This window comes from Lacerta agilis, chromosome 13 (assembly GCF_009819535.1).
Source record: "Lacerta agilis isolate rLacAgi1 chromosome 13, rLacAgi1.pri, whole genome shotgun sequence".
NCBI lineage: Eukaryota > Metazoa > Chordata > Lepidosauria > Squamata > Lacertidae > Lacerta > Lacerta agilis.
The window spans coordinates 33,292,324-33,577,748 of record NC_046324.1 but is presented as its reverse complement, the minus strand read 5'-3'; the positions used below and the strand labels follow the sequence as shown (position 1 = coordinate 33,577,748).

Here is a 285,425-nt window from a genome sequence, read left to right as displayed (position 1 = left end):
GACCCAAGTTTGAGAAACACTGGCCTAGATGATCAGGCCCCTCATATTTTTCAAATTCCACCAACAGCTATAGGTCAAGCTGTGCACTTTAAGGCTGCTTAGAACTGGAAATTGACAACTGAGATAGGCTAAATTCACTGGATTAGCCAAATATCATACTTTATTACTATTTGAGAAGCAGCAATGTGGGTTTTCCAGATAATTTTTAGTTAGAAAAATAATGATGCCTTAAACAGAGCATAATTTGATTTTGAATATTTGACTTTAAGTAAATAGAAATACACTTGCAGCCCCAAGTTGATATGAATTTTAGGTTTGGCTTTGATTTTAACTGCACAGCCAATCTGATGAATTCATGCTTGGTTTGTATTTGTATTTTACCCATTTACAAAACAAAATATACTCTTCCATTTTCTAAGAATAATCACATGAAAACCATTTAATTACAACTTTGAAACTGCCATGCAGAAAACATGTTTGTCTAATGTTACACTGACATCAATTAATGAATTTTACAAAGCAATGAATTTTTAGAAATGAAAGTATTTCAGCCCTGCATCATTGCTGAGAAGTGAAACTGACACCTCCTAGACAATTCAATATTATACAATATGTAAATAGAAGTCTTGCAATCCAAATCTTGCTATGGTTTCATTCATTATTAAAAACTGGTCCAACCCCGATGACACCCATGAATACATGATTAAATAGGTAACAATAAAACATGCAACAAAATAGCCAACCGGCAGTCAGCAACATTCAAGCTTAATTTACAAAAACCTCAAGAAAGAAGGCAGATGCAGGGTTAGATATGAGAGGTGTATATAGGTACATAAAAACATGGAGTCTTTTTTATACAGGTCTCATACAGTAATCTACAAGTTTTAGCTGGTGGTATAAGCCAGCTGTTATTTGCAGATGACCAATGACCTTTTTTCCCATGACTTCCAACAAAAAGCAGCTCTGTAGAGAAAATGTGTCAGTTTCTCCCTGCTTTTCAGTACCTTCAAACTGTAACACAAAGAGTTCTGATGCTTCCAAGCCTATGAAAACACCAACACAAAGTGAGCGGCTGCTCCCTTCCCTCAAATCCTCTGCACAAGTGCAGGAAGATTTGAGGGAAGGGCAGGTGTGTATTTCCTGCTTGGCACAAAACAAACCCCCCTGCAACCAAAATACAGGGGAAGAGGACAAAGGGATTAATTTCCCTTTTACACAAAACTTATTGAGAAGCAATTTTGCCCCAACAAAATATAAAAAGCTGGTGGGAATTAAATTGGGATATAAACATTGAAGAGAATAAATAGAATTTTTTATGAACCAAAGCACCATATAAATATGTCAGCAAATCCTAGGGAATAATCACTAAAAACTGCATGGGTGTTATTTAACACTGAGGGGCCTATCTTATACACAGCCCAATAGCTCTCTCTTCTGTTGCAGAGGATGCCAAATTATAGGTACCGGTACATACCAACATATGTGGTGGGAATGTCCACAAAAGGTACAATTTTGGAAGAAAGTTTTAAAAAGGTTATCTCAGATTACAGCTCAGACAATTCCAGTAACACCAACATTAGCCTTACTTAATTTATATATTCCAGATATGGACAAATTAGCAAGTAAGGAATTAATAACACATTTATTAACAGCAACTAGAACGGTTGGCATGTGGCATATGGCATAAGCAGGCACTATTCATTAGCTTTCCCATATTACTCTGCGTTTTCTAAGTTGATTTATTGAAGAATTCATTTTACTGGTTTATTGAAATCACTGATTATTATGTACTGTAAAATAATGTTTAGTATTTTACTTCCCAAGTGATCCATTTTTTTTGTTAGTCATGTCATGTTTTATTATTTATGTGTGTACAAAAAAACGCAGGGGAAGAGATATGTGCTGAGATTTGAGTTTGTGGGTGTGCTTCAATTAGATTCACAGTTGCCAACAGCAATCTGGCAAGTGCATTTGTGGAACCCTGACTTCATGACACGGAAAATTCATCTTCTCCTGCTAGTGTAGGTAGAAAAGTTATATCAGAAAGCACAAAGGGAAATGAAAACAATTACCTTTCTTCTGGTCTGGAAGACAGACAACAAATTTCCCTTAGGACAGGCTTTTCCAATCTGTTGCCCTCCAGAAGCTGTTGGACTACAATGCCTATCATCCCTGCTGCTGCTTACTTCACTGATACTTCTAACACCACTCCTTTTACTGGCTTTGCTGTCCATAAACCAAGAGTGGAGGAACTGTGTGGCCCTCTAGGGCAGTGTTTTTCAACCACTGTTCCGCGGCACACTAGTGTGCCGCGAGATGTTGCCTGGTGTGCCGTGGGAAAAACGTCCCGGCCGTTGTTGTTGCCTTCCTTCAGCTAATCAGGGTCAGCCCTCGCGTTTGTACACAGAGCCGAAAAGAGACGCCGGCTGCCTCAAAAGTGCCTCCCTCCTTCCTTCGCCCTCCCGCCAGCCAATCGTCTGCGCCCTCCGGCCTGCCGGAGTTCCCCGCCTCCTGGGCCGTCGGCGTGGCCCTGAAGGGGTCCTGCGCTCCGCACGCGCCTTGTCGCGAGTGGGGTTCCGAGGCCAATCGGATTTGGGAACTTGGGCTGCTCCTAAGTGGAGGGAGAAGAAGTCCGGTTGCAGCTTCTTTCCCAATAGGAGTGCGATCCCGTTAAAGTGACTGGGAAATGGGCCAACGCGGGGTGAGGGGCGGGGCCGGCAACGTGCTATAAAGGCGCGAAGGCGTGTGTGGTGATGGCGCTTGGTGGCATGCGCGTGCGTGAGGTTTTGGCGGCGCGAGGAGGACGAGTTGGTCTCGCTGCCGCCGCCGCCGCCTCCCCCGCAACCTCCTCGCTCGGCTGCGCTGCTCGGCCGACGCCCTGAGGGGACATGGCGGGTAAGTAGCGGGCACGAGGCAGCTCTGGTGGTCAAGCGAGGGAAGAGGTTTGAAGGCGGCAAGAGGGAGGCTGGAGCGGTGGCAGCGGTTTTCTGAAGGGAGCCCTGTCGTCCCCGAGTCTGCAGGAGGAAGGAGCAGGCTCGCTTTCTGAGGCTGCCTTAGCGGAGCTTCCCTTCGGGAAGGGCTTGGCCTGGGGCTTCGCTGGAGGGCGGAATGAGGGGCGCTTCTCGCCGGCTGGTTTGCGTTTCTGACCCGCCCTGAACTAGTGCAACAGGCAAATCAACAACCATTCTCTCACCTTTTGTCCTGGCCAGCAAAAGTATAACTTTGGATGCAGCAATGGATCTGCCCCACTGCTGGAGGTGGGGCTTGGGGCTTTCTGTGTCCATCAGTGCAAACCTTATGCATTGGTCATTCGTTATAGTTTTGGAGCCTTAACAATCTTATAAACAAACATCACTAATTTTCCTAACTGAAAACTGTGGTTCTGAGATGCTTGGACACACCTGCCCAATTTGTTCAATGTTGCATCATACTGTTGTCATTTTAAAGATCATTATTTAAAGGAGACCAGGGGCTGAAGTGGATATTTTTGAAGCACATGCTTTTGTTTTTATAACCAAATAAATTATTGTGAGATGCTCAGACTCTTAAGTTTTACAGACTTCACCAGAAGTGATCCTGCTCTTTATTATGTTCTCCCCCAAAATAAAAGCAGGGAGGGAGGAATAAAAAAAAAAACCCAAGGAAGCCTAATTGCCAGAGGAGGAGCTAGCTGCTCCAGCACCCTAAGCAGCACACATGCTGTGCACCGCTGGGGGGGGGGGCAAGTCAAGCGTCCCAGGGCACTGCCCATGGTGAGGGTCCCAGGGGGACAGCACGGTGTGGACAACCACTGCCGTGCACAGGTATGTGGACAACCACTGCCGTGAATTGTACACAAGATCATCACAAAAAAGGGAAACACCACATTGGCTGGGCTCTCAAGTGTGGCATGGCAGTTAATTATATCATGTCAGGATGTCTCAGGAGCTTCTCCACTCATGTCTTTGTCACAAAAAGTCACTCAGGTACAAGACTAGAGTCCCTCAGACCTTACTTGGGGCTGGACTATATTTTGAAAAAAATATGAACAAATTCCTATGCCCCACAAATAACCCAGAGATGCATTTTAAATAAAAGGACAGGTTCCAATTCTGTAAAAACACGCTGATTCCTGGACCATCCGCGGGCAGCATTTAGAAGGTGATTGGGCCACATCCGGCCCCCGGGTCTTAGTTTGGGGACCCCTGCTCTTAAGTCCAAGAATTATAAAATACTTTCTTTGTGTTTATTTGATTCCTATTCAAGAGAATTACTTTATATATAGTTAATATAGGCACAGAGTTAATTTTTTAAACATTTTCTAATGGTGGTGTGCCTCGTGATTTTTTTCATGAAACAAGTGTGCCTTTGCCCAAAAAAGGTTGAAAAACACTGCTCTAGGGGTTACTAGACTACAATTTCCATAATCTATGGCTACTAGCCATGCTGGCTCATAGAAGTTAGAGAAGAACAAAGTTGTTCTACAAAGTGAGCACTACACTTTGTAGATCCAAAAGTTCAAGCAAGCACCAGTTTTTGAAAGTTTGTCATGGGTCACATGTAGGGAACATACCTTTCCCCCTACTTTAGTGATATTAACAGCCATTAGACAAGTCCCCGTGTTAATCTTGGACCTATTTACAGGGCTAGGAAACAACATGCCTGCCAATAAGAAAGCATAGCAATTAAGGAAGGGCCGAAAGCTGCCATACTGGAAGCAAAAGACCAAGAATCAACATTGGCATACAGAACAAGCAACAACCAAGTTGATTGTTCCCCACCCCCCAAAAAAACACATTAGCTGACAATGCAAAACTTGAGAGCCCCTTCTCTAACCCTACTTCCTCAAGGGATGGAGAGAGAGAAGTATGAGATTAAGTTGAGAAAGATGGGGCAACAATGTTAGGCTGGCATTCACTCATTCTGCTGCCATCCCTCTTTATAGCATACAGTAACTCTCACTATTTGGTGATCATCTAACATACTATATTAGCACATGACTAAATAATCAAAGTCTATCCACAAAGCTACATGTGAATTCCAACTTGAACTGATATTTAATGACTTCACAAGTTGAGTACAACAGCCAACACAGACTGGAAATGCATCATCTGAATAAATCACATTCTAGCTACTCTGTTAGCAAGTCAGATGAGAAATCTGAGGTGGTTATTGCCAGGATTGTATAATTAGTTTTATTTGGAATATAAACTAATACAAACTTGCAAGTTGAGTATATAGCTATTTGTTTCAAAGTTAAAACAAATACGTTTAAGACCACCTTTTAGAAGAATAATTAGCAGAAACACTAAATGAGAAAATGCTTAATAGAAGTCATTATTACAGCAAAAAACAATAGGAATATGTTTTCTTCGCATGACAGAGGTACCTGCCAATAAGCCACACTTATACGCAAAGAGGAATAAATGCCAAAGTTTTCCAGATTCTCAATAGCTGCTCCCAAAATTTTACCGTTTGACATGTTCTCTTGGGAGCAAAATCTGTGTACTGTAGTTCTAGTGGTATATGACCCACCTTGAGGACACAAAAATAAATTGCTCAGTGGCTCTTGAAGTAAGTCATATTGCTCAGACACCACTGCTCAATGAAGACAGGTGTTTAACTACCAGAAGCAGACTCACTACTTGCTTGGCATTCAATGGCCTTCACCTACTACCCTGGAAAAAAACCAGGCTTCACAGGCCCAGATAAAAAAATTCATAAGTCTTGCTTCCAGTTCTGTATTTGTGCACCAACTCCAGCACAGCCACATATAATTACTGGCTCCTTCTCTTACAAAAGGTGGCCATTACACTGGCAATTCCAGATGATTACCCCATTTGGTTCTTCAACCCTAACACAGCCAAGCAATGACACCAACCCTGCATTTAAGCACCGGCCTAGAAGCCATAAAGGGACTAATGCATAAAACTGAGTGCATAAAATTCTATGCTAGTGAATGAATGGGCTGGCAGAGAAACCATCAGATGAGGAAAGTGCCCACCCCCAGCACAGAAACACAACAGTTTGCTGCAAGAGTGAGACCCTCCATCTCTTTTTCGCCAGTCCCCAGAAGGCTAGTAAACATTTTTTCAGACGAGCAATGTTATTTCCAGAGTATCCTCACTGTGGGATTTTCAACAATCACGTTGCGCTTGTTAATTAAGAACATAATTTGAAGTTCTGGTTTTTGAAAAAATATTTTGGGCATATAATGAAGCGACAGCCAAAATGTATCAAATAATTTTATGGAACAGCTCCTTTGTGGCTCTTAGTGCATAATATGATTGTGGGAAGTCACAAAGGAGCAGGGAGAAAAGGTTTTGAATTACTCATTGAACAAATTCCAATGCAGCTCAACTTATTTGCCCACTTCTAAACTATGCTTTAACAATAGCCACACATTCTGTTGTTATAACATTCTAGAAAGGATCCAAATCTAGAAAGCATTTTTTGCAGAATAACTACTACACTTCATTATGATTTAAACCTGGTTAGCTGTTGTACTGGGGGCAGGTTCCTTGGTTTTTCAAGTAACTCGATTCGTAAAGTGTCTGCATTGGTGATCTATCCCACAAGACGAAATGAGAACAAAAATGAGAAAAAGCTTGTGAGGACACTACCCAGTGCACACTTACATGGAAGTATGCTCCCCTACACTTACTGGAACTTACTTCAGAGTAAATATTAAAAGGATTACAATATAAAACCTGAGTTTAAATCTTAGCTCAGGACTAACTCAGTGGTGTTGGCCAAGTCACAACCTCTCCACTTCAGATCCTGCAAAGAAGAACAGCAGCAACCTGAATCACAGGGTTGCTGTAAAAAATAAAATAAAACAGTAAGACATTTGTGCATTAAGCATGTTATTTAAAATAACTCTCGTTATTAATAACTTTGTGCATGACAACTCTGCTTTAAGTACTCATTGCAATTTACAATGATTTCAACATGTCAGATAGCAGTACAACAGTAAACAATAGCTTCCAGAACTCTCACTGAATTTAGTCGGTCCAATTAAAAGATCACTCATCGAGCCACATAGAGCTCCATTTATTTAACAGTAACTTTGATTTGAATTTTCAAAGTACTTTTAATTAATTCATTATCCTACAATCCTTACAATCTTTGCTCCATTCTGGAATATGTCAGTGCCATTATCTCAATGCTGTCTAAAAACTAAAACTAAAGGAAAAAAGTAGTTTGCTTAAGGCTTCAATAAATTTGATCCTAAGACTTCCTGGCTCACACTGAGTGCTGGCAGGAATTTATTCTTGGCTCCATTTCAATTACCAAAAGACCAACCCAATTCGCCCCACTATTGATGCGGAATATCCCTTCCTCACAAGTTTGCCAGCTTACTGAGAATATTACACTCACTCCCCACCCCCACAACCAAGTTTGCCTCTTTACCTCAGTTTCTTTCAGTAGAAACACAGAAAACAAGAGGAGGCCCAACCCTTTTAACTACTCAAGTTCATAGCTGTCAACTTTTCCCTTTTTCTAAGGGAAATTCCCTTATTCCGAATAGGATTCCTCGCAAGAAAAGGGAAAAGTTGACAGCTATGCTCAGGTTGCGTGTTTAGGAAACTGTAGTGGCCCCAATATGGCTACATTTAATGGAAGCCATGGGGTGGTGTTGCAGATTTAACTCCTCCCCATCTCCCGACCACCCGGATAATGTTACTCGTCTTCGTCTTTCTTCTCCGCTCCCTATAAGTCGCAAACCACCACCACCAAATTACAACAGCTTACCTTTTTCAGTCTCTTAAAAGTGAACTCCTCTCACGCGCAACATGCCCCAGGCCGCGCCGCCCTTCGAGTCGAGTCGCCCACCGCCACCTCCAGCAGCCCCCCTACGAAGCGACTTCCTCCCCCCCCCCTTAAAGGTGGCAAATTTCCCCTCTAGGAAGGTGGTCGGGAGGCCCGTCTAGCCCCACATCCCGCCCCAAGTCCTCGCAGGGCTGACTCGCCCGTGCCTCCTCCCACAAGGCGAATCCGTGTTTGTGCCTGAAGCGCGAGGAAAGGGGGGGGGGGGAGAGAGATGTCCCTCCTTCGCAGGGCTCTGCCCACAAACGGCGGCGATGGCCGCCTGCGGGTTTACAAGGTCCAGGCCAGAAGATTCAGCTTTTCCCGTTTCACCCCTTTCTAGAGGGGAGGCGCCCACCAACCGCCCCAGTGCCACCCCGCAACTCACCACACCAGGTCTCCGAGCCGCAGGTTCACAGGAACAGCAGCCGTAGCCGCAGCCATTTTCCTGACCCGGCCGGCACCGTCGCTGTTGCTGCTGCTGCCGCCGCTACCACCTCCTCCGACGCCGCTGCCACAGCCGACGCCGCCACACCCCTCCTCAGGCTCCCCCTCCTTCCGCCCCTCAGCAGCCAGAATTGGCAGCGACGACTATCCCTACTGCTATTCCTCTTCCTTCTCTCTCTCTCTCTCTCTCCCTCTCCCCTCTGCCGCAGAGCCTACCGGGACACTGGCTGGCGCGCGCGCAGCACGCACTCCGTCGTCGTCGTCGCCCCCTCCCTCCTCCTCCTCCTCCTTTCCTCAACAGCAGCAGCAATACAAAGACCGATAGGAGGCGAGAGGAGAGATGGATGGAAAGTGAATGCCCTGTAGACCAGCGCTCTCTCTGATAGGCCGGCCCTTTGCATGTGACGCGGGAGAACTCCGCGCGTGACCTTCCCCCCCCCTCACCGCCGCCCTCCTCCTCCTCCTCCTGCTCTGCTTGTCAAAAAGCGAAGAGCGCGAGCGCGTTCCGTTGGCGTCACGTGACGCGGGCCTCGGGGGTTCCCCTCCAACCGTGGCTTGTTGTTTTTCGTTCTCTCCGCCCTCTCCCCTTGCACGTGACTTGAGGGAGCGAGGAATTGGATCCGGCGGCGGCGGCGGCAATTGCAGCAGCAGCAGCGGCGGTGCTTGCGAGAAGGGTTAGCTGCTGAGGCCGCGGCAACGGTTTGAGGTGGCCGGAGGGAAGGCGGAGAGGTGCCGTGAGGCGAGCTTGGAGCCGAAGAAATGGAGGCGCGCCGGTAAGCGTTGCTTTCGGGTAGAGGGCGGGAGAAGGGACAAACCTCCCCAGGCGCTCCAAAGCGCCTCCCTCGTTACCAGGGGCAACGGGGCCTTCCTTTCGCTACCTAGCCGGCTGAGAATAACCGACACCTTGTCTTTGAACTCTCCCCACCCCCGCCCCGATTAACCAGGACTTAGAGATGAGCTTCGGCCTTCTCCGCTCTTTCCCCCTAATACATGATGCAGGAGAAATGTGAGCGTGGGTGGGCAGCCCTTGCAGAGGGTTGAAAATTGCCATTTGTGCTTCTGCATTTATTTTGGGTGCGGGGGAGGGGAATTGGATACCACGAAGCCTGAACGAGGGGGGGGGGGATCTTTTCATAGCCTCTTACACGCCACACCTGAAAACCCCTAGTAGCTACTATCTGGGATGTCTGTAAACAAAACCTCCATGTGTTGTAGCAGTCGACATCAGCACTAGATGCTGTGGGTAAATAACGGTGCAGGCGTGTTGGGGGGGGGGGTAGGACCAGGGTTCTGCCTTTGTGGGCTTCCTGGAAAAGCTTTCTTGGCTGCTTTTGGAAATTAGGAGCGTTGGATCAGACCAGCAGTGGAGGGAACTTGTAGGCCTCCAGATGTTCATGGGCTCTGAGCTCTCATAATCCCTGAGGATTATTGGCCATGTTGCTGCGGCTGGTGGGAGTTGGACCTCAGAGTTCCCCACTTTGGGGGTTAAGTAGATATGTCAAGATAGATCTTGTACCCTTGCTGGTGTCTTTTAGACAACAGCACAATGGGGCTTCCCTATACAGTACTGAGACAGTGTACCTCTGAATACTAGGAGCAAGTCCAGGGGAAACAGCCATGCATCTGACCTATCAGTGTGTGAGAGAGAATGTTGAAGCAGGTGGACTTTGTTCAGATCCTGCAAGGCAATTAACCCATTTCTGTTTTCCAAATACTTTGCACTTGCATTAGTTACATTTCCTTATTGTCCAGAGCATGTCACACATGTTACTTCAATCATCCTTTTAGTTATAAAATGTGAGCCAATGGTTTTATCTCTGTATTCCAAATTGTGAGGTGGTTGTGGTGAGGTTTGAGGGGTGGGTTGTTCAAAGGCCACCTTCTAAGTTTATACGATTTAAACTTTGGACTTCCCAGCTTTGCTAAGCAGCACATCATGCCAACTTTTCTACCTTATTTTTGAGCTTGAGTTTAGCTTTGCTACAGTGAACCTCACTTAGATAAAGGAGGAGGGTGGGGAGTGACTAAATGCCAGGAAACAATAAAGAAAAATTGGCCTGTTGTTGCCATGGAGACCAGAAGCATGCATTCCATTAACTCTCTGGAAACTGAAATAAGTTCTATAAATAAAGGAATGCTATATGTGAATGCCTGGGTTACTTGGATTTCGCATACCTAATCCTGTTATTGTGCCATTGCACTGACAGGAAAGTGGATGGGTTTTGTTCTGACCCTCAACATGATGCTGTCAAGACAGAGCAGAACAGAGTGTAGTTGTTTGCATCCGTCTGTCTCAAGAGACAATGTAATGTATCTCCAGGGGTGAAGTCAAACCACTGGAGAGTCACAGTGCTTGCTGTGGCTGCAGAGACTTGTAACTCATAACTGCTGCCTCCTGCATTGTTTTTTCTGCGTTAGTGGCACTGAAGTGATCTCTCCGGGGTGCTACCCAGACAAAACCCACCCTTGGCCTTGCTGATGTGGTCCAAAGGGAAACATAGCAATACATTTGGTACAAGCTTGAGCTGCAGGAGTTGCTGGAAAGAGGCATACAAGACAACTGTCTTAGGGACTCCACTCCGGATTTGTGTAGGGTTTACTCCTTAGCCTTTTCTTCTCCCAAGGATGTCCCACAAGGCAGTGGGTACAGATCTTTCCTTGGGGTTTACTCCCAAAGCAACGGGTGGGGGAGTCATTTGAATGTGTAAGAGACCTTTGTAACAGGTACCCCCAAGGACATGGCTCACACAAATGTATTCTCCAAAGCATGTTATTTGTGTCCATCTCACTTTCTGTGTCATGGGGAAACAAAATACTATGTTACTGCTGTACAGTACATTGAACAGTCAGTCGTTCAGCAGCAGCATCTCCAGTTGTAGATAATTTATTTGGGGACAGTTCCTCATCCAAGCTGCTGCAATTGGCTTTTTCTCTCATCACTTTAGAGGACTTTCTGTCTTCCAGTTTTCACTCTAGAGAATGGATCATCTAATACTTTGTGTAATAATTTTGCTGATTAAGATTGGCATGAAACATTTGCATCCACAATCTGTCGGAACCCAAACCATGTCTATTGGTTACTGCCAATCCCAAAAAACTAAGAATTGCTTTGTTGGGTTAAGAACAAATGTTTATGTAGCTTAGCACTCTGTTCCCAAATGTTCTCCTATGAGTGCTCAGAGGGTGTAATAGTGACTAAGCTTTTATTGGTTGGTCTCTGCCAACTGGTAAGGACAAGCATGCTTTCTCTGAACATGGAGCTTCCATTTCTGCCTGTTGTAGCTAATATTTTTTGGCATGCATGTTCTCTGAGTTTAATGCTTTTCTGAAATCATTTTGTTTAGTAGCAATTACTACATTTCATGGTATCCAACTGTGTAATTGAGTTTTGTGTGGAAAAATTATTTGCTTGGACGTTCAGAGATCTCATCCAGTTACAGCAGGAGTGGGGAACATTTGGACCTCCAGGTGTTGCTGAACTACAGCTCCTGTCAGCCATTGGCCATAAATGCTAGGGCTGATGGCACTTGTAGTTTAGCAACATCTGGAGGGCTACAGTATCCCTACCTGCGTTACAGGGTACAGTCATTATTCATTACAACACCAGACCTGCCAGACGGGCCTCATTTGAAACATGGAGGAACAAAAATTGTGTGTTCACCTGTGCTGTTTTTTGTGGCTGGAACTTTCTGATTTTGTCTTTTAGGTAGAAATATGAAGATACGTCTTTGGAAAGAAGTTTCAGAGTACTATCTACATGCCATGGATCTGGATTTGTTTGGGTCTGAATGCTAGCAGATCTGCATTTCTATTCAGCAGAAGGCTGGAGCATATGTGTTCAGTGTTTTTTGCATTATGTCAGTTCCCAGTGTGGGAAATTCTCTGATGTGGGGTAACATAGCCCAGACTCACCTTTCCGGCCAAAGTCACAATGAAAGTGATTCAATAAAAGTTGCTCTGTTCAGAAAGCTCTTTCTTTCTTTCCTTCACGTTTGGCTTGAAGCAGAGTTGTGCTGCATAAACTTCAAGGGCCACATGCTAACCTGCAGTTGTGTGGCTATGGGATGATGATTCTTCTCCTCTTATGAAAGCAGAAATTGTTGCGTTGTTTTTCTTAAAACGCAGGAATCTAGCATATCTATTAATTTCTGCATTTGGCATCCATCTCTGTGTGTGTGATGCCCTCATGTGTATACTAGTCCAGACTTTGGCCTAGACAGTTGGAAACCATGCCATGATAGCAACTACAACGTAAGTCTAGCCATGACGGAACCCCACAGGGTCCAGCTCACCTCTTTGTCTGGTCCACTGAGCACCACTTTACTGAAAAAGCCTCGCCGGGAGGACGTCACAGGAACAGAGCACCCCCCGGAATCTGAACCTGCAGCTGCAGCAGTTCGCATTGCCCTCACCCTTTTTGAGCCAGATCACAAGCGCTGTCCAGAGTTCTTTTATCCAGAGCTGCTGAAGAATACACGAGGGAAAGGGAAAAGCAGTTCCACAGGAGAAAAAGTATGTGGACATCTTATTGTTCTCTGTTGCACATTCTTTAGTTGTGCATTTCAAAAACCCCACAACAAAGCTTTGAGATCTCTTGAGGATGGTGGACACCTGGCTTGACAGTAAATCAATTTAAATGCTGGAAACATACAGTGTGGAATGCACATTTGTTGCCTACGTGGTGGGCTTGCCTGAGTGCAGCTATCACTGACATAATAGGGACTATATTGAGGCCCACTCCAATGCTAGTTATATTCAGTGTAATTTAAGATGAGATGGGGAATAGAGTGAAACTACTGTTTATGTATTCTGTTGATAGCAGACAAGATATTGTGGGCTAGAAAATGGAAGAACCAAGAAGCTCAATTTGAGTGGGGTTGGTTAATAACATGTCTGGAATTGGCAGAGTTAGTTTAAAAGAGGGAAGGAAGTTTTGTAGAAGGTTGATTTCTCTGGAAGAATAAACTTTTTCTTGAATTTTGAAACAAAATATGGATATAGTAAGGCTTTGTCTAGGATGGCTGATGCTGATATTTGAGCTGGGACTAAAACTTTAGTCTCTGGTCTTCAGATACGTTCTTGCTGCTAAACAACACTGAAAAGTTTGTTTACAATTATGATTTTTAGGGCACATACTTGACAAATTTCTTTCCCTTGTGGCTGCTGGGTGTTGGGTTTTGTTTTGTTTTTTGTTTTTATTTTTTTAAAGTCTTTTAGACTGGAAGCCCAAGGGCAAGCTTTCCTGGTTTTGTCAACGTGATCTCCTACAAGCATGAACCAAGTCCCCACCTTTGCAACACACAGCTTCTACAAGCATGAATCTCCACTGAATATTCCAGACTCCCGCTTGGCCCTTAGATAAAAGAGGCATCTCTGTGAAACAGTGTGACAACTGACTCAATTCTGATGTTGTTCACCTCCCCTTTTGCTTCCTCCCTACAGAAAAAAGACCTTGCCGATCCCTTCAATGATGAGGAAAAGGAGAGGCATAAAGCAGAGGCGCTTGCCAGGAAGCTTGAAGAGAAATATGTACGTTTCTTCATTGTGGCTATGTACTAGAATGAAGTCCTTGTTTTAGCTTTCTTCATAGAAATGTTGTCTTTAACACTATGGTGATTCTTGTGTTTATATTGACGTTAGGAGTGTGTATACAACTAAGAACTGCTATGGTGATTACTATGGACTGGTGCCTGATAAAGGGATGTGTGCAGCACCAGTATTCAGGGAATATGAATATTTACATCTCTCCCTTCCTTCAAAAAGCTCATGGCTGTGTGCATGGTTCTCCCCTATCCATTTTATTTTCACAACAACCCTGCTGGGTAGGCTGAGATAAGAGATAATGACTATTCGGAAGTTACCCAATGGCCTTCAGGCTGGTTTGTTTGGGCTGTGGGATATGGGAATTCAGGTCCAGGCTTCCACATCTGCCCCTGCCACCAGCAGGAGGTTCTGGAGGTAGCAGATTTAGCAATGGAAGTGTATTTGATCCACTGGATCAAAGAGCTTCTATGAATGGTTGCAATTGGGGGGGGGGACCCAATGGCTAAAATGTTTCTATTTGAAATAAAGTTAAATTGACATTTTAATCTACTCCTTGACATTACCTGATGGATGCTTATTTTTATATGTTTTATTACAAATACTTTGTATGTGTGTTTTAAATTCTATTTTCCCTCTGATTATTTGTATGGGGTTATTGGGTTGTTCTTGTTTTTATTTTGATTATGTATTTTGTGTTTTTATGTTGTGATTTTATCCTGTGAACCGCCCTGAGACCTGTGGGTATAGGGCAGTATATAAATTTAATAATAATAATAATAATAATAATAATAATAATAATAGCTTGCCTTCTTTGGAGCAATTATGGGTAACCATCAGCCTTTCTTGTTTCAGGGTGGAAAGAAGCGCAGGAAAGATCGTGTCCAGGACCTGATAGATATGGGATATGGATACGATGAATCCGATTCTTTCATTGATAATTCTGAAGCAGTGAGTAGCAGTGGAGGGCTCTGGTTCCCAAAAATAAAGCAGGTGATGAAGCTGTCTGCCCTAGCAGCAGTGGGTGCTCCAGGTAGGGTGAACACCCAGGCTCCACCTGCACAGAGTCCTGGTTTGAAGGCTGTGTTTCCAGGTTCCAGAGCTATCTTGTTTTTCCAGTCTGCACAGAGGCCCATAGCAGGCATTCGAGCCATTCCCTCAGTCATGTCCCTCTGCCACAAAGGCCCAAACTATTGCTTGTTACTTGTTACTGCCTAGAGCAGGCATGGGCAGATTACAGGCTTGTAGAACCTTTAAAAAAACAAACAAACTAGAATTCTGACATCCACCAACTAGAGCCAAGTACAAAACAGTGGCTTGGGAGGTGGACCAAGACTTTGGGTTGTAGCCAATGTTAGTCATACTCAGAGTAGACACATTGACATTAATGAACATTACTGAATTAGGTTTTTTCATTTCAATGGGTCTATTCTGCTTAGATGTCAGAATTAAGAAATAGACTTCTTTTGACCAGGAACTTGTTTTCATTATCAGAGCAGGTCATTCCTTACATCAGGCATGGCCAAACATGGCCCTCCAGCTGTTTTGGGACTACAACTCCCATCATCCCTAGCTAACAGGACCAGTGGTCAGGGATGTTGGGAATTGTAGTCCCAAAACACCTGGAGGGCCAAGTTTGGCCATGCCTGCCTTACATGCACATATTCACTTCTGGGTTTCCTTCAGACTTTATTGATTTCAGTGACCTAATTGGGAGACGGATTGGTAGAGCATATGCTTTGCATGCAGAATGTCCCAACTTCAGTCCCCATTCCATCTCCAGGTAGGGCTGGTAGTGTCCTCTTGTCTGACAGTAAGAGCTGTTTGACAGTGCAATGGTCTCCCTGGAATGGGGGTGTGAACTCTCCTTCCTTGGAGGTTTTTAAGCAGAGTTTAGACAGCCATCTGTCAGGGATGCCTTAGCTGAGATTCCTGCATTGCAGGGGGTTGAACTAGATGACCCTTGGGGTACCTTCCAACTGATTCTGTGAAAGCCTGGAGAAATCAGTGTAGATGATACTGACCTAGATGGGCCAGTGAAATGACTTGGTGTAAGTCAGCATCTTATCTTCCTTTGATTTCTAGGTCATCTTCAAGTTCATTCTCCTGCATGTGCCTTTTACTCTGTAGACTCTTTGGGTATTAAATATTGCAATTGCTGGGGGAAATAAATTAAACAATTCCCATTATTAAACAGTTGCCATTTGGAACCCCTCCCCAACCTACTGCAAATTGCCCAATGATCGGAAGATCTTCCTGCCCCTGCTCTAGAGGACCCTAGGACCTGAGTGCATTCTTAGAGCTTTCCCCCTTCCTTTTCTTCCTAGAAGACTGGATTTTAGCATACATGCCTTGGGGGTGGGGTTTGGGAGTGGGAGCTGTTGCACCCAAAACAAAACAGGGAAAAGCAGGGCACAAAGCCAGGCATCATAGGGCAGTTAATAAAGATGAGGGAAGAGAAGTAAAGCTGTTGCCAAAATGTATTACTGTTCAAAATGATGCAGCTGTAAGAATCTGGTGTTTTTGCATGTCCAAAGTGACATCAAGGCCAATTCACTGGAAAAGTGAGCATGGTTTCATTGGGATACTTTTCACACGTTTACCCATCGGTTCTACAAGAATGCTGACTGATTTCTCCGCTTTGCCCCCAGTATGATGAGCTCGTTCCAGCATCTCTAACAACCAAGTATGGAGGCTTTTACATCAACTCTGGAACTCTACAGTTCCGGCAGGCTTCGGAGTCGGAGGATGACTTTATCAAAGAGAAAAAGAAGAAGTCACCTAAGGTCTGGAAATAAGATGCTCTGGGTGCTTTCTTTTTTAAATAAAGCCTTCAATAAAGTGTGGTTTTGTTGGCTGACAAAATGTGACTGCAGACGATGGGGTCAGTGGGTGGATGTCTTACTTCCTGTCTAATATTTTGTTACCTGAAAGAAGCTCAAAGGCTGAAATTATGTGTGGACTTACTTACCCCAAGCAAAGCAGAAAATACAAAAATAGTAGTTCAGCATAGAGGACATAAAGACCTTCAGTGCACTCTTGACAAATCAGGAAGTAGATCGTTTATAATTTACTCTGCTTGCAGTTCATACTGTAAGCAACACAGAGTGCTCCCTTTAATGGAAGGTTATAGTGACTGAGGTCACCTCATAGCTAGTAGGCTTTCCCTCCCTTTAAAAAGAAATGAAAGTTCTACCTGTGGTTTATAGTTCATGGGTAGGAGTTACATTAATGGACTTACATTAGTCATGTCCGTTAATTTGTTCAGAGTGCTTCTCCAGGTCCTATATGCAATGTACATTTAAAGCAATTTACTACTTTAAATAGTCATAGCTTCCCCCAAAGTATCATAGGAATTGTTGTTTGTTAAGGGTGCTGAGAGAGCTATAGTTCCCAGAGTGGTTTAACAACCAATCCCTCATTTCAGAGAACTTTGGGAATTAAAGCTCTGGAATGGGAATACTGTTCCCCAAATCGCTTTCAGCACCCTTAACAGTTCATAGGATGTCTTGTGAGAAGCCATGGCTGTTTAAAGTGGTATTGTAGTGCTTTAAATGTATGGTGCAGATGGGGCCTTAATTGGCTCCAACTCACTAATTGCATTCTGTGGGTGACTTCATTGACTCGGGTAGCTGAAAGAGATGAGAAATCTTCTCTTAGTCTTTGCATGACTCCAAGCTGTTGTTCTAGTATTAGGGGCCGCCTGAGAAAGTGTTTTGCAGCCCTCTTTGGGCTTGGAGATGATCCTTAACAACCTTAGATCTTCCTTGCCCTCAGAGGTGCTTCATCTTTTCCTTTTTCCATCATGGAGATTTAATCACTTGTTAGCAAGCATGTTCATGAATGACTACATGCCTGAGCAGCACCTTCCTCTCGTTTCATAAAGGTGCAGCTCAGGCATGTAAAGCCATCCATGAACACTCTTGCTAACAAGTGATTAAATCACTCAGTGTCTTTAATAGTGTCTTCTTTAGTGCTACATAATGACAATTGTTAAAATTATTTAATTCCCAGAAACGAAAATTAAAAGAAGGAGGCGAGAAGATGAAGAAAAAGAAGAAAGATGATTCTTATGAGAAAGAAAAGAAATCTAAAAAATCTAAGTTTCCCAAAACTGGGTAAGAGTCAGCTATTTGTATTAAAGGGCTTTTTTTAAATAGATGGTTATCGTCTTTCTCCTAGATGGAACTTCTTTTGTGGATTTAAAAAAGGAAACGCTAGAAAAACAATTTTAAGCGTTGGAGTGTGATATCTAAATTAGGCTCAAATCCCTCTTTTTGCCACTAATTTTCCAGATTTGTGTTAATCAAATCTCTCTCATAAACAAACCAGGAAGGTTTTGTGGTTGAGCAAGATAAGGATTATGAATTGTTTTGCATGATGCAGAAATAAATGCTATAGAATAGATGATTTTAAAAAAATGAGTTGGCAAGAATTTATTTTGATTCAGGGCTTGTTCAGATAACCCAGCAGCGAAAAGGAGTCAAGTGACTGGTCATCATTTCCTTTGTGATAGAACAGTAGAATGAATAATGATTCTAGAAGAAATGACTCTTAAGTTATACACGGACTTTCCCACAAGTAACTTTATTTCACCTGTCTTCTAAAATAGCACAGTAAAATCTTCCTCTTACCAATTTGCAGTTAGGACAGAATGTGTCACCTTATATAAGCTGCACTGCCTCAAGCATTGCTGAAGGTTGGAGAGTTTATATGATTTACTCACAGGCTGAAAGTCTCTGTGCACTTCCCTGCAAGTAAGTTCCATAGTGTGACATCTGAAATAACACGTTTAGGATTCTACCATAACAATCAAATTAAAGTTCAGTGTTAGGGCACTGTTAGGTTGTAGGTGCTCAAATGGTAGGACACCTTACTTTCCTCATATGTACCATGTTTCCTTTATAGTTTCACAGCCCTGAATGCAAGCAAGGAAAAGAAGAAGAAGAAATACTCTGGAGCCCCGAGTTACAAGGAAATGCTGAAGAAGTTTCAAAAGGAAAAGGAAGCTCAGAAGAAGCGGGACGACGAGCCAAAGCTTATTGTCCCTTCTCTGGCTGAAACTCCAACTCCACGGGAAGTGGAAAGCCTGCCCGATCCACTCCTCTCTTTCTTTGGCCATAGCAGTGACAATGAGCTCCTTCAAGCTGCCTCAGCTATGGACTCCCTGACTGATCTTGATCTAGAACAGCTGTTCAATGAATCTCCAGAAGAAAGCCCTTTCCATGACATGGAAGATGGGAGTGACCCCCTTGGGATGGCTCTAGAGCAGGACATCAAGCAGCCGCTCTCCCTCCCCGAAGGACTTCCAGGATCACTGGAGAAGCGCATTGAGGAACTGACACAGGTAACAGCAGATCATACCGGATGTGGCAAGTGATGTCACTTGCAGGGTAGACAATAGGTACAGTTCTTCAGGCTAGGAAGCAGCCTTAAGCAGAGTCAAGAACGCTGGTCCATCTAGCCCAGTCTCATCTTCACTTGCCGGCAGTGGCTTTGCACAGTTTTAGGCAGGGTTTTTTCTTTCCTTTTACTTGGGGCTGCCAGGGATGGAAACTGACCTTTTGCATGCAAAGCATGTGATCTCCCCTATGGTTGCTGCTTGCTTCCATGTTTTGAAGAGGTTCTTTATGGAAAGTCAGTTTGAAATACTGCGCAGGACAGCAGTTGAGGACAGAAGGCCGTCAGATTCTTGTTGTGGTCTGATGTGAGGTGGCATTATTCAGAGAAGTTGGGTTGTTAATGAGTGGCAACAGCCAAGCTGGCAGTCCTAGAGCCCAACTGAGCTGGGTGCATAGGCAGTTGTGAGGTATGTGTTCACATAGTGCTGTTCTGAGTTACTTATTGCATAGGTTTGTGGAGTAAGTGGTTGTACTGCTACACCTGTGGACTCTGGAGTACAGTTTGAGGTTTAGGTGGAGAGAATAAATCTTTGTATTATGGTTTCAATCTATAGCAGAGCTACCTCTGTTCTAGATTAACTATGCATGTCTGAAAAGGTTAATGCACCTGATTCCAGTAATGAGATGTGGAATGATTTCCATAACTTTTTTTTCCTTAGAAAAAATCCTTAAAATGCATAATTGCATTAAAAATACCTTAAGACCCAACTGTACCCAAAAACGTAATAATGAATGGATACATTGCCAATCTAATTGTGCAGTTTCAAAGTTATAATTAACTTTTTTCATATTGACTAAGAAGCATATAGTAAAAAAAATTATCTCTCATGCACATACCCATTATATTGATTTGTGACTGGGAGGTTGTTCGGGATGTACATAAAATTAGAACCAAAAGTATGCATATTCCAAGCAATTTAGCACATGGGAAAATTTTCTAGAAAAATTGCATCCTTTCCCATTTTTCCTCCAAGAATGCAAAGGGCTTTTTGAGAAAAGGCACTTTTTGAAATTATATTCCTCGTTGAACCAGAACCTGTTGCTTGAAAGAATGTTTGAGTCTGGAATATCACCTAACAATAAAATCTAGATAATCAATTAAATGCAGATGTTAAAACACAAATGGCAAAAAGGCAACCCAAGCAGAAAGATTCCATGCTGCTTCTGAAGATGTCCCGACTTTGGGGAACCTTCCAGAGCAGATTGGGGTTTAGGGGGTAGAGGTTAGGAGAAGGGGGAAGCTCCATTGCATTTGCTGGCCTGATATTGAATCTCTCCCTCGGAATTTGGCCCTGTTGTGGAAATGAATCTTGACTTCCAGAACTGCAGGGGGAAAGTTCCAATGGAGGAATCAATTCTGACTCATTTCAATTTTAATATCGCTGCAGCTTTCTACAGCTTTGGGCATTAACCGAGTCAGGAGGAATTGAAGCACCTTTCCTATGAGGAAATGCTATGGGGCTGTGACTTCTGTAGAATATACTGACTCCCCCCCCCTTTTTTTTCTTCTTCTTTCCCCTTACACCCTCCCCCCTGGTTGGCCCTTTTCCTGCATCTCTGGTTATTAACTATTCTGTGTTGGTCTTTTTGTGAACTCCAGGCTGCCAGGGTGGCTGAAGGAGAAGGCAAACACAAGTTCTTCAACCAAGAAATGAATAGCATATTGCTGGAGTAAGTCACTTTCCCAAATGTACCAATTCAAGGTGCTGGGTCTTAAGCTTCCAAAGCTCCGCTTGACCTCAGATACTTGAGAGAACTATTTCTACCATAGGTTTTGCTCTACATGTTCAGTCCTAATATTTCAAGAAACTACTATATAAAAATGAGTGGCGACAGCCAAGGAAATCTGTCCATACTCCATGGAAACTCTTGTTCAGATTAGCTTTTGACTTCTACATAATACATTCTTTAGACTTTGCTGGCCATTACTGTTTGCCACTGATTCCCCTCCCCCTTGTTATTCTTGTTTCATTTGTTTTTAACCTTTAACTTTCTTTATTTAGATTTTAAATTGAAGCTTTTTTAAAGGGCCTTTGCAATATTTTACTTTACCATGTTTTGCTTGGGCTCCCTTACTCTGCTGTCAAAGGGAGGGATTTGGATCAGAGCTAAATAGTGCTGCCTTTTTCTGCCCTCAGTATAGAGCTGCAAACTCGGGAGTTGAACAGCCAGGTCCGCTCAGGGGTGTATGCTCACCTAGCCTCCTTCCTGCCTTGCAACAAAGACACCCTGCTCAAACGTGCCCGCCGGCTTTACGTCTATGAACAGGTGAGTGGTCATGTAAATGCAGTGCTACTAGTCAGTGTAAGGTAATTCCCTTCTGAGGCCCACATGCCAATGGCGGATGGGTTCAGAGGCAAAAGTGGGTGGGCCAATAAATGTTTTAACTTTGTACACTAAGGTAGTTTTGTCTCATACATCATTTGTTAACCCAAACAAGCATAAAGCATAATCAGATTTCAAGGACATCCCCGTCAGGTAAAAACAAGGAGGGTGTGTGGCCTATGGAGAGTCCCAAGAGACAAATGGGTTGTACCGTATTTTCCGGCGTATAAGACGACTGGGCGTATAATACGACCCCAACTTTTCCAGTTAAAATATAGAGTTTGAGATATACTCGACCGCAGATTCTCCACCCGGCGTATAAGACGACCCCCGACTTTTGAGAAGATTTTCCTGGATTAAAAAGTAGTCTTAGACGCCATAATATACAGTATTTGGCACCCAGGCCCCTGGTGTAAGTGATAGTGGTGTCAACCATAGAAAGAAATGTCCCATGTCATAAACTGGATTTGTGAACATCTCTTTTTGGGCTCAGTGGCTGCTCATGGAGAAGGGAATGTGTGTCTCTGAATTTCAATACCTTTGCCATTTCTAATAAGGGATAAAAGGTTTCCACATAAGGGCTGGCTTCGATTTCCCTTTCTTTAACCTTGCAAAAACAAATTCAGGGTGATGAAAAGGGAATTTTATTTATTAAAAGCTTTTTTATACCTCTTTTCCAAATAGTCCAAAGTAATTCCTAACACATGAAAGAATAGAGCCATACAAAACACGCTATAAATTTCACAAAATCAAAGAGCTACAGGTTAAAACAGGAGATGACCCGGGCCAGGCAAATGCCCATCAGAAGAGAAGGGCCTTGCCACTCCATTGGAAATGTGATGAGGTAGCTTTCCAACCTTCTTTAGAACGTAGGTTCTATAATTTTGAAATTATAAATGTCTGAAAATATTTGGCTCCTAGCTCTTGCTGTCTGAACCAGCTCTAAATATTATTATTATTCATTTCATTTCTATACCGCTTTATATTTTTAAGGAAAAAAATCTCCAAGCGCTTTACATTAAAATGTCAAATAAAAGAATGCAGAAGAAAACATTACAGAAGAAAGTCAAATATAAAGTATAGCATTCAAAGCAACATAATTAGCAAGAAGTTAAATATGAAAGATGGCTGGTAAGCAAACTACATCTGAAGTCTAGACCTCACTTAGTGGTTAGGCTTAGATGAGTAAGTAGGGCTGCCCTTAAGGGGCGTGCAAAAGGAGTGCTTTCCTCTCAAAAACAATCTGCCTATATGGGCACAACTTAGCATGAATGCTGGGTCAGAGTCCCTAACTCTTTGTTTTTCTGCAGGGAGGGCGGATGAAGGACCCTCTTCAGAAACTCAAGGAAGCCATTGGCAGGGCAATGCCAGAGCAGATGGCCAAATACCAGGAAGAGTGCCAAGCGCACACCCAGGCCAAGTTTGCGAAGTGCGTTTTCAACTCGTTTTTAGTTTTAGTCTCTGCATTCCACTCTGTGTACACCCAAAGCTTATACTAGTGGGGCGGGGGCATATTTTAGAAGTGGATCCAATTACCACTCTCACTTCAGTGTCCCTCTTCTCTTCTCCTGTCAGGATGTTAGAAGAGGAAAAGGACAAGGACCAGAGAGAACGGGTTTGTTCAGATGACGAGGAAGATGACGATAAAGGAGGAAAGCGAATCATGGGACCTCGGAAGAAGTTTCAGTGGATTGATGAAATCAGGTTGGCAAAGTCTGAGGGGACAAGACTGGGTTTTAGAGCCTTGTTCCCTGGCTTCAGGGAAAATACACCTGTATCTGCCTTTCTGGGCATTACAGCTTTATTTGTTGCCAGGTTGGTTCAAAGATATGGGGGCTGCAGTTTTGAATTTAAGACCCAGGGTGGGGTGTCTGGTATGAAGATGTCATCTGGCTTCAGCATTTTGGCCTTGGCGTTCATCTTGAATTTGAAGCCCAAGATTACACTATAGTCCAAATATGACGGCTGAGCTTATTAAGGCTTTGTTTAAAATAACGTTCCCAAACTGAATCATTTGAGGGCAGTCTACATGCGGGATTGGGGGACAGGGGGCAAAGAGTATGGTCTGGGTAACCTAGGTAAACTTCCTCCTCTAGGGATTTGCTCTGTCAGGCGGTGAAAATCAAGCTGGACGGGTATGACCGTGAAAAGAACAAGGCTCACTCAATGGAGGATTATGTGAAGACTTTCCTGGATGCAGAAGTCAAGCCACTTTGGCCAAAGGGCTGGATGCAGTCCAGGTGAGAGGGAACAAGGCTGACTAATCACTATGTGCTATAATTTAGACATAGCAGAGGCATCCCCAACATCCGAAAGCTACTCTAGGCCCCATCTCTGACCCTATTGGCAATGCTGTCTCTGTCCCACAACATCCTGAGGGACACAGGTTCCTCAGCCCTGCTTTCAATGTAGGGAAGGCAAGCCCACAATAATGGTCATTTTGAATGTCAGGAAATGGCAGTTCAGCCATTTTATTGATGCCTGTAGCTAGGACTGTGCAATAAATTGCCATACCCTTGAATACCGGTATTGAAATAACATTGTGATAAGTGTTTCAACAAGACAATACTGTACACCCGTGAACAAAAGGTTGAAACTTGACAGCTTCCGAGGAGGTAGCCCAGCCGAACGGATACTTTACAGATACTTTGCAGGCTTTGTTTGCTCTCTCCCTCTTCCCTCCTGTAAGCCCTCACACAAACTAGGAAACTCTTTCAGCTTCACTGGTATGTTTCTTGCAACTTTTAGAAGGTAGTCATATCTCTCCTTGCTTTGTTGTCCCTCCCCTCTCTGAGAAATAAGGATAGAAGCCCTTAGCTGCAGCCAGTTTTTAATCCCTAGCAAGCACAGAAACCAACTCCTTCAGCAGAACTTCCTGCTCTCAAAACTCTGAGCTCAGCTAATTTATGCAGAGCCAGCTAACAATACAGGAGCAACTCCCATGGCTAGGCTATCAAAGATCCAGGGGAAAAGTAAACAGGGAATGTAAACAAAGAACTGGAAAGCACTTCTTCCTTTCTTCCCTCCCACCCACCCCCACTGGTGGGAAAAAAGGGATGAAGTGTGTTTATTTCCCCCCTAAATAGCTTTCCTCCATATTAAAAAGGAAGGTTTATTTATTTATTTATTTAAAGGAGACTTGCTTGTTTGCTTGCCCTCCCTCCCACCCTTTGATAAAAAGGGAGAGATTGATGGGATGAGGGTCAGGGGGAAATGGAGGGGAGAAGATTTAACTGGTTGCCTTCTGCTGAAATGGGAGGTTGGCTACTGTGTGAGAATGAAGCAATGCAAGCAAATGTTTGTCTACTCACAAGCAAGCCCTACTGGATTCAGTGGGGCTTACTCCCAGGAAAGTAGTTTAGCTGAACTCAGTGGGGCTTATGCATGCATAGATTCCACTTAGACCTCTGAGTGGGGAAACAGATGCAACTTTACTAGTAAATCACTTGAACCATTTTTATTAAATCTACTACTTCCTTACATTGTAAAGCCCTCAACCGCCATGGGGAGGCGCAGCAAGGCCCTCCACCACTGTAGGGAAGCGCAGCACACCATCCACCTTGATGGGGCCCTCCACCGCTGTGGGGATTCCTGGTCAGGCCCTCCTCCATTGTGGGGGTGTCCAGTGAAGCTCTTGTCTTCCGTGGGGAGGCACAGCGGGGCCCTTCTCCCCCGTGGGGAGCCCTCAGCCGCCATGGATATATATCATGATATATCAAGATATCATGATGTCTATTTGGTGACCTATTGTGATATTGAAAACCAGTTATCACCCAGCCCTACCTGTAGTATGAGTGTCAGTGGCATGACTGGGAGTCGAGATTCTCGTGCCACAGTGGGCCAGGCAGCTGCATATGATGAAAGGAGACCTGCAGAAGAGGTTGCTCCAGATGTTTAACAGTCAAAGCAATTTTGGAAGTCTAAAGGGGTCTTCAGAAGGACAATATGCAGGGTTGCAGCATGTTTGCTGATGGCTCACTTTCTGCTCAAGTTGGTTGTCATCTTTGATTTACATACATGGTTTCTAACCCACAGCAAGTGCTGTCTGCATGTTTTTGTGTAACTTTTCTTTACAACAGTGGGATCTAGAAACTTCCTTTTAAAAACAGAAAGATTCTGTTCTCAGGAGTCTGCTAGAGGCACTAAGATCTTAAGCTTGAAAGGCTCATTTCTGCTGCTTGGAGATCTGATTCCCAACAGGTCTGGCTCAGCTTTCTCTCCTTTTTTCAGGACCCTCTTTAAAGAAAGCAGGCGAGTGCATGGTCACCTTACATCAATTCCGTGAGTATCTGTCCGTGCTTGTAGTACAGGAAATCTGTCCTGTGCTCCTGCTGTTTAGTGCTTGGTCACGTTTTGTCACTCGGATGGCAACTGTGCACGTGGGTATCCTCCAACATGGACAAACATGAACTTCTGCAGGGCTTTCTGCCTTATTGCTGTTTTTTATTTGTGGATCAGACATGAGAAATGGTGGAATAGCACTGCTAGCACATCTTTGGTGGAATAGCAATGCTGGCAAAATCAGATAAAGTTTGAAGGAGCAAACTGGGATCAGTATGTGTTATACTGCACAGCAGCAAGCATCCTTGGTGAATGTACTGAACATGTGAAGCTGCCTTGTGCAGAGTCAGGTCACTGACCCACATGGCCTAGTACTGTCCGCAGCAACTTTCCCACTGATTCCCCCCTCCCCCCCAAGCTACGTAAGATGCTTTTAACTGGAGATGCCAGCAACTTAAAGGTGGGACCTGGCGCATGCCAACCAGGTCCTCTGCCACAAAACCATGGCTCATCTTTATATGTGTCTGCTCCCCAAACACACATAACACTCCCCAAGGTTGTTCATCATTTGAGCACATGTCTCAGTTGTAACTGGCTCCCAGGGATTGCCACTAGGTTCTCTAGCTAGCCTCCCCTGGCAGGTTACATCATGCTGACCTGGAAGTAAGATAATCTCTTCTCTTGCTTGTGTTTCCCTACAGAGCAAAGAAGAAAGTCATGGCGCCTCCAAAGGTGAAAGGAAAGGTGAGCAGTTATACCTGGGCTCCTATTAGCACTCATCCCTGATTGCGTCTTCTTGGGACATATGAGAATATGGGGAAGATACAGTTGCTTCTTGTGTACATTGAAACAGCTCTCCAGGACCCACTCCTATGATTTGTGCCCCGAGTTTACATGGTGCTTTTCTAGATTTGATTGTCAAAGCAATGTAAGCCCAGCTAGTTCCCTGCGATGATGGCCCTGGAGTCTAACATTAGACTTTTAAGTGTGTGTTTGGCAGGGGTAGGGGCAGACAACTAAGAAAAGTGAGGCCAAGGTCCAAGTGAACAAGATGAGTGTAAGCCAATGTAGTTAAAGAATGCTTAGGTACTGGTTTTGAGGGACTTGAGCCAAAAACTTCATGGAAAAGAGGTGTAGCAAATTGGTATCCTTTCTGGATTAATCGCCTTCAAGTAGGCTTTCTTCTGATAGAAGAACTGAAGTAGTCTCTGCAGCATTCAGCACTACAGCTGCAGGAAGTATCATGTTCTAGGAAAATGCATGTCTAGCTGCATCCAAAGTTCTCTCCAGACGTTCATATTCCTGCATTGCTTTTAATTTTGCTGTTGAAATTGCACAACTCCAGAATGTACTGTATAAAGAACTCTGCCACTTTTAATAGCAACCCCATTTTAATATTCTCTTCCTGGTACCAATTGTGCCTTTGCACAGCATGTATACAGCCCCTTCTGTAATCCATTTTATCTAGAGCCTTTGGGCAAGTAACACTCCTTCAATTTAAAATAACTAAGAAAAAAATAGCTGGGCAAATAGCATTAAGTTTACAACCTGTCTAATCTCCCTTTTCCAGGAGTCCTCCAGTAAGCCAGATAAGAAGTCGCCCCTTCCTGTGCCCTTGATCCACTCAAGCAGCGGGGTTACGCTTTCTCCAGAGTCGCAGGGAGTTGCAGTTGGCCTCAGCCCTCAGACCAGGGAGCTCTTGGCCATGAGTTCAACCCCAACCCCCAGCAGCACAGCTGCTCCTCCCACTTTCAGCATGGACGACTCTCTGGATGAGGACTTGATCCACAATGCTGCCTCGTCTTTGGAAGCGGTCTCCAAGGAACTGGCTGTTCTTAACAGCCGGACGGGGGGAAGCCCTGACTTCACGCTCCCCGCCACCCCAAAGGTGCCTTCGGAGAAACCCCCCATTCAGACCACATTGGAAGAGAAGAGGAGCTTCTCCAAGCCAAGCCCCTCACCTGCCCCATCTCCAGCCGGCGGCTCTCTGCAGTCACCGCTGAACTTCCTGGCCGAACAGGCCTTGGCGCTGGGCCAGTCTCCTCCGGACAAAAAGACTGAGAGCTCTAGCTACAGAGAACTCTCCTGCCAGGCTCCCCCTGCCAAGGTTCTGGATGCCCACCAGTCTAAGCCGAAGCATCACAGCCTGCCACGCACCCTTCATGGGCCCCAGACCTCGACCCCAGTCCAAACGCCCCAGGTGAAGGTGTTCCCCCTGGGCTCCCAGCAGCAGAAAAACTTTTCCCCATCCCCTCCCTTTGTCAAGCTGCAGGGTCCCAAGATCATCTCCCCTTTGCCCCAGCGGCCTCCTCTCCATCAGCAGGTCAAGACCCCCACCAAATCACCCGGCTTCCATTCTTCCTCCTCCTCCTCCTCCTCTTCAACCATCTCCCCAGGGTCTGGCAGTGCCCACAAGACCCCCAATTCCTCTTCTCTGACCCTGAGCTACACAGGGAAGCACCCCAGCACCCCTGGCTCATTGGGGCAGTCGTTCAAGTCGCCTTTTGTGGCCTTGTCGCGTCACATGGCAGCTTCTTCCAGCGGCTCCACGTCCAGCATATCCACAAACCAGATCTCCTCCTCCTCCACGGGGAACCTGCTCCCAGGCACATCTCTTCCTTCTCCTGGGCAGGCTCCCAGTCGTTTGTCTCCAAGTTCCATGGTGAAGAAGGCCCTGGTCTCCCAGAAGCTGACCTTGGTTGCTCCACCAGGGGGTCCGAATGTCAGTTCAAGCGGAGGGACGCAAGGAGTGGCCAAGTTGCTGACCTCTTCCTTGAAGCCCGCTGTGGTTAGCAGCACTGCATCCTCAACGCCTGTGCCGGTAAGTGGTCCCTCCCAGAGGCCTGATGTCAGCTGACTAAGTTCCTTTTTCTTTTGCCCTGCGAACTTCCCTGTCTACCTTGATTTGGCTGCTGCTGCTTCTCTTTAACTCACTGTTACCAACTGATGCCAGCGCAAGCCAATGTGGCGCAGTGGTGCAATGTGGTGCAGCCTGGGAGATAAGGATTCAAATCCCCACTTGGCCACCAAGATCACTGGGTGACTTTGGGTCAGTTACTTACCTCTCAGCCTGACCTACCTCATTGGTTGGTGGCTAGGATAAAATAAAGGCAGAAGAACCATGTGTGCTGTCTTCAGCTCCTTGGGAGGAAAGGTGAGATGTAAATATAGCCAATAAATAAATGTTCTCTTTCATTCGGGAGACGTGTTGCAAGGCTGTCCACCCCCTCAAAATCTGGAAAGTGATTGCTAGAGCTGTGTGCCTGGCACAATTCTGAGGGACCTGCACCAGGTGGCATTGGGTGGGAGAAAACAGCTTCTCTTAGCTATCAGCAGTAATTACTGGAGGCAAGGGGACTTTCTTTCCTGGAAAAGTTGAAACCCATCAATTGAATTCTGAGGTTGTGCACGAGCCTCTGTGTCACATGCTTCCATGAATGATGATCGTGGACCGTTTCTCTGCTCTTCTGATGGTTGCTTTCTCTCTCCTTCCCAGAAAGGAGCCAGCGGAGCAGTCCTGCTTACCAGTTCGTCTTCCTTGAATGTCCTGTCTCCTGCTTACAAGCCCGGCAACCCGAAGCTGCCGGCACCAGCCCTGAGTTCCACCCCGCTAGGAATTATCTCACCAATCCATTCCTTCCCTCTACATGTGATTTCCTTCAGCTCTGAATCGTCCCCCAAGTCAGGGGTATCGAAGGACGCCATTGTCACAGGACCGGCCCCGGGAACTTTCCATCATGGCCTTGGCCACAGTAAGTGTTTGAGAGGGAAATAGGGGCCCGCACTCCAGGGAAACCGTCGTTGTGACCCCTGGGGGGCTTAATTTGGCCCGCAGGCCAGAGTTTCCACACCCATCACACCCATACCTTTAATGGTCTGGGCCTATCAGTGTATGGGAAGGCCCACTTGCTTCCACGGGAAGCTGTCTGATCCTTGAGATCTTCTTCAGTGGCTCAGCTCAGGGTGCTTCTTAGGATGAGGTAGCCTACCTGTTCCTCATTGGCTATTGCCTGTGCTTGCATTTAGGTGTCAGGTAAAACAGCCTTGTCTGTTCAGTCACTCAATACCTTTGAATATACTGGATCAACATAATCTGCTGGGGTTTTTTATTTGCTAGATGTCTATGGTTTTGTTGTATTATAGTGCAATTTTGGAGCTCGTGTTGTGAGCCGACTTGGAAGCTACAGTTGTGCTGTGGGGTGTAAATAATTTTAAAGAAAGATGTGGGAAATGGGAAAGCAGCAGGAATGGCTTGCCCTGGGCAACAGTAGAGGTCCAACTGCCCCTGTGACCTATTCCTTGATTACTGCACTATCCCATGATGGCTTGGTACGTGTGAATGGAGCCTTTGCCGTCAAAAATCTATATTTTATATCCCTCACATTGCCCAGGATCAGTTGCTTTTCAGCAGAGTCAGTTCATGCATTGGGCTGCCAGTAATGCACAGGGATTATTAACCCACTCTTGGTTTGCAGGGGCTCCGCTGAATGTCAAGCTCCACAACCAGCACTGGTTGGACAAGCCAGGCTTCTTTCCTCTTTTCCCCAACAAGTCTCAGCTCGAACTGAATTGTGCTTTGTAGCCCATCAGTTGAACTAGTTCCACTTGATTGTTTGCTGCAGAACTTGACAGACATTGGGGAGGGAGGGGCAGCTCTTCTTCATTAGAATCCACCTGCAGGCATCTTCTTCTCTGCTTGTTTCTGTCTTCAACGTACATTTGTTTCTCCTTTATTCCATCCTCCTCCTCCTCCTCCTTTTCCTCTCCTTTCTTTCTCTTTCTCTCCTCTTCCCTATTTTCTAGGTCTTTTGGCTGGCTTGCCCTCCAGCCTGCGCCAGGCAGCGCCCCTCCCACTCTCAGTGCTGCCTGCCCATTTAGCACACAGCCTGCCAGGTAACTCCTCTGCTGCTGCTGCTGCTGCTGTTGTTTGTCTTCTGCACTCGTGAGTCACCCCGCAGGTGCCCTCCTGCTTTGCAGCAAGGGAGCCACCACCCTTGCCATTGACTCCAGGTTCACAACTCCCGTGGTTTAGGAAGCCTCTGTAAAGCCAAGGATGGATTGTAGGCCCTAATGCTCTAATTTCTTTTATTGAAGCTGTGCTGGAACACAGGAAGCTTAAATAACCCTTCCCCTTAAATATTAGCAAGCTGTCTTAAACAGAATCAGATTATTATTCTGTCTAGCTCAGTATTGTCTGCACTGACCGGCCATGGCTCTCCCAGGTTTCAGGCAGGGTTCTTCCCCCACCCCTGCCTGAAGATGCCAGGATTGAACCCGAGGTCTTCTGCCACCAAACTACTGTACATACAGCTGCTTTCTCAGAAAAGTCCCAGGTTACAATTTTACTCCCCCCCCCCCTTCAAGGCCTTTCTTTCTGTGAAACACACACATGTGGATTAACTGTTGCCCACATGGCACAAATACAGGGCTGGGCTGGCTTTTAACATGGGTGGCTACCCTGTGGCCCGTCTGCTGTATGTGGCCCCCAAGATATTTTCAGTGGCCCATGGAGAACCCGCAATATTTGACACTTTTCAAGGTGTGGGGCTTAGTTTCCGCAGGTCTTGCAATCTTGCCTCAATGAGAGTTTAAAATGTTTTTCAAAGGATTTCCTTTAAGTGTTCCTCAAACGTCCACCTTGTTTTTGAGCTGCAAACGTTTGTGTTCACTGGGCTTCTTGAGCCCTCGTCAATCTTAATGTCTTTATTTCCGGTAACACTGACGCTCTTAACTGCCAAAGGGGAGCTGGTCTTGAATGATCAGTCCCAAGAGCTGTTGAAAGCCTTGCAACATTAAGTGGGGCAAAGCATCACAGCTGCACTTTAACCCAGCGGTAAATTGAGTGGTAAGCACTAAATGAGCTAGTGGGGAGCAGAAACAGAGAGGAAAGAAAGAGGGGGAGTTCTTCATGATGGGAAAAGGGAGTAATTAATGTGGAGGTCAATAAAGTAACTTAGGGGGTGGGAGCATAAATTATTTCATTTGGGAATGATTTCTAAGGAAATGAATGGAGAGGAAGCAAGAATGTTGGTGTAGGAAGTTCTTCAAGTATGCTTTAATGTTTTTAGTTGGAAGACAAGGAATTACTTTTGTGGGTAGAGAGGGGAAGCAGGAAACATTAATTCCAGTAGTAATAGTTCCTTACATGCTGGTTGTGGCCTCCACCTTACGTATCACTGATATATTTCTTTTTTTTTTTAAAAAAAAAGAAAGAAATAGAAATAAGGTTTCTCTTTTTCTGCCATGCCCATTTGGGCATGTATCCCTTGGATTGGCTGTGGCTCAGTGCAGCCCTCTGCTCGGAAAAGGTTCAGCAACCTGTTTTCTAAAGCCTTGAAACAAGACATGGATGCTCCTGGCTGCACTAGGTGTTCAGAGGAACTACTGTATATGGCAGTTGGCAGCCTCTTGTTAAACTTTCAACATCGAAGTCACTTGGGGATGTGTTTGCTCCCATTTAGGAGGTCGTTTCTGTAGGTTGCCCAGTCTCTCTGAAAGTGCAGAACATGGTGCCATGGCAACTTGGTTGCTTCCTCTGCCCCCCTCCCTGCTAATTAATTGATTTATTGCTTGTTTTTATTGCAAAGTTGTTGCTAATAACTTGTGGTGATGCTGCTGCTGCTGCTACTTCTGTTTGTTGTGGAGGGGGGTTGTGCTGCTGTGTTACATATTCTAAACGTAATTTTAAATTGCAATGATTTAATTGCTTTGGATCTTGTGGAGAACATAGGAGGCTGCCTTCGTTTACAGTCAGACCATTGGTCTACACTGGTGGGCAGAGGCTCTTCAAGGTTTCAGGAGAGGTTGGTGATTGAGGCTGGAACTTTCTGCATGCAAAGCAGACGCCCTACTAATGAGCTCCAAACCTTCTTTCACTGCCTTGGGTATCTGACATACTCAGAGTGTAAAAATAGCATTTACATTGCTTAGGAACACTTCACTGCATAGTAACAATACTTCAGATAACAGCATAGAGTGCAGTTATTGTTAGCTTTTATTCAAAAGCTCAAAACACTTGGGGTGGCTGAATTTCAGTGAATCCTTTGCAGGCCTTGAGGAACTTCCTCAGCTTGACCAGGGTGGGGGTGGGGTTGCTACTTTGTTGATGTTGTTTACTCAGAGTAAAAATATTCCTCCCTTGGAAGAAGACCCACATTCTTTCCCAAAGGAAATCCACCTCATTGCTTTCCAGTGGCCAGGGGAATATCACATATTGGTGCAGGAGCTTCTGAGGTCTCCTGGATGCAATTGGATGGGTTGATAGCTGAAGCTTTGTAAGCCGACCTTGAGGAAACATGCTTTGGAACATGTTCCAGAGCAGGAGTAGGGGAATCTGTGGCCCCCTAGATGTTCTAGGACCCTATCTCCCATCATCCCTGACTATGAGCCTTGCTGGCTGGGGTTGATGAGTCCAGCAACCTCTATTCCTCCTCCAGAGGATGGGTTTTGCTGTCATGCTTGAGGTCTACAGGCTGAACTTTACAAGTGCGCATCACACAGAGAGTGTTGTGCCAAATAGCAACCTGCAAAGGAGCTGCCACAGGGAGAACTCTCTCCTTTTGCCTCGGCTGCTGTGCTTTTGTCTTAGTCTACACCTGTAGTGCAACATTGTTGTAGAATGGACTGTTAGTGCTTGGCACATTTAAATTTTCCTCAGTGTAAAATAATTCCATGCAAGGTTTTTTTTTAAAGCACTTATTGAAGAGGGGTTGTAGCCTCCCTGTTGTATGAAGGGGTTTGCTTTTACTTAGCACAGTATGCCATTCCTTCACCTGTAATTTGAAGTAGTACAGTGCACTGTTCCATCCTAGAACTCTACAAATTTTGTCACCACATTTTGCTGCATGTTTAAGACAAATCATCCATAAGTCATCAGTACTTGACTACTGATTGTAATCAAGGCTTACCCACCAACCATATGTGATATCAAGAAGAGTCTTGGGTGTGTTTTTGCCCAGGATGAGAGAGAACTTAGCTAGGGGAACCTAAACCTTTGTTGTGCACATTCATTAGAGCATTGGAACATGGGTACCATTTTTTCCTCTTTCCCTCCTGTCCTTCTTCCTCCTCTTTGGTCCCTGCCAAATGCTTGAGGGGGCCTTACTGTCCCATGATGCAACACAAAGGACACCAAGGCCCAAGCTGTAAACATTTGAGGATCCAGTTCTGTTTACAGAACTTCAGTTTTTTGGTCACAGGGTTTGTTTGTTTTTTACTGCAGTTATCATCCCTTCCTGTCTGTCAGTGTCTCTATTAATTAAACTCTTTAGTAGCTTATGGCTAGTAACGCTTGCTAATCATTTGGTAAACTAAATGTTTGGAGCTTCCACTGCTGGGGCGGGGACAATAATAGTTCTTCTTTTGCATCTCTTTCAGATACATCTCAGCTGCATGGTAAAGGGTCCAATGTACAGCCACGGAAATTGTGACAGTTCGAAAGCTGAGGACATGACAAGCCCTAATAGGGACTTGCAGAATGAAGCCACGAACGCAAGGTGCCCTTTCTCTCTCCCCCCCCCCCAACTGTTCCTTTTTGAATGGAGTCGATCTGGAGGTTCCTTCCCTGTTTGGACCAGTCCCTTTCCACAGGGATCTGTGCCTCGCACTAAGAAAGGAAGCACTTAACTGGTGCAGTTCTGGCACCTGCCCTGGCTTCACATACTTCAGGCACCAGAGTGGGAGGGAGAGATGCAGGCAGGGCTCTAGAAGCCGAGCACGGCAACCCAAGCCCTTCTTGTCACATACCTCTGAATCCAGTTTCTCACTCCTTGATTTTCCAGTGGACTATGTGAAGGTGCTTGAACATTCCTGCTTTGGGTTTACTTGGCTGGCTTAAGCTAATCAAAGAGTGACAGTCACAAGTGGTTCCCCTCCCCCCCCCTTTATGGTACCTGTAATAAAGCTATGCTGACGTCAACCAAGAAGACCCACCTTTCTCTGTGGCATCTTTTGTAAAGTCAATCAGCTCATTGGTCTTCTCAGAAGGACAGAGACTTGTGAAGCCTTGAGATGCATTCATGAACATTGGCATTCTGATCTTTTGTGTTTTGCTTCTCTGCCTTTTATTTTTTGGTATGGTCAATCCTGCCCTCTTCCCTGCCCTGTCATTACCACTGAATGCATAGGATTGGACAAGTCCCCTTTCTTTTCCAGCATGTCATTGTGTATAGCAAAGCCGTAATTCCAGTGCCTTTTATGGTGGAGCAAGAGTGCAAAACATTTCAAGCTCTTTTTGTGTGGGCTCTCTCTTTTTTCCCCCCTCAAAAATTATTAGCTGTATTTAAGACGTGTTGGGCTTTATTTGATAAGAGCTTTTTTTCTGGAGTTATACACTATTTTCTGGACTTGACCTTGTGGAGTTGCCTAGTGCCAAGCGGAGTACAAAATAGATATTGATCAGTAGGTGTGGAATATGTGGACCTGAGTTTCCGCAAAAGCAGGGATGGGGAACCTGTAGTCTACCTGATGATGATGGACTGCAAACCCCATCGTTCATGACCATTGGCTATCCTGCTTGGGGCTGCTGGGAGTGGGAGGGCCACAGATACTCCATCCCTGCCCTAAAGCTGTTGCCCCAGACTCAGATTTCAGCAGGTGTTCTGTAAGCAAGGTGAGATCTAGAGCTCTACTTTTGCTCTACTGGAGGAAAGAGCTCTGCATACCGATGCACAGAGACATGGGTGTGTGGAGCTGGTCCTCTGTAGGACTACTGGGTTGCGGACCATTATCTATTTGGGAATGCTGTGCTAGCACCAGCATGATAATGGAACCATTGTATTCTGGTGACAGGGCAGTTCCCTCTGAGAAACTTTCCTGTGCAATCACTGGAAATTGGGCTTCATTTAAGAGCTTGCTCAGGCTTTTCTAAGAAGTTCGGTGGCTAAGCTCTTAAAAGTGGTTGTGCTTCAGAGCTGTCATAAATACCTTGCTTTGAGGAGGTGACTGACACCTCATTTGGTCAGTGGGCTAATTTGTGTAAGAGAACCAGGAAGGGGTGGGGGCTGAAGGACTAACTCAATCTTCCCCCTCTTCACTTGACCTTTTTGTCCCAGCATGCTGCTTGCCCTAGGGAGAAAAGAGGTTATAAAATACATTGCCACAAAGAGGGGCACATATGGCAATCCCTGTGAAAAGAGGCTTGCTGGAGCAAGCAGCCTCTTCTGTTCCTGGAATGCCATAGACCAGGTTGGGCCCAGTGGCTTGCTGTCTTTTTCAAGCCTCAGGGCAGCCATCTCTCTTGCAAACAGAAACTGTCCATAATAAACCACATGGCTCCTCAAGGTACTCCCTTCCCTTCAGAGCCCTACATTGGATGGTTCTTCCTTGGTATCAGAAAGCTCTTGATCCTCTTAAGTGGTGTGAACCCCATTTTTTTTTAAAAAAAAAAAGAGAGAAAGAAAATAAATCACAATGAGTTCTGCTTGGATTACAACCAAATTTGGAGCCAACTTCATTCCTTCAGCATGCCTGTTTTGAAGTCCAAATAAATATGGACATAAACCCTAATTAATTTGTACATCTCCCCAACAAAATGAATTGGATAATTTCAAGCTTATTTATGAAAATATATCCATTATTTCCATGAGAAAATAAGAATAATAAAAACTCTAGGTTGTAGTAAAAGAGCCAAAGACCAAATGTTAAGGTTGCCAGTTTTGAAGCACAGAAGTTTGTAATAGATGGGCGTGTTTTTTGTTTTTGCTTTTTTCTGGTCAGGCCTCAATCCTGCTGGGTGCTAATTACCTCTTGTGAGAACTGTTTTATCATTTCGACAGGATTGAGGCCTTCTTGAGCTACTTGCAATTCCCCTCTTGTTGCTCTCCCTTGAAAGCTTCTGTTGTCAAAAGCTACCTGCATTTGCAGTGGCTGGAGCAGAAACTTCTTGTTTTAGAAAGAAATCTCATGAAGCCTCTTGCCTCAGGGAAATGTTATTTCTTCCCCCTCCTCCTTCCCCTTCTTTTCTTTTGCATTGAACAGTGAGGGAACTTAATCAAACAGAGCCATGGCAGGGCAGGGTCTATCAGCGTTTGGTCGGGACAAGAACAAGAGCACTGGGGTCTCTCTCTCTCTCTGCCCTGGCTTTGACCCTTTTGGGAGATTTTTGTTTATGGTGGGCATGTGCACCACCAGATGGCACTTAAAAACTTAGAAAAGCAGCTTCTTTGAGTGTGGGAAGAGCTGCAATTTATTTTTGTGTGTGTTGTGGGTGGGGGGGTGGGGGCAGGGGCCTTTCTTGGTAATGAGGAAGATAGAGGTGACGTTTAAAATGGCTAATATTGTATACAGCAGCTGAATAAAATTGTTTTCCAGTTTCCAAATTGCTGTTTTCATTCTCTTTATTTTCAAAGAAAGGGCAAATAGTTGACTATAACTCAGTGGCAGAGCAGCCACTTTGCATGCAGAAAGTCCGTGGGTCAATTCTTGGCATCTCCAAGTAGGGCGGGGAAAAGACTCTTGTCTGGAACCCTGAAAATCTGCTGCTAGTAAGTACCAATAATCCTGAGACAGATGGGTCCAGTAGTCTGTCTCAACATAAGACAGCTTCTCATGTTCCTATACCTGAGACTCTGCCAGTTAGAGTAGAAGACAAATACTGTGTTAGATGAGCAAATAATTTGACCTGGTATAAGGCTGCTTCCTTTGAACTGTGTTGGGAACGCAGCATGGCTGTTTTGTTTTTTAAGCTTTCCAAAGGCTTAAGAAAATTCTGTCTCCCGTCCCCAAACCATACTGCAAGCTGTCTTGGTATTTATGTGTGGGGCTGCTTGTATTGAATTACTTTAAATTCTGCAGCCTGTGTGCATTGTGCACAATTTAGTTTTGTTTCTGTTGTCAGGTAGAGGGACTGTGAGCTAGTCAGGCCCTTGGATCCTGGCAGTTCTATTAAGCCTGGAGATTGCACCAGGCCCATGACCTCAGAAAAAAACTAGCAGCTGAGATGACAGTCTCCATCCTTTTTCTGCAGCTGCTTGGATTTGGAAACACAGCCTGTCTATACAAACTGCGAAAATGCCAACGTTCTCCACTTTATATGTCCTTTTACAAACAGTGGTGTACATACCAGATGCAGTGAGACGCCCTGCATATTGTATCTTTTATGTGAACAAATGAAATGGCGAGTATTAAATGGGAGGAAATCATCAGGTTAGATTGCTGCAGGGTATTTTTTCATTTATTTGGGTGCATAAATAAATTTTCCCATTCCCTTCTACAATGCATACTTTGAGAATTCATACAGTCAAATAACAACTAAGCAAACACCAGCACAAATATCCTAAGTACCCAGTGTTCCATTCTAACCGTGACAATGGAAGGAGAGGCATTTTTGGGGTTGTTAACTGCAGCATCCTCTATTTAACCTCCTTTCCTTTTTAAGGACTGGAGCTTTCCTACACAAGTATGACCTGAAAGATAAGCAGGTCACTCTAAACATACACACACATATCACTTACAGTCTCATTTACACAATGATAATCACTATCTCTGACTATGTACTAGAGTCTGACAGTTGTTTATTATGTAGAAAGGAGTTGCGCTGTGCTTAAGTGTCATCTTATGCTGAAGCTTCTACAAATGTATTCAATGATCACAGCATAGCATTGAAAAGCACCTGCCTTTAGACTGCTATTCTTCGCAGTAGCTGGTTACTGGGTCTGCACTGGTGAGTTTATTCTTCCTTTGGTTGTGTTAGTATTGTCTTTAAACAACATCTAGGAGTAAAAACCAGTTCCTGCGGTAACAATATATGCATATAGTACTTTAGAGTGCTCAGAGTTTCACATACACTCAGCTGTCCTTACAACAGCCCTGTAAGATAATGTTAGTGTTTATCCACACATTGCAGAGATGAGGGGTAGTCAATGTGGTGCCTTCCTGAAGTTGTTGAACTACAGCTCCCATTGTCGCTGGCCATTGGCCATGCTGGCGGGGAGTTGGGAGTTCAACAACCTCTGAAGTGCACTAAATTTGCTACTCCTGGGTGAAGGAGTTAGGGGGGAAATGGCTCACTGAATGAGTTCAAGATTAAGTTGAGATTCAGATGGGATTTCGCAAGTGTTCAGCTATCACTCTTAACTACTTCACAAAGGAGAGCTCTCATTCAAAAATAGCATTGGGTAATCATTTGATTTCTACCCACTCCCTGCCACCCCAGTGCACAGAGGGGTTTGCCACTGACTGGCGGGAACAAAAGTAACATGCAACTTTGGCAAATTGGAGCGTTGGCCTGGGGTGGCAAGTCATAAATATTTTTGATAAAAGCAAGTAAGTGCAGCTTAAAAGCACCCTAACGTTGGAGAACAGGCACTAGGTTGGGGGAATATACACCTATTGGAAGCAACAGGTAGTAGAAGTCCAAGTTTGTAACATTTGGTATAGCTCTAGACCAGCTGCTTAAGAATAGTTCTTTTTTAAAAAAACAACAACATCTCTCTTGAAGCAGCTATTTCTGTCCAGACACCAAGACAGCCAGCTCCTGGATGGACAACTCCTTGTTGAGGTAACTGTCGTACTGAGCCATGGTTAACCTTCCACTCTTCAAGGCATCTTCAATTGAGAACTTCTTCCCTGACTTCCTGTCAAGGATTACTGAAGATTCGCCACTTGGCCCTTTCATTGTGATCTCTTCCCAGTCGCATTCTTGGCTCTTCAATTTGACGTACAAGCTCCACTCAATAAGCCCGAACCTGTGGGCTTCTTCTGGTGACATCTCTTTCCCAGTGTCTGGATCAATGACCACAATGGAACGTCTCAAGTGATTTTCTCTCTGCTCCCTCTTGATAGCAACTGTCTGAAGACGGTTTTGAAGCTGTTCAATCTCGTTGTCTTTGTCTTGAGATAACCTCTTCAGATCTTCCAGCTCTCTCTCCAAAGCCTGGAACCGGGAGTCTAGGTTCACGCCACTGTCCACCTGTGACATGTTTCTTAAATCCCGGGTTTCTGTTACTGTGAGCTCAATCTCCGATTGCAACCTCCTCATCTCCAACAGAAGGTTCTGCTTTTCCAGATGCAGCTTGTGGTTTTCCTCCCTCAAAAAGTCCAGCTCCTTGGAAGACTTGGAGTTGTTGAATTCCACTTCTGACAACTTGGCCTCTAGCCTGTTGATGTCTGTGTCTAGTTCCATCTTCCGCCGGCTTTCCTCTTCCAGGTTGTTTTTCAGCTTCTGAATCTCGTATTCAGTGTCTCCTTTCTCCACTTGGATGCTCTCAGAGAAGACTACTTTTTCCTTGACTTCCATCTTTTCCAGTGCCTGCAGTTTCTTCTGCAGGGCTTCCAACTCAGCCTGCAGGACTTGCCTTCTATGTTTTTCTTCCTCCAGCTCCAGCTTAAGCAGACCGTGCTCTTTCTCCTGCTGCGGGTCTTGTTGGAGGATCACCTTCTGCTTCACAGTGACTCTCTCTGTTGTCTCCTTCACCTGCTCCTCCAGCTCGTTCAGCCTGATCTTCAGCCTCTGCACCTCCAGCTCTGCCTCCCGCCGTGCCTGCCTCTCTTTCTCCAGCTCATCCAGCTGGCGCTCCAGCTCCGACCTCCTCCGCTGCAGCTTGCGCATTTCGTTTCGGAGTGAGTCAATCTGTTGCAGCTCATTCTCTATGCTCTGTGAGAAGGAGCTGACCTCTGCTTTCAAAGCAGGGTCCTGCTCCAGTTTTACCACTTCCTGCTGCACCACCTTCTCCCTCACCTGAGAGAGTTCCTCCTCCTTCTGTCTAATCTTCTCATCCTGCAGCTTCCTCTCCCTTTCCAGGTCCAGGTGCTTCTTCTGCTCTTCAGCCAGCTGAGCTCTCAGGGACTCCACTTCTTCTCTCGTTTGGGGATCCTCCCGATACTGCAGCACCTCCTGCACCACTTCCTTCGTCTGGACTTGAGGCTTGGCATCTTTCAGGGTCTGAATTTCTTGCTTCAGCTGATAGATCTCAAGATCCGCCCTCTCAATTGCTCTGGTCCGGTCCACAATCTCGTCCCTGAGAGACTGAAGCTCCATCTCAGTCTCTGGGTCAGCCTTGTATTTTATAACCTCCTTGATAACCTCTTGCACTTCCACCAGGGGCCCTCTTTTCCTCAGGGCAGCCAGCTCATTCTGACAAGTTTTCAGCTGCTCTTCCCCACCCCGGCATCTCCTTTCCTGCTCCACCAGTTCTAGGCGAAGGTTAGCCACTTCATTTTCGGCCTTGGGGTCTGGACGGACAATCTCCCGGACTTTCTCCTGGACAATCACTTTGGCATTCTCCTCTTCCAGAGCCTGGATTTGCCTGAGCAGCTCTGATTTCTCCCTCTCATTGGAGCGGCCTTTGGCCTTCTCGTCTTCATACTGCCGCCGCAGCTCACTCACTTCCCTTTCTGTTGCTAGGTCCTTCTCCACTTTCAGCACCTCCTTGACGGTGATCTTGCCCTCGGCCATCGCCCGCTCTTTCTCCAGCCGCTTCAGTTTGTCTTGCAAGAAGCGAAGCTCTTCCTCTTGCTGCTTCCTCAGTGCACTCTCCCTGTGTTTGTTCTCCTGCAGCTGCTGATACTCTGTCTCCAGCTGGGGATCGTTCTGCAGCTTCACTACTTCTTTTTCCGTCACTTTCTCCTGCTCCTTGTTCTTCTCATTGGAAAGAGCATCCACCTGGTGGCGCAGGAGAGCCATCTCATTCTGACGGTTCCCTTCCTGCCTCTTGAGATCCTCCAGCTCTTCTTTCAACTTCAGGATTTCCTCTGCCTGTGCCTTATCCGGCTCAATACGGAGGACTTCCTTGACCACATACTCCTGCCCACCTTCCCTCCTCTCATGCTCCAGGGTTCGCAGCTTGAGTTTCAGGACCTCCAGTTCGTCGTGCAAGTTTTGGTTCTTGCGTTGTTCCTCTGCTAGGTTCTGCTGCATCTTGTGAAAACTCTCATCCAGTGCTGGGTCAGGCACTTTCTTCAACACTTCCTTCTTGACCACGGTCTCCTGTGGCTTCTGGTTCTGCAGGAGGAGGATGTTTTCCTGGATGACCTTGATCTCTGCCTCCAGCTGCTGTCGGCGCTGGCTCTCATCATCCAGCTCCTTCCTTAACTTCCAGACTTCCTCAAGCGGCCTCTCAAACGTGTTGGTCTGAGCAGACTCCTGCATCACCTGGACCTCTGGCTGCTGCCAACAAAGAAAAAAATGATGAGTTGCTGTAACTGGAGCATCATTTGTCATTCCTTCCACCCTCTAATCAAAGACAAATGTTGCCAGATAGGAACTCTTTTCAAAGCTGCTAGCATCCTATGCATGTTACTTCTGAGTCTGGCTGTCTTTGAATGAGCTGCTTCCCAAGTACAGGGCTGGGGAACCCCTAGCCCTTGAGATGTTGCTGGACTCCCAAATTCCATCCTCCCATGCCATATTAGCTGGGGCTGATGGGTACTGAGAGCCAGTCTTAAGCTACAATTGTAATTAGAAATCCCACCATATTCAGTAAGTGTGTGTAGGATTGCAGCCTTAGTCTGCCACCTCCTCTTTTTAAAAAGCCTTGCTGGCATGTTCTGTTAAGTGATGCTGGAACCCTTCCCTGCCATCTGCATGGGCATATTCTCATTAAAAATTGGCATGCAGAGTTGGGATGTTTTCTCACAAAACAGCTCTGTAACTTGCAGCCAGCTAGGATTCTCTGCCTATCTTAAGTCTGCACCCCAGCCTATGTGCATCTTCCTCTTTCCAGAGTTCTGCCTAAGTAGCTAGAACAGAGAGAAGCAAAGTAAGGCTTAAGCTTCTCACACTCACTTGTCTCAAGAGATTCTGGGCAAACTCCAGGTTCTGCAGCCTCTGCTTATTGACAGCATTCACCTCTGTGAACTTTGCAGCCAGGAGAGCTTCCTAAGAATGGAAAAAAGAAATGAGGTTAACAAAAGGTATTACAAACATAAGAAGAGCCATGCTGGATCAGGCCAATGGGCCATCTAGTCTTACATTCCTGTTCTTACAATAGCTAAACCAGATGCTTATGGGAAGCCCACAAGCAGGACCTGAGCTCCGCAGGAAGCAATTTTCAGGCAGATAAAAGAAGCTGACAACCTCCTTCCATGCTTCTGGGGAGTTGGCAACTGTGGCCATGGATGAGGTTTTGCACAAGGGAGGAAGCATTCAGAGTGGTATTTCTGCAGTCAAGCAAGTTTTGGTTGATGCACCACCCAACAAGGCCTCTGGGCACCCAGGAGAGATCAGTGTCTTCCACCCAGTGCCTCTCAGCCTTGATCATTCCCCATCAAATTTCTGACATCAAGGCCTAGTCATGCAGTGGAGTCAGGACATCCTTCCTTTGTCGGAAGCGACACTGGTTCTGGTTTGGCAGAGCTGAGGCAAGAACGCAAACTGTTGAGACAAATCCAAGAATGGACCCAGGATGGTGTCAAGCCACAGAGCCAACTGCTGTTGCCTTCAGGGTGAACATAGCACATATGTAAATCTTCCTTGTATGGAGCCATACCACAGGTACATCTAGTGAAGTATTGCCTATGCTGACTCACAGTGGCACCCCAGGGTTTCAGGCAGGGGTCTCTCCTAGCCCTATCTGGCAATATCAGGGATTGAACCTGGGGGCTTCTGCATGCAAAGCAGACACTTGGCCACTGAGCTATGGACCTTCAACATGAAAAATGTTGAAATACTGCCTAGAGGAGCCACTTAGACCGTGGTGGAGGGCTCATCAAATACCAGCAAGTACCTCTTCTTTCACTTTAGCGGCTGGAGACTGGATTCTGGGTCTCTTACTCATGAAGCCATTGCGACCATTTTCCAGGTCAAGGATGGATCTCAGCTTCTCTGCTTCAAGTTCATAGTCCTGCAGAGGGGAGGGAGATTAAAATCTACTTACAGAGAACCAGTCACAGCTCCATAGTACATCTCCTCTGTGATGGGGTTCTTTTCTTCCTGTAAGCAACCCTTTTAGCCACACAGGCTGTTGCTTCTCTGAGCCACCCCCCTGTCCCGCCATCCTCACCTTCACTGCCTGCTGATACTGTTGAGCCTCGGCGGAAACTTTCTGAACATCTTGCTCTTTGCTGGCAATTTCCCCAAGCAGGGCCTGCAGAAACAGATCAAGCAGAAAACGTGAAACAGCAAGAAGTCAATGGCAATACCATCTTTTAGATCGGGATGGCTAATATGGTCCTACTAGATGTTTCTGGGTTACATCTCCCATTATCTTTGGGCTCATCAGGTCTTCCCAGAGCAGTCGGGTTGCCATAAGGCAGATGGGCCGCTGGGCAGCAAGATTGAGGGTGGGGAGAAGAAGACAACACAGATGAGAGTCTCCACCTGCATCATCTCTACAAGTTTAATTGGGGCTGTTAAACTCTGTGTAAACCCTGATTATTCATGCAGCTGGAAGCAGCAGGGTGTGGGAAGGAGATGATGCAGACCATGTTAAACATCAGGGCTGTGCAAGACCCCTGATTTCATTTGGGGTCCAGTCCAGATCAGGGCCAGATTAGGATCACAGTCCTACTGCATAATCAGCTTATCACAGGGTGCAAGGGAATCAGACAAGAAAGCTGGATGAACTCTGAAGCTCCTTCCAACTCTTACAATTCTGTTCTATGATTACCTGTTGGTTCTTCAGCTTGGTTTCCACTTGACTGACATTGTCAGTTTCTTGAGGCTCATAGTTGGGCACGTTACAAAGGAACTGGTTCAGGTTGTTGTAGCCACTGCGATAGTTGGAGTAGGACAATTTTGCTTTCTGCAACATCTGAGATCTGTGAAGAGAAGCAGAACAATACTTGCTTGGGATGGACATTAGCAGAAATGTCACAGTGCCATTAACTGTAACACCCTAGACCCATTGTTCCCAGTTGGTGGTCCGGGGTTCACAGGGGGTCCATGATATATACACCAGTCAACTGTCCAGGACATTGCATGGGGGGCGTGCTCTCATGTGAGACTGTGGCACCCAAATACATGCAGGTCATGTGACATGTGCAGGACTGCCACCTGGAAGACATGCATCCTGGTTTTGCACTGGAACATGTTGAAGGGTTCACATAACAAAAACTACCAGAGAGATATAGCAACATTTTCAGAAGTAGTCAGTGGCTTGGCTTTTGAATAATGGGGGATCTGCAGTACTTAGCTAATTGGGAACCACTGCCCTAGTCTAAACTAGACTAAATATATGACAAATTTGGATGAACTCTCCTGTTTTATAGCAAAAAAAGTCTATATTTATCTGCTTCCTTTAATGCAGCTCTCAGTTGCAGCTCCCATTTGTATGTGTTAACCACCATCCATTTTGAGAGCCTCCCAAGATGGGGAGTACGCAAACAGCTAAAACATCCTTCGCAAGATAACCTGGTGACACAGGGCTGGGGAAAGAGGGGTTTGGACATTCCTTCTCCTGCTTTTATTGCTAGTGCTTCATTCACCCCCTCTTTCTTCCGCTCACAGCCTGACCTGTGATCTATTTGCTTGTTGAGGTTGCCAAACCGCTGGTTGAGCTTATGGAGCTCGGCTTCCTGGCGCTCGATGTCCGGGCAGTGCTCTTGGAACTGGCTGGCCAGGGCATTGGAGCACTTCTTGGCTTTCTGCAGATCCTGCTCTGCCACGCTCAGCAAAGGTTGGTGGGCCTGCAGTTCGGAACCCAGTGCCTGGACAGAAGTTGGGGGGGGGGGAATGGAATGGATAGTCAAGCATTTTAAGCGATGTTAACATTTTTTACCCTACCTTTCTAGGACAGCCTCACAAAGATTTAAATCTGTCACAGTACAAATGAAAACACAAGTCTCAATAATAAAACAAAGGACAAAAAGCAAGAAAGCAGCACCCTAGAAATATGCCAGGAGCCAGCAAATGACATGATGTCATCCCAAGTTCTATGTAAAAAACACCCACCAGGTTTAAAGCAGGGTGGAGTCTTACAAGCCCATTTGAAAGCAGGCAAAGAGGTTTTAATTTTATGCATTTTATGTCCTGGCAGTCCCAGTTCTTTGAGGGGACAGGACTAAGTAACCCTGGCAGCAGCCATATTTTCCCCATTTAAGTCCCCTTGGGAGTGATGGAATTTCATCAAGCCCTTTTGGGGTTGGGGGAGCTCTCTCTATGTTCATTGAAGGTACATGATAGCAAGGAACCCCATGGGCTAGCCAATCAGCCTGTGTGTGACTGGATAGTGCTATTTTAGAGTTGAATGTGTGGCACCTATAGCCCTCCAGATGTTGCTGAACTACAATTCCCATCATCCCTCACCATTGACCTAGCTTGCTGTAATTCAGCAACATCTGGAGGGCTGTAAGTCCCCCAGCCCTGGTTTAAAGGAAAAAAAGAAAGGGGAACAGAGGCAGTGTGCAAGTCTACACACTGTGTTTTAAACCCGCAGGCCACTGGATTGTGGATTCTGAAGCGGACCAGTGATCCAGTTCAGGTCATGATTCCACCCAGATTGGATCAGGTGAATCCAATTTGGAATCTGAGTCAGGTGGATTCCTCCTCCATCTCTTATCACAGCTGAAGCGGACCCCCTCTCCCTTGTCCCTTCAGCCAGAGATGGGACAATAGGATGACCTCAGAAACCGTACTGACTGGTGACTGTCTGGATACATTTAGGCTGTTTAGCAGCACTGCCGTTGTTTTGAAAGCCCCACTGAAAGCGAGGACTCACCAGCAGCTCTTGTCTCTTGCGCTCCAGGGCACCTGTGTCCTCTGGAATAGTGTCCTCAATGGCCAACTTGTTCTCATAGCCAGAAATCAGGTCCCTCCCTTGCTGCAGACTCTTCTCAAGGCGATTGGCAACATCCACTCTGTACAAGACAGACAAAAGCAGCTCTTCAAATAAACACAGCTTTACAGACATGGATACCCCTTCAGGCAGAAGAAGCAGACGGGGTTCTGTGCACATGGATTGATGCTATGATTTCGCAGGAGCACAGAATATCTGCAGTGTGTGGTATTAGGCAAGGGAGTTGGCGTCTGGAAAATCTCGCCTTTTGTCTAGCATTCATGGTTGCAAAGCTATTGCGGATATTGCCTCAGCAGCCAGAGAGATGGCTGAAAAAGATTTTTTACGGGTTGGGTGGGCTCCTTCCAGGCCCTGCATACTGGCCACCCCCCATGACAGCAAAGCCAGAATAAATTCTGCAAAATAAGAAATATGCTGATTTCCTTTTCATGATTTATACAAGTTGCATGCAGAGCAGGTGTTCTGCTACTGAGCTGCAGCTCATTCTCCAAAAGCAGGTGCGCCATATGGAGGTGTTTACCAAGAGCTCAAACAGGTGAGCCAAGCTGCCACAAGAGCAGGTGGTGAAATTTCATGTTCCCTTTCCAAACTGACTCAGAGAAGCTGTACAGACACCTACTTCTCCTGAGCGGCGCCAAGCAGCTGGATGACATGGTTGTATTTGTTGTTTGTCTCTTCTGCCTTGTTCTTTAGCAGGGAGGCACTTCCTGTGTCTGGCACCGACTCTATGAAGGTTTCACACTCCTGGATCCTGCGTGCTTTCTCGGGTTCGATACGCCGGACCTCATTGGTGATGTTCTGCAAAGGGGAGAGAGGTGGGCAGCAGATGAGCAAGCGAGCATGGCACTGCCCCTCTGCTGTCTGTGCCGGGAGCAGCTGAGTTCTTGAGCCAGAATCTCCTGGGCTGCAGAGTAGGGGGAAGATGGGTCCATAACTCTGGACACAACTCCTGCCCGGCTCAATATTAGGGATGTGAGGAGCTGTCAGTTTGAGTTCACTCAATTTCTCTCTTTTTAAATCTTAAATACAGTTCCCCACATTTCGGCAGTAATTTGAGATTTAAAAAGAAATTCTCATGAAAACTCTTCAGCATTTTGGTGCAGTGGTGAGGATTTCCTACAAGGTCTTTCACAAGCCAAAGGCCAGGCAGCCTTTGATCCTATCCTTCACTAGCTTGCTTTCAGCCATGTATGGTTGAAATCGTGCAAGTCAAATGCATGTAAGATGCACGTTCACTGTTTTCTCCACCTGTGAGTTTCATCACTATTGAGAATAAAGATTCTATAAAGTCTTAGATCCAGCATCCTGTTCCCACCATGAACAACCAGCTGTCCTTGGGAAGCCGACAAGCAGGACCTGGGTGCAATAGCACTCTCCCCCCTTGTGATTCACTGGTATTCATAGTCATCCTCCCTCCAACAGTGGAAGGAGAACATAGCTTTGTCTTCCCCCATAAATTTGTCTAACCCTCTTTAAAAGCTGCCCATGTTAGTGGCAATCACTACATCTTGTGGGAATGAAGGCAGCACCTCTTCCTCCCATGCCACGTTCCTGTCTTAAGGGCGGGTTTCTATCTGCATTCAACAGTATCCCCTTTACCTGTAATTTACAATGATAAAGGTAAAGTGACCCCTGACCATTAGGTCCAGTCGCAGACAACACTGGGGTTGCGGCGCTCATCTCGCTTTATTGGCCGAGGGAGCCGGCGTACAGCTTCCGGGTCATGTTTGCCAGCATGACTAAGCCGCTTCTGGCGAACCAGAGCAGCGCACAGAAATGCCGTTTACCTTCCTGCCAGAGCAGTACCTATTTATCTACTTGCACTTTGATGTGCTTTCGAACTGCTAGGTTGGCAAGAGCAGGGACCGAGAGCTCACCCTGTCGCGGGGATTCGAACCGACAACCTTCTGATCAGCAAGCCCTAGGCTCTGTGATTTAACCCACAGTGCCACTCGCGTCCCAATTTACAATGGTATGATCAACCAATTGCCATTCTATCAACTCACTGCACTGCAGTGTCATTATATGGAGCAGAATAGCATGGGGGGGGAGACTTTACCTTAAGATCCTTGGATCGCTCCGCGCTGTCCTGCACTGCCCGGCTTTGCTCTAGCGGCGGCCGCAGGTTTGCAGTGATGGCCTTCTCTTGCTTATCCAACTCACTGTTCACTTTCTCCAGCCCCGCCAGCAGTTGTCGCCCCTGGACTGATGCTGCATCTGAGGCAAAATAAAAATAACAGCAGGTGGAGCAAAAGGTTTTATGTTTGGATCCCCGGTCAGCAAGTACATTTGCTGGGAGAAGTGGAGAAATTGTGGCTGAGGCCCTCAGACTATCCCAACAAGGGGCCTTCTCACAGATTGTGCTACTAAGGAGGCTGAGATCTTTATTTAAAACATTGTGATGTCACTTTTCTAACAAATTTCAAAGTGGTACAGTACAATCCCGTCTTACCCACATTTAACTTGTGCTATTTCAGCCTCACGTGGCTGAAGGCCAGCTGGTTGAAATTGTGCCAATTAAAGGCACACAACATGCAGTTTTAAACTCTCTGCCTTGTTTATTGAGCAAGGTCTGCTCACCAAGCCAGCTCCGGAAAAGTAAGGGGGTGGTTTGAATATAAGTGCTTTTGTGTATATGCAGAACCCTTGGAACTGAACCCCTGCATAAGATGCAGTCATACTGAATTCACATTTCCCCCCGAATCACACCAAAATATATCTTCTGTATGGAAAGCATAGATTCTGCTATTGAACTATGACCCTCCACGCAACCATATGAATAAAGAGATCTCTGCGCATACATTTGCATAATAGAAACAGATCACAGAATTCTTATTCAGGTTTCTAGAACTGCAGCAGTTTTCGGTACAGAGTATGCATAGCTGCTGGATTTGTGAGGAGCTAATGGCCCTTCCATTCTAAATGTGGGACTCAAGCATACCCCCAGGGCATGGTGTGGGACACTCACCTCCAATGCTGTCTGCCTTCAGCCCATCATATCGCTGCTGCAGAAGGCCCTTGGTGCCAGCTATCTTCTGTTTCACGCTCTGATACTGACCGGTGATGCTGTGGGACAAGAAGAGATTGAGCCAATTGGGCAAATAGTGGGGAATACAAAGCACTTTCATGCTTAAAATGAATGTGGAAATAGACAAAAGGAAGCCCACTGTCTGAACCATCAAACAATCCACCAGGACTACTTGGCACTGGCATTATTACTGCTACTATTAATACAATTTATGAGTTGCTTGACATAGAAGGAGCCTCTTAAAATAATTAAAAACATGAAGCATGGGATAAAACGTGGAGGAAAGAAAGAACAATGCATTACAATAAAAACCCAGCAATAAGCTGCAAAACAAACAGAAGCAAAACAGACCAATGACAGGCAGCCACATTATCCTAATCCGCCAAATGGCTGGTTCATGTCAACACAATCTGGATCGGGGAGCACTTACTTGTCAGCATGAGCCAGCGATTCGGGATCTGTTGGGGGGATCATGAAGCAGACGCCAGGGGCACTGATTGCATTTCCTGCACTGTCGGTAACTTCCCAGATGTCACCACTGTTCTTGTGCAGGGTGTATCTGGCTCCACGAGAGATCTGGCACTGGGGTAGAAAGAGTTCAGGATAAGCACTCGTGTCATTTCTCCCACCCCCCGTGGTCCCAGGAGTGCATGCTTTGCCCCGGAGCCCTGGTACCACTGGTTAAAAGGCGGTCTTTTAGCCAGTGGCTGCTAAGACCTCTCCCTGAGACCAGACAAACACTGATAGTCAGAGGAAACAAGGCTTGGCTCTACAGATGAAAGGGCTGGTTCAAAAGTTGGGAACCTTCAGCCTGTAGACCAAATATGACCCACAAGACCTCCTCATTTGGCCTGGTCCACCTGCTCCACACTTGACTTATAACTTCAGGAAGATGTTGATGTGGCTTCAAATAAACAACCAGGAACTTAAAGTGAGCTTCTGGCTGTTCCTTTGCTGGAGCAAGGATCGTCTCCCCCATGAACGACAGTGGGAAGGAAAGCCCACTCTGCTCCAATAGTATCGAGCAATTTCCATTGAAAATGCTGCTAAAATGGAGCTTTCCCCTCTTGTTTTAGCAGCAGTCTCAATGCCATACTGGAAGCGTTTCCCCTAATAGACACACGTTCTGGTTAGAGAACTGCATTGCAAAATCCAGAGAAGTATGAATTTCAAAGGATGCTGACATTTCAATTGGATAATTGTTTCAGGAAATGCGAGCTAGGTATGATCTCATTCAAATGTGTACCCAAGTAAATATATCCCCTGCCCCACCTGAATTTACCAGGCAGACCTTTTGCTCGTGATGAGCAGAAGGGGCAATGTGGCTTCTTACCCGCTCATTTTCGTAGTCACAAAGCGCTTCCACTGGGATGGGCTTAAGCGGGGTCTCCCGGCGGAACTTCAGTGGGAGCACCTGCTGGCTTCGCTTCTGCAGGGACTTCACCACATCGTCATACTTGTCCAGGGCCTTCTCCTGGTCCTGGTGAAGACAAGGCAAAATCCTGATGCACCAGGGAAGAGACGATCAAGGCAGACAATGGGATATGGACAAAGCTGTGCTGGCCCAAAGCAGAGGAGCGGGCCCATAGCACAGTGTGATGTGCAGCTGCAGTCAACTCTCACACTCAATACTTGCCTCCAGCTCCCTCAGCAAAGATTCAATCTGGTATCGATCCTTGAAATCCGGGCTGTATTTCTGGTCCAGGTCTGTGTCCACTTTCCTGAGAAGGTCCTGGGCATCCTTAGCATCTTTTTGGAACTGTTTGAGGTGGGAAGCAACTCAAAAAAGTCAAGGGGTCCCCTTTGAGACAGAAAAACAATGCACTGCACCCTCACAACATGACTGTCACAAAGGGGTGTGGATACTTTCCCCTTCCTCACTTGTTGGTAGAGTGGAAGAGAAGGAGAAGCTGCAGCTACAGGTCCTGGCATGGGTGGGGTGTTTCTAGAGAAATGAAATACTCTTCTCTCTTCCACATCAGGGATGGGAGCCTGTGGTCCTCCAGATATTGCTGGATTACACCTCGTATCTTCCCTGACCATTCGCCATGCTAGCTGGGGCTTATGGGAGTTGGTTCCAGCCCTGTCTTAAACAAGATAGATTCAGGGATGGCTGAATCTATCAATTTTGGTGTCCTATCTCTTTCTTTCCAAACTTAAATTTAGTTCTCTGGATTTCTGCAGCTATTTGTGATTTTAAAAAAAACCTCAACAACTTGAGAATTTGTGAGCATTTTAGTGTGAATTTTTCCTAATCAACATATTTCTGTATGCAATTTTGGCAAATGTACATATTTTTGCAGGGTGCGTGTGGCACTGTGGGCTAAACCACAGAGCCTAGGGCTTGCTGATCAGAAGGTCAGCGGTTCGAATCCCCATGACGGGGTGAGCTCCTGTTGCTCAGTCCCAGCTCCTGCTGCTCAGTCCCAGCTCCTGCCCACCTAGCAGTTCGAAAGCACGTCAAAGTGCAAGTAGATAAATAGGTACCACTCCGGTGGGAAGGTAAATGGTGTTTCCATGCGCTGCTCTGGTTCGCCAGAAGCGGCTTTGTCATGCTGGCCACATGACCCAGAAGCTGTACGCCGGCTCCCTCGGCCAGTAACGAGAGATGAGCGCCGCAACCCCAGAGTCAGACATGACTGGACCTAATGGTCAGGTTTACCTTTACCTTTACATATTTTTGCAAGGCAACTTCTCCAATATAATACATTTTTGCATTTGTTATTTCTCTAACAGATGCAATTTTATGCACACTTTTCAGTAATCTATTCATTTTTGAACACAACACTGCAAAATTCAGAGAACTGCAACACTGAAGAAAATTCAGTTTGTGTATTCAGGAACTGTGAATTAAAATGCAAACTTAAATTTCTCCCCCATCTCTTCTTCTGCCACCCTTCCCCCCTCCCTATATTCATTTTATAAAGAGTTATGTTTCAATTGTTTATGATTGTCTGGTGTTTATTTTATGACTGGAAACTGCCCTAGGATCTGAATGTATATGTTGAATGTCAGCCTACAAACTACAAACAAAATGAGTTTGGGACAGGGAGGTTCAACTGGATCAGCAATGGCATCACCACCGTTTGTGCTTTGTTTCTTTTAGGGTTTGGGGATTTATGTATTTTTTTAAAAAAAACAAAACAGAAAGTGGGTGACAACCTGCAAAAGAGGACAAGCTTTTCTCCCACCTCTCTGAAAAGCAGCATCTATCCCAATCCCCCCTTCAGTGCAACTATTAAAGAGACTGTTGTCCCTTTCATCTGGTCACATAGGAACATAAGAGAAAGGAAGATGTCATGTACAAAATCAAGCCTTTGTCCATTTGGCTCAGTATTGTCTACACTGACCTGCAGCAGCTCTCCAGGATTTCGGGCAGAGTTCTATCCCAGCCCTACCTGCAGAAGGTGAGGATTAAACCTGGGACCCTTTTCATGCTCTGCCACTATGCTATAGTCCAGGGGACACCAAACTAAGGCCTGGGGGCCGGATGCAGCCCAATCGCCTTCTAAATGCGGCCTGCGGACGGTCTGGGAATCAGCATGTTTTCACACGAGAAGAATGTGTCCTTTTATTTAAAATGCATCTCTGGGTTATTTGTGGGGCCTGCCTGGTGTTTTTACATGAGCAGAATGTGTGCTTTAATTTAAAATGCATCTCTGGGTTTTTTGTGGGGCATAGGAATTTGTTCATTTTTTCCCAAAATATAGTTTGGCCCCCCCCACAAGGTCTGAGGAACAGTGGACCCTGCTGAAAAAGTTTGCTGACCCCTGCTATAGTCTCTCGCACCCTAAAGACAAAAGTGGGAGCCTGCATAGGGGTGTTTTAAATGCCCCCCCACAGTTGTGTGTGGGCCTCTTGCCTAAAATTCAGGTAGTCAAAAACAACTCCTACTACAGTTGACAAGAGAAAAATGAAGGGCAGCAAAACATTACCTGCTAACTAGGGAATTCTCCAACCAAAGAGACCTGCCTGCCTTTGCCCCGAGGACAATCGGAGCACACAATCTGGGAGCCTCTGCCTTTCTGAGCCACCTGCAGAAGGCAGATGCCTGCTTGATCAGTAACACCTGACAGCAAAGAGTGACGAAGGGGGGGGGGAGTAAAACAGGTTGGGCAAGATTGTTTTCTCACCAACTCCTTCGGCTGTTTCCCATACAAGCAAGCATTGCAGCACCCAACGTGGGTACCTGCTTGCTTAACACGAAGCCGTGCTAGACAAACCGTCTGGCAGGACAGCTTGCTATTTGATTATCAGGAAAGCCACCTCCCTGCTGTCCTCCCCTGCAAATGACAACATCTGACTTACTTGCTCAGAACAAATCCCTGGGCTCAGAAGTGTGTGCCCTTTGCACCAGGCCCTGGGTGGTGGATCTCAGGGTTTGTGGGGTGGGGGAAACCAAGTAGATCCTTCAAGGCTGAAATCTGCCCACAGCTGCTCTATGGGACAACCAGGCCTCTGGGCCTCCAACACTGCCACTAATTGTTCCATTTACGGCCACCCATCTCATTGGTCCCTTAGTGCTGCCATGCTGGTGGAATCAGAGACACAATGGAGCATGCTTGGGGAAATCTCAAGGATTGTAGAAACAACCACAATCAGCCTCCCCCCCTCCATTGGCGTTTTCCCCCCTTCCTGATTTAAATCATCTAAGTCAACCGCACTCAAGCCAGCCACTGCCAAAAGGTAAAAGAAAAGACAACTGGGCCCCTCAAAATGGGGTCTTCGCAGGTACCAGGTAAAGCACAAGGGGGCACAACAGTAGGGATACTAGGGATTCTATTTGGAGTAGATCCATTGTGTTAGATTCAATGCAAGTTCCACTCCGCAATCCCAGTGAAATGAATGGGCATGACTGACTCGGGTCCTTCCATGGGTCTACTCCAAGTAAGACTTAGCTGAGTATAGCCCACTGAAATTAATGGACCTAAATTAGTCTTAAATTCTAACAGGTCTTCTCTGAGTATGACCAACTCCAGCTGAGGTTTACAGTATCCTGAAGGAAGTTGGTTGGTTGAGATCCTGAAAGGGAGCAATCTTGCCATAGCTGTCAACTTTTCCCTTTTCTTGTGAGGAATCCTATTCCGAATAAGGGAATTTCCCTTTAAAAAGGGGGGAAAGTTGACAGCTATGAATCTTGCTAGAGGGCAAAGATGCACTGCGGCATTTTCTGACAGCCCCTCCTTCTAAGTGTCCTCAATGGCAAGGTACCTGGTGATAGTCCTCCATGAACTTGAGGTGGCTCTCCTCACAGATAAGCAAGTTGAGGTACTCCTTCCAGTCAGCGTGGACTGCCTCAATGTGAGCCTGCAAGCAAGAGGATAGCAGGTAATGATCAGTAGGTCACAGAAGGGCGGTGGTGAGGAGGCACCTCTTGGGGACCAATAGAACCTCTGGTAGGGTACCAGCTAGGGGTGGATGACCTCATGCACATGGCAGCAGCCAAACTCGCCTCAATGGGGATCTTCCCAGGGTGACTTGCAGCCAATAGCTTATTGCCGTCCTCGTGCAACTTGTTGATCGCTCCCTCTTTTTCTTCCAAATTCCGGTTGATGAAATTCTAAAGGGAGAAGGAAGGAAGCAGAGACGTTACCATCTTATGTCTGGGCGGTCCACAACCTAGTCGGGCAGAGTGGTCCAGGGGGATCCAGCACCCATTACGATTTCTGCAGCAGGGCCCCTGTCTCTAGCCTGCTTAGAGCTACTCAGTCATCATGAAAGGGGAGCTTTTCAACCACTATATGCTCCAACACTAAACACAAGGTGCTTCAGTTTCAAGAGACTGGTGTGCAAGTTTTCTTATGTACAATGGATCTTCCAGGAAAACACAGATACTGGAGCAGTCCAAATCATTTCCCCATGTACAGGCACAGGAAATTATTAGATGCAGGTGAAAGGCAACACATGGAGATCTGCATTGATGGTTGCAATGCATCCTTGGTTATTATTATTGCATAGTCTTCGAAGTGGTGTGGCTTTGAATATCATGAAGGGACCAGCACTTCTGAATTTTCTACTAACACTATTGCCGTGACTCTCAGCAGGTCAAGGAAACGTTGGTTTCAACCCCATTCCACACAGGGCCTTCAGTTGGATCGAGGTCGTTGGATTTTACAAAGCTTCTCTCCACAGATTACCTCTTCTGTCTCCTTGCCAGGTTTATTTTCCTTAATTGAATTTATTAATAAATATGGGGGATAGCCAATGTTCATCATATTGAGAGGAGACCCATTGAAATTTATGGATCTGCTCTGAGGACGGCTTAGTTGGCTATCACCCAATGTATGTAACACTTAAAGAGGGTTGTATCTAACAGTCATACCCAGAGTAGACCCACTGAAGGAAATGGGTCTAGTCTGAAAATCACGTGGTTGGATACATACCAGAGTAGCAAAAGCAGGTCCCAATCCTGAACAGTTTACAGTCTAAAATTATGCAGTGTAATTAGCAACAACAATATCACCAACAACAACATTTATCTAACACCTGTGTACACACTACCTGTAAAACATATGTGAAGCACATTCTTTCTCAAAGGATTCTGAGCACTGAGTTTACCCTTCACATATTTACAATTCTCAGCAACCCTTAACAAACTACAGGGCCCAGGCTTTTGTGAAGGGGGGAAAGGGGCTTTGGATGTGCTTTGAAAGTATAGTGCATACAAAGGGTTTGTGATGTCTTAAGATGTAAAGATCAGATTAGTTCATACTGGAATTCACGATGATTACCACCTCCATTAAAATATTTCTGCCCTTCAGCTTCGATTCAGGCTGAATAATTCAGACCCAAATGCCAGAATGTGTTTTCCACACAGACCTCAAAGTCAAACTGCCTCCTGAGGGGGGATAAGCTCTGGTGAGAAAATGTACCTCATACTGGCGCCGGCGGCTTGGGTAGTCGAGGTTACGGTCGCTCCAGTCAAACTGCATCCTGTCTTTAGCCTGCTGATCTAGCCAGTAGAGCTTGTTGGTGCAGCGCTGCATGTAATCCTGGAGCGAGTTCAAATCCTGCTGCCTCTGTTGGGATCCTGACTGCAAGCAGAGAGGGAGTTTTGCCAACCGTCAAGACTTGGAGATTGGGAGTCACAGAGAGCAACTCGAGATAGAGCTAATTCTACGGTGAAATACATAACTTGTGCACTCCTGTCTCCTGGTGTCAAGATTCTAGACCACATTGAGTTGGGAATGGGAGGGGCAGGGAAGGAATAGCAGTGAAAGTATCTTGTGCACTTTGACCAAGCTCTGGTCTCAGCCACACCATACATGTAACACACATGTAAATCATATGGCTTCCTCCAAAGAGTCCTGGGAACTGTAGTTCGCACCCCTCACAGAGCTGCAGTTCCTAGCACTCTTAACAAACCAAAGATCACATGATTCTCTGGGGGAAGCTGTGTACACTAAATATGCATTGTATATTGTATGAATAGTCTCCTCACATCACCTCTGACCTGCTTGGATATGCCAAAGTTAGTCCCTGATCTTTCGAAGACAGGAAATAAAAAGAACAAGGTCTTACCAGCAGTTTCTGATATTTCACCTGGAGCCCACTCATATATTCCTGGAAACAAACAAAGAGATGATGAAGAAAAGACTGGACAAGGCCCCCAACAGGGGGTGGTACCACACTTCCCACAGCAAAAAACAATTGCGTGCATGCTGCTTTTAATCAAATGATCAATCGATCACTGGGGAAGAGGTAATTTGAATCTCCCAAGAGGACACTGGGTTCTGTCTAATTCATTTCTTTTCCTTTTTGCTCTTCTTGCCAAAATCAGTGAGTCCTTGGGAAGGGCGGGGGGGGGAGGGAATGATGGAGGGGAGCAGATGAAGCCTTTGTGCTGGGGGTTAGCTACCCCAATTTGTGTATTAGATTTTTATACTATCCTTCCTCCAGTGATCCTACACCAAGGAAATCCTCTCCTCTCTCGTCTGGTTCTCTAACCACTACAACACATGGTCTTGGTGCGTTTATGTGTTTGCTGTGGGAGACAGTTATAACACACAGCAAAAGTGTTTTGTTGAGTATTTATATATTGGATTTGTATCCACCCTTCCTCTTGAAAGAGCCCAGAGCAGCCAGCACATAAGCTTTTTCTTAAGCATTCTAAAATAGTTAAAACATTATAAAAATAGATTCGGTAAACAGTAAATACAAATGTTTTCAAATACCTCCTGGAAATGAATAATAGTGAGACAGACACACCTCACTAGGGAAGGCATTCCACAAATGGGGAACCACCACTGAAAAGGCCCAACCGGGCAGCCTCAACAAATAACCTCTCTCATTCAAAGAATAAAGCTTACAGAGTCTCTCATTTAAAGACTATGTAGGCTGTAGAGGAGAAAGGAGAGGAGCTAGAGTTAGGTAGGACAAAGTAACATCTGCAACACTTACTCAAACCCGCTACACAAGGTGGTGTTGGCCCTTGAACTGTGTTTGAATCACTTTTTGAGAGATCCCCGAAGCTCCTGAACCTTTAGCTGGGGTACATCGGGCAGAAATCCAACAGGTTCAGCTTTCCTCATTATTGGAGCCCCTGTGATGGGGAAAAGCTACACCAGTTGGATTTCTCCTGTCACTGGTTAAAGGCACAGGAACTGCGTAAAACCAATTCTGTCCCCTCCACCTGCTGAAGAACTGTGAAGCAGGCATTAGAAGCACATGATACCTTGTCGCCTTCCTTGCTGATGTGCGGTCCTATAGCCATCACTTCATTATGGAAGATGTTGTGCTCCTCCACCTGACCGTTGACTGACGGCAAGTCAGTGCCGAAGCCCTTGCTGTTCAATATTTCCTAGTGGTAAAAGAAAAGTAGGAGGTTCCAGTCTTTCCTCCAAACTCCTGGCAAACAAAGCAGGCCAAGAACATAGCAGCACAGGAGGCTGCCTTATACAGAGTTAACCCATCAACCTGTTTAGCTTAGTATTGTCCACAGCCAATGTTCTGCAGCCTTGGATTCCCCAGATGTTGTTGCACTACACCTCCCATCATCCCTGACCATTGGCTAAGCTGGCTGGGGCTGATGGAAGTTGTAGTCCAACAATCCCTGGGAACCGAAGGCTGAACACTAATCTACACCAGCATGCAGACAGTTCTGTGCCAAAAATTCCTCCTGCATTTTTTTTTAAACATTCCTCATCAGAAATTGCGCTTGAAAATTATCAGAGGACAGGGAAATCCAGGGAAATCCTTATGGGTGGGATGTAGGGATTTTGTGGCATTTGCCTTATTTTTGAGATGGCAGGTGGATGCTGTTGAACGTCCTTTCTGTCGTTCTACAAACCATGTCTCTAGCAGTCTGCATTCTGCAGCCTTGCTGGGTGCCCACATTTCAATAAAAATCATTTAATTAAACCATGTTCAATTAAAGGGAAGACAGGTTACTCTTCCCATAGATTGTTTTTTCTTATTCTTCTTTTTCAAATCAGCAATTACGGGCAGCAAGAGAGTTTGCAGTGCAGTGGAGAAATGTTTATAGGGAAGGAAACAGAGACACCACCCTGGGCTACCTTGCAAATGAAAAGGTGAGAGTCTTGGGAATGAGGCAACAAATCACCAACCCCTTTTGGCGGGGCCCAAAATATCTGAGAAACTGGAGGACAGGTTTCAATGCAGCGCTACCCCCCAGATGTCCCAGTGGTGGCTGGGGCTGATGGGAGCTGCAGTACAAAACATCTGGAGGGCACCAGGTTGGGGACAGCTGGTCTACACTGATTTGGCATGCACTGCAAAATTCAGCGAAGTGAAACTTCCGAAAAATGGCTGCATTTTAGCTTGCATCTTGTTTTGGAAAGAAGCTTCACCTTTCAATGCAAACTGAACTACTGGATGTGTCTCCTGTCCCAAGATGCAAGTATCTAGATTGTCGCTGCTGCTGTCTTTCCCTTCCTCCGAAACAAAACTGCCCTGTTTTAAGCCCACTTGTTGCAATTTTGCACAGGATGGCGCTCAGCCAAGATGCAAAAGGCTCCCTCCTGTGATGCTGGATAGCCGTGCCCTGCCCCTGGCAAAGGGAGGGAAGCTCCCGCCAGGCAGCCCAGAGACAGAACTGCAAAGCTAGCAGAACCTGGGCTGCTGCACAAAGCCTCTCATTAAGCCAAAAGCTGGGGGGCATCTCCAGCCAGCAGCCAGGGAGGATTTGGGGGGGATTTGCAACCGGAAGCTGACAAAGCAACTGGAAGAGGAGCAAAAATCAACAGCGGGGAAGAGATCTGGCCGCCTAAAGCTTTTATCTCTCTACCCCGTTTTGTGAGCTGATTAACAACCTGATGAGTGGGGCAGGGGCAGGACTTTCATTCACGACAACTGACACGGCGTGAGCTTTTCAATACATTCATGGCTAGACATGGGTCCATCCAGGCGAATGGGGGGCTGCCCCACCAACCTCAGTCTGCCCTCAGCCAGCCCCCACCTGTTTACCTACCTCCTTACTTACCAGTCCAGGTGACAACACATCCTCCTCCTTAGTTTTAGTGTTAACCCTTGCAGAACTCAGCAGGGAGGAGGAGGAGGAGGATGGGGACAGGCTCTGCCTGTCATTGGCTCTGGCTCCGTCTGTTATTTCTTCTGGCTCCACCTACTCTTGAGCTACCTGCCAGCCTACAGGTGGAAGGTACCATTTCTGAATGCCCACCCCATACAAATAAGGGAGCACTGTAACTATTTTTAACTTTAATATATGGAATTGTTTTAAATTGGTTTATATATACGGAGCTGTTCTTAATAGGTGTCCCCCCCCCCACTTCTATTGTTTTCTGTTTGTAACTGTTTTATTTGTTTTATAATTGTGTATTTTACTGTTGTAGCCCATTCTGGGACATTGTGGTTGAGACAGGAAATCTAAATTATATATAAAGAAGCTAGGCAAAGCTTACAGTGCATGGATTACGATAATGTGCACTTTTTAAAATGTGCAATTAGCAGTTAAAGAGAAGTCTGAGACATACTGGGGTTGCAGAGGGTAGGGATGGAGCAAATGGAAGGTTTGCAAACAACTGTTTGGGGTGAGGGGGTGGTCGTTTGGAGGGTATGCTGGAGGATGAGCTAAATTCTCCCTCTCCCCACCACTGGTCCAAAATGCTGCTCTTGCTTCAACCTACCCCCCCCCCCAACTTACCTACCAAACAAATATCCCCCATGCAAGTTACCTGGATTCAGGCAATTACAGTGGTACCTCTGGTTGCGAATGGGATACGTTCTGGAGCCCCATTCGCAACCTGAAAGGTCCGCGACCTGAAGCACCGAAACTGCGCATGCGCGAAGCGCCGAACCCGGAAGTAACCCGTTCCGGTACTTCTGGTTTCGGCGTGTTCATAAGCCATGCCGAACGCAACCCGCAGCGATCGCAACCCGAGGTATGACTGTAACGTCATGTTTAGTTAAGGCCCAGAATGGATTAAAAAAGGCTCTTTGGCAAACAGAAATCTACCACAACAGGGAGAAAGCTTCAGGCCCAGGTCTCTCTCTACTGCACTACATTTCTAGTTCCAGGGAGATGTGCAGGAGAACTCCACTTAGTGCTGTGCTGGATGCCCCCAAAGCCCACATTTTGGAAGAAATGGCTCCAATCTAAAGAAAAAACAGATCAGGTGTTCACTAATTGGATGCAAAGCACCTACTCACCTGTTTCTCTTCGATCACCGTGGTCCAGTTGACTTGAGGCTCAATTTCCTGTGGGGTGAAGTTGTAGATCTGCTCATGTTTCACACGCAAGTTGCCCACTCTCTCCTTTAGTTGCCGGATGCTGAAGGAAGGAGAGAGAATACAGTACAAGCAATTACTGGTTTCTCTGAACAACATGTAGACGAATGATTCCCCCCTCCCCTGATTGCAATACTACTTTCCTCAAAGTGAAATATTTTGGATCCCCCCCGGAAAAAAACCTCCTACCCCACATTGCAGACAGGGTAAGATGTGCAAAAATGTCATATCAATTCTGTTTTCCAAGGATCTTAGATTTTAAGGATCTACATTAATTACTCAGTAACACACTCTCTCAGCCTAACCTACCTCACAGGGTTGTTGTGAAGAGAATTGGGGTGGTAGAAGACCTGACTTGAACTAGCCTAATGTGTTGGTTTGAATATAAATATGTGTGTGTGTGTGCGCGCGCACGCACGCGTGCATTCTGAGAGAAAATGTGTATAGAAATGCAATTTTGGGGGGGGGGAGAATGTGCTTTAAATCAAAATATGTATTTTGGCGCTCAAACCTGGACTTATGGTTGAGGGCGTACTAAAGTGGCATTGACTGGTAACAGACAGATTTGCTCACCCCTAGATGAAAGTTTCAAATCAAGCACCATCCCATATTGCAGTGGGGGGGGGGACCTCTGGCCCATGGGCCTAATTGAGTACATTAGGCCTCTAAATTTGGCCTGCATGGCCATTGGGGCAAACTAGGCCCACCTGTCAGTCAACTGATGTCGTATGATATTAGGTGTGGAGATCTGTTATCTCCAACCTAAGTGTTAGCTAAGGCTATATTTCATCTTAGTGCTGTGGCGCTTAGCAACGAGATTGGAGATGAGCCTCTGCCTGCTCTTTACAAGGCGGCAGGCAGTAGCTTATCTCTGATCTTAGCACTGTAGGAGTACAACTTTACTATCCTATCAAGCTAAGCCTTTGCTGCTGCCTTTTACAGTCATGCAGCAGGCAGAGGCTTAATTCTGATCTTAGCACTGTAGTCCCACCATGCTAAGAACAGAGATAAGCCTCTGCCTGCTCCCTTGGCTTGAACTTTTAATCACTTGCCAGTGGTTGATAGGTGGGTGGCCCTACCCATTTGTCAAAATAGCGCACGAAAGGAGAGCCCAACTCTGAATCTAGCACTCTGCCCAGATCCGCTTCCCCAGACTCACTCTTCTGTGATCATATCTCCCTGTGGGTGTTTCATGTGACGAGCGATGGCAGCATCCCCATCCAGGACATAGAGGAGCTTATCGGATTCTATTAGCTTATCTGCCGTGAGGTCTTGGTACTCTGCAGGTTGACCGGCCTTAAGCTTGTGCAGGTCCTGAGAGAGCGTTTGGAAAGGGAGAGCAGGTTTATATAAACAGCAGAATCAACATGGCGCAAAAAGAAGTATCTCGGGTCCTCTTCCTAACCCCCAAACCTACAGGGAAGAAGAACTGATCCAGGGACCACTCTAAACAGATCCATCTCACTTCTGTTCTTCACTCACAGCTCTGGCCTGGTTTTCATTGTGTTAAATAGAAGCAGAATCAATAGAGCTGTGGGGTTAGAACGTTTGGAGGGTTGGACTCCTAACGAAACAGTAGAGTTGTCCCAAGACATTTTGTTGTCTACAGCAAAAGACAAAATGGCACCTCCCTCCCTCCTAGGTACAGAGGCTGACCAGACTGGCAATTGAATCTTTCTTCAACACGTAGGACCCGAACCAATGGCTTCAAGTTACAAGAACTGAGATTTCAACTAAACATCAGGAAAAACTTTCTGATGGCAAGAGCTGTTCAACAGTGAAAGGGGCTCCCTTGGAAGGCAGCGGACTCTCTCTCTTTGGAGGTTTTTAAGCAGAGGTTGGGTGGCCAACTTTCAGGGGTGCTTTAGTTGAGATTCCTGCATTGCAGAGGGTTGGACTAGATGGCCCTTGGGGACCCTTCTAACTCTATGATTCTATGACAGCATCTTTCATCATACATCAGACCAGGAGACTACTGTAGCAGAGCTCTAGCAGAGGAGAATGGTTAGGGACTCAAAAGGAGTAGCCAGGCGAGGTAGGGAGCTGCCACCATACAACACAGATCAGCCACCAGAGGCTGCTGGCTCACTCTGCCCAATGGCAGAGATGGTTGGTGCCCATTGGGACTGGTAGGATGGAAAGCAGGAAGTCCAAATATCCTGTGGAGCCAGAGCCAATGACAGGCAGAGCCAACTCATTCTAGTTTTGCCCCCCCCAACCTCTTCCTCCCTGCTTAGTTCTACAAGGGAACACTAAGACTGAAGAGGAGGAGGGAGCCGATAGCCAATGCCAAGTCCCAGCTCCAAATTGTTTGGAAGTAAGAAGGCAGACAGGTGGGGCTGGCTGGAGGCAGACAAAGGTCGATGGGGCAGCGCTAAGGGACAAATGCCTCCATTGTCTAATGGTAGGCCGAGTCCTGCAAAACATTAACTGGTTAGAAAGTAGGAACTAAGCCTATGTTACAATCTGAATTGTATAATTAGAGATGGACATTTGTCACCTTAGGCTGCATTTACGTTTTAAACTGGTCTGAATTGATGTTTTACCCAAAAGGAAGCCTAGAAAACATAGTTTTGTACAGGTTTAGAGAACGCTGTGTTAGAGAATTCCCAGTATCCTTAACAAACTACAGATTCTCTGGAGGACAACATTTGCTTTAGGTGTGTTTTAAATATATGGTGTGGATGTCACCTAATTTGGTTCCCCCAAATGTTCTGAAGCCACATTTTGTTTAATGTTACTTTTTTCAACCTCTGGTTCTGTGTTTTATACTGATCTTATTTTATTGCTAGTTTTTAATTGTATTTTTATCTAAGTTTTCTTGTGTTTGATTCATAGAACCGTAAGAGTTGGAAGGGATCCTGAGGGTCATCTAGTCCAGGAATCTCAACACACGGCCCCATCCTATTTGAAACCACACCAGACCCTGCTTAGCTTTGCAAATGTGCTAGCAATTTTATTGCTGCACCATTATTGATATGATTTTTTAAAACAATATTTAATTTTTAAAACAAATTAAAAGTGGTATATAAGAATGCTGAAATAAAATAAACTCACGTTTTGCATCTTAGAGTCTGCTTCCACAATGTTCTTTTCCACCTGGTCAGCATTTTTCTGCAACTTCTCAATCAGCTCAGACAACTCCTTGCTGGATATGCTGTGAAGAGAGAAAGAGAGATTTCAAGAAGGATGAAACAGCAGATCACAGCCAGCCAGGAGCTCACTCAGGGATATAAGATACAAGGAGCAAGAGTTCCCCTATGCATATGCAAAGTGCTTTTAATTCACCACCAAGTAACTGCAGCCAGTTGGCCACAATTTTTGGAATAAGAGGAGGAGGGGATTCCAGGAAGCATTCAGCCCCTAACACCTTACAAAATAAACACTACAAAAACAGCAGTTGACTACACTAGTCAGTAAAATCAAAAGAACAGTAGACTACTTCAGTGTAGTGTTTGAAGGATTTTTTTTCTGGGGAAGATAAATGTTTATAAAGCACTTTGCTTTCATAGCTAGTTTAATTTTTAATTTGCAAAATGCTTTTACAACCTTTATCTTCACCCAAGCGAGCACCCTGTGGGGTTGGTTGCAGACAGCACCATTTTAATGCTGGGGGGTGGGGGGGGTGGGATCAAGGCTAGCAGATAGTGACTTGCTCAAAGCTACAGATCAAAGCCATGTCAGTGAAACACTTGCCAATTTCTTTTTACCAGTCCTGCTTCTGTGCTTTTAAACAGCAACTGGACAGGCATAAATCAAGTGCATGAAACGTATCCCTAGTAGGAAATTAAGTGTTGGGGAATGTTTAATTCATTCATGCCATGCTGCTGTAAGAGCCACAGGAGCTGCCCATGGACAAAAGCTGGCAACTGGCCATTGATGAGGCTTTGAACAAGAGAGGAAGCATTCAGCAATTCAGATGGGTGTCTGCAGTCTAGCAGGTTGCGGTTGATGCTCCACCCATGAAGGCCTCTGGGCACCCAGGAGAGATTAGTGTCTTCCACCCAATGCCACTCAGCCTTGATCATTCCCCATCAAGTTTCCTACAGGGAAGCCTAGGCATGCAATCTTTGCTTGAGGGCAGTGGAGTCGGAACATCCCCCTTTCGCTGGAAGTGACACTGGCTCTGGTTTGGCAGAGTTGGGGGGAAATAGCAAACTGTTGAGGCAAATCCAAGATGGTGTCAAGCCACAGAGCTAACTGCTGTTGCCTTCAGGAAGCAGCCTTTACAGTATAGGGGTGCCAACTAGAATAAAATATTTGGGTGCATGCAAACCATTTGAATGGCAATGCCTATCAACTTTGGAGAGGGCCTGAACCATTCAAATATTTTATTGGAGGGCCGAAGGGACCTCGGTCTCTAGGGGTTGGCACCTATGCAGTTAGACCACTGGCCCATCTAGCTCTGTACTGCCTACACTGACTGCCAGAGGCTCTCACAGGCTATATACGTCCTTATTTATGAGTGTACACCTCCTTCCGGCAACTCCTGCTGCCAAGCTGGTGCCAAACGTATCGCTCTGTTTTCCTTTGGACCACATCAGCGAGGCTGAGAGGAGGGTCTTGTTATATGGGCAGTGCAGGACTTCCATACACACTGCCCAGGCTTGAGCTCCGGAGAAGTCACTTTGGTGCTGCAAACAACATGGGAGGCAGCAGTTACAAGTTACAAGTCTCTGCAGCCACAGCAGGCGCTGTGATTGTCCAGTGGTTTATCATTATTTATTATTGTTAATTCTTATTTATCGTGATGATTATATGTAGACCTGATCTGGCCAAACTTCAGGCTTGCAGAAAATGCCTTTTTGGTTTTTTTTACTGGAACCTTGAAGTCCACCAAGCAGAGGAAAGCTCAAAACAGTGGTTCGCGTGAAGGCAGAACCAGGTCCAAAATGGGGCAGAGCTAATGACCTTTTGAACCCCATGAACCATTCTCCGAGATGGTCAGTAAATCAGCATGGGAGTTACTACAGACCAGAGATCCTAACAAGGTTAGACAGAGGCTAAGCCTGCCTGCTGTCCTATCATCCCCAATTTGCCTCCTCAGGAAGCAGAAGCTCTCCCTTCTCTCACTTGTCTCAAATCTCAGTCCATTGAGGCTTCCCCCATAGAACTCAGTGGGATTCTTCTGAAAACTAAGTCACCCTTGTTTGCAGAGTCTTCTGGATTAGAGTACTGTTTCTTATCGTTCTGAAACCTGAGGCGCATTCCTTCCTGCCTGCCTACCCAGCCACCCCCAAATCCAAATTAGAAGCAGTCTCCCTGCTTACCTCGCAAAGGGTTAAAATATGCAAAAGCAGGAATAGCCCTCTGCATGACTCCCTGATAAGAGCATACAGGGGCATAACAGGCAACCACCTCTCCAGACAGTGAATGAGTGATTTGGACTCATGGAAATCTTGGGTTATTTCATTTATTTCTCATAACATAATAGCCGTTCCCTCGTGGCAGATAGTTTGGGAATTACTGTGCTGGAGTGATGAAAGCCTGGCACTTGACAGAACCCTTTGGTGAAACCTCCCTCCTGCTTATACAGCACTGCTCCTACTAAGCAATTGCCTCTTGACTTGCCAAGCTTGTTCTCTCTCATAGCCAAGCATCCTCTCGGACGGAGGGTGACTCACGGCTGCTCTGACTGACAGTTTTGGACAGGAAACAAGAGAGCAGCACAGCATCCAGACAGGAACAACCAGAGATCCTGAACAAGGGGCAAGGTCTAATGAGAGGCTTGTGCACTGGAAGAACTATGCCAGCAGCATTCCTAGGCTTGTAAAAACTGAAGCAGACAACCACAACCAACCCCGCCCCCCCCTTTCCTAAATGATGCCTTAAGAAACAGAATGCAGCTTTTGCTTACAAATGATGTCCGACTCTGGTGTTGCTCATCTCGCTCTATAGGCTGAGGGAGCCGGCGTTTGTCCGCAGACAGCTTCCGGGTCATGTGGCCAGCATGACAAAGCCGCTTTTGGAGAACCAGAGCAGCGCACAGAAACGCCGTTTTACCTTCCCGCTGCAGCGGTCCCTATTTATCTACTTGCACTTTGACGTGCTTTTGAACTGCTAGGTGGGCAGGAGCTCAGACCGAGCAACAGGAGCTCACCCCGTGGCAGGGATTCGAACCACCGACCTTCTGATCAGCAAGCTCTAGACTCTGTGGTTTAACCCACAGCGCCACCTGGGTCCCTTTACAAATGATAGGAATGGTTAAATTGGTCAATTTCGATTTCTCTCATTTTCTCCCAACCTTCTTCCGTTCAGTTCCCCACGTTTCCACTTCAGTTTGCAAAATTAGGGTGAAAAAGACCCCATGAAAATCCATCAGCGTTAATTGTCCTCTAATTGTCAAGGCATGGTCAAAATCAGCACCACCACCATTTCCCAAATATTCTCCCCCTGTGAAAGTGGGGACTGGGGGGTGCCTGTTTTGGTCTCCCCACCTCCCTGTTTGAGGGCTCTTTCCCCTGCCACCCAATTGTGCATGGATGGTGATGTTTCAGCTATACAGTTGTACCTTGGACCCCAAACACGTTGGCTCCTGAACGAATTGTCCCCCAAACGACTGAAACCTGAAAGTGAGTGTTCTGATTTTCGAATGCTTTTCGGAAGCCAAACATCCAGCGCGGCTTCCAATTGGCTGCAGGACACTTCTGCAGCCAATCAGAAGCCACACCTTGGTTTTTGCACGGTTCCAGGAGTCGAACAACCGTATAAGATTTTGCACTCAGAAGATGGGTTTGCTATTAGTAATTGGCTACTGCAGAAAATTATCATGTGGTAGGATCAACTGATTTTGCGCTCACAACAGAGCCATCACAACACACGAGCTGAACCTAAGAACTGGGGAGATTCCAGTTCAATTCTCACCTTGGCCACAAACTCACAAGGTAGCTCTAAGCGAGCCATTGTCTCTCAGACCCACACCTGAGAAATGTGGCTAATAATAAAGTCACCAAGATTATGAATGTTTGAATTGCTTTGAAACCCACCCACCCCCCAATATATAGATAGATAGGATAAGGGCCTTTCCAGATTAGTTTGTTTGGCTTTTTTCATTTTTGCAGGTGTATTCTGCAATATGTTATTGATGTAATAATAGTGCATTAGCAGTGAATTTATTTTGAACTGTCCATTCATCATTCTGCTTCATTCATTGTTCTGTGATGCTTCCCCAGTGTTACTGGAAGGAAACCCTCGCACTATAGTGCAAGAAAATAAACAAGAACATTTTTGGTGCAAGAAGCTACAGGATTTCAGCAGGGAGTTTCTGGGACAGGCACTGACTGAAAACAAAGCAGTATGTCTGCCCTAAAACTTTTGCAGGGGTAAGCAGTATTTGAAAGCAGGAGCACATATAACTACCCCAATAACATAATGAGCGCAAATCATCATGAATACATAGTAAAAAGCCCTTCTGGAGGTGCCCTGAGTGTTATCATTAGCATCACAAACTCCCCCAGTACTATAAGGTGTTACAAACTCAGGAAAAAATACTCCTACATTGGGTCACAAGAAGTCAATTCACACAAACTTACAAGTGGGGGCAAATGCACTTTTTCTGGTTGGTTTTGGCCTACCGCAGGCTTCACATTCATTCCGGTTGTATTAAACTCGATCAACAAAGGCCCGCCATTCCTGCTAGGCTTCATATACCAGCAGCAAATGAACAGTATTGTGGAAGGGACAATAACCATTCAGTTTGCCTTTCAGACCCTGCCAGACAGGCAAAATGATACCACTGGACTCTGGTCAGCAGAAGGCTGGAGAAACAAAACGCTCCACAGCAGCTCCGCTGAGAAGCTGCACGTGCCAAACTGATTTACACAAGTGGGACTTGCAGCTAAATGTTGCAGTGTGACATGCTCCTGTCCAGGGCTCCAGCCAGCCGTGCATGTTTTTTCAGAGTACTCCATTCTGTTCCCCCTCCGGTTTCCCATCACATCCCAATCCATCGCACCAAAGCAAGTCTGGCACTGATTCTCTCATGTGATTTATTCCATGCATGAATGCTGTTGTGCTGCGGGGGAAAAAGTGCCTTAAAATCAACTCTGCACCACAACCAATGTAGCTTTTATTTTATTTTATTGTTATTGTTATTCTTACATTTGCTTTGGAGATACTTCTTTCTTTCCCTTTTTAAGCTGGCATGCTCTTCCTGTTTCTCTCAGTTTCTCATTTTCCCAGTCTTAAATCCAGTTCTCTACATTTCTGTAGCAATTTGCAAAAACAATTGTACGATTCTATGAAAATCCACCACCATTTTAGGACAAATTTATCCTAATAAAAAACATTTTAGCAAGCAGCTTTCCCCCAATATATGCATTTTGGATACGTTCTTGCTTGGAGGACTGCATTACAAAATTCAGAGGTACGTGAATTTCAAAATAGCATTGTGTTTTGCATAATGGTTCAAGAAGTGCAAATTAGTTAGTTTCTAATTTAAATGGAAGCAAAGCTGAATTTCCACCATTACCACACCATACTCTGCAAGAACTCAGGAGATTGCAGTTTTTGTTGCGGGTGTGAGAGCCTTAGACTCTTCACATAATTATTGTTCCTGCAATTACTTGGCTATGATGAAAGTAAAACTGGTTTGAAAATAGTAGTTCAGAGTTGCAGTGGGGAAACACCCAGGACCTCATCCACTATGGAATGAGATTTTAGATGTGAAATATGAGTTGTTGTTTAAAAAATAATAATTATTACCCCATTTCAAATAGGACATTATTGTTCCTGGTTATTCCTATTCCTGAACCTAACTTGTTATCACACCCATTAGAAATATGCAGCCAGTATGACTGGAATGGTCTTCAAAACAGAGACCTGCATTCATGCTAACAACCAGAAAACGACTACCACAATCTTATTGTTCACCCCAGTTCTAAACTCATTTGCTTGACATTTAAGCCTATGGTACTAGTGGATTTTATCTCTAAGGAGCTTGAAGAACTCCGCTACATTTGGGGATTTTTAATTAAGGGGGGAAGTGAGTAAGAGGAGACATGATAGAGGTGTATTGCGTGGAAGATCCAGGATAAAATGAAGTAATTCACACAACGTATTGTTAAATCAGATTTAGTGATAGCCACCCCCTTGGACACCCCAATGACTGTGTTCTTCTTCCACTATTGCAAGCAGTATGCCTCTGAATTACCATTTGCTGAGAATCTCAAGCAGGGACTGTGCTCTTCTGCTCAAATCCTGCTCACGGACTTCCCATAGGGACACCTGCTTGGCCACTGGAGTGTCTGGAGGTGGTTGGAGGATGGATGGTGGCTAACAGATTGAGGTTGAATCCTGACAAGATAGAAGTATTGTTTTGGGGGGACAGGAGGGGGGCAGGTGTAGAGGACTCCCTGGTCCTGAATGGGATAACTGTGCCCCTGAAGGACCAGGTGCGCAGCCTGGGAGTCATTTTGGACTCACAGCTGTCCATGGAGGCACAGGTTAATTCTGTATCCATCTGGTACGCAGGCTGAGACCCTGCCTGCCCACGGACTGTTTCGCCAGAGTGGTGCGTGCTCTAGTTATCTCTCGCTTGGACTACTGCAATGCGCTCTGTGTGGGGTTACCTTTGAAGGTGACCCGGAAACTACAACTAATCCAGAATGTGGCAGCTAGAGGTCCTGTATACCTGAAGGAGCATCTCCACCCCCATTGTTCTGCCCAGACACTGAGGTCCAGTGCCAAGGGCCTTCTGGCGGTTCTCTCACTATGAGAAGCCAAGTTACAGGGAACCAGGCAGAGGGCCTTCTCGGTAGTGGCAGCCCTGTTTAGGGAGGCTTTTAATCTTTAATAGATTATTGCATTTTAATGTTCTGTTGGAAGCCGCCCAGAGTGGCTGGGGAAACCCAGCCAGATGGGCGGGGTATAAATAATAAATAATAAATTATTTATTATTATGATTATGACTAGGCGAGTCTTTGGCAGGGCTTTCCTTACGTGATTTCAGGGTTTCAACACAAGTTGGCAAAGACTACAGAGGAAGCTTTATCAACCTGCCTAAGAAGTCAGGCGAGTGCTTGATTTCAAGACTGCTAAAAAATACAATGAAGGAAGTTGGTGGGTCTGTGGTCGCAGGGGCAGGGACCAGGTATAAAACTCCTAAGACAGTCATCCTCGGGTTCAGAGCTGCTGCTCAGTTCAAACATTATGCCAAACATTGGTTAAGGAAGATTAAACTATAGTGTGATGTCTGAACTAAGAAACTATGGCACACAATACTGGAAAACCATAATTGGGAACCATGATTTCAAGAGGGTGGGAAGGTGATAGACTCCAGCTCTCATCAGACCCAGCCAGCATAGGATACTGGGAGTTGTAATCTAGCAACATCAGGGAGGAGGTACAGGTGAAAGGTGACCAACTGTTATGGCTGGATCTCAGGGAAATCCATCATAGGACTAGACTAGGAGGACCTTTGGTCTGATCCCGCAGGGTTTTGCATTCCCTATGATCGGCACATGAGGCCTTATTAGTGGGGGCTGCCTGATTGGTGCCGATCTGTGACAGGGCCTTTTCAATGGTGGCTCCCTGGTTGTGGAACACCCTCCTTAGTGTGGTGTGCCTGTCTCTACCTTTATTAACTTTTAAGATGCATTTGAAAACATTACAGTTGACCCAGGCATTTGGTGGCTGAAGAATACTGTTTCTGGCAACCTCAAGATCACTGGATGGAAGTATGTTTTTAACTGCAATTGCTTTTAGAATGTTTTTAACTGTAAAACAGTCCTAGTCTGGCACTATAACCACTAGACCATCTTGAGCTTTTGGGAGGAAAGGCAGGATATATATGTAAAGGGTGCTCCCTCCCTCCCTCTCTCTCTCTGCACCTGGTCAGAGGCACTGGTGAACACAAGCCCACATTAAACTCTGAGTAAGGACATCAACATGAACTACTAATGGAAGGCAGATGTAGTGTGGAGCCATTCAAGAGAACAGATGGTACTAGTATCCATTTGGCTGAGATTGGTTTTCTTTTTCATTAAACACTGTGGCTTAGCCATTCTTGGAGGGGGTCAAAGGACCTGCTTGTTTACTGGAAGGAAACCCTGGGCCTCCCTCTGTTGTGCCAGGGCATGGGTGGAGCAGCAGCAGGTTTTTTTGCCAAAGAATCCTGGAGGCTCTTCGAGACAAATTACTCACCCTTCTGCACTAGAAACTGCTTACCAGCGCTATTATTATTATTATTCATTATTTATTAAATTGATATATCACCCTATACCCGGAGGTCTCATGTACAAGCACTTTGCAAAAGACTTTGCCATCTTTGCTCTTATGTTTTGTGTATACCTCACTGAAGTTTAGTGATGATTTGACAACCCTAAGAAGTATTTATTTTACAAACATGGAACATTAAGGCTGTGGGTTAGTGATGCATATATAAAAAATGAGAGCATGTGATGTTAAAAGCACACATTCTCATTGCAGTAGACACCCCTTTTTTCTTTAACTGGCGACACACACACACACACACACACACGTATATACTCTCTTTTCTTGCACCCTTAAAAATTGTGACTGCAGGACCACATGGGTTTTCCCTCCTCACAATCGCTGCCGCTTGTTGCACGTAAACAGACCATTTGCATTTCCCACCATGGCTGGCCAGGTTCCCCTCAGGTGCACCCGGGGGCAAACAAATCTGTCAACGTTGGTTTCTCTCTGTTTTTTGTTCTTTCAATCTTCAGCTCGGTTCAGATGAATTTTCATGGGGAATTTTGCAAAATGCAAACATGCTGTGGAAATGTGGCGATCTGAACTTAAGATCGGAGAAAAACAAGAAACCAAGAGAAACCCGAAATGACAGATTTGCTCAATTATACTTGCAACTCTGCAGACCATTTCAGCTGCAGTTCTCAGCTGACACAAAGTAGGATAGCTGAGCAAAAGAAACAGTTGGACAATTTCTGCCCGTTGTGGATTCCACTCATCAAGAAAGCTCCGCAGAATCCCTTCAATTGTTTGCTCTGTGTGAGATCTTGGCCTTCTGAACTTAGCATTACCATTTATCTTCTCCCCACTCCCTCCCTCCCTCCTCTCTCTCTCACATACAATGTGCAGAACAATGGATGAAATTCAGGGGAATCCCCACTTATGTGGGGTTTCTGTTCCCAGCTGCTGCACTGGAACCCACCCCACCCCATTCCACCCCATCCCACCCCCTTTTGGTGCCGAAAACATTGTGCATATCAGAGGGAGTGTGCATTCTGATCATGCACAGGTGGGGAGATACCTGTACAATAACATTGATCATACTTCCATTCTATTTTCAAGCTTCATATCCAAGAATTTTTGTCTTATTCTGTTCACACCAGTTTGCCTGCAATCTTGTGTGAGTAAGCCCCACTGAATTCAATGGGGCTTACTTCTGACTCTGAGTAGACACACGTAGGATTTTGCAATGTCAGCCAACCTACCTAGTCCAGGTAGATAAGCATTCACAAAGACTGTCTGGTTAATAATTGACTGCTTCCCGATATCTCCATCCCATTTAAGAACAAAAATATGACAACGGAAAGGCTTTGTGGGGGAAAGCCCAGCTTATCAGCATCTTCAGATGTCAGCGAGCACGTGTCAAGATTAGCTCCAAAGAAACAGGAGAAAATGGATTTCCCATTGAGTGCTTGATTCACTAACAATGAACAGCTGTAGAGACAGTTCCCAGAATTTTCTACCATGAGAGTTTTAAAGAAACCCCCATTTCAGTACTGCAGCTCTTAGTGACACCCTGCCTGCTCCTTGATGAAAGAAGAAAGTGGGTGAGAAAAATGCAAAAGTCCTTGCAGGAATGTCTTAGCACCTAGGACCAGGTAGGAATGGCACCAGAAGAACAAAGTGGAACTGAGGGGGTGTCAACTCAAGGCACATTCCAAACATAGCAAACCTTCAGGCTGCAGGCATTTGCCTGCCAAAACACACACACGACCAAAACAGGAAACCTGAACACCTGAACATCAAATTGCTAAGTGCAAAGCAAAAGGATTCTTAGCAACTGGAAAGCCAAAATCAAACCAGCTTCCGTTTCTCATTTTTCCAATATTAAGTTCAGTTCTCCCCATTTCCACATTGATGCAGACTGCTTGAAGTTGTCTGAACAAGGCAGAAGCTTACTACAGGTGGCTTGGGTAGGGGGATGTGTGGAACCCAGAGAGAGATTGCCAACCTTGGTTCCCCTGCCCACTAGCCCATTCCCTTCAGGGCCAGATCAACAGACATGGGTCTCTCTTCTCTGATCTCATTATTCACCTCCATTCCTCACCCACACAGAGAAACAGATATATTGAGGCAGAAAACCCCAATGGCCCCCACACTTCTCAGTTACTCATTTATGCGCATTGATATTTCATGCAGCTCATAGTTAATCTATGGTACTCACTGCCACAGGAGGAAATAATGGGCACCAACTTGGATGGATCTAAAGGAGAACTGGACAAGTTAATGGAGGAGAGGGCTATCAGTGGCTACTAATCATGATGACTAACTATGGTCTACCACCAGGTTCAAAAGCAGAAACACTTCTGAATACCAGTTGCTGGAAACCACAGGAGAGGAGAGGGCTTTTGTGCTGAAATCCCGTTTGCAGGTTTCCCACAGGAATCTGGTTGGCCACTGTGAGAACAGTGGACCAGATGAGCCACTGGCCTGATCCAGCTGGCTCATTTTATGTTCTTTGAGTCTACTCTTCACCATGCAGTCCCAGGATGGGTTACATCCAGCTAGGGATGTCAGAGAATTCCAACAAAAATGAGAAAGGAAGCAGAAATTGCTACGGTTCTTTTGTTCACTGTGGTCAGGAACAGAAACTAGTCAAGCAAAAGCAATCGGTATCTGTTCACATTGCAGTTGCTTGTTTAAGTCCGCAAATGACAAGTAATTAATGACTTTTTTTTTTACATTGGTTTGACATTTCCATTACACTGAAAGAATGTAAGTTACATAACTTACATTAAATAGCAGGCAGTGAGACAAATAACATACTATTTGGCAGAAACCGAAGTGCAGCGGAACAGAACCAGCACTGATTCTGGTGAAAACTAGTCAGAATGGCAATCGCTGCCTTCTCACATGCCTACACCTAGCTCAGTACAAGTAGTTTAACTCATTATATGCATTACTAGACAATAATTTCATTGTACACAGGTTGTACATTGACAATAAAGGTATTATTATTATTATTATTATTATTATTATTATTATTATTATTAATCTGAATCAACAATAGCCAAAACCTGCAATAATACTGCAAGGGGAAGGTATTCTGAAATAATAACTTGTTCATCCCAACTTTTCAATGCATTTCCCCTTCACTTTCCTAACTGCAAAAAGTCTTTTTTTTAAAGTGGGTTTGCTGTTCTAGGACAATGGAATGTTTTAACCTACTGTAATTATGCAAACCAAAAGTTATGGGAGATGCTTGAATTTCTTCATGCAAAACAATGCAAGTCTGAATTTGATGCCTTCTCTTCCTTTCAAGGCTTTTCTGAGAGAGGGGATGCAGAGGCAGGGTCTTGGCCTGTACACCTTTAAGATCAGACACCGATCCCCAGCTACAGGTGTTCAGTTCTCCCCAGACTTTCACTGAAATTCCTTCCTGTCATCCACCACCAACCACATCACCATCCCGCTTGTTTTGAATTTGTCACTCAAAACTGCAATGGGAATAACAACTCACATTTCACCTGTGCGCTGAGTATTAATTACTAGGTTTGTATTCAAAGCACTAAATGAACTGATGAACGTTTCACCCTCTACCTCGAGCAAGGAAATACAATAAAGAGTCAATCAAGAGAGTCAGTGTGGTGCAGTGCTGTGGTCTCAGAGTGCTGCACTGAGACCTGGGAGACCGGAGTTCAAATCCCCACCTGGCCATGAAGGTCACTGCCTCTCAGCCTGGCCTCCCTTACAAGGTTGTTGTGGAGATTAAATGAGGTGGATGGGAGAACCATGTACACTGCCTTAAGATCCTTGGAGAAAAGGTGGGGTAGAAATGCATAGCTGTCAACTTTTCCCCTTTTTTTAAGGGAAATTCCCTTATTCCGAATAGGATTCCTCGCAAGAAAAGGGAAAAGTTGACAGCTATGTACAAATGCAATAAATAAATTATAAACAATAAGATTGGCTGTTCCACAATGCCATGTGAACAGGACTCTGTGGCCAACAGGGAATTTGTGCGATCAGCTAAATAGCCACTTTCATTGTACGGCATAATTTTCTCTAGAAGCTGAGTCTTCATTAAAAGAAATGAAGCGTCTTGCCTCTTGTGGTTGAGAAGATCATCTTCAAGGTGACCAAATCTCAGAAAGGAGAAGCCAGGCTAACAGATTTACTGTGGCTTGTGCCACAAGAAATCTGTCAGTGACACAAGATTCATTGTGTATGCTATATAAGAAGAGAAGCCAATATCTGCCATAATCAGCTGAAAAGTTTGGAATAATTTTTATGCTGCATTTGAGCTCCAATGAGCTTAAAGCAACATTATAACCTACCTCACAAGGCTCTTGTGAGGATAGATGAGAGAAAGTGACTTGCTCAAGGCTGGCCAGTGAGCCACGAAGCTAAGTAGAAATATGAACTTGGGTTTCCTTGCCACATCCAAGGCCTGGATGCCACCACAACAGCTGCAAGCAACTAAGCATTGCTGTCATGAACTCGCTGAAGCCTAAATTTGACATGTGGGCCTTCTAAACAAAATGGGTTTCCCAGATGTTGTTGGACTTCTGTTCCCACCATCCCTGCTCATTGGCTAAGCTGGCTGAGAATGATGGGAGCTGTAGTCCAACAACATCTGGGGACGCAAGATCAAAGATCAATGTCATAGGAGAAGCATGCATAGTTACACATCCACCTTTTGTATGCATGTAGAGTTAACCCTTCACAAATCTGGAGTGGAGACCCTAAGACAGTTGGGTGGTGACTTAGATTTCTCCTCCAAGCAACTCCTGCAGCCAAGCTGGTGCCAAACGGATTGCTCTGCTTTCCTTTGGCACCACATCAGTGCAGCGAAGAAGGGGGTCTTGTTGTCTGGGCAGCCCAGAACCTCCATACACTAGGGCTGGGTGATATATCGTCAAAGATTCACAGGCTGCCGCTGCTTTTGCCCCCCCCCCCGCCCCCCATTGTTGATTCTGCTGCCACCAGGCTGCTGACAGTCCCAGATTATTTGCACTCACTCTGATTCATCACCATACTTTGGATTGTCCTGAATACCACCATTTGGTAGCCAAGCCCAAAACCCAAAGTCTCATTTGAATGCATTTTGGCTTGCCTGCTTCTGAAAGTGCCCATGAGGTGGTTGATAATATCACCATTTATCAGTTTTAGACCCTTAAGTAGTAGCAGTTGCCAGGACATTGTCCTGTTCGCCTCTGCGTAGTTCCTTCCTTATTTCAGTTATCGTGATATATTGATATATTGCAATGTCCAGCTGCTGATATATCACAGTATCGAAAACCAGTTATCGCCCAGCCCTACACACTGCCCAGGTTTGTGCCCCAAGGAGGTCACTTTGGTGCTGTTAACTCAGCAGTTTTGACTTCACAGCCCCCCAGAGGCACACTCCATTGTCACTTGACACAGATGGATGCCAACAGCGACAACTAGTCAAATTAGTGTAAGTCAATTGAACCTTGCAGGAAGACCCTAAATAGAGCCTTCCTGCCTCCTCTCCACTATTTCCTAGAAACAGCAACATAGGAAGCTGCTGTATACCAAGTCACACCATTGATCCATCTAACACAGCATTGTTTACACAAACTGGCAGCAGCTCTCCAGGATCTCAGACAAGGTTTCTCCCAGCCCCTCCTGGAGATGCCTGGGTTTGAACCTAGGACCTTCTTCTTTCAAAGCAGATGTTCTACCACTGACTTACAACCCTTGCTTTATGTCTTCAGACATTTCTAAGCCCTGACTGGCTCAAAGCAGAGCACTCTGATTGGCTGAAGGGCTGTGTATAAAATGTCTTACTGCGTTAGGTCTGGCACCTTTCTGTGGACTTGCTACTGGCAAAGAACCAGAATTATGTCCTTCAGCCAAGGCAAGAAATGGGTGCCTCATCAGTCTCCATGACCTTGCCTAGTCAGTGCCCTTTCTCAATTGCTAGTCTGGCCTACACCCTTGTGAGTTATCAAAAACTGGTTGGTTTTCCCGATAGCAGCATGCGTGCTTATCGTTTAAGTTGGGATCAAAGAAGAAGGCAATAGCAAAATGTATTGGTACTTCACAGTATGGTCCCATGTGTCCTTTGAAGCAGGAGTGGGGAACCTCAGGCCCAATTGGGGCTGATTGTGGCCCCCCAGACCTCTCTGTCTGGCCATTAGAACTCTTCCCAATCCACACCCTCTCTCTCAAGCCACATATTCTCACCAGTCCTGCTTCTCAAGCACATTTCCTAGGATGGATGTGTCCTTGAACTGCGGCAACACCTCTTGCTTGCTTGGATAGAGGATGAAGAGCTGTGTCCTGTATATGTGTGTCTGTCTAGAAACCTCTGGCTTTGGCTGCCTGAAATGTAGCCTCCTCTACAGGGGTAAATGTCACATCTCATTGCTCTGCCCACTTTTGGCCTCTGGCTACACCTATAGTCCAAATGGGACACCACACAATCCTGAGGGCAAACTGCTTTCCTCCATTTGCATCATGCAAATATTATTTAGCTGTTTGAAGCTAAATTTTTACTCTGCTCATTTTACTCTGATATATACTCTGCTCTTCAGCAGAAAGTGGCTCCCAGGGCAGCTTACAAAGAGATCAATATGAAGATGGCTCCGGCCCTCAGGCTTACAAAAGGATACAAAAGGCAAAGGGACTGAGGAGGGAGGAGGAATAAAGCAAACACCTGAGACTGGTTCTTAGTTACAAAGGACGAACAGGAATTTAAAGCTGTGCAAGGAGAAGGATGAGCCCATAGTGACTGGTCTCTCAGCAGAGCTGGTGGAGTGACTCTGCTTCCCTTCTCTGTTTCTACTGCAGACTGATGGAATGGCTGCTACTGGGTGACAGATGAGGAGCTGGCCTTTCTGGAAAGCTGAATGTAGTCTCCTGTTGGGTTGAGTGGGGTAGCATTGCCAGTGGCCACTCCTAGGGCCTAAAGTGTCATGCAAAGCCAGTAGAGTGTGGCCATTTTCAACCCTTTGGAGCAGTCAAGTCCTGGGAGAAGCTGCCATTAATGGAGGCATGATGCAGAGAACATTTTCTTGGTGTTTCATGCCCCGAAGCTCAACCGCCAGTGACAGTCCAGGAATTCAGAGCCTGGCATGCTGCTCAGCAGTCCTGGGCAGGTTTCCCTTCATTTTTTCACGATGAGAAGCCGCGGTTGAAATAATCGACTCTCCTTGCATTCAGAAATACAGTGTGTTTAGCCCAATTAAATTATAGCTTTCTTTGCAATGTGATTATTTGCAACCTACGTTTGAAAAGAAAAAATATAGGGTGTGTTAAAATGAGCTTCCTGTCAGCAAAACCCTTATCGGGGACACAGGAGCTGGATAAACAATAGGCAATTACTCCCCCAAATATCCTTCAGCTGAAATCTTTCAGTAACTTTAAAAATGCAAGCTGCCAGAGGCAAAAACAGCAACTGCCTACCTACCAGCACCTCTGTAATGGGGATATGCAAGGGATATTCTGGCATGATTGCATCACATTAAGGGATATATAGCCATGGCTAAGAAGGAAAGCAATCCCTGATGTCAGAAGAATCTCAGTCAGCAAGTGATGGGAAAGACTTCTGCTGCAGATGTTGGACAGCAACAGCTTGTTGGAACAGACAATTACAGTTTGTCTTGCCTTTCTTTCCAACCCAGAACGTAAGGGTCCTGGGCGGTCACCCATCCAAGCAATAATAACCAGATCTAGACCACTTCTTTTTAGCAAAGTGGTGGTCTTGTGTGCCTTCTGATCATTCCCTGGGGCTAGATGGGCCAGTGGTCTGATCTGGTATAAGCAGCTTACGATATGGGTAGGGACTGGTAGGGACATAAGAAGTGCCCTGCTGGATCAGGTCAAGGCCCATTTAGTCCAGCATCCAGTTCTCTCAACCATAGTTTAACTATATTCTGCTATGAAGAAGTATGTTGTTGCAGGTTTCCAGTGGTCAATTTGAAAGGTGGTCCTGCCCCATATTGGCATGTGGCCTCCAGAAGTTTGCCCTGAGGGAATGCAGCCCTCAGGCTAAAAAGGATTCCTCACCCCTGGGCTAAGACAAGCAGGTTGTTTTAGCTTCAGATTGCCGTCTGTCCAATGGGAATGGAAACAAAAGCAACAAAACAGAACAATAGCAAAGCAATCATGAACTCCACTGAGTGGAATTTGCTACCAAGGAGTGTGGTGGAGTCTCCTTCTTTGGAGGTCTTTAAGCAGAGGCTTGACAGCCATCTGTCAGGAATGCTTTGATGGTGTTTTCTGCTTGGCAGGGGGTTGGACTGGATGGCCCTTGTGGTCTCTTCCAACTCTATGATTCTATGAGTTCAGGGTGCTCTCCCAATGAGCCCTTCTGCCAAGTGGAGATTTTTAATTCTGATCTCACTGGCCAAAAAGTCCAATGTTCTCTGACCACTGCATCATAGCTGTTGGACAGTGAAGACATTTTAAAGAGTACTGGGGCCCAGTTTGAAAACCTCCTTGTAGCACTGAAACGAAATACACATTCTTTCTCCAAGATAACCTCAAAAACACACACGGTGACACTGATTTTGTCACTTTGCAACAGAAGCTGGCTATGGACATGATCTTGCAAAGTTGTTTTACAAAAAAAATGACAGCCTGATGAATTGCGCACATCATGTCACCATGACAGGTTCCCCCATCCCACATAAAACCCCACTTGTTTGTGTCCAATTACAGAGTAGTATAGAGGACGAGATGGTTAGACAGTGTTCTCGAAGCTACCAACATGAGTCTGACCAAACTGCGAGAGGCAGTGGAAGACAGGGGTGCCTGGCGTGCTCTGGTCCATGGGGTCACAGAGAGTCGGACACGACTAAATGACTAAACAACAACAACAACATAGTAGTATTTGCTGCACAGCAAACGTAAAGCACATTGGCAATTGCCATTACATCTCTCAAAGAGCCACTGCACCCTCTCAGTAGCACCTCCAATACATTGCTTTGTAGATTATCCACCATGCTAAGCACTTCACAGAATGGCACTCCAGCTCAATTTAGACCCCACTTAGATTTATCTGGGGGTTTCACCACCTTGCTCCCAGCAATTCAGAGCAGCTGTCACATTGTGTGATGGGATGCCACCCTGCATCAATTGTCGCTTTCAGATTCTTAGGAAGATCATCCAGTCCCTAGATCTAATTTGTAAATGCTGATTGCATGGCGGAACTTGGATCTGTTCCAGTTTCCCCTTCTTGCTACAATGAGTCATTGAGCAAAATGAATGGCAATTTGCCTGTCTCTGCTTGGAGTTTTAAAGTATCTTTTCCATCCCCAGCAGTATTTTGGATGGGCAATGCTGTGCTCCTTTCCAATTCTGACATACCGGTATGTATGCATGCAAAAAAACAGTGGAGCAAATCCTTCATGGACTGGATAACAATTGAGTTTTCCTTTTAAAATATTGTGCTTTTAACAGTAGGTGTTTGTGGAAAACTATACCAATTATATTTCTGAGTGTCTGGCTGGTATAAACTGCACAGGAGCAGGGTCAGAAAAAAGCTGGCAAAATTCAGTCTTTGGTAAGCCCCCCCAGCCCAATATTAAATGTTTTCTAAATATTAATGTATTTATATCCTGCATGCAGGCAACGTTTTACCTAATCGCTCACTAAGAAGTAAAACATTTCAGTAAGTTTAAACATGTTGGGCTATCTGTGTTTATGTTCTGGCTGTTCTACAATAATTCCCCCTCTCCACAAAATCACTGGCTGTAGGCTAAAGGTAAAGGTAAAGGTACCCCTGACTGTTAGGTTCAGTCGCGGACGACTCTGGGGTTGCGTGCTCATCTCATTCTATAGGCCGAGGGAGCCAGAGTTTGTCCGCAGACAGCTTCCGGGTCATGTGGCCAGCATGACTAAGCAGCTTCTGGCGAACCAGAGCAGCGCACAGAAACGTCGTTTACCTTCCCGCCAGAGCGGTACCTATTTATCTACTTGCACTTGACATGCTTTCGAACTGCTAGGTGGGCAGGAGCTGGGACCAAGCAACAGGAGCTCACCTGATCACGGGGATTCGAACCGCTGAACTTCCAATCAGCAAGCCCTAGGCTCAGTGGTTTAGACCACAGCGCCACCCACGGCTGTAGGCTAGGGATGGGCAAATCTGTCAGTTTCTCATTTTCTCACTCTTCAGTTCTCCACACTTTGACAACCATTTGCGATTAAAAAAAAAAATCCTCAAGGAGGTTCATCACCATTTAAGTGTCAATTTCTCCTAATATGCAGTTTTATATGCAATTTTGCATAATTTTTGCAGAGCAGCCTTCTCTAATCAAATGCATTTCTGCTCATACATGCATCTTTATGCAGTTTACTCTGGTATAAGTACACATTACTTGGCTGGAGAACTGCACTGCAAAATCCAGAGATTTGCAGATTTTGGGAAATATAAATTTGTTAGCTTCACCTTTATTTGCAAACTGAATTGAGTTTTCCTTCATACCTACTCTACGACCACCCTCTCCCCTGCCCACATGCCCTCTGCACATCCCTTTCTTTTAAGCTTGTCTCAGCGCCTGATCTCTCTCTCTCTGTGTGTGTGTGTGTGTGTGTGTGTGTTTCAACATTTAATAACAGCTACCCACATAGCCACCCTATAGCAGGGCTTGACATGGTTTGGAGGTTGAGGAAAGTCACTCCAATGACCCACCCTGGTTAAATCTCCTCCATGTTGTTCTGGGTTTGGTTGGTGGGTGGGTGTTTTTGGTATGTTTTTTTTTTTTTAATGGTATGGTTGGCACAATTAATGAAAGAGACCAAATAGCGAACAAACCACATCAGAAAGGATCATAACTCCAAGTCGCCACCCTCCTTCTGACAGCTTCTCCAAAACAAGCCCTCCGGAACAAGAACGCAACGCCCACACAAAATATGCATCGTGCCTCATCATAACAGGATTCCCCAGTTGATCTTTGTTGGGGGTGGGAGAGAGATCCTTAAAGTTCCAAGAAATGTCACAAACTCGTGTCCAAAGTTTAATACAAAAAGTTTCCACATGGCTGTTTCAAGGAATGAGGCCAAACAGACTTGCAGCTTCTCTGGGGACTTGTTAGGACCAGGGAAGAACACTCCCCCCCCCCCTGCTTATATGGAAATTTGAAACTAGCCTCCAGAGTGGAAGATTAGAAAGGAGGGTTGTGTAAACAGGGCTGAAGTGCTAAGTTGTTGGGCCTCCGCTCTGCTGAGAAGTTTTTACCCACTGACCTGAAACACATTTCCCCACAATCACAGACTAGGGAAGGGAGAATGGTTGCTTTGCACATTGTGTCTGATTTGGGGCTGCTGCTGCTGCTGCTGCTGCTGCAAGCTATGCAAGTCATGGTAGAAAGCTTGACCTGATGGATTTCTGCCTGCTACTTGGCAGCTAAATTTGCACATCGGTCCTAATTAGCCAGACTGATCTATCTGGAAGAAGAGCAGGGTAGAAATAAAATTATAATGGTGGCTACGTAGTGTTTAGGAAAGGCATTTTGTGCATGCTCGGAGGCATACCCTATCACTACTTCTAGTGGCATCTCAAGGCTAGGGAGGCTGTGCTCAATGGCAGAGCAGATACTTTATATGCAGAAGTAGTTGCCTGGATAATTCCCTGGTATCTCCAGCTAAAAGGGTCAGGTAGTTGACGACAGGGAAGACCTATGTTTGTGTGATTAGAAGTCAATCTATATATATTGTAAAAGGCAGCTTTATATGTCCACATTGAACCATAATTCTACTGCACTATACAGAGACCCTCATAAAGCACTTTCATAATCCCTCCTTTGGAAATCTGTTTACAAACCTCCCCAGCATGAAAACAGGTTTTAAACTGCTGTGTTTTATGGACATTTCAGCTTTTTCCTGGGATCTCTCCTGTTGTGATTTTATTCCACCGTGAATCAGATTTTGTAAAATGCCCAAAGTGCTCAGTTGGATGGGCTGTGTGCAATAAACAAATAATAAACAAAATAAAATACTCAATGCAATAAATATGGAGAAACACTGCTGGAGTTACGGTGGTCAGGTACATAAGATATTGGGGCTCATGCACCTTAAATTAAAACATATATATGTGCATGAGGCTTTATAACGCTACAGAGAAGCAACAGAGGACTGGGGGAGAATGGAGGCAGGGATAGAGTATGCAGTTATTTCAGTTGCACGCCAATCTCAATAAGATCTTCTACAAAGCTATTAAAGATGCAAGAGCACTTGTCTGTTTTTCACCTGGGCTATCCCAATCAGAGTTGGCAATGCTGGGCTTGATTTGGTGGTCATTTCCCCCCCCCCGATATATAAAATGGTTTGACCTGGTGTAAGGCAGCTTTGTATGTTCCATTCCTGCTTATTAAATCAGTGCAAGTTGCTGCTGTTTTAATTAGGACACATCGAAACAAGTTATTTGGCTGTGGAAAAGTAACATATCAGGTGCATGCCAGCATAAGATGAGAAGAGGAGCAGAGGGAGGAGAAAACAAGAAAGGCTGATGAAGCCACACCCTGAGAGATTAAGTTCAGGAATGTGGCAACAATCTCAAACAAACTATGCTGAAGAGGAAAATTAAAAGTTGCAGTATGTGTGTGCATATTTCCTGCTGCGTGGTATACCCCATTGCACCTAGTGGGATTGACTCCTGGGTAAATGCACACAGGATCAGGCCGCTCAAACCCAGGGCTTAGCCCTGCATATCTTGTTTCGGTATCAGGGGCTCAGCCCCGGAACATGAGAAATAATGTGTGAGAAAGTACTATTGAGGATACACAGAGTACCTGTCACACACACGTTAGTAACCATAACTCTTCATATTTGGGAGTAGAATGTCAAGAAGTTAGCTCAGCTGGTTGGAGCAGGGTGCTGATAACACCAAGGTTGCAGGTTCGGTTCCCGTAAGGGTCAGCTACATATTCCTGCATTGAAGGGGGTTGGACTAGATGGTCCTCAGGGTCCCTTCAAACTCTATGATTTGGGTTTCTGGACCTTTCTTTCACTTGCCCTCTTCAACAACCACCAAACACCCAGAAATTAACCTGGAAAAGCTTTCTCTGTCATCTGATCTCTGTGCCAGGTAAAGGCAGCTTTCCAAATATCTGCCTTTTCAAGCTGCTACCACAAGACACAGCTACACAGACAGCAAACAAAACGAAACAAAAGCAAACCTGCTTTCAGTACAAGGGCTCAGTGACACGAGTAATACAACACAGAAATGCTATAGAACGTGTGCAAAGTCCCTGTTGCACACCACTTGTTAACCCACCTACCCAGGTATCAGATTTGGGGTGGCAGTAGTGAAGGTAAGCTGGGCACAGGGTGCAGCTTAGTGGCAGGCTTCATCCTGCACATGTTTCATTTTTAAAACAGAAATGAAGTGGATATGTGCCAAGAAAGCTGTTAGCAAAATGATGCTCCTGTGACACTGGATCACAGAATAGAGGTATGTACTGTAGGAAGTCCGGATAGCAACATAGGAATCTGCCTTATACTTAATCAGACCATTGGTCCATCTATAGCTCAGTTTTCTCTACACTGACCAGCAGCAGCTCTGCAGAATTTCTGGTAGGGAGCCTTTCCAAGCCCTTTCTGGAGATGAACCTGGGACCTTCAACATGCAAAGCAGATGCTGTACCACTAAGATATGGCCCTTCTGTCTCTCCTATTGGTCCATCAAGCTCAATATTGTCTACACTTCCTGGCAGTGGCTCTCAAAGTTTTCAGGTAGCGAGACTTCCCCCAGCCCTACCTGGAGATGCCAGGAATTGAACCTGGGACATACTACTGCATGCAAAGCAGATTCTTTGCCACTGAGCTACACCCCTGGAAAATCTTAGGCAACAACTCTAGGGCTGCCCTGGAGATCTGAAACTGGACAGGCACGGCTCGCACCTGCTTGTTCCTCCCCACAAGCTGCCTAGTCGGGAGCAGGATCCGTATGTCAAAGGACATGTGTAAACAGAGTGCAACGCTCACCTTTTCTTCTGCACTGTCGGGCTGTATTTCCCTTTGTTTCTTTTCTTGAACAGGGAATGCATAATGTTAACCCCAGGGTTCAGCGAGTGCCGACGGAATCTCGTTCCAGTGGAAGTCCAAAGAAAATAAAATTAAAACGAATGAACCGGCAAGGCTCTGTCACGCAGCTCTTGTTGTCCCCCCCCTGGTGAAAGGCTGCTGGTGTCTGTTTTTGATGCTAGATCCTGCAGTTTTGGAAAAGTTGCTGAACGGAGAGAGTGGGAGAGAGAAAGAGCAACTTCGCAGCTACCTCAAGTCCTGCTTCTCTGGCACTTCTGCCAAAGGAACGGCAACACTCCCAGGCCAAGCGAACTGGGAGTTACCTCCTCCCCCTGGAGGTGGTGCTTACCTACCACACACATGTCATGGGCCCAGGCGGAGCCAGTCTAGGCCATTATTTCCTCGTCAGCCTCTGCTGGGAGCAGTTGTTGCTTATGACTGCCTATGACCAGCACATCTTTCTGTCACTGGCAGTGTTAGGAGGGTTGCAAGATACTTCCCATTCAGCCCTTTCTCCTTTGACTTTAACAGCAGGTATAAATTCACCGGGTGAAGCTTTTTCACCATACAGCAAAATAAGCGGCTGGGGGAAAACCTCACCAGTGTGTATCTGAAGAAGTGTGCATGCACACGAAAGCTCATACCAGGAACAAACTCAGTTGGTCTCTAAGGTGCTACTAGAAAGAATTTTCGATTCTGTTTTGACTATGGCAGACCAACACGGCTACCCACCTGTAACTCACCAGTTAAATTCATGCTGTTAAAGGCCGAGGAACAGGAGTTGGAGTAGTGGGGTTTTTATGGCTGACAATGTTTAAACTTCCTTAAGGACAGTTTGATCAATAGGCATTTGCTGGTGATAATGTTTAGTTCCTTCACGCCTTGAAAAGCTTCTCCTGTTGATTTCGGTGGATCAAGTGGCCTATCAAGCCACAAAGAGCAGATCAGGCTGGGGTTTCCCCCCTAGTCAGATGGCAGCTCTATCTGTATTGTGGAGGGAATACCAGCGACTGTAGCTCTTCTCAGTTTTGCATGACAAGCTTCACTGGCAAACATTCCCTGACTAGGGCAACTGTAAAAGATAAAGGAGCCATATCTGCTTTTGAATCTAGTTACCTTAGATAGGGCTTAATTTTAGCCCCAGAGCTTTTTTCCCCATTTTAATGCCTGTACTCAGCCATTCATTAAATGGATGCCTCTTATCACATTAATCTACTATTCTGTCAAGTGTAGAGTACAAGGCATTACTTGAACTTATCTTCACAACAACCCTGTTAGGTTGGCTGGGTCGAGAGGTAACGGCTTGCCCAAGGCTGTCCAGTGAGATCTGGGGCTGAGCTGGGAACTTTGTCCCAGTCCAAGCTCAAAACTCAAGCCACTGCACAAAAGAGCAACTGGAGTGCCTCTGACCATGTGCAGAGCACACATTTCTCCCCCATTTAGTAATGATAGCTATATGTGGACCTGAGCAGGAATAAGGTTGGCCAGGTGATCACTGAAGGCAGGCTGTAGTATCAGCACCTCACAATTTGGGCTTTGCCTGGGGCAGGCTGGAATGCCCTTGGAGGCTAGGCCAAGTGATGGGAACAGCCCTTGTTTTGAGAGCCTTTTCCTGTCCCTGTAGAGGTCAATCCAGGCCTTTCCTGTTGGGGTGGATACCATAGCTGTCAAGTTTCGGATTTGAAAATAAGGGATCAGCAGTCTCACCTATCCCGGGGACAGTCACATGTCAGTGGTGGGCGGAGCCAGAAGCAAAAGTGGGCGGAGCAGCAATGTAAACTCCAAGCGGGCTCGGAGCGGAGCAAAGAGGAGGGCAGCCATGTGCTCCGCGCGATGGAGCCCCATCGTCTTCTTGTCTGATCCCATCAAAACAGGACAGGAAGCAGCAGCTGCTCAAAGGCAGCCAGGCTCCGCCCGCCAGCTAACCCTATTGGCCGGCTGAGGGGCTTGGCAGCAACGGATAGGGGCTGATCCAGGGGGAGGAATATACCCCCCCCCCCGTAAGCACGGGAAACATCTCCCACTTGCTTTGAGGGCTGAGGCTTTTCTCTCCAAGTATGTGAGGTCTTCCCACCCAGTCCCTGGCCAGCAGGAGAGGAGCTGCTTCCATTAAAAATGGGAAATTTAAGGGAAATAAAAAATAAGGGAGAGCAGCGGGAAACTGCTTAAAATAGGGGAGAATCCCGGGGAAAACGGGATACTTGACAGCACTGCTGGATACAGAAGTACACAGGTTGCACCAGGTCTCAGGAGGAAGTTACAAGTACAGGAGAAGGCCCATTTGGTTACTAGGCAACATCCCTGTTAGGCCTAGGTAGTATTTCTGCTCCCTCTCTCTACTCATCAGTGACAGGGCAGGTGTGACTTTGAAAGCACACCTTTGAATAAACTGGTTTGGTGAGCGTGTTCTTTCTCAGCAAGGCGTAATTCCAACCTCGATAGAGCAATAATTAACAGCCCACCCACCACCTCATCTTTGGTCCTGCAACTTATAAAGAAGGAATATGACCAACATCCCCCAGTTTGGGAGCTTGGGGATCAGAGGCCACACCAGGGAGGAAAAAACCCACTTCCATACCCTTGATTCTGAGCCTGTCTGGGCCCAAATACTTCCTTTTAAAAGGGCACCTGCTGTTCAGGAAACAAATATTTTATTGACTCATTGCATTTATTTACTGCCTTTCCTCCAAGGAACTCAAAGCAGAATGCATAGTTCTCTTCCCCACCCTCACTTTATCCTCCTAACAACCCTGTGAGGTGGGTTAGGCAGAGACAGTGAGGAAAGCCCTTAACATCCAGAAAGGTACATGGCTGGGCGAGGATTTGAACCTGAGTCTTCCCGCTCCTACGGCATACCACACTATACCTTTGAAGCAATCCAAGGCACATTTAAAGTACATTACATCCCCCCAGAGAATTCTGTGGATGTAATGTTGATTGTTAAGGTTACTGTGAATTGTCGATCTCTGAGGAAGAAACTACAATGGGGGGAAACTATGTGCTTTAAATGTGTGTTGAATGTACTTTATGGTGTGGATCTGCCCCTAGTCTGACACTCTAACCACTACACCTACTTGCCTAAAGAGGATTCCAGCCATGCCATGTGCTCCAGCTTTCCCTGTGAACCAGAAACACTCCCTGTTTTCTGGCCCCTGTCCATCATGGTAAAATACTGTCCACATTTTGTCTCTGTTTTTTGTCTTGGAGATAGATATATCTACAAATGTGTTAATGTGCACTTATATCCCTTACAGCAGCAATGAGAAAACTTGTAGGGTCTACTTTGTTTTGTATTAGAAAGTGAGATCCACCAGCTAGAGCTTGGTGCAAAAGACATAACACACTGAATTTTTTTTAAAAAAAAAATCTGGGTCCAAGGAATGGTTGTTACGAGTACCAGAACTGAACAAGAGCTCACACAAAAATCCACACCTGGTTGCTGATTCCCCACCCACCCCAGCTGCAAGCTGTCTCCTTTTTCAGCAGTATAATTTTTGGTGTGGCTGATTTTGTGGTTGCCGCTTCTAAACAATCAGGATACAGAAATCCTTGCCAATAAAAATAACCAAAGATCCACCAGTAGATCCAGCTTCTGCCTATCACTGCCGTAGAGTTCTCTACCTAAGCAATGCACCAACTTACACATTGTCAAAAAAAAGAGGCAATACATCACCCAAAGAAGGTGATGTATAACTGTGTGTGTGCTAATTGATATGTAAGGATGCAAATTTAGAAAGAATCCAGCCCATCACACCATAATGAGGAAGAGCTACATGCCCATTTACTCTGTTGTCCATCGCTAACTGTGGATGGGCTACTTCCAGCCCTCTGCTCTCCCTTCGCAGGATTTGTTATCTTTAAAAATAGCTTAGACCAGACAGCTTTTCAAACAGAGGACATCTTCAAATAGAGGACTGTCTTCTGATATCCGTTCAAATTGTTCTCTTTAAAGTATTGATGTAGCAGTTCAGGGTTGCAGAGGGTCAACAATTCATTACAGTTATTGCAACGGGGGTCCTTGTTTCCAGTGCCTCAGAGCTACCCAATTGGCTTGAAGGGGGTGGGAGCTTTTTAGGCACTGAGAAGCCTCCTCACTCTTTGTGCTTTAGCCAATCAGAGTGAAAGGAGGTGAGTCAACCACTGAGAATTGGCTTCAGTTTCAAGAGAAGGTGGTTCAGTTTCACGATAACATTGGGCAAACTCTGTTACATGCGATGGAACTTCAATGGAAACAGAAGAAGATATTGGAGAACGCCAAATCATTTGTCCATGTATGTGTGCGGTAAACAGTAGATGTAGCTGAAGGGCAACATTGAAATCTTCATTGATCATTGCAATGCATCTGTAATAATTATTATTGTATAATTATAAGATTACTGTAGGTAGGATGTATAATTTTAGAAAGGGATAAGGCTATAAGGAGCCATGGCTGTGACTATCATGAAGGAACTCTGCACTTCTGAATTGGCCACTATACGAGTGCTTTAAAACAGAACACATAGCCACCTTACCCAAGTCCCTCAAAAATAAATATCTGAAGGACAATCAGATATGGCAGCATGGGAGATCTATGACTGGCTCTCCTGGTGGTATTTTTGAAAAAAATATATCATTGGGAGTTCCAATGTTGAACCTCAGCACAGAACTGCTCCCCTCCAAGTGAGTTAATAGCACCCTGAAGAGGGCTACATAGATCAGGAAAACAGGGAAGCAGGAAAGTAGCCTCACTGTTGTTCCTCAAAATTAAGCAAAATGGGGGTCACTTGCATGGTGTGAAGAAAGTGGGCGGGGGGGGGGTCTTCCTCTCTCATCATACTAGAACTCGGGAACATTCCATGAAACGGAATGTTGGAAGATTCAGGATAGACAAAAGAAGTTAAACTATGGAATTTGCTCCCACAAGACCTATTGATGGCTAGTGATGGCCACCAAGCTTTGAAAGAGGACAAGGGCTGTGCACATATATATTACTAACTTAAAATGCAGCTAGGTTGTCCTATTTCTAAGTTCAGATCAAAGGTGGTTTGGCAGGGGTGCATCGAAACCCAGTATTTCATAAGAAACAATAGGCTAGATACAGGATGGATATGGGCTATGGCTGATGCCATATGCACACCACTTTCCAAACCAGTGTTGGGAGCACAATGGATGCAGAGGGGAAAGGAGCGTGTACACAGTCTTAGACAAATTCATGAAGGGTAAGTCTGCAATGTCTGCACCTGTTCCCACCCTAAGATTTCTTTATCTGCTCACCTAGATATCATTAATCATCACCATTTTAGACCCTCCACTTAGTCTTACAGAGGACCCTCGTTAAGCAGCCATAGGTATTACTTCCATTGTGAAGTACCCAATCCATATTTCTCTTCTCCCCATTATAATTCCATTCATTCTGCTTCTAAATTCCAGCATTTGGGATGTTATAGTTTATTGAAAAGGCAAGTAGGAGGTGGCATGATAGAAGTTTAAAAAATTGTGAGTTGCATGGAGAAAGTGGAAAGTTTTTCTTTCTCTCTCATACAAGACTGGAACTTACTGGCATCCATCAAAGGTGAATGTTGGAAGGTTCAGGACAGATAAAGTACTTCTTCGTGCAGTGCACAGAAAAACTATGGAACTCACTCCCACAGGAGGTAGCATGCCTCTGAATACCAGTTGCTAGGAATCACAAGAAGAAGAGTTTGGATTTGATATCCCGCTTTATCACTACCCGAAGGAGTCTCAAAGTGGCTAACATTCTCCTTTCCCTTCCTCCCCCACAACAAACACTCTGTGAGGTGAGTGGGGCTGAGAGACTTCAAAGAAGTGTGACTAGCCCAAGGTCACCCAGCAGCTGCATGTGGAGGAGAGGAGACGCAAACCCGGTTCACCAGATTACGAGTCTACCGCTCTTAAGCACTACACCACACTGGCTCACAAGTGTGTAGAGCACTGTTGCACTCAGGTCTCATCTTAGCTGGCCTCAAAGGATGCTGGACTAGATAGGCCTCTGGCCTGATCTAGCAGGGCTATTCTTGTGTTCTCTTGAGGCTGGTGGAGTATTCATGCCCTGTAAGCTGCCTCCCAAAGGATATAATGCTGAGAAAACCTACAGCCATCTCTCTCTTTTTAAAATATTCGTGCCCAAGCTCAGTCTGTTGATTTTATCTTCTCTCTGGAGCTTTTAGGAGAGACCTGTGAATTCTCTCCGGCCTGTGTTGAGTGCCGGCTGCTGATCCTGCAGTCTAATTATGTCATCTTGTTTATTGCTCCTATCAATTCATCATTTTAAAAACCACCTTGGCCCAACGCCCGAAGCTGGTCTTTCATCCAGCTCTGTGCTGAAATTCAGTGTGCAATTCCACGACAACAGGGTTAATCAAAATAAGAGCTGATGTGCAAATACGCTCCTTCCCAGCCACTCCACTCCTATTTATATTTTAAAGAAAGGGCCTGCACCATGGCTACCCTTCCATGCACCCTGCTATTTATGTGCATTTGCGATAATTAATATACTGTACGTAGTCAACAAACAATAGTTCCCGGCATTATTTGGGAGACGTTGTGAGTGTTTGAAGCATCACAGTGCTTCAATGTGACCAATGGTAATATATTATAATGAAAGTACAGGATACATATACATTTTGGATATAACATCATGTGAGCCAGTGTGGTGTAGTGGTTAGGAGCGGTAGACCCGTAATCTGGTGAACCGGGTTCGCGTATCCGCTCCTCCACATGCAGCTGCTGGGTGACCTTGGGCTAGTCACACTTCTTTGAAGTCTCTCAGCCCCACTCACCTCACAGAGTGTTTGTTGTGGGGGAGGAAGGGAAAGGAGAATGTTAGCCGCTTTGAGACTCCTTCCTTTCGGTAGTGATAAAGCGGGGTATCAAATCCAAACTCTTCTTCCTCTTGTGAACTGTGATTTTTAAAAAGGCAGCATGGGAAATGCAGTGTGTGCTTAGTAACTGGGAATGTGAATATGGTCTAGGACTCCATAGTTGTCAGGGAGTCTTGTTTGAAGCCAACAAGTGGCATCAGTTATAGAGTGTGTGGGGAGACACACACAAACAAAAGGCCTGTGGGGTTGGGAAGCAGGGGAGGACATGGGAACAAGATGGAACAAGCCTAAAGAGAATTCTAACAAAGCATGAAGGCAATAGGCAGTGCCAAGATTTCCAAGGCCCTCCAGTTAATCTTCCGAGTTGTCCTGACTTGCCAGATTTCACACCTGCATTTCACTGCACTGATTTCTCGATCATGCTCAGAGATTCAGTAAATAATGAAAGTGGCCTATTCTCATTTGCAGTCTTGGTGCATCAAGACCCGTTCTGTCTACTCCTGAGTACAGATGGAGGGAGAAATTCAATTCAGTTTGTGTTTAAAGGCGAATCTATCAAATTCACACTTTTTGAAGCAATATGACAAGTGAAGCACAGCCACCCTTTGAAATTGGCAAGTATGTGAATTTTGCGCTGTAGTTCTCCAAACAAACAGCTATTTGCCAAAATGCATATACTAGGAGGGCAGTGTGCAAAAATGCATTGTATTAGGAGAAGCTGTATGCAGAAATGTTTACATTAATTAAATGCACACAGAAATTTGTTTATTAAGAGAAAGTCACGTTAAAATGCTGATGAATTTTCACAAGGATTCAAAACGAAATGGGAACTACTGCAGAAATGGGTAGAACTGAATTTAAGATTGGGGGGGGAATAGAAACTGAGAGAAAACAACATTAAAAATGCATTATATTAGGAAAATTTTCTTGCCAAAAAATTGCATGCATTGGATTTTTAAATTTTATTTTATTTTATTTTTTGATGACTAAGCAGTGTCTAAGTCTTGCCAAACAAATAAATAAATATTTGGAGAGCATTTGTTATGGTTACATTAAAAACAGAAAACAAAAACCCCACCACCCTCTTGATGTGTTCAGTGGCTTTTCCAAACCTGAATAGTAAGTTGGTGGCTTAACAACATAAAGGCCTTTACTGGCTGGACCAGTGCGAAGTTGGCAGCCACGCTGACAGTCTCCTCCTGTGGCATCTCTGTGAGCGGATTCTTTGCAGGTGACTCCAGCAGTGCTGCACTTGTTGATCCAAGAGTGGCTTTCTGCAATAACTTGTGGGAGCAGCAGGAAGCTGGGAGGGGCCAGGCAGAGAGAAAGCATCTCATGCAATTAATTTTCTTGGCACCCTCTGCCTCTCTCTCTCTCTCTCTCTCTCTCTCTCTTGAAATGCATCTCACGCCCTTCTCCTGCCCAGCCCTGAATTCTCTTCTCTCTACTATCTGTAAATATTGTCTGAAATAGCTGCTTCCCAGGAGGGGAGGGGAGGAGAAGGCTTTTTTTGTGTTGAAAGTGTTCTCAAGAGAGGCTCTGTTCTGAGAGGCTGCGTCTTTGTTGGTTGGGGCCATAGCTCAGTTGTAGAGCACCTGCTTTGCATGCAGAAGGTCCCAGGTTCAAGCCCTGCAGGTAGAGGCTTTAGGAGCCACCACTAGGTAGCATAGACGATATTGAGCTATATGGACCAATAGTCTGACTCAGTATAAGGCAGCTTGCTATGTTGCACTGAATTATGGTTTTGTAGTCTTTAATGCTCCCTGGTCCAGGAAAATGGGAAGGCACACCACTTGGTGGGCAGCAGCAATGCCTATGCAGCTTCCTATCCTCTTATGTTCCCTTCTCCTTTGCACCTGCTCAATAGCAGCTTCTGCTTGCCACTGCTTCCCCTGAAGCACATGGATAATGCCCTCTGACGAAAGCAGAGCTGCAGATCCACTCTACCCACCACCGCCTGGCTGTAAATTCAAACTGTAAACCCAGAAACATGACATGGTTTGCTCATACATAGCATCGTCTCTCTCTCCCTCTGCCTCCTCCACCCGTTTTCTCAGGCCTCTCCCTCTCTGCTCTCGAGAGGTGAACGGAAAATTCTTTCAATGCATTGACATTTGCAGCCAGAAAGAATTCAGGCCTCTCAAAAGACTGGCTTTGCCAACTGGGTGCTGCCCAGATGTTTTGCTTTACAGCTCCCAGCCTGCATGACCAGACCCAGAGCCACTTAGCTTCAGCAAGGTGGTACCCTTGCTTATGTTCAGACCATGGAATGATTTCATAGACTTTTAGAACCTAAGAGCGTAATATGAGCCTGCAGGATCAGGCCAATGGCCCATATAGTCCAGCATCCTCTTCTCACAGTGATTGACCAGATACCCCAATGGGAAGCCTGAAATCTGGACGTGAGCACAACAGTACTCCATCCACCTGCAATTCCTAAAAAACTGAAATAATTTGTGGACTAGAGTCTGATTCAAAAAGTGGACAACATACAGTCTATCTTAGACACACAGACAGATGTATATCTGGACAAGGAAGGAAAATTTATTAGACAGAAATCTTCATATAAAGATTTTAAAATTTGTTTTATTATTATTATTATTATTATTATTATTATTATTATTATTATTACCCACCCTTCACCAAAAGGTCCCAGGGCACATTGCAGCAATATAAAAATATATACAGTATGCTTATTGTTCTGTTCGTTGTAGTTTAATGCATAATATTGCTTTGTTATTTCACATTGTTGAAAGCCTCCCTGAGTGGTGCATAGGCAGTTAAAAAGAGTGGTACTGTATAAAACATTTTGTATGCAAATCAAAGAAAATATTAATTAATTGAAGCCAATTAACCAATGAAGTGCATCTGTGAAAATTCAGTTAAAGCATGGGTAGGATATCCTGTTTAGCATGGGGGTAGGGGTTCTAACTTGAATAAAATATTGGGGGGGGGCAGGTAAGTCCTGCCTTGTATAATCAACCACATGATGTGACACCCACCCACAATTTGAATAGCAATGCCCATCAACCTTTATTGGGGGTGGGATCTGGCCTTCTTAAAAAAAATAGTGTGTGTGTGTGTGTGTGTGTGTGTGTGTGTGTGTGTGTGAAGGGACCTCAGCCCCTAGGAGCTGGCTGCATGCATGAGAGCCACATTCCATTCCGAGCAACCTTCTGGGGCTCACATGCCAGTGGTAGTGGTGGGGGAACAAAAGTGAATGGGGGCAATTAATGTACATGCCACCTTTGCACAGTAGGCTAGTTTCTTTCTCCACATGGTCATGCACCCCTCTTTACTCTCAGTCCAATGAAGCAAGAGTCATGAGCCAAGGACACATTTCAGCCAGGTCAGAAAATTCAAGCCGGTGCAAAGGATATATATATATACGGTTGGGATATAGCTGGGAAGTCTTGAAGCCAGAAGACTGGACAGAGAGGATGAGAGGGCTCCCCAGGCCAGAGGATTCCCCACCCCTGAATTAAAGCTAAACTGTTTGCTAAAATCAGCACAAAGACCATTCACAATTCTGGCAATTGGTGATAAAACACAATTATCTTAACTTTGCTATGTTAATTATCACCTCTAGTGTTTTACGTTCTTCTTTTTCTACGCATGTGAGAAAACTAATCCAAATTTAAGTGACGGGTGTATTTCATGCTTAAGAGACACAAACATGTCAAGCTTCCACATCCCAGTGTGGGAGGTCTGTTCTAAGACTCTTGACATCCAGCAGCCTTCCACATCCCTCTGGGCTATTTGGATCCATGAATTGACATGGAGCTTCTCATGCATCAAACGGCTTGTGTATAGCCCTGCAGGCAATATTACACAGCCTCCCTCTCCTCCCTCTCTTGAACAACTAGACACCCAGGGACTGCACTGTAGGGTTATGGCAAGGAGAGAGAGCAAAGCGGATGTAATTAAAAAAAATCAAACACCCTCCAATTTTGGTGTCCCAGCAATAAGTGGCAGCAATTACACTAATCAAGTCCTATAGGTTCATGGGATGCTTGAAGGGAAGGATCGTGTTGCCTTGAAAATAGGGTGGCCAACTGATGGGGGTGGGAATCAGGCTGGCTCGCTCCTGTGCAGTTTTAATCAGCAGTTTTATCTGCAGAGATTGACAAGTGGAGCTTTCAGGGCAGGGAGATGAATGCGATCGCCTGCTAACATCTGCAGGTGAAGCTGCTGCTAAAGATGGAGGAGCACGGGCTAGAAAAACTGTTGGCAACCCCACTCAGATACAAATGTCATAGATTGCTTTCATTGAACTGGCTCCCAAGTAAGTATTATTTCCTGCCTCTGGCCTTCTCTCCTCCAGCTCTACCACCCTCAGCCACCCACGTCCCCTAGTCCCTCAAAGGGCTCCATCCTTTGTTAGCCTGTATGCCTGGAATGTCCTTCCAGAATGCCCACATGATGGGGCCACCTCTCTTTCTTCTTTCAGAACTCACCCTCCCAAAGCTCAAAATATATCTTGCCTTATGGAGGTTCTAGTCGTCATTGCCAGTAGAGCTGAAGACTACACTTGCCCACATTTATCCCTGGTTTATCCCAGCTTCTCCCTAGACAGAGGGCCTTCTCGGTAGTGGCGCCCGCCCTGTGGAACGCCCTTCTATCAGAGGTCAAGGAAATAAGCAGCAATCCTATTTTTAAAGGACACCTGAAGGCAGCCCTTTTTAGGGAAGTTTTTAACATTTAATACTGTATTGTTCTTAACACTCGATTGGGAGCCGCCCAGAGTGGCTGGGGAAACTCAGCCAGATGGGCGGGGTACAAATAAATAATAATAATAATAATAATAATAATAATAATAATAATAATAATTACAACACCAGGGATCATTCAGCTACTAACCAATGGGTTAATTCTGTTTACAGTTAGCCAACCAAGAAGTGGTTCCCAACAGCCAGCCGCATTGGCCCCACTGAGGTAATTTAAGTTCTGAGTGGCTGGTTAGTTCTGAGTGAGTTTTCCTCTGTATGTTAGCTGCATCTCTCCCTGCTATGGACTAGCCCTGAACCTTGTAAGAAAGACAACTCCTCTCTGTTTATTTCTCCTCTTATTATGTGCTGTTTTTGTTCAGCTCAGCTCAAAGATGCTGTGTTAAATAAGTTCGTGGTACATGACACAAATATCCTGAGGAACATGGCCACCCTCTGAGCAACTATCACATCAGCTGGGGTGTGAAATTTGAGGAAGGGCTCCTCAACTGCAAACTGCCTGCTGTGAGAGGAGCCAGAGGCAGGCTCTCTGCCAACATCACTGAGGAAATGGGCACAACTCGCTGGGCAGGAAGGTGTATCATTGGATGAGCTGGACTTAGTTCGTATGTCGCTTGGATATGCATTTTGCAGGAGGGCGAACCCCTTGCATTTTTCAAGGAACATTTGGGAGCAAGACTTGTGCACTTATCCCAGGTGTAAGGACATTTTTCAACCCAAGGGCCACATTCCCTTTGGAGCAACCTTCCAGGGGCCACGGGTGGGTGGAGGAATAAATGCAGATGTTCCCTTTGTACCACAGACTGCCACCAGACTACCGCCAGAAGACATATGTTCATGGAAAATATGGTACCAGTGTGTACTCTTGACGTCACAGGCGAACAGGCATCGCTCGTCATGCAACGTAAGCCCTGATGTGTGACAGGAAACCATAAATAAGCTGTGTGTCACTTACAGGTATTTTCATCCATTGAGTCAAACTGCTATATATCAGCCGGCTGTTGACAATTTGGGTGTTCCCCCCCTACTTCTTAATACCTTTCCGCCTACATGGAGGAGCCTGTTGAACAACCTGCCCTGTCCTGGGATCTAATTGCACCTTGACTGGTTGCCACCAGGAGGAGGAGGGCCGCCACTTAACATATAACCAAAAAAGGGAATCAAAGGAGACGGGTATTTGCACCACATTTGCATATGCCAACTTATGTGTCCTGAATCTGCATGTTTAGGGTTGTTGCCGGTGCTAGTCCTATCCGGAGTAAACCTACTGAAGTTAAAGGGCAAGACTTAATTCGGCACATTAATTTCGATGAGTCTACTCTGAGCAGGACTCAGAGAGAACCCTGAGTGTCTAAAAAGGAGGGCCCTCACCCAGCCTTTCTGGCAGACAAGAGCTCTGTGCTTTATCAGACACATATACAGCTGGCTCTGCATTCCCCCAGCTTTGCCAACTGGATCGCTGCCCATCGCATTGCTGTTAAAGAAACAAGGGCCCTACTAGCAATGAGTAGGGGGGAATTGTTTGTTTGCGTGATGACCCTATGTTAGGTTAGCACCTTATTAATCCAATGCTAAGCTTCTTCCCAAAATAGAAACCTCCTTGGAGGTCAAAAGTACAAGAGGAATCTGTCCTGCCCCGCCAAGCCCTGTCCCCCCCCCACAAAAAAACCCCACTTTTGATTAGCCCAGGGTGTTCCTTCTTCACGTGACACACAGGTATGCATGGCATTCTCATTTTACCCATCCCTCAAGAGTGGCGTGAATCACCTTTCTGGCACTTGGGCTATGTGGGCAGAACCGGTGCCGCATTGTCCGGAGCAAAAGAAATTTAAAGATCTGGCGCAAAGCTCTGATTTTAAATGCCTGCACAAATGGGCTGGTAAGACTCCGGCACATATTGGCTCCCCTTCTCGTCTTTGTTTGCTTGTTTCATTTTTGTCCCCACCCTTTATTTAAGGAACTCCCACGGGCGGACTGGATGGGCCTTTGGCCTAATCCGGCAGCCAGGCTTGTGCATACTCTCCAACATTTCTCCAATGAAAATAGGGACATCCTATTCAATTATTAATAAATTAATTAACTAACTAACTAACTAACTTATAGCTTGCCGTCTGACTGGGTTGCTCCAGTCACGCTGGGTGGCTTCCAACATATATAAATACATAATAGAACATTAAACATTTAAAAATGTCCCTATACAGGGCTGCCTTCAGATGTCTTCTAAAGGTTGAATGGTTACACATCTCTTTGGTTCAGGGGGGCACATAACTCCATACCCTCCAACATTTCTCCTTGGGGATATCCTGAGGAAAAGTGTGACATTCCAGGATCGGATCAGAAATTGGGAAGGCTTCTATAAATTTGGGACTCTCCCTAGAAAATAGGGGCACTTGGGGGGGGGGTCTGCTTATGGTTCCTTCCAATGCCACAGTTCTATGATTCTACGCATTGTTCAACCCCAGAGAGGCCCAGAGCCGAGCTGGCTCTGCCATTAGGGAGACTGAGGCAGCTGCCTTAGGTGGCAGAAGCCCCTAAGGCGGCACAGAAGCAGCGCCAGTGTTAGCGTCAATTTTGACTGAAATCTGTGTTAATCGCATTTGAGAAACATTTGGACTAATAGTGATGGCAGGGCACGATGCTGGGTCACAACGCCAATTCACAGGGTTTCAGAAATACTTCGATACCTACACCATGACAGGCAGAAGAAATTATGTCATAGCTACATATGCAACGATAGCAAGTATCGTCCTGTATTTTAAACTGAGGCCTAAGAAGCAAACTCCAGCCGTGACACAGAAATAAGATGGGTTGACATGTTGACACTGGACCATGCGCATAATATAAAACTAGTAGAAGTTGGTGTACACTTCAATAAATCATGAGCAGTGATGAAGTTTGTCATCTGTACACGGTGCCACTACAGAAGGGACTGGCCTACATATAAACCGCGTGCAGAGTTCTAATGTGTACAATTCAGTTAAGGAGCCCTTTCGATCTGTGCTGATAAATGATGGATACATCCTTAGGCATTACTGGTATCTCTAGGATAAATGTTACACTGCATTGTTTCAAAAGTAAATTGTGGCTTTCATTACAAAAAAAGAAGAAGACCGAAATCGCATCCAAAATTGCACGAGATCTTGCAGAGCATGCAAGATCTCATGCGCTATCAGCAAGATCTCGCTCAAATCAGGGGCAACCTTGCCCAAAACTGGGAACTGTGGCAGCGCTGCTTTTCTACCAGCAGCTGAGGAGGTGGGTGGAGAAGCAGTGCCAGCAGCAGCAGCAGGTAATGGTGGCACCAATGGAAGCACCAGAGCAGGACAAGATGGCACTTCATATTGTGCCTCTAGCATAATGCAATATGTTGCCCATAGCCTGGAGGTCTGCATTTGGCCTCTGGGCATGAGGCTTCTCGCCCCCTGCTCTAACCACTTCCCCCCAATGGGACTGAGCTTTAGACTGATCCTTTCTCCAACGGCATTACTATGCTATAGCAGAGGGAGTTGCCGCTGTCTTTCCATGGGCTTCTGGTCGGTGTACAGGTGCAAGCCCTCCTGACAGGGCAGGTCTGTGGGCCTGCCGTTTCTGTGTTCGCACACCTGAAACCGCCACCGACCACAGAGCGCAGGTTCCCTTTGAGCGTTGACTTTCCCAGCCTTCACTCTTGGCAGAGCCTCTCCCTTGACGAACCAGCTCTGGGGTTTCAGGAACAGGTTGGGCCTGCCCTGCGGAGTTGTCTTCACCCCTCCCTCATTCCATCTCTAAAGAAAGTAGAGGGTCACACCCTCCCGTGTGTTGCATCTCTCTCTCTCTCTCTCTCTCTCTCTCTCTCTCTCTCTCTCTCTCTCAATGGATTGGAATCTGCAGCCCATCCCCGAGAGCAGAGCTTGAATCTGTGGGTGACAGCACCAAGCCCCAAAGAGTCTCTTGAAGCCCACCCCCCTTGAAGCCTGTAGAGGCAGCACCCGCCTCTGCTGCCCTGTCAGATGCATTCAGATGTCGTGGTTGTGAAGCAGAAAGAAGACCAATGAAACTGAGTGCTCCTTCCAAATGCACCGAGTATAGTGGATCAGGCCCAGGAGCAGAGAACTTCAGGTCGGGAGGTCAACTCTGGTTCTCCAAACCTTTCCTCTGCCCACACCCTTCCCTGGTCTTAATTCACACCCTCCTTGAGAGCTTTTGCCTGGCTGGAATGTGTCCTTGAACTGGGATGGTGCTTCTTCTCTGCCTGGATGGAGAGGTGGGTTGGGAGATGCCTCTGACTTTCCCCTGGCTAGGAATGTAGCCTGCCACACCTACGTAAGGTCCCGTATCTGCACTATGCATTTAATGTAGTGCCACACCCTTTAAACTAGGGGTCCTTAAACTTTTTCAGCAGGGGGCTGGTCCACTGTCCCTCAGACCTTGTGGAGGGCCGGACTATATATTTTTTTTTGGGGGGGGGAATGAACGAGGGACAATGAGCGATGCGTGAAAGGGCTCCGGAGAGGGACTGGCACCAACAAAGCCCAGCCCCGTTCCTCCTCTAGGCCAGGCGGGGAGAAGCCAGGAGGAGGGAGGGAGGAGCTGCCGCCACCGCCCTGTGAGGGAGTGGGAGGGAGAGGGAAAGAATGTGTGCACTGTCGATCCACATGTTGGCGATCCATGAGCCGATTCCCGGACCATCCACGGGCCAGATTTAGAAAGCAATTGGACCTGATCTGGCCCGCTGATCTTAGTTTGCCGACCAATGCTTTAAACACTCATGGCCCCCACCCCAAAGAATCATGGGAACTGCAGTTTGTTATAGAGCTGCAATTCCCATCATGGTTGAACCATCAATCCCTCTTCCCAGGGAACTCTGAGAATCATAGTTCAAAGATTAACAGGTGTTGCCTTAAGGGTCTGGTGACTTCCGTTTCAGTGTATCTGAAGAAATGTGCATGCACACGAAAGCTCATACCAAGAACAAACTTAGTTGGTCTCTAAGGTGCTACTGGAAGGAATTTTTTATTTTATTTTGTTTTGACTATGGCAGACCAACACGGCTACCTACCTGTAACTGATAAATTCACTGTTAGCTCTGTGAGGGGCATAATAACAGCTCTCAGCTCCCTTGGGAAACTGCAGTTCCCAGGCATTTTGAGGCCCCTCATGAGGGAATGGTTCGCCATACCTGATCTAGCCTAGAATGCTATGTGTGGGTCTCTGATTAATGAATTGCTACCGGTTTGAATGAACGGCTTCTTCTGCGAAGCAGTGTGCTTGGATGTGACCTGGAGATGGGATCTTTCCCTGAATCTGGCACTGTGGGTGAGGGGGCTTGAAGTTTCCCATCCACAGACTGAAACAGACAGAGCAGACCCTATGGGACAGGAAAGGAATGTAAGCCAAAATACAGCTCTCCTTTGAGATCCAGCAACCCTATCAGAAAACAGAGTGATCAGGTGCAAAAGGCAACAGATACTTGAGTCATATCACTTCCTGGAAACCACAGGAGTAGGGAGGGTTCCTGTGCTCAGATCCTGCTTGCCAATTTTTCCACAAGCACCTAGTTGGCCGCTGTGAGAACAGGATGCCGGACTAGACGGGCCATTGGCCTGATCCAGCAGGCTCTTCTTATGTTTATACTGGAAAAGACAGGGTGCTCACCCATTGGCATAAAAGGTAAAGGGACCCCTAACCAATAAGACCAGCCGCGGATGACTCTGGGATTGCGGTGCTCATCTCACTTTATTGGCCAAGGGAGCTGGCATACAGCTTCCGGGTCATGTGGCCAGCATGACTAAGCCACTTCTGACAAACCAGAGCAGCGCATGGAAACGCCGTTTACCTTCCCGCCAGAGCGGTACCTATTTATCTACTTGCACTTCATGCTTTCGAACTGCTAGGTTGGCAGGAGCAGAGACCGAGCAACCAGAGCTCACCCCATCGTGGGGATTCGAACCGCCGACCTTCTGATCGGCAAGCTCAAGGCTCTGTGGTTTAGACCACAGCGCCACCCACAGTACTCACCCATTGGCATAGTGGATTGCTTTTGATATATTTTATTTTTATTGCATCTCATTCTCTTTGCCTCTCAATATTTGCCTATCAAATGTCAAATATTATCACAGCTAGAAATTGCCTTGACACTATGGGGTCTGACAAGGAATGTGCATTTTGTAATAATAATAATAATAATAATAATAATAATAATAATAAATCAAATAAATGCTTAGGGCTGGCTCAAAGTGCCCTTGATGTAGGGGTGTTGTGGGTAATTAAAATGGCAGCTAGATTCAGGCAAGCAGTGTTGATTGCAACAATGGCTGCCTAACAGACACCTACAGGGCCTCCCTGACAATGGAGTGGACATTCCAGAGTTCACTTTGGACATAAGAAGAGCCTGCTAAATCAGTTCTGTTGTCACACCGGCCACCCAGATGTTTGCAGGAAACCCTCAAGCTGTCCCTGAGCACAAGAGCACTGCCCCCCACCCCGGTTTATAGCAACTGGTATTCAGAAGCATTACTCCCTCCAGAAGTGAAGGCAGAGCATAGCCATTGTGGCTAGCAGCCACTGACAGCCTTCTCCTCCATGAATTTCTCCAATCTTCTTTTAAAGCCTTCCGAGTTGGTGGCTCTCACTGCCTCCTGCAGGGGTGAGTTCCATAGTTTAGCTATGTTCTGCATGGGCCTCTCTCAAACCTGCAGCTTCCCCTGCCAATCAGCCTTGGGGTTTGCCTTTCCCTTTCTTTTTACGGGACCAAATGCCCACTTCACCTTCTTGCCTGTGGATTTGCTGCCTTACGCTACTGTATTTCTCAAATGAAACGCTTGGCCGAGAAACGACAAAGGCTAAAAGGAGGCGAGCCTTTTGCTGTGACAGGAGCTTCTGCAACGCCCAATATCTCAGCTGATTTGTTGGGGGAGGGCTGGCTGAGCTCCTCGAACCCAGAGTCACCTGGGGGCCGGGGTGGATCCCAAACAGTTTCGACAAAGCCTCCCCCCAATTTCTGAGCCTCTCCGCCGCTGAAGGTGGAGCCGGTTTTTGCCAATCGCCTCCCTGGGCGCCTACTTGCCCTGTGGCTCTCTTGCAAACAGGAGAGGGAATTGGTTTTGCAAAGAAAATAAATAACACTTGTGGTATTGTGCTTGTGACACCAATGGCCCATCCCTGAGAGGAACAATAGAAGGAATAGCTGGGCCCCGAGAATGGACAGAGAATAGCACAGGGGTGTTTAAAAATAGAGTGGGTTGGGCTCCCCAAGTTGTCTGGCAACTTAGCTTTGATTGCTACACCAGGGCTGATCGCCTTTGTGAGGCTTCCAACATGACAGAGATTAGAGAGCGCCTCCTGGAGGCAGTATGTTTGCATGCATCAACAAATCTCCAGGAAAGCACATTCCAAGTGAGGGAAAGGTTAGAATCATCTCTTCCAACTCTGAGACCACAAGGGCCATCCAGTCCAACCCCCTGCCAAGCAGGAAACACCATCAAAGCATTCCTGACAGATGACTGTCAAGCCTCTGCTTAAAGACCTCCAAAGAAGGAGACTCCACCACACTCCTTGGCAGCAAATTCCACTGCCGAACAGCTCTCACTGTCAGGAAGTTCTTCCTAATGTTTAGGTGGAATCTTCTTTCTTGTAGTTTGAATCCATTGCCCCGTGTCCGCTTCTCTGGAGCAGCAGAAAACAACTTTTCATCCTCCTCTATATGACATCCTTTTATATATTTGAACATGGCTATCAGATCACCCCTTAACCTTCTCTTCTCCAGGCTAAACATACCCAGCTCCCTAAGCCGTTCCTCATAAGGCATTGTTTCCAGGCCTTTGACCATTTGGGTTGCCCTCCTCTGGACACGTTCCAGCTTGTCAGTATCCTTCTTGAACTGTGGTGCCCAGAACTGGACACAGTATTCCAGGTGAGGTCTGACCAGAGCAGAATATAGTGGTACTATTACCTCCCTCGATCTAGACGCTATACTCCTATTGATGCAGCCCAGAATTGCATTGGCTTTTTTATAACCTCAGATGTGAGGAAGGAGTGTAACTCAGTGGTAGAGCACTTGTTTTGCATGCAGAAACTCCCAGGTACAACCCCCAGCATCTCCAGGTAGGGCTGGGAGAGATCCATGGCCGGCAACCCTGGAGAGCTTCTGCCAGTCCGTGTAGACAATACTGAGCTAGATGGACCAAGGCTGCTTTGTACGTTTCCCCACAATGGAGAACCTGGGCCCTAAGCGTTGAGCAAGTATGATAGATTCTCCAATATTTTGCACACAGGACCAGAAACTCTCTTTTCTAAAGAAAAAGAAAAAGAAAACCACCCAAGGTCTGTCCTTGGTTAACAGGCAGAACTAAAGCACACAGCACTGATCGACGTACATGGTCCATGTTGCCAAACCATGCTAAGCTGATGTGCTCTATATTGCCCACAGGAGGGAGCCCCTGGGCTACATTCAGTGGGTGTCTAGGGGCATTTAAATGATGGTGGCCTTGCCAGTTAAGTAGGACTCAGGTGTTCAGTTTAGTTGGAGTGCTGCTGCCGCTGTCATGAGTGAGAGGTTGGGTTTTCAGCTTTGGGTGAAAAGAGCACGCTAAAATGCTGATGAATTTTCGTGGGTTCTTTTTTTGGTGTGTTTTTTTAAAGAGCATATTGTTGTACAAATGTGAAGAACTGAAATGAAGATTGGGAAATTTGTCCCTCCCTAATCTTTTTCTTAACCAGCTGAGACCTCAGCAAACATTTTGCCCAAGCACACAGTACCTTTGCTGCAAACTACAATTAAGTAAGAAGTCTCTAATGAACAGTCAGACTATGGTTTAAGGTCTCTGAGCCTGGTAACCTGGTACATAAAGTGGCATGTGCTGATTTTACGAATAAGGGAGTGAGGTGGACAGCCCTCTTGATGCTAATAATAACAATAGCTGCAATTATTATTATTATTATTATTATTATTATTATTATTATTATTTTATTTGCATGCCTCTGCCTGCCACTCCATGCCTCAGTGATGCCACGGGACTTGTGATGTGGGGAGAGAGCTGTTATGTTTAAGTCCTGCTTGTGGACTTCCCATTGGGGCATCTGGGTGGTCAATGTGAGAATAGGATAATGGATTAGCAGAACTCTTTTTAGGTTCCCAGGCTCTTATGCTGCAGGTGAATGCAGAAGATGATGTACACTTGTCATCTCCCCAACCAATTCTAATATTGTTGTTGTTCAGTCGTTCAGTCGTGTCCGACTCTTCGTGACCCCATGGACCAGAGCATGCCAGGCACGCCTATCTTTCACTGCCTCTCGCAGTTTGGCCAAACTCATGTTAGTAGCTTCAAGAACACTGTCCAACCATCTCATCCTCTGTCGTCCCCTTCTCCTTGTGCCCTCCATCTTTCCCAACATCAGGGTCTTTTCCAGGGAGTCTTCTCTTCTCATGAGGTGGCCAAAGTACTGGAGCCTCAACTTCAGGATCTGTCCTTCCAGTGAGCACTCAGGGCTGATTTCGTTAAGGATGGATAAGTTTGGTCTTTTTGCAGTCCATGGGACTCTCAAGAGCACCATAATTCAAAAGCATTAATTCTTCGGCGATCAGCCTTCTTTATGGTCCAGCTCTCACTTCCGTACATTACTACTGGGAAAACCATAGCTTTAATTATACGGACCTTTGTCGGCAAGGTGATGTCTCTGCTTTTTAAGATGCTGTCTAGGTTTTTCATTGCTTTTCTCCCAAGAAGCAGGCGTCTTCTAATTTCGTGACTGCTGTCACCATCTGCAGTGATCATGGAACCCAAGAAAGTGAAATCTCTCACTGCCTCCATTTCTTCCCCTTCTATTTGCCAGGAGGTGATGGGACCAGTGGCCATGATCTTAGTTTTTTTGATGTTGAGCTTCAGACCATATTTTGCGCTCTCCTCTTTCACCCTCATTAAAAGATTTTTTAATTCCTCCTCACTTTCTGCCATCAAGGTTGTATCATCAGCATATCTGAGGTTGTTGATATTTTTTCCGGCAATCTTAATTCCGGTTTGGGATTCATCCAGCCCAGCCTTTCGCAGTCTAATATAGTCTAATATAGGAAGCCGTATTACGCTGAGTCAGACCCTTGGCTCATTCTGCTTAGCATTATCAACAGCACTTACTGGCAGCTCATCTGCAGGGTTTCCCAGAGGGGGCATTCCCAGCCCTACCTGGAGATGCAGAGGATTGAACATGGGACCTTCTGCATGCAAAGCAGATGCTCCATCCCTGAGCCCTTCCCCTACACAGATCTCTCTTTGGTTCATTGAGCAGGTAAAGTGGGATGGGGAACCTTTTCCAGCTGCAGGGCCACATTCCATTCTGGGCAATCTTTGGGGGGCCACGTGCCAGTGGTAGGTGGTGTGAGAAGAAAAAGTAAGCGGTGCAACAAATGAATTTTACCTCCGTACTTCAGGCCAGTTTCTATACACGCTTGCACACCCCTCTCCCTCCTCCATCCAGGCAAGCAAGAGGCATCTTCAAGGTTCAAGGACACATGCCAGCTGTCAGGAGTGAGCCAGCAGTAAACCATACCGTTCAAATTGGAGGTAACTCCCTATTGGCAAGAACACAATCTGCACTGACTTAGTGGAGTGTCAGGCCTCATGAGTACAGCAGTGCATTCCTGGTAGGTCTTGCCCCATGGATCAGTTGCTGAGATTGCAAGTCCCCACCTTCCCACAATTGTCTAAGTCCACTCCTCTCCAGGGCTTTTTCCAAGCAATCTGAGACTACCCCTGCATAGAGCCATCTTCTCCTCCACTCTTTTCATGCCTCTTCTTGTTCTGGAAGACAGGGAGGGAGAGGGGAGCTTGTTACTTGCAGGAGGGGGAGACACCCACGACTCTTCACCAGCCTGATTCATCTTTGTCTCTTGGCCTATTTCCTTCCATTCTCCTGCTTCAGCTTCTGTCTCTGATTTTGCACTTCTCTCTGCTACAGACTCTCCCAGATCGCTAAGTCCTATTAGCACTTCAGCTTCTGACACCTCCTCTTCCCAGCCTTCTCCCTCTGACTACTCACTGTTGTCCGACCACCACTCCCCAGGCTCTGAGCCTTCTTCCCTTGGGGGTTCCCCAGCTTGTTCCTTGCACCATTCTTCTGCGTCCAAGCAGTCCATGAAACCAGCCAACCAAAAATGCTCAAGTCGGGTGCAAAGCTAGGGGTGCGGCTTGGAGGGTATGTGTGTTCTAAGGAGGGGTGAATCCCAAGAGCCTGGAGTGTGGCATTCAGCACCCAAGCCTGGGGTTCCCCACCCATGGTGTAAAGGGGGCTTCTTGCCTGTAAAACAGTCCTCATTGGTGGGCTCAGCACTGTTTAATCACAGCAGTGCCTATTAAGAGGCCTGGAGCTTCAGTGTGGCTTTGTGCCACTAATGCCTGTGCTTGCCATCAACTCCATCAGGAGCCCCTTGCCAAGGTGTGACACATCCCCACCAGCGATTAACCTCTTAGCTTCACTAACACCCGTGATCCAATAGACCTATGCACCCTGGCAGGTGCCCTGGTTCTTCACAGCTCCATGCCTGACCACCTGCAGCTTCCACTCATCTCTCTAACTACAGCAGGGGGAAGTTCTTGCTGAAGCTGAAAGCTCTTTCATTGTGGTGGATCTCAGCCGGCATTTGCGCAAAGGAAGACATTTGAAAGAAGACGCATACCAGAGGATGGACCAGTCTTGTCTGTTTCAATTCTCTCTCTGTTCCTCTTCCTTCCAGTCTTCTGTACATCTTCGCCCCATCCGTTGTTGATTTTTATACATTTTCTTTTTTTTAAACAAAACCACAGATATATTCTCAGGCTTGCAGGAGGTGGCAGCCTTAGGCATGTGCAAACACCCCTTATGTTTGCCATTCTGTGTCCTTTGCTGTATGCTACATAATACTGTGGGACATGGGTGGCGCTGTGGTCTAAACCACAGAGCCTAGGGCTTGCCGATCGGAAGGTCAGCGGTTCAAATCCCCGTGACGGGGTGAGCTCCTGTTGTTCGGTCCCTGCTCCTGCCAACCTAGCAGTTCAAAAGCACATCAAAATGCAAGTAGATAAATAGGTACCGCTCCGGCGGGAAGGTAAATGGCATTTCCGTGCGCTGCTCTGGTTCGCCAGAAGTGGCTTAGTCATGCTGGCCACATGACCTGGAAGCTGTACGCCGGCTCCCTCGGCCAGTAAAGTGAGATGAGCCCCGCAACCCCAGTTGGACACAACTGGACCTAACAGTCAGGGGTCCCTTTACCTTTACCTTTTACATAATACTAGGGATCATGATTCAAAAAGCACCTTCAGCTAAAGACAGTCAGAAGGCCATCTTCTTCTCCAGTTTGCAGTAATAAGCTGTAGGGTCACCAACCATTTTCTCCAAGATCAGGTCCTATGCCTTTTATAATTGCTTTACAAGCAGAAATTAAGTAGGAAAAGTTTCCCTAGCATACACTTCTAGGGGGATGCTTCATGGGTTGAATTTTTGAATCACTCTGTGCAGGCTTAGATCTTAAAATATGGAGGTCTAAGCATGTAGCCAACATTTTACCTAATCGCTCACTAAGAAGTAACACAATTCATTAAGTTTAAAGATATTGGGCTACCTCATCTCCTCATTTTTGGAAAGCAATTTCCCCTGATATATTTTGCACATTATGTTCACAAACATCTGGGTTATTATGCACACTTCCCCTGATAAAGACGTTTTTTAATTACTTGATTGCAAAAACGTGGACATTTGGCAATATACCATACAAAAATATGTATATTAGCAGGAAGGTTCCCTAAAATGTAGACAGATTTTCATGAGGACCTTTTTTTGGAAATAAACATTCCATGCTGATGTGAAAATGTATTGAACTGAACTGTGGTCTATGAAAAATGAGAACCTGGGAGAAACTGAGGCAGATACACCCACCTCTCACAGGACCATCATCTTAGCCTGTTGCTTGTCTGTGTGATTCTATTAATCATACTGTGAACTGTCCTTTTCTGAGGGTAGGCCAGGCATGCTTCAAATGATATGGAAGCTCTGCTATTTGTGGCTTTGCTAACTCCTGTCCTTCAAAGCAAACACAGAAAATGTGAGGAGCAGGCATGCATTCCTAAGCGCCCAGGGAGTAGGGATGGGCAAATATATCAGTTTCCAATTCTTTCCCCCATCTTAAATTCAGTTCTTCAGTTCTCCACCTTTCCACATCAGTCTGTGATTTTTTTAAAAAAAAATAAAAGGCCTCATAGAAATTTGTCAGCATTTTCATAATTTTTCCCAATATGCACCTTTAGTTTATATACAGTTTTCCATATTTTTTTGCAAAACAACTTTCCCTAATAGGATGCACTTCTGTCCATCATTTTTGCAGCGTTTTTACGCACAGCTTAGTATATGCATTTTTGCACATGTTGCGTGGCTGGAGAGCTGCTCTGCAAAATTCTGAGAAGTGCAAATTTTGAAGGATGCCTGTGTTTTGCTTCATGTAGTGTTTCGGAAAGTGTGAATTAGGTTTGCCTTTAAACATGAACCGAATTGGATTCCCCCCGCATCCCCGACAGGGAGCTCCGATTGACCGCAGTGCTGTACTACCAGGCCACTGCATGTCTGAGAGCATGTCTGTTTGCAGCTCTTCCCACACTGCAAATACTGCTGGAACACAAATGTGTATCCATTGCAAACATGATTGCCATGAAAAGTGTGAAGGCAGCTCTCTAATCTATCTCTGGGCAGCCTTTGAGGGGGAGGGCTTTAGCAATCCATTAATCTGTTTTCCTTAGCTGTTGAAATTGGATTTTTAAAGTTTCCAAGAGGGACATTTCTATTCTCTTTAATCTCTTCTTTCCCAGCCTGAATTTTGTTGTTGGGGATAGAGTGGGTGAGCAAATTTATATATGTGTATATATTGTGATTTAAAAAATAAATAAATCGACAACACATGCCATCTAAAAGAGTTTTCTACATTTTAAACGTCCTAGAGCTTAACAAACATCTCTCGGTCTCTCTGCCTCTCTTTTTTCTTTTTAACTGGCCGGCGGGATATTTGGACTGTTTACATACTAAATAAAACCATGAAATCTTCTTTTCCTTGATCTGCTCTTGGGCACGGGATATTTTATCAACTGAGTGGGAGGGAAGGGCTGCCGGCTTGATTGGCAGCATCTGTAAGTCTGGAACGAGGGGAGCAACGAAAAGGCTCCATGCCAATCTGTCTTGCGTCCCCAGTGTGATTCCCAAGGATCCCTTGCGGAGGGCTCCTGGTGCGCCTTCCTTCTCTCCCCAGCGCATGAAACAGACCCATGACCCACTAACAGCAGCATCCACGATGCTCCTGGGAGCTCTCCTTCATGCAGTAGGGAAAAGGAGACACGGGGGCGGGGGGGGGTCCCTCTGATCTTAGCTGTGCCTTCCGGGAGGTTTTTACAGACACCCTCTTGTTGTTATGTCTGGAGCCAGAGCTAAAACCTTTGGAAGCCCTTGGGAATGATTCTGCCCTTGACGGACCTGCCACTTAGGATTAACAAAGAGTCACAACATCTGTTCCTCGCACGCTGTGCCCGAAAGGCTGCCAGAATGAAATGCTCAGGCCAAGGCTGCAGTCCCAGCCCACCTTTGTTAGCCGACGCAGGAGGGAGTTGAGGGCATTGCCCTTTTGCAAATTATTCCTCAAATCAATTTGCGTTTAGAGCCAAGAGGCCTCCAACTCTGGGGAGCCCGTCGCATGTCGCGTTTCTCCCTTGGAGTTAGAGTCATCGGATTCCACCCCTCAAACTCTCCCGCGGTTCTGTAGGTGTTTGGATTGTCGGGGAAAGCGCTTGCCGTCGGATCGCTGACATATGGCTTTGCAACTGAGCGACCAGATTTGTTGCACGGTCGTATTCCATCGCTGGGGACAATAGGAGGGAACCAGACATTCCGGGGCCACGAGAGAATGTCCTATCTTAAGCCGACTGGCAGGGAACTTGAACGCTTTGACGGACTCTCTCTGATTTATTGGTAAGAGGGGCTGCTTGTGGTCTGGGGAGTGGGGAGTGGGGAGAAGGCTTAAGTGTCTTCCTGCACAACTGCTCGTCTTTTGCACATCAGTGGAGACGTTTCGGGATTTTCAGAAAGCATGAACAGAACCCTGCCAAGGCAGGGTGGGGGGTGTTTATGTGTGGTGTGGTGTACTTTGGAATTTTCGCCCAAGATATTCGTGCGGCCGGACCAAGTTGCAGATCAGAATGTCTTTTCTAAACCTTTACAGAAAGCTTCTTAAAACAGTGTAAGGAGCATAAATTCCAAGATGCTGGTACACAGCCAAAAGACTGGATCAGAGGATACCATGTTTTGGAAAAGGCGAGGATGTTCCTGGGCAGTGTTCCTTGGCATATAATACTTGCAGGGAGATATAGTGAAGTTCCAAGCCCGTTAATGGACAAATTGGAAACCAGCTATCCTTTGAAAGCTACTCTTCTGCAAATTTTGTGGTGTAATTCTCTAGCTTAAAAATGGGCACAAAAATGCATGCACTGGGGGGGTGGGTGTTATTTATAAAAAAGGCTCATATTAGTAAAAATGACCCAAATTAAAAGCATTATATTATGGGAAATTTATTGCGAAAATTTGTGTATGAAGCAATGTTGCATACAAGAAGTGTGTAGTTTACAAGAAACATTTAAATGCTGACAAATTAAATGCCGATGCAGAAATATGGTGAACAAGATTGGGGAAATGAGAAGTAGGGGAGAAAACAATTTTCACCCATCTTTACCTCTTCTAGTGTTGCACTGGTACCTCAGTCAACAGATCCTTACACCATTCAAAGTGTGTGGCACAAGATGACCTTGCACAAGAATTCTGTGCACGCGATGGCCTCAGATATGACTTCTGGTGGGTTGCCAGGTGGGAGAGAAGTGGCTTAGGGAACTCAGTATGTTTAAAGGGGTGCCTGGGTGACCAAAACAACAACAAAAAACTTGAGGAACATTCCTCTCAAGGGAGTCACATCTAAAGATCTGTGGCAGAAATCAGTAATGTCTGGATTGCATCCTCCCTAGGGAGTCACATTTAAAGATCTGTGGGAGAAATCAGTAATGTCTGGATTGCAGTGCAGACATCTATTCTAGGTTGAACGTTGGTTTGGGACAATGTTTTGAACCTTGCTGGTATTGGTAGGGAGACAAAATCCTTAAGTTCCCCTTGGCGATGCAGTTGTGGTACTTGCAGGCCTACAGGTCAAGCCTAAATCTGCGTGGAGCGTGTCCACCACCCACATGCCAACATCTTTAGGCAAGGCGTGGCTGTGTACATATTGCACGGGCAACTAACTTGTATCTTTCCATGCATATGTACCGTGTGTATCCTCTTTTGTGCACACAGAGTTTTGGTAAGCATGCCACGTGTGAGAGGGGAAATATTTTGTGCTCACAATGGCCCCAGTTTGCATTCATGATTTCTCTCTTTCTCAGGGGATCTCCTCTGTTATATTGCAAGATACTTTTGTAGGAGAAGGAAAGCCCTAATTTGCACCCATAACCCACTTTTTCATATAGACTTGACTGAGGCTATTCTGGCTGACGGCTATTTTCTCTGTAGATTTGGGTATGTCCCTGGGAGGGTGTGGTCTGCTTGGGAATATTATTCATGCCTACCTGAATGCCTTTCGGTGATGTGCATGCAGTTGTAAAAACCCTGGGTCAGTCTACTTGACATGATCAGTATGTGTGCCTTGAGTCTGTGTTTGCATATGCTGTGGTTCGTGCAACTGAATGGAGAATGTGCACAAACACTGGCCGTTGCACAAGTTCCTGCAAATATATTGAACTGTACACAAACACGTAGTATCAACAGGGGATAATTTTGCAGTTTCCAAGTGTAACTGGAGACTCTGCAGAAATAGACATCGGTCAGGTAATATGGACATCGCTAGGTCCAGATGTACATATTCTGAGCCTGACCAATAACTATTAATGGATTTTGTCTAAAGCAAGGGTGAAGAACTTAAAGTTTGTGATCCAAATGTCACCCCCTAGCCCTCTCCCTGGGGCATGCCCCCTCCCAGGCCCCACACACCTCTCAAGGCAACCTCCCTCATTAGTCCTCCCCCCTCCTTGATCGGCGTGCATGAATGGAGACGTGTGTGTGTGTGGCATGTAAAACCTTGCACCCCTCCTCCATGTGTTAAGATATTTGCCTAGTACACTTGGTAGAGACTGATATGCATGGGGTTGCCATGCATCTGGAATTTCTTGGACATAGCCTGAATACAGCAGTCAGAAGTAGTGTCTGGGCGGAAATCCAAACATATGGCAACCCATGTCGAAAGTCTAGATTTTGCTGAATTTCCTTTAGCTCAAAAACGTTTTGTTTTGTTTTGCTTTGAGATTTTGCAAAAGCAGCTTTGTGTCTGGGTTTTCACCTTTTGTAATATGGCACCCCTAGATATGCAGGTGCAATGGGTTCTGTTGGTTTGCTGCTTTTTGGTGGTAGCACATTGTGGAAGGAGAAGGTTGGTAGTAGCCAATTGTAGTAGGTTTTAAAAGATTGCTGCTGTGCTGTAGTGGTTAGAGCAGGGGTCAGCAAACTTTTTCAGCAGGGGGCCAGTCCACTGTCCCTCAGACCTTGTGGGGGGCCGGACTATATTTTTTGGGGGGGGGGGGATGAATGTATTCCTATGCCCCACAAATAACCCAGAGATGCATTTTAAACAAAAGGACACATTCTACTCATGTAAAAACATGCTGATTCCCAGTTCATCCGCAGGCCGGATTTAGAAGGCGATTGGGACAGATCCGGCCCGCGGGCCTTAGTTTGCCTACCCATGGGTTACTAGAGTGTTGGACTGGGACCTGGGACACCAGGGTTCAAATCTGCCCTCAGCCATGAAGTTCATTAGGTGACCTCAGGCCAGTCACTGTCTTTCAGCTTAGCCTACTTCACAGGGTTGTTAGGAGGATAAAAAGGACATGTACTGATGAGCCAGTGTGGTGAGCAGCAGGCTGTGAAAAGATCCAGAAACAAAGGAATGACACCAGCCTACAGAAGAAATGGGAGGGAAACATCCAAAAGTGTTGCAAAAGAATATTATCTGGTGCATTTGAAGCTTGCTGCTCTTTTCAAGGGTATTATGTTTTTGCAGGAAAGAGAGCCAGTGTGGTGCAGTGGTTAAGAGCGGTAGACTCGTAATCTGGTGAACCAGGTTCGCGTCCCTGCTCCTCCACATACAGCTGCTAGTCACACTTCTTTGAAGTCTCTCAGCCCCACTCACCTTGTTGTGGGGGAGGAAGGGAAAGGAGAATGTTAGCCGCTTTGAGACTCCTTCCTTCGGGTAGTGATAAAGCGGGATATCAAATCCAAACTACTACTCTTCTTCTTCTTCTTCTTCTTCTTCTTCTTCTTCTTCTTCTTTACCTTTTGAATAGATCAGTGGTGGGGAGCCTCAAACCTGGGAGCCAAGAACAGCCCTCCAAGCCTCTCTAGCCTTCAAATTCTTCCTACACCACAGCCCCTTCCCAACCATACCCCTCAAAAATCCTGGTTTACTTAAGTGTTTTTGCCTGGATGGACTGTGCTCTTGAACTTTGATAATGCCTCTTGGTTGTCTGGATGGAGGACAGAGAGACCGCACTTGCTGTTTGGTGTAGCTCAGCTGTTGTGTACACTGGTACATGCACTGCACACCCATTGAACATTACATGCGAATAGTTGTATGAGTGTACCGCTCAGCTATCTGTGTCCGTAGGTACACAGGTTGTACACTCGTTGAACGCATTGTGCGAACGCCCCATGGGAATAACAATACAAGTGTACAGCTCAACCCTTAGTGTACAGTGGTGCCTCGCAAGACGAAATTAATTCGTTCTGCAAGTCGTTTCATATTGTGAAAATTTCGTCTTGCAAAGCACGGTTTCCCATAGGAATGCATTGAAATTTAATTCCCATAGGAATGCATTGAAATTTTCGTCTTGCGAAGCATGACCATAGAAAAATTCATCTTGCGAGTCACCTAAAAAATCACAAAACCCTTTCGTCTAGCGAGTTTTTCGTTGCACGAGGCATTCATCTTGCGAGGTACCACTGTATATAGACACACCGATTGTATACTCATTGAATGTAATGTGAACACCTCTAGAATGTGCATGGGCTTAATGCTTTGGATGGGCAGCATGTTCACAGCCACTGTCCCCAATCTCAACTCCCTTGCTTTGAGTGGCTCTAGAATGCACAGGGCCTTTAGCTTGTCTGTGTACAGGCACTGCATCCAAACTTAATTTGGCACCCTGCAAAATGCAGCACCCCCAGCTGCCACTGTAGAGTTGCATTATGTGCTGGAGCTACAAGTGAGATCAGTAGGTGCAATATCTGTTCTCGCTCTGGGCAATGAGCCTACACAGTCTAAATATGTGGAAATAGTTCCTCCTCCCTTAACTTACTTTCTGTCCTACCTCAGAAATTTGTCTCAGAAGGAATATATTATTATACTATCTTTTGACGGGGAAGGAGGACTCTCCCAGACAGTCTGTTTATTGAGTGTCCGTCCTCGTTTGTTTGCACAAGATTTGCATGGTAGTCACACAAAGTTGCTGTCCATTGGGTGCTCATTGCAACTGGTTGGTGCAGAGGTTATTAGTAAGAGAGCCAGTGTGGTGTAGTGGTTAAGAACGGTAGACTCATAATCTGGTGAACCGGGTTCGCGTCTCCGCTCCTCCACATGCAGCTGCTGGGTGACCTTGGGCTAGTCACACTTCTCTGAAGTCTCTCAGCCCCACTCACCTCACAGAGTGTTTGTTGTGGGGGAGGAAGGGAAAGGAGAATGTTAGCCGCTTTGAGACTCCTTCGGGTAGTGATAAAGCGGGATATCAAATCCAAATGCTTCTTCTTCTCTTCTAAGCTGCTCAGCATCGACATTATCCTTAAGACAATTTTTTTTTTGCTGGTATAAATACCAGTATAAATATGCTGGTATAAAATTGAATCATACCTGGAAAAGTCTGGAGGCAGCTGGAGTCTGAGTTTGGGCAGAGAATGACCAATGGGTTTCAAGTGCCTTGTAAAAAGTGTGTTACCAGCCAGTTAAACTACTGCCAACCACATCATTGGTTAGGGAAATTACAACTATAATGGGGCCAGAAGAGTAGAAAGTAGCTACTAGTAGCATGGTGGGGTGGTGATACTTGCCTGAGCCTCCTATCACTGACATCTCTGCAGCTTATCAGGAGAGAGATTGGGAAGGATGGCACAGCAGCAACACACTAGCAAAGCCAATCTAGTGCTCCCGCCAGGGTGTCTACACCATGCTGAACTCACTAACACCTTGACCCTCTCCTGCCCAGTTAGCTGCAGTGATACTGCTGATGGGAGGTCAGGTAAGCACCCCCTGCCCCACTGACTACTTTTGGTAGCTGCTAGAGATGCTTCTGAAAAGGGAGAGCTTTCCTTAGAGTTGTTCTCTTAGGCTGCAAAGGTGGGGATGTGCTATCTTCACACTCACAGGGGTGGGGCAGGAGAAATCCAGGTGACTTTCACAGTCAAAAGATTATTGCACAGCTGAAGATCTTTCCCCCCTTTAAGCTTCTCCTTAGTTGCTTGCCTGAAATAGTTTTTGCCACAATTTCCCCGTTACAGCTGCATTCCTCCTGTATTTCAGATGACCTGCAGCCAGGGGACATACTTTTTTTTGCAGTCAGTGACCTGTGGTGGGGGAGAAGTTGGCTTCGGATCGTGTTGTAATGCAGACCTGTTCAATTCGCAATCCATGTGTGGACTGAAGCACAACTATCCTTTGAAGTTCGCTCTTCTCTGAATTTTGCAGTGAAATTCTCTGATCCCCCAAATGCTTATATTAGGGGAAAGTGTGTACAAGAATGCATGTATTGGTGAACATAACATGCTTTAAAAAATGCATCTTCTTGCACAAAAATGCAACTAAAACTGTGAATATTAGGAGAAATTCAGATGAAGATGTTGGTGAACTTTCATGAGGACTTTTTTTTTTAAAAAAACAACTTATTAGAAAAATGAGAAACTGAAACTGACAGATTCTTGAAAAATGAGAAAGTGAAGTAGGCAGATTCTTCGAAAATGAGAAACCAACATTGACAGGCTCCTCCACCCCAATTAGAGACAGTAGCATAAGTCACCAGCTTCTTCTTTTTAAACTTCCCCACCTTCTTTCATTTTAAACAGTTTAGTCTGCAACTTTCCCAGGGCACCAGTGACCTGTTCTGAAAAATGTGTGTAGAATTTACTAACTCCTCGAAGGAGAAAAACAATCTGCTGGTAAACAGCTTCCTCCAGCTGCTCCTCCAGCTGTTGCCGTGGGTGCAGCAGAGGCTGCCAATGGTGGTGGTGGCAACCAGCAATGGTGGCGGCAGCAGTCAGCAATGGTGGCAGCTGGCAATGGCAATGCTCGCAGCTGGCAATGGCCTGCCACCTGAGGCAACCCCCCATCCACCAATCATAAACACGCCAGCCCTGCCAGATGCATTGTGGGACAGATGCCACAGGTGCTGGCCCCAGCCCAGGCTGATTCCATATTTCTCTGGTCCCTGTTGTGGATCCCTTCCTGCTCTACTGGACCTCCAGGCCCCTTAGGCACAGTGAGTGGGGCGCATGCCCCACTGTCTCAACTACTTCCTCCATCCATAGTTATCTCCCACTTGGACTACTGCAATGCACTCTACGTGGGGCTACCAGAATGCGGCAGCTAGACTGGTGACTGGGAGTGGCTGCCGGGACCACGTAACACCAGTCCTGAGAGATCTGCATTGGCTCCCAGTACGTTTCCGAGCACAATTCAAAGTGTTAGTGTTGACCTTTAAAGCCCTAAGTGGCCTCAGTCCTGTATACCTGAAGGAGCGTCTCCATCCCCATCGTTCAGCCTGGACACTGAGATCCAGTACTGAGGGCCTTCTGGTGGTTCCCTCATTGCTATAAGTGAGGTTACAGGGAACGAGACGGAGGGCCTTCTCTGTAGTGGCGCCCGCCCTGTGGAACGCCCTCCCATCAGAGGTCAAGGAAATAAGCAGCTATCCTATTTTTAAAAGACATCTGAAGGCAGCCCTGTTTAGGGAAGTTTTTAATATTTAATGCCGTATTGTTTTTAACACTCAAATGGGAGGTGCCCAGAGTGGCTGGGGAAACTCAGCCAGATGGGCAGGGTACAAATAAATTATTATTATTATTATTATTATTATTATTATTATTATCACCACAGCCTCCACCTTTCTCTTTCTCTTCTAACCTCTTTCAGCTGGTCCAGAGTGCCCAAATCACTGCTGCTGGCACAATTAGCATCAGGGAAAGGGCTGCAGCTTGGTGGCCGCACACCTGCTTTACCTGCAGAAGGTCCCTGGTTTGATCCCTGGTACTTCCAGGTACAGCTCTGAAACCCTGGAGAGTCACTGTGTAGACAATACTGGACTAGATGAGCCAGTGGTCTGACTCAGTATAAGCCCCTTCCTATGTTCTTCTAGGAGTAGAGGTGCAGCTCAGCGCTAGTGTGTCTGCCTTGCATGCAGAAGGCTCCAGGTTCAATCCCCAGCATCTCCAGCTAGGGCTGGAAGGGTCACCTGCCCGAAATCCTGGAGAGCCCCTGCCTGATGGCACTGAACTAAATGGGCCAACTAAATGGTCTGACTTGGTGTAAGGTAGGCTTGCTATGTTGCACTGCGTCATGGCTTTGTGGTCTTTAAGGCCTTCTGGCAAGGAGAAGGTACACACTTGCACTGCATTGAGACTATGTAGTCTTTAATGCCACTAGGTGGGCAGCAGCAACCCCTGTGCTCAGCATTGGCTGGTTCTGGGAGGTACTGGGAAGGGTGAAGGAGATCTTAGTGGACTCAGCAGCTTGCCTGCTTCTGGGGAGGAAAGCAGGGGGCAGCCATGGTTGACAGTGAGCCTTCTGTCAGAGTGTGGACCCCAGCAGATGCCAGGCCCATTCCAACCCTGGCCAGAAAAAGAGAATAAGAAATAGCAGCCCTCCCGGCAGAGGCTGCTCTGTTTGTTCTCCAATATGGGGATGATTAGTTCTGGTGACGCATCAGCGGCAAGTTGCCCGCCCTGAGCAAAAGCCAGAGCTCTGTGGCCAGAGCGGCCCCCTGCGTGTGAAAAGGGCCAGCTGTGCGGCCTGATGTTCAGCTGTCCTTACACTTTTATTAGGATTTTGTCCAGCAAGCCAGCTTTGGAGGGCAGCAAACAGATGGCCGGGGAGATAATGTGTCCCCATCACTTTGATAAATATGGCCCAACTCAGTGACTGATTAAAAGATTAATTTGTTAGAGAGTTTGGGGATGTGAGGGGGAGGAGGAGAAGGAGATGGAGAAACAGAAGGAGAAGGAGAAAGAGAAGAAGAAACAAGATCTTGGCCTGGTACTTTTCCAACCTCCACATGTAGCAGAATTTGATACGGAAAGGTAGGAGATAACTCCCCATTATCCTCTCTCTCTCCCCCCAGAAGGGAGCATGCCTAGCCAAGTTCTACTCCTCCTCCTCCTCCTCCTCCTCACCATTTCAAATAAACAAAGAAATTCAAGGATGCAATATGATGCCATTATATATGGTGCATTTTTACAATAGGGCAAAAAATGTACAGATGAATATGATCGTGGATTCCGATGGTGGTGGTGATGTAAATGCATGGGGATGCAGCCAATGTTAGTTTTACTCGGAGTAGGTTCACTGAAATGAATGAACATGACTTAGGTCTATTAAACTCAATGGTTTTTTTGTGTAGCAAACAGGGATGGGGGAGAAATTCGATCCAGTTTACATTCAAAGGCCAATCTACCCAATTCTTGCTTTTTGAAACAATAAGTGAACAGAAACATAGCCATCCTGCAAAAAATTTTTTTCCTGAATTTTGCAATGCAGCTTTCCAGCCAAGTCCTGCACTTTCACTAGGGTATTAGAATCTAAAATAATATAAAAATGCATTATATTAGGGGAAATTGCTTTGCAAAAAATGTGTACATTAGGAAAAATTGCGTACAAAGATATTAGGAGAAATTCGCAATGCGAATAAATTTCATGAGGACACACACACTGCCAGCTGAAAAATGAGAAACAGAGATACACCAAAATTGACATATTCACCCATCCCTAACAGCAAGTGACTAATCCACTCTATTGTTGTTGTTGTTGTTGTTGTTGGTGGTGGTGGTGGTATTATGACTTCTTTAATCTTAGTTGCACAAGGAGTACTTTTCTTACTCTGTGATGAGAAAGAAATACACTCTGTGCATGCTCAGCATCACCCGCTCCTATCACATCACTTCTCGTTTCCTGCAAGGGCCCTGAAAACAAGGTCCAGGGTCTTAGGCCTGGTTAAAATTAAGCCCTGCTTAAAATGGACCTAAAATGGATAGCGTGTAAGACTGAATCTTGCCCAGAACCAAAGCCTTTCTCACAGGAAAGTTCTTTCCCCCATTCTCAGATGGGAAATGCACTCTGCACATGTTTACGGATACCTTTGTCTTGCTTAATTATGTCAGATGTTCCTAATTAAGCCGAGGGGGGCATGATTACTACATGTCTTCTAATGCTAACATTTGGAGAGGGGCGGAACGAAGGTGAACTTCTTTAAGCCAAATCTGTGTTAAAGTGGCTAGTTGTTGTTTTTTTGTTTTTTTGTTTTTGCCCTGTGCTTTTGGAAAGACAAATATATCATATGCTCCAACATTCCAGGACATTTCAGCGATTTCTGCCTGGACACTGTTTCCGACTGCCGTATTCCGGCTATGTCCAGGAAATTCAGGACGTATGGCAACATTATTATTATTATTATTATTGTTATTAGCATTTTTATTATTGATTATTTATACCCCACCCATCTGACTGGGTTGCCACAGCCAGTCTAGACGGCTTCCAGCATATTAAAAAAACATAATAAAACTTGAAACATTAAAAAAAACTTCCCTATACAAAGCTACTTTCAGGTGTCTTCTAAGGCTGTATAATTGCTTATCTCCTTGCCTGATGGCCCGGATAACTCCATGCCCTTCGATAAAGTTAGGGACGTCCTACCATACCCGCCAACATTTCTTCGATGAAAATGGGACGTCCTAAAGAAAAGCGGGACATTCTGGGATCAAATCAGAAACCAGAACGGCTTCTCTAAATCTAGGACTGTCCCTGGATAATAGTGAAACTTGGAGGGGCAGATGTATCTCTCTCAATTTGCATTACCATCTTAAAAAATTGCAGTTGAACTACCTCAGATTTTGGGGAGAAGGGACAGCTAAGAACACAGTCAGTGAATTAGTCGTTTTTCAAATGTATTTCTTATTGTTACTTATTAAAAATATAAACAGGCTGCTACTCACTCAGGTTCCATGGCGTGTTTTTAGGAAATGTAACGTAACAGTGAAATGCTACTTTCACAATGGCAGTCACATTTTTGTTCATATCAGGGAGAAATTGCATGGAAACCTATTCTTTCTTTTTAAGAGTGTGTTAAAAGTGTTCGTTTTTATTTTCGAGCCCTGATCCGAAACATGCTTCCACTCCCAATCTGGATCTCAGGGCCGCGTGCCAATTTTCTCCTGAAAATAACCTCTTCTGACAGCTATTTGCCCCCGAAGGTGATGCCTGTCGCAAGCTGAATCTTCAGAAGCAAATAGGTGTGTGGGGGAGGGATCATGATCTTGGGTGAGAAGTTGGGTGGGGGCTTGGGTGAGATGTGGGGCTTTAACCCAGATTGAATCACTCTCCATGCTACCAGAGTGCCAGCCTTGGCGATGCTGCTATTCTATTTAGAAGACAAAATTGATGGGTTCAAAAGTAATCAGATGTATACTGGGTCTGGCGCTTTCTCTAGCAAACGATAATACTCTTGTAATTCAAATCAAGATCAATTAGGAGTCGATTTGCATTGAGCATGGCTAACTCAAGGGCTGACTTCCTGTCTTTTTCCCAAGTGACTGGTTTGGTGCCACCACCAAGTAGGAATTCCCCTGTGTTCAAAAGGGTTGCCTCAAACTCAGAGCAGATCACTGAAATTAACAGGCCTGTTAGCCATGGCCATTAATGTCAAGGCCTCTGCTTTCAGCAGGACTAGCAAATTAATACGTGGGGCATATCTTGAGCCCATGATAGTCTCCTAAAGCCACCATTCCCAAAGAAACGCTTTCTAGGGAATAAATCCCAATGAAAACAGAGGGATTTAATTCCAAGCGCACAAACATGCCCTTCCTCTCAGGGCGGCAAACGACAAAATCACAAAACAATGCATACATTAAAAACCTTTTTTAAAGGTACCTAAAGAAACCATGGAAGGGAGGAGGGAAGTCTGAGTTTTGGAAGTATCCTGTGTAATTTTTATTATTTGTGATTATGAGTGTTAAAGAATTTGTAAAATCAAATAAAAATTATTTAAAAAACATATTTAAAACATTTAGAGGCATTAAACGTGTAGAAACATCAAAGCACAGCCATATGTCCTCATAGCTAATAATTTCAAGCTTGCCAGGAACAGTAGCTTTCATCTGTGAAAGGCCTGGCTGAAAATGAATGTTCACCAGAGAGGGTATTCCACAAATGGGAAAGCACTACCAAGAAGGCAACGGCAGGGCTGGATGCTCTCCTTTGTAAAGAACACCCTGCATTTAGAAAACTAGCACTGCAGGGAGTGAAATAGGACTAGAACCTTTCTACCTGATGTGGCCAGTGTTGTTGTTGTTGTTTGCAGGGAGGTTGTTTTTCCAAGGGGGCACATTCAAAAACGACATCCCTCCAGTTGCAGCCTCAAGTGGTGCTGTTCCCCTACACACACATCACATCAGGATGCAACCATCTCGTTCTGCCGCAGCAGACCAAGCCAGACCACAAGTTAGGCATAGAGGGCTTTGAAGTGGTACATAGATGCAATAAGTAGTGCCTTCTACCCCCACCCACCCCCCAAAAAGGAATGCTTGGTGTATCTTTTTTGCTTCGGGGCTTCCATGAAATCAGCTTTGCAAAATTATCACAAAACGGCATGGCTCGGTCTGCCAGCTTCTAGTGGGATGAGGATAAAGCAAATGAGATTTTAAGCGCCTGTCAAAATTGGAAGCTCCTCTCTCATGAGGGAGGGGGGGAGGGAGTTTGCAAGAGCTGCTGATGGGGCAGCACTGGGCATGGCTGAGATCGCTTCTCGACACAGTCCAGCTCCACAGCCAAGTAAACACGTGGCCCCATGGGCTGGGGTTTTATTTTATTTTTTTATCCCCATGCCAAGGGCACAAATGTGCTTGCAGAAGACATAGATGTGACCAAGTTCACCACGACCAAATTCCAAGGGTGCTCCCCGCCCCCCCCCCTCCGGAAGGTTTGGCTGGTGCCTTCATTATACACCTTTGGGAGCCACGCAAAAATGTTCCTCTTCTTTGGCTGATTGACATTTGATGACCTTTTAAATGTGTTGTGGGAGGAGGAACTATTGGTTTGTTCTTATTTTTATTATGTGTTCTGTGGTCTTTATATTGTAATTTTTATGTTGCGAACTGCCCTGAGATCTACAGGTATAGGGTGGTATACATATTTAAACAACAACAACAACTTGCATTACCTTATGTGGTAAGATCCAGTGGTGATTTTTCCATTCCCTTGTTGAAGCAGTGACATATTATTATTATTATTACAGTGGTGCCCCGCTAGACGAAAATAATTCGTTCTACGAGTGTCTTTGTAGAGCGAATTTTTCGTCTAGCGAAGCGGCAATGCAGCGTGGAAGTTTTCTCGCCGAATAATTTTTTTCCGTCTTGCGAGGCAGCCCCATTGACTTTTCGTCTTGCGGGGCAGCCTTCCGCTTGCGAATGCCGTTCGTCTAGCGAGTTTTTCGTCTAGCGAGGCATTTGTCTAGCGGGGCACTACTGTATTATTATTATAAGATAATTTAATTTCTCTAATGTTTACCACACAGGGCAAACCAGTTTAGGGAGCAGAGGGAAGGCGGGCTTACAAAGTACAAGGCAGGTTAGCTTAAGGAGTAAAGGGCAAGTCAATTTAAGGAATGCAGGACAGATTAGGAAGTACAGGGTGAGTTACGGTACTTTAGAGAGTGCAGGGCAAGCCAACTTAGCTTGGGGCTAGTTTAGGGAGGGCAGGGTGGGCCACAGAGCACATACAACTCCGCCTTCCAACACCACTACTCCTTGAGGCATATGCCTTACTCTCTGTATAAAGGTAGGGATGGCCCTACACACTCCTGGCAAGCTTCCCTCCACCATCCTGCAGTCCCGAGTCTTGAGCCCATATGACCTTGAAGGCAAGTCCTCATTTGTCATATCCAGACACATGCAAATCCCACCCCCACCTCAATCCCCACAAGGTCATCAATTTTGCAACGGCTTCTCCACTTCCTTCCCACCCACTACAGTCCTTCAGGCAGTTTCCTGAGCCCCGCACGATCCGGCGAGGTCAGCCCTGGGATAGACAGTCTAGAGACGGGCGTATCGGACCACCTGCTTCTGTTAATAAGTTTATAACCGGTAAAATCCTACAGACTGGGGAGTATGGGGGGAGGGTGGAGAGTTGTGGAGGGATTTAGAAATGTCGGAAGACGGATAATCACATTAACCCTTAATATGTCTGATGTACTGGTGGAGTGCAAGGAAAATGATTTCAGCGAGGACTCCAACTTCCCCCCTCCCTTAATATTATAGAATCAGATGTGGAGTTATTATAGACTCATTCTCCTGAATGGAAAGGATTTGTGAAGGGCAGGCTTGCATCATGTTCAGTGATTCAATTCTCACATAATACCAAACCATGATTTGGCACTTACGATGGTTCAGAACCCAAACCTTTGCCTGTTGAAAATACTTCAGTCCTTCTGGTGACTTTCCAGCATCTCTTCAGCTGGGATAAAGCAATGGTTGCTCCTTTCAGAATTGTTCCCCTACTGGAAAGAAAGAAAGAAAGAAAGAAAGAAAGAAAGAAAGAAGCCATGCAGAGCTCTTACATGAGAGAAGGTGTCCATCTGTTGGCATTTTTTTTTTGGTGGAACTGTAAATAAGGGCTTTTGTCAATGTCCATCTTAAAATGTGGTGTCCAGAACTGGACATGGTACTCCAGATGCAATCTGACTAGAGCAGGGGTCAGCAAAGCTTTTTCAGCCATGGGCCGGTCCACCGTCCCTCAGACCATGTGGTGGGCTGGACTATATTTTGAATTTTTTTAAAAAAATGAATGAACTCCTATACCCCACAAATAACCCAGAGATGCATTATAAATAAAAGGACCACATTCTACTCATGTAAAAACACCAGGCAGGCCCCACAAATAACCTAGAGATGCATTTTAAATAAAAGGACACATTCTACTCATGTAAAAACACGCTGATTCCTGGACCGTCCGTGGGCCGGATTGAGAAGGCGATTGGGCTGCATCTGGCCCATGGGCCTTAGGTTGCCTACCCCTGGGCTAGAGCAAAACAGAATGGGGCTATTACAGGATGGATTTGCATTCAGTTTAGCTGGATTCCTGCTCACATCTGGTGATTTGTGCTGAAGTAGATGTCAGAATGTACAGTTCTCTCCCATTTAGATATACAATTTTATCTCAGAGCTGTTGTAACCTGTTTAACTATTCATCATATTTTGTAGAAGGGAAAAGAAATTCTCAGTTTTCCAGCCTGTCCCTTTTTGGTTTTGTTTTCAGTGACATCAGCCAGTAGTGTAGTCAAATATAATTAGCCCCATAGCACATTTTATCACACCCCATTTTCTTCAGGTTACGCAATTGTCTGGAATCACCAATGTGACTCCACTAGGAAGCATTACCCTAATCCAGAATTGCATTCAATTGCTCCTGGTGATGTCACCACATAGTCAAACCTGATTGGTTCCATGGTGACACCATCAAATCCATTGAATGATTTCTTGATGGAACCATTTTCTTTGGAACCATTTTCCTGGTCCTTTCTCTTTGCCCATTGTGGATTGCCTCTGATATTGCTGAGATGAAGTTCCTACTCTGAAATGCCTGCTGTGCTTTGTGAAAGATTGGAAGGCCACATTCTTAAGAGGGGTGACATTGAAGGACTTCGAAGACATTGGTGGGTGGAGGAGATGGCCTTTTACTGTACGTCCAGGAGAACTGCATACGAAAAATGTGCATGATAGGGAAAAAATTGCAGTTAATAATAATAATAATAATAATAATAATAATAATAATAATAATAGAGAAACTGAACTTAAGAAGGGAAAAATGATTCCTCCATCTCTTCCTTCAGTTGAGCCCGCACAGGTAACTGATCTTCAGAGGGCTCAGCCTATTGCAACAGCTACTTCCTCAACGGATTCTTTGCTCCTTTTGCCCACAAATCTGCTTCCTGCTATCTACTGCTATCTGCGCTAAGCACACCTCTGTGGTGCATGGCCTTTCTCCCCCGTTGCTATGGCTACAGCCATTTTGCATCATCCAGCTCTCTAATCACCCTATTCCAGCACACAGTGGGCCCTTGATCAGATTAGGTGGCCGACTCAGCAGAGGGGGAAACAGGACAAGATGACGTAGCTGAGGATTTAACTCTCTGTGGGAGATGGAGACAGAGGAATGGCAGCAGTAGGGGGAAATGGAGGCCTTCCATGGATGGTGCCCGGAAGGTTGCCTAGAAGGGAAGGATGGCAAAATTTATTCAGTTCACATTTAACAGCTAGTCTGCATCATTCACATTTCCCCAGACAGTGTGCAAACAAAACAAAACAAAACAAAACTTATCTTTCGAAACTGGAACTTCTCTGAATTTTTCAATGCAGCCAAGTAATGTGCAGAAAAAACACATTTGCATCTATTAAGTGAAAATAATTTGCACAAATGCATTATGTTAGAGGAAATTGCTTTACAAAAATGTGTCGATTAGGTAAAACTGAATACAAAAAATTGGGATAAATTTAAACTAAAATGCTGATGAATTTCCATGAGGTTCCCCCCCCCCAACTGATGCAGAAATGTGGAGAACTGAATTCAAGACTTGGGAAGGGGTGTGTGAAATACTAAGAGAAACAGAAACTGACAGATTCCTTGATCCTACCAGAAGGGAACGTGACTTCTAAAGAGTTGTTTTTCGCCAAGACTGCTGCAGCATAGGAAAGAGCTAAACTCCTGTTGTCTACCTGCTGCTTTCCTGATTATGACGATGCTGTATGTATAATATAGATAGATATAGGCTTCTAAGTGGTTTATAAGATCCATTGTAAAATCCATGCATAATTAAAATACACAATAAACCATTCAATCAAAGCATTAAAACAGCCGTAATTTAAAAAATACAAGAAATTATGCCAGTTTAAAAGCATAGCAATTAAAACAGTGAAAAATAATTAGAACAATAAGAACAGAAGGTGATGTTTGGGGGGGGGGATGCTTGCCTAAACAGGTGTGTCTCCAAGAGCTGGTGGAATGCCAATGCAGATGGGATTTCTCATATTTCAGGAGGGAAGGCATCCCACAACACTGATGGCACCAGGTAAAAAACCTGCCTCTACGTTACCACAAGCTTATAATGATCACTTTCCCTCTCTCTGAAAAAACCACTGCTACTTCCTTCTCTTTTTTTAAGTGCACATAAGAGGCATTGAGCACCACATCTAGGGCTCTGAACCGGCGGCGGTTGGAGCTCATTTGCAAACAGACATTTATTTGCTATCTCACAGCTTTTGTTTTATGCAGCCAAAAGTCACTGTCTCATCCCAAATCCTCTGATGCACCAGTGACCTTGTAGACCTCAATATTTAGAATAATGATCAGAGAAAAATAAATAGGCCACCATCCTGCCCCTTATATAGCTGCATTAGGGCACAGCTCAGTTTTTTACGTTGTCAGCAGATCCCTTGAAACACAAGACCAACCAAATTAGGCCCGGCTGGGCATTGTGAAAAACAAACAAATCTGAAATGCAGCCAGGAGAGGCTGTCTATTTGATAGGAGCAGCAATAGGTGGTATTTAGGGGGGGAGGGGGGGTTATATAATCCTTTTCGTGCGGGCCATTTTCCAGTCAAAATTGCCTTTCCCCAGCTGTTTTCCTATCCAGATGTGGGGGAAATGCACAGGAACAACGAGAGACATTCTGATCAGAAAAACACAATGTTGAGAATGGGTCACTCACCATCCACGTCTAGTTCACCCTCAGCTTAAAATTTTATATATATATATATATATATATATATATATATATATATATATATATATACACACACACACACACACACACACACACACAGTCATTTGTGAGCTAGTTTCTCATTTGGAACATTATAGGTCTGAGCAGAGGTGACTAACCATTTCAACCTGATGGCTGCATTCACTTTTTGCCAACTCCCAGGAGGCTGAACGCCAGTGGTCGGTGTGCCCAACCCACACTCTCACATGCTCACACACAGGACTCTGGTATTTACATAGCCAGAGAGTCCCCTTCCCTACTTCCTGCAGATCAGCCGAGGAGGATGGATGGGGGAACGGATTCTTGCATCTCTCTGCTCATCAAAGGGAGGGTGGTCATGTGCATCTCCAATGTTACATGCAAACCCTAAACTGTGGTTAATCTTAGCTATGGTTTGTTGAAAAAGCCAGCTTCCTAAACCATGGCTTGTTAAAGTGTTTTATTGATGCTCATGTGATACAGAAAAGCACTTCAAAAATCACAGCATGGCAAATGTTTGTGTAAGGCACATTGTGTGGAAATGGTGATGTTGAAGCCTAATCATTACGCACTACAGCTGGGTTGCTTTTTAATGTTCAGTCTTGGGTTACACCCGCTCCATACGTTCTGTGAGACTACCTTAACTTCCTGCACAGACTCCTGAGAGCTGTGGCTTGTTAAAAGTCCTGAGAGCTGTTAGGAGACTACTATTCCCCCTCACAGATCTACAGATCCCAGAGTTCTCTGGGAAGAAGCAGGATTGACTGTTAGACCACTCCTTGAATTGTAGTTCTGTGGAGGGGGGATAGTAGTCCATACCGTCCAACCTTTGGAGACCCCCAAACCGGGATGTGCATCTTCCGGGATGCTCTCCCAGGCAAGAGTGTGTGGGGTCATGGCACCTGGAATGGCCGCCGCGATCTCACACAAAGAAACAGGGTGTCTCTTTTTCCCAGGGCACTTGGCAAGTATGGGAGTCTTCTAATAACTTTCGGAGAAAGGGCTGAGATGAAATCCGCCCCCATACTTTGTTTGCAGGCTGTAGAAATGGACAAGCCGTTTCAGAGATACTTTGGTGGGGTTGAGTGAAAGAGACATGTATGTGTTTGCATGCATGAAAAACTTAAAGCCGCATAATAAGGGGAGCAACCTCAAGCCACTCATGCCGTCTTCTAAGGATCTCCATTCCAGTTCTTCCCCACATTTCATCCTTCTTCTCAACACAATGTTCCATGGCCACTGGACTCTTATCAGTCCTCATTAACATGGTGGGTTGTTTTTGGTTTTTGTTTTTTGCTTCCTCCTTTATTTCCCCTGCTAAAACTAAAATATATACTGCTGAAAATCTCAGGGCTCACCACCACCACCCCAGCAACAATGTAATAACCCACACTCTGCTATTAGCACATATTCGGATAGCTCAGTCTGGAGAGCATGAGACTCTTAAACCCAGGATTGTGGGTTCGAGCTCCACACTGGGCAAAAGATTCCTGCATTGCAAGGTGTTCAAACAGATGACTCCCAAGGTCCCTTCCATCTCTACAATTCATATATATATAGGATATGTAGTATATATGGTTGTTTTGGGCTATCCCCTCCCTTTAGGGCTCCCTCCATTTGTTTGTGCGTCTCCAAACCTTGGGTTCTACCCCTTGGTTTGCTGATACCTCCCTGCGATGTGTGTGAATTCTGGGCAACCTTCCAGGGGCCACCTGCCGGGGTGGGAGGGGCCAGAGATAAAAGTGAGCAGAACAACAAATGCAAATTTTACCTTTGCACAGTAGGCTAGGTACTACACACACACACACACACACACACACACACACACACCCTCTGTCCTCCAACCAGGCGAGAGAGAAGCATCACCAGAGTTCAAGGACAAATCTCTGTCAGGCAAAAGAATTCAGGGGTCAAAGGAGGGCCAGTGAGAGTCATGGTATAGGGAGAGGGTGTGTGGCCCAGGTAGGGTTCTGGGGCCAGATAGAGATGTTTTGAGGGCCACACTTGGCTCCCAAGTCTGAGGTTCCCCACCACAGTCATATAAGGCAGCAAAAGGAACGGGGTGACATTAAAGAGAAATTCAGCAACAAGTTATTACAATGAGTGGCTTTCCATGGATCTCAACATACCCCGGGCAACGTCAAGGTTACCTGGCTTCATCTGAGCGGCGTCCTTCCCTTGCTGCCTGTTCCAAACCAGAGCACCTGGCAAACAATAAAAACACATCAGAATAATTACTCTGCTGCTCTAATTATGCGTGAGCAACGATGATTTAAGAGCAAGGGGAGGGAACGTCCAGAGGATTTATTTCAGTCTAATTGAATTGTTTTGCCCCCTCTCTTCTGCCGAATCCCTCTGCGATAGGCCGAGGCTGCATCCGTAAAAGCCTTGCGTAAGCTTTAATCTTAAGAGAGCGATGGTTTCCCAGTGATCTGTGTTAATGTTTGGGGTGGACCTGACGTGCCATGGGGATGGTCACATGAGCTTCTCCCCATCTCCGCCACTTTTTGCCGGATCTCGGCCAAAGCAGAACGCTTACGGGCCAGGCAGCGGACTGGACATCTCCGGCACGCAAGATGCCAGCCATTTCGGTCCTCTACAAGGGAGCTGTCATTATTAGCAGGTAACGGCTCAGAAACAGGGCTTGAGGGGGGGGGGGTCAGGCAAGCGCTGGCACATCATTGGGTCATGTAGAGAACTTGAGGGACACACGTAAGAACGCAGGCTCCCCTCAAAGGGCAAGGGCTGCGGCTCCATGGCAGAGCAGCTGCTTTGCATGCAGAGGGTCCCAGGTTCAATCGGGCTGCCTCGATGGGAGAGATGGGAAGCAGGGCTTCCTCCATCAGCTTTGCCGAAGGTCTGGCTCCACCAGGCACTTCCTACCCCTGAACTGTGGCAGCTGGTCATTATAAGAACACCTATTTAAGAATTGATTCTTTTTTTTCTCCTCTTCCCTCCCTGTCCTTTGCCCCTTGTGTGCTGTGGTTGGTGGATTATTGGTTGTTGTTTTTTTTAGCTTGTAACCCTACAGGCAGAGGCTGCCTTGTTTTAATTGATTGTATATAAGCCACTGCAGGAACTTTCCTAACTCAAGAGCAGGGTACAAATGCTCTAAATAAACACACAACGTCAAATTTATTCTCCATCTCTAGGACTCTGTTTAGTGCTAGGGCTGGTGGGAATTGTAGTCCAAAACATTTGGGGGCCATGAGGGTAGTCTAGGTTGTCCTAGAAGGACCATAGGCCTGATGCGGTATAACAGTTCTTCTCTTTAGAATCAGGGTGCCCCTGGTGTCCACAAACAGTTTCCTTTTCATCCTGGTTTCTGCTTTCAGGACACTAATGGGACCATACGGAATGGATCGGACTGTCCATTGCATTGACTTCTATGACTGCGCCAATGGGCTGGGTGAGTGTGTCTTTTTTCTGGTGTCTGTAGTATTGTGGAAGGATGAAAAAAAAAAAGGGACCGAGAAGTCTGGAGCTTTGAAGGGTGCTTTCCCTGTTTTACTTTGCTTTCCAGGAGTCCCTAATGCCAAGATTCACTCGACCTGCTGCAGGCAGTCTATTGCTAATTGTCTGTCTGTGGGGAAACATTAGGAAGGCTATCTTAAATTAACATTTTGTTGAAGTTGACGCCTATGATTGTTTGAAACCCTTTTTGTACAGCAGGACTGAGGCAGTTCAGGCCTGGAGGCTGAATGTGGTCCTCACAACTCTGCCTTAATCACAGCCACTCCCCAAACTGGCCCTGTCACTCGCCCTGCTCCCCGCCCTCTTTCAGTGAATTTGCAATGATGCCTCTTGCATGCCTGGATGGAAGACAGAGACTTGTGGGTGTGCAGAAATCTCTGGGTTGTATGTGGCTGGCATGTAGCTTACTGAAATTGTACCCATCACCCTGGCCACGTTTGCCTCTGGACCTGCCCACCAGGGGCATGTGGTACCCAAGGGGATGTGACCCTTCGGCTGCAAACTGCCCCCCCCCATCCCTGTTACACAGCATTGTAAAACATCCGACACCCTTGCTTGTTGCATCATGACTATCCATTGCTAGTGGCAGAGGAAGGGGCTGCGGTGGGTGCAGTCCACCCCAGGTGTCATCACTGAGGGGGGTGACAAAAATATGAGGTTTTTGTTTGTTTGTTAATGGGCTCATGAAATTTTTTAGTTCAGTCAAGAAATGTAATGAAACACAGCTGGTACTGGGTGCCACACCATGGGGGCCAGACTTACTGCGGGGCCTACAGTGTGCCTGAGCCACATGTCTCTACTGGGAGTGACATGGTAGCTTGGGCACTTGCAGACTTTGCGCTGCCTGAAGCGGCAGCGTGGGGCTTGCGTCTGCCCACTGCCTTTCCCTCAGTTGCCCTACAGCTGAGGGGGAGGCGGCGGAGAGACTCCACACAGTGTGCCCTACCCCCACGGCTGGTTTGCCCCACCCTCCATGGCCGGCTCACTCCGCCCCCAGCTGCAGGATGCGTGTGCCACACTGGGCACCCAAGTGGCTAGCTACGCCGCTTGTCCATTACCCAAACATGGTGGAGGAATCGAGAGGGTTTGGGAGCAGACCCATGTTGTAAACATGTATGGAGATTGGCTATATCTGAGACAGTAACTCATAATGTAATGGGGCTGAAAGGAAAGGGGGGTATTTGGTGGCAGTTTATTTTATAAACTACTGAAAAGCATTTATGTGTCATCAGCCACATCACTGCAAATGTGGATGTCATGACTATGCATACTTGTGAATACTTTAGTTGGAGAAGGTGATCTCACTGGGGATGGGTGTTTTCATACAATGTTTTTGAACAATGTAGGATAATTTTGTATGAAAACTACAGGGTATCATAAAGACATGGATAATTTTTCAGTCACTAGTAAGCTTGGGAGGAGGGCAGGGTTTGTTTGTGCTATTGCTTATGTTTATGCCTAATTTGTCTAGTTACATATTTGTGGAAGCCAGTAAAAATTACTTTAAAACAAAACATCATAGAAATTCCTCCAGAGGAAGGCCCAAAGCTCCATGGCAGAGCATCTGCTTTGCCTGCAGAAGCTCCCAGATTCAATCCTTCGCATCTCCTGGTAGGGTCAGGAATGTTCTTTGCCTGAGACACTGGAGAGAAACTGCCATTTGACAATACTGAGCTAGATGGATCAATGACCTGACTCAGTGTGAAGCAGCTTCTGATGTTGCACTACATTATGGCTTTGTAATCTATCATGCCTTCTGGTCCAGGACAAGGGGAAGGCACACCACTTGTGGGTCAGCGGCATCTCCTGTCCTCAGCACTGGTTCATTCTTAGAGGTGCTAGGACAGGTGAAGGAGATGTCAGAAGAATCAGCATCTCCAGGTAGGGCTGGAAGTTATCCTTGCCTGAAACGCCTGAGAAGCACTGTCAATCAGTTAAAACAAATACTGAACTAAATCGGCCAGTGGTCTGGCTCAGTATATATTAATATGTTTTGAGTAGTGTCAATTATGACATGCCAAAGTCTGGAAGTAGTGCAACCTGACTACTGGGCATGGTCCTGGCATTCACACAACCACTCACTCTTGGCACAGCACTTTTAAAACACACACTGAGATAAAAACATGGTTGCTGTGTCCACAGACTTTGTAGGATAGACCAGGATATTATATCTACTCTCTGTTGTGCAGGGTGCAGCTGGTAATCTGGAATTAACTCCCTGAACCTAAATTCCACGAGTGTCTTAGAGATCTGCACTGATCATTTAATTGGAAATTAGTTACCATAGAGAGGTGCCAGTTAAACAATGTTTTTTTTCTGAAAAGCTGAGATCCAATTATCCCAACCTTCATCTTCTTAGATCTAAGCTTAACTTCATTTCACCTATAGCCAAATCCTCACCCCAGGAGAAGGAAAAGATGCTACAGAGACTGGAAAGCAAAACAAGGGGATTAAGCCAAATGTAATTAAATATAGTTGTCTTAGTCACAGATCTGGATTGCTGTTCCAGAGTGCAAGAGGACAGTGCTAGTGCATGAAATAAACAGGCCAAAATATTGTGTTGTGTGTCTGTGTTGCAATTGCATGCAAGCAATGGAGGTAAATGGCAAAACCTGGAATTGAGTGCAGCGTTTTGGAAATCTCAGGTTGTTTTTTTTCAGTTTCTAGTCTTTATAACTGTGCAAACAACATCTGCTGAAATATTAAGTAGGAAGGGATGGGTGACTAAAGACCACTTGGCTCATTATGATAGTTGTGGAAAATGTCAGGGTTGCACTAGCCTAGTCCTATAGAAAATATACACCTTGCAAGCATCATGCACTTTTCACAGTTGTGTGTTTCCATCTTTAAAATATAGGTTTGCTCACACATCTGGGAACTCCACCAGGCTTGCCCCAATATATAAAGAGAAGGTGGTATCCCACTAACTCATTCCACCCGTGCAAGGATTTATGCTTGCACCATGGACCTTCCCCTCCTCCTCCTTCCCCAGTGTGTCCCCTAAATCTGTTCTGGGAGTTCCCCAACCCTCCAAAGCAGATCTGGGAAGAGGATGGTAGAAGTTCCATTGCACAAGGGTAAAGCCTTGTGCTGGCATAATGTGCACTGACTTGGATACAGCCCTGACTGTTGCTGCTCTATACAAACATCATTCAGGTGCTCTCAAGGCACTCCACTCACCTCCCGGCAGTTCAGTATTCTGCTGCCATTGCACTGGCTGGGCTGCAGTGTGCACAGGACAGGTGCCCCCTTGGGGAATGCTGCTGCTGCCACCAGTAGCCAAATATGTAGCCAGCCTGAGTTTCCCACTGCCCTTCCGCCAACGCATCATCTGGAGAGGCAAACCTCAAAAAGGTTGGTGGTGGGCGGAGCTGTTAATGTCAAGCTCTCCCTTCTTGGGAAACCTCCTCGCATTCCTGGCCTGAAATCACTGAAGTCTCCCCTTTCCCCACAGCTGGGAGAGTGCCCAGTTTAGAGGAGGAGAAGGTGGAGTTCCCATCGCATGCTTTCCCCACGCAGTGGTGGGGCCAAGCGGCTTGTAGGCCAGCTGCTGCTGCTGCTGCTGCTGCTGCAATGCCTTGAAGGGCAAGGGACATGGCCGGTACCCTCCTAGCCCTGGGCCACATTGCTATGGCGATCTCCCAGCAGATGATCAGGATGGAAGAGTACCAGCAGCATCCTGGCAAACTGCAGGACATGGGCGTGGAGCTGCAGCAGGACATAGGCCAGCTTGCCCTGCCATGGCTGCTCAGTTGGGTGGAAGATGCTGGGTGTGGCCAGCCAACCAGGGAAGGAGAGCAAGGGGAACCAGCATTCTAGCTGCCCTTCGCTAAATCCCATCAAATGGCTCTGGCTCCTCACCCTCTTCATATACTCACTTTGGGATCCCCTTCCGTTTCCACAGGCTTCCTTCCTTTCCTGTGAAAATGGGTGTTTGTGCAAAGGGGGTGCAGAACAGAGGGGGAGGATGCATGGCTATGGGGGCAAAGGTGAAAACAGGGGTGCCAAGTGGAGCTTCAGAACGGAAGAGAGAAGTATTTTCAGAATGTGAAACTTATTGCTTACACTGGGTGGGAGGGGAAAGTTCTGGGGCACTGATTCCCAAAGTGGGGTGTGCCACCCACTGGGGGGGCACTGGAATTACCTAGGGGGACATTAAGAGGCAACCAAGTGGCAAGAGGCACTGGAAGTGTAAATGACTAACCGACTTTGAGCAGCTGGCATCACTGAATCAAGTTCATCAATTTGGTTGACTTAATTGGATTAGATAGTTTTAATTGGAATTTGAATAAATGTGCAATTGATTGTTTGAATTTTTTGCATTATTATCCTTTCTTAATGGGTTGTGCGAACTGCTATTCTGAGTAATGTTTTTTTTTAAGGAACCAAGGGGGAAGTGGTCGAAGAAAATTTGGGAGCCTCTACTCTAGAGGGTGACTATCGGGGAAATAGCAGGGGGTTGGCAAGTGCGGTGAGCAAGGGGCTCAGTTGTGTGTGTTTGTGTTTCCATCATTTCAGTTCAAAATTGGGCTATTGCAGAGTAGAGGAAGATGGCAGACAAAGCAGACCCTTCCACAAGGTGTAAATGGGAAGGGTTGTAGTTCAGTGGTATATATCATCTGATCTGCATCCCCCAGTTCAATCCACAACAACTCCAGGTAGGACTAGGAGAGAGCCATACCTGAAATTCTGGAGAGCAGCCGCCCGTCAGTATAGGAGGGTCTTGTTGGCTCACCCTGTGGGAACACCCTCCCATCAGACATCAAACAGATAAATAACTATATGACTTTACGAAGACGTCTGAAGGCAGCTCTGTACAGGAAAGCTTCTAATGGCTGTTGTTTTATTGTGTTTTAAATATTTTGTTGGGAGCCACCCAGAGGGGCTGGGGCAACCCAGTCAGATGGCTGGCATATAAATAATAAAATTGTTATTGTTTTTGGGCACGACCTAGGTAGGTGAAGCAGGAGTATGACTCCCGGTGAGTCCTTTCCTAGGTGGCTCAGACTGAAACTTTCTATACCCCAACAAGAGCATTACAATAAGCATGTCCCTATATTTGTTAGGGGTGAGCAGATCAGTTGGTTTGATCTTGGCTTTGCGGAATACTTCCAAGCAAAGCACATTTGTCGATGGGGTTGATTCCTTGGTTCAGTTGCCTTGGTTCAGTTGCTGTGTGTGTTGTGTGTGGTTGCAATAGACAGATGCTCAGTGTCTGTGGGCTTCCTCCCGTCTGTTAACACATCTATTTGTGTCTTGGATTGAGAGCAAGGAAGTCTGATCTCGCTGGCTCTCGCCGACTGGCTGATTTGTTAATTAAAACCAGCATTCATAATCCCACAGCCTTCAGCACAGACTCCAAGAAATTGGAATTTAATGAGCCTTTGATAAATTGCATTCTTGCCCTTTTCCTGCCAGGCATTTCTGTGTCAAATCTCATGTTTTTAGTTTATCCATTCACCAAAAGAGATGTCTGGGCAGCTTACACATCCAAACAATCAGAGCCACAAATTCCACATTAAATATTAAAATATGAAACAAAATAACAAAAAACCCAGCAGAGAGTTCATTTCATTTGAAACAGTCCAATTGGTTAAAACAATATATCCAGAAATTCTAAATGACCAAAAGCCAAGTTGTGTCTGTTGTACCTAAAGACTGAGGACATACCATATACTTAAAGTACATTTTTATTGCTGCAAGAGGGGAAGGGGGGTGTACTTGTTACCCAGAGTGATTCAACAATCAATCCCTCTTCAGCAGGAACTCTGGGAACTGTAGTTCTGTGAGGGGAAGAGGGGTCTGCTAACAGTTCTCAGCATCCTTAACACAGTTCCCACAATACTTTGAGGGAAGCCATGGCTGTTTATAGAGGGATCATAGTGCTTTAAATGTATGGTGTGAATGTGGTCTCAGTTTCTCATTTTTCTCATCTTATGTTCTGTTCTCCAATTTTCCACATCAGTTTGTGAATCTTTTTTTAAAAAATTCCTCATCAAAATCCAGCATTTTAGTGCAAATTTCTCCTAATACACATTGTTGTATGCAATTCTGCCTAAACTACAAATTTGTGCAAAGAAGCTTTCTCTGATACACTGCATTTCTGCGTGTTACTTTCATGACTATGTGCATTTTTATGTACACACCCATTTTGGTACGCAGCATTTGAGCACAGTTGTGCTGCAAAATTCAGAGAAGTTTGAATTTGAAAAGATGGCCGTGCTTTGGTTTGCATATTGTTTTTGAAAGTTCTGAAAGCCATTTTAAAATGTGAACTGAACCAAATTTCTCCTCCATCCATAATTCCAGTCATGACAGAGGATTCTGGGTAAGGGTTTTTGATTTGGGTTATGATGAGGCAAGCTAAGTTCTATCTCCCAGTAGCACCCTGGAGAGCTCCACATGGAGTTTAGACTGGAGATTTCACATGCACGGTTCATCCTGGTTTTTTGCCTGATTCTGAACTGGAGTTTTGTTTCATATTTAGCACCAGCCCTTATATATTACCACCAGAGGGCACTGTGGCTGTGCAACAAGAGACACTTGAAAATTTGTTCGCAGGGAAGGGATCCTCTTCCTATTATTTGTGCTCATTCAATCGCCCTTGGTTGTGTGTGTGTGTGTGTTTAATAAGGATGAGATGTGACTATCTGCCACGCTTTCTAATAGGATTGCATGAGAAAGAGGCGAGAGCCAGCCAAGAAAACTGAAACTGGAAGAATTTGCCTTACTCTTACATTATGCATGAATTTACATTTTTCAAAATCCTATTTGGCTCTGGGTTTCCTGACCTTTTGGGACCTGGGGACACATTTGGAACTGTGTTGTAGGCACAACAATATACCCATTTCACAGAAGGAATGCTGGCAATGCTGAGGATGCCTTTCCCTTAAACAAGCACACAAAAACACCTTGTTGTTGTTCAGTCGTTCAGTTGTGTTCGACTCTTCGTGACCCCATGGACCAGAGCACGGCAGGCACCCCTATCCTCCACTGCCTCCCGCAGTTTGGCCAAACTCATGCCAGTCGCTTCGAGAACACTGTCCAACCATCTCATCCTCTATCGTCCCCTTCTCCTTGTGCCCTCCATCTTTCCCAACATTAGGGTCTTTTCCAGGGAGTCTTCTCTTCTCATGAAGTGGCCAAAGTACTGGAGCCTCAACTTCAGGATCTGCCCTTCCAGTGAGCACTCAGGGCTGATTTCTTTAAGGGATAAGTTTGATCTTTTTACATTCCATGGGAAAACACCTACCATACCCCAAAACAAATAAAATGCAGACTAAAGAAGAAACAGGCAACTCTTCCCAAGCAACCCCGTAAAACAAAAATAAAAAACACACCTCAGTTGTTGTTGTTGTTTTTTTAAAAAAAAAACCTAAAAATTGGGAGGGGCAGGAAGCCTTGAAGGGCACCAAGGAATATGCCGGCCCACTTACCATGTTGGAGACCCCATATCTAGTTGGGTTCTAACATGGGTATGATTAATCTGAATTCAAGTGACTGATGCATTACTGAGCCCCTTGAGGAAGGATATTTAATATTGTGTGAACATGTGCAAAGATTAAGAAATACTGAAGCTCTCTATTGACAGATATTAAAAGAGTCAATGGGCATGACTTACCAAAAGCCCATAAGGATATGAGAAGGGCCTGCTGAATGAGGCCAGTGTCCCATTCCTGCTTGGTCTTTCATTCATTCATTGCAGCTATATCACATCCTTTTCTCTCAGGAACTCAAAGTGGCCTATAAGGCTCCCCCCCCCCATTTCATCCCCACAACAATCCTGTGAGGTTGCTTAGTGGCTGGCTCCAAGGTCACCTGGCGAGCTTCATGGATGAGTGGGGATTTCAACCCTCATCTCCTAGATCCTAACCACTCTAACCATTACAGCACGCTACCTCTTGCTACTTGTTCTTGGTTTGCATCCAGTGTAGTCCAACTCAGGGTAAACCACGGAAATCAACGGACATGACTAGCTTACGCCTATTAATTTAAATGAGACTACTCTGAGTGAAATTTAGATGGCTGCATCCCCCTGCTTTTATAATGCTATTTTACCGTTTTTATTATGCTATTTGATACTGTTTTATGTTATTTTTATATACCGCGGAGGGATTAAAACCATTTATGTGGTTTAGCTTGTAAATAAATAAACAGTAATCAAAACTGACCTATTTTCCTTCCTCTCCCTCCCCAATGAACTTTTCACCCCAGCTGTTTTTGGCTTGGAATCCTCCTCAGCCGTGCACTAGAAATACGGTGTACAGGAATTCTGTGTGATTTTAATGTCAGAGATGCTGTGGCACTAGGCATTCTGGGCAGGTATCCAGCACATGCCCCAAGCAAGGCATAAGAGACAGAAGAGTTTGAGCAAAGCAAGGACATGTTAAAAGAGTACAGTTTGATTTGCAGAACTGTGTTTGCCTTGAAATCTTCCTATCCCTCGGGCTTGAAGAAGTGTGCATGCACACTAAAGCTGATACCCAGAACATATTTAGTTGGTCTCTAAGGTGCTACTGGACATTTTTATTTATTTATTCTAGTTCATTAGGATTAGGAAGACTGCAGTCCTATGCACAGTTTTCTGGGAGTATCAGTTGTGTTACTTCCAACCCAATAGGTTCATCTTGCAAATCACATTGATCTATAACGAAGCTTCCCTAATGAAGGAGTTCCATGTCCTCAAGGCCACTACAGAGGTTGCTCGCTTCACTCTCATTCTCCATACCTCAAAAGTGGAATATATGTATTTCAGTGGTAAGGACTGATACATGAGGACCTAAGAAGAAGAAGCTGGATTAGGCCAGTGGCCCCTCAAGTCCAGCATCCTGTTCTGACAGGACCTGAGCACAACAGCCATTCTTACCACTTGCAACCCCAGGCATATGAAATTCAGAAGCATTGCTGCATCTAACAGTGGGGGAAGAACATCGTCATCATGGCTAGTAGCCATTCTCATAGACTTACCCTCCACAAATCTGTCTCATGCTCTTTAAAGCCAACCATGTCAGTGGCCCTTGCTCCTTGGGGGGGGGGGGAAGAGCTCCATAGTTCAGCTATGCTCTGTGTGAAGAAGTCCTCCCCCCCCCCGTCCTGAATCTCCCATCATTCAGCTTAATTGGATACCTCTGGATTCTAATGTTATCTATCCACTTTCTACCTGAAATCCTGGAGAGCTGCTGCCAGTCAGTGTTGACAATACTGAGATAGATGGGCCAACAGCCCAACTTGGTATGAGGCAACTTTCTTTGTTGACATATCAATGTTTAAACAATTTTTTTTTAAAAAAAAATCCTTTCAGTAGCACCTTAGAGACCAACTAAGTTTGTTCTTGGTATGAGCTTTCGTGTGCATGCACACTTCTTCAGATACACTGAGGCGGAAGTCACCAAACCCTTAAATACAGTGAGGGAGTGGGGAGGGGTATTACTCAGAAGGATGGTGGAAAAGGGTGATCAGATGATAGGTGTGGAAAAGCTGTTGACGACTCTTAACGGCTGCAATTGGTCTTACAGGGAAAGGCAAGGGGTGAGATGGCTAAAGATAGCTTTGTCATGTATCTCACCCCTTGCCTTTCCCTGTAAGACCATTTCCACACCTATCAGCTGATCACCCTTTCCCACCATCCTTCTGAGTAATACCCCTTCCCACTCCCTCACTGTATTTAAGGGTTTGGTGACTTCCGTCTCAGTGTATCTGAAGAAGTGTGCATGCACACGAAAGCTCATACCAAGAACAAACTTAGTTGGTCTCTAAGGTGCTACTGGAAGGAATTTTATATTTTTTGTTTTGTTTTGACTATGGCAGACCAACACGGCTACCCACCTGTAACTATATCAATGTTTAGTTAGCCCTTCCAAGCCAACAATTCCCAGCATTCCCATGTCTTTTAAACTAGTGTGTAGGGTGGGTGTGCCTTCAGAGGATGGGGTAGCAGCTGCTTCTTAGTAAGGAAATGTTATGTTATGTTTTCCTGATAGGCATTAAAGTGATCGGAGGCATTAAAGAATTTACTGGAGAGGAATATGGGGTTTATGTTAAGAGAATCCTACCAGGAGGTGTTGCTCATGCTGATGGTAAGTGCCATTTGTTGCTTCTGTTTCTGACCTAAAGGCCTTGTGATGCTATCCCTGATTCCCATTTGTTGAAAACGTTGGCAGCATTAAGATAAATTCAACAGTGTAAATAAGTTTTGATGGATGTAACCATGGAATACTGAATGGTTTAGTTTATGTAAAATATATTATGCAAAATGAACCGTAGAAAGAGAAGAAGGGAAGTAATTGATATTTTAAGGTTATTTAAATGAATATTCTAAATTGCAAAACAGAAAAGTTAATAAATGAGAGAGAGAGAGAGAGAGAGAGAGAGAGAGAGAGAGAGAGAGAGATTCCCATCTGACAGAGAGCCACTGCCAGTCAGTGCAGACAGTATGGAACTAGATGGACCAAATGATCCAGCTCGGGATAAGGCAGCTGCTGGTGTTCCTATTGTCCCCGTGCAATTATGGATGGCGACTATGTTCTTTTTACATATGTGTGACACTTCTCTTGCCTGTTTGTTTGATTTAGGCCGCCTGCAACCAGGGGACCAGATCTTAGAAGTTAACGGGGACAGTTTGCTTGGCGTTACAAGCGAAAGGTATGGCATTCTGGATCAGGGCTCTGAATTTGTTTCAGGATGCTGGACTTGATGGGCCTCTGGCCTGATCCACCAGGCTCTTCTTACGTTCTTAACATCTGGAGACCCAAGTCTGAAGATGCTTCGGAGGCTGAAAAAGGCCTCTTGGTCAGTGTCAGTCACCTGCTGCATATCACTGTCTCTTCTCTTTCTTGCAGAGCGGTGGATATCCTCAGGACGGCTTCTGCCACCAGCCACATGCGCCTTCTTATTGCCCGAGATGACGATGCCCGGTAAGAAATCACTTTTCCCCGCACCTGGGGCAGGGAGGAATGCATGACGGACAGCAGAGACAAACTAGAGCATGGGTAGGCAAACTGAGGCTCGGGGGCTGGATCTGGCCCAATCACCTTCTAAATCCGACCTGCGGACGGTCTGGGAATCAGCATGTTTTTACATGAGTAGTATGTGTCCTTTTATTTAAAATGCATCTCTTGGTTATTTGTAGGGCCTGCCTGGTGATTTTACATGAGTAGAATATGTGCTTTTATTTAAAATGCATCTCTGGGTTATTTGTGGGGCATCATTATCCCCCCCCAATATAATCTGGCCCCCCACAAGGTCTGAGGGACAGTGGACTGGCCCCCTGCTGGAAAAGTTTGCTGACCCCTGGACTAGAGTCTGGTGATGCAGTTCCTCTGAAACTCCACCAGAGTGCTGGAGCCTCTTGCTGATGGGCTACAGAGTCAGCTAGCCACAGAAGGGGGAGAAACAGCACTTTGGGAGAGGGGAGAATAAAAGGAGCAGTTTCTGGGTGGAAGAGAGTTAGACAGGGCTGGATTTAAAATGAGAGATAGGGTTTGGTTTTGAGAAGGGGCAAAGGTTCAGGTTAAGACATAGGGTTTGATTGGAGTTGGGAGTTAGGGAGTGAGATAAGGAGAACTGGTTCTGAGTGAAGTTAAACATACACACTGAGGAGACTATTCATAGCGAGGGGATAGAGCCTCACAACTTGGATAGGGAGACTGGGTCAAGGGTTTGGGAAAGTTATACAGACAGGAGTGTCCAGGGAGGGCTGAGTCTGAGCTGGGAGAGGTAGATCTTGTGGGAATTCAGGCTACCTGGGTCTCCGTATAGCCAGGAGGGGAGAGTTCTTCTAGGTACTGAAGACTCCCAACCCAGTAACAAGGGGTGAGGTGATTCCCCTGGGTCTGTTATACCATTTAGTAGAAGACCTCGGGTTGTTAAAAGAGTGGGTGCCTGAGGAGAAGTCCCCCTTGCTCATGAACCAAAGTATTAAGCTGTGAAGGAAACTGTACCGTTTTGAAAGTATTTAACCGTAATATCTAAGTGACAGAAACTGAGTTGAACATTTTACCATCTATTCTACAAACCTGATCATCTACCACCTGAAGTGTAACAACTGATTTTTAGTAACTGGAGTTTAAGAAGAGCTGTGCCTATAGCATTGTGTTTAAGCCTGAGACGTCTTAGAGTTAGTTAAAGTAAACAAGTTAACTTCTACCTGAAAGAACGCAGTTCCTGACCCACTTTGTTTCATAAACCTATTTTGTCGAAATCTGTGTAAGTGGTGTATCGTGAGATGGGTGCACTATATTTAATTGGGGGCAGATAGTGGGAGTGGATCCACTGCATTATTAATTGATGGTATTAAGTGGTGGGTACACAGCAGGTGACATTGTGGGTTAAACAATGCTCAGTCCTTGCTCCTGCCAACCTAGCAGTTCAAAAGCACGTCAAAGTGCAAGTAGATAAATAGGTACCGCTCTGGCGGGAAGGTGAACGGCGTTTCCGAGCGCTGCTCTGGTTCGCCAGAAGTGGCTTAGTCATGCTGGCCACATGACCCGGAAGCTGTATGCCGGCTCCCTCAGCCAATAAAGCGAGATGAGCACCGCAACCCCAGAGTCATCCGCAACTGGACCTAATGGTCAGGGGTCCCTTTACCTTTACACTACAGAATGCTAGTGCAATTACCTGTATATTTACTCTGAAGTAAGCCTATTCATGGGGCTTACTCCCACGTAAGGGTGCTCTGGATTGCAGCTTCACTGTGCGGGGTTGGCATTTTGCTGCTGGGACAAAGGACAATGTTCCCCCTTCACACATTCCATATACAGAAGCCAACTGGGCTTGCATTGATTCTTCCTTCAAAACTGGCAATGGACTAGCATCCTCTACTGTACCTGAGGCACAGGGACTGGGAGGGTGGAAGGCAAGGAACCCAACAGTAAGTGGAGCCAGAGTCAATGACAGGCAGAGCTAATTTCCCCCACCTCCTGCTTCCTCTTCTCTGCTGAGTTCCACACTGAGGTTAGGAGAAGGAAGGCAGCGCCACCTCATGGACAGGTTGCAATAAGAAGGCAGGCAGATGGAGGCTGGCTAAGGTTGGCAGGGCAGTGTTCCCTTTGCCTGAATGGACCAACCTTCACTGACCTGAGGGTAGCAGGCTAGCTGAGTGCAGGGCAGGGCATATTCTTGTGCCCTGCCCAGCATATTCCACCTGAGGCAGCTACCACAGTCTGCCTAATGGTGAAGCCAGCCTTATAAAGTTTGTGCATTTCAGCTCAGAGTTTACTGCTTTTACATAAGCAGACCCTCCAAGTGTCCCTCTTTTCCAGGTGCAGATTTATAGAAGCTGTCCCAGTTTCTGATTTGATCCCGGAATGTCCTGCTTTTCCTTAGGATGTCCCTATTTTCATCTGAGAAATGTTGGAGGGTATGGAGTTATCTGACCCCCAAGCCATCTGAAGGCAGCCTTGTATTGTTATTCAGTCGTGTCCGACTCTTCATGACCCCATGAATCAGAGCACGCCAGGCACGCCTGTCTTTCACTGCCCCCCGCAGTTTGGTCAGACTCATGTTGGTAGCCTCGAGAACACCATCCAACCATCTCATCTTCTGTCGTCCCCTTCTCCTTGTGCCCTCAATCTTTCCCAACATCAGGGTCTTTTCCTGGGAGTCTTCTCTTCTCATGAGGTGGCCAAAGTATTGGAGCCTCAGCTTCAGGATCATTCCTTCCAGTGAGCCCTCAGGGCTGATTTCCTTAAGAATGGATAGGTTTGATCTTCTTGCAGTCCATGGGACTCTCAAGAATCATAATTCAAAAGCATCAGTTCTTCGGCGATCAGCCTTCTCTATGGTCCAGCTCTCACTTCCATACAACACTACTGGGAAAACCATGGCTTTAACTATACGGACCTTTGTCGGCAAGGTGATGTCTCTGCTTTTTAAGATGCTGTCTAGGTTTGTCATTGCTTTTCTCCCAAGAAGCAGGCGTCTTTTAATTTTGTGACTGCTGTCACCATCTGCAGTGATCATGGAACCCAAGAAAGTAAAATCTCTCACTGCCTTCATTTCTTCCCCTTCTACTTGCCAGGAGGTGATGGGACCAGTGGCCATGATCTTAGGTTTTTTTTTTTATGTTGAGCTTCAGACCATATTTTGCGCTCTCCTCTTTCACCCTCATTAAAAGATTCTTTCATTCCTCCTCACTTTCTGCCATCAAGGTTGTGTCATCAGCATATCTGAGGTTGTAGCCTTGTATAAGGAATTTTTTTTAATGTTTCATGTTTTATTATGTTTTTATATACAGGTATGTTGGAAGCTGCTCAGAGTGGCTGCGACAACCCAGTTGGATGGGTGGGGTATAAATTGTAAAATTATTATTACAGAATAAGATATCCCTATTTTCACTGGAGAAATGTTGGAGGGTATGTAAGTGCTGTCAGAGGAGGAGCTGGCTCTCATCTTATCTGTTGGCTGCACAGGACCTCCCCCAACCATGGCATATAGAGGGCCTCCCTCTTCAGAAGCGATGTCCCCCTGAATTGGGGTCTTGCCTGAGGATAAATAAGGGGAGAGGGCTCTTGCCTGAATGACCTGCTTGCCGGCTTATGAGAAGCACTTGGCTGCTGTAGGGAAGCAGGAAGGATGCTCTTCTAGATAGACTTGGGACAAAGAGCGATGATGGTGGTGGTAATGACCACTTATTTATTATTCTAAACCACCGTCTCAGAGCGATTTACATATAGGATAATTAAAAGTTAAAAACAGCAAATATATTTAAAACCCAGGCAAATGGACACTTGTGGTCAAGACCCATTTATCCTGCTGGGAAAGCCAGTCGAAGCAAAAATGTCTTCAGCGGTTTCTAGAGAGTGCAGATCATGGGCTCCTGTCATATGTCAACATGAAGGGTATTCTGCAGAACAGTGGCAGCCCCACTAAAAGCCCCACTCTTCTGAGATCTTTGGAACTTTCAGGAGAAACTCTCTTGCAGACCACAGCAGTCCACTGGGTGTATGAGGGATAAGGTGGTCTCTCAAATGACCTAGTCTGGAACTGTCACCTTCTTCTTCTTCTTTGGCAATCACTCATAACCGAGTAAGATTGTCTCCCATAAACACAGTTTTAACAGTGAGTGTGGAGGCCAATTCTGGATCCACACGGCCTTCCACAGTGGGGACATAGGTTTCCGGTCGGGAGTTGATCATGATAAGGGTTTGCCAAGTGTGCCTTCCTCTTAGCACGTTTCTCCCTTTCGTCCTGAGTTCGAGCGTCTTCAAAGCCCATGACCCCTTTGGTAATGGCTGTTCTCCAATTGGAGCGCTGGCCGGCCAGCGTTTCCCAGTTGTCGGTGTTTATGCTACATTTTTTTAGATTTGCCTTGAGAGAGTCTTTAAACCTCTCTTGTTGACTACCAGCATTATGCTTTCCATTTTTAAGTTCAGAATAGAGTAGTTGCTTTGGAAGACAATAACTGTATACTAGCTAACACATACTACCCTGGTAGCTCTGACTGCAGTCTCCAATCTTTGATTTTATTTCAAAGCAGCTGGCCTTGGAGGGCACGTGTCATTTGAGATTAGATTTCCCTACCCAAACAACCCTTTCACTAATAATGGAGATTCCTGTCTTCATCACTAGCAAGATCCTGGGAAGGAGAATCGAGACCACAGTGTGTGTATTATCTAAGCCTTAATGGGGCAGAATACATTGGCAAAAGAGACTGGTCCTCCTTTCCACCAACTGGGAAGCAGCTGGCCAAGTGATCTGACTGGATCTGATTGGCTGTTGATGATTGTTAATTGTTTGCTTGCTTTTTATGAAGCATCTCAAACCAATATGGCACAATGGTTTGACCATTTTAGCAGTCTCCTTTTTAGCCAGTGTGGTGTAGTGGTTAAGAGCGGTAGACTCGTAATCTGGGGAACCGGGTTCGCGTCTCCACTCCTCCACATGCAGCTGCTGGGTGACCTTGGGCTAGTCACACTTCTCTGAAGTCTCTCAGCCCCACTCACCTCACAGAGTGTTTGTTGTGGGGGAGGAAGGGAAAGGAGAATGTTAGCCGCTTTGAGACTCCTTCGGGTAGTGAAAAGCGGGATATCAAATCCAAACTCTTCTTCTTCTTCTTCTTCAGAATCTCATTTTCTGATTGAAGGGGACCCCAAAAGCCCATTCAGTCTAACCTCCCAAACTCATTACAGTAGGCTTGTGAGTCCTCTGATGAAATCGCCTGTACTCTTGCGATAACTGCAATTTCCTTGTTGCACGCTGCCTAAAGTCACATCTTTTAAACTGCAGCATATGTCTGCTAATGTAAAGAGGCTTTCCTGCCCCTCAGTGGCCAGGAAATTAAATCATATACAACATACCGAGCCAAAGGAAAGGCGGTCAAACTTTGAGCAACATTTACAGCCATCCTTTGCTATCAGTTATGCACTAAATCTGCAAAAGATCATTCAGAGGGGGAGCTGGCCTGTAATCTTTTTTTTGGGGGGGGGGGAACACAAAGATTTGTAGAGATTTCACTTACATAATCATCTCACAAAATGTTTAATACACCAATACATATCTCCAAGATTAAGAAGAAGGGGAGAGGAAGCGAGAGCGAGAGGGTGGTTTTATGCTGGCCTTTTTAGCATTATTATTTTATTTTATTTATCCCTTATTATCTTTCAGCCATGCCCTTGAGCTTGAAGGAGTAATCATCCTTGTCTCCACCTTAGGGTCAGAGGTGCGTTTCTGACGCAGATCAGGTGACCTGGGTTGGTCAGGTGGCCAGATCGCCCCCTCCCTGTTCCACCTGCTCTGTTCTTTTGAGATCAGCTGTTTTAGCATCGTGAATGACTCAGCCTGTCAGTGGTCAGCCTGCCCAATCTTTGCTCAGCCCGTACTCTCTATAGGTCTCCATGGCATGATCAGACATCCATATTGCAAATGTGATTTCTCATTGCATATTTGTCCCTGGTCTTGATAGTGTTTAGGGATGGGGAAGAAATCTGATTCAGGTCACATTTGAAGGTTGAACCAACTTAATTTCCACTTCCCTAAACAATGCACAAAACGAAAAAGAGCCTTTCGTTGAAATCCACGCTGCTCCGAATTTGGCATCACAGTTCTGCTGTCGAGTAATGTATAGGTAAATGCATATACCAGGGTAGAGTGTCCCCCCCCCCGCCCTCCAAAACCTGGCAAATGCAAATCTTTCTGAAAATAACAGAAAAATACGTTGAGTTAGCAGAAGCTTGCTTTGCAAAAATGTGTGTGTGAGGCAAACTTGTAGAGGAAAATGTGCATAGTATGATCAATTTGCACTGAAATGAGAATGAATTTCATGACATGAGGACGTAAAAATAAATAAATTTGCAAACTGATGTGGAAATGTGGAAAACTGAATTTAGGATGCAAAATACTAATAAATAAATTATTAATTTAACATTATTGCCTTTACAATATGTCAGTCGGATATAAGATTCTATGTGATAAGGTTTTTTGTGGGGTTGGGGGGGAGTGCCACAGAAAACCAAATTTTAGAAAGAAAGAAAAATTATGAAAAGTTCACCTTTGTTTCAGATAGGTGTAGTTTTGAAACACCATGAAACACACTCTCACACACTATATTTGGGGGTAGACAGCTGTACTAATTAGCATTCTTCTTGTTGTCCAGGAGAGAATTTGCAGAACTGCTGGAAAAATTCGGATCTCATAGCAACACAGGTTCGGCACGCAGCTCACCGGTTCTCCATGGTGGGGGTCAGTATTTATTATCTTGAGTGAACTGAACTAGCAGTGGAACTAGGAAAGAAAGAGGACAAAAAAACAAAACAGTACATACTTAGGGATGTAAGATATTGTCATTTTCCATTCCGCCCTCTCTTAGTCATTGTTTCTCTTCCACTGCAGGTGAGCTTCTGCCCGAAACTATTTTAACCATCTCACTAACCACTGTGAGCTCAGAACCTCTACAAGTTCTGACTCTGGGTCTGAATTGCTGCTGGACAGAGCGGTCATTCCCACCCCCCCCCCACCCCTTTCAAATGAAGTTTTATTAAAAACCAATAATTATTATTTTTTAAATGAAGTTTTATTAAATTTTGCACACTGTCCAACTTATCACAGCCCTTGTTGCTGCAGTCAAATGGCTCAACAGCTCTTTGTGCTTCAAGAAATTTGGACACAGAGTCAGGAGCTGTAGAGGCAACAGCTTAGGAGCTGGCTCAAACTCAGGGCTGTAAACAGGGCTGGAGATCAGGAGAGAGCAGCTCCTGGGGCTGTCAGACAGAAGCATCCAGGAGGAACTCCTGAACCACCAGAGCCTACAGGGCTAGAGTCCGCACCCTCATGGGCACCCGAAGAACCAGATGCCTCCCACTGCATGCCACTGCTCCCATGGTGCAGGGGACGCACTTGGAGGGAGGCTATGGGATAGATAGGGGAGAGGAGCAGGAGTGCCCAACTTCAGGCCCTTCCTTCATTCTCAGTGTGGCTTGAAGCTTGTTGATGTCCAGGGAAGTCTCTCATTCACCTCCAAACAGTGTCCTTGCCTTTGTTCTTCAGGCAGGTATTTGGAGAGTACGTCCTCGGGGTCTTCGTCTCGTTCCCAGAGCCCACTGTTGCTGAGCCCAGCAAATTCCCACGGACCACTGATTGGGAATCCAGGACACTCGCCACACCCACCATCGCAGTATGTACTTCGTTGCTCTCGAGAGGTGTCAATGGTTGGCTGCAATCCCGTTGGATCACCTGTATGTGCTCGTGTGCTCCATTACGTGTGGAGCATCCTGGTGGATGAGAATGCGTATGCGCACACATCCTCCTTGTGCAAGCTGTGCAGCCATTTGTGTGGCAGACGCACCTCCCATAAGAATGGATGTGCCACATTCATTCAAGAGAATAACCAGCATGTTAGGAGAAAGGACTTTCACCTAGCCTTTTCCCCGAGGTGTTAACTTTCCACATGCACGGAGTTCTGTCTTTGTTTCATGTTGCAGAGCTTTGAAACACATTGCCTTGCTTTGCAGTGTAGCATGGCAAAGCTTAGCCAAGGTGTAAGACCAGGTGAAGTTCTGGCAGGAGACAAGGCAAGGTGGGATGAAGTTCCAGCAGAACACAAGCTGGAGACCAGGGGGAACAGGGTTCAGGCTGGATACCCAGCTCAGGTGGTGCTCTGGGGAACACAGAGCTCTGAAGTCCTTCCAGCAAGGAACAAGCTGAAAGTGAGCCCTATTATAGCAGTAGCAGTAGCACCAGAAGCAGTCTCATTGTTGGTACCACACACCCATTTCCAGTAATCTCCTACTGTGGTGGAGTGGGTGAGCCTCAGGTCTTCCCTGGTCTTCTACAGTCCTCCCAGTCGGACAGTGGCAGTGCCAGCCTTCCCTGCTAGCTGGAACACCTACTTTTGGTTTTGTGGAGTGCGTTGCCCGAATCACTTGTTAACAGGACTGTTCTTAAACCGAGGTACAACTGTACCAGACACTGCGGAGAAACACTGTGGATTGCCATCATATTCTGCTTGTGTGCCTCTAAGAGGTACAAATTGGAAGGGTAATAGCACCATGACAGAACATCACTTTTGCATGTAGAATGACCTGGGTTTAATCCGTGGCGTCTCCATGTAGGGTTGGGAGAGACTGGGCAATATAATGTCTGAAACCTTGGAGAGCCACTGCCAGTCAGTGTAGACACTACTGAGCTTGGATGGACCAGTGGTATGACTCTTTATAAGGCCTCTCCCTATGTTTCTCATGGCCAGTTGCTGTTGGATACAAGTTCCTTGCCTGGGTTCTTCTTAACATCTTCCTCTTCCCTTGCAGTTGCTCCATCGAATCCGGGATCCAGAGCATCTCTATAGCAAAATCCTCTGGGCTGGGTGTGACCATCGGAGGAGGGGCCAACCGGCCGGATGGACCTATGGTTTACATTCAAGAGGTGCAACCAGAAGGCGACTGTTACAGGGTGAGCCGAGCATTTGAACAGCTTCAGGCTGGCACTGCTATATTTCAAGGCATGTACCACGCCACTAGGCCTCTCCATCGAGCCCTTGGGACTCTTCTGAGTCCATAGCCCCTCAGAAAGGAGTGTGCGAGTGTGTGTGTGTAGAAACTAGCCAACCACACAAAGGAAAACTCACATCCATTGCTCCACCCACTTTTTCCTCTGACCCCACTCACCATTGAGTGAGTGTTAAGCAGACTGAACAGCAATAGCTAACTCCTATCTTCAGGGACTGGATCAAGTACCCTCCCAGAAGATAGTTCTGGTCCCTCACCAATTTTGGGGATGGTGGTAAAGGGGGGGGGGAGATACAGTGCTGTGATGAGCAGAGCGATTTAAACCTCTTCACCCTGGTAGAGATACAAATCTCCACCTCCCAGATCATCAGATTGATCATGTGACGAGTGAGGTGGGCAACAATAGCCTCTCTCCTCAGCTGAGCCGTCTCTACGTGTGTGTAATGTGTGTGCTGCATGTGCAAATATGTGGGTCGGTGTGGCCACATCCACCACCGGCATGCAGCCACCAGATGGTTGGTCAAGGGTGAGTGTGACCCTCAGGCCAATAAAGGTTAACTAGCGAAGGATGACAGAGGAAATAATGTGGTCCTGATTCACCTCATCCCTCCATGTTCCATGAAGCTTGATCTCACAGAGATATTCTCCTGTGGCGCTCTTACAGGATGGCCGTCTCCGGGTAGGCGACCAGCTCATCGCTGTCAATAAAGACTCTCTGGTGGGGGCCACACATGAAGAGGCCAAAAGGATTCTTGCAAAAACAAAATTCAGGTAAAGGAGACTTTCTGAAAGCCCTTTGGATGCTAATGATGTGGTGCTGGAAGAACTACAGTGGGCCATCTTGAACAGAGGTTACAACAAGATAGCAAAGCTGCCTTAATTCCCACTTTCAGATCAAAATGTCAATGTCAGTACCCCTTTTTTTAAAAAGTGCACTGCACCACAGCACCACAGGGAAGAGGGTTTTTGGGGTTTTTTCTGTCTATGTTTGGCTACAACTGGCCACCATTTTGAATCAAGATGGCAGGCGGAACCTTTCAAAACTGTACCAATATTTTGGCATCTCAGAATTCCCAGGTATGAGGCTGTTTAGTTCTAAATTGGTTTCTCTTTCGTTTTTAAGACATGAGGGAAACACTGAAGTGGCCTTTATTTCCGGAAGAGGACGGTTCCATCCCGGACTCTCAGCTCACAACAGCACCCATTCCTTGCCGACTAAAGCTGTGGGGAACGGCCTGGGCACTTGCAGGTTGAAAGTCCATGTGAGGTCCCCTGAGGTAAGGTGGCGAGACTCAATGAACTCACAAAGATCCCACCCAAATGTTCTTCATTTCCAACAGGATTTGATCTTGGCCATAATCCTCATGGATTACTTATTTGGGGAAAGGGGTGGCATATAGCAGCTTGGGCCCACTTGCCCTCTCCTTGTTCAGGGTGAGGGTGCTGTCTAGAGCTTTCCATATGATGTCTCTTCTGTTTAAAAATAGCCAGCTTGTTGTTTTTGCAGTGGGATCTTTCTGAGCTATCTGGAGCACACTCCTGTTGACAGAAGGGTCCTAGACAGGGCAGGGGGTGTCTGGTAGCATTGCTAGCAAGCTTTCCTCTCCCCAGCCCTTGGATAGCAGGGATTTTACTATGAAAAGCAGCAAGTCTATGCCACAAAACATTCCCTCTTTCCCCATAACTTTAGGAGCTGTGATTCCGAGTGAGGAAAAGATAAGAGTTTTGAAACAAAATTCTCTAATAGCCCTTTGAGGCTGCAGTTCCCAGGATGCTATGGACAAATGTTGTGACAAACTGGTCTGTGGTTGTAGTCAGAAGTGGGTCACCAGGTGAAGCAGAGCTGTTTTGCTGGCTCTCTGGAAAGTGGGCTGCTGTTGCTTACCAGGAGGAGCAAGGCAGTGGGGAAGGTGACATGGTGCCAGCACAGTGATGGAGCCAATCCAGTGCTCCTACCTGTGAGCTTGCAGCATGCGACCTCACCCCTCCTCCACCTTTGTCCTAGTAAGCAGCAGTGATACCCTTGATGGCATGCTATCATAGCCCCACCTCATCTGGTGAGCCACGTCTATTGTAGTGTATTCAGGGTCCACATCCAAAGTCAACATGGCTTTTTCTTCTGCTTGCCCTTATGATCACAAACCCATTTGCTCTTCTGCTTGTTTCTTTTAGGTCATTCCACTAAAATATTGCAAGAGCAAATGCTCACATGATGTTTGAGAGTGGCAAAGGCTGCTTGAAAGATCCTTCCCTGCTCTGTAAACAGACTCAACTTGCTTTTGGTCTTTTGGCAAGCTCTGGTGTGGGTGTGGGGGTGTGTGGGGAATATCCCACATCTTCAGTGTGGTTTACTGTTGTAACAGTGCCTATTGGCTAATGTCCATGCCATCACCGATACATTTCCTTCCTTCCCAACCCACAGCACACATTTGGTGAGGGGAAAGAGATATATCAAGCAAGCAAACTTGGACAGCCCACCTGAAGAATGATAGGGCAGGCAAAACATTAGGCCAAAACCTTGGTCAGTGGGCACATTTGCAGACTGAAGGAACTTGTTTTGGGCACCATTCAGAGAGAGAATGGTTCTTTACACTTGCATTTCAGGGGGGTCAGGTGGCTCTGTGGTCCTCAGGGTTGTGGTCTGTGTGTACTTTTGTGCCCTTGGGCACCGTGTTTGAAATCCCCGCTGTAGTTAGATTCACTTGCCTATTCAGTTTGCTGGACTGTATGGGATGTATCCAACTCAGAGTAGAGCCACGGGAATTAATGAATCTGTTAGTCGTGTTCAGTAATTTTAATGAATCTCCTCTGATTAGGACTAGCATTGAATACAACCCTGTTTCCACACCAACACTTGTGAAGCTGAAGAATCTTTGTGGCTGCTCAAAAGGCTTCACTTTGTTGTGGCTCCAAGGGAAACTTTTGCATCTCTTTTTTTGCCTTTCAGGCTCTCAACTTTTCCCCAGTCAACATGTCTTCTGTTGCATTTTATTTTATTTTCCAGAGCAGACATGACAGTCCCTTCCCTGTGCCTTCTCCATCTCCAGACATCTGTCCGCCAGAGCTCACCGTTTCCGGTAGGGGGACTTCCTCAATGGCATGTTGAACCGGTGGAATAAATCAGCCCATTGCTCCTTCCAGTGTGCTAAAATAAGCTGCTGAAGTCCTTCCTGGACTGTACCACCTCAGACCTCAGGGGGGCAGGGGGCAAACTGCTGTGAAAATGTGGAGAACTGAAGTTTGGGGGGGGAGAAACCGAGGAACTGAGATAAACTAAACTTGACTGATATGTCCATCCCTACCTCCTGAAGATCACACACAATATTTCCTCAATTCAGAAAAAGCTCTGCACATAACAGGAGATCGGGCAGGTGTAACAGGATGTCATAAGTTAATTAAAGGCAATTTGGATTCTCTTCAACAGGTGTTCATAGCCACCTATGCCACTCTCCTTATGTGGCAGGAAGTATTGCAAAGGAGACTGGATAAGTCAAAATATTAGTAATGGGATATAGAAGCTCTGGTACCTGCAGGCCACTGACTCAGTTACAAGTTAGGAGTGAGAGCCAGTTGCTGCGGTCGTTGACCCTAAGTGTGGGGTCAGTAGAAGCCACAACAGAGTTATGCACATTCACACATAACTTCAGAATTAAGACCTGATGGGATTATTCCCAAGTATTGATCAGTTTCATTTCAGTTTCCCTCAGTGGTTCCTTGGGGTTTCTGAAGATGCCATGAATTGAACCTGGGACTTTCTGCATGCAAAACAGCTGTTTTACCACAGAGCTGTGGCCCTTCCCAGGTTCCATCTGAACAGTGTTAAGTGGCTGGATCTGGCTGCCCATTTTGTTTCCCAACCTGACCCTTTCTTCATGTGAGCACAGCCCTCAACAGAGAAGGGCACCGCTAGTTCAAAGAAACGTTGGATTATATTTGGAGTGATCTCTGCCACAGTCAGGGCAGGATTCCACCTCGGTCTAGCCACAGACAGAAGGGGGCTATCAGAGAGAGAGAGAGAGAGAGAGAGAGAGAGGAGATGGGTGCCGGCTGGCCTTTAGGTGCACCTGGGAAATCTGTGTTCTGATCTAATGAGCAAAAACCCCAGTTAATCCCGATTAGCAAGGAGGCAGAGGCAGAGTTGCTCTGTCCTTGAACCCGCCTGGGCTGAATGGTGGGTGACAAATCCTACAAACCCTGTCAGTTCCCTCAGGCCACATACAAAGCTCTTCTGTGCTTGGCAGAGACTGGCGGAGCTCAGGATTTAGCTGGATTATGCTTGTGAGGGTGGGTCCTCTGCAGCTTCTTCCAACCTTCCTGTGAAACACCCTCCTCCTCCTCACCTGAGAGGTCCAGGGGGTGGCCATCAGGAGCTGCCTTCAGGGTGACCTTCCACCAGGCAGCTCTCCATAATGGGAGACAATTAGCTTCACACAACTGCCCATCAGCAGGGCCGGCTGGTGTTCTTAGCCATCTAGCAGGGCCCACTGCTCTGCTAAACCTCTAGATTGCAAGCAGAAACTCTTCCGTTAACTTTGTACTGTAGTTCTGTTGGGTTTAGATTTGGCTTTGTCACCCAGTGCAAAGAAGAACTGCAGTAACAATACACCGTTACCAATGCCACTTCCATCCCAGCCCATTTCATCCTGGATCCTGTCCTTCACCCTTCTCTCTCTCTGCCTGCCTCCCTGCTCCCCTCGCATGTGGAAGCAAGTGAGGCTTTAATTCTGCCCCACGGGAATTTAGGGGGGGGGGAGAGAAAGCAGAGTGCAAACAGACTTTTATTTTTTGGCACCCAATGCAAGGAGCAGGCATCCTTGCATTGCTCATGTAGATGAATGGTGACTTCTTGTCTTACAGCTCCTGTTTCCTCTTCAAACCAGCGAGCGGCTCCAGCCACCAAGCCAAAAGTGGCCCTGGATCCTAACATTCGCCTCAAGGATGGCAAACTTGAACTGGTGAGTCTGACAAGAAAGTCCCACTCAAAACAGAGGCCACATTCACACCACACCCTATGACGCCGCTATGGACAGTCATGGCTCCCCCAACAAATTACGGGAGCTGTAATTTGCTAAGGGTGCTGACTATTGTTAGGGGGTCCGCTCCCAGAGCTACAGTTCCCAGAGTTGTTTGATAATCAATCCCTCTCCCCCATGGAATTCTGCATTGCAAAATCTGCTGCTTTCCCCCCCAAAAATCAGATGCTGCAATATTTAAGTCTTGATGTGAATGAGGAGAAGAAGAGGCAGTTGCGGCAAAGTTTGACAACTGACTCACAGGGGACAGTAGCCTATGGAGGTGAGTTTCAGCAGCGTGGACTTGATACAAGTATTTATTTTATTTTTCTTCCATCCCCATGAAGAAATGGGGGGGGGCACTAAAAGCACCTAGATCCGGGGTTCCCAAACTAAGGCCTAGGGGCTGGATGTGGCCCAATGCCTTCTAAATCCGGCCCGCGGACGGTCTGGGAATCAGCGTGTTTTTACATTAGTAGAATGTGTCCTTTTATTTAAAATGCATCTCTGGATTATTTGTGGGGCCTGTCTGGTATTTTTACATGAGTAGAATGTGTCCTTTTATTTGAAATGCATCTCTGGGTTATTTGTGGGGCCTGCCTGGTATTTTTACATGAGTAGAATGTGTGCTTTTATTTAAAATGCATCTCTGGGTTATTTGTGGGGCATAGGGATTTGTTCATTCCCCCCCCAAAAAAAATATAGTCCGCCCCCTCCCCCAAGGTCTGAGGGACAGTGGACCAGCCCCCTGCTGAAAAAGTTTGCTGACCCCTGACCTAGATGGAATTAGCTGGAGCAGTAGAAAGCATAGCTGGCCCAAACTGTAGCCAGAAAAAAGTAGACAAGTGAAATACTATCTGAGAGAAAGCTTTGCTCAGCAGCTAATGAAAAGTAGAGAGGTGCTGCCCCCTGTAGTTCAGTTTTGTAAATGGCTCTTTCAATGTTCATGCAATTCTGGAAGTTTCCCTCAGGGAGTCACTCCCTTCCCCAAGGAAACTTTTTTGAAATATGGCAACCCTGAGTGGGCATGCTCAACCAGCGAGGGAAGTCTGGGAAGCCCTGAGTGAGCTGCCCTGTAGGGAAAGTGGGAAGAGTAAATGAATGGGCGGGCAGGTGGCCCAGGCAGGCCTTTCTGCACTCCTGCTGTTGTCATCACAGCCACTGGCAGGGGGAAGAGGAATGAAAGGGGGGAAAGTCACCAAACCAACACCGTCCAACAAAACAAGGTGATGGTGTATGAGATGTGAGTGAGCAAGTGCAATAACCAGGATGTGAGACCATAGTTTGAGGCTTTCCTCCTGTCCCACGGTTTGGGGACATGGCTCCTACGGTTTGGGACATTGCTCCACTCTCAGATGCCACTGTTTGGGACAGCATCAGGGAAGGCGATGAAGGAAAGGAGCTGCCAGCTCATGGTTGGCCCTGTATGCCTGCTACAGAACTCATCCCTTAGAGTCTAAACTGCAGCTTCTGAAAACCATGGTTTGGATTTCTTTCTGAAATAATCTACTGTGGGTACCAAAGTTACTGCTGCACCAAGAGATTTCATCGGTCTCATGCGCCTCTTCTAACCCTTTGCTGTTCCATCGCAGACTTCCTCCAAGCACTGAGGGATCTCCTGCCAGAGGAACTCGAGGAGGCCGGCCTCAATTCTAACTCAGTGCTCTTCACTCAGCATGAAGTGGCCACCCTACTGGACACATCAGCTTTCCATTCTCTGGTCAGCCGTGGGCTAGTCCAAAGTTTCTTCTTCCTTTTCCCATACTTGCTCAAGGCAGGGGAACTGTGCCCATCTTCTGAAGTGTGTGTGCTTACTTAATGATAGCCAGTAGTGCAGTGGCAAATTAAGACATGCATAGTCCTTTCGTCATAGTCACACCCCCTCACAGCCATACACCCTTCTAACATTATACAATAACCTTATAATTATGCAGTAATAATAATTGGGGATGCATTGCAATGATCAGTGCTGTATCCCACCTGAAAATAGAAGCAAACAAAAATTTTATGGCACAAGTTTTCGCAAACCACAGTCCACTTCATCAGTTGCATGAAGTGTTATTCCGAGTTGCATGATTATGTACACGATTTGGGGGATGAGATCAGAAGGAAATGAAACACCCATAATGAATGTGCTAGTCTTTAAGGTGCCACAAGACTCTTTGTGACTTTCATTGCAACAAGACTAACACAGCTTCTGGAAATCCTTACTTACAGACTTTCGACTCCGTCAGTTGCAATGACAGTGAAGAGTTGGAGCAGCTACAGCTGGAAATGACAGACCTGCGGCAAGAAGTCCGGAGGTTAAAGGTGAGAGGCTCACCCAGGTGGGTTTGATTCCAAGCATGTTGATGCCATGCTCACAAAAGCTGAAATAGGCCACAAGCTGCCATATACTAAGAAAGACCATCTAACTCAGTATTGTCTGGCGGTTTCATACGGGGGACTATTCTTACCTGGAAATGCAGTTGAACCTGAGGATTTCTGCATGCATTTTTTAAATGGATGGTGAAGTTGCGGGTCTGTCCAAGGCAGTGTTTTTCTTTGGGGTTGGACAGTATTGCCTGCCTGGCTGGGTGAGTTTGTGACATTGCAATCTGTCTCCTAGTCTCTCCTGAAGGAGGTAGAAAGCAACAAGAAATCCATGGAAGATGAGCTTCAGAGACTGAACCAGGTCAGTGAAAAGCTGGGTGATTGATTACACTCTTGCAGGAAGCTGCCTTATACTGGGTCCTACTATCTCATTATTGTCTGCATTGACTGGCAGCGACTCTCTTGAGTACCAGACTGGGGACTTTCCCAGCTGTTGCTGGAGATGGATGCTATACTACTTAGCTGTGGTCCTTCCTCAGATGGGTAGAATTACAGTCACAGGTCACAATGTAGAAATCCAGATGAAAGATGCAACTAAAACCTAACTATCTAATTACAACATGTATCTTGCAATAAAAATAACTTGAAAATACTTTATTAATTATTCCTTGGCATATATGAAAAGCAGATCAGTTATTTCTGCACAGATTTATAAGCACAATGTGACAAATAATGATGTAGCAATTACATATTGCTACTCGTCACCCCAGTGGTGAGAGATTCCTGGAATTCCAGGGCTTACCCAGGGTTTGGTTTCCTGGAATGAGGGACAGCAGAGACTGCGGTGTCCTTAGGATATATGGCTTTACTTACACATATATACAACCTGAGCATAAGATTTGGGGGAGGGGGAGGGAGGATGCACACAGCATTAACACCTGAACAGATCTTGCTTCTCCATTAGTCAAAGCCGTGGCTCCATCACAGATCAAGTATATCTTTGTGTCCAGCTTCCAGCCTGTTTTTTGCACATCTCTCTCTCTCTCTCTCTCTCTCTCTCTCTCTCTCTCTCTCTCTCTCTCTCATATGGTGTACTGTTCTTCTATGTAGCAGCTGGGTGAGTGCGGTGGAGAAAAGGCCTACGCATTAGCCTGGAGGGAACCATCTCTTAGTTGTATCCCTTGCAATTTAGCTAATCTTTTTGGGATGCTGATGAGGATACTTAAGTGGTCAGCTAAGGACATTGTCTTACAAAGAAACTTGTCTGACTAGTTTTGCTAATAGAATCCTCTCTTGAGATTCAAACCCTCACTGGGTATGGTACCCCAAGAATTTGAAGGGAATCAGGGCATCATTCAAATTGACAGCCCCCTACCTACCCGACAACAGTATAATTCTGCCACATCAGAATGATAATGTCTGTTTTCCCTTGTCTCTTGTTAGACCAGTTATGTAAAACTTGAAATTTAGTCTTTGTGGGATTCTTAAAATTTATTCAGAAGTCCTAAGCTGTAGCTTACTTAGTTTGGGTATAAATCTGGCCCTCGTGATTGGAGTTTTATTGATGGACATGTAAAGGATATGGTTTCAGGAAAAGGGAAAGGACTGATGGTTGCACTTTGGGAATAACATCCCGCTTCTGTTCCTCCATTCCCAGAAGGCACTGGGCTTCCTCTCAGAAAACCGAACCCTGCATAACAAGCTGCAGGTAGCAGAGGTGTCCCAGCGGCAAGCCCACAGCGCGGAGCAAGATTACGAAGAAGTGATCCATTTGCTGGAGGCTGAGATCACAGAGCTGAAGACTCAGCTGGTGGGGAAGAAGACAAAACAGGCTTCAGAAGCAGAGGTCAGTCTGGAGTGAGAGGAGGTAATAGAAAATGTAATTTTCTGGAGTGTGGGGGCAGATGGAGTTGGTCAAGTGAGCCTATATGGGGCAAGACAATCCTGGCAGTCATGATGTTCTTACTGGGAAAGATGGGGTGAGGGATGGCAGGCAATCCTGCTGGCTGTCAAGTCAAGTCCTTGCCTAAACTCCCATGCTTTCTCCCATGGGAAAGCCTATTTTCCCAAGACATCTCCTTCTGTCTCAATCATTCTACCCTCTTCTGCTTCTCTCTCCAAAACAGAGTGATGTCCTAGAGTTGAAAAGGCGCTTGTCCCTAGTTGATGGGCAGTTGAAAAAGTCTGAGGTCACGCGGAAACGCCTGGAGATCTACAATAGGAAGCTGCTCTTATTTGTGCAGGTGATGTGGCAGTGCCAACACACCCCCTAAACAGTGCCCCAGCCCAAAATTCTGTTCAGCAGTCTCGGCTTTTGTAGCTGGAGTCAGTCAGGGCCCCGTCCTCTCAGGCCAAGTGGGAAATGCCTACAAGGCAGGAAGCAGGTCTTCCAGGACTCACCGCAAAATGGTCTCTAGCCCCTTCAGCAACCTCAGCTTTCGTAGCTGGAGCTTTCCTGGTACGGACATCAAGCTGACCAGTCAGTAGTTGCCTGGGTCTTCTTCCCCCACGCTTTTTGAAGATGGGGACAACATTAAATGGCTTTGACTGACTTGTATAGATTGTTTATTTTGCTATGGATTGGCACAGGCCTCTCTTGGGATCAGTAGTCAGGGCACTGAATTGACAATGAGCCCTGCAAAATAAATAAAATGAAACAAAAAACTTCACTGTGATTGGTGTGAAATTTGTTCCTGTAATACTGAAAGCCACCCCCCCCACTCCATTTCTATTTTCATACAGAATACCCATAAACTTTTGAGCACATCTAGCACATTACCAGAGGAGAAGAGGTAAGAATGGCTTGTGGGAATTGTTCTTAGCATGTACACAGCAAGTACCCAGAGTATTTCACATAGTAATCCTTGCACCAACCCTGTTAGGTAGACCAGTATTATTTGTATATTGCCATGTCGTTAGTATGCTGATGATACCCAGCTCTACTTCTCCTTCACATGTGAATTAGCAGAGGCTGTTCAAGCCCTGGACCTGGACCTGGACTCAGTGGTGAGCTGGATGAGGGTCAATAACCTGACTCTGAATCCTGGAAAGGCAGAGATGCTATGAGTGGGTGATTCAAGAATCTGGATAATTGGTCAATTGTCTGCTTTGGATTGGATTTCACTCCCTTTGGAAGAGAGGTTTCATAGTCTGGGGATTCTCCTGAATCCATCTTTGACTCTAGAGGCCCTGATGACCTCAGTAGCTAGGAGTGCCTTCTTCAAGCTTTGGCTGGTCAAAATAGTGACAGATGTTTCTGGTATAGGATAGCCTGATTGCTGCCATCCATGTGCAGGCTGGATTACTGCAATGCACTCTATGTAGGGATGCCCTTGAAGCTGGCCCAGAAGCTGCATCTGACGCAAGCGGCTTGACTACTCACAGGAGCAGGATATTGCCAACATATTACTCTACTATTGAAAGAATTGCACTGGCTGCCAATTAGCTACTGGGCTAACTTCAAGGTGCTGGTTTTGATGGATAAAGTCCTATACAGTTTGGGGCCAGGATTTCTGACAGGTATCAATCACTGTGTTCTGAAGGCGTCTTGCAGATACCATCTTTTTTAAGATGTCTGTTCTGCACAGTATCAGAACTGGGCCTTCCGTGTGGCAGCACCTAACTCTCAGGAATTCCCTCCCCTTGAATATTAGACAGGGGTAGTCTCCATTGACTTTTCAGTACCTATGGATGACCTTCCTCTTTCAACAAGAATTTAAAGTCACGCTTTTCCCCAGTCTGTATCTGGAATGGATTTGTTTTTGAGATGTTTTAAAGAAGAGCTTTTACTGCTTTATTTTTTCTGGTTTGCCACCCTGGGCTCCTTTGGGAGAAATAGATAAATAGAATAATATAGGGGTGGGAAACATCAGGCTGAGAGCCAAAGGTAGCCATCCAAGCCTCTGTATCTCTTGAGCCTTGAGCCCCCTCCCAGGCCTACACCTATCACCAGTAAAACCCATTACTGGTACTGCACTGCACCTTCCTCAGTTGCTTGTGTCAGGTGTCTTTGAATTGTGTGCATGCCTCCCGTTTGCCTGGACGGAGGGGTAGGGTTGTTTGTGTGTTTTTGCACACATAAAAACCTCTGGCTTTTGTGTGACTGGGATGTAGCTGGCTGTACAAAGCTAAGAATCACATTCATTGATCTGGCCACTTTTTGGTGCTTCTTGCCCTGCCCGCCACCGGCATGTGGCCCCCACGATGTTGTCCATGAAGGCATGCGGCTCTTGGACTGCAAAAGGCCCTCCCACCCCACTTAGTGTGGTGGCCTACTTAAGGCAACCTAGTGAGTTTGTGGCTCAGATGAGACTGAAACCAGGTCAGGGTGGTGGGGGCACTTGTTTAGCATGTCCATCTAAAAATAAATAAATAGGAAAACAAGATCTTTTTTCTCTTGTAAGAGCTGACAGTCAAGCAGACGAGGATAAAACAGGAAGAACCTCAGAAGCTCCTCTTCCACCTCCAGATCTTGCAGGCTTGTTGATAGCAGAGGCAAAAGAACTCTTGGAGCCCATCTCGTCATCTAATGCCACAAAGGAAGGTGAGTTCCTTGCAGCCTGGAGCTGGTTTATCTCATTGACAAAGAATTGGTACTGGCTGCCAACATGCTGCTGGCACTGGTGGCTAGTGCCCACTGGAACTGGTAATGCAGAAGCTGAGAGGCCAATGGCACGTGCAGCCGACTAACTCTAGGTTGCTCTACATCCTCCTCGGTCCTGAGTTCTACAAGACACCAGCCCATAAACTGGTAGTAAGTGAGAATGTGGGTAGGCGGGGGTTGGCTGAGGGCAATTGGAGGCTGGTGGAGTAGTGTCATATTAGCCCTGATGGAGCAGTCTCCACTGGCTACTGGGTCAAATTTAAAGGGTTCCTGCCTGTTCTTTGAGATCTTCCTGAGTAGCGTTGCAAATTGTCCCATATAACATCAATTTGGCAGGTACAATGAAAGCAGCCCTGTTATTGTGGAATTCACTGACTTTGTACATTAAGCAGGTGTCCTCTGGGTTCGGGTTCAGACACTAGCTTAAAGCATTTCTATTTACACAAACTTACCCTGCCATATGACCCAGTTTTCGGCTCTGTCAGTCTTTGACTTTTTTATGTTTTTAACCTTTGATTTTATGAACCCTGCTTTGGTTAGAACTTTTCTTTGATGTGGTGGTATAGAAATTAATGTATAAATTTAAAAGTCTCTCCCTAGAGTAGGGTTGGGGAATCCCAGGCATGGGGGTCAAATATCTCTGAGCCTCTCTATATGGCCCTCAGAACTCTTCCCAGGCCACACCCCCTCACTGACCCTGCTTCCTATGGCCAATGTTTTTGCGTGGCTGGTGCTGTGTTCCTTGAACTCTGATCATGGCTCCTGCTTCTCTGGATGGAGAACAGAGAAACTAGTCTACTCTAAAAAGGTAAAATTTACATTTGTTGCTCCACCCACTTTTTCCTCTGGCCCCACCCACCACTGGGATATTTCACCCTACCAGAAGCTTGTCCAGGAGGGAATGTGGCCAACAGACTGAAAAAGGTTGCCCATCCAAACCCAAAAAAGGAAGCAGTTGAGATGCTGGATGAATGGGCAGCCCATGTAATACACATGGGGCTGTTAAAACATGAGACACACATCTCTATAGGCAATTTTGCACAGGGGTCTTTTCCAAGGTCACTTCCAGGCAACTTGTTTATTAACCATTCATCCCAATTATTTTTTGGGGAGGGAGGTTTCAATGACATCAGCTGTTTATTGAACATTCATTCTTAATTGTTTGGGGGGAGGTTATATGATGTTGCGTCCACCAACTGTTATCTCATACTTTTCTAATGCATTTCCCATACCTTATGAATAAGGGGGGGGGATTTGGAGGGGAGGAAGAGGGTTTGTTGTAAAAGAGTGCCAAACCAACTTGAATTGCACAACTTGAATTTGCTAGTATGTGACTGAATCACCCACTGGAAACTTGCAACAGTCTGGAAGCATCCCAAGATTAAGTTGTAGCTGATTAAGATCAGAAGATCCCTCCCAGCTTTTAATCAAGGGTGCCCTGTCCAAGGTGCTGAAGCTATACTCATAGCCGCTAAAAGCCCTGCCCTTTCACCAACTGCTGCATACATCTTTTGAAGTGGTTCTCCATACCTAGGACTTCAAATCTGCTTTAAAGAAACCTGTTCTACAAAAGACAAATCATACAAATTGACTCAATTTGTAGGCAATGCACTCAAAAGTCCACTTTTAGAAAACTTAGTTACATCACTAGGGTTCATGTATTTAGAGTGAGTTGGGATTTAATTGGTAAGCCAATAAATTTGAGGGCTTAATGCTGTTCTGAAAGTATTCAGCTTCCTACTCAAAAGTCAGCCGCCCTTTGAATCCCCTTTGTGGAAGTTCCTTCCCTGTAATGCAGTTCAATGCCACTTGAGGGAGTATTTGTGTATGAACACTGAAGTCACACTGGAATATGTGTTTGCATGGTTCTTTCCTTCAGTTGAAATCCTCCCACTCAGCTGACGCAGGATAAGGAAATAGCTGCTCCATTGCTCCATGTGTGTTTGTGCATGTACACACACACACACACACAGAGAGAGGAAGCCTGCCTATCAGATGTATGAGTGTTGATGGCTTTGGCTAGTGGTGCAGCAAATGTACTCTACACATGCTCAGGGGTATCCATTCTTTGTTGCCGCACATATTCCAGGAGTCAGCTCAGGTACTGAGCCCTAGCTCTACCTAAGGTTTGAGAATAGGTGGATTCAGAACAATACTCACACCCCTGCTTCATGGAGATGAACAGAACCATACAATGGAACATATATTCCCAGCTTTGACACCCTGGTGGAGTTTGAGAAGGGGCTTAGAGCCAAGTGGGAGAGTGGGCCAGTGGGTTGGTAGGAGAATGGGGTTGAGTTCTTCTGTGGCTTAGATTAAAATCTGAGCAGGAGAAGAACTTTGGGGATGTGGCTATGTGTGCACCTTGTTGCTGTTCACCTGATTGGATCCTAATTAATGATGTTCAGTTGTTGATTTAAGAACTGATAACATTTAATACCACATTAGATCTGTTTTATATTGATGTGACAGTGTTTTCTGATCTTTTACTCTTTCACTTGGGTTTACAGCTTTTCTGTATGACTGGGATGACTGTACAGCTGGTGACAGCACCCCTGACTACAAAGAGTGAGTATCTTGGCACCTTTTCTTCAACAGGAAGCTTGTTGGCCATCTCTGGTTTATGCAGCTTCTTCAAATCACCTATCAGAGTATCTGCCTCTCTTATTCTCCTGCCTCTCCAAAGCATGTGTATCTGTTGCATGAACGGTGTCATAAAGAAATATAGCAGCCAGGACTGACTTCTGAAATTTCACCAGGAAATCTAAAGCCAGATGGACTAGAAACTTATTCCCCCTTCCCCATTTTAAATCCTGTGCTTGCGTAGTCTAATTATGGAAATGAAGAAGAAATACTACCATTTGCATTGGACCATTTGTGTATATGGAGTTTTACAGCATAATACTTACAAATTTTGCTGTTCATTTATAACTGTTTTCTGCTGTTGAAGGTCTGCTGTTTAGCTGGATTTGTTGGTGGTCTTTGTAATTGTATTATTGAAATGTGTTCTTTTTGGTTTCTATGCTATGCCTTCGGCTTAGTGTCTCCTTTGTAGTGAGTGACTAATGTCCAAATAATAAATAAATAAATAGGTAATGGTGAGAGGGCAGAAAAGGAAGAGAGACAAAGGTAACATGAAGTAAATGTAAGCTCAATGCAATTACATATATTTAGATTCTTGCCATTGGAAATGAAGGCCAGGGATTAGGTAACGGCATAACAAACCTGAGATTTCAAAGCACCAGGTAGTGATCCTACAACCAATGGTGCTACATGGCAAGATTTCAGGCATATGATGGGAATCCCACTCAGCAGAATGAGCAGAGGGGCTCCCAAATGTAGCAGTTCCAGCTCACCACATTTTGAAGTAAGTGAAATAATACGTATTGCTACCAACAGAGATAACTTCCCTGTAAGACCAATGAGTCCAGGGTCTGACATTGCCTACCTGCACCACTGCCTCTACTTGATCATAAGAACATAGGAAGCTGCCTTATGCTGAGTCAGAACATTGGTCCATCTAGCTCAGTTACCCCTATTCTTACTGGCAGCAGCTCTCTAGTGTTTCAGATAGGAATCTCTCCCAGCCCTTTCTGGAGATGCCAGAGACTGAACCCAGGACCTTCCACGTGCAAAGCAGGTGCTCTATCACCCAGCTAAACACCATCCCCTGATCTTAGTTCTAAAATGAAAGTATATTTCCCCATCCTGCACCCCCTGCTAGTTATCTGAATTATTAAAGGCTCTTTGAAAATGTGGTTGAAAATGCATTCGAGTTTATTAAAGTTCAAACAGTCCTCTTCTTCTCATATCCGGATGATCTGCCAGACCACCCACAACTTCCTAAAGCAGCACACCCATGTCATTTGTTCTGTCCCCTGAGACTTAGATCAGCTGCTTGCAGTTTGGACCTCTCTGATGTTTGTTGATATGAACAAAAATTTGGTGTGTAGGTGTGTGTCACAGACTATTAGAAATTGTGCACACTTCCAGATGCAAGTTTGGGGTGCTTGGCAAAATGTCCTATGCAGACCCTCCTATTCTTCCCAGGCCCCATTGACATACCTGCCCAGACAAGTGAAAGATACTGCTCCATCTTCCCTCATGCTTGCCACTGCTTGCTCTTTTGCAGATGGGAGGCGAATAGGCAGGGTCAGCAAGGAGGAGGGCTAGGAACATAGGGAGCTGCCTTACACTAGGTCAGATGGTCAGAGCCAATAATGTTTCTAAGTGCCAGTTGGTAGAAGCCACAGGAGAGGAGAGTGCTCTTGTATTTGGGTCCTGCTTGAGGTTTCCCACTGTGTAAACAGGATGATGGACTAGATGGGCCACCGGGCTAATCTAGCAGGACTCTTCTTATGTTCTTATGTTTATTGGTCCATGCAGCTCAGTATTGCCTACACTGACTGGCAATCTTCTGTATCCAAAGCAGGTGATCTATCACTGATCTATAGCCCTTTCCCATAAGGGGTTCTGATACATTGGTTGGGGACTGGAGAGCTGTGGGCCTTGGCAGGTGCCTGTCCTAGTACGATCTGATTTCAGGATGCAAGGCAGGAGTTGCAGGACCCTGGATAGCTCCAAGTAAGCAGGAGTTGCCACACCATAGATAGTTCCAAGTAAGCAACTTCCTCCAACAAAGGTTGAGAGGAGAAAAACCTCTTGCAACCTAGTTTCTTCCCTGAGTGATTGGATGTGCCCGGGTCACCTTTTCTTGCTGGGTTCCTACATGAGGTTCAGTGCACTGGGAAATCCTCCTGCTCACAAATCCCATGTTAATTAGTTGGTGAAGCTGACATAAACTGTTCCTAGATCACTTGTGGTATGATTTGGTGTGCATGTTTTAAGATCTAATGTTCTTAATCTGTTTTATATTGTTTTGAATTCTGCTTTGTGTGTTGTTTTTAAATAATTTTTATTGACTTGATTAATATTATTGTGCTTTTACTTATATCATTGCCTTTGAGGCTATAGGCTATAAAGTGGGGTGTGAAATCCCCATACTAAATAAATAAAACAAATAGTGCATCTGTAGAATCAGCAAAGATGCACTGAGGGTAAGCATCTCTTCCCATGCGGCCCATTCTCACACCAGGACTTCCTGGCTGTAATCTTAGGAGCTGACCCAGGATCCCTTCCCACTTCCTTTGTTCTTCCCTTGTGTTCTTTCCACATCCATCTCCTGCCCCAAACCCTGCCCCAGAGTGACGCCTGTTTTACTTTTCCAGCCATCTTCACCAGAAGACAACGTGGCCTCCTCCTCCTCCAAGTGAAAGTACCAATGGTGATCCGCAGCCTCCAAGCACCTCCAAGGGTTCCTCTGAGAAGCCTGCATAAGTCTCCAGCCTCAGTCTGCTCCGCCTATTCCTCATTTTGTATATTCTGAGCCTGGACACTCTGCTTGGGAGGCAGAAAAGGAGCAGCATGCAGCTGATGAGAAGAACCCCATGAATGCTTCTCTTCTTAAGACGACTGACTCTCCTAACCCAAACGTCCAAGGCTTTAAATAACAATACAGTCCTCTTGGTGGCTACCTCTGGATTGTTGCACATGAGGCTATTCCCCCTGGATTTGAAACTTTAGAACAAGAAAGAATACCTGGGGGAAAGTGTTGCCATAGAATGTCTGAATTTCCCAGGCTGAGGGCTGAAGAACCAGTAGCCTATAGCAACAAGAGCAGCAGCCTGCTGCTGAGGGGCTACCCAGAGGCTCTTTGCATTTCTTATGAAAAACTAAAGTACATTTTTTCAGGCTGTAGGGTGTTGTAGTCATTTGTATTAAGTCTGCATAGCTGTCTTTGGATGAACCTCTTGTTGATTGTAAAGACTTATATGAACTGTACCCCTTGATTAAGGAGAAGACAACCAGATGGTTGCATGGTAGATGTCTCTGAAAGAAGATGTACAAAATACTGAAAGAAACAAGGAGCATCAAATACTGTATTAAGACTGAGGAAGACTTCCCAGCTGGCCCATCTCAACAGCAATTCATTGTAAAAAGAATAAAAATTGCAGGGGCAGGCTTGGGAGAGGGGGGAAGAGAATAAAAATTAGGTTTTTATGTGATTAGCAAATAATATGGTAGAGCTATAATGTGAGAACACAGTTCTGGCAAATAAAATGACGATACAGCTTTTGAGATTGCTGAATTTGCAAAGGGGTGTGCTGTTAGTTGGCTGAGAGTCTCAAGAAAAATGCAAGAAGGCCTGGGGCAGGAGTTTCAAATGGCCCAGTTTGTAAGACCTTGATATTATATTTGTATTTTAATAGCTTATTTGTAAGATTCCTTCCTCACCCTTCACCACACAGTCCCTGAGCAGCTTACAACAATACAGTATATAGTTATAGAAACAGATAAAATCATTGCAAAAAATTTTGAATGTGTGAAAAAATCAAAATGGAACAGAATAGGATGAATTTAGCAAAAGATGTGGGTCCCATAAATCAAAATACCTTAGCTGTTCAGTCTAGGGTAAAAAGGTGCATCTTCAGCTGATGGTGAAAGCTGTACAGTGAAGATGCTAGATATAGCTTTTCTTAAATATAAGTGGTTGTAAATATTCAAAATTGCAGACTTCAAACTCTGGTGGTTTCTGCATTTGAATATATCAAATCTGTTCTGGTGCACTTTTGCCACCAAAAGATACACCAACAGTTCACGGCTCGATCAATGGGGGTGCAATGCTGTTTCATGTGTCCCTGCTAGGCCACACACCCTCTTGAGCCACACTCCCCATCAGCCTTGCTTCATATCCTCCTCCCCTTGGGTGCTCTTTCTTTTTCATGAGGGAGGAGCATTCACTGATCTAAGCCCCTATATCACATCTGCAAACATAAGACCAATATGTTGAGTCAGGTCACTGGCCCATCTAGTCCAGCATCCTGTTATCACAGTGACTGACTAGATATCTGTGGGAAATCTGCAAGCTTGACATAAATTCAAGGACAATCTGCCCACCTGTGATTCCCAGCATGATTCAGAGGCATGATTCCTCTCACAGTGGAGGTAGAACTAGTCTGGGATTAAGCTTGTATGTATAAAAGAGTCTCAGTTACCTGTGGTGTTTACACACCAGCTTGTCCTTCTCCCTCCTAGGCTGGAGACAGTCAACAGTATTTAAGAAGGAGAGAAGCATCATTTTCCATTGTGTACACACTCAATTCATTTGATCCATTGTTGCCCCTTGCAGAAGAAGTTCTGCGGGGTTGGTTGGTTTTTAACCGGGGTTTCAAAAACCTGCAACATTTATTTGCAGACAAACAATAATGAAATATAGTTGTATACAATGAGAAGCCATGCTACTATGCATTCAATTGAACTTCCTTCCCAGTACATAAAAACAAGTATTGTGGCACATGAATGGCCTGGTTCACACACAATGCTAAACCATGGTTTATTAAACTGTGGGTGAGTTATTTTGTCTTTGTTTTTGAAAGCCACCATGATTTGTTTGATCATCCAAACCTTGCCCCACAGGTGAATTGTGTTTTGTTTATAGCCAACAAACCACTATCTGAAATCATGGTTTGCTATTGGTTTACAAACCTTAGCCTTTTTATTTCTTGGTGTTATGTGTGAACCCAACCCCCTAACCATGGTTCGTTTGGCAACCCTACCCCAGATGCTCACCAACTACAAAAGCATGAGTTAAGAACTGCTTGGAAGTAGAAGAAAAGCCATAGTTTGTTTGAGTGTCTGTGGATCCACTTGAGGTTAGTGTTGTGGATGAACCAGGCCTAAGACTGACACACTTATTACAGCATAAGCTTTGGTGGAAGTGGACTGTAGCCCATGAAAGCCTATGTCATAATAAACTTTAGAGGCCTTATCTTTAAGGTGCCACAAGATATGCTGTTCTTAAAGAGTTGTCTTTGTTGTAACACAGCTTTACACTCTGGAAATTCCTAAACAGTATGGTTCACATTTTTAGTAAGGACCTCTTCTGAGCAGCAGGAGTGCAGATTGTCCCGAAAACCACCATCCTACACCCACTGATAGCTTTTTCATAATTCAGCAAAGACATTTAAACACCAGCTCTAGGATTTCAGCCAGGAAGTCTCTCTTAACCTTTACTGTAGAGATGTCTAGAACTGAACCCAGGGCTTTCCGCCTGAAAAAAGGAGTTGCTTTACTAGATAGCCAGCTGGGTCTGGTGCTTTGGGTGTGGGGGTAGGAGCTGGCAAACCAGGGTTCAAATCTCCACTTGGCCATGAACCTCACTAGGTGATGTTGAACCGACCACAGCCTTTCAGCCTCACCTACCTCACAGTATTGTTGTGGGGATTAAATCTGCATAGGAGCCTTTGGCCCCTCAATAAAATATTTGAGGGGGTCGCCCCACCCCAAGTTGATAGACATTGCCATTCAAATGTTGTGCGTGTGCCGTTTCGTGTAATCGATTGTGTGGGGCATGACTCACCTGCCTCCCCCCCCCCACCTCCTTGAATATTTTATTCATGTTGGCATACGAGCCATGTATGCCTTGGGAGAAAAATGTGGGTCACAAACGCAATAAAATAAATAAGTACATACTACTACTGAGCTGTACCCCTTCCCAAGCAAGCGTGCTCTGGATTGCGAACCTCCCGATCGTTATCTTTATTGCTTATCTCACACACACAGCGCTACGGCTGCTCGATCTAATTCTAACCTACCACCTCCCGGGACAGAGGAGAAGGGGCAGGCCTTCTTGGAAGAGTGGCAGCCGGTGGGCGGAGTCCGCCAAGCCGCCTTTTCTCCTCGTTCTTCTCCTTTCGTTGGTGGGCGTGGCCCGGTCGCGCGCAGTGGGCGTGGCGCTTAGCCGCGGCGGCGAAGGGGAGTCAGTTGTTCAAGAAATCGCAGGGGCGCGGGAGCCCGCAGCGCGTGCGAGCTTGGCCAGCTCTTGATTGGCTGAGGCGCGCCGGCCGGCCTTTTCGCCGCCTTTCCCCCTCCTCCCTTCACCCTCCTCCCCCCCCCATCCTCTCCCCGCTTTTCCTTCATTTGAGGGGAACCGTCGCGCTGAGGTAAACTGTACCTTCCCACCCCTCTGGGCAGGACCAGGAGGATGGCGGCAGCGCCGGCAGAAGCGCTGGGTCTGAGTCTGCTTGCGGGGTTTCCTTTCGGCTTCTCCTTGGTGTGAATGATGGTGAGTATCCTCTGAGGGGGGTGGGGGTGGGAAGCGGGAGGCCGGGTCTCTTTCGTTTTCCTTCCATGGCTCTGGTTGAGGGTGTTGCGACCCCCCCCCCATTTTTTTAAAGCCTTGTGTGTTGCCGACCCCTCCAATTTTGACAGGCCGAGAGTGCTGCCCTCCCTATTTTGACAGGGCCACCTCTCACCCCTCCTCCTTAGCGACACCTCCTTCCCCTCGCTTTTAGGGCGGAAGAGGGGGGTTTAAATATTCGAAATACGTAAGAAATAATCCCGAATAGAAATACAATTCCAACTACAGAAGATGGGCATTTTCTCTTATCTCAACTCACCCCCCATTATCCCTTAACCCCAGCCACCCATGGGGCCCAATACATTTTGTCTGCATACACACACATACCATACAGTGAGAGCACATTTAAAGTCCATTTCCACACACACACATAGTGTGACAGGAACTACAGTTTGCTGGGAATTGTAGCTCTGTAATGGGGTAAACTACCCCGCCCCGCCCCCCCGGATTCTTTAGAAGCAGGGGTGTGCTTTAAAAGTATGGTGTGTATGCAACCTCAAAAGGCTTCATGAAGGATGAGGAAGAACCATTGGGAGCTTCACTCCACCTTAGCAGTTTCTAGTTTGTAAAACTGCACGTTGCCCCTGTAGCGAATCTTCTATGAGGCTACTAATAAATGCAATACTGTAAATAATCTTCTCCTTTTCCCCATCACAGAAACATAGGAACGTGCAGTGCTTTAAAAAAAAGGGGGGGGAGTTTAGGGGTGCTCATTTTGACCCAAGAAAATCATTTTATAGTTCAAATCAGGAAAAATAAATACAGTAAATGGACAAAAGTACAAAGGTTCACAAAATGTTTTGAGGTATGTGTACCCCTGTGTACCCCCAGAAAAATGCACAGGGAAGGTGCCTTATACTCCGTTAGACCATTGGACTGGCAGCAGTTCTCTGGGGATTTCAGGCAGATGCTAGCTGTTGAACCAGGGGCTTTCTGCATGCAAAGCAATTACTTTGCCATTCAGCTATGGGTGCTCCTGATGATACTGACTCGGACTCATTGGTCCATCTAGCTCTATATTGTCTACATGGACTGGCAGCAGCTCCCCAGGGTTTCAGGCAGGGCTCTATTCCAGCCCTTCTTGGAGATGTTGGGGATTGAACCCCAGGATCTTCTGCATGCAAAGAAGGTGTTCTGCCACTCAGCTGCAATAAGCCCTTCCCCATCTCCCTATGAAAAGAAGTTTTGTGTGTGTTTTGAGGCACCATTCAAAGCTGGCCACCTGTCAGATTCTTAGTGGAACAAGGAATTTGACAGTTGGCTGGCTTTGAATGATGCCTCTTGCACAAATACATGTGCTCTCACCCACCCACAAACCCTCACTCTTCTCTTTTTACCTCTCCTACGGGGTGGGTCTCAGTGGTAGAGCACCTGCTTTTCCTGTAGAAGGTTCCAGGTTGAATCTCCAGCATCTCCAGTTAAATTGTTCAGTGGCAGTGTTGTGGTAATGTTATTAATATTATTAATAGTTAAATGAATTTGACAGGTGGCTGGTTCTGAATGGTGTGTCTCTCTCTCACACACAGGCTCTTCTCAGGGCTAAAAATACTTGTTAATAGCTTGGTGCCTCTAACAATAACAAATAATCAAGCCTCATCCTTGATGCTGTTCCTTGCAGTACACACTAAATATATGTTATATAGGCAATTTCTGTTCAATCTCAGTTCTTTTTCTTTGTGTGTGTGTGGGGGGGAGGTATGCAGTGTATATTATTTTTTGCTTGGTAACTACTGAGTTCCTTGAACTTTAGGAACATCAAATAGAATTGGAAAGAGCTTCCAGACTTGATACTTTCAAGTTTGAACTCTTGCATCTCTTTTTATAGAAGTTAAGCACTTAGCCCTTCTTCCTCTGAATACATACTCTTCCCAAGCAACTTAACTTCACAGGGTTGCTAGAAAGATGAACTGAACATTTAATAAACACTCTTTGAATCCCTAGATTCCCTTCTCAGTCCTCCTACTGTAATTCTTAAACTGGTTGTCTCTTGGTGATGCGAAGGCAGAGTAAAAATGTTCTAATAAATAAACATATCCCAAAATTCAGGTATAAAATTGGAAGCTGTTGATTAGAAAGAAACTTAAAACATGCTTGTTCTTTCTAGTATATATATTCAGGACAGTTAGTTTTGTTGATGGTGAAGCTTTCTGGATTTGATCAAAGGTTCATCTTGCCCTCCATTCTGTTTCCAACAGTGATCACTTGGAAAGTTCTAGAAAGCTTTCAGAGCACAATGGCAGTGGCAATAATCTACACTGTTGGGAGCATGCACAACTGTTTCATGAAGCATGTCTAAGAGTCTAGTATGGTTATGAAGTTTTGCTTAATAGTCAAATGCACGCTTAGTCCTTAATATGCTATCTGTTGATTACATAATGGGGGCATGTATGGGGTGTTGGGGAGGGGCAGTACCTCTGGTGGGGCACAAGTTGTGCTCCTACTGGAGTAGTTTGTCCACCTTTGGTCCCTACCCTGAAACAGCAGCCATATCTCTGGAATAGCTTCAACTGACCATCTATACCAGGTGAGGATACTGTACCTGATGGGTCTCAACCCCTTGGTGAGTTAGGGATTCTGCATGCGAAGATAGGCTCTGGCAGATTGAGCGGATGAGAGTAATTGTGGGTCCAATGATCAAGAAGACAGTTTCTGCACATGCTGTAGAGGGAAATGAGGGGCAGATGGGGCCTGTAAACCTGGTTAGCCCATCTAGGAGAACCTCCACTACCTTGTGGGATATCTTTGGGACAAGAAAAGGCTAAGGGGTAAACTATACACAAATCAGGGGTCGAGTCCCTGGGGTGGTTGGGTGATACCTTGTACGTCTCCTTCTGGCAACTCCTGCAGCCAAGCTGCAGCCAAATGTACTGCTCTATTTTCATTTTGACGACATCAGCAAGGCTGAGTGCGGGGTCTTGTTGTTTGGGCAGCTCAAGACCTCCATACACACTGCCCAAGCTTGCACTCCAGGGAGGTCATTTTAATGCTGTTAACACAGCGATTTGACTCCTACCACCACCCAGAGGTGCACTCTATTGTCTCTCGAGACAGACAGATGCCAACAACATAATAGGGACATACATTAATTAGCATTTTACTAGATACTAGATTTACTAGATTCATCATTTTATACACAATGGTGTTGAGTTTACAAATACTTAAGCCAAAGTAGTGTAACCTTTTGTTTGTATGATAGCTTGCTTTAACAGCTTCTATTTTTTCCTGTTAATTGGCATAACATTTTAAAGATGCAGCAACTTGCAGCTCCACCTCTGATCTTCGGTATACTTATAATAGCTGTTTGAGTAAAAACAATTGAAAGGCACTATTTTGAGTACTAAAAATATATGTTGTTGTTGTTCAGTCGTTCAGTCGTGTCCGACTCTTCGTGACCCCATGGACCAGAGCACGCCAGGCACGCCTATCCTTCACTGCCTCTCGCAGTTTGGCCAAACTCATGTTAGTAGCTTCAAGAACACTGTCCAACCATCTCATCCTCTGTCGTCCCCTTCTCCTTGTGCCCTCCATCTTTCCCAGCATCAGGGTCTTTTCTAGGGATTCTTCTCTTCTCATGAGGTGGCCAAAGTACTGGAGCCTCAACTTCAGGATCTGTCCTTCTAGTGAGCACTCGGGGCTGATTTCTTTGAGAATGGATAGGTTTGATCTTCTTGCAGTCCATGGGACTCTCAAGAGTCTCCTCCAACACCATAATTCAAAAGCATCAATTCTACGGCGATCAGCCTTCTTGATGGTCCAGCTCTCATATATATATTTTACATATATAAAAATATATGTAAGCCTTGCTATGTATCTAAGTTAGCAAATAAAGTTTAAGCTTAATGAGCAAGTATTACATATGTACATACCGGTATCCATTTTCACTTCTTCCAGATCATATACAATATATTTTTCTGTGTAATGCAGAAAGGTCCAAAAAATAGGCATCTTTACCTATGGGCTCACTTACTGTCCTCAGTTCTTTGAATTATAAATGTGCATATACATATGATGGATTCCTTTATGTACCACATCACTGTTGCCTGTGCTTATTTAATCAGAATAGTAGGCTGCTGATGCCTAACTGAAAAGCAGACTCAACACTCTCTTATTCACATGTACCTCTTCCATTGTTGTATGTGTTGTAGTGGCAGTAATTTCCCAAAATCTGTGCTTTGTTCAAACACTGTTCCTTAAGCACAGCCTAAATCAAGGGTCAGCAAACTTTTTCAGCAGAGGTCCGGTCCACTGTCCCTCAGACCTTGTGGAGGGCCAGACTATCTATCTATCTATACAGTATATTAAAAACGAACAAATTCCTATGCCCCACAATGCCCCAGAGATGCATTTTAAATAAAAGTACACATTCTACTCATGTAAAAACACCAGGCAGGCCCCACAAATAACCCAGAGTTGCATTTTAAATAAAAGGACACATTCTACTCATGTGAAAACATGCTGATTCCTGGACTGTCTGTGGGCCGGATTTAGAAGGTGATTGGGCCGGATCTGGCCCCTGGGCCTTTGTTTGCCTACCCATACCCTAAATCAATATATGAAACTTAAATCAACATATGAAGCTGCTTTATACCAAGTCAGTTCATTGGTCCATCTAGCTTTATATTGCCTTCAGTGTCTGCCAACAGCTTTCTATTCAACAGAGATATGCCCCCACCATGTACTGCTGGGACTACAGAAGCTGCCATACATTCATAGCCAGTTGAATAATTTACTTTTTCATTCTGAATCAGTAGGATATTTTACAGGTTAAGTTAAGCCTGGAAAGTACAAAACAATGAACAAAAGATGAACAGATAAAAGAAGTAATGATCAGATGGGCACAAGATTTGGGAAAAACAATTATGTTAGAAAGATGGGGGAAATTATGGAAAAAAGATATAAAATTTGCACCAAATTATGATCTAAAAGAAAATGTATTCAAAATGCAATATAGGTGGTATCTAACCCTGGCAAAATTGGCAAAAATGTACAAAGGTAACAGTGGTGTATGTTGGAGGTGTCGCAGAGAAACTGGTACATTCATACATATTTGGTGGCATTGTAAAGAAATTAAGAAAATTTGGGAAATAATTTACAGGGAATTGAAAAAGATACTCAAATATTCATTTAAGAAGAATCCAGAATTATTCTTATTAGGAATGTTAGATGATGAGATCAAAGAAAAAGATAGATGCATATTAATGTATGCGACAGCAGCCGCTGGACTCTTAGTAGTGAAAAATTGGAAAAGTGATAGGGTACCTAGTAAAGAAGATTGGCAAATTAGAATGATAACATACCAAAATTTGGCAAAAAAACAGGGGAAATCAAAGGAGTAAGTGACCAGAAAATAGATAAAGATTGGAAAATGTTTAAGGACTACTTGACAGGTTCTGTAGAAAAAGCTGATCTCTTAGCAGACAGGTGAAGGGCTCAAACAAATAAATAATGGAAAGGAAGAAACCTAGATACAGGTACGGTATATATAAGAACCAAGAACCACAAAAAGCAATACATAAAAGGCTGGAAGTCATCACAGGGGGGTGGGGGAGGGAAGTGGCTTTTTCGTTAATTTTTTCTGTGTATTTGTGTTCTTAATTGTTTCTTTTTGTAATCTGCAAAATAAATTTAATAAAGTAAATTTTAAAAAAGAGTTTGTTTCTGACATTATTGCCACGTACCAAGGGAAAAATTACTGTGCAGTTAAATGATGAGTCTGGCATATCGGGTTAAAGATACAGCTAATCCAGGTTAAGAATTCAGCTCTCAAACTTGCTTGCTTTAAATAGCTGCTGCTGCTGCTGCTACAGAGTAAACATACACACTGAAGCATTCTTCCCATCGAGAAGATTAATTATTCTCTTTCAAGGAAGACAAACCTTTATACTGGAGTAGAAAACCATTTTTCTATTGGGGCAATATTGATCCACAGAATGATGTCAACTGGGGGCCCTATTGTTGTTAGCTATTGGCTGTCCGTCCATATTTTCAAAGGCATTCCTCCTTGGGCAGGAAGCTGCCCAGTATTGGACAGCCTCCTGCCTTAGTAGAGCTTTGAAAGTGGATTGGGCTGGCTGACAACAGTGTGACCTGTGCATCCAGCGAGTTGGATGAAATTAAGCAACTGGGTTGTAGGGTTTCCACCCCTGCATTATGCAGCATACAGAGAGATAATTTAGAATAGCTTTGCTGCTGCACCTGCTGCTGCTGCCGCCGCTGGTGGTGGTGATAACAACAACACTAATACATTAATTTAGGGAGTGTTACCTGCTGCATTTGCCTTATGACTATCTATCTCTGCTTGCTGCTGTTGCAACTCACTTTCTGTCTTTAGGTTTCCAGGCTTGCCTCCTCAGGTCAGTAGGTAGAGAGAGCGTTTGCTTACTGGCCTGAGAAGAGAGGTAGTTACTATAGCATTGCACCATGGGAGTGCAGTGAAGCAATAGGTTAGCTATTATTGTGGGTCCCTGCCTGCTGTCATGGCTTGCCAAAATGCCGTGAAGGAGCTGTGATATGCTGGATCACTCCTAGCCTGGTTGTGCTCTGTCTTTGCTATCTGGGAGAGGGGTAGACAGGAGATGAAGCATATTTTTGTGTCATTTTGGAAGTGGGGCTGTGGTTGGTATTCTGGATGTAATATGTGTTTGCTTCAGGTAGCACAGCTGGTACTCCAGATTAGTTGACCTATTTCTGCATGTCATACATTTGATTTTATTTCATCTAGCCTTTAAGGTATGTCTGGGGAACCTGGGACCTGGATGCCTCCCTGTCTGGCCCTTGGAACTTTGCCCAGACCAAGCCCCATCCTAGGCCACATCCCTTCTGTCCATCACACTGCTCCCACTGACCCTGCTCAATGCCCTTGGAGTGTGTTTGCCTGGCTGGAAAGTGTTCTGAAACTGTAATTATGTATTTTGCTTGCTTGGATGGGGAACAAAAAATAAATGTGTGTGTTGGAGTGTGCATAGAAATCCCAAAGTTTGCAGTGGTTGAAATATACCCTTTTGTACAAGGTTAGATTCCCATCCATTGCTCTGCCCACTTTTGCTTCTGGTCCTGCCCACCACTGGCATGTGGCCTGGAAAACTGCCTTTGAGGGAATGCGACCCTCAATCTGAAAAAGGTACGCATGACTCTTTTCCAGTCAGAGGAATTCAGTAATTAATGAGAAAAAGTGATGAGAAAACATAAACTTTTTTCAATCATAACAACTGGATTAGTTCGGAAGTGGATACGTAGTTCTGCTGTCTTGGCTGCATTGATTAAGAATTCCTGCTGGGTAGGATCAGTGTCAGTTGTGTTGAGTAGGCTTAACAACTTTCATGCTGATATAAATGCTAAGGCCTTGTTTCCATGTGAGCTCCCAGTGGTGAGGCTAAATGAGTATATTCAGTAGTGGGATTTCCACTTGCTGCTGCCATGTAGGCAAGACTTCTTAAATAATAATAAAAAGCTTATATAACTATAGGGGCTAGGACTTGAGAAAAGGAGAGTGTGGGTGGGAAAGAATTGATGTGCTTTTAGATGTGTAAAGATGGAAGAAGACTTAGTCATGAGCCTTAGGGAAGCAGAAGTACTGTAAAACTTTACAGATGGTGACAAGTGACAGACAATCTTAAGTGACTTCTTGTCACAAAGTACTGTAAATGGCTTATGTGGCAATTACCTGTTTCTCCTTTTTAGTGTCCTTAGGTCACCAACCAATCTCTAGGTATTTTTAAAAGCAATCTTTAATGTTTCTGCCCTGTAGACTCAAAATCACAGGGTAACATAATGCCTCTTGTGTATCCAGACAATTGGTAAGCACAGTCTCTTTCGAACAAGGCTCCAATGGGGAGTTACATACATTCTACTTTGAGGGAATACTTTCTGTATTGACTTATTTACTGAGGAATCTCTCTGCAGAGGATTCTGGGAGTTTGCTGTTAAGCCATGTGAATTACAGTATGTCACTTCAGAATCAAGTTGGGGGCTCATAAGATGGAATGCTTCTTCAGGCAAAAAAAAAAAAAAAACATTCTCTGCATATAGGAAGCTAGCATCTTAGGGAGAATGCTTGGTTAGAACCCTTCTCCCAGTCCCTACCACCTAGCTTTAGTGTGCAGGCATTTTTATGAGTAGGAGTATTCTGTAATGGTGAGCCTTCAATCTGCAGTGTGGAATATATATCACAACTGTTCCACTTTAATGGACAGATCCCAAAGAACTAAACTAACAAATGATGGGAAACTACCTAAGACTTTCTTTGAAATGGTGGACAACTTAAACTTGGAGGACGCTTGGAGGCTAAAAAACCCCACCGATACTGAGGCAACTTATTTTAGTGAATCCCAGCAGTCATGGTCGAGGATAGACTACATTTGGATATCGAACGAATTGGCACCGAAAATACAAAAAGCGGAAATCGGCCCAAAGACTTATTCGGACCACAATCCTGTACAGGTAACTCTCAAAATGGTTTCCAAGGGTTCTTTTAGATGGAGAATGGATGACGCGTTGATGAGAGACACCAAGCTGGTAGAAAGAGCTGTGAAAAAGATGAAGGAGTATTTTCAAATCAATTGGAATTCGGAAGTAGAAAAAAGAATTGCCTGGGATGCAAGTAAAGCGGTAATGAGAGGATTCCTCATAAGTGAAAAAGCAAAAAAGAAAAAACTACAAAATGCTGAAATGGAAAGACTGTTGAAATTAATTAAGGCTAAAGAAAAAGAGTTAAGAGGACATCCCAAATCCTTAAGAATTCAAAAGGAAATTAAATACTTGCAATCCCAGTATGCTAAAATTATGAACCAAGATATAGAATGGAAACTGAAAATGATGAAACAAAGATCATTTGAATCTGCGAATAAATGTGGAAAACTACTAGCTTGGCAATTGAAGAAAAGACAAAAGGCAAATGTCATCGGCAATTTAGCAGTAAATGGAAAAATAGTGGAGAACCCGGAGGAAATCAGAAAGTGTTTTCAAAAATTTTACAAGCAACTGTACAAGGAGGAGAGGATAAAGGAAGAAGAGATAGACCGATTTTTGCAACAAAATAGTCTGCAAAAAGTCCCAGAGGATAAACTAGTAACCCTCAACCACCCAATTTCGACCCAAGAGATCGAGGATGCAATCAAGAACATGCAACTAGGAAAGGCACCAGGACCAGATGGACTAACTGCAAAGTTTTATAAGACTCTTAAAGATTGGCTTTCGCAGCCTTTGAAAGAAATTTGCAACAAAATTCTGGAAGGAGATAGGGCACCAGAGACGTGGAAAGAAGCCTTTATCACACTGATCCCAAAACCAGATACAGATAGAATGCTAATGAAAAATTATCGTCCAATTTCCCTTTTGAACGTGGATTACAAAATTTTTGCAAATGTCATGGCTACAAGATTAAAAAGAGTGCTGAAAGATTATATACATAAAGATCAAGCGGGTTTCCTTCCAGGAAGACAAATAAGTAATAATACAAGAATTATTGTGGATATTTTAGAAAAACTGGAGAGAAACATAAATACAGAGGCAGCACTACTATTTATTGATGCGGAGAAAGCCTTTGACAAGGTATCTTGGATGTTTATGAAAAAGAATCTGGAAAAGATGGGAGTTGGAGAAAGATTCTTAAATGGTATTAAAGCCATTTATACAGAACAGAGAGCAAAAATAATAGTAAATGGTGTGATATCGGAGGAAATTGAAGTTGAAAAAGGAACAAGACAAGGGTGCCCTATCTCCCCTTTATTATTTATTACGGTCCTGGAGGTACTTTTAAATATGTTACGAAAAGAGAAACAGATAAAAGGAATTAGGGTGGGAGAGAAAGAATACAAATTACGCGCCTTCGCAGATGATTTGATGTTATCCCTACAAGAACCGGAAAGCAGTGTCCCCAAAGCCTTGGAATTAATTGAACAATTTGGACGTGTAGCTGGCTTCAAATTAAATAAACAGAAAACCAAAGTTTTAAGTAAAAATATGAGTGCAGAACAGACACAAAGAATACAAGAGGGCACAGGCCTCAATTTTGTTAAATCTGTAAAATATCTAGGCATCAATCTCACAGCAAAAAATGTGAATCTGTACAAAGATAATTATGAAAAACTGTGGACTGAGATAAAGAAAGATCTGGAGATATGGACAAGATTGAAACTGTCGTTAATGGGAAGAATAGCCGCGATTAAAATGAATGTCCTACCAAGGATGCTGTTTTTATTCCAAGCCATACCGATTTTGGATAAAATGGACTGTTTTAAGATATGGCAAAGGGACTTATCGAAGTTTATATGGCAGGGCAAAAGCCGAGAATTAAGTTTAAGGTTTTGACAGACTCTAAAGAGAGAGGAGGCTTTGCCCTGCCGGATTTAAGACTTTATTTTGAAGCAGCCGCCTTTTGCTGGTTAAAAGACTGGTTTAAACTAGAGAATGTAGATGTGTTGGACTTGGAAGGATACGACAACATGTTTGGTTGGCATGCATACCTTTGGTATGACAAAGTTAAAATCCACAGAACTTTTAAGAGTCATATAATCAGGAAATCTCTGTATCAGGTCTGGATTAGGTATAAAGACTTGCTGGAGAGAAAGACTCCTAGATGGATATCACCAGTGGAGGCTAAGGCCTATAAGAGACCAAACATGTCTGCAAGTTGGTTACGATACATGGACATATTGCAGCAGGAAGGGGACTCATTTAAACTGAAAAGCTACGATCAAGTCAAAAGTCAAGTCCCTGACTGGCTGCAATATCACCAGGTACATGAAACATTTAAATTAGACAAAAAAATTGGTTTTCAAGTGGAAAAATCAAAACTGGAAACAGAACTGATCGAACCGAACTCTAAAAACCTTTCCAAGATGTACAATTTGTTGCTAGAGTGGCATACGAAAGACGAATTGGTTAAATCAACAATGATAGATTGGGCAAAAGATGTGGGTCATAACATTATGATGGATGACTGGGAGAGATTGTGGCGGAAAGGTATCAATTTTACTGCATGTAATAGTTTAAGAGAAAATGTAATGAAAATGATATATAGATGGTATCTGACACCAGTTAAGTTAGCTAGAATGAATTCTAAAATGTCGGATGTGTGTTGGAAATGTAAATCGTTGAAAGGTACCTTTTATCATATGTGGTGGTCATGTTCAGGGGTAAAGGCCTTCTGGGATAAGATTTATAATGAGCTTAAGAAGGTAATGAAAATTACCTTTTGTAAGAAACCAGAGGCATTTCTTTTGAGCATGACCAACGAAGAGATACCCAGTCAGGATAGAGTATTTTTTATGTATGCCACGACAGCGGCTAGAATTTTATTGGCAAGAACCTGGAAGGGTGAAGAGATACCGACAATTGAAGAATGGCAGACGAAGCTGATGGAATATATGGAGCTCGCAGACCTGACCGCCAGAATCCGAGACCAGAGGGAGGAGAAGGTGTCGCAAGATTGGAAGAAATTTAAGGACTATTTAGTTAAGCATGCTAAATTGAATGTTTGAATATTTGTGCAGAAATATATAAAAGAATCGGCTTGAGAAGTTTAAGGTTAGTGAAAATGGGTTAGAAGAAATTTTGAGGTGATAGATTTATTTGTATAAGAAGGTTTTAAGATATAGAATTTAGAATACAAGTTAAGAAATATATTGGTTTAAATAAATTTAAGGAGTATTAGGAAACTGAGCATAAGTTAATGGGAAAAGAAATGAAGCTACCTAAAGAGTATAAATGCTTTTGAAGACAGAGGAGGGACCAGGGGAAGTCCCCCCCCCCCCAAGAAGTTAAAAATAAGTTGAGAAACAAAGATATGTGATTGATAAGGTTTGTATAAGTTTTCTTTTTGGTATGGTATTGTTGTGTTTTATATTGTTTGATTGTGTATCATGTTTTTTGTTGTGTTTATGTATGATTAATGTTGTTTCTGTTTTGTCTTTTGGTAAAATAATAAAAATCTTATATAAAAAAAAAGGAATATATATCACAACTGCAGCTATACTTTCTCATCTGCAGTTTCTGTGAACTGTAGCTTTCATAGCATGGCCTAGGCCCTAGAATCTACCTGCACATTGCATGGGAAGATCGGTAGTAAGCAGGGAAGTGCTTCTCAATGACAAGCCCCTCCTAAGCTTACAGGGAACCCCATAATTTCTCAGAATACAGTATCAAAACAAATTCATTAAGGGTGGTTTAGGACTGGCAAAGGAAAATGGTCAATTTAAATTCGGATGGAGCTGACTGAGAAGATGGCAGGCTAGTAGCTCCGTGTCTACTTAAGGAAAAGATGATGACATAGCTGCAAAGTTAGACTTAGGAAGGATGGCCATTTTTGTTCCTTGTTATGGTATTATTAGTTTTTCATTAAATTAATTAAAAAAAACTGTTCTCACACAGCCTTCCACACATACAGTTGTTCAATGAATTGCTTTTCCAATACAACCCTGTTAGGTAAGGGCTGCAAACTCAATTTGCTGTTTTAAGAAGCACATTAGAGAAAAAAGACACAGATGGTGATGCAGAGTCTCTGGATTTTTGGATGGGTATTTAAACTTTTAGGGGTTTGGACACATGAAATATGATTTTGCCTATGAAAGGTTCTTGCCTGTGGAAGGCTATTCCACAGAAATCAGTTTGAGGCCTAATCACCATCTGTGGTTAAGCCATTTATATGAAGTGGTTCTCTTCTAATGTTGTGATTCTAAGCAAACCATTGTAAAACTTCTTGCAACATATTGCAAGGGACTGTGAGATTCTGGGTAGGAAGCTGAAGGAACTTGGGGCACAGGTGGTCATTTAATCACTTGTTCCTATTGAAGATCATGGCCCAGGAAAAGAGGAAGATACTAGAAGTAAACAACTGGCTGTGCAGATAATGTCATTGGAAAACAGAGGTTGGATGGCCATCTGTCAGATTATTTAGTAGCAATTTTTGCATTGCAGGGGTTGTAAGTGAGTGCTCGGTGCTGCCCAGATTTTGTAGAAACAAAAAAAAAAGTGATCTTTAAATGGATAGTGTAGTTTGTGACTGTGAACCACTAACAGCAAAAATCAGGTGATTCAAATGGCGTCTTGATTCAAAATGGCACCATGCATCCAAACCATGATGAAGACTGCCACCATCAGCTCTGGAACCCTCATGCTGCATTTGGCAACAATATCTTGAGTGACAGCTGAACAGGGGCGTAGCAAGGGGGGCGTAGGGGACGGTCCGCCCCAGGTTCCATAATGGAGGTGGTGACAAATTATCAAGAAACAATTACTGCCCTACTAGGGCGGTTCATAAAAAAAACTTTATTTAAAAAAAATGCCTGCTCCAAAGTTCTTATCTTACTATACTAGGGATAATATAGCTATATATGAAATTTCATGCATATCAGTTAATATCTTGACCCTCCTCCACCAAAATAGCTGTTTACTTGGCTGTTTTCCAATGTCGTGAAGGCTGAAATTTCAGTTCAGTGGAGCACTTACTGTTCCCAACCCTAACCCTGTGGAATGCCATCTAATTAGACTTTAATTTGATTTTGAGATGTTTTTAGGAGGTAATTTAATTATTGTTTGATTTTATACCAGTGTTATGTATCTGATGTTAGCCACCCTGAGCCCGACTTCGGCCAGGGAGGGCGGGATATAAATAAAAGTTTATTATTATTATTACTTGTTATTATTCCTTTGTAAGAAAATATGAAATAACATAAAACCATTTTTTCGGGGGGGGGGGACAAGAAATTTTCCACACTGGGTACCACCTGACCTTCCCATGCCTCGGGGGGGGGACAAATTTTTTTGCCCCCGGGTACCAATTTACCTTGCTATGCCCCTGCAGCTGAACCTATGCCAAAAAAATGGGCAAAGTAATTTCAGTCATATTTCGGTCTACCATATTGAACCAAAATTTGGACATCCGGTTTCGGAATGTTTGTCAGAGTGTCCAGATAGGCTTGGTGAAGCTGAAGTATTGTCCAGGCCAAGAGAACCTAGCAGATGGGTTCACCAAACCTTTGGGGTTCCAACGGCATTGGGAATTCTGCAATGGTTTGTATCTGGTGTAGGCCACGACCTACACCGTGCCCTGTGTGCCTGGCGAGAGGGGGTGTGAGGAGCTGAAAGGGTTACACTCAGCTCAAGCTGCGCCGTCTCACAGGAAATGTCGTTTATGTTTTGCTGTGTATGTGGAACTACTGTAATTCTCGGTCTGAGTGTGTGGGTTCTACGCCGTTTGTACCGGAGAGAAGTCATGGCTGCTTCGTCTCCAGAAATTTAATGCTTTGCTGTAATAAATCTGCTTTGCTGACAGAGAAGGAGTCAGTGTAAATTTGTTAGACTGTTTTTACAAAGACGTTATTGCAGGAGGTGTGCTTCAAGACGCTGCGTTTGTTTTTCAACTCTGCTAGAGGTGAAAGTACTTTACGAACTGTGCAATCGGAAGCCTGCCGGACACCATTTCGGTAATTTATGGCTTCTGCACACGGGGGTTTTATGGTTCCTGACCCCTCGTAACATCAAAATGATGCCCAGCATCTAAACCTTGATGAAGACTGCTGCCCCCAGCTTGTGAACCCTTGTATTAAGTTGGGCAACAATATTTCATGAGGTGGCCAAACTTTTTTCAAAACATGGGCAAAGCCATGCCCATGTCACCTTTTGGTCCACCAGCTTGATTGAAAATGACACCCAAACATCAACATAGACCCCCATCTGAGGATCCCTCATGCCAAGTTTGGCAATGATATCTCAAGGTGTGACTGGGCATATGTCAAAAAACAGGCCCAGTGTCCAAACAGCAATCATGTTTTCTGCCCCTCTTCGGAACCTCTCATGCTGAGTTTGGTGATGGTTTCTCGAGATACCAAAAATGCCAAAAATAGGTCATGCCCAAGTCATGTTTCAGTTCACCATATTGGTTCAAAATGGTGACAATCATCAAGACAGTGATGAACACACCCCCCCTTTGGAAACTCTTAGGCTGAGTTTGGCAATGGTATCTCAAGAAGTGTCCAAATGTATAGAGAACAAACAAATGGACATGCAAACAGCCAAATCATTTTCCAAAATATATAGCAGATTTTAATTCTTTTTTTTTCATGTGCCTTGAATCTTGTCCTCATTAGCAGATGGCACCAGTAGTTCCTGGCTTTTGAAGCTCTTTGTTATAGAGGTAGTTAGGGGTACTTTGGCCACCTCATGAGAAGAGAAGACTTCCTGGAAAAGACCCTGATGTTGGGAAAGATGGAGGGCACAAGGAGAAGGGGATGACAGAGGATGAGATGGTTGGACAGTGTTCTCGAAGCGACTGGCATGAGTTTGGCCAAACTGCGGGAGGCAGTGGAGGATAGGGGTGCCTGGCGTTCTCTGGTCCATGGGGTTACGAAGAGTCGGACACGACTGAACGACTGAACAACAAAAAGGGGTGCTGGGGGAACAATAACATAAAAAGTCACCTCTTTTGTTCTTCTTGTTGCCTGACCAGGTCTGCAGTTGCCACAGGGAAATAGGATCCCCTTCCCTAGAACAGTGTTACCAAGCACAAGGCCTGAGTAATACATTTCATTCTTATCCAATGAAGGCAGGGGTCTCTTCTTACCTGGGCAGATGGTAAATTGGGGGTTTTGTCCCTAGAAAGCTGAAGGGAAATGTGATCATGCTGTTGTGAACAAAAACAAGGGGATAATTTACTCAGCAAGCTTGCCTCCATTGGTAGGTACTCTGTGTGTGTGTGTGTGTGTGTGTGTGTGAGTGTGTGAGTGTGTGTGTGAGAGAGAGAGAGAGAGAGAAGAAAGAAAGAAAGAGAAAGAGGAATATGTGATAATCTGCTTGGTACAATGCAAGCAAAATATTAAAAGATTAGAGTAGTTATCTTATGAAATACACTTGTATGAATTTACTTGTTGCATTATCCCAAAGTGCAGTAAAGTGCAAATGCTGGCTAATGCCTAAACTTTCCCATCATTTTAGCAGCTACTGGTAGCTGCTTGATAGTCCAGGGCAGGTCAAGGCTTCCTTAGAATGCTGAACCTCCTGCAGAATGTTACATGAATTTCTTAGACGGTAGGTCAGCAAGTGCAAGGCAGACTACAGTTAAATTTATTTTGCAGATAATATTCCTTCTCTTTGCTAGCACTTACTCATATGTCCCCTGTACACTCCAAGTATTGGACTTGTATCTTTATGTTGTAAGGTACCCTGAACTTTTTGTAGCTTGGGTGTCTGTTATATGATAACAGCAAAGCTTTCTGCTGCTTGACTCTGTCCTGTTAGCGCTCATCAACACTGGCTTTATGTGCTCTGTCTTTTAGATACAGTATTCCTATCGGTGTAGTACCAGTGATAACTCTTATCCAGGACTTCACAATTCTCAGATGGTTGCTTAGTGGACTTGAAGTGTTGAGACAAGTTCTGAAAATTAATGGACTGATTAAAGCGATTTGCAAACTCCAGGTATCGTTAAGGCCATGTTTTCTTTTCCTCTCCTTTATCAGAGAACTTAATTGTACAAGTAATTCTTAAGAACATTAAATGGCTTTTAGATGGAGAGGTTCCTGAAGGTGGGTGTAGAGAACCTATGTGTTTTTAACTCTTTCATTTCCCACAGTTGACTCAAACTCTCTTTCATTAGCTATTTGTTCCCAGTGTTGATTTCACTGCTTGTATGGTGGCTTGCCTTTTCAGTCCTGGAATGTTTGTGAGAAAAGTTAAACCTAGAGGCCTTCTGGACTTCTAGCATTCCTGGGCATTTAGTATTAATAGTGGAGGCAGCATATCCTACAGTGTTTGCAGAATGGAACTCAATGAGCTTTTTGTTAGAGTGCATTCATTATTTCTCAGGGTTTTTGTAACTGGCATGCGTGTGCGGGCTAAAAGCTGTTGATGGGGGCAGATGGAGGAATTCCAGTGGTTTGGGTCACTGAACTGCAGAGATGGGTATTGTCAATCCCACAGGGCTTTTTTGTTCATTTCAAGGTAACCAGCTGGTTTTGAGTCACTTGTCAGAATGGTGTAATTTCCCCAACTGTGTATGGGAACATTTTGTAAAAGTAAGCTAGCTTGCATCTGGATTTTCTCTCTCTCTCCTCCCCCCTTTCTATTAAAAATCAAATGACTTAAGCACAGCTGGGCACAAATTTGAATGTGGTTGGTTTAAACAGCCTTTAAAGTCAAAAGCATTAGTCTCAGGGTGGTGATACGATGACATAAGATAAAAGGAAAGGGTTATAATATTTGGGGACTGACATACAAACGGCTTCTTTTTCTTGGGCACCCATATTAGAAATCTGGCCCATCTTAGTTGAACCCCTGCTTCTGTTCTGTCACCTGACTTTGATCACCAAGGGAAAAATAGCAGTTCTACTGCAGTGTCTAAAGTGCATATGTTTAGGCTTGCTGTGTGATGTTCAGAGTAGATTTCTTTTTAAAACAGATTTCTGTTCTCTTTCATTACAGGTGTGAAGTAAAAATGGTGCAAAAATATCAGTCTCCTGTTAGGGTCTACAAATACCCATTTGAGCTTGTCATGGCGGTAAGTGGTATTTCTTATTACTTCTCCGGTGTCTTTCATAGCTTTAGAGAAGCCTCTCATTTGTGTGGTATTGAGAGTTATGATGTGTTGATTTGCAATATATGAAAGGTTTATATGTGTAAGGTAAAGGTAGAAGTAAAGGGACCCCTGACCGTTAAGTCCAGTCGCGGATGACTCTGGGGTTGCGGCGCTCATCTCGCTTTACTGGCTGAAGGAGCCGGCGTTTGTCCACAGACAGCTTCCGGGTCATGTGGCCAGCATGACTAAGCTGGAGTGGTACCTATTTGTCTCCTTGCACTTTGACGTGCTTTCGAACTGCTAGGTTGGCAGGAGCAGGAACCGAGCAATGGGAGCTCACCCTGTCATGGGGATTTGAACTGCCGACCTTCTGATCGGCAAGCCCCAGGCTCTGTGGTTTAGACCACAGTGCCACCCGTGTCCTGTGTTTATATCTGTGCTTTTGGTTAAACTTTCTGTAGGACCAACCTGTAATTGGGTGTCTTGTCATAAGGTACCATAATTTCACAACTTCACAGAAAAATATTTCTAACTTCTCTGTCATCCAGTGCTGAATTTATTTGTAGTAATTATCAGAAAGGAATGTAAAAAAATAGATTTGGTAAGTTTAGCAGTCATAAGATTAAAAGGCAGGCACTGTTATGTATTAGGAACTGGTTAGAGAACAGGAAGCAGACAGTAGGAATAAATGGAATGTTCTCACCATGAATATAGGTAAGAAGTGGTTCTCTCAAGGATTTGTATTGGAGCCACTTCTTTTTAATGTTTTCATTAATTATTTGGAGTTAGGAGTGAGCAGTGAGGTAGTCAAGTTTACTGATGGTGTCGGATGGTTTACAGTGGTAAAAACAAAAAGGGACTGCTAGGAGCTCCAAAATGATCTCTCCAAACTGGGTGAATGGGTAGTAAAATGGCAAATGTAGTTCAGTGCAAAGTGTAAAATGATGTACATTGGGGCAAAAATTGTAACTTCACATTTACATGAAATGGGGTGTGAACTGATGATGACTGAGCAGGAAATAATTATTGTATAATGGTGAATAGTTTGATGAAAATGTGAATCCAGTGTGTGGTAGCTGTGAAAAAGGCACATCACATTTTAGGGTCCATTAGGAAAGGGGTTGGAAATAATTTATTATTTATGGTGCAACTGCCCTTGGAATACAGTTCACAGTTCTGGTTGCTGCCCCTCAGAAGATATTGTAGAGCTGGTAAAAGTGTAAAACGAGCAACCAAAATGATGAAGAGGCTGGAGCAACTCCCAAATGAGCAATAGTTACAGGTTACAAGTCTTAGGTTTTTTTTAAAAGGTGAATAAGGGCTGGGAAGGAACATAAGTGTATAACATTATATATGATGTGGATAGAGGTAAGTTTTTTCTTCATCTCACATAATATTAGAACCTGGGGTTAATCAATGAAACTGAATTTTGGAATTTACAAGAACAATAAAATAAAGTACTTCTCCATACAGTGCCTTGTTAAACAATGAAATTTATTTTGACACGATGTAGTGAGGCCCCCAACTAACAGATTTAAAAGGGGATTAGACAGATTCATGGAATATAAAGCTATTATATCACTATCAATCATGAGGCCTGTATGAGACAATACATTTCTGGATACCAGTTGCAGGGGATAACAAGTAGGAAAGTGCTATTGCTGTCATATCCTTCTTATGGCCTATAGCCATCTTCTTGGCTACTGTGAGAGGAGAATGCTGGACTAGAAGGATGTTTGTCTCATTCAACAGGACTCTTCTTATGTCCTTATGGTACAAATTTGCTTCCACCTTTTGCCTTATTTAGGGGTTCTTTAAAAACTGTGACCTTTGAGATCTTGCTGCCCCCTCTGTATCTGATTTTAGGTCCAATAGAAATATGCTGTTCCAATGTTGGTGGTGATTTTGAATGCCTCTGAGAGCAGCTCTCACTTTTTAATTAAAATAACCAAGTGACTTCAGGAAACTTCCCCGCCTTCATTTGCACTCAGGTCTGGCATCCCTGGCTCCTCTAAATATTTGCGTTTTGAAAATCCCAGTGTATTGTGCATCTTGCTTCAGATCTTGTTGAAAAACAAAGTTGGGAGGAGAGCCTTAACAACTGTGGCTAAGTCTCTTCTGCTAATGTCATCTATCTTTACCAGATCTATTTGATTTACACCAAGGGGAAGAGACATACCGGTATGTTCCTGTATCCCTTGTGAGTTATGGCTAATGGCTTTGGGCATTTAGTACTTTTGTCTTCAGAATTAGTCCATTTAAAGTTCTCTGCAAGCTGCAGTTCAGAGAGAGAGGCAGGCAAGCATATGAACTATTTTCTATTAACATGTGGAGTTGTGGATGATAAAAACAGTTGTCATTGCACTGAAAGTTTCCAAGTACATTTGGTATCTCTATTGACAGTTCCCTGACTTCCTTCTGTAGAGTGTTTTGCAGTATTCAGCACAAAGGCACTGGTAAACAGAATAAGCACCTATGTGCACTTCAGCTCCATTAGACGCAGATGGCTGATGTCAGGTGGTTGTCATTAAATTGGCTGTTAATACAGGAGGGTTGCATCTAGACAAATCTGTTGTAAGTTTTGTAGCATATCTCTTCTAATGACCAAATATTGATGCATTTCTTTTGCTTGCATTTTTTATTTCAGGATTTTTCTCTACTTGACAAAATGTCTTAGGCAATCTTATGTACTATTGCAACCCCTTGGATTTATAGAAGGTGAAACTGACATGCTAAATGAATTATGCTCTGGTAAAAACAAAACTGGATCCTGAATGTTTTGAATCCTCAGCTAGAACTTAAATCAAATGTGTGAACTCAAGAGCTTCTAGAAAAACATGATGCATTCTCTCCATGATGCCTAGGTTGCAAAAAGATTGGTACTTACAAGAAAGAATAACTGCCAGAATGAAACTTGATTACATTATACGGTTAAGCATAAATATGTTTCTTAAATGATTTAACTTAAGGCAACACCAAGCACTAGCTTTTGTTTTTAGTGCTAAGATTTAGCCTGAGAACATTTTTGTAATAGCAATAATGTGATTCTGAGCATAACAATATCAAAGGGCCAATATCAAAGAGCATAAGAATATCAAAGGAACAATATCAAAGGGCTTGGCTTCTAGGCAAGTGGAGCCCTGGATCTCTATGTTGTTTTGGTTTGGAATTCACCAATTCCTTGCCAGCATAAACAGATGGATTGTTAAAGCTTGTTCTTACGAAGAATACAATAAATGCACTTGAGGAATGTGCAGACCGGTAGACAGAAACTTTGAGAGGAGATTTGCTTTAGGAAGTGACCATAGAAAATGTCAACTTGTGAGGATGACTACATAAAAGTTGGGGTGCTGCCGAAGAGCAGGATCACCTTTTGCATCTTTGGGAATATTTTGCCAAAGTGTTGGGTGATCATATTATCTCTACCTTCTAGAAACTTTTACTTTAAACAATTTTAATGAGGTATTTCCACTCTGTAAATAAAAAAGATCCTTATAAAGAATGAACTCTTTGGGTGCTGGACCTCTGGGTTCAGTCAACACACTCTTGTAGATTGCTGTTCTGAGGTTCACCTTAATGTTTGTGTTAGTATTAACAGTCTTCATCGCAGTTTTCACCATCTGTGTGCCAAGTGTTGCAACTTCTAAATCTGATGATTCAAAATCTGCTAATGTGTGAAATGCATCTCTTGGAGAAAGATTTGAAGGAACAGTATGATAATCTTGTGGGTATTGTATAGATACTTTTGCTCAGAGGAGATGAGGCTTTGATTTATAGGAAGCGTGTTTCTTTTAAGGAATACTTTGCTTCAGAGGACTGGAATAGGGCATTCAGGATAGTACTGTACTTAATTGGGTTCATTATTTATTTTAGTTGTCTTTTCATGTAAAAATGAACTCAAACGTGACTTACACATGTTAAACAAATGTAATGAAATTAAATTAAAACCAGTAGCACTACTTTATAATTAGATTATACAACCCCCAAATCAAGCTGTCTCTGCAACAATATCCTGTTTTTCGTTGTACCGGTACAATGTTCCATATCTGGTGGTTATGTAAAAAAATTAAGCCTTTTTGGGATGATTTGTCTAGAACTTAAAAAAATGTTAGGGGCCTCATTCACACAAAAAACAACAACAAACAAAACAAAACAAAACCAGAGGCCTTCTTACTGGGAATTACAGCACCCGATATTCCTCAGAATGTGAAAGATATCTTTCTATATGCCACCATTGCCGCAAGAATTTTAATTGCGAGTAATTGGAAAAGTGACAAAACCCCTTCAAGGTCAGAATGGTTACAGAAACTAGTTGAATATGCAGAGTTAGCCAAATTAAGTGAAAGAATGAAGGATAAGTCAAAATAAGTATTTATTGTAAAATAGGAACCTCTTAAAACATGCTGTATCTTAAGAAAAACTGTGGAAGTCTGGATTCGGTTGCTGCTTTTGAATAACCTCTGTAGTAGTACTAAGTAAGAAATAAGGAAACAGGAGAAATAATACTTTATTGTAAAATGAATAGGTAGATTTATGCAAAAAGTTAATAAACTAGAAATGAAGTATGGAGAAGACAGGAAGTCAATGTATTTCAAGAAGATTTATTGTCAATTATACAAATTTATTTTTTTGGTTAATGGTGTTATTTGTAACAAATGACATAAATATTTTCTTTTTGTGTATCTCGTTGGTGCGTAAGTATAATAAAGCATATAAAAAAACAAAACAAAACAATATCATGTTTTTCAACAGTACACACTTCGTAAGTAACTGAGATGCTGTAGTCGCTGCTACACTACATGCAGTTTGTTAGTCTTTCTGAAGACACTGTGCTTAAAGGGGTGGTATACAGACCCACAGTGATTGTTTGCATATAACTTTGTGCTTTCCATGGGGCTGAGTTTAATGAATTTACTGGATTAGTTTCCCCATATCTTATCTCAACATCAAGTACTGACATTGTGCTGATCCATCCTATGAGAAGATGTCACTGTATCTAGGTCAAACATAATCTAGTTCCTTGAAACAGCCACTTCCTAATATATAGACCTGGGAGGCCCTAATATTTTAATTTTTATTTAAAGTTTCTCAAATCTGAATCTTAACTCGGATATGCATAATGTGACAGACTTTTACTCCCTCAAGCTTTGCATTCGTTAGAGGACTCTCCCTGCAGCAAAGAGCAGTTCCTTAGCGACAGAATTTCCTTTGAAGCAGTCAGGAGACTTGAGCTGACGATTTCAGAAGTTTGTGGAGAGCAGCTAAAGTGGTATGACAGAATTCTGTCCCTAGCCAAATGTCAAAATGGCAGACTTGTCCCCACTGGCCTACCGTATCCTTGGATGGCTCTACACATGAGATGCACTGTAGGCCCTACAGCCACATAGGAAATACATCTGCAATGGCACATGAGAGTGTGTGGTTTGTGAATGTACTGTTGCTTAGGGTTGTATTGTATAATTGTAGATTCAGACACAATATGGGGCTAGCTTAGAGTATTCATTGACCCCTTCGTATGTGGCTTGGCAGCTGTACTGTCATGGAATGTGTGCGGTGGTGGTGAGGGGAGTTATGTTGGTCAATTGCCCATGGCAGATACAATACATAGATAGGCTAAGCCATTTCCAGACTCTCATACATTGTGTCTGACTCAACATTGGTTTGTAACTGCTTGTCAGTTTATGATTTTTCTTACAGGACTAACTTTCAAATGCATTTCCCTGAAGAAAAAATAGCTAGAAAGTAGCCATAAGACTGACCAAAAAGAGGATTAGGAAAAGGGTTTCTGAGCAAGCACTGAGGTTCAGTGCCGAGGGCCTTCTGGCGATTCCCTCTCTGGTTACAGGGAACCAGGCAGAGGGCCTTCTCGGTAGTGGTGCCTGCCCTGTGGAATCCCACCAGATGTCAAAGAAATAAACAACTATCTGACTTTTAGAAGACATCTGAAAGCAGCCCTGTTTAGGGAAGCTTTTAATATTTGATGAATTATTGTATTTTAATATTTTGCTGGTTGCCGTCCAGAGTGGCTGGGGAAACCCAGCCAGATGGGCAGGGTATAAATAAATTATTATTATTATTATTATTATTATTATTTAGAAATTACTCTTTTGCATTGAACATTTGCAAGTTCTCTTTTGCTACTCTGTGTGCGAAAACATATGTTTGAATGTTTACTTCAAATGCTCACGTTTGTTTTTCTTCATAGAATAGTAAGGAAAACCAGCAGCCACTCTGATCCTATCTTTACTTTAATCTGGGCTGTTAATCATTACTATTTGCTATATAGTTGAAATGAGTAAATAGGAAGCAACTTCATCCTGCTCATGTGATAGAGATGTTGTGACAGTGCACTCTGTCATTGTGGGTATTGCGGAACAGGTGCCAGGCTTTGTCCAGTTTCTCTCATTATCCTGCAGTCAGGAAAAAAATAAAATATTTCACATTTTTTATTGGTATCAGGACTGTTGATCAGACAGCTTCATTTATAGTCAGGTTGATCCTCATATACGGATATGGGAAGTTCCTACTTATGCTGAGAGCAAAATGCTGATATATGGGACTCTGGATAGGCACATGCCCATTCCGTCTGCATGCCCTAACTGGCATAACTTGCAGAACACACAATTCTTTTCTGCCATCTGCTAAAATTAAAACCAAGCTATAGCTGAGGTCTGTTTGCTTAGAAACTTTTCCCTGAATAACTTGAAGGAACAGTCCCCATAGCAGCATTCCCATTGTGTAGCTCTTCTGTTGTTCATTTGAGCATTGTGCTTCAGCCTGAATTCTGCATTTAGTCACAACTTTTTCCTCCTTGTTAGGCCTACAGCTAAATCTCCATGTGCTGTGATAATATGGTATTGTACAAAGCAGGTTCAGGCTAGGTCACAGTTTCAACAAGGCAGCTATAAGGAACCTGATAACAGCTATACATGTACACTTGTGTCTAACAGTGTTGCCTAGTTAAACATTTGCAACCAGGGGTTTTATAGTGCTGAGATTCTGGAAGGAAGATGTTTTGTGTCATGGCTAGGTCTGCTACATAGCGAATCAAAAGGTGACAAAGGTCCGAAGCCGTCACCCATGCATTCTAGATACTTTACAAAAGTGCAAAAATTGATACAGTTGCAGCCATGACAGTTTTGTCTTTGCCACCAGTTCCTATTTTGAGATTGCTTTAGCTCAGGGGTCAGCAACCTTTTTCAGCCATGGGCTGGTCCACCGTCCCTCAGACCATGTGGTGGGCCGGACTATTTTTTTTGGGGGGGGGGGATGAACGAATTCCTATGCCCCACAAATAACCCAGAGATGCATTTTAAATAAAAGCACGCATTCTACTCATGTAAAAAGACACTGATTCACGGACCGGATTGAGAAGGCGATTGGGCCACATCTGGCCCCCAGGCCTTAGGTTGTCTACCCTTGCTTTAGCTCTTACAAACATATATCTAATTTTATAGAAACCATTTGTTTCAAGATCTAGGAGTTGCTTATATTTATCTGCATGTTTTAATGAGGAGTGATCTAACAGAGGCATCCGCGGTGAAAGCCTAGGAACCAAAACTGAGTTGCAGTTCCACCACACCATCAATGTTACTTTTAAGTGGATTGACCACCTTTTCTTGTTCTGAGACAACTACAGGAAGCACGTACCAATAGTCTTGTGTAGGTGCTTTCTGTTTGTACCCATGAAATATGAAATATCCACTTTGCCTTTAATGAGGGTCTCAATGATTTAATTTAGAAAGCTGCATAGTATTGCTCGAGATGGGGTATCGAACATAGTATTGTTCCTAGCCCTCGTTTGTTCCTGTGACTAAAAAAATATTTATTGACTGAGTCTGGTTCTTTTTCCTAAAAATGAATAAAATAAAATAAATAAAAGAAATTAATTTAATTTGCCATTTATAAGCATAACAGGAAAAATGTATATTGGTGAAATCTGAAATAGGAAAGAGACTTTCCATAGAATTGATATTTATATAGTCATGATATGACCTAGCCAGCTAAGGCTTGAATGCTTTCACTTTAACAGTTCTTTATTTTTGTAAGTTGGTTTGGATCACATTTTTGAAGAAAATGACTTCATCAACAACAACAACAACAATGTAGAACAAGGAATCTTTGAATTAGTGTCGTCTTTCAGACATACAAAACTCAGTCCTTGGACCCCATGTAATTAAATAACCTAGCCATGGCCTTTCGAATAGATGCAAATCAGGTAACTATAAAACTCTGACTGAGGACTTGGTTTTGATTACATATTCCAGTTAATGAAATTTCATTGCAGTCCCTGGCAAGTGGAAACTGTTTTGTCAATCACAGAGTGACACATACATTACTGTTCTCAGTCATCTGTTCTCATTGGCTGAACTTGTTCTTTTCCTTGGCTTGCCAACAAGGTTTGCCTAGTTTGCTGCCCTTGATACTGTCTCTGTGCTTTGTTACCCCCTTGTCCTATCTGGCATGCAAAAATAGATCATGATAAGATGAAAGAATAGCTTGTGTAGTAGTCCTCTGATGGTAGAATTGGTGCTGATATGCCTACCCTGGTCTTCCCTCCACCTGCTGCCTTCTTGATGTTTAGGAATGCAATTCCCATTGGCCCCAGTCAGCATGGTCAAAAGGTCAGGGAAGATGGAATTTGAAGTCCAAAGCATCTGGAGGGCACCAGGTTGGGGAAGACTGGCCTAGACACTTAAATGCTGGCTAAAAGAAAGCTAGTGTGGTGCATTGGCTACAGGTTTGGAATACTCAGGTTCAAATCATTGCTTGGCTGCAAATTTCATTAGATGACTGGGCAAATGTCCATCTTTCACAGGATGGCTGTTGGCTTAGCTGCCACTCTTAAGCTCCTTGACATAGTGGCAGGATGCAAGAGCTAATAAGAAGCTAATGTCCTCTTGTTCATTTGTGTTTCAGACTTTACCAGAACAAAATACAGTGGTGCCCCGCTAGACGAATGCCTCGCTAGACGAAAAACTCGCTAGACGAACGCATTCGTCTAGCGGAAGGCTGCCCCGCAAGACAAATTTGTCTATGGGGCTGCCTCGCAAGACGAAAATTTATTTTTTTCGTCTAGCGAAAACTGCGGTTTGCATTGCCGCTTCGCTAGACGAAAAACCCGCTAGACGAAAATACTCGCAGAACGAATTATTTTCGTCTAGCGGGGCACCACTGTAATTGCTTTTTAGTCATGGCAGTCACTTTTCTGACTTGGGGATTAACGTTAGCGTCAGAAAAAGCAGATATGATGTGTAATGGGATAAACTGTACATTACATGTAGTTGCATCTAACTTTTTGACCTTTTAAAACACACACCAAAAAACAGCCATAGAGACTGCAGTCTTGAACAGGCCAGAGGGTTGCTTATCTGTTTCTTTTCACGCTCCTTTTTTCTGTGTGAAGAGGTATGCACTCCGTGCCCTGGTCATCTACAATTGTTTAGAGGCTGTTTCTTTAATTTAAACAATTTAAAAGTCCAGTAAATTGTTCAGGACCGTTAATCCAGAAAGAGATTGTGAAGAGTTCCAAAAAGATCTCTCCAAACTGAGTGAATGGGTGGTAAAATGGCAAGTGCAATTTCATGTAAACAAGTGTAAAGTGATTAATGTTGGAACAAAACATCTTCATTTCACATACAGGTCCTATGTATTTGGCCCTGTCACAAAATAAATATTCATGGTTGCTTCCTGATATATATACAGTACTCAGATCAAAAAATACACTTCTGAATTTTTGTTAGGATGTCTCTATCCATAGAAGTCTCACATGTAGGACTTGTTACTTTGTGAAAATTTTGCAGGTGCACATTGGCTCTGCTAGCCTTTACTGAGTTTGCTCTGCCATGTGATATGTTTGACAAATCAGCCAGAATACAGTTAGTTCTCTTTGCTCCACTCCACAATTTCAGCAGGACTCCAAATCACATATATTGAGAGAATTGCTGGGTTAATATGTGTCTTTTTAGAACCTTTTCTAGGAATACATCTTATTTTATACAAAGGGTTTGCATCTGTTCATAATGCCATTTCCTTCTCAAGTTCTAGCTGAAACAACTTTAATCCATCTTTTGAAGATTTTCATCCCTAAATGTATTATTATTATTATCATCATCATCATTTCCCCAAGCAAATCCTGAGTCATAAACCTGTATAGAACTTACTTAAAGTATTCTCCCCTTATTTGATCCATGCAGGAATTTTGCACCACACCAAGTTGAGAGATCATGGTAACTTGTGCATCATCAAATGTAATTTAATCCTTAGCAAAGTTGTCATGTTAAAGGTGAACCATGTTAAATATAACATCAGCTGTTCACTGCTTGCCTGATTTGTGATCAGCGACTGTGCTGCAATGTATCTTGATCGTTAAATGTCTTGGATATAGAAGTCCAAAGGCGTGTTCTAAAATGTAGCATACTGTAATTGAGTTTTTCAGTATAAGCCATTCCACACTTGCCAGAGCCCCAGATTGGCCTGAAACAGACTATTGTGTATTTCTTAAAATGTTTCATTGTTCTGTTTTTGGGATTCTGCCCAAAATAGTAGCTCTGCATAGCATTGTCTCTGGAGACCTTCACTGTAGATGCTTTGTGTCTACCTTTACTACTGTGACATATCTATTGGTCAACTTCTGCAACATAGCAACTGATTTTCCTATGAGCCAGTCTAACAACAACTGCTCAAAAAACTGTAACAGTAGTTGTGTGTTTCCCATAGTCTGTATTGATTTCCAAGAGCCAGATGGGGACGGGGCATCTTACATAACACAAGAGCTTTGTGTTTCAGCTAGAAAATGATGGTGATTATTTATTAAATTTGTATACCAACCTTCATCCATAGATCTCAGGGAAGTACACAGCATAAAAACACAAAATACATAATAAGCAATAATAAGAACAAAACAACACCCCCCCAAATGATGGGATAGGAACTTGGGGGCAACAGGGGAGTCAATGGGGAACAACCCCTTGCTACTTGAAACTAAAAGTCGATCTAAAAAAATGAGGAGGAAAGAAATGCATTTTTTAAAACTAAAAATATCCTTTATACAAATAAAAAGTAATTAAAAGGCCTTCAAAAGTTATTGTTATGAGTTAGTGGGGGAACAAGGATCTCCCAGATTTCCCCCTGTAGATTACTGGGTGTTAGGGTTTAATCAGAGCCTTGATAATAATAAATTCCTTCCAGTAGCACCTTAGAGACCAACTAAGTTTGTTTTGACTATGGCAGACCAACACGGCTACCTACCTGAGCTTACAGGCTGAGCTTGTTTTTCTGCCAGATAGAGGGGCAGATGGAGATAATGGCCCTGCCATTAACCCAACGCAAAATCCATCCACAAGACAGAAGACCTTATGGGAAGTTGCCAGGACAGCATGGGTGTGATGTTACAGGAAAACAAGTTGTCCTCTTACACAGAGGTTTTTCACAAGGTGTTCTGGAAATAGGGAGAACTCCATGCGCATTGGCTAGGAGAGGCTGCACTGAGAAAAGAGGGGCCATGACTGGCTGCTGCTTTGGACCCAAGCTTGCAGAAGCTATGAAAGGAGCAACAAAGGACACTCTTGGGGTGTAATGTTTTGCACTCTCTTTCCATTGAAGCCTTCAGGTGTAGATATGTATGAACAAACCATATTTCTAAGACACTGCAAACTCCTCTGTGCCTTGATTTTCCAATGGAAACACAACCCTGGGTGAGTGCCTGGAACTCCCTGAAATCTAAACTACTACTCAGCAGAGATTGGGCATGGCATGTAACATTATTTTATCTTATTACTATTTTTAATAGCTATCCAGGGTTTTTCTGTCCTGACTTTTCATATTGTGTTTGGGCAGTGGGTACAGCTCAGTGCTACATCCTTTGCATGCAGAGGGTCTTGGCTTCAATCTTTGGTACCACCAGGAAAAGAAAGAAGGGGCAGGTAACAAGTGCTGGGAAACTTCCTCTGTCTGAGGCACTGGAGAGATGCTGCCAGTCAAAGTAGATGAAGAATATGGTACCTGTGGCCATCAAGATATTGTTGGACTCCATTTTCTATCACCCCTGACAACTGGGCATGCTGAACCCTAGTGTCCCAGGTCCAGCACTCTTAACTGTTATACCACTCTGAAGTCTGAGTATAACATCCATGATATACCACTTCCACTGATCTCTGCCATGGTTTCATCTCAGCCCAAATCACATCATAATTATTTTATTCAATATTATTTTAATATTTAATAATCACACACAGCTGCACAGGCATTCAGTGAGCAAAGGCACAGCAGATTCCATGTGTGCGTTACTGTGTAGGTTCACAGGCATTCATCCACCTCTTTTTAAAAAAAATAACTTTCAAACACCATCCACTTTCATTCATTACAGTGATGTGTGCTGCAGAGTTGTGATAAAGAACAAGAAGATTCCAAGAAGAAGAAAAAAATGGCATTTACAGCATTAACATATTCTCTCTCTCTCTCTCTCTCTCTCTCTCTCTCTCTCTCTCTGGTGTGTGTGTGTCAGGCTTATGAAAAGCGCTTCCCCACTTGCCCAGAGATCCCTGTTTTCCTGGGCAGTGAGATCCTTAGTGAATCCAAGAGTGATGATGGAGCCATCCACATAATTGAACGCAGCTGTAAATTGAATGTAGATGCACCTCGGTTACTGAAGAAGGTGAGAGCTAAGATTCCTCATAGACATGTACTCTTAAAGCTGCCTGGGCTGTGCTCATAATGTATTCCACTGTAGTCCTTACATGCTAATCTTATTTCCCTTTTTCAGATTGCTGGAGTAGAGTATGTTTTTTTCATACAAAAAAACACGGTCAACTGGAAGGAGCGAACTCTTGTGATTGAAGCTCATAATGAGACTTTTGCCAACCGTGTCATTGTCCTGGAGACATGTAACTATTCAGTAAGCATTCTGTCTATCAGATTTCCCTTCTCTTCAAAGTGGGTTTGAATCTTGGTGGCTCTAGTAGTGCTTTTTGTCTTATTGTTACTAAGAATAACATTCTCAGGCTTGCACAGTAGGCTTTAATTTAAGGTTACCAGATTATTTTTTTTAGTGAATCCAGGGACACTTTTTAACTTCAGTGGATGTTGTATGGGGACTGATTTGTAAATCCGGGGACTGTCCCCAGGAAACAGGGACATCTGGTAACCTTACTGTAACTGAACACAGATTTTACTGGTTTGGATTTTGGTCTCTGTATGTTTGTTTGAAGGGTTGTAACCTTTGCCAGTACTTATACTGGCAAAGAAAATAAGTTATCTCTGCTTGCTGAAAAAAGGGAAAGTGCTCTGGGGATAGTAGTTGGCTGCTGAATGGTGAGGCAAACATTGCAGATGGGATTGTTATTTTTTCTAGTTCCAGAGCTACCGTATTTCACCATGTAATGGTTGCATTTTTGGTGATGATTTTTCCTTTCCAAAAAGGGGTGTGTGACTATTATGTGGGGAAATACGAAAGTGTGACCATTATGTGAGGGAAAAAGTAGAGACAACAGCAGGTGGATCCAAGGAGCCGGGCCAGTGGCCTGGGGAGAGTGAGCATGAGCCAGAGACAAAGTAACTGTTGTTATTGGGAGAGAAAACAGAAAGACACTAGTCTACCTTTCTGTAAAAATGAAGCCTCCTTTGTGCAGTAGTCTTGTCCAGACTACTGATATGCAGCGGTGTCACTCATTTATCAGGATCTCTATGATGAATGAAACCGCTTTATATCCTGCATTGCAAGAGCGGAATAGCCATTCAAATTTGGATAGGAAGTTCTGGTAAGGAATGCCGTGGGAACAGCAAATGAGTGGCACCGGCAGCCAGGTCTGCCACCACTCGCCACGTCCCCCCTCAGCGCACATGGCCCAGCCATCCCCTACATTGGTTCCCATTGAAACAACAATAAAAAAGCAGCAGGCGGATGAGGAGAAACATTCTCTCCCACTCCACTCCCACTAGGAGCTCATGGCTGAGATGGCGAGGTACAAGGGGAGCAGCGGTGGCAGCAGGTGGAGGAGGAAATGAAGGGGCCTGAAGCCTAGTGGAGCTGCATAAGTTACCCTGTGACTATTATGTGGGGAATGCTCTGGGACCATTTTGGGGGGTCCAAAAAGGGGGAGGTGCAACTATTACGCAGTTTGCGACCAGTATACATGAAATACGGTATTGTGTTGATAAGCAGAGGGCTACTAGGACAGTTATAAGACTGCCTGTGTTTGTGGTTTTCATTTGAGTTGAACATATATTTGTGTTATGCCAATGCTTAACTGACCAGCATGACACACGTGTTACCAAGCTGCAATATCTAACATTAAATAAGCAAAATGCCTGCTGTGATCTTGGTCCCAGGGATTATAAGGTAGTGGGAGCTAAATTTGGTACTGGGCCATTCTGGTCTATACTATCGATTGTCTTAATATAGCTGTGCACTTCAAAACTCTCGTAATTAGAGCAGCAGAAACCAGAAGGAACAACTGTACCCTAAGTGAACGTAGTTCCTAGATTCCCTGCCTCATGTTCTTTCTGCCTTATGTATCCCACTTATTTTTTTGTTAGTGATATTTGCCGCAACCCCACCACTATGTAGCCAGGTAGCTATTATAACAATGGTGTGTCATCTGCCATATAAGCCTGTATTCGGTTCAGCAGAGGTTTATGGCTTGGTTCTGCCAGTGACATTTAAGAGCAGCTTGGTCTATCTCTGAAAGCAATTAAATACCCTTTTGTGTTTGATAAACAAAAGCTCAGATTGTGTTACCTTACTTATCTGCTTTGTTGGCATGTATTCAAGACAGCAGCTTCTTGAAAGCTGAGAGACTTGGAACTTCAGCTGCTTTGGGTGACCTTTTGTGACTAAAGCCTACAGGTCTCTTAAATTTCAGTCTGTTTCTCTACAGCTAAGAACAAATGCGTTGTGTGCAGCTGCTTAAAAATACAGTGGCACTTCTATTCTGCTGTCTCTTTGGCTTTGTCTCAGGTGCTGCCTGAGGATGGAATGAGACATGAAGGAAGCAGACCTTTGTCTTCAAATATAGGTCACTACCAAAATGCTGAAAAGCTGGGCAGGTGATTTCAAGTGGAAAAATGGTGGGTGGGGTGGTGCTGAATCCTTCCAACTGTCGCTTCCCCCTCCACACTATTTTTCTACTAGCTGGCATATTTCAGATCTTCAAGCTTGAAGAAAAATGGTATGAGGGAACCATTGGAAGGGTTCAGCAACCTGTCCTGCCCACAGCTTTTTACTTAGAGATTGTGTTCTCTCCCCTACTTTACAGCTGTTCAGCACATAGGTCTCCCACCATCACATCTAGTTCCTGACCCTACTTGGGTTCTGAAAGAGGGCGACTTCATGGAATATCACTATAATTTGCATACCAATTGTTGTTTCTGATGAGTGGGAGAGGGAAAGAGGGATACCTTTACGGAGCCTGAGGTTTATGAGTTAATTCTCAGCTTGGCTTTAATTCTGTATTTTCCTCACTCTATTTTGCTGAGAATCTTGCATCCATTCTCCCTGGGTGGATAGCCTGTCTACTGCTACAGTGACTGGAACAGAAACTACAGACTCCCTGAAGTGTAAGGAAAACTTTGTGCCTTGAGGCAAAGCTGTTCAAATGCCACGCTAACCCTGTTTCCAACAGGTAGGAACACTAGGCAATAGATGTCCATATAAACCAGTTTTCAAGGTTTCACAAGCGATTCATCATTTCAGCTGCCAACTGCACACTTTATTCCTTTTTGACAATTACACCAGAAGAAATGTTCAGTCTTCTTAGAAGGAGAATAGACAAAAAGAAAGTACATTTGAGAACTGGTTTCATTGCCTTTATCATGAACAGCCTTTCTAGAGTATGCTGCACTTATTCTAACTGTGCCATGTCTGTGTCTGAGGTTAGGTTCACCCTGAGAATGAAGACTGGACATGCTTTGAACAATCTGCATCTCTTGACATCAAATCATTCTTTGGCTTTGAAAACACAGTGGAGAAAATTGCAATGAAACAGTACACAGCCAACATCAAGCGGGTGAGCTGTGATTGGTTGAATAAATAAAATAAATGAATTATTTTAGACAAAACTTGCTGTAAGATACTGCCCAAGCATAACTCCAAGCACTTTATTGTCTTGACCTGCTCTGCCTGCAAGCCAACAGAACTAGAGAATGTTGTGGATGGGTCATCAAAAGGAAAGCAGGTTTAAATCAGCCCACAAGTCAGAAGAGCAGATTGGGTTGGACTCAAGCAGTTGGACCTTGCACAGCTCCAAGGTCACAACATGTTTTGATAAGTTGTGGACCCCAAATGAGACCTTATGTCCTTCCCAGGCTCTGCCTTTTCTGGGATGGATCTATCAGGTTTAAGACACTAGCTCTTGATGTTCTCCTAAATGGGAATGCAAATATTTTTAATAGAATTAATAATCTTTCTATTCCTGGTTTACTTTGTTTATTCCAGGGTTCCCTTTCTCACATTGTAACATATTAAATACAGAGAATATGAGAGAATGTTTATACATCCAAATGTGTTTGTGTAGACGTCTCCAAACTGCATAGATGTCTCCAAACGACAGAACACTTGGACTTGCCAGATTAATTTTATTAAAGGGAATCTAGGCAATACTGCGAGTGTGTGAGGTGTGGGTGTGTTGGCATTGGCGTTGGCCTGAGAGGGTACAGCTGGGATATGACAGTTCACAGATAAAAGTGGATTTGAACCTAGATTCACACCTAGAACTCCATCCACTAACTAGGCAAACATTGCATACATTTTCTTTTGCATATAAATATCCTTCATTGACAAATATGTATAGACCGTATAGACTGAGAATATAACTCTAATAAATCATTTAATTTTCAGGGCAAAGAAGTGATAGAGCATTATCTAAAGGAACTGATTTCCCAGGGGATCACTTTTATCCCCCGATGGACTCCTCCAGCAGTCAGAGGGAAAACAGCTAAGAGGCCTTCATCAGGATGTGATTGTGGCACTGTACCAGCAGTAGCCCCCCCACACAGAAGTGACAAAGAACAGCGAGGCAGCACCTGCTCCTCTTTGGAGGCATCGACCCCCGATGGTATGTGCTTGTAAGCCAGTCAGCAGTTCCTTGCTATCTCACTAGGATGCTTTCAGCATTTTCCAGCTTGAAACCTGAACAAATGCCACAGCTTACCCTCCTTTCTTTTTTCATGTCTGGCCTATAGTTTGCAATCCTGTCTCTAGATACCTTTATGTTCTGGAAAATTTGGGAGAGCCTAATTTTGACTGTGGCATTCCTGCAGTCTGGCAGTTGCTTATCTTAAGGCATTTCATCAGGTCTACTCTGGACTACTGAGTTCAGGAACAAAAAAATACATATATATGGAGCCGATCCAGAAAACCCTTCCCCTCCTTCACTCCCTCTTGTTTGTTCCCATTTGCTCACAGCACAGCTGCAGTCCCAGGACATTCCCCTACTGTTACAGAGTTCCCTTGGCTAGTGGTTGACTGTGCATGTCTGCAGGTGCATATCTGCTTCACTACTCCAAATGTATCTACTTGTCTCTTGTTCCAGTACCTTGCACTATTATATCCAAAGAGTGCCCACATAGCAAAGGGTTTGTGTTTTGTCCTGCTGTAGTCCCCTTTGTGAGCACTGATGGAATACCATTTCCCCCCTTGTAAAAATAGTGCCTATAGATGCTTTGTAATAAAGGTGCATGCTAAAGGGTGATATCCCACTCCAGTTCATCTAGGTATTTCATCTTGCCATTTATTGTTATTTGGATTTCTTTAAAATTTATTTTATTGTAACTATATTCCCCCATTTTTTGTATAAGGCTTCAGCCTATTTTGCAGTGTTGCTGTTGGAAGCAATAATAATTGATAGAAATATGTTACTGTTCTTATTGACTCGCTTCCTTATGGGACTGTTTTCTTCCCCCTCCTCAGCTGACAAACTAGATGCTGATTACATAGAAAGGTACCTAGGGCAATTGACTCCCATGCAGGAAAGCTGTCTGATCAGACTCCGTCAGTGGTTGCAAGAAACACACAAAGGCAAGGTAAGCACCTGTGACAAAGGCTCACTGTTTGACTTAGCAATCAGGTGGTCTTAATTACTTTATTATATAACTAGTATCCTTGTGCCAGCTACCTACTGCATATTTTTATATGTAAGGGACGCTGCCTTTCCCCTTATTTTACACATTGCTGAAATTGTTCAAGGTTTTTGTTCTGACCATTTCTATATCACTTAGGCTACAGCAGCTTAGGTTGGGTGAGTTTCCCAGGGGGTCTAAATTGTGGCAAATATAAGACCCCTCTACTCTGCACATCTCTTCTCCAGCCATTCTTTTGCAAGTTGTCCACCTGTGTTGGTGCTGACTGATTTGGGTGATTAAAATGCAGCCATCGCTAGACAGAACAGAAGAAGCAGATAACTTGGGCCTAAACTTAGTTGTACAGTGGAACCTCGGGTTACATACCGTCCTCCTTACGAATGCTTCGGGTTACGAGCTGCGCTAACCCGGAAGTAGGTGTTCCGGGTAGTGAACTTTGCCCCGGGATGCGAGTGGAAGTTGCACAGTGGCAGCGCGGCGGCAGTGGGAGGCCCAATTAGCGAAAGCGCGCCTCAGGTTAAGAACGGTTTCAGGTTAAGAACGGACCTCCAGAATGAATTAAGTTCATAAACGGAGGTACCACTGTATTCTATATTGTTAATGAGGACAGTAGTTTGTTTGTTTTTTCAAAATTTGACATATAAGCTGTTCTTATTCTGCAGGAATTCTTTAAAGGATCTTGCTTTTGACAATAGGATGAGCCTTGCCTTCTTCTTTTTTTGCTCAGATACCCAAAGATGAACATATCCTCCGTTTTCTGAGGGCTCGTGACTTCAACATTGACAAAGCTCGAGAGATGCTGTGCCAGTCACTGACCTGGCGCAAACAGTACCAAGTAGACTACATCCTGCAAACATGGAGACCACCTTCTCTTCTGGAAGAATACTATACTGGTGGTTGGCATTACCATGACAAAGGTGGGAAGCTCACTTTAAGCCAGTATACTATGCGCTGGAACAGACTGTTATGTAGGAAAGTTGGTTGACTTGGGCCACATGTCACTCAATCACCTAAAGACACCTTCTGTGTCTTTAGTACTTCTGTACTAAATAAGTACTTCTATGCTTAATTTCTGAAAATGTGCAAGCAAGAAACCAAGAAGTGTTATTGTAACACAGGAATGGTCAGATGTAATCAGTAAAGTTTATGCGAGTGAAGTAGAATCCATCCCCTGTTCTTCCCTGTTGCATCTCTAAACTTCTTACCTATTGCTGTTCTGTGTTTACCTCCCTGCATGCATTTTCAGAGTACAAGTTGGTAAATGTAGTGAAGCAGCTTGAGGTGCCCTCTGTTTTCCGAAAAGAAATTGGATGGGAACATACTTGGGCAATCATGCCTTAATTTTTTAATATTCCCACTTAGTAGGACACAAACAGTGCAAAAACGTATTTCATTCAGCTGCTTTGTTTATTTTTTGTCTTTAAAGATGGAAGGCCGCTTTACATACTTCGCCTTGGTCAGATGGACACCAAAGGTCTTGTGAAAGCACTAGGAGAGGAGTCACTCCTTCGTCATGTAAGGACATGCTGCCTTTGTATTACCTGTGCATGGTTTCTCTAGAAAAGCTTCAGGCCTTAAAGCCTCACTTGATAAAACACAGTGGTGACCAAGTAGTGGTTCCCAGGAAACTTGTTGGTGGGGTGCCCAAGTATTCTAAGGTTACCAGATTTTTTTCAAAGGATCCAGGGACCTTTTTTTTCTTTTGAAAGGAGGGATTTTTTTTACATTTTAAATAAATAAATAAATAAAGAAGTAATATCTGTCACACGGCCTTCCTCTGCGCCTCAGCCTGCTCTCTTGGGGCGCTAGCCTCCATGGAGTTGGCTCGGGTTGGGCTCAGCCACGTGTCCTTGCCCTCCCAGTGCTCTCCTACCTCTCCTCCTCGGCGGCAGCAGAGTGGCAAGGTCATGGCTCCCCTCTTTTTTCTCCTTCCTCTTTCTCTCTCTTCCTTCTCCTTCTCCTCTCCTCCTTACTGCCTCGGCTCTGGGGGTTTTACTGGCCCCGGAGCTCCGCTGGGCAGGTGGCCAGGCGCTCTCGCTCACAGCTCAAATTGGGTTGTGGGAGGGGAGTCAGCGGTTCCCCCAGTTGACATGCCGGGCATCCCCGGTTCCCCCTTGGCAGTGGCAGTGGCAGTCTCAGCAGCCCAGAGCCAGCCTGGTAGTGCAGTTGGCTCTGGCTGGCTTCAGGAGCTGCTCACTGCTGTGGCACCCACCATTTTGCCTCGCCGGAAGTCCCCATATGATGTGTCTTGTGCTGTTGAACCAATCACACAACATTCATTCCCTACTAATAAATCTACAACACTTAAAATATAAATCCGGGGACATTAAATGAAATCTGGGGACATTCTGGGGACAGATTTGTAAATCTGGGGACTGTCCCCAGGAAACGGGGACATCTGGTAACCATATGCTATGTGGGAATTGCAAGTGTGGGGAACAAGGGAGTATGGAGGTGATGCTGGTGAACTTCCCAACAAAAGACCAAATTGTGTAGGCAGGCTGTTGTTTGCAACATGCTTGAAGTGTAGTTTTGGTCTCTGGGGTAAGAACCACACTGTTGTTGTCCATAGGCTAGGGGCACTGCCAAAGTGCCTGTGGTGTCAATACAGGAAGTCCAATAGTGGGTCCAACACTCAAGAAGGCAGTTTCTGCATGTGCTTTAGAGGGAAGTGAGGGGCAGATGGGTCTTATCAACCTGGGAATGTATCCCAGGTTTGGAGAAGGAAAACTCTGCTCTGCTTTCTTTTGGACCACATCAGCGAGCCCAAGAGGAATGCCTTGTTTTCTGGGCACCCCAGGATTTTCATACAGGGCTTGTGCCCTGAGGAGGTCCCTCCAGTTTGACATCACTCCCGGAGGCGCACTCCATTGTCTCTCAAGACAGACTGATGCCAACTACAGTACACAGTGGGGAGAGTTTATCACTTATAACCTGAAATATTACAACAGGGCCTTAATTGGTCTTGCTATATTCTAAGTAAAATTTTGTCATAACTTGCAAAGCCTAAAATTTAGAGAAGGTATGAGGAGGTTCCTTAGTAACTGTAGTCATTTGTTTGTTCGCCTTTCAGGTACTGTCAATTAATGAGGAAGGACAAAGGAGGTGTGAGGAAAACACCAATCTATTTGGCCGCCCAATCACGTTAGTATCCACCCAGTTATGCAATGACCCTTCTCTTCTTTTGCTTCATGTAAACCTTGGCAATAAGAGAACATTTTTAAAAGCATATTGATGCCTTGTCCTCAAGCAGAATTCTTTTCACAGCTAGTGCTAAGCATGCATTTTAATCTGGAACCTGTCACTTCTAAATGTAGAGGTAGAGAATATATATATATATTTAACAGAAAAAGGGAAAGGGGAAAGATTGACCATTGTAGCTTTTTCACACTTTACAAATTTGTGGGAGTGCATTTACAGATGCACTGTTCTGTGCAGCACTTGTGAAAACACTGTTAAGCCTCATACAGGAAGATTGTCTTCGTTGCTTCTGGTTTTGAATGCCAAATGCATAGCTTAAGAAACAGCTCTATGGATTTCATCTCTTTCAGATCTTGGACTTGTCTTGTTGACCTTGAAGGGCTGAACATGCGCCACCTCTGGCGCCCTGGAGTAAAAGCGCTCCTTAGGATTATTGAAGTGGTTGAAGAAAACTACCCAGAGACCTTGGGAAGGCTTCTGATTGTGCGAGCACCCAGAGTGTTCCCTGTTCTATGGACTCTGGTGAGTGATGGTGCTGGGGAGACACCAACATCTTTTTTTTCTAGAAATAAAGCACTGGTTAAAAATGTGGCACTTACTGTAACAACTTCATGATGAGTACCAGCACCTTTATTTCCTAGAAGAAACACTGAATATACCTCCTAGTGATGCACAAAAAAGCTGCTAGCACATTTGCAAAACTAATCAGGGACCAGCATGGTTTCAAATTGGATGGGGGACTGTGTGTTGAGATTCCTGCATTGCAGGGGGTTGGACTAGATGACCCTCAGGATCCTTTCCAACTGTACAGTTCTATGATTCTGTGAAGCACATCTTCCTCCAGTATCTTTACTTTTCCCTTTTGCATGGACAGGTGGAGTCCCCCAAACCCCAAGAGACTATGCTACAGGAAAGGCCCACAGGTATCCAGCCTGGGGAAGGCGATGCCAGCCCGAACTGGCAGGAGCTGCTCTGGGGTCCAAGGGGGCTGCGCGTGACCACAAAAAAGTCGCTCCCCATTTAATGTGGGGAACGGTCATTATTCAGTTATAGGAGAAACTTTGGTAAAGTGTTACATGGTTTAACCCCAACATTAATGCCTGCCTCTTCACTCATTTTATGATCTCTTAAGTTCAACAGAGAGTGCTCTTTTAACATCTGTGCACTAGGTCTAGATTTCAAGCATTTACAGAGTTCTTCAAGTCCACCCTACCACAAGAAAATATTCCTTCAGCTGGAGACTTGCTAAAGACCAAGAGTTACTTGTTTGGACTGGCTTGTTGGGTTGAGTTTTTAAAATGTTTTTGGGTGGGACTTGACCATTTTAAAAAAATGTGTCCTGAGAAGAATAGATTTTACATTCTATTTCAGGTGAGTCCCTTTATCAATGAGAACACTAGGCAGAAGTTCCTCATTTACAGTGGCAACAATTATCAGGGACCTGGAGGGCTTGTGGATTATCTTGACAAAGATGTGATTCCAGATTTCCTTGGAGGAGAATGTGTGGTAAGTTTGGAGAATATGTGTGTAGTACAAAATTCTTAGGTGAGACTTAATTTTGCTTATCTTACATTACATCCTTATTAAATGTTTAGTTCTATTAGTGTGCTGTGTGCAGTTGAGATACAAGCTCCTGTTGGTGCTGAGCTCTGTATGAACATCAGGGCATAACCTTTACTTTTAGTTTTAGAGAGAAGACTAGAGAAGCTTTAATAACTGTATACAAATATGGCATGGCAGTCTGTGCTTATGTTATTATTAGTAGGCCTACTACACAGTGCAGGAGGACAGTATGTGGGCCTTTGGATAAAGTCAAAATATTTCTGTTGGAAAGATTACTTATTTTAACAAAAATATTTTCAATAGCCTGCAGAGACATTACTGTCTCTGTGTCCTTTGTTTGCCAAAAGAAAAATGCTGTCTATATCCTTCATGTAAGATCCATTTAATTGTCAATGTTATAATTTGTAATCTCTATGCTGCCTCAGGGGGCACCCTGTTTAGAGCACAATTAGCTATTTTTTTTCTAAAATTTATAGAATTCAAGATGCTTTGGTGAGTCATTTTTTCCCCTTCAGGCAGTTGGCAAAAAACTGCTTGGTTTGACTTATGAATCATTTATCATAGTTCAGATAACAGTTGTACTGTTTATGGCAATTTGCAAAACTATTGTAAAAATTCAGACCAGATGGTTTATCATAGGACAGATTCAATTAGAAATGAGTGAGTGACCTCTTCAACAGAAGTGTTATTAAATGTTGTTGCATTGTTGTTTTGTTCATTGCTTGGAGATTATTTATTTATTTGATTTCTTGCCTGCCTTTCTCCCTAAGGTCACAGGGCAGGTTACAGCAATTTAAAATTCAAATTTAAAGACAATTTAAAAATATGTGGTACATATTTTAATAAATAAGCAGAAAATTCACTGAGCAGCACATTTATTCACAGTGCATTCTAGCTCATCTAGCTGCATACAGACACACTGTACCAAATCAAAGATTCAAACTCCCTGTTATTCTTCAGAATCTGCCTTTTTGCTCTTTAACCGTAATCCCCAAAATGAGCCTTGCAAATTAATGTTTGCATCCATTCATGCAAACTGCAAAACTGCATTGCCCCATTTTCTGCTATGTTCCATCTTGAAGGAGCAGCAGACAGACTGTAGTGTCTGTCTTGAATATGTAGAATATGCTTCCATGATTTTTTGCTGTCTGGCTTCTAGGCTAGACTAGGGTTCCTACTATTTACAGTAGACCCTCTTACCTTCTTAGTTTGGCAAAGCCTTTTTATCAGCCAGCCTTCTACTTCATTGACAGCCAGATTGAGGGCATGCAAGTCCGAATAATGGACATTCTCTAGAGTATGTATATGTATATGTGGATGAATAAGTGAGATAGAAATAATGAAAGTGCTTTCAGAATTCATCTGGTTGCTGTATCTATTCTTGTTTGCATCTAGTTAAAAGGTGCTTTAGTGGGCAGGGTGGGGGATGAGATTGTTTCTGTTCTCTCACTTTACTTGCTAAATAGTAGGAAGGTGAGGCTGTGCTGTATTGAAATGGCAGGGAATATTCTGTTAGTTGGCATTGTTTTAAAGTGTTGATCTGCATTTTGAAATTCACTCTCCATCTCTCCCCCATCCCACAGTGTAATGTGCCTGAAGGTGGCCTTGTTCCCAAATCACTCTATCAAACAGATGAAGAGCCTGAAATCTCTGATCATATCCGCCTCTGGACAGAAACCATCTATCACTCTGCAAATGTATTCAAAGGTGCTCCTCATGAGGTAGGATGAGGAAGTTATTCTGGTCAATAGAAGAGTTGAAAGTAGTAGACCAAAAAGTATATGTGGTAATTGCTCTGTGCTCTTCTAGATCTGGCAGTTAGGTTTAGGTGGGATTTTGGAGATGCTGTAAAGGAAAGGAACATTGCCTGGGGTCTAGAAGCATTTCTTCAAATTCCTGATGTATATGCTCCATATACCTCATTCTTGGAAGAATTAAAACTCTACTCTTCCTACTCATAGTTATTCTGAGTCTCTGTAAGAAGTGCTCAGTCTGGTATTGGTAGTAGTGCTGGTGGATGGCTGTGTCTTAAGATCTCCCTGCTTTGGCATAAGCCCTACTACCCAACTAATATACATTCTGAACTGGGGCACCCCATGGGGGAACTGTTGTACACAAATACAGAGCTAGTGTGAGAGGCTTGACATCTTGTGCTTAGGTTCTGGACAGTCAGGAGAAAATTGGAATAATTCTTAAAATATATTTATTGAGTTTGCTAGTTCCTCCCAAAAAGGAGAATCATTTCTGTGTTGCTTAGAGCCAGATGTTGCTGCACTAGTTAATTGATTTTTGGAACAACGCCAGCACTGAATTGAACAGGATGGATTCTGTTATTTGTTATCTAATCTAGATAGTTGTGGAAATCTTGGAAGGTGAATCAGTGATCACCTGGGACTTCGACATTCTGAAAGGAGATGTCATCTTTAGCCTCTTCCATTCCAAGAGAGCACCTGAGATTTGCCGCAAGGAGCCTACAGTGCCAAATGCTTTGACTGTGGGGGATAATATACAGCTAATTGGCAAGAGCTGGGTCCTGGGAGTGGACTATAGCCGCGTGGAGTCCCCGCTGGTGTGTCGTGAAGGCGAGAGCATCCAGGTCAGTTGTACTTCCGTGCCTAAGATCTCATGCTGGGCCTTTGTGGTTTGATTGTCATAAATATTTGGGAACTTCCTCTTTCATTTTTAAAATTACATTAATGTAGATACCCATCATTAAATATTCCCAGGGTGGCTTACAAACAACAGTTTTTGAAATAAGGCCATTTCATTGTTCTGTGAAATTCCAACATGGGTGAGGAGCTTCTTGATATCAACTGCTAGTGAGCATATTTGATCCACCAACTGTCCTGTGAAAAAAGCTTCCTGTGGCATTTAGTTCTGGGGTGTTACATATTTTATAATATATTGAATGTGCAGTGAAGTGCCTCCTCTCACTGCATTTTATTTTTGTTGCTGCTGTTTACCTTTTATAGATGGAAAACTGAACCAGAGAGAGTAGTGACTTGCCAAAAGCCCCCAAACATGTAATGGCTGGATTTCATGTCCAGGCTTCTCATATTAAAGCCCAATACACTTTATCCAGTAGAATGCCCTGGCTATTACTGTTGACTAAACACTGGGGGGAAGCCTATTGCACGGAATTAAGTTCTGTCTCAGAGGAATGAGTTTCAAATTTTCTTCTTTTAAAATCTTTCCAAAAATATCTGCCAAGGAATCCCTGCAAATCTGCAGTGGAACCTGGCATATTGTAGGGGGTTCTGGAACCTGTCACATGCTCGATTCATGAAGGGCCCTGGCCAAGCTTCACCATTGCCCTGTATGAACTGAAGGTGCTTTCCAGTACACACCCAATATTCTTCTTTGACTGCATACTGCAGGGAAAGGTTGGTATTGGCCCAGCAAGCTTCTCTACCATTACTAAGCTTGTCATTGAGGAGCCCCTGATAAACTCACAAGGAACCTCAGATTAGGTGCATTTGGATCACACTTTGCAAATCCCTGTTTCAGCTAAAAAGACCCAGTTAGTTGGAAAGTGTTAATGACTCTGCTTGTTGACTTCCCCTGGCCTGCATGCATCAGTTTTTCGTCAATTTTTGACCTTTGTTTCAAGATGCCAAGATGGCTTTGAAACAAAGCCAAACAAACATAAATCCTTTATGTTTACCTGATTGGTTTTCTCACTATCTATCACTTTTCAGGGTTCTCATGTGACTCGTTGGCCTGGCTTTTATATCCTCCAGTGGAAAATGCACAGCCCAACTCCCTGTGCTGGAACCAGCCTCTCTCGGGTTGATGATGTGTTGGCTACACTCCAGGTCTCCAACCACAAGTGCAAGATCATGTATTACTATGAGGTGCTTGCATCCAAGGAATTCAGGTAGGAGTGATGCAGGAGGAGCCATAACATTACTTGTTATATGTGGGGATGACAGGCATCAATCAGTGCTTGGTATGGTTCTTGAAAGTTATCAGCAGGAGTTCTAGTAACTGCCTTGCTGCTTTCTTTGATCTACTTCTTTGTCCTTTAATCCAATAGAATGTTTTGCTCAATTAATAAGATAATAAGCTTGCAACACACCTGTAGTTCACAAGTGCCAGTCATTTGAATGCATTCCCAACTTTTTAAATCCTGCTTTGGAGCATCACCTTGTGAACTCAGTTCTGCAGGACACAGAGCTCTGCCATCAGTCTCTTTCCACTGATGGTATGTGTCTTCCAGGTGATCCAGTTAAGCATATCTGGATAGCTGTGTGATGGTATTAATCTTGCTAACGGTTTCCGCTTTCGTAGGATTTATCAGGATTGCCACTTAAAATGTCTTCTTTCAAGGTGGAATTAGATTTTTGGCAGCAAATGAGAGATTACCAATCCTATTGGGGTTTTCATGGAAGAAGTGAAGGTGAATTGGTTATTGACCCTTCCCCAACCCACTAACTTTCATTTCTCCCTGGCTGTTTTCTATGACCTGGCTCTAGTGCTGGGTTTCCAAGCAGGGAAAAGCAGCAGAGATCCAGCCAGAAAGCAGCAGGTAGGGGGAAGGGGGAAGCAACTCTCCTTCTGTCACTTCACTCTCCACACTCTTTTTCTTTGCATGCTTGATAATAAAACAGGTTTAGGAACCCCATGTTTGCAGTCAGGTGTCAAGTTCTGCCCTCCGGGGTGTAGTAGCACAAAGGATTGCTATCAAAGCCCTGATCTTAAGAGTGCCTGTAGAAATGCTCTCTTTTCAGAATTCTAATAACATCATGAATGAGGTGGAGATACTGTTGATTGATCACAGTGCTACGCAACCCTGAGTAGCCATGGCTAACTCTGCCCTGTGAATATATATATATATATATATATATATATATATATAGCCATCTCATTGGCAATAGAAAAGTTTCCAGTTCTTGATTTAATTATTTAAGAATTACCTTGGAAGCTGGACAGGTTCAGCAGAGAATAAAAAGAGATAACACTGGGAGGGGTGATACACAAGTTGATTATGTATTTTAATCTATTTAGGTATAATTAAGAGCTCAATGTAACAAAATAAAACAACCCACCACATCTTTCTTTCTATTCCAGGGGTTCCATGACAAGTCTGGAATCCTGCAACAGTGGATTTTCACAGCTCAGTGGAGCAACAACATCTTCCAACCAATCGCAGAGCAGCTCTCTGATTTCTAGATAACATCATCTAGGAACTTACTGAACACTGATCAATGAACTGCTCAGCTGAGATGCTTTCCTCAGGTCTGCTCCATAGAACGAGCCAAAGAGTCCTGTGGTGGAATGCTAGTGCCTAGGGATGGCCTTCTAGGGGAACACAAGTAACAGCAGTTTGGACGCAAAGATGTTTCTAGGGAGCCGCTTGAAATCCTTGATTTTTCGGGAATAGACTTGCAGCTTCTAAACCTTGAAGACTGGTTTTCCTGGACCGTGTATTAACAAATCTGTGCATTAGACTGCATATCACTTTTGCATGAATTTTATGTGATTCCTATGGTTTGAAGGGCTCTTTCCAGTCAACTTAACTCTACGTAAATGTAGAGCTATCTGGTGTTGCCTTACCTATTAGGACCTGTAGAGCTATCTCTTATGTGTAGCAAAAACTAGTCTAGTTTCACCGGGGCATCAACCAGTGCCATTTGTGTTTTAACAAGATGCAAGAGGTGCCTTGGTAGCAGGGATTACATGCAAACTGCTAATATGTACATAAATAGATGGGGGTGGGTGGGAGGAAACAAGGTTTCCAGGTTACTTCAAGTAGGAAACATATCTCAGAGGTTAGATACCTAGATTTAGCTAGCTTAACATGCTTTGGCATCCCTGAGAGACCCCAAAAATGTACATAAGTTTCTCCTGCAGTGCATAGAAACACCTTCTTTCTTAAAGGAGTAAGCACTGATATTCCCCCCCACCCCCATTTTTTCTCAGGTCTATGAGCAATAAATGAGTAGATCTCTGCCCCATCCCTCTCTCAGGGTAGGAAGTGAATTCCATTACAAAGGGCTAAGCAAAGCAATATTTAATTTCTACAGGCACAAAACTCCTCCACAGTGTTGAAGAAGCTCTTATTTTTGAAAGCAGGCACAAATTCAATTTGGGGTGGGCACTTTAAGTGTGTGTGTGTGTGTGTCTGTGCGTGTGTGCGTGCGTGCATGAATATATGAAAATTCCTCTTTATTCAAACAAGATTAAGACTTAAATTAATAACTTATTTGTATCATTTTATAGGTACAACTCAAGTACTGGTATGTATTATGAAATATGCCCCTCCCTTTTTTGTGTGTTGATCTTTTGGGGCCAGGAAGAATTCTGATCATCTACAGCTTTGTAACGCTGTTTCACTGAAATATGGTTTCATAACTGGATATTTTTGGAGCACAGGACTGCATTATGCAGAATTACCTGCACAGGTCTCCATTTAATCTTTTGAGTTTGATAAGGTTGTGGCCTACATTGTAACTGGAAAACTGCTCTGGCAATATGGCCCTGAATGATTAAGGACCTTGATTTTGTAAAATTTATATGCCCTTGAACGATAACACCTGGGACTGCACAAACTTCACTGTGGGGTGGGCATGGTTTATTGATAATAAGATTGTTGTGAAGGAAAGAAAGGGAGAGGTGAATGTTGAGATACTTCTGAGTATGCATGAAACACGAGTTCTCCTTGGCAAGGTTTATTTTTACGTCCTGTAATTAGGGGTTAAGTAAGAAGACAAATCAGCTGAGATTACAGCTGCCTTCACTTGCCTGTGTGTTTGTTCAAAGGTGCACTGCAGTGCTGGGGAGAGAAAAGGGAAGCAAGCAAGACCAGTCACTACAGCAAAGTGCGTCAGTGTTGCTGTTTCTCTGTGCTGTGGGACTGCAGGGAATTAGCTGCCCAAGCTTGCCTTGGAAGCCTAATTCCAAGCAATCCTTTTGAGGAAATAGCTGTAATGTGTAAGTAACACTTTTGGTTGCTTTATCTTAGTGCAAGGCTGAATGTTGCATGCAATCTTCTGAGAGGAGATTTAATGAAAAGCAGCTTGGGGCAGGGGACAGGTAGATAGGGGGCAATTTTGAGATGAAAAACCAGACAGTGGAGAGGAAGAATTAACTGCATGCATAAACATTAGTGTTCTTCTGGTTCCTGTCATAGCCTCCTGAGGCTGCTTTTTCTTAATATTTTGGGTGTAACATATACTCTAACCCTTAAAGCAAATTCAAACTTTGCTGGAGTAATATCCAGTCTAAGATGGTTCCAGTTCCTTTTTTAAAGGAAAATTATGGCTGCTTTCTCTCCCTTGGACTGCAGTGGGAATGGCATGTCTCAAAAATGTTGCCATGGGTTGTGGGGGGTACTTCAGTTTCCTATGAAAATGAAGAGGGTCTCCAGCTCCGCTTTTAAGTATCCTTACAGTGAAGCAGGTTGTGAGCTGCCTCAGCTAAGGTCTCAGCAAACTTCTTAATCTGTAGGTTACTGTCAGGTTGTGCTTCATTTTAAAGACCTATTCCGTGCCATAAATGATGATGGCAGCTTTATAAATGTATATATACTCTAAAGCTTATTTTTTGTTACCCTTCTCAGATGTTGAGAAGTCTCGAGTCTAGGCTCAGGAGGATGTTTCTCCTGCATCCTAGTAGGGTTAGGGCCTGCTTAAGCAGCACCTCTGTTCTGCAAGAATGAATCTAATATGAATGACAGGGACAGGAAGGGTGGTAGAGGGCTATGCAGACATGGTGTTGGTTATGAATGAAGCTTGTGTGCAGAGACTTAATAAGGAGATGAAGATTGAAGATTGCCTGTCATGACCAAAATAATTGAACTGATCCTTCCCATATTGATGGGGAAAACAATGGTCTCGACCATTTGGCAGTGGAGGAAAAAGAATCCTCTGTCCCTTCCAATCCTCCTCCAACCCAGTTTTAACTGTGACAACCTGAATTTCCTATTGAGTCAACCTCTGAAGAGGGTGGCGGCTTTGGTACTGTATGTGAACCAGCCTGCTCTATCTTACTGACTTCCTAGTCTTCCATCTCATTGTAGATCCCAGTACATATTGACCTGTAACAGCTGGAAACAACAGAGGTATATATATGTGTGTTGTTTGCCCAAATGGGCCCTAGGGCATATTTTGGACACAAAAGATGTAGTAGCCTTGCAGAAGTCAGTGTCTGGATGGGAGACTGCCTGAAAACTCCATGCATACTGCCTTGAGTTCCTTCATGGAAGAAAGATGGGATATAAATGTAAGTAAAAATGTATGATCCCATGTACAATAAGTATTTTAGGACTATAACCTTTAATTATTATTAGCATGGAAAGAACATCCATTATTAGTTGTGTAAGACACACTCCAAATTGCTGGTGCACAAGTGTGGGAAGCTTTGCCAGTCCTCATTATTCCAGGTGCCCAGTCTTGTTAGTGCCTTGAGCACCACGATGGCTATGTTCTACTTCCACTGTTGTAGGTAGCATACCCCTGAATACCAGTTGCTGGAAACCACAGGAGAGGGGAAGGTGCTGTTGCGGTCAGATCCTGCTTGCAGACTTCCTGTTAGGGCATCTGGTTGACCACTGGGAGAACAGTATGCTGGACTAGATTTACCACTGGCCTCATCCAGCAAGTTCTTTGGTTCTTATAGTGTCTCACATTGATTATGTCTGATAGAAACTTGGGCTTAGAGGTTCCTTAAATGTATTTTGAGACTGGCTTGGTTCTTCTAGAGACTGTAACTGTACAATGAAAAGATATTTTGGTATTAAAAGGGCTCTCTGCCCCCCCCCCTTTACTTAAATGCTTAAAGCCGTCTGAGTTGGCTAAATAATCATTCAAAGCTTCATCAACAAGTCTTTTCTAATTGTAGAAAGCAGGACTTGGTCTTTAGGAAGGTTGGTTTTCATTCAGCTGCTTTTATAACTATAATTTAGAATCTACCCCAAGCTACTTTCAGTTTAATCCTCTTATAGCAACATGAAAAGGCGAGATGTTTTTGCTGTGTTCAGTGATTCCTGATCCCACCAGTCAGGTGAACAGCACTTGGATCCTGGGCCAGAGTGCACTCAAGTACAATATTGCTGCTACTATATATTTAGAATTTAATAATGTTTGCAACTGTGCTGGGCATTTTACAGTACACAGGAGGTGGGGTGCGGGGATCAACTACACAAAAGCCACACAGGTCAGATATAGATTTGTTTCAAAAGATAACCATCCTTGACATCATCATCATCATCATTTTATTTGTTTGCCGCCTTTCCATAGTTAAAACAGTGCTCAAGGTGACTTACAACATGACAAGATTTACATAATTACTAACATAACAAAAATCATAAGCAAAAAATAAAACACATCAAAAAGTACACAACCAAATGGAAAACAATTTCCACATTAATCATAATATCTAAAACTAAGAATACAGCATTAATATCAATCACAATTTAAAATGACATAGATAAAAAATAAAAGCAATTTAAAAACAAAAAAGGAGTGCTCTCTGCCCAGCAGCAGCAGTCTTTTATGGAGCCTGTCAGGCTTCGCCGCAAGCCAGGTGGCAAGAAGCAGGGCAGGGCCCTTCAGGCTCCCAGCAGGTCAGTCCTCAAAGGAGGCTTCATTGCAGAGTATGAAATTTCTGATTCAGAACCTTATCAAGAAAGTTGAAGACCAAGAACAAAGATGCAGCCACCTCCTTTTTCTGTAGCTCTTCATTTTGGGGGGCATTCTGTTTTTCTAGTTCCTCAACTTTCTTTTTAAGTACCAATATTTTTCCACGACTTGCAGCTCTCTTTTGCTTGGATATTCCTTCTTGGATTTCATCTCCTGATAATTGCTTTTTGAGTTCCTCTAATTGTGTTGTTAAGGATATTACTTTGGCTTTGTTTTGCAGCTTTAATTTGGAAATCTTGGTTTCAGGGGCTTCTTTTTCTTTCTTTAATTGTTGTTCTTTAAGGCATAACTCATTATCCTTTTCCTTGACAAGTTCTTTGAGTCCTGCTACCAGCTGTTCATTTTGTACCAGCTTTTCTGTCAAATCGGTCATGGGCATGCTTGCTGCTTGAAATGGGCCAAGAGCTCCAGATTTAGTAGCTGAAACATCACCGCCCCTTCAGCAAGACCCGAGCGTCAGGGGCCTAAGGGGTGCAGGTCGGACCATATAGGCCGTGTCGCCGGCGGCTCCTCCTCCTCCTTGGCTTGCTCCAGGTGGCCCATAAGGCAGCCAGGAGAATCATCCTGACAGGCTGCTGGCTGGACAGGGTAGTTTTCACCTGTGTGTGTGCCGTGACACTTCCCTTGTAATAGGTGTTATTTTCTGCCAACTCATAGAGCATGGTACTGAAGAAGTTTACCAGGTCAGTTGACTTGTAAGCAGTGTGTCAGTGTGCCAGAGACTGTTTAGCTAGACTAAGCCATTGTGTTTGCAAGTGATCTGAGGAAATCTCCTTGCTGGGTCTGGGTGAGTTTGCCTTGCATACTCTTCTGTTATTGGGATTAATAGAACGTTAAGGAGCTATTCTAACCACTTGACAGAAGCACATTTCTGAGCTTTTTTTTTGGGGGGGGGGGGGGTTAAGATGCTATCATGAACAGGTGTAATAAATAACAAGATGAAAGATGAAAAAATCTTTTTTAATAATTCCAGTGGCACCTTTAAGATCAACTAAATATAAGCTTCAAGATATGAGCTTTCGTGTGTTAATACACACTTCGTCAGATACTCTGAAGCAGAAGTATATATATTTAGCAGAAGCTTATATTTAGTTGATCTTAAAGGTGCCACTGGAATTATTAAAAAAGATTTTTTCATCTTTCATCTTGTTATTTATTATGACTATGACAGATCAACACAGCTATCCACATGAACAGGTGTGTTTGTGAACAGAAGGCAAGGTAGGGTAAACCTTTAAAAAGCAGCTGTTCTTACTCTCAGTACTAGAATTTGAGTTCATCCCTCAAAGTTGATTTGTGGGAGGTTCAGGGCAGATAAGCAGAAGTACTTCTCCACACAATTAACTTACAGAATACAGTGCCATATAATGTGGTGATGGTCACTGCTTAGGTGTCTTTAAAAGGAGCTTAGATGCATTCATGGAAAGTACATCAATGACTTCAGCAACTGTTAGTGCTATATGATGAAAGATAGGTAAATTGAAATAACAATAACCTCCAGATTCAGAGCACACTCCAGAGGTGGTGTGCTATTATTGCCTTCAAAGCCTTGCAGGTCTCTGAGGCATTTGGTTGGCCACTGTAGGAAGCAGGAAGAGATGGACCTTTGGTCTGACCCAGGAGGGCTCTGGTTTTTTTCTTATTAACCTTAGAACAGGGCTATGTATTCTATCAAAAACCTGAACTCTGCTGGAAGAAACTTATGTTATCCATACTGGGTAAATTTACAGAAATTTAAATTAACTTTTTTGCCCTTCAATGTTGGCAAAAGGCTGGAAACTAATGGGAGGAGATATGAAAGGGAAAAAGGTATGAGGGACTAGGGATCATAGAAAGGGATTGTGTAGATAACCTTTTAGAAGATGCTGCACCTGCATTTTCACTCTTTAGTCTGCAGATATGAGGACTAGGACCTTTAGGTTTTTGTAAAATGCCAGCTAAGTTTGAGACTCTAGATGCCATGGAGGGCAGCACATTCAAGTTCACATGGAACAAAGCCTTCATTTTAAGATCATCAGCCACTGTTGAATTTGGTTAGTAAACGTTTGGCTTCTTCCATTGTTTTGAGGCATGGGTGTTGTACTTTGTCAAAGTGATGGGACAGGGGAAAGTGTGTTGGTAAAAAAAGGATAGAGTGCTCTTGTTTCAACTTTGTTCCTTTTTGCATTTTTGCAACTCAAAAGCATAGAAATGGCACAAAGATTGCATCATTTGACTCCTGAGTTCCTGCAGATTTGGCAGTTTGGGTTTGTGCAGGTGTGTGAGAGACCAGACCATCCTAATGCCCTGATTAGTAGCTAGCTACCATATTTTTTGCTCCATAAGACGCACCTGACCATAAGACTCACCTAGTTTTTAGAGGAGGAAAACAAGAAAAAACAATTCTGAGGAAGGATGGGGGGGTCACATTTTGCAGGGGGTGCTCCTTCAAGTACTGTCTGTGGAGCGTCTGCCTCCTGCCTGACCTTCCACACTCCATCGCCTTTTCCGTGCCTTCTTCAAACTGGTGTCAGCCTCCCCCCCCCACCGCGCATATTTAGGGAGGGCATCAGGGGCAAGGGGGCATATTCTGGGAAAGTTTCAGGGTGGGCAGTTTCTAGGGTGGATAGATCTGGAATGGGGGCAAAAGCGACAGCCTCTCTGGGGCTGAGCCGGGCTCTCGCTTTGCTTGCTTTAAAGGAGGAGCCCATGGAAGGCAGGCAGGCTGCCACGCGCACGTCCGCCTCAGCTCCGGAGAGGAGCCACTGCTGCCTCCTCCTCCTCCCAACCGCTGCTTGCTCTTCCTGGGGTGGAGATAATATTACCAAGCCTGCACCAATGAGAGGCAGCGGCAGGAGGCGGCGGAGGTGGCGGCTCCGGGGCTGAGCCAGGCTCACGTGCCTGCCTTGCCTACCTGCCTTTCGTGGGTTCCTCCTTTAAAGTAAGCAAAGCAAGAGCCCGGCTCAGCCCCGGAGAGGCTGTTGCTTTTGCAAGCGGAGCAACAGCCTCTCCAGGGCTGAGCCAGGCTCTCACTTTGCTTGTGAGCGGTGGAGGGACGAGTGGCGAGAAAGGAGCCCTTTCTCGCCGCTGGTCCTGCCGCTGCCTCTACCAAACCTGCTCTTGCGAGAGGGCCTTCACTCCATAAGATGCACAGACATTCCCTCTTCCTTTTTAGGAGGGAAAAAGTGTCTCTTATGGAGCGAAAAATAGTTCTTGAGCCATTTTGCAGAAAGGATGGAGGGTCCCACCTGCAGTCCCAAATGGTTTTGCCAGCAAAGGAACACTTCATAGACATCGCCTCAGTTCCCGTGTACATATATACCCTTTGCTTCTTCCAGGGGTCTGATGGTAATTCTTGCTGAGGGAGGGGGTTTAGTCTCTGGGACACCAGGTGCTGATCCCTATTTTAATGTGAAGATACTCAGAGCTCATCCGCACTTCAGCTTGTCCCATGCCTAAGAAGCACAGGTCCAAGCAGTTTTCCCCTGCTCCCTAAAACCAGCTCTTTAGTGTTAAATCGGAGCAAACATCAACCTGGAGAAAACCCAGATTGAGCACTAAAGAGCAGTTTCCCCCAGAGGAAAGTATTAGGACAAGAGGAAGTGTAGATATGCCCTCAGTATGTTGAATTGAAGTGCCATACACCTAGCTGCTGTCTTTGATGCTGTTTAACTAGAGTCCTCCTCTTTCCACTTTATAATAATAATTTATTATTTATTGTGCTAGTTCTTTAAACGACTATACTGTGACCTTTTCAATGCAAAAATAATATTAATAATGTAGATAGTAAACCATTTTGCACAGCCTATGGCAAAGGCTATATTAAGGGCATTTTACAGAGATTTTGCAAATAGTACCTTATTAGATTTACAGGAGCTAGCTGCTAAAACTCCCCCTCCTGCAAAGGATGGCTATCAGTATCGACAGGGGCTGAACTGGTTCCAGTGTGGTGACTTATCATTTTTTGTGGCACTTAAAAAGCCTGAGTTGCTGAAATAGACATTCTGAATGCACAGACGGCAAAGCTAATGTAGTGGTCACTGTTATTTTATAGTGAAGATTCATTCCTATCTGCGAAAAAAGAGATTTTCAGATCACTGTATGCATGTTGGTGATCAGCAAATGTGATACGAAAACTATGTTGTGGCAGTGTCTCTGTCAGAAGTATTACTAATACATTTCTGTCCTCCATTTTGCTGTAACTGAAAACGAGAAAAATAAAGTAAACTGGAGACAAGTTGGTTTTGGCTTAAATCATTGGGTAAAGTGTGACCTCTCCATATGCAGTTTTGTGGTCAAGAGATCAGGACTACCTCATGGGTTTGTGCATTCACTCCTTTCTCCCACACACACTCCTGCCCCACCCCAGTTTCAAAGTCAGGTGCAAAATAATGGTGCCAATTATCTATTATACCCAGGAAGCCATCCAGCATAAATACCAGGGACTGCTAACCTGGCCCTGTGTGTGACAGTGTGCCCACCAGTACCTCCTATGGTATCTGGAAAAGATATTGGTAAATATTCCTGCCCTGTTCTATGTTCTTGTCTCTTTATTCTGCTCTTTTAAATATGGCATACCTTTTGTGTTATGCCACAAACCTGGTGCCTATGGAACTTTCTCAAAATTCTGGATATCTTTACTTATGGCCCCTGATATATACAGAGCTTTGTATTGCAGTCTGAGTTACTCTACAGTAAGGATTCTAAAATGCAAGCTTAAAAGTTGCCAGTACAGCTGTGCAAAGACCGGCAACCAATTAATACACAGGTTTGTCCTGCCAATTCTACTTGCTAGTGTTGAACTCTAGGGAGTGAGAAACCCTTTCCAATCTACTGCAATTAACTGCCAGGAGATTCCAATCTATCTTCTGCCCATCTGTCCTGCAGTGTTGAAGTTTGAACAAAGCTGAGTTCGATATTGGAGATTTGAGGCTAGTTTGTAAAATATGTTTAAAGGTAACCATGGTTAATATTTCCTCTGCAGATGGCATGCTAAATCATGAAAACTGAAAAGCAGGGAACGCACAAGCTTGCAGCCTGATGTTCATCTTTTAATCATGGTTCAAGAAATCAGAAAACATTACATACATCTCTCTGCACTGCACCAACAAAATAAATCTAGCATCTCTTGACAGCACCCTCAGCCTTCTAGACTTTTCCTCAGCCATTCAGTTGGGCTTATATTTAGTTTTTAACTTTAACCCATGGACCTTGGTTTTTGTAGGACCCCTTATGCACTGACTGACCCCACAACACACAATTTGGGTCAGAGATTCTTTTCTCCCAAAATACAGGTTTATGGACACACCCTGACTTCTCAGCCTCCCTCCTCCTGGCAGAAACCTGGCATGACAACTTATTTCAAACTTCATGGAAAGGATGATCTTTAAATATGAAGACTTAACTGACACCAAATCAATAATCTTGGGGAATCTTGTATCCAAAGTACTGTAGTGTTAACTCATTCCATCAGTGCAAAGACTTCTGCTTGTGCACCTCCACACTCTGTGTGCTCCCTAAATCTATGATGTGGGTTCCCCCAACCTTCTGGAACAAATTTGGGGAGGATATGGGGCAGACAGGGGGAGCAGAGGAAGGATGTTCCATTGCGCAGGCAGAAATTGCACTGACCGGACACATTAGTTGGATACTGCCCTAAATCATGCCAATTTCTTTTTTCCATAGTCACATTATTATTTCTTTGTTCCTTATGATGCCTACATACTTCCCAGGATAATTTCTTCATCTTTACTTGTGTTTGTAAAGGTGTAAAGTGTAGAAACTTGGGTGGGTTCACATTTCAGTGGGAATCAGCCTAATCCATACTTCCCAGAATGATTAAGCAAACTAAAAATCAGCTTATCTTTGAAATTTGTAATGAAGTTCTCATACCAAAAGATCATGCATGTTAGAGGAAACTGTGTAAAAAACAATGTATATGCCAGTGAAAGTAGCATTTAAATATGCATTATATAAGTGGGAAGTTGTTTGAAAAATAGGCATATTAAAATGTGCGCTGAAACTGGATGGCTTCCAACAAATTAAGACACAGTAAGACATCAAACATTAAAAACCTCCCTATACAGGGCTGCCTTCAGATGTCTTCTAAAACTCAGATAGTTGTTTATTTCCTTGACATCTAATGGGAGGGCATTCCACAGGGGGGGGGGAGACTACTGAGAAGGTCCTCTGCCTGGTTTTAAGGGGAACAAATTGCAAACCAATGTGGTAAACTGAACTTAAGACTGGGGGGGAAAGGATAAACTGAAATAAACAATGTGGGTAGATTCGTCCACTGGTATCTGTAAGTACTGGTACCCACCAGCCCCTTAAGGTGATAAAGTCATTATTGGGGTGGGGTGGGGTGGGGAAGACAGAAAAAAAGAATTACTGCTAGTGTCATGCTGTTGCATTTAGCATAAGTGTGTGGTTATTTATGGAAATTTCTTTTACTGGCCCTCTCATCTGAACTGCGGGACCATGATAACCTATCATCATCATCATCATTAAAATTTGTATACCGCGCTTCATCTGAAGATCCCAGGGTGGTTCACAACAGAAGAAATATAAAACAAGAATACAAAATACAGTGGTACCTTGGTTTATGAACTTAATCCGTTCCGGAAGTCCGTTCTTAAACGGAAACCATTCTTAAACCAAGGCGCGCTTTCCCTAATGAGGCCTCCTGCTGCCGGTGCCCTTCCCCCGTTCGGATTCTGTTCGTGTACTGAGGTAAAGATCGCTAACCGAAACACTACTTTTGGTTTTGCGGAGTTCGTAAACCTTATCGTTCGTAAACGGGACTGTTCTTAAAGCGAGGTACCACTGTATATAATAAAGCAAACGCAAACCAGTAACTCCCCCTCCCCACTAGTTAAGACAACTAATAGCAAAAGAAAAGGCACTGTTGTCGATTTCATGCATCCTTTCCATTTTCCCTGCACAGCTGAGTTTTATGGAGCAGGTTTAGCCTTTGGCTGGGCATCTGTCTGCCCGCTTGCCGTACTGCCGTGATGTTATAGGCCCAGGCTGTTTCTAAGCTGTCTCCAGCAATGCTGGTAGGAATCCAGTTGAGGAAAGGGAAGCGGGCAGTCACCACGCAGGCCCCATCTGGGAGTTCTGAAAGCAGTTTTCTCTCCAGGAGCGGGACCTGCCGAGAGAGACCTGCTTTACAGTGACGTTGACAGCAGCAGGTTTTGTCAGAATGAATCTCAGAATGGACAACGAAAGCCTTGGGGAAGCCAAAAGTGCTGCTCTATCAGCAGAGGTTGGTCTGTTAGGGCGAAGTCCCGCCAACCTGAGTCTGCCCTCAGTCAACCCCCCATCTGCATGCCTCCTTAACTGTCAATCCAGGAATTGAACTGCTTGTCACCATTCTGCCCCTTAGTCTCAGGGTTGCCATTGCAGAATGCAGCTGGGAAGAGGATGGGGCCGAAGCAAGAATTAGGACAGATCCGCACCATACATTGAATGCACATTCAATGCATATGTAAGAACATTCAACATTCAACACACATCCTCCCAAGAATCCTGGGAACTATAGTTTAAGGGTGCTGGGAACTGCAGCTCTGTGCAGGTGAAACCATAGTTCCCAGGATTCCTTGTGGGGGGAATCACATGCTTTAAATGTTACTGAAAATGCTTTGAAAGTATGGTGTGGATCTACCCTGAATTGGCTCTGCCTATCCTTGGTTCTGACGACACTTATTGCTGGTCTTTCTGCCTTCTGCCATTTCCAAAGGGTACCAGCCACCACTAGACTGTATAGAACTTCAGACTGAAGCATAATCATTTGTTTCATGAACTAAAAAAAACCCTACAGGAAAATTGTTCTATTTCTATGAATTTTGGCCCTAACTGCTCCTCTGATTCCGAAATTCATGTGGTGTAGGCGATGAGTTTATGTGAATGTTCCTCTACCATTGCCTAACATAGAAGCTTCATCGAAGCAAGGCAGTCAGCATCTATTAGGGACATGAGAGGAGACACAGGGCCATAATCTTTTGTTTTTAATATAAAATGAGCGAATAGACCAGCCTCTTCTTGAGCTGAAACAACACCATCTGATAACTGCCTAACTGGAGCTTGAACCATCCGAGTGTATGGTGTTTTTACAAGGTGTCTTCCTGTGCAGCACTGGGAACAGCGAAAAAGACCCGTTTTCAGTCTGCATACCCTATGATAGTCTGCAGAGGCAGGGTTACATATAAAACACACACACACACACACACCCGATCACACATACAGGGGCAGATGGTCCTTCAGAAAGAATTCAGTTTGGTAATTCCGGACTTAAATCAATTAAAGGAAACTCTTCAAGGTGACTCCTGAAAGCTGCAAAGAGAAGACTGGGCCAATTTCTCTCTTAACTGACCAGCATCTAGCATACGGTGACTTGGGAATAGTGAATTTCAAACTGCAGCCTCTGCAGAAATGAGGCAACGTTCTTTGCTTTCGGCTGACTTTGCATTCGGGGTGGGGGGGGGGAAGCTGGCAAGCTCAGCATCTGGCTGTGGTGACTACACAGCAGCAGTGTAAATAGAGCACACAGTTGTGATGCCTCAGCAAGACTGCTGGGCGCTTCTGGGGCAATCGTCATTCTTTAGCAACGGATGGACTCAGTTGTTGCCACCTGGTCCCACAAAGGAAAGCCAGCAGACAGTGTTAAAATGAAAGACACTGCCAAAACAACTAAATCAGTATGTGGTGAAGATTGTTAAATCCCCTTTGGCTGTCAGTACAGAGGAATGATTTAAAAACAAACAAACAAAAACACCTTACAAGCAGGTGCAGAAAACTACAAATTCTAGTTATCCTGTTGAGTTGTATAGGGACTAAGGAGGAGGAAGCTGAGTCCCCGGAATGGTTGCAAGTGAAGTAGGCAGATGCAGGCTGTGCCCCCTTTGCTCAAATGGAGCTGCCACCATTGTTAGTATAAGGTTTTAATTTCTATGTCTCGACTGATTTCTAGGACAGAGGCTGGACAGTACCAAGCAGATGGGGACAATTCCTTCTGCTGGGGAAAATGAGAGCAAGTGTTTTGCAGAAGATGTTATCCACTTGTTGGCTGTGACAATGAATTTATCCATCTAAAATGCTTCTATGCTGCCTTTCAGATGCAGCCCTCTCAGGGCAGCTTACAGAAGATAATTAATAAATGCAAGAAAGCAAACATCTAATTATAGAAAGGATAAACAGCAGGCGTTCAAAACCCAACACACTTTTTAATAGAATGCAGAATGCAATTTGTTTTTAAACAGACCTTTACAACTTAACAAAGATGGTATGCAGTTCTTTTGGCGACAGTGCCAAGGATATGGGACCACAACTAATAAGTCCCTGTCTCCAGTACTCACCAGCCTAATGGATACTGAGGTGAGCCTAAGAAATAGGGTTTCAGACCCAATTTTAAGACCGGGGCAGGTTCATAAGACTGAATGCATAATACTACTGCCAGTTAATTGAAGGCATTAGTCCATTAGATATTGTGAAGACTGGGCATTGCACTGACCATCCTTGGTTTTGCTTAGGTAATATAGACAAGCTTATCTGAAAACTACTCACCAAGCTGGGAGCCAGGAACACAGTGACATTGTTGCAGTCAGAGAGATCTGCCTTAAAACAACAACAGCACCAGCAGCAGACAATTAGTCAAGAGAGATGGTTCAATGGTTGTTTCCTATTCTGGACTGGACTATTTCCCACCGTGCTTTGGGAGGCAAAGCACAGTCCCATGTTCTCAGATATTGCAGCACATGGTTAAGCTGGGGCAAACCAGTGATGCTGAACCTTGGGAGATTAAGGGAAACACAAGGAAACACTGCTTCACAACACATAGCTAAACTATATAACGGGAGCAACCAGTGTGGGTTGGTTGATGTTGAACTACAACTCCCATCACCAGATGTTGTTAGACTACAACTCCCATCAACCCCTGGCTTCTGGCCATGCTGCTGGTGCTCATGTCAGCTAGGGGCCCAACAATACCTGGAGGTTGCCAAACTTAGGGGAAGCCTTGCTGCTAACGTTTGCTTCTCCTGAGCTTCACTTAAGATGCAGGTGAGATGGCTACGGCAGACAGCTCCTTCTTCCACTTTCGGTTTGCTCCTTACAGGCTTAGCTTCTGGCCTCTGTGTGGAAAGAGCTTACCTTCCAAAGGTCTTCTCGCCGGAAGAAAACCTTTCCATAGCACCCAGCCCTCCAGGCACGAAAGTTGGACAGTTGTAAAAGCCATGGATTGAGCTCATAGCCAACTGTCGGCCTGAAGCCTTGTTTGTAAGCCTCCAGCACCTGGAAGTGCAGTCAGAATCAGGCACATTGTCTATTGCCTAATGCTGTGTCAGTTTCATGGTGCAGGTCACATCTGCACACATTTAAACCCTCTTTTATTGTTTTAATAGTTATGGAGAATCCTGGGAAATATAGTTTGCTGGGAACTGCAACTGCCAGGACCATATAAGGTAACACTGGTCCTGAAAGACCTACAATGGCTCCCAGCACGTTTCTGAGCACAATTCAAAGTGCTGGTGCTGACCTTTAAAGCCCTAAATGGCCTCGGCCCAGTATGCCTGAAGGAGTGTCTCCACCCCCATCGTTCAGCTCAGACGCTGAGATCCAGCACCAAGGGTCTTCTGGTGGTTACCTCATTGCAAGAAATGAAGTTACAGGAAACCAGGTAGAGGGCCTTCTCAAAGAGATAAGTAACTATACAACCTTTAGAAGACATCTGAAGGCAGGTATGGGGTATGGGGAAGCTTTTTAATGTTTTATTACCGTATTTTTCCGTCTCTAAGACGCCCCCATGTATAAGACGCCCCCTATTTTGGGGGGGGGGGCAACAAGCAATCACCAGTCTACCCTCGGCACTATCCATGTATAAGACGCCTCCTAATATCTGTCATTATTTTAAGGGGAAAAAACATAGTCTTATACACAGAAAAATGCGGTATGTTTTGTATATGTTGAAAGCTGCCCAGAGTGGCTGGGGCAACCCAGTTAGATGGGCAGGGGACAAATGAAGAAGAAGAAGAAGAAGAAGAAGAAGAAGAAGAAGGAAGAAAGAATGTAAAATTAGCAGAATTTAATTCCCAGGATTCTTTGGGAGAAAGCTATGACTGTGAAAACAGTATAAGCGGCATAAGAGTGTTTTAAATGTACGGTGCGGATTAGCCCCTGGAACAATGTACAGCCACAAAGGGTAGGATTCCTGGCGTTAAATTTGAGGAAGCACGTATATAGCTCAGTGTTAGAACAAAAACCATCCCCGTAACCAAACAACCCCCACCCTATCAACAAAAGGTCATTTATTCCTAGTTTATCTCAATCACAACCAAGCAGTGAGTGTTGCAGGCAGGTGCTCATCCTTGCCGTGCACCAATGGCCTTGGCGATCCCACACTTGGGTGCATTTTGCCATGCTTACAATTCTGCCATCACCCGATCCTAAATCCACCAGCTTCCCAGAACGCCCCTGCAGCAGCGACATCATATTCCTCACTTGCTTGACACTGGAGGGTACATATGGCACCTGGATTTAAAAAGGAAAGAAGCTGGTGAGTTTTGCGAAAGGCATGGATATTAGGAACATGGGGAAACTGCCTTATCCCAAATGAAACCGTCGGTTCTTGTAGCTCAGTGACAGACCCTCCAAGTGTCCCTATTTTCCAGGGACGTCCCTGATTTAGAGAATCCGTCTCGGTTTCTGGTTTGATCCCAGAATGTCCTGCTTTTCCTTAGGACGTCCCTCTTTCCATCAGAGAAATGTTGGAGGATATGGAGTTATCTGACCCCTGAGCTATCTGAAGGCAATCCTGTACAGGGAAGTTTTTTAAAAAAAAAAAAAAGTTTAATGTTTTATTATGTTTTTCATATATGTTGGAAGCCGCCCAGCGTGGCTGGGGCAACTCAGTCAGATGTGTCGTGTGGGCTATAAATAGTAAAATTGTCGTTATGGAATGGGACATCCCTATTTTCATCGCAGAAATATTGGAGGGTATGCAGTGACTGTCAGTGGCTCTCCAGTATTTCAAGCAAGGGACTATAGATTAGTTTATTTGTATCTAGTCACCAAGCCATAGAGGATGATCAATATGGAGGTATCATGCACAGCCCAGCCAACCTCAGTCTGCCCTTGGCCAGCCCCCACCTAATTATCTTCTTTATCACAAACATCCAGTAGCCTTTGAATATCTGCTCTGCTGCCCCCTTGTGGTGAGGCACTTATTGCCCATACCCTCCACAGAACTGGAGCTTCTCCTGTTCCCTTCGCCCTGCTCTAACCATTTTTAAATGGTGGTAACCCCAGATACCTGTAAATAAACTTTGCGTAGGCCAAGGGCAAGAGATCCGGCCCAGGCAAAATAAAGGACCAAGCCGGTGCTTGCTGCCATCTGGAAAGGACCCCAGGCACTCCCCGTTTCATGCAGCTCTAACGCCAGTTTTTCTATGTCGTCATGATCCATGCCTGCAAAAACAAAGAAATGTGCAAATCAGTTCTTAGTTAAATGCTGCATCTCTGCCACTGCAGTACTGGCTGCAAAAAAAAGAAGGGGGGGGGGACAGATCTCTGGTCATAGGGCAGCTTGGGAAGAATGGGAAAGTCATACTTTAAAAAACAAACCATTTTAAAAAAAATAAAGTGCAAAGAAGTGTCTTCTGCATAATAGGAGAATCTGCAACAAGAAACTTACCGAATCTTCTCCCAGTCCTTTAACATTGGCAGCCAAAATGGCCAGACTGAAATTACTCTGTGACCTTGGTGGACTTTACCCCTTGTGCAAAAACACAGCTTGCGTAGCAATCCGAACAGAGCAGAAAACACATCCCTTATTTCATGCATAACAATTCCATGTGCCTGCGAAGGAAAGAAAGGACTGGTGATCTGTTGGAACAGCTGCTTTGCATGCAGAAGGTCCATCTCTTGCATCTCCCAGTAGGGCTGAGAATGCCCGTCTGAAACTCTCAAGAACAGCTATCAGTTAGTGTAGACCAGGGTTGGCCAACTCCAAAGAGACTGCGATCTACTCACAGAGTTAAAAACTGACAGTGATCTACCCCCTTTTGGGGGGGGGGGTTTCAGGTCAAAGTTGTTAAGCTTTTTTAGAGAGGAGGAAAGCCCCATTTTTAGGGGTTCAGATCAAAGTTGTTGGGATTTTTTTTTAGGAAGGAGGAAGGCCCATTTTTAGGGGTTCAGGTCAGAGTTGTTGAGATTTTCTGAGGTGGGAGGAAAGCCCTGTTTGGGGGGGGGGGGTGAAGGGCTAAAATGTTGAGCATTTTTTAGGGGAGCCAAAGTTGTTGAGCTGCTTTGGGGGGAGCCAGTGATCTACCAGTGATCTACTACAGACGTCCAGTGATCTACCGGTAGATCACGATCTACCTGTTGGACGTGCCTGGTGTAGACAATACTGAGCTAGGTGGGAACAAACTGGTGTTAGGCTAGCTTCTTATGTTCCTAAAAGACCTGTCACAAAGCCTGACCTAAAGAAAGTACTGTAATATGGATTTGACCAGTGCTTTTTTTCTAAAAAGAATGTTTAGGGGTACTCTCATTTTCCTACTCATATCAAAATACTGCCCGTCAATGAGGCCAAACTTAAGATTCACAAAATGTTTAGGGGTATGCGTCCCCCTAGAGGGAAAAAAAAAAGCACTGGGTTTGCCTCCCCACAGTGGGCTGATACTTCCCATTTATGGTTTTGACAAGGGGGCGTGCAGTGCTTTTTTTCTTGAAAAATAGGCGCCAGTACTCACCCTGAAGTTGCTACAGTAACGAAATAAAACACTCCATTATCTAAACTATTTAAAACGTTTAGTTAGGGATTGCTCTTGTTTGTTTGTTTATATTTTCATCGTAAGCCGCTTGATTTTGATTTTAGCACAGGAAAGCGTGATATAAAGTGCCCTAAATAAAGACACACACACACCCCCAGAGCTCTTTCCCCGAAGCGAAGTCAACCCAACCCAACCCAAGCGGCTGGATTCTCTTTGCCATATAACTAAATCCTTTTGCTCCTTTTGCCTGGAGTTGACATAAGGAATGAGTTTTACATGTTGCGTCTGCTATGGCTTTCCTGAAGGTTTTAATGCATTGAGTATTTTTGCATCTTCCGCGTAAATAGAACGGATGGGAACAGAGCCACCATAGAGATACGATGGTGACAGAGAGGCCACGCACCTTATTGAGAGCGCGCGAAGTGCTTTCTTGAACGCCCAGACGGAAATCGGAAGCGAGAGCGTCGCTTGTCACTCTCTCCAAGAACTCTGTGATCCAGGGGGTGGGGTTGGGCGGCCGCTCTAGCCCTAGCGGAATAGTAGGTTTTCCCCCCCATCCTCCGCAGTCCGCCCGAGGCGACTCTATGGTTGCGGGAGGCTGGGCGGGCTCCTCTCGGGCAGCGGCGGGAACGGAGAGCGGGCTTGAAGCGGAGCCGCAGAGAGAACGGGGCAGCCATGGCCAGAGGTGCCCGCCGAGGAGAGCGGGAGGGCAGGGGAGCCAGGGCGGGTGTTGGGCTTTGGGGGAATGAGGGGCACTAGGACCCCAGCAGGGCCAGGCCAGGTTTGGAGGCTCCTCGGAGTCTGAGCATCCACGGGGCGGGAGAGGGAAGAGTCCCCGACAGCCCCACCGAGTCCCCTATTCCGAGACAAAATAACCCCCCGTGGAGCTGCTGCTGCTGCTGCTTCCCGACAGAGCTCCTGCGCTTTCAAAGCAGCAACAGCATGAGACAGGCAGAAATTCGCCAGGTGTAGCCTTTTCGGTCCTCTGTGATGAGGGGAGGCGCATCTCCTCGCCTGCTGGATTTCTGCCTGTGGGCAGCCGCGACTGGACGTAGTTCTTATGTTCTTAGTGCTTATGAGATGATTTTGGCTTTCTGGAGGACTAGATGAGTTGGTGTGTGTGTGTGTGTGTGTGTTTGGATTTATATCCTGTCTTTCCAACCCAAGGAGCCCAGGGTAGATATATATACAGTGTGTGTGTGTGTGTGTGTGTGTATATATATATATGAAATAGTCTGTGATGTTTTGGATCTTTTTAGCTGTGGTATGTTTGGACCCTAATCGGGGTGGGTCTTGGGGTTTGTTTGTTTGTTTGTTTGGTCTTTTTAACATTTTGCAAATTGTGTTTAAACATTTCTTGTTACATTGCCCAGAGAGCTGTGTTACAGGGCAATTAATGAATAAGTGAATGTAAGTTGCATGTATTGCATTGAGTAGACGTATAGCTGCCAGAGGTCCAGCCTTCCATCCTCCCCAAGAGGGAGGAAGCTTGAGATGCACAGGAACTCTGCTTATACAATATTTTATTAAACAGCTGCACAACATGGATAAAATGCAACTGGTGGTGATTTCTACCATCCCTGATTAAACAAAGTCCAGCTATCAGATTTCTGTCTCACTGGTGTTAAAATGCAAAGGAGCTGTGCTAGGGGGGAAATTTTATATATAGTATGATGGGCCTAAGTCACAACAGGCTTATTCTCTCCCCCTCCCCCACTTCTGCCTCCCCACTCTACTTGTTGGATTGTTTCTGCAGTATTGTTTGAGATACGAGATGCTAAACCACTGAGCTTCCCCGCGACGGGGTGAGCTCCCGTTGCTCTGTCCCAGTTCCTGCCAACCTAGCAGTTGAAAGTACACCAGTGCAAGTAGATAAATAGGTACCGCTGTGGCAGGAACGTAAATGGGGTTTCCGTGAGCTCTGGTTTCCGTCAAGGTGTCCCATTGCGCCAGAAGCGGTTTAGTCATGCTGGCCACATGACCCGGAAAGCTGTCTGTGGACAAACACCAACTCCCTTGACCTGAAAGCGAGATGAGTACCGCAACCCCATAGTCGCCTTTGACTTGACTTAACTGTCCAGGGGTCCTATACCTTTTACCTTTAATTGTTTGAGATACATTATTGTTTTTCCTAGTTGGGTTGAGCTCCTGTACATTTAACAGTGCATGACAGGCACTGCTAACTATTCTTCATTCATACCCTCTTATATTTCTGCCTGCCATGCAGCTCAATGCACAGGAACACTGCTAGGAAAAATAGTTTGTATCTGTGATTGTTATGGGCATTTTGCAGCTACAAGTGAATTTTTTTGGTTTGAATGGGGGGTCTTCACCTGTTAGATATCTGTCTGATATGCAGTAGTTAAAAGCTCAGTAGGACTTACAGTGCCTTAACAGAAAAAGTAAAATACAATCTGGGAAAGCAGAATATACTAAAAGTGTTCATCCCCAAAAGTCACATAGAACAAAACAAGAATCAATCCCCGTCCCCTTACTAAAAGTAAGGTCATTATTTAGGCATTGATCCTTCTAACATATACCTTGTTTGAGTTTTTATATATTTTCTTCTATTTTTGATGTTGGAAAATAAGATGGCATTTCTATTGATTATTTTTAAAAGTTTGTTTTGTGGGAAAATTAAGAGAATGAGATCATTTTAGCAAAAATACAAATCCCCCCCCCCCCGGGACTCATAGCTGTCCTTCTGTTTAGGAGGCTAATTCTAATTTTGGAAGATAGCATAGGGATAATCCTGCTTTGTGTAAAGGGAGGGAAGTAGTTTCAATAGCAGGAATTACATTGTTTGTGGGTTAACTGATCTGTTTTCTCTACAGTGTGGCAGCATCCCTATCTAAACATCTTCAAGCACTTTAAAGTTGAGGAATGGAAAAGGTCCACGAAGGAGGGCGATGTGACAACCTTTATGGTAGTGTCAGAAGTTCCTGATCCTTTCTTGAGTAGTTATTCATAGCCTTGGTATTAGCACTCAGCTGGTCGCCTGTGATGAGTTGAAATAGTCTGCAGGCGACCAAGTGTGGCACTGGCACCACTGCTGCATGTGAGCTCTCCCTTCCATGAATAGGGGGCAGATGGAAAGAGCGACAAATTTATCCTGTCTTTCCCTAGTGGAACTCAAAAGTAGCATGCATAAGGGCACATTTGCCTCCAGATATCTGAACAACAAAGTAGTAGTCCAAAAACTCTGTAATCATAGAATAACTGAGTTGTAGAGTTGGAAGGGACCCCAAGGGTAAACTAGTCCAACTCCCTGCAGTGCAGGAATCCTGCCCACAGCCATCCCTGGGTGGGTTTGAAACACCAACCTTCTGGTCAACAGCCAGGCGCACTGACCCACTACACCAGGTTGAAGAAGGCTGGGCCAGCCACAGACCTGTTTGGCTTTAGGAAGGTTTCTGCGTCATGTGCCTTCCCACCAAAGCACTGTACATTTTCATATGTGTCAGAACTTCCATCTGCTGGAGGTCTCAAACCTGGGGCTTTCTGGGAATTGAACTGGATCCTTGTCCCCCTTCGCTTGGGGATCACATCAGGGAGAGTGAAATAGAACACTAAGTGCTTTGCTGATATTTCCTTAATGCTGTGTTAATTGCCATTATGCTACATACGGGAGTCAACATCCTTGGTTTCCCCCAGCCTTGTACTCTAGCTTTTGTGTGACTTTGATTTCTTTTACCTGAGCTGTTCCATCTGTTTTATCCTCCTGTGTTCAGGACAAGACTCTGAAAGGGACAGTGTATCGCATCAGTGGTGCTGTGCCTGCTAGTAACTACCTCCAGCTCCCCAAGACCAGTACACAGTCATTGGGTCTCACTGGTCGCTACCTCTACATCCTCTTCAAGCCGGCACCGACCAAATATTTCGTGGTGCACTTGGACGTTGCCACAGAGGTGGGTGAGAGTTTCTCTCCTGTTTATTAATGACAAGTTGTGTAATGAAATGAGCAAGAGGACAATGTGAGGTGGTCTGAGGCAATGCAGATCTCTTCCCATTGAGTGGGCCGATCCTCTTTGGGGGCCTTGATCCATTCACCTTTGCAGAACTTGGCTTTGTGAGCATTGTAGCTTTTGTTTTTATGAAATGCAAAGTTCTAGTCCAGGGGCCAGCAAACTTTTTCAGCAGCGTTGGGCCAGATCTGGCCCCCAGGCCTTAGTTTGCCTACCCATGTTCTAGTCCTTACAGTTGTCAAAGATAGGCCTGAAGAGATCTCAAAGGGCCTCTGGAATAAGATTACTGTGGGACAGGAATGGAGAGTCATTGCCCGACAGAGCTTCCCCACCCGCTGGCTCACTTATAGAGCAATTGCTGTGCACACAGAAAAGCTCAAATGAAATCCTTTGCACTGCTGGTTTAATCTTAACTTCTTCTTTTTTACTCCACTCTTCAGCCAAAAAGCCTCCCAGAGCAGCTTACATATAATCAGGGGCAATAAAAGACATTCCTCACCAACAGATAGTCAGAAAGGCATAACAAAAAAAGAAAAGAGGTGGGAAGATGGGGGAGCCATAAAAACTCAGACACTAGTTCTTAAAGTTAGATTGTTGTTGTTCCTATAATACCAAGTTGGAATGAACACAGTTCAGAGAAGGTGGAGCCAAACAGTTGGGAGTTAGAACACCTTGCTGATCATCCAGAGATGACTCAGTAGATCCTGAACTACCTTCTGCCCATCACTAGTCCACACAGGTCACAGTCTGTAGCTTTGCTCAAAATGTAGGTTTTCTTTCATCAGCCATGGTTATTGATATTTATTGTTTCTTAAGAACTGGGTATTTGCTGCCTTCCTATTGAAATAGCTAACCCATGTGAACAGGCTGCATTTCTTTATTTCCAGGACAGCCAAGTGGTCCGCATTTCCTTTTCCAATCTCTTTAAGGAGTTCAAGTCAACTGCCACATGGCTGCAGTTCCCGTTTATTTGTGGGGCAGCCAGAGGGTCAGTCTATGAAAGCACATCCAAGGCTTCTAAGCAAGGTAAAATACGAAGAAGACGAACCAAATTGCTGTTTGCTCAGCAAGCTTAGGTAGCTCTGAATGCCTTCAGATTTGGCCTTCAGGATGCTGGTGGCTGAAATTAAAAGTTCCTTGAGAAACTAGGTTTTTGGTCAGACTCTGAGTTGATCTGGTAGGGAGAGCAGAACGTGGTTATGGATGAAGAAGCAAAGCTTTGCCGCCCCCAAAATAATACTACTTTGGGCATCTGTATAATAGCACCTTGGACTGTTCCCAGCGCTTCCTATATGTCATCACAGCAATCCTTCTAAGGGTCCTTTGAAGTAGACCATGATGATTATCCTTATACCTTATACAGTAAGCAGGCACTGAAAGATTATTGGTTCCCCAGGAAGTTTGGGACCTAGGTGAGATTTTGAACTGGGGACTTACCTGTATCCCAGCTCACACTCATAGCCACTTCCCCACAAAGCGTTTGAAAATTATTATTATTATTATTATTATTTTAAATTTTAATGTTTTATTTAAGCATATTTACAAACAAACAAACAATGAAGTATACACGCTTAACCCCCAAAACCAAAGAGAGTAAAGGGAAAGGGTAAGAAAGAGAAAAGGATGAAGTACCACACCCATTTGACTCCCCTCCACCAGCACTCATCATCTTTGAGTCATTTAAGTTCTTATTCACATTGCATATCATTTATCGCTGTAATTACTTCTTTTATAGTACTATTATGGTATAACATCAATCCACCTTAACAAGCTTAGTCTAAACATATCAGCATGTTATCTTTAGGGCAGTGTTTGTTCATATATTCTTCGAACCCATAACCATTGCGCCCTTAATTTCCGGTGTGCTTGGTATCTTATCAAACACACCAGAAGATTACAAGTGGGCTAATGAGTGAAGCCCATTCTGCCTGTAAGGTTTGGGATTTAGTGTGTTGAATGTCTATATAAATTTAGGTGTTTCCTTGGTGTGTTTCTGACCTTTAGACCTGGTGGGTCTGGCTCCCAGCAGTGTGAGGTGGACCTGCCTGATGCTTGACCTCCGCTACATCCTCTCTCTGTACTTGAACAGAAGCTATAGCTACCTCAAGAGTGTCAAGCTCTGCTCCAACCTGCTGGTGAAAAACATGTTCACTAGTGACTTGCTCTTTGATCCAGGTGAGAATTAAAAGGAACTTGTGTAAAGGATCACTGACTTAATGGTTGCATGAACGTGGCTGCTAAGATCTCACGGTTAAAGCCGTTTTATATCTAAGGCATTTATTTATTTAGATCATTTCTATGCCACTTTACTTTTTTTGGGGGGGGGGGAATACACAGCTCACAACATTTCTTCAAACATCACAAACATAGTGTAACAATATATATATATATATATATATATATATATATATATATATATATAGAACATTACGAAAGAAAATCAATTGGAAAAACTAAAATCCATATTTCAAGCGGCGTCATTAGCAGCAAAATGGAACAGCCTTTTCAACATCAGAAAATCAAGGATTGCCATGTAACTGGGATTGGGCACAAGTTTGTCCCCCTCGTATTCACCCCAAAATCCAAAATGAAGAATTACCACCTACAGCTATAGACCAGTGAGGACGGAGCATCCTCAGTGGGCATGGAATACTAACTGAAATGTGGAAGAAAACTGAGAAGGTGGGGAATGCAGTCCAGTTGCTTGGAACCCTGAGCACTCCATATTGCAACACGTTCATGCCGAACCCCTCCTGTTAATCTGAAGTCATGAATTCTAGGATACTGTCTAGTTTGCACACCATAGGATTGGGCTGGTATAATGCTGTTCTCGCAGAGGTCGTTACTGGAGTTCTGCACGCTGTTTTCCTAACAAATTATGCTTCTGCCTCCTTCGTCCTTTCTGTGCTTTTAGGTGTGACCTCCTCAGAGGCTCATCAGTCCAAATTAGTGACGCAAGGCATCTCCCCCATGCCACGAGAAATGACATTTCCTGTGCCGAAAGGTGAAAATTGGCATGACCTCTATGATTATGTTAGGTATGGTTTGCTGAATTTTATTTCTGTGATTCTACGCAGGGTGCCAGCTTTTTTCCCTTTGCTTCTGTTTATAATTGGTATATTTCTCCTTTAGAGGTTAAAGAAATAGAGTGTGGGTGTGGGTGTGGGTGTTGTGAGTGAGCACTGCTATAGTTCATGTATGAATGTATGCTTCTGACTATTGTGTGTCCATAACTGGCTAGGATTTGCCATATTTTATCAATTTTTAAGAATTCTTACCTGCCCTTCACCACAAGATCCCAGGGTAGGTTACAACAACATAATAAACAGTTATAAAAACCCAACAGCCAACAATTTTAGAGAGTAAAACTGCTCTAACCAGAACAGAAGAGTATGGGTTCAGCAAAAGAGGTGAGATCCTGCAAAACAAAATACTTTTAACTGTTAAAGACCAGCATATAGATGTGTGTCTTCATATGGTAAAAGCTGTACAGAGAACATGTTATATGCACCTCTGTTGTTCTCCTTGGATTTATTTATTAGATCTATATCAACCTTTCTTCTATAGAGTTCAAGCTGGTTCTCTGCTCCCCATTTTATCCTCACAACAAGGAGAGTAACTGGCTGGAGGTTGCACAGTGAGATTTGTGGTTTAGATTGGATTTGAACCCTGGTCTCCCAGCTCCACCACACTAGAATACTCAAACATTAGCCAACTCCAAGGAGATTTCCGCTGAACTAAATAGGCTTTTTACCATCCCTGCTCTCAAGAAGCCTCTGGAGATCTGGCACATAGCTCAATAGTAAAAGAGGGGCCCCTGCAGAACTGAGTGTTGGCAGTTATACTATACTGAGCAAGATCCTGATAGACACCTCTATGGTGCTGGGACCAAGGAACATCATTGGGCTGCACTCCTGTTACTGCATTTGGGGTTTTGAAGTGGATGTTTTCCGCATATCTGTGTAAGTACAGAAAGCTCCCCAAAGAAAGCTGTTTGGCTGCTAACCATTCATTAAGAGTATCTTGATATGTGGTCACTTTCTTTGGTTTGTCCAGGTTGTTTATTGCAACATGCAGGATTTGCTGCATCTGGTCACATTCCAATGGCCATAGTAAGTGTAACTCTGTGTTTTTTGTCTGGTAGTCCAGCATCCTTCCTTGGAGCCAGTGAAACAAAAATATGTCTTCCTTACACTCCACGCTTTTTACCAATCATCCTTTCTCTGATCTTCTTGCTCAGATTTCCTTCTGATGGGTCCAAGATGCCGTTTGACTCTATTCAAAAAGGCACTTTGAATCCTCCTGCAGGTAGGCAAAAAAGAAAAAGGAAAAAAGGGAGGCTGTAGGGGAATGGAAGCTCTTCATCCCGGGACAGAATTCACCTGACACAGACCACCTTATGCCAGATGAGAGTGGATGTGAGCAAAACATCTACTACAGGAGTAGCCAATGTGCTGCCTTCCAGATACTCTTTTTAACTCCCATCAGCCGCAGCAAGCATGGCCAGTGGTCAGGAATGATGGGAGTTGTAGTACAGCAACATCTGGAGAGAACCACATTGGCTAACCCTGTATGCTACTAGCCATGATCACTATGTTCTACCTCCACTGTTGGAGGCAGCGTACCAGCTTCTGGGAATCCTAAGTTGGGGAAAGCATTGTTGCACTCAGGCCTGCTTCCAGAAGTTGTCTGCTGTTCCTTCCTGAATTCTATAAGAAATGAGAATACAGTCCTTGTCCCAGGCCTGGAATCGATTGCCATTTGAGACAGTTTCCCCTAGAGGTCTTCAAGAACCTAATGGTGCAATCCTTTACATATCTATTCAGAAGCAAGACCCAGGTGAGGTTGTGTAGCCTAGATATGATTACCTGACAGCACAGCCCCATTGAATACAGTGGGACTTATTTCTGAGCAAACTTGCAGTGGATTCTGTCACACACGTCTTCCGCTTGTCCTTTCAGTTGTTCATGTAGAAGACAATCCGGTTGGCCAGCTTCCAAAGGAAGTATTTCTAAGCAAGCCTGTTCAGGACAGAGTGTCTCTCATCCAACAAATTACCAGTCCAAAGCGAGTGAGTATGCCTTGATAGCTATTTCTCTTGCCCAGAGCCATGTATGTTTTGGAATTTGCTGAGTGAATTGGATTGCATCTGCTTTTCCAGGAAGCAGTGCTCTATGGCAGTTGCATCTGGCAAAGCGTCTTGATTTAGCCCTCCTTAGAAATTGGAGATGTATGTGGGATTTGTGACTGTGATCCTTGCTTTTCAACGCTTATCATTTTCTCAGACTCCTCGCCGGTCCCCCCTCCTTACAAAGAGCATCCCCAAGATTCACCGGGCAACCTCTGCGCCTCTACAGACAGTAGACACTGTGGACCCGACCTGCTGGAGGGAAGAACCACAGGCCAGAGGGGATTCCTCTCTCCCAGCGCCTTCAGAGGGCGATGGCAGCATTCATGTTTATGCCCACAAAAATGGGGATGTTACTGTTCATGCTGTCAGTATTGATTCTGATGAGGTAAGCATGCACCATAGCCATGATTGTTGAGTGCACATTCTAGAATAATAAATCCATAGCTTGTTTTCACCTTTGATTGGAAAAGATGAGGAAGGCTTCTCTGCTAGTGCTCAAGAAAGAGACAGCAAAAGACCCACCATTGCTGCTTCCCAGAGAACCTCTTACCTGTTAAGGGGAAGATACATAATACTCTTCCTTCCAAAGAACTCCAGGGCAGCAAGATGACTCTTGTCTCTGTAAGGAGAAGTGTTCAGTGGCTACTTCCTCTTGCTCGATTGTGAGATGATTATGGGCAGTGAAATTGTATGTTATGGGGAGCCATCTGGGATACAGCCACTAGGCTGAACTTTACCAGTGCAAGCAACAGAGAAACAAGATAACGCTCTATGACATGGGTGGGATACCCACCGCCCTCCAGAGGTTGGACTACAGCCCCCTTCATCCTGACCACTGGTCATGCTGGCCAGTCCAACTACATCTGGAGGGCTAATAAATAATAACATACCCCTAAACGGTTCTTGACTCCCATGCCAACATTTTAATTTATTTTGTCTCTTTCCAGGATGTGTGTGCACAAGCGATGGGACCAAAGGTGATCTCCACCAAGGACTCAGTTCGTTGCATGGTGAGAGATCCTGCCTTTTAGTACTATTTAAAGTACCACTCCTTAACTTCCCATCTCCCCTTGCTACCTGGAAGAGGTGCCTTGGTTTCACAGACATAGCTACATCAGGCCTCCTCAGCTACTGGTGCCTTGCAGGAGAGTTTCAGGCACAAACTGAAATTTTAGATTTGCATATTTATAGTGGATTAAGTCACTCTTCTTACCCTGGTGCAGAGGTTTTCAAACTTTTTGAGTCCATTGTTTTCTTAACCAGCTAAATCCATTCTTTCTGCAGCAACCCTGTGGGGCTCAAGAGTCCAGTTGTGGCACCCCTTGCCTGCAGAGCTGACAGCCTCTCACACTTTTTCGAACACCCTCCCTTGTGGAGTGTTCCCTCAGCCTCCCCTCCCCTCTCCTTGGGAGTCCTCCAGGCAGCTATTGCTGCCGTCCCTGGTCTCTGGTGAGCTTCCTCCCCACTAAAGAGAGGTGCCTCCCAGAGGCACCATTCACCTGCGGAACATACCTGTATAGCCAGGGCTGCTGCAAAAAATCATTTGTGCAAGCCTTTGGGAAGCAGAGATGTGAGAGGGCATCAAAGGAGGGAGGGAAGGAAACAGGGACAGAGACCAGTGTTGCCTGCAGCACCCCTGACCATCATTCAAGTTACCCCAGGGTGCCACGGCACACTGGTTGAAAACCACTGCCCTAGTGTAACAGATCCACTTTAAAAAGGAACAGGACTATTAGTGGTTTGAAAAGCAGTGAGGAAATGAACTGAAAACTTTGATATGAACAAATGATGAATGGGAAGATGTGCAAATACCCTGTAAACAAATCAGGATAAACGCTCATTGTCATGTAACACACACACCCCTTAGACAAATCAGGACGTAGGCTCAATAAAGACCGGGCATGGCTTTACCACTTCAAAAGCTTTTCGTACAAGCAAATCAGGATAAATTCTGAATCCACAGGTTGGCTGGAGAAGCCGTGGATCTCTTGAGTCTTGGCCTCTTTCCTACGGTCATTGCTGCCCACACCAGTCCCTGTGCCAGCAGTGGCTGCTGGCCCTCCAATTCTGGCCACAAGCCATGGGTGCATGGAGCAGCTACTGGAAACAGGAAGCTGTCTTATCCCGAATGGTCCATCTGTATGAGCATTATCTACACTGACTGGCAGCAGCTTGCCAGGTCTTTCGGCCAGCAATCATAAGAACGTAAGAAGAGTCTGCTGGATCAGGCCAGTGCCCCATCTAGTCCAACATCCTGTTCTCACAGTGGCCAACCAGAGCCCTCTGCCCACCAACAGTTCCCAGCACCTGATATTCAGAGGCATAATGCCTTTGACCTTGGAGGCAGAACATAGCCATAGTGGATGGTCGCCATGTCCTCCCCCCAAAAAACCATCCAAGTTGGCGGCCATCACTGCCTCCTGCAGGAGTGAGTTCCATAGTTTAACTATGCACTGTGTGAAGAAGCTATTTATTTTATCCGTCCTTAATCTTCCAACAAGATCTTTCCCTACCCAGGGATTGAACCTGGGACCTTTGCTTGAAAAGGAAGCGCTTTGACACAGAACAACAGTCCTTATGTCAAGGGGAGGCGTGTACCATCCCATAATTTGGTTGGGTAACATGCCCTTACAGGAAACTTCTACGCGTGTCGAGATTCCTTTCCGGGGTTGAAAAAGATGGAAGCTCGCTTCATTGTATTATTGTATGTAGTCCTGGCATTGGCAGAGTATCTTAAATCTGATGACGGATTGATTTTTCTCCTCCAGAAGCTCTTGCCAGATCCAATCTTGAAGCTGAAGAGGGTTATTGGGTTTGGAGGCTGCAGCACCAAATGGGTCAGTATGCCTGAATTTATTCATCATACGTATTTGGCACATAATGCTTCAAGCAAGAAGTGTAGCCCGTTCCCTGCAGAAGTCTGTCGTTTGACCTTTTGTCTTCGTCACCCAGGCTCTGTGGGCTGCAAATGGATCTGTGGTGGTCTACCCTTGCCATGCTCTGATTATAGCAATCGCATTAGACACTGGCAGGCAGCAGTTCTTTGCTGGGCACACTGATAAGGTAACATTTGTTTCTTTTGTCTTGTTTTTCCACATGTCAATGAAAATACAGGAGAGACTTAAAAATACACCAGCCCTTCTCAACCTGGGGATCTTCTTTTTTAAATATTTTTTATTCATTTTGCAAGAAAAATACAAATATGACAAATACAAATACAAAAATTTCTTGAATATTCTTAACATTTTCGCTCTCACATCTTAAAGGTGACTTCCCCTGATCTCCCCCTTGCTTCATTGGCAATTTCATAATTACAATCACCTCTTGTTATTTCCTTCTAACCTTCCACCTTATAAAATTCATTTCCAACATCATTACCGAAAACCTAAACAGCCTGGGGATCTTCAGGTGTTATGTACTGCAACTCTGCTCAGTCCCAGCAAGTATGTCCAGTGGCCAGGGATGGGCACCAGGTTGGAGAAGCCTGGCATGCACCAGGAGCATTCATAACGTCAGATGGATCCATTCTGAGACTTGGGTAGAATTAGAAGCAGTATTTCGGTATCTCATAAACTTCACCTAGCCGTTGTGAAAGCAGGGTTGCGGCCGGAACCTGTGGCCTCCCAGATTGAGGTACAACTCCCAGCAGCCCTGACCATTGGCTCTGCTGGCTAGGGCTGATGGGAGTCAGCATCCAGCAACACCTGGAGAGCCACAGGTTACCCACCCCTGTGTTAAAGAATTTCATATCTACAGCCTGACTTCCTGCTTTAATTTGCGAAAGTTAATTTATTTGATTTTTGATTATTGTGCACATGCAGTTTTTGCAGCTGTTCATAAACAGCAAGGGGTAAGCATTCTTTTACTGTGTTTTTTGTCCAATATCCTTTGGCTCCCGCATATTGCTTCCAAAATACCTTTGTCATTGGTTGCTGTATTGGTGCATGTCTCTCTGTATTGTGTGAAATCTACAGGTATAATACTATGGGTTGGTTCACAGATAATAAACTATTGTTTATGAAGATACACTCATTAATAAACTGTAGTTTGTTAAGCCAAGGATGACCATTGGGTTCAGCTCAAGGTCCTGGTCAAGTCAGAATGGGCAACGGAGGCATAACTGAGGCTAGAAGGGGACAGTGGCAGCACTTAAGGGGCATTCAGACCCATAGGACCAAGTGCCCCCATTCAGTTTTATAGCCCCTAAAAACAGGCGTTAACTCTGGGCCAAAGGGTCACATCTATTTTTTTTACTGAAAAGAGGATATCAGTTAGCTTGATGATGAGCGTAATGGCTAATTAATTAGTTAATGAGTTGCTTCTTGCAAACAAAGAAGTCTTGAAATAAAACATGATATACCAGTTTAAAAAAATGACACGTTGAAAATGTTCATGTACAATAAACAAATTATAAAAGGAAAAACATCCGCCCTCCATGCAAGTGCAATATCACTACAAACTTGCTAGCACACACGCACAAAACCATGGCTCCAAAAAGCACCATGTCCCTTGAAGCCTTGGAGAATTGGAACATCTTTGCCTGCTGTCGAAAAGATTCCATTGTTGGCACCGGGTGATGTTCCCTGGAGAGAGAGCCCTAAAAGACTATGCTGGGGACCAGAAAGTCTACATTTGAAATCTTGCCTTCGTATGGATAGCTCAGCTGGTAGATCACGAAACCCCTTAATCTCAGGGTTGTGGATTCAAGCCCCACCTTGGGTGAAAGATTCCTGCCTTGCAGGGGGTTGGACTAGATGACCCTTGTGGCCCCTTCCAACTGCAATTCTATAATTCTATCACGTGCTTTAGGCAAGCCATATTCATCCTTAGCAGCACCACCACTACCACCATCTGCAATGTGGGGAATAATAATTCCGGCCTACCTTACAGGGCTCTTGTAAGTGAAGGTGACACTCTTCCAGTGCTATGTGAATGCTAAGTAGCAGGTGGTGGTTGAGGCTACAGCAGCAACAGCCATTCTCTGGAGACCCTCATGCTTCTGATACCAGTTTAATAAAAAGCCCACAATAAGGATTGGATTACCTTTCAACTCTTTGATCAGCTCCTGTAAATTGGGCAAATTGGTGTGGTTTGAAAGAGGAGCAGCGACAGGCAATTCCTTCCTATGTAAAAGGCACATGATTCTCCTGAAAGGAATCCAATTCTGCTTAATGCCACAGGGTACCCTTTCCCTACAACGTCTCAATTTTCTGCAGGTGGCGGCATTGGCGTTCAACGGCAACAGCACTTTGCTGGCCTCTGCACAGATAGGGCAACTGAGCGTGATACGTCTTTGGGATTTTCCATCGGGGAGGTGCCTCTGCATGTTTAAAACGGGGATGCAATCAATCTCTTGCCTCAGGTAAGTGCAGGAGGGAGCAGGGTAGGCTGGGGTGCAAGGAGGCATCCAAGGAGGAGCTGGAACTCTTGACTCCCAAAGGCTTTAATTTTAAGATTAGAATGGTATGTAAGCAAGTCACAGGTTGCAAGAACCAGTGGTTACATGAGAGATCAAAGGCATGGTTGAGCACGCTCTAAAATACTGAACCGACAAGTGACAAGCCCCTTGCACCTTCCATCTGAGGGACAGGAGGGCACAGCATTTAGCAGGCCAAGCAGCCTGAGCCCTGAGGCTAGGCAGGCAAACGGGCACTCCTTCTGTAGTGGGTTGGCTAGGTGAGGCTTGTGCACGCTGGCATCTCCATGCCCTAGCTGCCAGCTTGGCATCAAATGTATTCCCAGCTGTTTCCCGGGAAGGCTCCTGTGTAACATGGGAAGGCACTGGAGACATCTCAGCTGGTAAAGCTGAGGAGTGTGTGTCTGGAACAAAGATGACAGAAGGCACCTCTGAGAGTTTTCCTGAGCCTCCTTTGGAGGCAGATCTCAACAGATGTCTCTTGATCAAAATCTGCTATGCCCACCCTGCCAAGGGGCTAGATCTAATTCCTCAAACTCCTCCTTAAGGTCTCTCTCTCTCTCTCACACACACCCACACCCTGTCCATGACACCTTCATAGGACTCATGGCAGCAAGGTAGAAAATGAATGACTGCCAGTTTTGATGCTTTCAAAACTGAGTTTTAAGTGAGCAGCGGACTCTGGTTTACAGTAAGTACTCAGACTGCTTCTCCATTTATGCTAGTGCTGTCTACTCTGATGGGCATAAGGTTGCCAGGGGGTTCAGGCAGAGGTTTTCCACATCACTTGCTATTACCTGATGCTTTTAACTGGAGATTGAACCTGGGATTTTCTGCACGCAAAAGACTGTTCTCTGCTGCTGAGCTCTGGCCCTTCATTCTTTGGCAGCTTTTCCTACAGTGGGGGTATCCTGTGTGGCACTGGGAAGGACCGACATGGGAAAACAGTGAGTAAATCAGTATTTCTTTCTTTGCAGTGGGTGTGGTGTGGGTGGAGAGTCCAAAGGGCCAGTTAGAAATGCCTGCGGTGCTGCATTTGCCCCTTCCCCCCCCCCCAGTTCTGAGGTTTCCCATCTCTGTCCTGTGCTGTCTAACGTTCTGGAGTGAGTTCTGTCACAGCCTGTGGCAAGAAGGGGGGGGGGATGCAAGGTTTTCCTGATCAGTTATTCACCTGGCTGTTAATGTACTGAGATCCAAATGAAATTTACTAGAGCTGCTATTGCTTAAAAAAAAAAAATCTCAGTAACTTAGTAAAAGGTGAAAGATTTATACAATCTGAGGTGAAACCAGAGTACCTTAGAAGAGTGTTGCGTTGATTATATGACAAGGAAGTGCTGCTTTGGTGTGAGTTGCAGGTGGATGTCAGGCTGAGTTGCGCTCTGGCTTGTGTCACGGTATTCCATTGCCCCAGAAGCGGTTTAGTCATGCTGGCCACATGACCCGGAAAACTGCCTGTGGACAAACACTGGCTCTCTCGGCCTGAAAGTGAGATGAGCGCCACAACCCCATAGTCATGGGGTCCTTTACCTTACCTTTACCTTTATACTACTGATATGTGCCCCTTCTGCAAGGGCTACGTCTTTGACCTGTTTTTTGAGATTGTTGCTGGAGTTGCGTCAGGGTCAGGCTCAAGCCACAGGCCTTCCAAGAGTGTGGCTAGTGGTCTGCTCCTTGAGCTGCTGCATTTCCAATGCCACTGAATGTCCAATGCTTGCTGGAGAAGTTGCCTTTGGGGTCTGCGCAGAAGCTCCTGGCAATGTGTTTGTCTGGCTTGTGCTGACTTTGACTGTGCCCACTTGGTGAGCTTTTAGGGATGAGGAGGGATCTGAGCCTGGCTCTTCTGTGTCCCACCCAGCTGCCTCTCTCTCTCTCTCCTCCCTTTGCAGATGGTGGTGGTGTGGAATACTGTCCAGGTGAACCATGGGGGAGAGGTGGTGATGCTTGCCAAAGCGCACACAGATGTGGACATCCAGGCCTTAAAGATTGCCTTTTTTGATGACACCAGGTAAAGAGCAGAGCTTGTTGTTACCATTTTATTGCATGTGTATCCTGCCTTTCCTCCCAAAGGAGCCCAGGGCAGCAAGCAGAGGCGGAAAAAGGAAAAGCAGCATGACACAGGAGGAGAGAAAGAGGCACCCCTCTTCTTGTGGGAACCTGAACTGTGACAATGCACGATGCAAGACTTGTGCCTTAAAAACAAGTCCTGTCTAGTTTCATACTCCCAGCATTTCTCATAACAGAATGGTGTCGTGTGGCCGAGACAACGTGAGGCTGTGGCGGGTCCGGAGTGGAGTGCTACGCTCCTGCCCAGTAAATTTGGGCGAGTACCGTTCCATGGAGTTCACGGACTTGGACTTCGAAGCAGGCCATTCCACCCAGCGAGAGCCACAAGACCGCACACTGTAAGAAGCTGTTCCACTTTATTGCTCCTTGCTGAAAAAAGCTGATAACTGCAAGACAGACTTCTGCGTTTCAGTAATGTTTTCCATACCTGACATGGCCAAATTTGGTAACAAGATCATACCTTCATGCTTCCAGGACCCTCAGCTAATTAGAGTTGGGCAAGTCAGGGATGATCTCATTCCCTAGAGTCCTGGGTAGATCCACTTCTTCCCACCAACAAAGCCTATTAATAGTTCAAATCAAGCATTCCAGAAACACACAGACTAAGCTACATGACACCCCTCTCAGAAATATACATGAAATAAGCAGGAGCTCCCTTAACACTCTTCCTGTTTAATTAAATTGCCAGCCGTAGATTTAATCAGCTAAAATAAAAATTGCTTGCAGCCCTAAAAGTCCTACAATTGCTTTTGGTCATATAATGATGTTGCTGCTGGGTGACCTTGCTGCTTTCCTCTCAGGTTTGTTTGCAGCCGGAGTGGACACGTTTTGGAAATCAACTATAAGAATGTCGCTGTCAGAAATGCCCGGCGCCTCTTGCCATCAGAAGGGCAGCACTCTCACCGGCGGGAGAAGCAAACCTTTAACTCAGGTGGGCTGCATAGGTTTCTCTGTAGCTGCCTACAGAGCTTTCTTCTCGGGAACTTGCCAAACTGGCCTTTCCCACCCAACCTGGTCCTCTCCAGATGTTTTGGACTAAAACTCCCATCAGTCCCAGCCAGCATAGCCAAATGGTCAAGGATGATGGGATTTGTAGTCCAAAACATCTGGAGGGGACCAGGTTAGAAAATACAAGCCTGGAGACGTTTGTAACACAGGCGTTGTGCAGGAGCGAGCAATCTTCTTTCAAGGAATAAATTATGTTTCGGTGTTGCTTAATTTTCCTAGCGCTCAAATGGCAGCATGTTGGTGGCAGAAATCAGCTTGGCTCTGATGCCTTTAAGAGTGTCATGGTGTGATATGGATCCTTACCCATGCAATATTCTCCTGCCCAGCTCTATAGAAATGAATGGCTGATTGAGGGATAGATCTCATCAGGTTCCTCCGCACAAGCTACTTCTGGCTAGCTGTGGAAGGTTGCACTGAAGGCTTCTAGCACGGAAAGGATTTCAGAATTATCCCACAATGGCTGACATGGGTATCTGGGCCAGCTCCAAATCTTCTTGCTCAGATTACAGCTGACTCTATACAGTGTGGGGCCTTCACTGCCAGCTCTTGTGCTTCAGAGTGTACTGGATCTTTGTTCTTTCAGGTCCTGGGATTGCACTGAACAGCATATGTCTCTCATCAACTTTCTGTGCCACAGCCTCTGAAGATGGCTACTTGCGCCTGTGGCCACTGGACTTCTCTGAAGTCTTCCTGGAGGCAGGTGCGTAGAGATTCGGGATCATGCTGTCAAAGCTCTGCATAGGTGTATAATTGAGACCTCTCAAGACAAGATCTGTGTAGTAAACTAAGGATCAGCATTCTCAGGCCCACGTGGTCCTCTAAGCCTCTACCACTGGCCGCAGGAGTTCTTCCCAAACCACACCCCTCACTGGCCAATCCTTGCAGCCTCTTTGAGTTTTTGCCTGGCTGGAATGTGTCCTAGAACTCTGACGATGCCTATTGCTAGCCTGGATGGAGGAGATAGCAGATCATGTGCAGAAACTGCCTTACTGTGCAGAGGTAAAATTCACACCCATTGCTCTGTCTTCTTTTGTCCCTGCCCCTGTCCACCAGTGTTATGTAGCCTCTGAGAGGTTGTCCAGAAGGAAATGTGGCCCTCAGGCCAATAAATGGTCCCCTGTTCCTTTAGAAAATCGAGTTCTGTGGCAATTCCACCACCAATCCCTGTGGCATGTTCACCCTGCAGGCATGGCTCCAGTAACCTATTCACCATGGACATCTTTCATTGTCTTGTTAACAGGCTACATGTAAATTTAGAAAAACTGCCATGAAGTGTGAGATCCGTGCCCGTTTGCTTTCCTAATCATATGAAGAGTTCTCATGGCCTACCTAGAAGCCTGTTTAGTCCACAATCCTGTTTTCCACAGTGGCCAACCAGATGGCCTCTGGGTAGCTCACAAACAGGATAGTCCATAGCCATCTCCTGCTATTGTTTCACAGTGACAGGTATTTAGAGGCATGCTGCCTCTGAGCCTCCAGGTATTGTTGTTGTTGCTGCTGCTGCTGCTGCTGCTGTTTTAAAAAACGCATTCTGCCAAACCTGTGGCTGGTGTTGCTTTGGTTTCACAAGCATAAACACTCATGCCTGAAAGTGAGAAATAAGTTTCTGCACAAATGTTGTAAGCATGTCACCTGCAGACTGTTCATTGAGCAGCTTGTCTTCCTGCAGAGCATCACAGCCCTGTGAGTTCGGTCCGCATCAGCCCAGATAACCTGAAGGTTTTGTGCACAACTGCGTCTGGGAATGTGGGTTGCCTGGACATCCAGTCTAAGGACTATTGCACCGTTATGCGCTCCCATCTGGATTCTGTTTTGGCATTCTCTGTGGAGAGATCCCAGAAGCAGCTGGTGACTGTCTCTCAGGATAACACCATTCGCGTCTGGAACCTTGAGTCTATGCAGCAGGTAATGTCAAAAATGCCTTTTTCATAAAGTCTATCAGTGACTCAGAGGGTCATATCAAACGTTAATCCTACTTGGAGTCAGCTTGTTGAAATCAGTGGACATAACTATCTTATGTCGGGTTGACAGTCCTCCCCCCACCGTAGTTCAGTTCTTCCTTAATAGCTGATACTTCTATTGGATTGAATTGGTGAGTTATCTCCCGTTGGTTGTTTAGTTGGGTTCAAGCCTATCTGCTAGTGTGACATTGTGCTGAGATTTTAGATTAAGGCAACATCTGCGCTATAAATGTAAGGCACTGTGATACCACATTATTATTATTATTATTATTATTATTATTATTATTATTATTATGGCTTTTTCCCTGATAGGAAACAGAAAAATTGAAACAGCTAAAAAAATGGTCATTAAAAAACAATGAACCATTAGTAGACTTCAAATATATACTTCTTCTTCTTCTTCTTCTTCTTCTTCTTCTTCTTCTTCGGCAATCACTCGTAGCCAAGTAAGATTGTCTTCTATAAACACAGTTTTAACAATGAGTCCGTAAGTGGCCAATTCTGGATCCACACGTCCTTCCACAGTGGGGACATTGGTTTCCGGGCGGGAGTTGATCACGGTGTGAATTTGCCAAGCGTGCCTTCCTCTTAGCACGTTTCTCCCTTGTGTCCTGAGTTCGAGTGTCTTCAAAACCCATGACAAATATATACATATACTGTAGATGATCACATAGAAATCCTTACAATACAAACAGCACAGCAACAACTCCTTCCTTAAAAAAAAAAACCCAGTAAATTCCCAGAAGCCTATTGAAACAAGAAAGTATTACAGTCATGGCTTAACTCAAAGAATCCTGAGAGCTGTGGTTTTGTTAAGGCTCCTCTGAGTTGTTAGGAGACCCCTATTCCCATCACAGAGCTACACCTCTCAGGTTTCCCTGGGTAGACGGATTGGTTAATATACCACTCTGGGTATTGTGGCTCTGTGAGGAGAGTAGGGGGTCTCCTAACAACTCTCAACACCCTTCGCAAACTACACTTCCCAGATTCTTTAGGGGAAGCTGTGGCTGTTTAAAGTGGTATCCTAGTGCTTTAAATGTGTAGTGAGAATGAGGCCTAAGACTTTGGCAGCTTGTTATTGCCAGCCCGTCTTGTGTCTGATCAGCATGATCCTCTGTCCCCTATAGCTCTATGAATTCACTGCCTCTGACGAAACACCGTGTGCCGTCTCTTTCCATCCCTCGCAATATATCTTTGCTTGCGGTTTTGATACTGGTGTCGTGAGGACCATCAGTCTGGCTGCCTCAAAACTCCTTGAGGAACACAAGTATGTTTTCAATATATACTTTTCAAAGTTGCATCCTGAGCGTTCTTCCATGTGTCAATCCAAAATGATGCAAGTTGAGGGCAATGGGTTGTATCTGCTCAAAGAAGAGCCATTGAAATTAACGAACCTGTTACTAATCTCCATTCATTTCAGTGGGTTTACTCTGAGTAGCATTGGATACAACCCAATTGGATGTTCTTTCAAGAGGAACAGAAATGTAGGAGATCAACATTATCTTGTGTAGATATTAGCTTCTTGCAGACTTTGGAGTTCTCTGTTCCAGTTCTGATTTTGTGAGGAGCTGGGAAAGAAGCTAAAAGTGCAGGGTGGGGTGAGGTCTAGGAGAGCAGGCAGGCTTCTCTGTTGACATGGGCCTGGTTCTGACCAGTGAAATGGTGAAAACTCTGTATGGGCTACACCACTTTAAAGTGTAGGGGGAAGAAATCAGATGGTGGGGCATTACAAAATGTCCCATTACAGAAAATATATATCCCTCCATATAGAAAACCTGCCTGTTGGGGAGAAGGCTAGGCTAGAACCCTTCTTGTTTTCCATATGAAAGGTTTTAGTTTTTAATGGAGGAACATTCCGTAAGAAGAGTCCTTCTGGATCAGACGAATGGTTTATCAAGTCCAGCACTGTTTTCTCACAATGGCCAACTAAATGCCTGTCATTCAATAGCGCTCTCCCCACTTGAGATTCCAAGCAAATGGCATACTGCCGCCATCAATGCAGGTAAAACATAGCCACTGTGGATAATAGCAACTGATAGCCTTGCCCTCCATATGTTTCTTTAACTCCATCATGTGAGCTCGCTGCTGCCATCTGAAGTGTTATGGCCCTGACATGTGCGCCGCCTCATTAAGGATCAATGTGTGAACTGGTTCGGTTGCCATCTTAATTTTCAGTTTCCCTTTCTGCTTTCTTTCGTTCTTTTTGGTACTTTGCAGGCAGCACCGTGGGTCAATCACAGGTCTGACCTTCTCCCCAGATGGCAATTTCATGTACAGTTCCTGCAGCCATGGGACCCTGGCTCTTTATAACTCTGCCATCCAGAAAAGTCACATTATCAGAGTACTAGGTAAGGTTTTTGTTTGTTTGTTAATATATTTACTTAGAGCATGTGTACTCTGCCCTTCAGCTTCAGTAGGTCCCAGAGCAGCTTGTATACCATCAATTAAAACAGGACAGTTCCTGTCCGCACTCTTTCAACGTGGCACAAAAGGAAAAGGGAATGGGGAGGGAAGAGGAAGCAAGCAAACTCAGGTAACAATTCTTAAATAGTTATTCCTAAGACCAAATAGTTGTACTAGTCCCCATTAAAGCACCCTGCTCTTTGCTTCCTTTCCCTTGCATTCCTCTCCCCGCAACAGCTGTTAACTAAGTGGTGCTCCACCACCAGCAAGAGCCTTCGTTTGCATGTCTTTTGCCAAAGTTCATTTTCCATTTTTATTTCCCTATTTGGGAAAGACTTCCATGAAAAGGGGTGCTCCCCACCCACTTTTGGGTCTGGTTCTGCCACCACTGGTGTGCTGCAGCCAACAAATTACCCCCAAGGGAATGTGGCCATTGACAGGAAAAGGGGTCTTCACTCCGCCCCTAATGGTTTGTGAACTCGTGCTGCATTATGATTTTGGTGTGACTTGATGGTCTAGGGGCTCTTTCCTTCTGCTTTCTTGGTGTGGTGATTAGAGTGCCAAAGTAAGACCCAGGAGACCAGGGTTCGAATCCCCTCTCTGCCCTGAGTCACTGTGTAACTTTGGGCCCATCACTGAGTCCTGCCCTAACAGGGTTGTTGTGGGAATGAAATGAGGGGGGAAAGCCATACAGGCCACCTTGAGCTCCTTGCAGGGAAAGGTTGGGTAGAAATGCACTGATTTAATAAAACAAATAACTTCTCATACTATCTACCTTTCATTCAGCTAATGTCACCTCACAAGATGCTGAGCACGGTCCTGATGCGCTCTCTGTCAGCGGCGATGGACATCTCTTGGCCTTTGTGGGACCTTCCAAATACATCGTGACTCTCATGGATGCTTATTCCTTAGATGAGGTAACTTGACACTTGCTCACCACTCGCTGTTCCGCAGGAAAGCAGCTCTCAGAAGGTTGCAGAAACATCTAACCCTCTCAGTTACAGAGTGGAAAAGTTGGTGGTTTTTTTGTCTAAACCAGGGGTCAGCAACCTTTTTCACCCGTGAGCCAGTCCACCGTCCCTCAGACCATGTGATGGGCTGGGCTATATTTTGGAAAAAAAATAATGAACGAATTCATATGTCCCACAAATAACCTAGAGATGCTTTTTAAATAAAAGGACACATTCTACTCATGTAAAAACACGCTGATTCCCGGACTGTCCGCGGGCCGGATTGAGAAGGCGATTGGGCCGCATCCGACCCCCAGGCCTTAGGTTGCCTACCCCTGGTGTAAACCCAGAGACCACCTGAAATGCTGAGAGGCTGGCCTGTTCTCAGTCAGGGCAGCCCTTAGCTACATCTGCTGGGCTGCAGCGATAGCAGGGTGTGTTTTATAAACATGGGGGCTATTCCTGTCCACCATTGTCACTACATAGTGCTGCCATTCTCTCCTGACAAACATTTGTTTGATCCTGATTGGCCAGGATGCCTTCTTGCAGAGGCGGATTTAGGACAGCGCGACTGGTTTCCCCACAGAGGTCGAAGGGGCCAAGGGAGCGTCTTCCCATCTCTTTCCCGAAGCATAGTAAGCACTTGCTTCAGGAAGGAGGTGTAATGGCTCCGGCAGGGTACTAGAGTCCTCCTTCCTCCTTTTCAAAGCCTAGTTAGTGCTTGCTTGTCCAGCTTTGGGAAGGAGACAGGAAGGCTCTAAGACCCAGCCAGAGAGCTCTTGCGCCTCCTTCCCAAAAGCCCAGCACCCCGCTTACTTGACTTCGGGAAGGTGGCATGAGGGTTGTATTACTAAGGTCGGTCCCTGCTCCTTTATTGAAAAATAGTGCATCTCGTGCCTTAAGATGTTTTACAGTCCACTTCACTTAATTGTGCTGTATGTATAGACCAGGCCTGAGTGTTCTCTTTCTAAATATTCCTCGTCTTCTCTTTTAGTGCAGAAATATTTGCATCAAGAAATGGGACACTATTATTATTATTATTATTATTATTATTATTATTATTATTATTATTATTCTGCCTGGCAGCTGCTGAGAATAGATATGAGCATTTTGGATTTGGACAGCACTGTTCTGGACATGGCTGAGAGACTCTGCTTTGCCCCCTTTCCTCTGGGTCACCTGCTGGTGGCGACGTGCTCGCAAAAGGTTCTGGTGATTGATGCCAAGTCTGGACGCTTGATCAGAGTGGTAAGGGACTCCCGTGGTCACTTCTTTGTGTTCTGAGGTTGGGCTTGCATGCAGTTTGCAGGGTCGTCCACCACCACCCCCGGTGCATTTGCCTCTGCAGTGAAAATCCCAGGGATTGTGTCATTCTGAAATTACTAAATTATTGCCAAATGCCAATTTATTTGTACTATATCGCTTGAAGTTTCTCAGTTGAGCAAGCTAGTGCTCCCTATTCCCTTAATTTATTATGGGGACATTCTTTATTCAAAGAAATGAAAGATACTCTCCTGACTGACATTTCTAAGGAGCTGGCACCCGAAAATGAAACAAGCTGTAGACATAGTGATGACAAAGAAATGAGCAAAGGCCACTCAGCTTAATCATCCTGATTGGACAGCACTCCTCTGAAGAAGAGGGAAATGAATCTCTTTGTCCTCATTTGATTACTTTCTGTCTCTCTGACAAACATTCTTTTCTTTGTGTCTGTTCTCAGTGTATTTGTCTTTTTGGTGGAAACAGATGGGTTCAATATTGGGGATGTTTTGTCTTGAGAGCCAGTGTGGTGTAGTGGTTAAGAGTGGTAGACTCGTAATCTGGTGAACCGGGTTCGCTTCTCCGCTCCTCCACATGCAGCTGCTGGGTGACCTTGGGCTAGTCACACTTCTTTGAAGTCTCTCAGCCCCACGCACCTCACAGAGTGTTGTGGGGGAGGAAGGGAAAGGAGAATGTTAGCCGCTTTGAGACTTCTTCGGGTAGTGATAAAGTGGGATATCAAATTCAAACTCTTCTTCTTCTTCTTCTTGATTGCAGGTCCCACAAGTGCACAAGCAGTCTTGTTCTTCTTTGGCCTTCAGCTCCGATGCCCGGTTTCTTTTGACAGCTGGCGATAGGGTCCTCAAGGTGTGGGATTATGGCATGAGATTTGATGTCAACTCTCAGGTACTGTACTCAACAGCAGGGCAGTCTTTTTCCCTCCAGTTGTCAGTGTTCAGTCTAGATTGTACAGTACAGTGAACAGCATAGTACAGCATTCAAGTGATGAAATGGAGCCAAAATAGGGCCACAGAGAAAGAAACGGGGGAGAAGTATTGTTGTGCTTGGGGGAAAATCTTTCGGCGAACAACAACAACAGCATCACCCAAGAGGTGCAAAGTTCCCTGATGCTGATTAAGGAGAAGTGAAAATGTTCAGCAGATATTGGATGTTGAACCTCACTTGGAAAAGGGAAAAAAGGGAAATTGTGAGGAGAGAATAGAACGGTTGACTGGAATCTCGAGTGGAAGCAACCCTATAAAGATGTAATAATATATTGCAATGGTCAGTTGTTGAGGAAAACCCCCCGCTTCATTCTGCATGTTATGTTGGTGAATACAGTGGAGACATTGGTTACTGAATAAGAAATTAATTTGAGGGAATAAATTAATATAGGATGACTTTCGCTAGGAATTATTTGGGGAGTAAATGGGGGGGGGTTGAATTGTTTTGGAGCAGACTGTTGAAAAACGTAGTGTAAATAAGTTGAAAAGGAAGTGTTTTGGAATTATCTGAGATGGGGTGCAAATTTAATTAAAGAACATACCAGGTGTGATTTGGATAGAAAAATGAGTTGGCTTGTCTTCTGTGATGATTAAAATTTGCACCTATCTTTTTAGTGGCTTGCAGTGCCGTCGCTCTGTAACACAGTCACATGCATGTTTACTTAGGAGTAAGTCCCACCGTGTTCAGTGTGATATATGCTTAGGATTTGAGCCCTCAGCATATACCAGTAACTTCTCATTTATTCATTTCACTTATTGTTTGGAAATAATTATCAAGGCTGCTAACAACAACAAAAGGATAGAACTGCCAAAAATATCTGCAATAATATATTTACTGAAGCTGCCACCGAAAATGACATTTTGAAATGCTAAGTCACCCAGAGGAGCTTCATGTTTGAGTTGAGATTTCAACTATGGTCTCCCCAGATCCTAGTCCAACATTCTAACCGCTAGTCTGCATGTTATAACTATAATAATTTGGGTCTCCCTGTCTTTACATGCTCTGCAATGTAGTTCCAAGAGGCCAGCCTCTGACAAAGGACATTCTGCTTTTGCTTTTCTTTCTCCAGGTGTTTATTGGCCATTCTGAGCCAATACAGCAGGTGAGGTTCACCCCTGACCAAAAGCAAGTCATCAGTGTAGGAGATGCCATCTTCCTCTGGGATTTCCTAGGTGTGTTTGCAGAGGAGTCCTTCAAGGATGAGTAAGAGCCCAATGTTTCCTCACTAAAGCAATTGTCTTTGGAAATATGATAGTCTGTAGGTGCCTGCATATTTACACCTGCATTTTCATTTTCCCGTCTTTTAAACTCTGGACTTGTTACCATTCCAGAATCGATTCCTCCGAGTCTTCAGATTCCAACAGAGTGGGTAAGTCTGCATTTGTTGCTGAGTTATGCTACTTGCAAAATCCCACAGCTGTCTTACATTACTTAGCTGCTTCCTCTCAGCTTTTGGACAGCAAAAAGGTACTGAGTCTTGGGAGAAAAAGGGAATAAGGTGTGCCCAGCCAGGCAGCTAGTGACCCAATAGCCAGCAGTTGGGTGGGGAAAAAGGGAATAGGAGAAGCCACAAAGAGCAATGCCATTGCATCTATCACTGTCTGTGTATGTCTTTGACACAGATTTGTAGACAGACATTTTCCTGGTTGTCTTTGGCAAGTAGAAAGATTTTCCAGGTGAACAGAGCAGGGTTAAGGCTATTTCCTTTAATGGGCCAAATGTATGGTATATGGGGCAGAGGGACCAGTAAAAATGGTTTGGGCTAATAACTATGACCTTTAAAATTCAGGAAGTTTCTTGTTTTGACTTGGGGGGGGCAATTTTTTTTTTAAGGGACATAACCATTTTCAGAATTACCCTAACAGACATTAGAGCTGTTGACAACTACAACCATCAAAAGAGGTGACAAAGGTGTTGCTTCTGTTCGTTATATTTGTATCTTATCCTTTCTCAGGTCGGTTCAAGGTTTTGTCTTCCCCCACTCCTTTATATCCTCTCAACCCTGTGAGGTAGGCTAAGCTGACAGAGAATGACTGGTCCAAGGTCATGCTGTGAACTTCATGACTGTGGAATGTTTTACCTGGATCTCCCTGGTACCAGTTGAGCACTTTAACCATTAAACCACCCTGCCTCTCACTCTCTTTTCCCCCCTTCTATTCTTTATCCACAGAAGCTAATCTGGAAAGGTCACATGATTTGATGCCCGGGGCTAATGATCTTCCCCGCCTGGTGGTTCCTCGGCCAACCATTGTGTCTCCACCTTGTCTGGAGCTCAGCTCCATCCATCCAATGGGGCATTGCGGTGAGCAGAGAGCACTCCAAATGAAGCAAATCTTTTGTCAGCCCCTTAAAATCCTTCAGGCGCCCTGAACCCCATCCCCATTGTTGTCTGCCACTTGCTATTTTCGTTTCCTTCCATGCTTAATCAAAGTGGGCTGTATCCAGCTAACTTTTACTATTATTAATAAATTGAAGTTAGTCATGTCATTAATTTCAAGTAGACTACTCCTAGTAGGCCTAACATTGGATACAAGCTTCCTGTTGCCACCTATGGCACCTATAGCTGCCTGCCATCTGCAGCTGCCTAGCTGAACATTCCGTTTGTTTTGGGTAAGGATTATCAAGGTAATATATTGCATCCCATAAAACAAACACTGAAAAGTTATCCAAACACAGGACACTGCCTTATGCTGAGTCAGACTATCTAGTTCAGTATTGTAGGTACTGACTGGCAGCGATTCCCCAGGGTTTCGGGGGGAGGGACATTTCCAGCCCTACTTGGAGGTGCTGGGAATTGAACCTGCAACCTTCTGCATGCAAAGCAGATTCTTGACCACTAAGATATGATCCTCCCCCTTACTGCTTGCTGGGAACAGCACTCTAACCAAACTGGATGAAAAAAAAAACATCAATCTAATCCTTCTCTTCTTAGGCAGAAGGCTGGAAGTAGCCACTTCTTTCTGGCACTTCCATCCTTAGCTCACTTTGTGTAAGTTAAAATCCATGGGACTTGCCCTGCAGAACTGGCCTGGTCTCTGTTCCAGGCGTGGTTCTTAGGGGGCTTTGTACTTTTGGAGTACCTAAACGAAAGAACTGAAGCTAAAGTGTTTCATTTCCGTTGCTATACTTGAGCTCCGGAAGCAGATGTACAACAAGGGGCTGTTGCTCTTCTTTCAGTCACTCTCCCCTGTTTCCTCTCTTTCAGATACTTCTGAATCTGAAGAAGAGAAGGAAGCATATCGGAAAGGCAGCCACAGAGAGGCTGTTAATGGGGATAAAACCCAATTAGTTCTTGCGTTGAAGGACACTGTCCCTAGTGAAGACTCTCTGGCTGTGAAAACTGAAGTCATTCAGCCTTGTCCAAGACCCCATAGCCATGCAGGGAATGGTAGGTCAACATGTACAGGGGCTTTGCAAATTTTTCTTCTTCTCGAGATGGCAGATGCTTGCTTTTTATCCATATGTATGTTACTACATCCAGTTTGATTGTATGCTTCATCTGTTTCCCAAGTTTGCAAAGTATTTAGACCAATTTTCACAGATAGTAAATAATAATTCGTTGGGAAACATGCTAAAATTCTATATAACAATGGCTCTTAAACAATGCTGTCATAAACTCTGTGCTAAAAGATACTTTCCAATTGTTCTCTCTTGCGTGCTAGAAAGTAAAAAGGAAAGCAAAGGATCCAAACCCCAAAACAACACCCGCCCAGACTGCTACAGGCACTTTACCTCTCGTTTCAAAACATCGACACCCCAGAAGGTAAGAAATGGCCTGATGTAAACATAAAAGTCTTGTTGAATCATGTTGTTGTTGTTGTTCAGTTGTACAGTCGTGTCTGACTCTTCGTGTCTGAGAGCCAGTGTGGTGTAGTGGTTAAGAGCAGCAGACTTGTAATCTGGGGAACCGGGTTCGTGTCTCCACTCCTCCACATGCAGCTGCTGGGTGACCTTGGGCTAGTCACACTTCTTTGAAGTCTCTCAGCCCCACTCACCTCACAGAGTGTTTGTTGTGGGGGAGGAAGGGAAAGGAGAATGTGAGTCGCTTTGAGACTCCTTCGGGTAGTGAAAAGCGGGATATCAAATCCAAACTCTTCTTCTTCTTCTTCTTCTTCTTCTTCTTCTTCTTCTTCTTCTTCTTCTTCTTCTTCTTCTTCTTCGTGACCCCATGGACCAGAGCACGGCAGGCACTCCTGTCTTCCACTGCCTCCCGCAGTTTGGCTAAACTCATGCTAGTCGCTTCGAGAACACTGTCCAACCATCTCATCCTCTGTCGTCCCCTTCTCCTTGTGCCCTCCATCTTTCCCAACATCAGGGTCTTTTCTAGGGAGTCTTCTCTTCTCATGAGGTGGCCAAAGTACTGGAGCCTCAACTTCAGGATCAGTCCTTCCAGTGAGCGCTCAGGGCTGATTTCTTTAAAGATGGATAAGTTTGATCTTTTTGCATTTTGTTGAATCATACCAAAGGCCTATCTAGGGTCAGTATCCTGTTCTCACAGTGGTCAGCAATATGCCCATGGGAAGTCTGCAAGCAAGACCCCAGTTCAACAGGACTCTCCCCATTTGAAAATCCCAGCAACTGGTGTTGAGAGCGATACTGCCTCCAATACTGCCTCCAATAGTGGTCTAGTCTCAAGCCTTGATGAAATGGTTTCTGAGCAAAATAAAGAGTCTCAGTGCTTTCAAGAGCCCCTTTTGCACATGGCCAAGTTTTCTCGAGGCAGTCTCAAGTTATGCTGAAGCTGTGCATTTTTGTCTTCTAGGTATTCTCCTCTTCTCTAACTAGTAACGAGGGCCTGAAACTAAAAGCAGTCATTGGCTACAATGGGAATGGCCGGGCAAATATGGTCTGGAATCCAGATACAGGTATAGTCTGCGTTTGCGAATTGAGATTCCAAAATCTGTAAATCTTCTGTACCCAAACCTTCAGCTGGATGACTAAACCAGCTGGCATCTTTGTCAGAAATACATTACAAGAAAATCTATTCTATTGAAATTATGTATTATGCAAAGCATTCTGAAATCAGTTGGTCTTAGAGTCTAGTCACTCATCCCATTAGCCAGGCTCTGTTGTAAAAGCTGTCTCTTGACAGCCAAGGAGAGCGGAAGGGGCTTGCCTTGAAGTCATGCTGATAGAGAAGGAGAGGTCTCTCAGCAGCAGATGTCTTCCTTCTTTTACCTCCCTTGGCTTATCTCCTCTAGCTCAGTTGGTAGAGCATGAGACTCTTAATCTCAGGGTCATGGGTCTGAGCCCCATGTTGGGCAAAAGATTCCTGCATTGCAGGAAGTTCGACCAGCCAACCCTCATGGTCCCTTCCAACTCTATAATTCTATGACTCTCTGGAAGCGTGGGAGATGCAGTGATTGGCTGAGTGAGATAATGGAAGGTAAAAGCCTGCCAGGCAGTGAACACTCACAGGGTGCTTGCTTTTTCACATGGTGGATTCAGATAGGCTCCTACTTCCAACTTGACTGCATTTGGTGGTGTGTGGCTTTGCCCATCCTTTGCATGCAGAATTCCAAGCACTGAATGCAATCCCTTCTCTCTCATTAGGTTTCTTTGCCTACAGCTGTGGCTGTCTGCTCATTGTCGAAGACCTGCACTCTGGATTCCAGAAGCATTGGCTTGGTCACCCTGAAGAGATTTCAACATTAGCTGTTAGCCATGATGCTCAGGTACAAACATTCCTGTTTCCATTAAGAACATCTGGCTGGTCTGGGCAGCACAAACCACCTGCTTTCCTTCTAATGCAGTGGGTACTTCTGGCGACAGGCACGGCGCTTCTGAACAGCCAGTGGGCTATGAATGCTCTGCTCCCTTTTCTCCTCACTAACGGGAGGAGGAAGAATGTGCTTGTCAAGCGTTTCGCTGAGCCTTAGGCTGTGTTTAGCTTTTGGTCTGCCATTTGGGTATTTGTTCATGCCCCTGATGCAAAGCAGGCTGCCACTTTGCTCTGCTGCTGCTTTAGTGATTTGTATTGTTGGCTGCCCAGATTGCACTCCAGGTCAGTAGAAGGTCAAGAAAAGTGCTAACTACTAAAATGAATGAATGAATATCCCTGCAGGCCCTTGCTTCTGCCTCTGGTCAGGGTCGTGGAGAGTCTCGCTGCCAAATCCGCATCTGGAATGTCCAGGATGGATCCTGCCAAAAGGTTCTGTTCCATCACGAGACCCAAGTCCAAGCCATGGCGTACTCTCGGGATGACTGCCTCCTTGCTACTTTAGGTGGGCATAAGCAGTGAAAAGCACACAGGGCACTGGGAGAGCTTTTCGTGTTGAAAGACCTAGAATTTTTCTCCCAGAGGAAAAGGAAACTCTCCTATATGAGACTGAAATACAATAGGCCCATTAATCATGTTTATAGACATACTGGATTTGCACACTGCAGATGACTTAATCTGCACCAAGCTGCTGCCACAATTACTGTGGCACCTTAAAGCAAGGCCAGAAACGGAAAGGGGCCACAGCACAGCTGCAGAGCACCTGCCTTGCATGCAGAAGGTCCCAGGTTCAATCCTTGGACTCTCCAGGTATAGAATTGTAGGTTTGGAAGCAATCCCAAGGGGCATCTAGTCCAGCTCTGGAACCCAGGAATCACAGCTAAAGAATCCCTGACAGGTGGCCATCCAACCTCTGTTTAAAAAACTCCAATGAAGGTGTGTCCACCAACTTCCGAGGTAGCCCATTCCACTGTCCAGCAGCTCTTACCCTCAGAAAGTTATTTCCAATGTTTAGTTAGAATCTCCTTTATTGTAATTCGAATCCATTAGTTCAGGTCCTACCCCCTGGAGCAAAAGAAAACAATCTTGCCCTATCTTTCATGTGACAGCCCTAAAGTTATTGGAAGATGACAATCATATCACCTGTCAGTCTTCTCTTCTCCAGGCTAGGGTGGGGCTGGGAGAGATGGTTTGAACAGCGTCTTGGCATTTATTGTTCAAGGGTTTGTCCATTTTGATATGTTTTTGCACACTGAAATGTGTACTCTGTGGTTCCCAGGGGACTACGTTGACAGAGTCATTGCTTTATGGAACGTCCACACTTATGAGCTGATGTCATCCACTCGTGTCTCTGAGCCAGTCCACGAAATCGCTTTTAGTCCACTTACTGCGGGACACCTTGCCTGCGTGGGGAAGGGAGCAGTGACCTTCTGGGTAACGGAGCAACAGGGAGCTGACATTAGCCTCAAGGTACTTCACCTGCGTCACACTCTGGTGTTTCACAGCAAGGGTGGGTGGCAGAGGAGGAATGGTGGAGACTGTTCCCCCCCCCAAAAAAAAATATCCTGACCCTTCCAGGGAGGATGAAGAGGAAGACAGTATAGATTTACAACAGGGGCTTGAGGGAGCTCACAGCCCAGAGGCAGATGGGGGGAAAGTTGGGAAATCATGGGAGAGCCAGAGCAACACCTGGCTGACACATTGCCATTAGAAAGCATTCCAGACCCCCCATCTCACAGAATCCGGCGAGCCTTAAAAGTAGGAGAGCAAAGAACTCGAAGAGGATGACAGATGAGGAAGTGGGAGAGATCGGGGCTGGAGATTCACTCGCGACAACACCATTATCCAAGAGGCTGGGTTCTATAGCCTCTCTCTGTAAAGATTGAAATAAAAAAGGGCAGTAAGAAACTTTTCCTTGTCTTTATACTTTCCTGGGCAACCAGCCAGGAGCCACTGACAGCATCCTGACAGTGGGGCACCTCAGACAAGGACAGCAAATGTGGCCTTCCTAATCTGGCCCTCAGGACTCTCGCCTGGCCACACAAACCCTCCAAAGGCCACATCCTTCACTGGCTGGAATGTGTCCTTGAACTCTGATAATTTGTTTACCTAGATGGAGGATAGAAAGGGTCTGTGTGTGTGAATGTGTGCAGATAGTAGTTTACTGCAAGGTTTGGGGTAGCTGCTCCACCTACTTTTGCCTCAGGCCCTTCATGACATGTGGTCCCCAGATGTTTACCCACGAGAGAATCTGGCCCTTGGTCAGGAACAGGTGCCCTACCCGTGTTTTTGAGACCCAGAAAAGGAGTAGAGTCAAAAGGTTAGGAGTTCAGCCTCAAGGCTGACAGCTCCCGAGGCACCAGGTGACACTACTTTTCTTCTGACTTCAGGTTCACAGAGTCCCAGTCCCTGATGCAATTGGTCCAGTGGAACTGACCTCTTTGTGCTACAGTGCCGGCTGCCTTCTGTACACTGGGACCAGCACGGGACAGATCTGTGCATGGGACATGCAGACGAATCGTTGTTTCATGACATGGGAAGCTGTTGACGGGGAGATTGGTGAGTCTTTGGACAGCTGTCTTCACACAACCAAGCTTTCAACAGAAGCAGGGGAGGGGCATGGCTCAGTGGCAGAGCATCTCCTTCGCATGCAGAAGGTCTCGGGTCAATCCCTGGCATCTTCAGATACAGCTGGGAATGTGCCCTATCTGAAACCCTGCCAGTCAGTGCAGACTGTATTAAGCTACTTGGAGAAATGTTCTGGCTTGGTATTAGCACCGACCGTGGTCCAGCCCAGTTTTGATTCTCAGGTGCTAGAATTGATTGTGGCTGGATTTAAGACTTTTTATGTTGTCTGTGTCATTTTTCCCATAAAGCACCCCTTAACCCTCACTGTTGTAGCTCCCACAGCCGCCCTGGCAAGCTGCTGCTGATTTTTCAAAGTTGTTTGTGTCATTGACTGTGGGAGCTGCAGTAGTGAAAGCTGGAAGAAAAAGAGTCCTGTGGTTTGCACCCTCAATGCTCCACTTTGGATAGTCAAAGATCTCTGGAAGGGATGTCTCTATGTTGCTGACATTGCCAGAGAGCTCTGCAGCTGTTCAACATTCAAAGGAGGAAACCCAGCCATTAACCAGAATAAATGCTTGACTTGTCTAGGGGTGCTGCAGTGTCACAGAGACAGGCTAGTCAGCGGCAGCAACACCAAAAGAATTCAGCTGTGGTCAGTGGCAGCGGTTCAGGAGCTGAGAGTAAAAGGTTCCAGTGCCAGGTAATGCATCGTCTGACTCTGGTTTGCTTAGCCCTAGAGAGAGGTGATGATTCAGATGTCCACTTACGAAGCCTGTACATTAGTACTGGGTGGGTGGGTGGAGGGGAGAACAGCATCCATATTTTAAAAATCAGTTCCGTGATCACAGGCAGGTGGGGAACCTTTCGGCCTTGAGATGTTGCTGAACTACAACTCCCATCATCCTTGTCCACTGGCCATGGTTGTTGTGGCTAATGGGTTTTTTTTAGTTCATCAGCATCTGGAGAGCCAACAGTTCCCTGATCACAGGCCATCATCAAGAAAAGATAAGCTTGATTAATGAGCCATTTCTTGATTTTGGAGAGTGGCAGCTCCCTTATATTTTTACCAGCAATTGCTTTCACACTTTTTCTAGGCGGTTATCTTTCACAAACTCTTTAAAGAAGAATATTTTGTGTCTGAAATGATTTTTCCCAAGGCAAATTAATCTTTCTCTGCTTAACTGAGGTGGGTTAATGAGTCCTGATTTGTCTGCAAATGAATATTAGGGATCATATTAATAATTTGCATGATAAAATTCTAGTGGACAGTCGCAATGTGTGGACTAAAGAGCTGAATACAGACATGGCTCTTACACTGGGCCTCATTGTAAACAGAGCATCTAGGGTGGCCTCATCTAACCTGGTGCCCTCCAGATGCTCTGGACTGCAGTTCCCATAAGCCCCTGCCCCTCTTTCTGGCCCTTGGAACACTCCGCCACTGTCTTTTTGCCCAGAGTGTTTTGTACCTGCCTGGAATGTGTCCTTGAAATCTGAGAATGCCTCTTCCTTGCATGGATGGGAGAACACAGAGGAGTGTTGGGTTGTGTGTAGTAACTAGCCTGCTGTACAAGGGTAAAATTCACATCATGCCTCTGGCTTTGCCCACCACTGGCATGTGGCCCTTAGGAGGATGCCTAGAAGAGAATGTGGCCCTCAGACTGAGGAAGGCTCCCCACCCAGGGCTCTGAAGCCCAGGTAGAGTGTGATTTATTGTTCTGCTTTTCCCTCCCTGTAGATCCAGCTCAGTCCTTTTGGAACAGGAAATGACCCTGGATGGGACCATTGTAAGTGCCGCCTTCGACGACTGTATGGACATGGGCATTGTTGGCACGACAGCAGGGACGTTGTGGTACGTCAGCTGGGCAGACAACACCAGTATCCGGCTGATTAGCGGGCACAAGAACCAGGTAAGAGGTTTTGTAAGCAGTTCCTTGATGCTAAAGAGACCACTCTTCTTGGAAGTTTATCGAAGCTTCTTCAATCCTCTCTGTTGCCGCTGCAGGTTAGCGAGGTGGCCTTCAGCCCTGGAGAGTCTCACTGTGCTACCTGTGGGGAGGATGGCAGTGTGAGAGTTTGGTCCCTTGCCAGCATGGAGCTGGTGGTGCAGTTTCAAGTGCTCAACCAGGTAATTGCTGAGATGGAAGTGCAGTTAAATTTTCCCTAGAACTCACTAGGGACGAGAGACTCTTTTGATGACATAACCTCCTAGCCCAGAAGTTTCATATTTGTGGTGTTGTGCCTGAAAGAACCAATGGGTATTCCCAATATGTTCCTTACTTCCCCCCCCCCCTAGAGTTCCCTCTGCCTGGCGTGGAGCCCAGTGGCCATCACTGTCAGTGGGGCAGAAAGCCAGCATATTGTGGCAGGGTACAGCGACGGCACCATCCGGGTGTTCAGCGTTTCCCGGACAGAGATGGAACTCAAGATGCACCCCCACCCTGTGGCTGTAACCGCACTTGGATACTCCGCAGACGGTAGGACCTAGTTAGCTGCCAACATCACATCTTGCCTCAAAAAGCGCTGCATTATCACCAATTTGCGATGGGATGGAAGGTTCGCAGGCTGTGAAGGACTTGCTCACAAATTTATTGACAGCTGCCCGCATTATTATAGTTAGGAAGTGGAAGGGGCAAGCAGAATATAAAATGGAAGAATGGTATAAAGAGGTGTGGGATATAGCTATTAATGATAAATTAACTTGTGCCATTAAGGTAAGACGGGGAATATGCAGGAGAAATTATTTTGAAGAGATATGGAGGGTGTTTGTAGAATTTGTACTGTTAAAATGGAAAGGGGTCAAACCATTGCAAGAGGTTTTGAAATTTTGGGAGGTTGGATAGTTACAATGGAATGGTCTCAGTGGTAGGGTGCACATTTTTTTTCTTATTTATGATTATTACTTTGTCAAAATAATAAAAAGCACTGCTCAGGTGTCACTGAAAATTAATAATGACAATCAGCAGCTCATTTAACATATGTAAGCTTTTAAGTAAACACACAGTGGGTCAATTCAAGTATCCATTAAGCAGCTCCCTTTGGAGGGTGGGGCAAGGCAGATGAAACCATCCAACCCCTGATGGCAACCCCAGAGTCTTTCTCCCCTCTGCTTTGTGCTCCGTTCACACTCTAGGGGAAATCATCTTGTCTGGAGGCAAGGATGGGATGATGGCTGTCAGTAGTCCACGCACAGGGATGACCATTCGTGTCCTGACTGACCACCGATCATCTCCTATCAATGTTATCCACTGCACAAGAAAACAGGTGAGATGGATATCTGTGTGACGTCCAAACAACCTTTCCTCACTGGCAGATCAATGGATGTTCAGCACTTGAATTTTAATTGAGTCTGTGCTGTATGCCACTTTGACCCAGTTTGCACATAACACAAAGCCAAACCACGACTTAGCATGAATGATCAAATGTGCGGTTTCACTGAACAAAGATTTCAGGTGCCGCACTCCTTTCTCCGTCCTGTTGTTGCTGCCATGGTTTGACTTCTCATTCCATCCAGACTCGGGCTGTTGATTTGTCTCACTCCAGACATTTCAACCGCTAAGAAGACTGATGTGTAAGACTCAACAATTCAGTTCAATTCAGAAAAAAACCATTGCAGTATGAAATGCAAAACATTTGATGACAAATTCCTAAACCAGATGGCACAACACAGCAGGCTAGCAAAGAAGCATTTATTCAGCTGGCACTGAAAAATAAACAATGACCGTGCTGTCAGAAGGGAGAGCATTCCATAAACAGGGTGCCACTGCTGAGAAGACCCTACTGTGCATCACTGTGCAGTTTACTACATCCAGCAACAAGGCAACACAGAAGGGGCCTCCCTTGCAGATCTTGAATCATGGGCCAGTTGGTATCCTTCCAAGTATTTGCTCTCCAAGTAATTTAGGCCTTTATGCTTACGATTTGGAAAACCTTCAGTAGAAAAAGGCAGTCTGAAAATAGAGTATACCATTTTAACCAATCGTACTGTTTTCTAATTGTATTATTATTTCATATGTAACCAGTTCTGTGCCCCTAATGATTTCTCTTGTTCCCTTCTTATGTTTATTGCACATTATATATTCAGCAGTAGTACGGTGGCCAGTCCTCAAGACACAAACACACTCTGGATTTATACCGAGCCATTGTTACTCCCCTTTTTTACTTATCTGTATAATGGTATGTCCTCATATCCCGTGCCAACAGTTTCAGAGAACAGATGTGTAAAACAAGAGCCGTTGTCATTTTGGTATCCTGTCCTCTAGCACTTAGAACTTGGCGTTGAAGGTGATGATCTCTGGTTGGCTGCAAGTGCCGATCGACGTGTCAGTGTCTGGGTCTCTGACTGGATGAAGGACAAATGTGAGCTCATTGACTGGCTAAGCTTTCCAGCTCCTACAGGTCCCGAGGTGAGGAGATCTTGCTGTACCCTCCCGTCTTCTGCTCATGAGCTGAGCAATCAGCTTTTCAGCATGTGGTGTGTTTTGTAGTGTTGCATGCGGCTGGAAAATTCTACAAGGGAGAAAAGCAAGAGCAGATTGAGTGTCTTCTTGGCCTTTGCCAAATGAATATGTAGGACAAGGCTGGCTGTGTAACTCAGGAGATCTAGAAAACTGTGGTCACAAGAGAAACAAATACAGTAGTCTGTAGAATTTTGGCTTTAAATAAAGGACTAGTTTCTATTTCCTCATTTTTTGTGTGGAAAAGAGCTATTCAAATGGCAGGCTTAGTTTGCACTAAATGCTTAGAAGGGTTCCTGGATGCAGCTTCCAGATTTTGAGGAGGGGAAAGTGCTCCACTCCGCACCCCAGAAGAAATAATTGTTCAGATTTCATTAACTTTGTGCTAGCCCTGAACTGGAGGTTGGTTAGCTCCAAATGATGCACACCTGCCTTGTCACTCATGCGTTTGCCTTTCCCCTCCAGGTGCCCAACCCTCTGCCTCCCAGCCTAGCAGCATTTTGTCCTTGGGACAGGAGCATGATTGCTTATACAGGCTTTGGATTGCAGAAGGAGATCCTCTTCTACAGCCTGCAACAGAAACAGGTGCCTCATATCTTGGCTTGGCTGAGATCTTGTGTGTTCTACCAGCAGGACTGCTGGAATTGCATCTGACCAATGAGCCTAATGTTATTGGCTCAGCCATGGACTTGGTGGGTCACCTTCTGTTGGCACGCTTCCCTTAACCTTTGTTATGGGTCTATTTTAGCTCTGTTAGCTGTTCCACTAAACAAGCGGAAAGTTGACATCATATGAGAGTTGTCGTTCAGTGGTAGAGCATCTGTTTTGCATGCAGAGGGTTCCAGATACAGTCCCCAGCATCTCCAGGTAGGGCTGAGAGAGAACCTCAGTCTGGGATCTTGGAGAGCTGCTGCCAGTCAGTGTAGACAGTGCTGAGCTAGAAAGACCAGCGATGTGTCTCGACAAAAAGTAGTTTCATGTGTTCCTGGGCTATACAATTTCAGGCTGCAGCAGCAGGGGATGTTTGTTATATATGCAAAACTCTCACATACACAAAAAGTTTCTGGCTATTTGCCTGAGACTCTAGGTGTTTGTGGTTTGGTGAACATAGGAAAGCTGCCTTATACTGAGTCAGACGATTGATCCATTACTGTCTACACTGACTGGCAGTGACTTTCCAAGGTTTCAGGCAGAAGTCTCTCCCAGTCCTTCCTGGAGATACCAAGGATTGAATTTTGAAACTTCCACGTGTAAAACCGATGTTCTGCCACTGAGCCATGACCCTTCCCCTATGTGGGAGAAGCATGAAGACTTGTGGCCCCCTGCCTTTAGTCTCAAAAATGCCACATGCCCTAGCACCAGAAATGTTAGAGGGAGCGTCTCCTTGTTGTTTTGAGCTCATCGAGTTTGATGAAAAGCAAAGCAGTGCCAGTGAAGTCGAGATGTAACAGGTCATTGCAGTTCAACATATTTGGATGCTGTGTAACTTCTAGCCTCCCCCCGCTCCCAAATAGGACTTAAGCAGGATAGGATGTCCCAACGGCAGCTGAAATGGAGAGGGACAGAGCAACACATGGATTGCTCCGTTTTCTCAGTAGGCCATTCAACTTATTTCTAAAGTGGTTGACTCTCTCCCCACCCTTTTTCTTTTCATTTGCATTTTCTCAAATGCCTAAGATTCTCCTGCAGAAGTGATGGCTTCTTCTGTTTTGCAGAGTCGAATTGCCCAGCCTAATGGGTTCCACCCTTTGTTTTGTTTTTTGCACATTATGTCTTATTGCACATTAATCTGATTGCATCTTAGAGCAGATTGCAACATTTATTGCAAGCCTACACATACAGGGGGTGCATTCCTTTGTTAATTTGGACATTTTTCTGTTCAAATATGCCTGCAGAGAGAAGCTTCTCCCATGCCTTCTTGATGTGTATTGGGATGAAAAATAAGCAGCCTTTTCCACATTGCAAGAATAACACTTCCTCTTCATTTTGCAATAGATTCTAACACTTTGGGACTTTTCCTCTCGCAGGTCATAGAGAAGATTTCCTTGCCGTACTTTGCCACGTCATTAAGCTTGTCTCCTGCTGCCTGCATTATAGCTGTTGGCTTCAGTGGTGGGTATCCAGAAGACCCCGATGGGCAGGTGGGGGTAGTCTCTGAAGACCCCTGGGAAGGCAGCTCTGTATATGGAACGAGCCAAGTAACCTTGCCTAGGAACATAGGAGACAGCCTCACATGGAGTCAGGTCACTTGTCCATCTTGCTCAGTATTGCTACACTGACTGGCAACAGCTCTTCAGCGTTTCAGATAGAGGTTTTCCCCCTGCCCTACCTGGAGAAGCTGCCAGGGACAGAGCCTGGGACCTCTCTGAATGCAAAGCAAATGCTCTTGCCACTGGACTCTACTTAAATACCAATGGCACTTCAGGCTGCCTCGGAAGGTGATGGAGCTCTCCTGTGATGAAAGTAGTTAAGTTGAAGCTGGATGGCTGTCAAGGGTGGTGTAGTTGCTGCCTGCATTGGAAATGCAGCACTGAACATAGGAAGCTTCCTTATGCCAAGTCAGACCATTGGTTCATCTAGCTCAGTATTGTCTACACTGACTGGTAGCAGCACTCTTTAAGTTTTCAGACTGGGAGTTTCTCCCAGTCCTACCTAGAGATGCCAGGGAATGAACCTGGGACTTCCTGCATACAAGGCAGATGCTCTAGGAACAGGAATAGGAATAATTTATTGGCCAAGTACATTTTCCAACATACTTGGAATTTTGCTTTGGCTACATTGCAATGTAAACATACCTTATACAAACACTGTTCCACTCGCAATACAATGACACAGCAAAGAAACCCCGCCCATAACTGGCCTCCCCTTCCGCTACACAACTACGAATTTAACAATTTAATGGCACAAGGGAAAAAACGGTTCCTCTAGCACTGAGCATTCCCCTTTTGTGTTTCCAGTGCCCAGCAGAAGTGTTACCACCTATCAGACAGGTGGGGCACTTGTGAGAATGTAAGAAGAGTCCTGCTGGATCAGGCCAATGACCCACCTAGTCCTGCATCCTGTTCTCACAGTAGCTTACCAGGTGCCCATGGGCAGTCCACAAACAGGACCTGAGTGCAGCAGCACTCTCCCCACTTGTGAGTCCTGGATACTCAGAGGTGTCCTGCCTCAGGCAGTGGAGGTAGAACATGGTTATCATGGCTGGTAGCCACTGATAGCCTTACCCTCCATGAATTTGTCTAATCCTTTTTTTAAAGCTATCCAGTTGTACATAGGGATGGACTTTCAGGAGACTTCATTGGTGCTGAGTGTTATTCTCATGCTTTTGAGCATATGTTCATAGTCACTAAGCCTAGAAACTTGAGATCATTCTCACCTTCAGGGAGCAGAAAGTAGGGCAGTCGGCTTTGCCTAAAAGCCCATAGGGAGCCCACTGAGGAGGTCCAAGGAAGCTAGCAAAACTTTCCAACTAGGTCACTGCATTGCCTTTGCTTTTTGTCTTTTAAAACCTGTTCTGTTATTGCCCTGAGGTGACAAACAAAGCAATGACCAATTCCATATGGCTGGTAAAAAAAACCTTCAGAGCAATGTAGCCTCACTTGCATGAGTCATCTGGTCAGAAGATTCCTGGGTGCTCTTTATTAATATCTCTGCCCCCCCCCCATGGGCAGGGCGCCCTGATGATTTATTGTCTGGGGAACTAAAAAATCCTGACGCTGACCCTGGCTGAGTTTCTTGGGCAGACGATTTTTACACATGTACACATCCCTCAAATGCAGAATGGCACTGTCCTTGATTTATAAAAGGAAAACCAGTAAAAACAGAGAAACCAGTAGGAGAACATTTCAGTCTCCCAGGACATTCCATACAAGATCTCAAAGTAGCTGTCTTATTACAAAGGAATTTCAGAAATAGATTGGAAAGAGAAGTTGCTGAATTGCAACTAATTACCAAACTTAAAACCATGGAGAGACCTGGTCTGAACAAAGACATTGGATTCTTATCTCATTATACATGACAAAGCTATTTTCAGCCATCTCACCCCTTGCTTTTTTCCTGTAAGACCAATTGCAGTCGTTAACAGTCAACAGGTTTTTCCACACCTATCAGCCAATCACCCATTCCCACCACCCTTCTGAACAAAACCCCTCCCCACTCTCACTATATATAAGGGTCTGGCGACTTCTGTTTCAGTGTATCTGAAGAAGTGTGCATGCACATGAAAGCTCATACCAAGAACAAATTTAGTTGGTCTCTAAGGTGCTACTGGAAGGAATTTTTTTATTTTTTTATTTTGTTATAAAAGGATGTTTTCTTAGCCTGCGACTTTGTCTGCCTTACAGAGCGCATGTTGAGGCTGATTGAGCACCCAAAGAAGGCCGAGAGAGACTACCTGGGCCACGATGATGCTGTGTGCCTCTGCCGGTTTACCCCGTCTGGGAAACGCCTCTTCACAGCTTCCTATAATGAGATCCTGGTGTGGGAGGTCCACAGCAGAGGAACACAGAAAGCCGCTTCCATCACCAGTTGAGTAGGATGCAAACATGGTTGCTACCTCACAGCCCTGAAAACTCCCCATCCCGATGCTGTGCACCAGCTTCAGCCTCCTGTTTCTGAGTTCAGCAACCGAAAATGCCCAGGAGCTGCACAGCTGTCCCCATTGAACAGGCAGGCTGGGGCCAGGCACGACCATTCCATGATCTCCTTTTGACATTCCAGGAAGTCAAAGTGGTCAGTGGTGATTAGCCAGAGCCTGCAGGGATTGGGAGCCAAAACGCCAACGCCACCCCCCTCTTCCACATGTGCTTCTCCTCCATTTAGGCATACAAACCCCTTACCTGTCAACCCCGCCCCCTTCTTCATATTGGGATGGAGGGTGGGAAGGAGTCCCCCTTTCCTACATTTTCCTACGTTCTGGCTTTCTTATCTCCCTTTTCACTATGGTAGGACAGCTAGCTTCAACAGAGCTCCTGAAATTTGGGGCAGGCGAGCTGTAGGTTGATGCCTGGATTTTATGGGGGTGTCTGTTGACCTCTTTTCTGCTAGATGCAGTGGGCATCAGTGCAGACATCTGATAACAGCCACTTCTCAAGCAAGCAGGCCATATCCTCATCAACATTTTCTGAATGTGAAGGTTCTAGGACTGACTGACCTTAAGCTGCTCAGGATCAGGCTCCAACACACCAGCATTTACACACTTCCTTGACCCCCTTGAGGCTGAAGGATGGGCAGTGGTCACTCAGAAATAGCCCAGCCCCTCATGAAGAGCAGTGGCTGAGGGTGGTCATTTAGATGCTCTTCCAGAATGTCACTTTTGAAATGCTGAAGAAGAAATGATCTCGTTCTGTTTTTTTTTTACTATGTATTAGTTGAGCTTGTTATACTCAACTGTAACTTGTTATGTATTACAATACGATTGCGTCCTGCATAGGGGTAATGTTCCAGGGCTGGCGCATATATGCAAAAACACATATACCGTACTCAAACCACTCTCCCACAAGAACTTCCCAGAACCCAGTAAGTAAGCAAGTATGAGAGCTTAAAAGCTCTTTCTGGGCCAGGAAAACCTTATGCAAAAGGAGCTTTTAAGCTCTCCCATCATGGGTGCAAGCAATTTGTCTGATTTCAACTGGCTTGCTTTCAACTGCGTAAGGTTCAAATCACGCAAGTTAAATGTGTATAAGATGCGATTTTGCTGTACATATGGATTAGGGTGAGTTTCTTGATTCTTAGCATTAAAAATGTGTATACACTGAACATTCCTCTGCCCCGCCCCAGCCCCCCCCCCCCGTGCCAAAAAAAAGAGAGAGACCGAAATGTGTTGATTCTTCCTCGCTCATCTGTCCCAGTACTAAATTTTGATTTTTATGGTTCTCTTTACTAAGTTTTCTGTTGACTGTATGAGAACCAGAAGGCGTTACACACGCATTCCAGCAGTTTGCTGTGTTCTCCAAGCAAATACAGCGGCAAAACGTTTAAAATCACACACAAAAATCAGCCATGACCATGATAAGGATAAACACGGAGTGTAAACTTTGTGAGCACAAATTTGCCCTTATTTTTATCAGAAAGAAAAATCTTTTTAAGGAGTATTATCAGGGATGTTCTAGAGTGTTGTTTTTTTAAAATTCAGATTTTGCAAATGTTTGTGTGTTTTTTTAGAATGCACAGATGATTGGGCAGTAGTTTGCTTCTGAGGTGCAAAGCTGATACAAATGGAATTGCTCATAAACCAGGCAGTGAAACAATATTTCCACTACTGTATCTCAAACGTGGCCTTAACACTACATTGCTAGAGTTTTTGTTTGTAATTTATAGTAAGATGTGTTTTTAATTTTTGATCTAAAATAAAACAATATTTTTGTGCATTTGGACCTTTGTAGAGTTCCAACTTTGTATGTAGGCTTTAAGGTACCTGGGGAACCATGTAAAAATGGATGAGACTCTTGTCACTATACATCTGGAAACAATGCAAAGTCTTGGCACCCTCTTGCAGCTAGTCAAAGGACAACATTCATAACTCAAGGGGGGGGGGGGAAGTCACTTTATTGTGTAAAAAGTATATAGTCCTGATTGTATAAAAAGTATATCCCTGTACCAAACATGGATGGTTGCTGCAATTGTTCTTCAAATTTTGAAGCTAACAAAACACACAATTTAAAATGTGGCACAACATTTCAAATGGGCTGCCAAAAAGACCCCTGGCGTTATGAAGGAAGAGGCAAAGTGCAACAGAAAGAAAAAGCGGTTTGTGTATTCAGGCCGAGACAGGCTTAATTTCTGCTTTAAAATAAATTATCGGAAGGCAATCCCACCCGCAGCTACATCTTACAAAATATATTACTTAAAAAACTTGTCATTAGATCGTATGCTATAGGCCTAACTTAGGCCATCATACTTAAGGCGTTAAGAGTCAAGCACTCTGATAACCAGAGCTGGAAGTAAAATTCCTCACAGTGAAGTCCCTTTCATTATTAATTCTTTTAGCACTTTCTCAACATGTGACTCTGAGCCAGGCTCTGGTACGTCTCCCCCCAGCACGGCACAGACTGGAGCAATACAAGAAAAAGTAATGAGCGCTGTGAACCAGCACACTGCTCATTTGCATCAAGCCAGTTAATTTGTAACTAGGGTTTAACATTATTTGTGAAGTGAGGCCAATGAGAGGAGCAGTAATCAAGTTCTATGTGGAAGCCACTTGTTCCTTCTGGAAGGTTCTGTTACAGTGTGCCATCACACAAAGAGTGATGGATGGGGGTTCCTCCTGCTGGTTCTCACATCAAAGGATAGCAGCCGTCTGTGTTAGGTCTCTGCGTCTTCTGTGTAGTCTTCATTCTCTCCTCCTGCAAGTGGGAAACTGTTTGATTTCCCTAACAGTTCATAGTGGGAACTGTTGGGACGCCTGGAGAAGTAATCGTTACAGTTCTGTCGGCCTGTGGAGCTGCTGCAGCAAAAGTGCTTTATGTTGAACGCGGCACTAACCAGAAGCAGCACAGATAAGACTCCTATAAACCATCCCTTCCTGTAAAAAAAACAAAAAAAACACTATTAATAATGGTCACCAATGAAAATAATAATCAGCAAGTTTACAGTACCTTAACACACCAGCCTGCGAACTGACAATAGAAGTCAAAAGATTCCCATTTCATCCTTGTAATCACTTTGCTAGAATAGACTTGTCCCAGCGGATGAGGCTAGAACTAATGGCCTTCGGCTGCAGGAGGGGAGACTGCGCTTGAACATTAGAAGAAGCTTCCTGATGGCAAGGCCAGACGGACGATGGGACCGATTCCCTACAGAGGAATTCGCTTCCCACAGGAGGCAATGATGGCCACCAACTTGGATAGCTTTCGGCTAACAAACGCTACCAGCTGCCGTGGCTATGCTCCACCTCCAGAGTCAGAAGACAGTAATGTTTCTGAATACCATTTCCTGGGATTTGCAGGTGCAGAGTGCTGTTGTGCTCCGCTCCCGCTTGCAGCCTTCCTATAGGCATCTGGTTGGCCACCGTGAGACCAGGTTGCTGGTCTAGATGGGCCACTGGCCTGATCCAGGAGGCCTCTTCTTGTGTCCTTATAAGGATGGACAGCCGTCTATTGGTGGTGCCTGCACTGGGCAAGGGGCTGGACTATGCAGAGGTGGAGGGGGCCTTGTAGGACTCTGCGACTAGCTCTATTATCGGAGGCTAGGAAATGTTACAACATACAACCACACTGCAAAAACACATGGCACACAACTTACATTGTAAACCCAAGGAGCACACCTTTCTCATCGGCCTTCAGCAAGCACTGGCCTGCGAGAGAGAGGGGGAGAGAGAGATGCATTTAGATGCTTATTGCCAAGCACGAAGGACAAGGCAAATCTCCAATGCAGCAAATAGACTGGAATGGATCCATGAAGGCTTAACTGCCGCGTCAGACCAAGAGCCTAGATTTCTCTTGCTGCCCTGAAAGGGATGGGCACGACAGTGTGTTCAAGACAAACGCAGATGACAACTGTGTAAGGGGGTGAGGTGGCGACAAAAAAGAGGTGACCCACCCCCCAGTGTCCTAACTTGTTTCAAGAAATTCCTTCTCAAAGAATCCATGCATTCCATCAGACTTGATCCATTTGTAATCTGCTCAACTTCAGCAAGCTTTCAAAGATCAAGAAATAGTAACTTTAATTCCAATGCAACTGGAGCTTAAGTACCCTTGAAATCGACGAGATTTCCAATGGGGCTCAAGCAGGTCTAAACTTCACCTGGATCAAAGCTTCAATTTACAGTGTTTACACTCCTTGGGAAAGAGGCACCCCTGAAACGCACCAGGAATAAAGTCCGCTTCCCCCCTCTTTTCTATACAGTGGCATCGTCCCATTTCCCCTTTCTTACAGCTTTTTGATCCATCTTCTTCCCTTGTACGTTGCACCGCTAGAAAGCTACCCAAAAATCCACAGGCACTCTGGAATGTAGACCAAGAAAGGGGTAGCTGGGATATATGAAGCCATCAAATCTCTTGGCCTATTCAGCACGGTACCGCTATTCTGACTGCGAGCAGCCCTTCGGGGTGCGGGGGAGAGAAAAAGCTTTCACAGGTATAACACCACATGGCTCAGAGACAGAGCAACAGCATCACATGCAGAAGCTTCCAGGTTCAATCTCCAGTATCTCCAGGTAGGGCTAAGACAGGCATAGGCAACCTCAGCCCTCCAGATGTTTTGGGACTACAACTCCCATGATCCCTAGCTAACGACCAGTGGTCAGGGATGATGGGAATTGTAGTCTCAAAACATCTGGAGGGCCAAGGTTGCTTATGCCTGGGCTAAG

General features: G+C 44.9%; 9 protein-coding genes across 21 annotated transcripts in view; 5 read left to right on the top strand and 4 right to left on the bottom strand.

Annotated features, from left to right (window-relative positions):
* Positions 1-8,288, bottom strand: part of GLYR1 (glyoxylate reductase 1 homolog) — a 41,846-nt gene extending 33,558 nt beyond the window's left edge. For 5 of the 6 annotated variants that reach the window (XM_033166939.1, XM_033166940.1, XM_033166941.1 and 2 more), the window contains exon 1: positions 8,177-8,288. In XM_033166939.1, coding sequence (XP_033022830.1) covers positions 8,177-8,232 — 56 coding nt within the window. In that variant the 5' untranslated portion in view covers positions 8,233-8,288. Of the gene's footprint in view, positions 1-7,734; positions 7,838-8,176 lie in introns of those variants that run through there. The other variant, XM_033166944.1, reaches the window with a different exon arrangement.
* A 414-nt stretch (positions 8,289-8,702) lies between these two features.
* UBN1 (ubinuclein 1) lies at positions 8,703-35,400 on the top strand. 4 transcript variants are annotated; one of them, XM_033166935.1, is made up of 18 exons: positions 8,703-9,008; positions 11,942-12,747; positions 13,678-13,764; positions 14,632-14,769; positions 16,428-16,562; positions 17,791-17,894; positions 18,685-19,123; positions 20,779-20,849; positions 21,317-21,446; positions 22,814-22,932; positions 23,079-23,207; positions 23,600-23,743; positions 25,734-25,784; positions 26,486-26,528; positions 27,355-28,605; positions 29,281-29,536; positions 30,588-30,677; positions 34,161-35,400. In XM_033166935.1, exons 2-18 carry the CDS (start codon positions 12,499-12,501, stop codon positions 34,211-34,213), a joined length of 3,489 nt encoding a protein of 1,162 aa, XP_033022826.1. In that variant the 5' UTR covers positions 8,703-9,008; positions 11,942-12,498; the 3' UTR covers positions 34,214-35,400. The 4 variants fall into 4 exon arrangements, with proteins under 4 accessions (XP_033022826.1, XP_033022827.1, XP_033022828.1 ...); XM_033166936.1 differs by having other exon boundaries at positions 8,704-9,008; positions 14,632-14,727; XM_033166937.1 differs by lacking the exon at positions 30,588-30,677 and having other exon boundaries at positions 8,704-9,008.
* Positions 35,401-37,929: 2,529 nt separating this feature from the next.
* PPL (periplakin) lies at positions 37,930-86,617 on the bottom strand. 2 transcript variants are annotated; one of them, XM_033166933.1, is made up of 22 exons: positions 86,295-86,617; positions 64,248-64,347; positions 62,350-62,504; positions 61,113-61,233; positions 58,159-58,284; positions 57,006-57,047; positions 56,357-56,518; positions 54,937-55,044; positions 54,696-54,791; positions 51,121-51,243; positions 50,818-50,964; positions 49,915-50,066; positions 49,425-49,522; positions 48,516-48,673; positions 47,076-47,254; positions 46,379-46,517; positions 45,175-45,368; positions 44,330-44,480; positions 43,724-43,807; positions 43,448-43,564; positions 42,508-42,600; positions 37,930-41,889 (listed from the first exon to the last, which is right to left on the bottom strand). In XM_033166933.1, the coding sequence occupies exons 1-22, from the start codon at positions 86,354-86,356 to the stop codon at positions 39,226-39,228; spliced, it is 5,271 nt and encodes a 1,756-aa protein (XP_033022824.1). In that variant the 5' UTR covers positions 86,357-86,617; the 3' UTR covers positions 37,930-39,225. The 2 variants fall into 2 exon arrangements, with proteins under 2 accessions (XP_033022824.1, XP_033022825.1); XM_033166934.1 differs by having other exon boundaries at positions 37,930-41,886.
* A 13,849-nt stretch (positions 86,618-100,466) lies between these two features.
* LOC117056627 (ATP synthase membrane subunit DAPIT, mitochondrial-like) lies at positions 100,467-100,711 on the top strand. The gene has a single exon (XM_033167167.1). It carries the CDS (start codon positions 100,504-100,506, stop codon positions 100,681-100,683), a length of 180 nt encoding a protein of 59 aa, XP_033023058.1. The 5' UTR covers positions 100,467-100,503; the 3' UTR covers positions 100,684-100,711.
* Positions 100,712-112,748: 12,037 nt separating this feature from the next.
* LOC117056998 (syntaxin-binding protein 4-like) lies at positions 112,749-171,416 on the top strand. Its single transcript, XM_033167711.1, has 23 exons — positions 112,749-112,833; positions 132,304-132,562; positions 133,275-133,348; positions 143,394-143,489; positions 143,985-144,054; positions 144,252-144,326; positions 151,004-151,089; positions 151,894-152,020; positions 153,153-153,294; positions 154,015-154,121; positions 154,474-154,627; positions 156,355-156,427; positions 158,208-158,305; positions 158,549-158,645; positions 159,955-160,082; positions 160,580-160,672; positions 160,971-161,036; positions 162,333-162,521; positions 162,802-162,918; positions 163,418-163,467; positions 165,079-165,218; positions 167,789-167,846; positions 170,507-171,416. Exons 2-23 carry the CDS (start codon positions 132,516-132,518, stop codon positions 170,613-170,615), a joined length of 2,196 nt encoding a protein of 731 aa, XP_033023602.1. The 5' UTR covers positions 112,749-112,833; positions 132,304-132,515; the 3' UTR covers positions 170,616-171,416.
* Positions 171,417-174,228: 2,812 nt separating this feature from the next.
* On the top strand, positions 174,229-220,273 carry SEC14L5 (SEC14 like lipid binding 5). 2 transcript variants are annotated; one of them, XM_033167176.1, is made up of 16 exons: positions 174,229-174,402; positions 191,893-191,968; positions 204,492-204,641; positions 204,750-204,881; positions 207,862-207,990; positions 208,821-209,037; positions 209,892-210,004; positions 210,789-210,978; positions 211,488-211,576; positions 213,135-213,205; positions 213,613-213,784; positions 214,634-214,768; positions 216,409-216,546; positions 217,176-217,421; positions 218,524-218,702; positions 219,896-220,273. In XM_033167176.1, the coding sequence occupies exons 2-16, from the start codon at positions 191,906-191,908 to the stop codon at positions 219,999-220,001; spliced, it is 2,130 nt and encodes a 709-aa protein (XP_033023067.1). In that variant the 5' UTR covers positions 174,229-174,402; positions 191,893-191,905; the 3' UTR covers positions 220,002-220,273. The 2 variants fall into 2 exon arrangements, with proteins under 2 accessions (XP_033023067.1, XP_033023066.1); XM_033167175.1 differs by lacking the exon at positions 174,229-174,402 and adding an exon at positions 190,761-190,890.
* Positions 220,274-231,276: 11,003 nt separating this feature from the next.
* On the bottom strand, positions 231,277-237,316 carry LOC117056718 (adenine nucleotide translocase lysine N-methyltransferase-like). Its single transcript, XM_033167316.1, has 6 exons — positions 237,134-237,316; positions 236,753-236,907; positions 235,867-235,971; positions 234,595-234,735; positions 234,010-234,060; positions 231,277-231,595 (listed from the first exon to the last, which is right to left on the bottom strand). Exons 2-6 carry the CDS (start codon positions 236,903-236,905, stop codon positions 231,362-231,364), a joined length of 684 nt encoding a protein of 227 aa, XP_033023207.1. The 5' UTR covers positions 236,906-236,907; positions 237,134-237,316; the 3' UTR covers positions 231,277-231,361.
* A 1,462-nt stretch (positions 237,317-238,778) lies between these two features.
* WDR90 (WD repeat domain 90) lies at positions 238,779-280,982 on the top strand. Of its 2 annotated transcripts, XM_033166924.1 has the most exons (43): positions 238,779-238,899; positions 241,049-241,140; positions 241,946-242,122; positions 243,067-243,205; positions 244,184-244,354; positions 245,094-245,217; positions 246,420-246,487; positions 247,141-247,250; positions 247,465-247,695; positions 248,258-248,320; positions 250,079-250,147; positions 250,263-250,373; positions 252,527-252,672; positions 253,616-253,673; positions 254,613-254,731; positions 254,967-255,128; positions 255,591-255,721; positions 256,382-256,498; positions 257,468-257,703; positions 258,887-259,026; positions 259,977-260,107; positions 260,949-261,079; positions 262,199-262,360; positions 263,150-263,278; positions 264,447-264,580; positions 264,709-264,746; positions 265,548-265,679; positions 266,583-266,765; positions 267,040-267,140; positions 268,140-268,242; positions 268,931-269,052; positions 269,442-269,601; positions 270,376-270,566; positions 271,487-271,655; positions 272,253-272,364; positions 273,400-273,571; positions 273,667-273,789; positions 273,958-274,138; positions 274,795-274,925; positions 275,924-276,067; positions 276,584-276,703; positions 278,146-278,230; positions 280,462-280,982. In XM_033166924.1, exons 1-43 carry the CDS (start codon positions 238,890-238,892, stop codon positions 280,647-280,649), a joined length of 5,616 nt encoding a protein of 1,871 aa, XP_033022815.1. In that variant the 5' UTR covers positions 238,779-238,889; the 3' UTR covers positions 280,650-280,982. The 2 variants fall into 2 exon arrangements, with proteins under 2 accessions (XP_033022815.1, XP_033022816.1); XM_033166925.1 differs by lacking the exon at positions 278,146-278,230 and having other exon boundaries at positions 280,462-280,597.
* Positions 280,983-282,657: 1,675 nt separating this feature from the next.
* The window catches only part of NAGPA (N-acetylglucosamine-1-phosphodiester alpha-N-acetylglucosaminidase), a 13,149-nt gene continuing 10,381 nt past the window's right edge, over positions 282,658-285,425 (bottom strand). For both annotated transcript variants that reach the window (XM_033167482.1, XM_033167483.1), the window contains exons 10-11: positions 284,360-284,411; positions 282,658-283,640 (exon numbers count right to left, since the gene is read on the bottom strand). In XM_033167482.1, the coding sequence (XP_033023373.1) occupies positions 283,421-283,640; positions 284,360-284,411 (272 nt within the window). In that variant the 3' untranslated portion in view covers positions 282,658-283,420. The remainder of the gene's footprint in view (positions 283,641-284,359; positions 284,412-285,425) is intronic.

Coding starts and splice junctions, on each gene's coding strand:
- LOC117056627 (XM_033167167.1), top strand. CDS start 100,504: ATGGCAGGGCACGATGCTGGGTCACAACGCCAATTCACAGGGTTTCAG.
- PPL (XM_033166933.1), bottom strand. CDS start 86,356: ATGCATTCCCTGTTCAAGAAAAGAAACAAAGGGAAATACAGCCCGACA. Junction 46,518..47,075: donor CTTGGCGCCGCTCAGGAGAA/GTAGGTGTCTGT, acceptor TGTCTTGTACAG/AGTGGATGTTGCCAATCGCC. Junction 41,890..42,507: donor CCCAGAATCTCTTGAGACAA/GTGAGTGTGAGA, acceptor CTTTGTTGGCAG/CAGCCAGAGGTCCAGGTGAT.
- SEC14L5 (XM_033167176.1), top strand. CDS start 191,906: ATGGTGCAAAAATATCAGTCTCCTGTTAGGGTCTACAAATACCCATTT. Junction 210,005..210,788: donor AAGAAACACACAAAGGCAAG/GTAAGCACCTGT, acceptor TTTTTTGCTCAG/ATACCCAAAGATGAACATAT. Junction 214,769..216,408: donor TCCTTGGAGGAGAATGTGTG/GTAAGTTTGGAG, acceptor CCCATCCCACAG/TGTAATGTGCCTGAAGGTGG.
- LOC117056718 (XM_033167316.1), bottom strand. CDS start 236,905: ATGGATCATGACGACATAGAAAAACTGGCGTTAGAGCTGCATGAAACG. Junction 234,736..235,866: donor GATCGGGTGATGGCAGAATT/GTAAGCATGGCA, acceptor CTGCACTTCCAG/GTGCTGGAGGCTTACAAACA. Junction 234,061..234,594: donor GGCGAGAAGACCTTTGGAAG/GTAAGCTCTTTC, acceptor TGTTGTTTTAAG/GCAGATCTCTCTGACTGCAA.
- LOC117056998 (XM_033167711.1), top strand. CDS start 132,516: ATGCCAGCCATTTCGGTCCTCTACAAGGGAGCTGTCATTATTAGCAG. Junction 144,327..151,003: donor GCCCGAGATGACGATGCCCG/GTAAGAAATCAC, acceptor CTTGTTGTCCAG/GAGAGAATTTGCAGAACTGC. Junction 153,295..154,014: donor CAGAAGGCGACTGTTACAGG/GTGAGCCGAGCA, acceptor GCGCTCTTACAG/GATGGCCGTCTCCGGGTAGG.
- WDR90 (XM_033166924.1), top strand. Junction 256,499..257,467: donor TGAAGTCTTCCTGGAGGCAG/GTGCGTAGAGAT, acceptor GTCTTCCTGCAG/AGCATCACAGCCCTGTGAGT. Junction 272,365..273,399: donor GTAAAAGGTTCCAGTGCCAG/GTAATGCATCGT, acceptor CCCTCCCTGTAG/ATCCAGCTCAGTCCTTTTGG.
- UBN1 (XM_033166935.1), top strand. CDS start 12,499: ATGACGGAACCCCACAGGGTCCAGCTCACCTCTTTGTCTGGTCCACTG. Junction 19,124..20,778: donor GCATTGAGGAACTGACACAG/GTAACAGCAGAT, acceptor TGTGAACTCCAG/GCTGCCAGGGTGGCTGAAGG. Junction 22,933..23,078: donor ACCCAGGCCAAGTTTGCGAA/GTGCGTTTTCAA, acceptor TTCTCCTGTCAG/GATGTTAGAAGAGGAAAAGG.